The sequence below is a fragment of the Talpa europaea genome (genome assembly GCF_964194135.1).
Source record: "Talpa europaea genome assembly, chromosome: 10".
NCBI lineage: Eukaryota > Metazoa > Chordata > Mammalia > Eulipotyphla > Talpidae > Talpa > Talpa europaea.
In genome coordinates this window covers 97,006,986-97,295,343 of record NC_140077.1, presented here as the reverse complement: position 1 = coordinate 97,295,343, position 288,358 = coordinate 97,006,986, and the positions used below count along the sequence as shown (strand labels likewise).

The window sequence follows — 288,358 nt, the reverse complement described above, 5'->3', positions numbered from 1 at the left end:
GAAGAGGAAATGCAAATGGCCAACAGGCATATGAAAAAATGTTCAACATCACTTGTCATCAGGGAAATGCAAATCAAAACTACCATGAGATACCATCTTACACCAGTGAGAATGGCACATATTAAAAAAACTAGCAACAACAAATGTTGGCGAGGGTGTGGAGAAAAAGGAATTCTTCTGCACTGTTGGTGGGAGTGCAAACTGGTCCAACCACTGTGGAAAGCTGTGTGGAGATTTCTGGACCTACTAAACATAGAGCTTCCATATGATCCAGCAATTCCACTCCTAGGTATTTACCCAAAGGACACAGAAACATCAATTCCAAAGAACACCTGCACCCCTATGTTTATAGCAGCACTGTTTACAATAGCTAAGCTTTGGAAACAACCCAAATGCCCAAAAATAGATGACTGGATCAAGAAGATGTGGTACATATATACCATGGAATATTACTCAGCATTCAAAAAAGATAAACACATGCAATTTGCTGCAACATGGATGGCGCTGGAAGGGATCATGCTCAGCGAAATAAGCCAAAAAGAAAAAGAAAAATACCGGATGGTCTCACTCATAGCAGGAATCTAGAAAACTTAAATAAGGGACCAGGAAAATGAATAACTATAAGAAAGTGAAAATCAAAATCAACAAAAAACTATGAACCAGAGACACTTTTAGGGGGGCGGGGGCGGGAGGGGAGGGATTGGGGTCAGAATGGGGGGCTGCAATTGTATGGGGAATATAACAATAAAATTTATAAAAAAAAAAAAATAAAGTGTGCAAACTCATGTCTCACCCAGTTTTTTACTCATCTGAATCCAATAGTCATGATGGTTTTGAATTGCTTTTTGTTGTCTGAGTTTTTCCTTTCTATCCGTAATTGGACCCTTTGTTAAAGAAAGCTTAAAGAACATAATGCCAGAATTCAAGTTATGACAAGACTAAATATCACAATTCTGAAATACTATTTTAAATTGGTCTTCCCCACATTTTTTGAGACTAGTATAAATTACATCTTTGACAGCAGATCTCAATCTATAGTGATCTTAAGCAGTAGGGCAATATATATATGAACTACTTATTTTATAGAGAAAAAGGAAACACAGTAATGAATATATTTAAATAGACCATTTATTGGGTATAATAGCTCATTATGTTATTAAAGAAAATAAGTTGAACACAGCCACCTAAAATCTTCTCTAGTCTCATGATTAGAGGCTAACAACTATTGTTTGGTCAAGAAAAGAGTTTTTGTCGATTTTGATGCTGTAATAAACAATTTTACATTAAATCTGCATGTTCACATACATTCCATTCCCAAGCCCCAACAGCTTAATTATTTCCAATTTATATGTCAACAAATTATACTTTCCTTACACAATAAATACAAAGTAAAACAAATTGTGCAAGTTATCAATAATGGGGGGGAGACAGAATTTGTTTGTAATAGAACTATTGTGAAAATTACATTTTAAAATGGTTTTACAAATTTCCTGAGTCAAAGCTCAACTGAGTTGCATGGTACTGACAGGTGCAGGCAGCTGGAGGCTGAGAACCCATCCACTCCTCTTGTATTTCTGAAAATCCACAACAAATGCCAGCTTACTTTAGGCAGTGCTATCAACCACTGAGTTCATCTAGTCCTTGATTATTCATTTAGCAAATATTTTGTAGTACTTATCACATTCCAGACCCTTAGATATAGCACTAGCAAGTATCTCTGCCCTCATGAAGTGTAGAGTTTAAAATTAAAAAAAATAAATACTGAGTAGAAAAACAAGGTAGATAATTACAGATTGTTAAAAGTGCCAGGAAAGTGTTACTTTTGGCTGTGAGAAGAGGACATTTTGTTTGTTTTTAAACTTCTTAATTGAGATAATGTTGATTTACAACACTAGTATGACTCAGAGGTACAAGTTCACCCCTCTTCAGATGTAGGAGACCACACAGCCTCCGCTCCCCAGGCCACCCCCAGCCCTCCATCTTCCTGAAAAGAGGACATTTGAAATGAAACCTGGGAATAAGAAGCCAGCACAAAGGAACCTCTTGCATTTTGGAGCCCTGAGGAAAGTTACCTGGAGTTGAAAAGAAGCAGGGGTGACTGGAGCAAGTTAACCGTGGGACAGAGCTAAAGTCTATATGAGGTGAGGGTGGGCCTGTGGGGACCATCATGAGAGGATTTCATCTTTAATAAAACAATTAATAGTAAAATATTTTAAACAAATGACCAATGTGATTAAATTTACACTTAAAAATAAAAATCCAGAGAGTTCTGATTTGGGTACAGAGGAGTCATCACCTAAGCAGCAATTGTCCGTGAACAGTAGTATCAATTTGGGTCAAGAGAAAGGCTGTGTGTGACTTGAGGTCTAGGATATGTAACAAAGGCAGGCAGATGCAGGATTCCTTGTGACTTGGTCTCCACCCCTTTCTGCTCTCATTTCTGTTCCCTGTGCCCATTTCTGGTTCTTCAACATCCACAATAAACATACTCTAGGCGCTAGCTGCCCAACCCCCGCCCTCCGCCACAGGGAGCCCTCTCCCCACATGCTTGACTAGCTGACCTGCACACAGCCCTGACTGTCTCACCTAAAATAATGCTCTAACCCTTTACCCTGCCAGGACATCTTACCCTTTACTCTGCTTTATTCTTCTCCACAGAACCTATAATCACCTGAATGCCATACATCTGTTTTCTTCTTTATTATTCCTTTTATGCTTGCACTGCCCTAGAATTTGAGTTTTGCAGGGACATTCCAGTACCTAGAACAGTGCCTGGACAAAGTAGTAAAAAAAAAAAAAAAAAGTATAGCGATGGCTCCCTGGTGGTGCAGGGGGTTAAGTATCAGCACTATGAGGCTTTGGCTGACACTGCAGCACGAGTTTGATCCCTGGCCAGGGAGCTACCTACGTTGCAGAGCAGACCTCTCCTGACTCACCCGCTGCTCCCCTCAGCAGTGTATTTCAGTCAGTCTGCCTGTTGTGTTCCCCACTCTGTCTCTGGTGAATCCTCTCACCCACATCTGGCCTACACCCCAGCTCTTATATGTATAAATAAATCTTTAAATAGTAAAGAATAATTGAATGGATGGATGAATGTGCAGCATTCTGAAGGGAGTGCTTTGATAGCATGGTAACAGAAGGTCCTTCTGCACAGTGATGTCTGGCGGGGGTGGGGCAGGGGGGAAGCAGCACATACCTGGTATGACAGCTCCTGACGTGCTTATACAGGCTGGGATGCCTGTGATGTCACTGTCAACCACTAAGCCCTGGAGGGCCAAGTTGGCAGGAGCCTTATGATTTTACCTTGCAAGTCCCTCAAATGAGATGGTTAAGACTTAAAATGCAGGGTGAGTTGCTGAATTCACATAGCAATAAGGGAGCAAAGAGGCTCTCTGGTTCCTTATTCAAATCTCTGAACATATAACATTCACCAGACTCCCTGCTATGGATTAATTATTACCCCTTGTGCCCCCCACCCCATTCAGATGTAAAAGCCCTAAACTCTAATGTGACCATATTTAAAGACAAGATTTATGAGGAGATGATTAAGGCTGAGATTGTAAGGGTAGGGCTCTATTCCAGAAAGATTGGTGCTGTTGTAAGAAGGGACACTAGAAAACTTGCCCTCTAGTTCTTTCCACACACCGCACACATACACCACACACACACACACACACAGCCAACCCGCCCACACCACTCAACAGATGTACAATCTACGCTCCCCTCCTCCAAACACACATTCACACACACACACACACATTGACAAGGGCGTGAGAGGACTCACTGAGAAGGTAACACCTACAAACCAGGAAAAGGGCTTCCTTCAAGAACTGAATGTTGCCAGCACCTTGATCTTGGAATGCTCAGCCTCCAGACCTGTGAAAAATGCATTTCTGTCACTTAAGCCACCTAGATCAGGGCATTTTATTATGGCAGTCTTAGCTGATACCACCCCTCCTACTCAAAGAATGTCTTTTAATAGAACAGAAGTCAAACTATGAATCTGCAGGGCCAGGTAGTTGTGTCCACTGCTAACAGTGGAATAAGGACTAGACATGGCATCCTCCTGTGGCTAACCACCTTTAGCTGGCTACCATTAAAGACAGAGCCTTGTGAAGGCTCTGTCTTGTGAACTGTGAATTGCTTGACAAATTCAGTGGCTTACTCTTGACATTTATAACAGTGATCAGGACTATATCTATGTGAAATTCCAGGAGAGATTTAAACAGTGCTCTCCTCTTGTCTTGTTCTTTGGGCATAAGCAGAATATGAAGGTGGGGGAAGGAGCAGTCGGAGAGACAGGCTGCTGTTTTCATTTTCAGTCTACTGGCCTCCCCGGGTACGCCACTGGGGAGAAAAGCCACGAAGCATGAATTTCACTTGTAATGACTCAGACCCTAGCATATTAACCCAATTATTTTATTAAATGACTTACAGAAATTTTCTCTTATTTGGAGCTGTAATATTGCCTTTTTATTCCTAAAACTGAAAAAAGAAAACTGGAGGCTCAATTCTTATTTTAGGAGAATTCTAGCCAGCAAAAATATTAATCATTATGGCCTGGATCGGGGGGTAGAGAGGTGGGGAAGATTGCATTAGAATTCAATTAAATTCATGCAGTTTTTATAAAATGTAAATGATATGCAAAGGACTTGCTTATGCTGTGGAAAATGTAAGAAAACCTAAGGCTGGCTGGCTGCCATCTAGTTAGAGATAAGAGGAAGCATCAACAGAAAGCATTCAGAAGCAATGTGGAGATCAGGCAAGATGATGTCATGTGTACAAACATCAAATTTCTCCTTCCCAATTCCTATATAGATTATAAAATGATGCCCAGCGTTTCAGGAAAGATTTATGCATACACCAGAAGCATGGAAAAACAATCATTTCTAGTGAATCATTTCTGCCAGTCTCCCTGCTATGGATTGTTACCCCTTGTGCCTCTCACCCCATTCAGACGTAGAAGCCCTAAACCCTAATGTGACCATATATATTTGAAGACAAGGTTTATAAGGAGATGATTAAGGCTGAGATTGTAAGGGTAGGGGTCTATTCTAGAAAGATTGCTGCTTTTATAAGAAGGGACACTAGAAAGTTGGGTTGGGTGAAAGGAAATATCTCTACTGTTCTGTCTTCTCAGAAGGTAAATGAAAAGGGATTCAACAAAACTGCATTAGAATCCTGGGATGCAAAAGAGTGAGGTTTGGGGAGAAGGGCCATGGGTACTATGATGGGAGCTGGGCACATATTACCTCCAATATCATTATTCAGTATTATTGAATAGTTGGATGAAACATTTTTACTCTGCCAGCACCTGTGAGCTGTTTGCTCAAGCTGGCGCTACACAGTGCACATCAGAGACAAGTGTCACGGGGACTGCCCCAGTGGGGATTCGGCACAGGGACTGAAATGTCCTCCAGCCCTGGCTGGGTCTTCCAGATGGGGTGCAATGATGGCGCTGAAGCAGGGCTCAGGGTGTGGCAGCAGGTAACTGCAGTGAAGTAAACCAGAGAAAAGCTCAGCTGCCCTGTCTCCTTTCTATTGCCCTGAAAGACCAAGAAAGACAGCACCATCCACTCTCAGACAAAGCACACACACACAAAACCATGAAAGCCTCACTCCAGGTGTCAAGCAGGACTTTCCTCCTGAAGGGAGAATAAACAGAAAGCCATTGAGACTATCGTATTTCACAACAAAAGAAAACGCCATATTTAGATATACATCAGAAATGGATATTTTAAAGAAATTGTGTAATCTTTGTTCTTAGTTTCAAAAGGGGAATGCAAATAAGATATTAGACCTGATGATATTAGTACGATGATGACAATGACAATTTCTGAATTCATAGATTGAATATAATGTTGAGTTGTTGAGTAGGTGCTACAGAAGAGCTAATAAGTGACACAGAAGATGAGCTTGAGAAATTCTCTATGTGGCATGGAAAACAAGGTTACACAAATTGTGTTGTATAGGGTCCAGGAATAAAGGACAGAACAGAACAATGATATTTACAGTAATAATATTGTTAATAATATTTACAATATTTACAATAATATTTACCAAAGCAAGACCTGAGTTTGCAAGTAAAAGGGCCTATATGTAGGGTTAAGATAAAAGACATTCTAGAATTTTCTTTGAGGTCAAATAAAATAATCAAAAGGTATACAGATGGAAAAAAAACAACCACCTACAAAGGAGTAAAAACCAGGCTGACACCAAACTTCCTTGCAACATTAAACCTTAAAATGGACGAACATTTGCAGAATTTTTAAGTAAAATATGTGACTTCAGAATTCAGACCCTTTGTAATCATGTACATTACATGATTGCATGATGGTGAGAAAAATAAATTATGAAAATTTCTCATCTTATAGTTTGTGTCTGGAAGTCAATACAATACTGTTTCAAATGTCCTTCAAGCTTAGCAAAAGTAGATTGAAGTATGATTTTCTTAAAAGCTAACGGCAGGATAAAATATATATAATTTCTAGATTATTGTAGAACAAATGAAAGACAAAAATAACTCAAAATCACATAGAAAAAGCTAAAAATGAAAAAAAAACCCTTTTTAAATCCCAATGGTAATTTCAAAGAATTAGAGCAATTAAAAAATTTATATAGAACAACACCCTGAATAACCAAAGCAATCCTGAAAAATGGGGGGAAATGGAGGTATCTCATGCTGACTTCAAACTGCACTGTAAAGCAATAATAATCAAAGCTGTATGATATTGGAATAAAAATAGACACAGACTAATGGACTAGACTAGAGAGCTCTGATATAGATCTAACTTATGACTAAGGAGCAAAGACCATACAAAGAAGAAAAGAAAGCCTCTTTTAACAAATGATGTAGAGAAACTGGGACAGTCACATGTGAAGGAAGGAAGGCAGAACACTTGAAAAAAAAATGTAAAGTGATCATTACTTAGCACCATACACAAAAATAAAATTAACTCAAAATGTAGTAAAGACTTGGATATAAGACCTGAAACCTTAAAACAAAGAACACGTAGGCAATACAATCATGGACATCCAACACAGAGATATCTTTGGGGATTTAACTCCAATGGCAAAGGAAATGAATGCAAAAATTAAAAAAAAAAATGGGCTTGCATCAAAATTAAATTTATTCAGAAAAAGAATCCCACAAAAATATTCTCAAACTCCTGGGTATGTTTGAAATAATTCTGAGGTTGGTCAAAAGCATCAAAACAATCAGTGAGAGTACTTTAGATTATAATGACAAAGAAAGCACTATAAATATCAACGTTTATGGGATGCTGTTAAAATTACACTCAAATGTGTTCTTCCAAAATTTCAAAGAATAAATTATTCTCATGTGATAAAAACAGCTGTAGAACAAGCAAAGGATGGGATGTGTCCCTATTTGTTTTATGAAGCTTACATACTCTGATAACCAATTCTAAACATTATATTACAAAAAAAATAACAGTAAAAACCAGCAAATAAAATCCAATGATTTTTTGAAATAATTATAGTCAAGAAAAACTCAACTAGAGGAAATAAGTTTAACTTAATATCATGAAAATTATTTACATAAATCACATCAATAAAAAAAGGGACAACCCACATATTGGCCTCATTAGAGGTAAAAACAATAGATAATATTCAATATCTATCTTGATATAAACATTAAAGAAGTGTACATATATTCTTTATTAATGTAAGAAAGACTATCTCAAACCAACCACCGATATCATACTTACATAAATTTGTTGAAATATACTTGTCATTTTTAAAAAGAAAAAACTAACAAATTAAATAATACAACTATAATACCATAACATTTATAATATTTGTTTATGATACAATACATTATAATACCGTAACATTACATTTAATGTATTTATATACACTATGTATTACTGTCCTGGATTAAAAGTCACAACTATACAAACTTATTTGTGGGATTTTAAGAAATTTTCAGTTTTAAGGAATTTGTTCCAAGTATCCAACTTTAACACTTAATGATGCTCCCACCCTCATCAGGGGTGATTCTTTTACTTTTTTGCTTCCTCAGTAATCCTCATCTTTCACTGATTTCCCAGGAATCTTTCCACAGTATCACGGTTTACTGCAGTAGTAGTAACCCTTTCTATTCACATCTAACACAATAGAACCTGTAGGGGCAGGAAGAGACGGAGCAGGATCTCTATGATCCAAGCAGACAGGGTAAAGGAGGAGTCCTGGAGCCCTCGGTGGCTTTTCAGGCTTTTATGGACTTACCAGGTACATGGCAGGCAGAGGTGCTGGGGGCCCGGGAGGCTGGCAGGCCTTCCAGCCCCCAGCAAGTCTTCACTCTTTCTGGGCTCTCTGGCCTTCTCTCGCATTCTCTCTGCTTCTCTCATGGTTCTGCTTCTGCTGGTGCCCCATAGTGCTGCCCTTATAAGCCCAGTCTCTCAGCCCAGGTGTATCCACTTACACATGCCCACACCCTACTCCAGGTGCCCGCCATCAGGCAAGCATTCACAACCGCAGGGATCCATCATCAATCCTAATGGCTGGAGGGAAGAAGAGACTGATACTTTTTCACCTTACCCTACAAACCTATAACCAAAACTTTTCATCAAAGTAGAACATTACAAACATGTACCTCTGAATGTCCATTTTTTCTCTTTCAAAGGAGTAAACGACTTAAGAATATTCAGTAACGCCTCTTTTGTGCTGATATGTCTGTCTTATTTAACTTTCTTATTTGGATTACATTTTAAAATATTTTTTATTAATGAGCCCATTGTTCCACTTTTACTCTATTCTTAGAAAATTATGGAAGTGCTCATAATGTCTCAGCGCCCTTAACAGCTTCCTCCCCACCCATGGGTGAAGACATGAGCAGTATCACATAGTGACAGGCATGTGTATTTTGAATGGGCAGATCTGGGATTCAAATCTCATGTTCTCTTATTCTGTAACTTGAAGTAAGCTTCTCGACTAATTTGAGCATCAATACTAGAGTTCTCCAGAGAAAAAGAACCAATAACATATACATGAATTGGTTCACAAATTCTGGAGACTTCCAAGTCCCATGATCTGCCACCTACTGGCTGATGATCGAGGCAAGGCAATGAAATAATCTCAGACTAAGTCCGAAGATCTGAGAACCAGGGAAATTGACTGTAAATTCTATTGTAAGGGCAGGAGAATACCAATGTCCCAAATTAAGTAAGCTTGCAGGTAGGAAGGAAGGGGACAAGTCCTTCCTCCACATTTTGCTCTAGTCAGGCTCTCAGCAATGGCTGATGCATACCCAGATTAGGGAGCACAATCTACTTTGCTGAATCCCCTTGACTTAAATGCTAATCTCATCCAGAAATACCCTCTCAGACACACCTGGAAATAATCTTTAATCTCGGCACCCCAGGCCACTTAACCCAGTCAAGTTTACTCAATCTTGTTTGGACTGATGCTTCAGATCACAGCCAATTTTGTTCTTGATTTCTTGACTACCTCTGGCAACATCGCCTGACTCTCTGGCCAGAGGCTGCAAACTAGCTCTACACTATTCCAACTTTCAGTCCCTGGCACCAGAAACCTAAGCCTTAGTCAGTCCCTACCTCCCAGGAGGGTGTTCAGAGCAAAAGCATTTGTGCAAACTGCTTGTTACAACATTCTTTTAAAAGCAAAACATTAGAGAAATGTAATTAATTGTTCAACATTGCGAAATGCATAAGCAGATCATGGAGATTGTGCATGGCAGTCATCATGCTGCCTATGTATATATTTTTATTAAAAAATTTTTGTTTAATACTTGAGTTTTAAAAACATGAAAAAAAATTTTCTGTAGTTTATTAATATCGATATATTAATATTCATATTATATAGAAATATTAATTGCTATACCAAGATAAGATTAGGAGGGTCACAAAAATATTTGTCTAATTCTGACTCCACCATTTATTTACTCCATGATGTAGAGCAGGTTAATTAGCCTCTTTGAACCTCAGTTTCCTCATCTGTTAAATGGCCACAAGGCAAGTTTGCTTGACCTTTTTTTGACTATTAAATGGGGATGTTATTAGCTTTGTCTTAGGTAAACCTGATCTTTAAATTAAATAATATAGGAGAAAACCTTACCAATCAAGATATTCCAGAGAGAAACACCACCAAATTTCCAGTGACTTAAAACAGCAAAAGTTTATTTCTTGCCCACACTTGAAGTCCATCAAAGGTTGACTGGGAGCTATGCTCCAGAGGACCCTGGAACTGACAGTCAGTCAGTCAGGCTGATACAACCTCTGCTGTCTGGAACATCACCTATCTCCATGGTGGAGGAAAGGGACTTAGCGAATTCCATATCTGATTTTATGTTTCTACATGAAATGTCCCGTGGTTATGTCTAACTCTAAGAGACAGAGAATTGCCCTTCTACCTCCTGTATGAAAGGAGAACCAGAAATACAGATAAGTAGCAAAAGTGACTCTCACAAATACCTATTACAGTGCTAGCACCCAGAGGTGCTAGTACATGTACAGTAAATGTATGTACATGAAACCATATACATTTTTACGTGCAAACATTTCAAAATGAGAAAAAGTTAGCATTTTCACAGTAATGATTTTAGATCAGATTATTGACACCCTTTTCTACTCCTACATTTCCTTCACAATTATTAATTTTATATGTCTATATTACTTTTTAATGAAGATAAATGAAGTAGATTAATATCATTAGAATATGCTAGGGAACCAACTGCTATTTAGTAGTGATATTGAAATAAATTTTGTAACTTTAAAAAAAATAGTTGTTAGTGTGCATGCTTAGCTATTTTCACCAATGTTTTTTAAAGCATTGCTGAATTTAAAAATCACCTTTCCTTCTCTTTCTGTTAGCCACAATTCCCAGGGTGAGCAGTTCAATGACAAAAGTCTTAAGTAGGGCACTATTACTATTTAGAAAAAAAGATACACAAAATGTAAGCAGAAGAACAAAGAAGGACTTAAGCAGACTATGTACTAGCATTAAAGATTCAAACATTCAATTGTTAACAAAAGATAGAATTTACGAAGTGTACTGCAAATAGCATTGTCATGAGATACCACTAAAGAGAATCCTGTGTAATGACAGCCTGGTTCCAAATTGCTTAATCAAAGCTTAAACAAAGTCCCCCCAAATCTCATCTTACTCTTGTTCAATAAAATCAAAAACATCATATTCTTTGCTTAAAATATCCTTAAGAAGCATATTAAAAATTATAGCTTTTGTAATGGAAAAAGGTAGCTGAATGTTTTTAAGAATTCCCCTGGGGCTAAAGAAACTCTAAGCTGGTATCTAGTAAAATTGAAATTCTTTTCAATGATATTGCAGATTTAATGTGCCCCATTAAATTTCTTCACATTCAGCAAGGATAACATTTTCTTTCTGTCTCCTTGTACAGTTATCAACCACTGACCTTGCACCCCAGTCAGAGTCCCTGAAGAATTGTGACCCCAGAGTGTGGGGACAGGAGCTGGTTGCTTTGAGTCACAGTTGTCTGAGCCAAAGATGTCAATTTTATTCTGTTTTGTTTCTTTCTGAGTACAGGGTTATTGGAGAAGGGACTTTGACTTAAATGGTGCTTATAAACCAATCTAAGGCAGCATGACATGGCAACTCTACTAAGGAAGATGTAGGCTTATATGTTATCACAAATTTTATTTTTCTCAACAAATTAATATCAGGATAATAAAGGTGGAGAGACAGATTTTATAAATAGAGAAACTTAAACCATAGCAACCAATGAAATGTGTAGATCTTAACTAATTCAAACAAACCAAAATGAAAAAATATCTAGACACAATTGGAGAAGTTTGATTAAAGACAGTGTTAGCAATGTTGAGGAATTGTTATTAATTTTATTAGTTATAATGATGTTATTATGGTTATGTAGGCAAATGCCCTTGTTATTTATTATTTAGGGATGAATGTCACGACAGTCATTACTTTAGTTAAGCAAAAATAGATCAAGCAAATGTGGCAAAATGTTATTAGTTATTGAATATACATGAGGTGCTTTTACTCTCTGCAAATACTAATATCACCAATTTGCAAGTCATTATGAACTGAAAATGCGTATGTTCTCCCCCATGCCATGTGAAATTCATATGCTTTAGGCTTAAACTCTAATGTGATAGTACTAGGACATGGGGTATTTGGGATAGAATTAAATTTCGATAAAATCTTGAGGACAGAGCTCCCATAATGGGTTCTATTCCCTGCTGTGTCTCTGGTGAATCCTCTCACCCTCCCGCACATCTGGCCTGTATTCCGGTTCTTGTATGAAAATAAATAAATAAATCTTTAAAAAAAAAAAAAAAAAGACTGATTAACTGGATTGAAACAGTTAAGATGTCCAAAATGATGCAGCTAGTAAATGGTGGAGTTGACATTACAGCCCAGGAGAAATCTGCTCCCAGAGCCCATGTTTTTATCCACTGCACTCCATGAGTGTGAGCACACTGACTGCACACCAATATCCTCTCTTAAGGCTGTGTAAGCCCGTGAGGTTTTGGAAAATTTGAAGTGGAGAAAGAAAACAGAGTTACCTGACTTCCTTCTAATTTGGCAGGTTGGAGTTTGAGCAAGTATTGACCTGAAAAATAAAGAGCTACAACTGTAGCTGTGCCTGTGAAAGCAAAGAGTTATGAATTTATATGCTCAAGTTCACAAGATGATGCTGGTGTTTATATTCTTTGGATTGACCTTCAGACCCCTTTGCTACCGGAAAACGTATCCATGGGTCTGACCAAACTCCACAGAGATTTTCCTAAAAAAAAGTCCATAGAAGGCAGTCCACTTTCTCCAATGACTTTTGGTAATCAGTTCCTTTCCCATACTCATCTTGAAAGTATGTAACAGACAAGCTCTGCCTTATATTACCAACTTGCCATAAAATGAGTTGGAACAAATTGACTTGAGTTACATAAAATCTCAAAAGCAAAGGAGGTTTTTCATATAGTACCTGCAAATTTTCTTCAAAGAACGTTCTCTTCCAGATACCTCCGCACCTGAAGTCATTGCCCACCATCAGCGGCCAGCACTGCGTCTCCCCAAGGCACAAACTGCTCACAGCTCAGCCTGGGAAAAGCTCTCTCACAAACTGGAGAGGGAATCTATTTTCATTTCTTCCTACCAAACATAAAAATTCCAAAATATCTTAAGTTAGTTTTGCTTTTACACTTTGAAATAGTGTCTGCTTACTTCTCCAACTAACTTAATTCCAGGAATCTTTCCTACAATGACAGATACATGTTGTACCTAACATAAGCACTAGTACGTACTTGTTAAATAACACAAAGAAGGAAAGCCTCCTCTGAGTACTTGGCATAAACTGAAATTTTCATTGGCCTGTAAAGAGAATACCTATTTCCATTTGAACCTTGTCTGTCATCAACATCTTTTATTTCCCTGGTTTAATTATCATTGCTCCTTCTGCTGATTTTTCCTAATTCTTCTGTAAGCTTGGGACAACTCGAAATACCAAAGCAACTCCAAAGTCTGAGAGAGTAATTCTGTGACCCCAGTATGCAACATTCAGAAACTGGGAGATTACATTGAAGCAACTGCTCCTTTTTGGGAGCCCTATGTTTAAAGAGAAATAAAGTGCAATGGGTAGATTAAGTTTTGATATCAATCTTTATTTTGTTCCAAGATAAATTAGGAGCTGTGACATCTGAAATTGAGTAGACAAGTGAAAAAGCAGAACTGGCCGCGATGGTAGCAGGTAAAGGTCACATTTGCATGTGATTCCAAACACGAAGGATGGAGCTACCCCAAGTAGCTGTCATTTAGCAAATATAACCATGTTCCAGGGCCCCAACCACTTCCCTTGGACAGCTCTCCCACTTTCTCAGGCTCACTTTGATTGTTAGATGTTGTTTGTTCCTGGGCGACTTGTAACTTTCTCAGGCTGACACAGTGAGCAGTTTTGATGGTGGTCAGTGCCTGTCTGAGTTGTCATAAGGTGCTGATAGGATTCCTGGTTCAACATTTATTTGGAGCTCTAAGTTATTTTCGGTATTGGGTACACTTGCTGTAGCGGCAGCAATGGGCACAGTGCAGGTTCTCTATGATTCGAGCAGACAGGCGAAGGAGGAGTCCTAGAGCCCTCTGTGGCTTTTCAGGCTTTTATTGGGATTTTACTGGGTACACTGTAGGCAGGGGTGCCAGGCCTCCCAGCCCCCAGCAAGTCTTTACTCTTTCTGGGCTCTCCGGCCTTCTCTGGTCATCTCTGCTACTCTCGTGGTTCTGCTCTCTGCTGGCTTCTCCGTGATGCCATCCTTAAAAGCCCAGTCTTAGCCCAGGTGAAGCCCATCTACATATGCTCACACCCTGCTCCAGGTGCCCGCCATCAGGCATGCATTCGGAATCACAGGGTTCCATCATCTATCCTAATGGTGGGAGGGCAGAAAATCCTGATATCATTTTCACTTACCCTACACTTGCCCTCTTATTTATAGAACTTTTTTAAGTGGAAGGGAAAAGGCTTGCGGATATATAGTGCATTGCCAGTAAATATCTGTAGAATTTGTAGACTAGTCATTGATAAATAGCTACCTCTAAAATTCATTTTAACAGTAAAAAAAGCCAGAAGTGTTGTCAAGATCCAGTCATATTCAATGCCAAAAATGCGTTCATAGTTTTCCACTAAGTTACTTGTGTTAATGCAATTGTTTGCAAGTCTACCTTCCTCTCCAATCCCAGAAATCCTTGAGGGCAGGTTGATGTGTTATCATTGTCTTGCTAGCTTTTAGCATGACTTTCACATAGCAGGTATTCATTCAACAGTGGTCTGTGGAAAGACCATCTTTAATAACTACATTTTCAATTATGAATCACATTTAAAATTTATAAAAGATAGAATCAGTTAACTTAATATTTCAAATAGAAGGCAACATTTTCAACTCCCTTCAAACAGTTGCTCAGATTGAGAATACAAAAGTAGAGAATACAACCCCATTTTTTGGGCTCAGTGTTGAAAAATGACCCTACTATAACAGAGATCTAAGTCTGAAATTCCAGAACATTTTTGAGGATGCTTGAATTATAAAATGATTTTGAAACTGTTTCCATTCACACTGCACCAAAGGTGCACAGCCAGCCTGCCCAGAGGCCAACGCCTGGGGCAAACCAACTCCAAGGAATCACCCTTTTCTACAGGGGACCGGTTCCTCAGCTTGAGAAAATGCTGGGTGGGGTCCTAGAGAGGTTGTAGGAGGTTTAGACCAGAGGTGCCCGGAAAACAGCTTAAATGAACCTCAACCCACATTCTTCTTTTGCGGGGAGCTTTAGCCAGCAAAGCAGGCACCTTGAGGCGTGCCTAAGGCAAACAGCAGATAAAACATAGATGAGCAAAATTTGTCTGTAAAGGACCAAGTGGGAAGCACTTTAGGCTTTGTAGGTCATATGCATATCACTTTCAGAAATCTACTTTATTTGTTTTTTGTTTTGTTTTGTTTTTACAAACAAAAATATTTTTAAAACTCTTAACTGGAGGACAAAAAGTTAGAATGAAGGGTTGGATGTGGCCCCAAAAGTGTATTTTTCTAATCCCAGCTGACTGCCAATTGCTGTGCTGAACATTAGCATTATTCAATTTGATGATTCTCCAGTCTTACAATAATTTCATTTTATTTTAGTTTCATATTGAAAAGAATAATTAGGGATTTAGATTGAGAAAGCCTCGATTTCTACCTCTCAGTCACTGGATGCTTTAGGCCAACAAAATTTCAGTTACTTCATCTTTATTTTATTTTATTTTTTACTTCATCTTTAAAATGCGGGCATTAAAGAAGTATCCCATGGGTTGTTTAGAAACTCCAATGAGATGACAAATGTGAAAGTTCCTTGTAAAACTATAAACTCCATTTAAAGTGTAGCTATCATTACTCATAATGCCATTGAACTCTTAGGAAATATAATTACTCCTATACCGATGTGACTTGGTTTGTACATATGGGGTTCCAATGATAGAGTGTGGGAAAATCCCAAAGATATATTTGGTTTGAATCATAAATTATAGGAAGTTTTGAACTTTTCTTAGAAACTATTATTTTGTTTGTGTGGGAAATTACTTGACGGAAAAGAAATTGTGGTTTCCCAAATTTCCACATTGAAAGAAGAAAAACCACAACAGAAAAGAAAATTTTGTGAAAAGAATTTGTGTAGCTCTATTTTCAAACACCAAAGATTTTATCCTCGTAAAATTAAAGAGTGAGGACTCATTGGTTTAGAAAAAGGAAGTTGAAATTTTGGTGACAATTAATATAATAATTATGATATAATTGGTAAGGTGTGAGGCACAGCCAGTGACATGCTATCGCTTGTTGTGACCTTGTCTATTACTTTTAGGTTATTAAATGACGCAAAGGGCAACAAGCAAAACCAAAAAAAAAAAAAAAGAAGAAAGAAGAAATTTCTTTCTTCCCAAGATACTTTTAAGGTATTTCTCAAAAAAAAAAGAAAACATTACTTAAGGACATCAACAAATTGTGGTAGTGATAACCAATAATGTGCCATTTCCAAAATGTGAATAAAAAACTATCTCTAGTTCTTCAGTCATTTGTTTTAATTCTTAGTATTTGACAATAATCTTCTTTTTAAAAGCTTTGGAAAAAACTTTTAAAAGAAATGACATCAGAACTTCCTGTATATGACTAAGTGATACATACAATGAATTTAAATTAACAAATGCATTTTAAAATGTAAAGATTGAAATTATTCACCACCCCCATAAAATAAGATAGAAATTTCAGGGTTAACACAAATGTAGCAGAAAGAAGGAGGAATAAAGATAATGTGAGAGATAGAGTAGAAGTAAATAAGCAGAAACAAGAGAAGACAAAATCATAACCAGTGTTTCAAAAAAATATATAGCCCTATTGAAGGGCTGAATAGAAATATCGATAGGAGAGAAAGAATATTAAAACAATATTAGAAATGAAAAATGACACAGACACAAAAATAGAGTAAAAATTTTAAAAGCTGTATGACAATATTATGAAAATATAAAGGCCAATAACTATAAGGTGATAAAAATATTTAAATCAGTAAATAGAAACTATTAACAAATAGAATCAACAGACAAAACTTTCCCTTCTAAAAAAAGACATTAGTTTAAACATTTTATCTTTGCATTTGTACAACTTTCAAATAATAAAGTTTCAATTCTTTAAACTACCCAGTAGACAGAAAAAAGAGAGATTATAGATGTTATTTCCTTAACTAGCACAATTATAAATTCAAAAAAGAATAAAAAGAATATATGACAAGGACATTTATAGGTCAATCACTAAGAAAAATTTCCAAATAAAGTACAAAATTTGAAACAAAACACTAGATCTTTGATCCAGTGTGAATCTGATTGGAAAGCTAAGGTTGTGCCCTTGAATTTCAATTTGCAAAGCAAGTAATTTTTAATTTAGATTTGATGTTTTTGGGAAGCCATGGAAAAAAGACTAATGAAGATCAAACTCTTTCAACTAATCTAAATTGGTATTTAGATAGCTTCATTTTTTTTAAAGATTTATTTATACATAGAAGAACTGGGTAAAAATTTATTTTCTCTCTCATATTTGGAAACTCACTTATCACTAAAAATATCAAGCCACTACTCAAAATCTTCAGCTTGTCAGGTTTTTTCCAAATTTTTCTCTGTTGGTAATTTAATTCTTTCCCAAAATTTTCCAAAAATAATGGTGCTTCTGATATAATCAGATGGGCTGACTTCTGGGTGTTTTTTTCCTTATGGGCTTATTATAACTTTCTTAACTGAATTCATTTGATTACTATACCGGGATATACCAAAATGATGAAGGTATTTTCAAAAAGTGGGGAAAAAACAGTAAAAATTGTTTTTGTTTTGTTTTTTTCTTATACTGTACAGAATAACAAGACAATTTTATCAATTTATGGACCACATCCTATAGAAATAAAGAAACTGCATTAACGATGGTTAAATTTGCGAGACTGGATAAAAACTCTGGATATTGATCCAGAACTTGAGCTTATCCTTCAATAAAAAAGAAGGAACACTATTTTTAAGCCTTTAAAATAATCATACATTTTCTGCTGAACAGTAGCCAAAGAAAATTAAGGGACTTTTCTTTCTCAATATTTATTCTATAGGGTTTTCATTTTAGAAGGATTTCATGATGAGTGCAGATTCTCCTTGGCTTTTTATGGGTTGAATTGAATCCTATCAGAAATCCTAAGTGTGCAAGGAAAATTCCCTGAGTAGAGAGAAATAAGGAAGCTATTAGAGGCCAAAACTGACCATGGAGAAAAATCACAGACCAGTAAACTTCTGTAAAATATCTACAAAATATGGACAGATTAGGTCCATAGGTTGCTAGAGTATAAATAAACATGTTACTTCCTGTTGATTATGGAAGAACTTATAGGTGTTGTACCCAGCATCAACAAATGCAGCCCCCAAGGACACACAGTCAGCCGATGCAAGAATACAAAGGAGTTTATTTCGGGCTCGAGTCCAGGCTCACAACACACACCGACACAGCAGCAGAGATCGAGAGCCCTGAACAAAGGGAACTGGGACCTTTTATAGGGTTACAAGCAAATTAAAAAATTAAATCATGTTGGCAACCATTCATTGGTTATACGGGTGCATTTCCTAACAACGGTGGGCACACGGTTTCAGTTTTTGAGCTGATCGGTCACACCGAGATGCAGCTCTATTATATGGCTGGCTTGACCCCATTAGTGGTCCGAATTGCTCGGCTCCACTGTGGCTGGCTGTCCGAGATAAGACCAGAGTGGGGTGAGGGTCGAAACCTTCTCTGGAATGCAGGCTATTTATTCTTGAGTAAGCAAAACTTGAAATACTAAAATGGTGGTTATACACAAGATGGAGGAACAGTGGCTAAGTCTCACAATAGGAAGAGTTCTCTGTTTATGTAATTTCATGAAGTGCTTGTCTATAGATATCTGTAATGGGAAAATATAGCAACAAATATCATAAAGGGCTAACCTCCTAAATATATGCATTCTTTTCAGTCTTCCAAGAAGCAGACCAAGACATGATTAATCACACAAAATAGTCATTGGGAAAATTCCTGCAAGGATGAAAGGAGGAACTGGAGAAGGCAAGGAGTGCATTCAGATTATCATCCAAATCAGAATCCTGTGAAGGAGAAGGAAAGGGATGAGGATTGGAAATTAAGTGTCAGAATACTGCGCAGGTATTAGAAAGTTTTGGCTGCCCCATGGGGCGTCCTTGAGACAATGTCTCTGTGCCTGGTAGTAATGGGCCTGCATTGCTCAGCCCCCCAGTTGGGAGCAGCCTGTAGTAAGGGAGGCCTAAGCACAGGCACGGCCCTAGAAGGATCAGATCTAGGACTGTCAGACAGATTTACTCAATTTTGCAGCAGGCTATCTGAGCGACACATTTTCATGGCTGCCATAGCACATAACCAACCAGTTCTTACAAGTCAAGCAAATGAACAAGGGAAACTCTAATGTGAAATGGGCAACAGACATTATACCAAATGGCTACTCAGAGTTACTTCCCCTTCAGTGCTCTTCTCTGCATTGCAATGGCTGGAAGACACTCTACTGGGAGGATTCTTGGTCACATCAGTGATGAGAGGAATTCCTGGGAAATTTCTGAAAATGAGGGAGAAGCAAAAGCCATTGTCATTCTGCAACAGTGGCGTGCAGGGGTGAAGACCCAGCCAACAGCTGAACTCATCGCTGTGGTTCCCTGATATTCCTTCACTTCCAGATTTCCCAAAAGCAAATAGATAACTTTCCCTGATCTGTTGCCCAATCTGTCCTATTTATAAGCCTCTAATTCTCTGTATTAAATCACTTCCTGCTTGAAATGCCTCCAGCAGTTTTCTGACTAGATCATTGAAAGATTAAAAACATACAAGCAAATATATATATACATACATGGGACAAAAAAGAAAATGCAACAAATATTTAACAGTATTTCCCCAATGGTAGAATTACGGAGAAGCTCTATTTTTAATACATATCTAACTTTTCAAAGTGTGTTATGAGCATGCATTTTATAAGAAATACAAATCAATATGTATTTCAGTGTGTCTCTAGCAGTCCGTCAGTATGTGGAGAAGAAAGGCAAAGTATTTCTCCATTTGATACAGATACTGCTTGAGGTGTTTTATTTCCCTTTCAGATGATATTCAATGAACATACTGAAAGAATTTGATTCATATGCTTTAACTCACATTTACTATGCAAGAGCAAAATTTTATTATTTTAAAGGAATGATGTACCTGATCTAGCTAATGGCTGACTTCACCCCATATTTCCGCCATGACATACAATGTAGGGATGGAATGAATGCCATGATTCATAATACTCCGAACAAGTTATTTTCTCAGGGTGATGAGGCTGCACAGGACAAATGATGCCTAAGACAGAATTATTACCCCATCCAAGACTTCCTTTAGGGGTGTCTGTGCACTTTTCTCAGTTCGATAAAGGATTAGAACACAATGCTTGTTTAGAGAATTGTGTCTTGATACTGCATCAATATCTTTCTGAGAAATGTTTTTCATTTTCCTCCCACTTAAACTTTTTAAGCCTTAGGAGAATTAGTTGAAAAGCCAGGTCTTTTTGGTGGATACTGACATTAAGACCTCTACTCTGTCTCTTGGAATCATAAAACCCAGAAAACAACTCTGCCGTGTATTGTTTTCTAAGATAATGATTGACAGATTCTCTTTGTTTTCCTTAAAACCTTTCCTTAAAACCACACTTTCTCAGTAGTCATTAATAGAGTGCTGCCAATCAAAGGCTCTGGGTACATGTTGACTGCAAGCCCTCCTTCCTCCAGAGTCTAAACACACACACACACACCCTATTTTTGTCCACCAATCTGAATCGTGCTAAGACTGCAAGCCCTAAACCAAGCAATACCATCCTACGGGCCTTCCCCTTCAGTGCATTTGTCAACATCCCCTGTATCTGAAGCCCATTTCTATGCCTTTGGTCCAGGAAATAGGGCCTCTCCCTTGGGTTTCAGACTTTAGAGAGCCCACCTCTGATGCCCTCTGGCTATGATGGGACAAAGAGGTCACAGGACTAAGGTATGCCTTTGCCTGGAGTCTGCATCCTCCCTTCCAGATCATACTCTGGAACCCAGAATCACCTGCCCCAAATGGCTTCACAACCACTCTCATGATCTTGAGTTCTGCTTCCTGAGGTGATCCTCTCAAGGGCAAACCATGTCACAGGACTGTGTACCCCAAGGCCCAAGACCAAAGAATAGCACTTTGAATGCATGTAATGAAGTGTTCACATGTATTTACATGGTCCTGCAAGATGTGGAAATGGGGGGGGGGGAGAGAGGGAGGAGCAGTCAGTGGCCAGGGCCAGCTCTCCCAGGCCACCATAGTGTGTCGCTCTGATCCATCAGTGGGCATTTAGTACATTTCTCCAGTTTAATGTATCACACTCATGTTAGATGTGGGATTTGGACCACTCTGAGTTAGAGGTGTGTTTCACTTTAAAGTAATATACAAAATGAGCAGAAAGGGGTAATAATAAGATTTACAACAAGAGGGTGAATATGCTTCATGAGATATAATCTCACTCAATCTTAATAATGACTCTGAAAGACCTTATTGTCTTCCTTTAATAATTAGGAAACACAGGCTGATGAAAGCTAAGTTTTGCCCTTTTCCTACAATAGAGCAGGGACAGCATCTTCGTGACCCCACAGATATCCTGTTCTTACCATCTCCCCCTGGGTCCAATTCAGGCACTCTCTGGTACATGCACTCCACAGCATTCTTTAAGGCAAAACCACAAATGGATGGTTTACTGTCTGTGCATCTATGACTATTGAGAGTTAATTTTGCAAAATTGCAAAAATTGATGTCAAAGACTGAGAAGCAGATTTGAAAGACCTACCTGGTAGAGTACAGGCACCGGCTAGATATAAAGTATCCCAATCTTGGCACAAGCTAGTTGGGGGCAGGAGTGGATTGTTGTTTGCTCTCAGGTGAGGAACTAGTCAGTCCAAAGACCTTAGAACATTTTGACTTTGCAGAACTGAGCAATTTTCAGTTGCTTTTCTTCCTGATAATACTACTTTCCTTATCTATCAGAACAGAATTTAGTGGAAAACCCTCATTAATGGTACAAAGTTAATGAATATGAAACTAAACACTAGCTATCCCTCTGGCAGTTGGGATTTCTGAAGGACAGACATTATATACACAAGAGTCACAGGGAATTGGGTGGGAGGGAATCCCAGAGAGAGCAAGTAACTTAGTTATTAGAGTGAACTCAGACAGGATCCTCTGCTTTCCTGCCCCCTCACCCATTATACTTCTCCTACAACATCAAATTCAGCTTATGGAAGTGCACACCATGGTTTATATATTTTAAATACTATTAAAGTCAAATCAACTAATAAGATCTAATCAAAGGTGACAGGTATGGGTACTAGCCATAAGAGAGAAGGAAATCTAAATATTAGAACTTTAATGAAGCAGGACTTCTGAGCCTTCTGCAGTCATTCCTTCAAGACATTTGAGAATTGTTCCTATAAAAGAATCTCTCAAACATTTTCTCCCTTGGAAAAGGTAACGATATTAATAAACTTATTGATTTATTACAATTTATCTCAAATACATATCACCATCTCTTATTACTAAGTTTAAGGAAACCTAGTAAATAAGAAAAGTGTGCTTTCCTGAATCAATAAAGATGCAAGAATATGATATGATAAAGGAGTGGGAACAAGAACAGAGATAATTCTAATATTTTCACACTATTCCAAATACATGCTTTTATTCAAGTGTAAGGTAAACAGAACATGAGATTTACCAGAAATAAAAAGTAATAGGACTGGTGTCTCAGCTTTTCATGTTTCAACTAATAATGAAAGAGACGTAACTATCCTTTAAATGATGCATTTTCTTATGAAAACTGCAAAGGAGTGTATGGCACTTTAAAAACATGTAAACTATTTAAATGGAATTATAATGTTTCTTAAATCTATTTGTCTAAAGAAATGAAAGGTGGATGATATTTAATAAGGTTAAAATATGTTTACGTGATCTTCCTGGAAGTAAGTTTTATTACAATTATATTTATTTAATTTTATCTGACTTTACTTCATTATTAAGACACCTGCAAATAACATAATTTACTTGAGTATATGGCATAACAATATATTTAATTTTAACAAAAACTAGTCCAAGTATTAATCCAATCAAACTGCTCAAAAGTAACTTCTTGGGCAGTTCTTCAAGCACATCATACACTAGTATCTCCTGAACAGTGTCAATTTTTGTTGTTTAAATGAGCTCGCTCGAGGGGAGGGGGCCTCCCTGGTGGCGCAAACGGTTAAGCACCGCACTATGAAGCCATCCGCAGCCTTTACAGCATGAGTTCGATTCCTGGCTGGCCAGGGAGCAACCCACATGTGAAGCAGACCTCTGCTGTCTCGCCCGCTGCTCCCCTCAGCAGTGTATTTCTTCAGTCTGCCTGTTCTGCTCCCCACTCTGTCTCTGGTGAATCCTCTCATTACCCCCCCCCCCCCGCCCCGCATCTCTGGCCTGTAGCACAGCTCTTGTATACATAAAAAAATAAATAAATAAGCTCTTTTGAGGCTTATTTACTATAAAAAAAAAAAGCACACACACACTTTTTTAAGTAAAGCGAGAACCCTATCCACTCGAGGTAACTGGGGGAAAAAATGAGACGATACGCACTGTGCTCACCCCGGAGTAATACGGTATCCGCAAGAGAATACGGTACTCGCTGGGGCTACTCGTGTTACGTCACTGAGGACAGCAAAGTTCCTTGCCATTCTTGCAGATGTCGGGAGCTGAATATTAAAAGGGTGAACGTGGAGTTATTAGCTGGCTACACGCTCCCCCTATTTTCACTCTATATTTAAAACTCCAGGTAAAGTGATAGCGAGCCAGAAGCGTAAAGACAACGGCAGTGAACGGTCGGGAAGGGGTGAGTCAGTGGGTGTAAAAGGACCAGAAATTGGCTCCTCAGAGAGATGGTCCCTGGGTCTCCCAGCTACTAGCCGCCGGGCTATTCTCCGAAACGGAATCGCGGGGGTGTGGCTCGGGATCTGCCAACCAGGTGAGTGCGCGCCAGCGCCGGGCGCCGGCTCCAAAGGGCCAGGTGGATGGGGGCGAGTCTGCCCTGGTCTCGGGGTGCGACGGGACCGCACTTTCCCCACGGGAAAAGGCCTGTGCCTTTTCCCCCCGTTCTGATCCCAGCCTTCTTCCCATCCCACTTCCCTTATTTGTTCTGGAAAATTACCTCTGCGTGAACAAGTGTGCTTTAACACGGTGTTTACTACCCAGAGGCAGGGGGAAGTGGGTTTCCGCACTTACTTGTGGTGCCACCTGTGAGCTCTTCAACTTGTGATCTTCGCCTCTGCTGGGTGCTGGGCGCATCTCCACTCTGCGCTCCAGCCGAGGGTCCTTAGAAAGTGAGGTGGGTGCTCCCCGTGCTCCTGCTGGAGGCCCTGGGCTTGGCTTGCCCTGTGAAGACCCAGATTTCACACGCAGGCTGTGGCCCCCAGTCCAGAAAATGCGAGGCGTCCCCGGCCCGCTGGCTGGGGGGGCTTGATTTGTGCGCCCACAAAATCCGCAGTGACCGCCAGTCGCAAAGCCCCTTCTGCAGAGCGATGCCCCACCCCCCACCCCCGTCCCCACCAGCCTGGTGCGCCTCGAGACTCGAGTCCTCGGGACCAGTCTGGCTTGGAAAGGAACCCTGATCCACTTAGGTCATAGTCAGCCCTGGGGACTCGCCGGGCACTGCTCGGGACCCGGCTTTCAGGCCCGCTTGGCTGGGGGACAGCCCGGCGCGCTCCGCATACCCGAGCGTGGATTCCTCCCGCGTGAGCGAGCGCGTGGGGCTGACCGGCCCTGCGGCCCCAGGATCGCAGAGGTTCCCTCTCCCAGGCCGCCCCCTCCAGGTAACTGCGAAACAACCTGTTCCAATGGCCACTTGGAAGATCCTCCGGTTTCCACCGGCTCGACTCCGTGTGACACCCACGTCAGCCGCAGTCGCGCCTCGCTGACTTCGGGGATTTTAATTTCGCTGCACAGCCGCTTGCAATCGGATCGCCCGGAGCTGCAGTGGGGATGTCTGTTTTGGCTATCGAACCCCTGCCGAGGGCGCGCGGCAGAGCGCGCCGGGCCAGGTTCTGAGCGACCCCGGCGCGGTGCGCGGTCCCCTCCCGCGCTGCCTCCGCTGCGGCGCTGCCAAAGCGCTCCAGGACCGCAGAGGCGCGGAGGCTCCCATGCAGGTCCCACGGCCCGTCGAGCCGGGCACGGCCTAGCTCCCCAGAGCTCCAGCTCACGCCTCGCCTTTCTCTTTGCGCTTTTTCAGGAGGACGCACGCAAACCACCCTCCGCAGCCGCCTCGGCGTCGGCAAACATTTTCATACCCGCGTCCCCTGGCTTGCGCGCCTTGAAGCTGAATCTCGCTGGAGTTAACCGCTGGCGGTCACACTGTGGGAAAAAGCCGGCCGGGAGAGTGCCCAGATGCCAACTGCCCCAGCCTCTGAGCATCGACCGCAGACTGGTACTTGCTTTCGGTGTCGGGGAAGACTAGCTCTGGAGTTTAGAACTCCAAATTATGGGCAGGATTTTGCGTATTCTAGCCAGGACTGATCAAACAGTGCAGATCCGCAGACCCCGGTAATTCTGGGATTGCATTTTGCAACGTGTCTTCTCCAGTTTAGCACCAAGCCTCGGGCAGGGAGGGAGTTCCCCCGCCCCAGGAGTCCCCTCCTCTTCCCCGACCCCACCCTACCCCTCCGGGCCCTGCGCAGCGGGTGGAGAGGGTCCGCAGGCAGCCCCGCGCGGCTCTGGCCATGTCGCATTTAATATCCTGCCCCTTTACGTGGCCTTCTGAGGGTTTCCAGGGCAGGCTGGGGTTGCTTCCCACCTGCGCGCTCTCTCTCACCCCCCAGCCTACCCAGCGGGCGAGGTTCCTCGGAGCTGAGACCTTTTGACTCCTAGCCGGGTCGCTCCCGCCTCCGCCCCCGCCCGGGGGGTGGCCCTTGAGAGCCGGACCTCGCCCGGCCAGGGCCGGGACCATGGTGCTTCTCTCGGGCAATGCCTCCGACAGCTCCAACTGCACCCACCCGCCTACACCGGTGAACATTTCCAAGGCCATTCTGCTTGGGGTGATCTTGGGGGGACTCATCATTTTCGGAGTGCTGGGGAACATCTTGGTGATCCTGTCCGTGGTGTGTCACCGGCATCTGCACTCGGTCACTCACTACTACATCGTCAACCTGGCCGTGGCCGACCTGATGCTCACCTCCACCGTGCTGCCCTTCTCGGCTATCTTCGAGATCCTGGGCTACTGGGCCTTTGGCAGGGTTTTCTGTAACATCTGGGCGGCGGTGGACGTCCTGTGCTGCACCGCGTCCATCATGGGACTCTGCATCATCTCCATCGACCGCTACATCGGCGTGAGCTACCCCCTGCGCTACCCCACCATCGTCACCCAGAAGAGAGGGCTCATGGCTTTGCTCTGCGTCTGGGCGCTCTCCCTGGTCATCTCCATCGGGCCTCTGTTTGGCTGGAGGCAGCCGGCCCCCGAGGACGAGACCATCTGCCAGATCAACGAGGAGCCCGGCTACGTGCTTTTCTCGGCACTGGGTTCCTTCTATGTGCCCCTGACCATCATCCTGGTCATGTACTGCCGGGTCTACGTGGTGGCCAAGAGGGAGAGCCGGGGCCTCAAGTACGGCCTCAAGACCGACAAGTCAGACTCGGAGCAAGTGACGCTCCGAATCCATCGGAAAAATGTCCCTGCAGTAGGCAGCGGGGTGGCCAGCTCCAAGAACAAGACCCACTTCTCAGTGAGACTTCTCAAGTTTTCCCGGGAGAAGAAAGCAGCCAAAACTCTGGGCATCGTGGTGGGCTGCTTCGTCCTCTGCTGGCTGCCTTTTTTCTTAGTGATGCCCATTGGTAAGTCTTTACAACACCTCATCTAAACTTTTAGGGGCTCCACCCGCTTCCCCTTCACCACCCCACACTCACGGCCTGGGTTGGAAGAAAAGGATCTGCATTTTAAACAGCAAAGCTGAGAGGGCAGTTAGGGGACCCTCCCCTGCAGAAGGGCATTTCCATCCCCTTTCCACTCCATTGTCTTTTATGTAATGTCTTAGGGCTCTTTTTCAGCTACAGTAAAGTGACTTCCAACTGATGCAAATTAATTGGTCTCCTTAATAAGAAGATGAGCTTTTCTCAATACCTTTGAGCCTGTGTTTAATTTAAATAGATCCTTCCTCTTTCAAGTCAGAGGTTCCAGCAAACACTTGGGCTGGGGCTGGGGCATGCCACTTCATCTCTGCTGTGCATTGCCAGTGTTCTTGATCAGAAAATAAGCACCATGCATATTCTGGACAAATCTGTGTACCTTTATTATTGGGTTAGATTATGCCTAAAGGTTAGTTATAATATGCTGCTTATGTCCTATATCTGTGTTAACTTTGTTTCTGGATTCAGTGTGGAAGTGAGCCTCTGACAAGAAAAAGCAAATGGTTTTATGTCCAAACCAAGTCTGAAAGAATTCATGTTTCCAATAAGCAAATACGTATTCCTTTTTTTAAAATAGTATGTATTAAAGCAAATATTACTCTGATCCAAAACCATGTAGGCAGATGCAGATGACACTGTTTGAAAATAATACAGTAATGTTACAAATCTAATTTTTGCAAATGCCAAATTAGCTGTTGTCAAAACTAATTAGCTCATTATAAATATCAGCAGACTTGGGCTAGTCCGCTATCTCTGAAAGGCCTTCCTGAGATCCCAAAATGGTTGTTTGCTATTTTGGGTTTGTGAGCTCAAATATAGACTTACTAGCAAATAAGAAATCATGATAAAATTAATGAAAGTCCATTTCTGTTGCTTTAGAGCCAAATTTAAATGACATGTACTTAAAGTACTCTAATTTGCAAATCTATGCAATAGATTTTCTGTTTTGAGGGCCTACTATGTTCCAGACACATGACGAGGCTTTTAATCTTATTAGTCCTCTCAGCAACTCCATGAGATATGCATTTGTACTCTTAAATGGCAAGTGTGGGGTAGGGAAAGGGATTTTTCAGGTAAGCAGAATAAGAGGTTAGAGTGACAGAATGATGGAATGAGTGGTCAGGAAAGTCCCTTCTGAAAATGTGTCTGAAGGGAGGAGCAAGACTCACAAAGTCTGGGAGGAAGAACTTTCTATGCAGAAGGAACAGTGAATACAAAGATGGGAAAGAAGCTGACCTATTTGACTCAGGGCAAGGAGGCCAGCGTGGCTGAACTAGAGGGAGTGAAAAGAAAGATAAGCCCAAAGAGAGACTGGGAGACAGACAAGTTCTAAGTAATAAGGATCTCTAAGACTAAATTTGCATAATCTAGATTACCTCTACTATCTGAAAGTAGATTGCTCCTGTGAAACCTTCCACAAACCAAATGGTGTAAAGAAGAAAGTACCATTAATTTATATGGAAAAATCTTTGAGCATTCTCCTATCTCCAAGTAACCTATCAAATCAGAACTAATAACATAAAACCTAAAATAGCATTAACATAAAGGGTGTGTGTGTGTGTGTGTGTGTGTATGTGTGTGTATCTCAGTTTCAGAGGAGTTTTGGGTGCCACTTTTGTATCTTGGGGCAGGTACTGACTCTCGAATGGCTGCTGCCAAACCAATGCCAACCACTGTTTTTGTGAAATTCCTCTGGGGATTTCTTTCAGTTAACTAAGACAGGTATTAGGTCTTTTATAAAAGCAAAGTGGCAAAGTCCCCAAACTTTTGAAAAGCTGGGGAGACCTATTTTCAGATTGTGATGGGAAGCCATCCTACCAAAGGGTTTCTAGCATGAGTGAGGTTAATCTGGTTTGTATTTTTAAAGGGCCATTCTGATAGCTGGGTTGAGAGTGTGCCACAACAGGGAGACCCACTAGGAATTAGAGGGGAGACAGATCATGGTGCCTTGCACTCGGGTAGGGCAGCTAGAAAAGATGAGAAATGATCACATTCAGAACTTATTTCAAAGTTGAATGTGGCAAGTTTGGACAAAAGGTTTAAGAAAAAGAGAGGCTTTAAAGATAACTTCCAGGTTAGGGGCCTAAACTACTAGGTAGGTAGTAGTGTATTTTACTGTAATTAGGAAAACTAGAGGATGATTGGGTGGTTGGGGGCCAGTGGGAGAGGAAAATGAAAGTGTTTATTTATATGGCCTATGTTGAGAAATATATTTTAGATATCTAAGGAGAGATGCCAAGTAGGCAGTTAGAGAAATGAATTTGGAACTAAGAAGGCAAGCTGGAACACAGATATAAACTTGAGACACAGCAACATACTTTTACCACAGTAATGGAGTGATCTATAAGACAGAGGGGAGAAAAAAGAGATAAAGACTGAACATTGGAGCATTCTGATACCTGGGGGTCAAGAAAAGGAGGCAAAACAACCAATAAAAGAAATTGAGAAGGAGTGGCCAGGAATGTAGGAGAAAATCCAGGAGAGGGTGACATCTATGAAGCTGAATGGAAATGTTGCAAGAAGACAAGAATATTCAGCAGGAGGCCTAGGTATCAACATTATACTTGGCAATGAGTACCAGTGGAGAAGTGAAGACAAATGCCTGATTATTTTTAGACGAGACAGGGCACATTCAGGATATGGCCATAGTCTGATTGCTTTTCAAGAGACCAAAAAATGGAAAGGTGGAGATTGTGAAAATAGGCAAGTGTGAAAAGGTTTTACACAATGAAGCAAGTGAAAAGGTTTTACTGGACAGAGAAACAAAATGTATCTGGAAGAATAGAAGAATTTAGAAAGAATTTTCAAAAGTGGGAGGTAGAACTTCATATTTATATTCTGATGGGAATGACAAATTAGAGATATTGATGGTATAGACAAGGCGGAAGTGGGATTCCAAGTGGAGGGTTGGGAAATGACAGGGAAGCAAGGTTGATGAGCAGAGGCAGGTTGGGATGGATAGGGAGAAAGAGAGATCTCTTTGGGGTGTATTTTTGTCTTCAATGAAATAAGAAAATAAGGAAGGAATAAGAAATGATGAGAGTTTGAGGAGCAAAGAGAAGGTGTGAAACATTCATCTTTGAGATGAGATAGTAAGTAGATTATGGAAATTTAGTTGAGTTACCAGGAAATGCAAGGACCTGTTTGAGATAGGTGATATATTTAAAAGAAGACCAGTCAAGAAGAGGATTTTAGAGAATGTTGCAATGACTATTTCTAGTGACCACAGTGAAGGGAGGGTGTTTGTGAGGGGACGTGCACTGGATCAGTTCAGGGTTCATATAGAACTGGATAGTGAAAAATCTCAGAGTGTGCATGATAGATGGACTGAGAGTTTGGGTTTTGTGGTGGTTATTCAGCTTAGTCCTGGGGTACACTGGGGAAGGTGGATGCTGGTCTAATTATAGCCTCCCTCTTGGTTCCACTGTCTTGGGAAGTTAGAATGTTATGGTGGATGGGAACTGTGATTAAAAGGAACACTTTGAGTCATCTGGCTTCCTTTAAATCCTAAAATATGGTGGAAAGAAAAGGAGAAAACTGAAAGCTTAAGAGTTAACAGAATTCAACCAAACTGTTCAATAGGGCAAGCGATCCCTAAACCCACCAAACTTGTTAAGAGACTGAATGGTCCAGGATTCATTGACTGTATAAGTACCAGGCATTAAGTTAGATGGAATAAAATGATGAGTAAATCATATTCTGCACCCTCAAGTTCTCACAATCTAGTTAAGAGGACAAATTAGGAGCAATTATCACAAGTATGTGAGATTGGGCCTCAGAGTGATACTACAAACACTGAAGAATATAACAGATAACTATGTCTCCAGGCCATTATGGAAGTTTCTAGAAATATCATTGGGACTTAAAGAAGACAGCACCATTGCTGGACCATCAATGAGATGTTATTTTCTTTTTATTAACTATCTTAAATACATTTTCATGCAAAATGGGAGCAGAAGAATAGATATGACATTATATTATCATATTCAAGGGACATGAGCTCTTAAGTATGAGAAGTACTCCTGGCAAGAAGAAGTCTGCAGTAGGCTGCCTAAGCACGGTGGGATTTAAAACAAACCAGGGCAGAAAAGAGTGTGGTATATAAACCTGAGAAGTGAAACCCCACATTTGTTAGGAGCTAGCCCAGGATAACGAGTTGGGTGAGTACCCTCTATTTCATCTCTGAGTATCCTTCCGTATTGTGAGAAGAATCTGTCTCCTCACTGCCTTCAATTTCCCTTCTTCTCCTCCCCACCAAGGTTGGGTTGGCTGCTGGAGTGAATAGTGTGATTAAGGTTGGAACCTGAATTGCCTGCTCTCAAGTCTAAGTCTTGCTAAGTCTTAGTTCCTTTGTTACCCTAAACATTTGGTTGAAATTCAGAACCCCTTGAGGAGGAGGCCATGTCTGAGGTTGCTGTCAGCCATGTATACCTTGCAGTGAATGTTTTAAAAGAAGAGTTTTTGATTGTTGCAGTTGGATAGAGAGAATAGGACTATGTCAGCATTCAGGACAGGAAAGTGAAAAACGTGCCTCATATGAAGTTCCAGCACCTAGAATGTTTGCACCATCATTGCCTGTTTCACCCCTTTGTCCAGAGTCCACTAGTCACATAGATAGCTACTGGGTAAAGGAAGTGTTGCCTGAAATTTCAGCTGAGGCATCTGTTTTCATAAAGTGAGCCAGCTGCCTAGCACAGTGTTAGGTAGAACAAATGGCAGTAAATCTTCATCTTAATGGAATTCATGGGACTTCCAGGTCATTACTGACAAGTGTCAGTATGGGATCTGGCCATGAGGAGGATGCCTTTGGAGGTTTGAGAAAGAGAGAGCATCAGAAAGTTGCCGATGGTGATATGATAAACCCAGCAAGGAAAAAGGCAGATCCGTACCATGATGTATACGTGAAAAGGACTGGTGGTTGTGGATGCCCCAGCAAACAGAGCTGAAGTGCTGCTTCCCTGCAGGTACAAAGGGAGTAGACCCCTGATTCTATGGAGAAGCTTAACTTCTTTGAGCTATTGATATGAGAGAATCTAAGAATTATTGTGATTTCAAGATGGGGGATCAGTTTTTCAGTGATTCTTGCTACACCCCAACTCATCCCAAGATGCAGTGCTCCAGTGTCAAGATGGCCCTCTTGCAGCTTCTCTCCAAGAGATCCAGGGCAGAAGTGGCCAGAGCTTTGAAGAGATAGGCCCAGAGTGGACCCAGAGTCCCTGCTGCCTCATTCTGAGGTGAAAGCTCTGAGAGGCCTGCACAGGTTTAGGTTCATGGGGATGGAGCAGATTCTTCTCCTGACAGGTGAGGGGTTGTGCATCAGGGGTAGGGATTACTGTGGCTGCCTCACAGCACAGCTTTCTCACAAGCATATCAATTAACCTTGCTCCCATGCACCAGTTTTGTCAAGAATTTCCCATATGCTGGCTTTGTGCAATGCATTGAGTGAAAACAATCAGGGCCTTTGCCTTCTATAGGCTTCTAATCCCCGTGAGGACATAGATCTTGACCAGATAACCACATAAAAAATTCCCAAACTCTTTACAATGGAGATATGGGGCAGCTTTGAAAACATACACTATAGACTGGGTGACCCTGGGCAGGGAAGGAGGGCTGGACCTTTGAGCTGAGATATGCAGAAAGAGAAGGTGTTCAAAGGGGAAGAAAGGAAGATAACAGGGAAACACCCTGACAGGGCCTGATGTCTATGAGGACTTTCCAGAAGGCCAGTGTGGCCAGAGTTGTTTTTATCTGAAGATGACAAGGAACAAGGGTGACCAAGTCCATATTGCAAAGTGTCAAAGGCTCAGTGATAAGACACTGTGAATAGATCACTTGGGAGCTTTACACAGGAGAGGTGACAGTGATTCTTCTGACATGTGGATGGAGATACTCTTTTCCACGAGCTGCCAGCTAGCTCCAGAATACCTCGTTTGTCATTCCCTTCAGAGCACAAAACTTTTCTCTGATCATAAATAGACTAATCAGACTTGGCTTTCAATTAATCTTGGCTTTTTCCACAAGATGACTCTGTCGATGAAATTTATTCCAAAGAATATTCCAGAGCTCTGAAGATATCTGCCTTGAGTTCTAACAATGCTTTCACCAATAGCTGACTCAGGCCAGGCTATCCTCGGGCAAGGGATGACTTTGAAGGAGACAACTCAGCACGAGGCATGGTTGTGTTTTATTACTTCATAGTTTCAGGTTCAGATGGGAGGACTTTTTCTCAGCTCGGGCATTTCCTTGTCTAGTGGTTTCACTGTGGTTTAGCTCTGCTATTTGGTGTGTGAGCTGGACACTTCAGTGGCGTCTCATTTTTAAATTGGGTATGTCTTTCCTATTTGAAATTTCTCCCCCTCCTCCATGGCTTCATCAGTCATTTATATTTTGACTTTTGTAAATTGCTTGTCTGTGCTCTTTGGCCCCTTTTTATAAAGCCATTTACTTCTATTTTTACTTCTAAGCTCACTTTATATATTGAAGAGATTAATCACTTATTTATCATCTATACTGGTTGCCAGATATTTCATGCTATATTCAGACATGCTGAGAAAATATAGCCTATTTATGTTCCAAAAACCAATGCGATCTTGTCATGAATTTCCATGGAAATGCACAAACACACACACACACACACACACACACACACACACACACACACATGCTTGTAGGTAAATCCAGTAGCTCACTCAGATCCAGTCACGTAGGCAGCATCTTTAGAGACTCTGCCTCTTTAGGGTACCTCAGCCCTTCAGGCTTGCCTAGTAAGTTGTTGACCAGAATCAGGGGTTCACATAACTTCATGATATTTCAGGAATCGGTAAGAAATGAGGATCCTGGCCAGCCCTTCCTGGTTCTCAGTGGCTGGTGTAGTCTAGTTCTGCTCACGAGGGTTTTTCCTTCCTTTTTCGGGCTCAATGAGACCCTCCTGGGAATCAAGTCCTTCTCCTTCCCAGGGTGGTGTCTCTTTCTATGGAATAGTAGCGGCAAATGGACTGTAGCAGAGAGAGATCGGTTTACTAAAAAGGGAATAAAGATGAGGAGTATTTAAAAATATAATCCGTCTACACATTTAGAACTGTTTTCCCCATTTGGGTTATTTGCATACTACTGTTTTTTGTGGTTTTTATTTATATATATATATATATATACATTTAAAATTTCTTTGTAAATATTATAATCTGTTTCTTCAGGAAATGTGCCTTCTCAGGGGTGCTGGCAGTGACCCTAACTCTGTAAGTCAGGTACCTTCTATTTTCTTCAGTTCTTTTACAGCATCATTTGTAATCTATCGGAAATTTCTTTTTGTACTTTGGTAGGTGATATCTAAATGCATTTATTTTGAAATCGTGAACAAGATATTCTTAAAAGATTTATGAAAGTGTTCATCCTTTCTTGTCTTTCTTGGAAGACCACTATGATATTAGAAAGAATCTTAAATCTATTTTGGAACTTCCAAGTCTATCCCTTTTATCTGTCTTTCTGTTCCAGCAATGGGGCTACATTTTTATAATTACCCTGATTTCATAATACATTTTAATGTTTTCTGGCTTTTTAAGTACCCCTGGTAAATAACTTCTTAATTTTTTTTGTGGCAGTAACATTGCATTATGGCATATATTAAATTTCAAGTGTGCATCATTCAGAATCAACATGTGTGTGTATTGCATTAGGTTCACCTGGAAATGCCTATTTCTCTCCTTCACTAAGTCATTGCTCCCATTGTGAATATTCTTTTTCAAAATTATCTTGTCTTCTCTTGCACATTTTCTCTTCCAGAAAAACTGCAGACTTATTTCGTCAAATTATACTATCTTCCTCACAAAAACCAACAACATGCAGCATACACGTGTGTACAAACACACACACACACACACACACACACTGTCATGTGTTAATCATAATTTTTTAGAGTGGATAGAAAACTGAGAAATGTGTCATGTTCCATTTACTTTCCAAATTACTTTTGAACTGTTGTTTATGTTTTGCTTTCAATCACGCTTACTCACATTTCCTGGAAAACTGATATTACAATGAAGTTGGTGCTTTAGTGTTTTGACATTAGATAAGTTACTGACTGTTGATTTTAGATCAATATACTTCATACCAAGGAATTATCTTTCTGTGGTTTGCAGAACACTTATCAAAAATGAATTTTTATGTTGATCAAATGCTGCTTTTTTGATACACATCAATATAATCTTTATTCATTAGCAATTGATCTGATCAATTTTATTTCATAATATTAGCCAGTCCATGTATGCTTGCATTCAATTCTACTTGGTCAGATGATCTTGCTCTTACTAATATTTTGCATTTACTAATATTTTATATATATTAATATTTTACATATATTAATATTTTACTTGCATTTACTAATATTTTACTGCTCGTTTGTGTATATATTTCTCTGTGAAATGAGTATATTACTTTATTGTGCTGTCTTTGTCATATTTTGTTATCAAGTTTATGTTAACATCATAAAACAAATTATGGCCCTTCTCATGTCTTTTCTGCACTCTGTAACAGTTTAAATAGCCTAAGAATTATGTGTGCCTTGAAGGTTTAAAGAACTTGCCCATAAAACATTTGGGCACAGCTCCTTTTATGGATGCAATTCTTCAAGACTGGTTTCTATTTCTTCCGTGTATAGTGGTCTATTATGATTGTCAGATTTGATAATCTTTGTTTTCTTATTTTCCTCTCACTGAGATTCAACATTTTAACATAGAATTATTCTACATGAAAATCTGCAATTTTTCATTTCTTTTCGGTCTTTCTCATTTTTTACATCATACACTTACATGTTCCAGTGAGATGTCCTGGAAGATTGTTTCATTACTTTTTTTGAATAACTCGTGACCTGGATTTAGCAATCATTTCAGTTTGTTTTCCAATACACTAATTTAATCTCTATAAATTTATGGTTTTGGTTATATTTTGTACTTTTATATATAGTAGTGTGAACAGAATGCTTGGTTATGTGCTTTAATCTTTCTTATCTAAGATTAAAAAGCTGTCCTCTAAACAAACTTACATTCCTTCCCATATGCCTTGCTAAGCAGTGCTCTCATTCCCTTTGACCTGTTTTTCCACTTTAAACATCTCCTTTGTCCTGTACAGACAGGAGAGAAATCATTGTGTTATTGTTTTTAAATTTGCAAATGTTTGGCGTTTGTACCCCCCCACTTAAAAAATTAATTTCTGGGCCTCCCTGGTGACGCAGGGTGTTGAGCGCAGCGTTGTGAAGCTGTCTGCAGGCTTTGCAATGCCAGTTCGATCCCGGCCAGCTGGGGAAATACCCACATGGCACAGCAGACCTCTCCTGTCTCGCCCACTGCTCCCCTCAGCAATCTATTTCAGTCAGTCTGCCTGTTCTGTTTCTCACTCTGTCTCTGGTGAATCTTCTCAGCCTCCCGCACAGATGGCCTGTGCCCCAATTCTTGTATTCACGAATAAATAAATCTTTAAAAAAATTAATTTCTGATTTTCTGCATTGTAGTCAGAGAATGAGAACAAATAATTTCTAACTTAGGTAATTAGTAAGGTTTTCTTTATGAATATGTCATCAGTAATTAGCATATTTAATGGATCTAATGTTTAATAGATATATATTAAACATTATATTAAACATTATTAATGTTTTTGAGATGTTTTCTTTATGCACTTTTTTAAATCCATCATTCCATCTCTTTACCTTTATCTGTCTTCTCGCTCTCTTTTTTTTTTTTTTGCCAAGTATTGATAAATCTTCCAGTGTCATTGGCAATAATTCTTCCTGGAATTACCAATATTTCTTATATTCTTAACAGATTCTGCTTTATATATGTCGACATCATTGCTTGATACTTCAGAGATTGAGCCAATATATCTTCATTTAAAGTTAGATTTTGTCCTATTTATGTTTCCTTGATATATATTTTAATTATTAATATTATAATCTCTAATGCATCTTTTTTGCATTTGCCAACATGCCTTGCTCCATCATTTATATATCAGCTTGTGTATCTTGCATCAAGTAAATTTTTCACAGACTGTGTTTAATCTAGATATTTGTCTCTTAATAAGAATTTAATAAATTTCATTGGTTTGATTTTTGTCTTCCATGTTTCATGCTTTCTGGTTTTATGTCATTTTTCTTTTCTGTCTCTTATAAATTGGACCATTTTTTTTCTACTTTTACTTCTGCAATGCTTTGGAAAGATTATCTCTTATTTTTAATTGCACTAGGGTTTACCTTTGAGCTTTTCAAAAGCATTCTTTCAAACTTCATTTCCCATTTGCCATCAGCCCAGTACCCAGCTTTGTGTATGCGTGGGAAGAAGCTTAGCACAACTCTACTTTCTCTTCTGCCTGAAGACCACACCTTTTGGTTAATAAAGTTTGCATTTTAAATTTAGATTATTGTTATTAAATGTTTGTATTACCTGTCTTTTGTAGCTTTATAAATATAGTTTAGTAATACTAATTCCCCTGTGTTTTATATATACTGTGTTTCACCCACTTGTAAGCTCTGAATTTTGCTTCATCTACTACATGGAACCAGACTAACAAACTATGGCCTATTTTTGTAAATAAAGTTTTATTGGAACACAGCTATACCCATTTACTTACAAATCATCCATGACTGCTTCCACACTACAGTGGCAGAGTTGAGCAGTTGCTTCAGTGGCGGCATAGTTCACAAGGGATAGGTGTTGCTATTATACCAAAAGAACATGAAACATCAGATAAAATTTGCCAATAAAAACAAAAACAGCACACATTTTGCTAAACCTTTACATGCCTCAGCTTAAATACTTGAAAGACCTGTTCTCTGAGTATAAAACTCTACTGATGGCTGCTTTTAAATTATAAAATACTGTTGGTGCCTCTTTGTTTCTTGGCATATAGTGCTTTATAAATAACTGAGGTCAACTGGATTTTTTTTTTTTTGGTCAAGTACTCTTTTTATATATTTATTTTTTTAGCCAAAATGCTAATAGAATTTTTTTTCCCAGTCAAATTAAAAGCTTTCTCCTGGGGATTTCTGGTTTGGTTTTTATTGCTTTTGCCTTGGACCCAGATTGCTTTTTCTGTCTTCAGTATTTTGGATCTCCGCTATCTATCCCCAACCCCATTTTATTTTGCTTCTCTTCTCATGTCAGTCATCTTTTCAACATTTTCTTCTAATTTCCATTCAAAGGATGTCTTGAGTTTTTCTTCTGTCTCATCAAGTCAGCTTTGGTAATATACAGTCTGCTTCTCATTCTTTTCATCCGTTGGCACCTGGTCGGTCTTCTTTCCTGCCTCCACCCACATTATAAAATCAGTGGCTTCTGGAGTCTCCTTTCAATACAATATAGAGCTGCTTCTATGTGATTGTTGTAAAGGTAGGTTTCTGTGCCAAGTCCACCGATCCTTGGCCTCTCCTTAGCAACTGACTCTCCCATGCAGACAGTAACTCTTCTCTCTTTCTTGCCTCCTTGGAGGATGATCTAGTGAATTTAAGATGGGCTGTTTGAAACTGGCTCAATTCCCGTGTAAATCTTTCAGATACAGATTTAGCGGAGAAAGAAGAGGGTCATCTTTATTGCAGTTTAGGTTTGCTGGAGTACAGACATCTTTATCCAAAGGCAGTAAAGAAGAGATAGAAGCAAAAGAATTTCCTTGTGCACTGTAAATGTTCTTTGTCCTGTTTACTTGGCAAGGTGCATGCAGTGACCTCTCCTGTGGATGGCATGACTGGCACCCCGGGATCCACATTCCAGGAGTCTCCCTTTACTTGTCTGCTGACCTTGCTGGTAGAAACGGGTTTCTCAGCCTGTCTAGACTTCTCTCCTCAGAAACTCCAACATAGATGAGATTTGTCTCTGTAAAGGCACTGCTGAGTCTGCCTGTATCTCCGGTAGCTGTTGTCCTGAGCCCTTGGGGCATCACCGAGCAGCACCCAGGCTTATCTGATTCTGCCCCCCTTTACATGAGGTGAACCGAGTACTCACAGTCCTTCATTCAGGCTGGTAGTGACCAACCTATAGTTGCCAGAAGTTTCTGGTTTTTGGACATTGTCCTTCCCTAGTATTAGCACTGATATAAAATCTTACCCTTAGGTATATTTCCATAGCTTTATCATGAATTTACAAAGAGAATGAGAAAATTCAGCTTGACCTGGAAGCCAAGACTTAGCTCTGGCAAGTTTTTCATATCTGTAACCTAGTGTGAAGCTAAACTGAGAGTAACCCGACATGTGATCACCTCCTTCCCTACTTTGGAAGATTGTGGATCAAATTAAAGAAAGACATCTCAGGGCTCAGACAGTGGCAGAATCAGTAGAGCTTGGTTAGCTGCCCTTTCTCTTATGACCCTGATCACAGAGGATTAGGTGAAATCATGTGAGGAACTTAGAAGTCTCTTCCTAGGAAAGAGAAATTAAGAGTTTCACTTATCTGGGGAGATGTGTGATGTGCTAGGGGGTTGTCTTAGTTCAAGCTGCTATATCAACGCCACACACTGGGCGGCTGAAAGAGAAGGCATTTATTTCTCACAATTCTGGAGGCTGGAAGTCCAAGATCTGGGTGCCAGCATGGTGGGGTTGTTCCTGAGGCCCCTCCTTCCAGTTCATCAGGACCTATGTCTTCAAAAGGTGGGAAGACAGAGAACCCTGGTCACCTTCTTCTCCTTATAAGGACACTAATCCCATCCGGGAAAGCCCCACCCTCCTGACCTCATCTAAGTCTAATTGCAACCCCAAGGCCCTGCCTCCAAATACCATTGCATGGGCTTAGGGCTTCAGCATGAGAACAGGGAAGGGTGGGAAAGATCAGAAATATCGGTTGTAGTAATGGTGCTTGCCACAACAAGCCTGTATAACAAAAGTTGGTCAGCTCATGTAGAGATGAGGAAACAGACACAACAGAATGAAGTGACATCTTTCTCTAGCTGTTGGCTGCCTTCCCTGGAATAGGAAATGGATCTAGACATGAGTTCAAAGCCCTCAATTCTGTCTCCTTGTGTGTAGAACAACTCGTTCAAATAAAATCCCATTTAGAAGCCCAGGATGAAAGTAGCAACGTGCGGGCTGAATCGACCAGAGACTCCCGAGTCCTAGACACCCAGGTCTTAGCCAATGGCAGTGTCACAGGGGGTCTGGAGTGTGGGCTGCTCTCTGCACTAACAGTATCTGATTCCAGAATCAGGAAATTATATTAGAAAAGCTCTGCAATGAGTTTGGTTTTCATTTTCAAAGGAGAGAAAATTGACAAAGGGTATGTCAGCTGTTGTTATTCTGGAATGCTGGCAGAGCAGAAGTCTTTGCCCAAAAAGGGTTTGAAAAGGAAACATTGAACACTAACTTTCTCCTTTTTTACAAGCTCTGTACATTAAGCTTATTGCCAGTGAGAAGCTTGCTGTTTACAAGTTGATCATGTAGTTTGATATTTTATGATGAAAAATGCTTTGGACGTTTACCTGTAGTTAGCAGCCATGGAATCTGTTTTAATTTTTTTTTGACTGTCCTTAGGAAATACCTAACAGAAAAGCTCAGAAGTGGACAATCCTTTTTTGAAAGGAAACGCTAGGAAAAGATGAAATGCTAGAATAAATAACACACCATTCCTAAAGAAGTCATAACAGCTGTTCTCAACCATGGGTGATTTTTGCCCCTTGAGGGATCTTTGACACATGTAGAGACATTTTTGGTTGTGCATTTCACAGTTGGGGCAGAAGGAGCTCTGATCTTTAGTGGGTGTGCCACTAAACAGCATACCATGCACAAGACAGCCCCTCAAATTGTCCAGCCCACAGTGACCACAGTGCCTGGCCTGACACACTCTGGTTTACATTATAGCCATTCTTAAATTTATGAAAATTCTTAGAAACACCGCATCTGAAATAGAACACCAATTCTGATTGTTATGCAGATAATTTTCACTGCATTTCCAAAATCACGATTCCAAAACAAAAACAGAAACAAAATTTAAAAAAACCTGAGGTTTCCAGATGCTTCAAGGTCTCATAAAAAGGAATAGCTGTCTGCTCAGTACTTTATTTTGATAAAATTTACATAATGTGAGGTTCACCTCTCTAACCATTGTAAAGTATATGACTTAGTCTTAAGTTCACTGACAATGCTGTGCAGCCATCATCAGTGTCTGCTTCTAAAGCATTTTCATCACCCCAAAATGAAGACCCAGTCCATTAGCAGTTCCTCTCCATCTTCCCATCCCAAACCCCTGGGAACCATGAGTCCACTTTCTTCCATAGGATTAAGAACAGGATCTGCCTGTTCTTAATATCACGTAGAAATGGCTACATCAGACAATAACAGGTGGACTTCATGTCTGACTTCCTTCATTCAGCATAATGTTTTCCAGCCCCACTCATGTGTGCTATGTGTCAATTCTTCATTCCTTTATGTGACTTATATTTTTTGTATAGACACATGAAAGTGTATTTACCCATTCAACGGTGGATGGACATTGAGTTGTTTCTCCTTCTTGCCTATTGTGACTAGTGCTAATATGAATATTCATGTAAAATTTTTGCTTTCGATTCCTTTTGTTATTTACCTGGCAGTGAAATTGCTAGGTGATAAGAACATCTATGATTAACTTATAGAGGAAACAACAAACTGCTGCAGTTTATATACCTGCCACTTTTGTACCCATGAGGTTCTAGGGTCTTCACATCCTCAGCAATACTTCTGTTCTTTTCTTCTTTTAATGATAGCTGTCCAAGTGGTTTTGTTCTTCATTTTTCTAATGACTCATGATGTTGGCATCTTTTTATGTGCTCTTTGCCCATTTGTAGACCTATTTTGGAATGATGTTTGTTGAAGTCTTTTGCCCATTTTTAAATTAGGTTGTTTATCTTTATGTTATTGAGTTGTTGTGAGTGCTGTATATATTTGGAATACTAGATCTTTATCAGTTAAATGATTTTCAAATATTTTTCCCATTCTGTGAGTTGTCCTTACACAGATTTGTGTGTCCTTTGATGTATGAGTGTTTTTAATATCTATGAAATTGAATTTCTCTATATTTTTCTTTTGTTGTTGTGTTTTAGATGTCATATCTAAAAATTATAGTCTGGTTCAGGATCTTATCCATATACTTTCTTCTTCTAAGAGAGTTAGGTATAATAAGTTTTTTGCTCTTATTAGTTATGACCGAAACATTTTGAGTTAAATTTTAAATGTAGTGTGAGGGAACAGTCCAACTTCATTTTACACATGTGGAAATCTAGTTGTCCAAGTACCATTTGGTTGACACACCCTTCTTTCCTCCACTGAATGATCTTGGTACTCTTGTCAAAATTTAATTGCCTACAGATATGTAGGTCATTTCTACACTGTCAATTCTCTTCCATATATTATATGCCTATTATTCTTATGCCAGTACCACACTGTTTTGATTACCACAACTTTGTAATAAGTTTTGAGATTGCTACCCACTATTTCATACATTTCCAAAAGCTGAATGGGAACTTTCAAAAGGACTACCTCCCTTTTAGAAATGTACATAGACATGCAGTTACACAATTCCTTTGGAACTGCTAAGTTCACAGGCTCTGAAGATAGAAAGTTCTCTATTTCTAATGTGGGGCCAAAATCTGACCTGATCAAAAGTCATTTGATGGTGAGCCTAATCTCAACTCACATGTGTCTCTTTAGAAGTTTTATGTTCACACATTGAGTTGAAGAAAGATTTATGTATTGAATGGTGGGATGCTGCCCTATGCCCCACTGTTAAACAATGAACTGTATGTGGCCCATATTACCTATATAAATTCTGAAAAAGCATGAAATCCAAAACACACCTAATTCCAAGGGTTTCAGAAAAATAACAATAGGCCTGTACCCTATTATTAAGGAAACACTAATTATTTCATGAAGCTCAAACCTCTGATGATTTTCTCTCATTAACTAGAAAATAACACAAGAAGAAAGGAGTAACTGCATTGTGTTGTATGTAATTAATGTTTATGGCACAAATGATCTGTGTCAGTCAACCTGTTAGACACTTTATCTGATCTAATTTTAAATCTTTCAAAATGCAAATGCAATAGGGGAAAACAATGAAAATAAACAATTTTCATCCTTGGCAGTGAAAAGATGGGAGTGTTTGGTCTAAGCCTTTCTTATAAATCTGGAGAAACTAAAGTGGCAAGTTCTGTCCTGAATTCAGGATCCTGCCTAGCTCCTGCAGGTGGGACAGCAAAGTTTACCTCCTGCTGGTGGGCAGCTGCAGGTGGGCTGGCCTCTGTGGGGGGGGAGGGGGGCGACACCTTCCCTTTCACAGTTATGGTCTGTCTCATAGTTCTGAGAAACAGCAGACGTGCCCAGATTCCTCTCACTTCTGTGGGGCTTTCTGCAGTCATCAAGGATTGTGATTTCCAGATGAGTCTCCTGCTTCAGATTAGTTTACATGGTCTGGAATTTTGTACTTTCATCAGCTCCTTTGGTTTAATCATTGCCCTTCTAGATTCTTCTCTAATACAAAACTCCCCAGGCAATCCATGAAGTTCATGCATTTGGTCCCTGGTACATCTACTCCTAAATTCTTAGCACATTATTCAAATGTTATTTTATTAAATCTAGAGTCCCCCTATAAAGTTATGAGAAGCTATTTTTACTCTTATTTTACCTACCCAAGAGATGATTTCATAGAGGCTAAATAGTTTATCCAGTGACACCAAGCTAGTGAGTAACAGGTTTGTCATGATTTTGCTCTAGACTATGTTAACTTCCTGAATAGACCCAAACTGATTACATGGCAAACAGGGCATTAGTCAAAGCCACCATATCCAGAAGAGAACAGAAAACCCTACATTTTCTACCGTGATCCTGCCATGATTAGCTCATATAATTTCCTGGATGAAGGGGAGAGATGGATAAATGAGAGGAATTGAAGGTAGAAAGAGAGAAAACAAATAGCACAATGACCATAAAATGAGGGGGAGGAAGGAGGAGTAAACTATTAACAACATGAGTCCAATGTCCACTGAGTTCTCAAATGTTTTCATATCCAGTTCTTACCTTGAACTTGCTGGTTAATCAAGAAGTGTTTCTGAAGCACTCAGCATCTTCTGTGTGCTCAGTAATGAGTCTCATGGAGGATCTGGTCTAATTGGGGAGAAAAGAATAGCACCGATGAAACAATAGTCAAAGGCAAGTTAGCATTCCTTATAAATGTTCTAAGAATACAGTGATGAGACACATCATGTAGGACTTAGATAGCCACGGAAATCTTCATGAAGGAAGGGAATCTTCAACTACGTCTTGAAAGGTAGAATCTGAAAGCCATTAGGAGCTCCACAATGGGCAAATAAGATGATAACCCTGCAGAGGGTAGCTGTGTGTGTGTTCTTGTGTATACATGCATGTGCAAGTGCATCATAGCAAGCCATAGAAGACAGCACTCACCAGGCTTGATGGAAGAGTATCCTCCTGGATGTCTTTTGAAAATCAGGTGAGGATTTAGGCCTAGAAATAAGAGGACATGGGAAACCATCACTGGTTTGATACAAAAAAGTGACAGAGGAACAGTGTTAGAGTAGGATTAGATATCCGTGGTGGCAAAATATGAAGTGAGAATTCAGACCGTTTAGATGTGAATGAGGATATGAACTGGGGTGTGGTCATGGGACACAGAAGGTAGTGCAGAGAGTGGGGATTTTTAAAATAAGAGACAATGGAATTCAGGTTGCTTATAAGGAGTCAGAATAGGATAAACAAGAGGTAGCATTTGAGCTTTGAGTGTGGGCTGGCGTGTCATGCCAAGGACAGAAACACTGGGAGAAAGCAGTACGTTCTGGATCACCCTTAGTTCTGACCATATTCATCCTGAAATCATGTCACTTAAATGAAACCAACTAGAGCTGTGCTGTTCAGTCTTCTCTTGCCATATATAGCAAATTAAATGAAAATTTGCTGAACTAGCTAGAATTAAAAAATCAGCTCATTCAGACTTACTCAATTTCAGGTGCTCAGTAGGTACATGTGTTAATAACTGCCATGTGAGACAGCACAGGGGCAGAATGATTCCATCATTTCAGAATCTTCTACATTCTGCATCAGTCTACAGGATTGATGCAGATATCACTGGTGAATAGCAGCATTCTGGTAAGGAGAGAACTCTTTTGAGATGAGAGTGGGGAGATAGTGATGCTATCAAGAAAGAGGGCCTAAGGTTGAGTAGTAGGACAAGTGGGAGATTGAGATAAATAGACCAAATAGACCAAATAGAAATAGAACAAAAATTACCCAAGATTTTTGAAAAGTGGGAGACTCAGCATAATATAAAGCCCTGGCAACAAAAATAGGAGAAAATTTCAGTGAGGAAGGAGTGTTGCCAATGTCAAATGCTACAGAGAAGTCAAGGAAGAGAGAATGGGGAGGGAGGGTTCAGAGAGAGGGAGTATGTGCTTTGTAATCTGAGATCATTGGTGACTTATCAAACTCTGTGAAGGACTGAGGGAGGGAGGTGATTAAACAGGAATGCCACCGGGTTTCTCTGAGACAAGCTAAGGACAGTCTCAGTGACAGGAGGCTTGTTAAGAAGGATATGGGGGAAGAGGATGGAAGTGGGGAGCAGAGAAAACTGCTGGGAGAAGCATTTGAGGAGGAAAAGGACTGAAGGAAACTCTATTGTCACCACCAAGTGTCTCATGGTCAATGTTTTTTCCCCAAGACAAGGAAGATGGACACCCTAGGGGTTGAGAAGAAGGGCTCTCTAGGGGTTGGATAAGAGGATTAGAAGAGAATTCCTCTGTAAACAGATGTCTCAGTGGTTGGGGTGGAAAGAAAAAGGAGGTTTGAAGAGCGAGTTAGGCTTTGGGGGGCTCAGGGGTTGAGGGTAAGGGTAGCATTGTCTTCTGACATTGGAACAGTTACCTTGAAGCCAGAGATTGTGTCTAGTTGATCTGCTTCCTTTTGCTCTCCTGCCTTTCCCACTTTCCTTCCACTGAATTCTTCCATTTGATTGATTTCATTGTGTGTTTTCCTAATGCATCAGCCCTTCATAACTGCATAGTGTAATTAACTAGCTTTCTAGATTTCTCTAAAACCATTGCAGCTACCATGTGCACTGTTATTTGTCCATGTCAGTGTCATCTGCCTTAAATGGAAAGAACAAAGACAGTGTCTGTTTAACTTGTGCTGTCCAGGGCCCATCGGATGACTATGAGCATATAGCAATTGATCTAATACTATTTCATTGTAAAAATCAGTAACTACACTGAAAAATAGATGTATGCAATTGACTGTGTGTGCATGTATGTGTGTGCCATCAACTCCACTAAGCATGATTTATCCTACTTATCATGAGGGTAAAGAATTGTTGGAGGTTGCATTAGTTTTGATTTTAGCTCATTGTGGGCTGATACTACATGCCTTGTATGCATTATTTCATCCTTGCTAGCATTTGGAACAGTAAGTATTCTGATTCTCATTTGGGATATGAGGAAATTATAGTAGAGGCTGGTTAAGGAACTTGTCCAGGGTCAAGCAACAAGGACAAGTGGTCAGGAGGAACTGGAGCCTGGTTCTGTCTGGTCCCCAATCTCGTGCCCTTAATGTCGTTTGTGTTCTCAGGCCACCGTGTTAAGGTGACCCAGTCTGTTCTGCTATCGTGACTGGGTTGGCCACGACTGGTCATGCCCACAAAAGGAAGGGTTTGCTCTCTCTAACCATAATTCTCCTCTTGTCACTGAGAGGTGGAAAAATGTTTATGAGGAAATAACACCTCCCGGTGTCAACTCAGCCTCCTTGGGGGACAAAATGCTTAGCAACTCCTTCAAAGTATCCAAGACAAAACTTGACCTTTAAGTATTTAGAGTTAAATTTGTCTTCAACAAATATGGTCTGAATAAACCAAGACCTCCTGTTTTAGCTATTTAACTGGGAAGGTAATATTTTCAATCTGATTTAAAAAAAAAAAAAACACACAACTTTTTTTTTTTACCAAATTCTGCAGGGCAAGAAAAAAAAGCCAAATGCTAAAGTTCAGGATAAAAAGAAACTTTCCAGAAAGTGTACTGGTACAAAGTGTAGCTGTGGTAATCATAAATATCACTTTTACTTTCTAAACTAAAGTCTGGGTTTCCATGGTAACTGCTTTTGCCCCAGCTGATTCACATCATGGTCTTGTATAAAAACAGGCAGAGCAGGACCTGGCCATCCCACAGTTCAGGTGTCAATAGCAAATGAATCTCCTGGGACAAATACCAGAAAGAAAAATATTGCATGCAACTCCCTCTCCCACCCAACCACTCCCTTCGCAAACCTTTGCTACTGTGCTGACCAAGTGCCCAGAGCTTTCCAGAGTCAGCATCCTTTCAAAATCAAACCACCAGCTGCATCCAACTGTGACTTTTCTCTTCGTCCAACTGTGTGCATTAGAAGGGAATTAGAGCCACAGGCTTTTGAACTACTAATGCTGCATCCATCCAAGTGTCCTTGAGTAATAGTGTTTCCTAAGGGTCAGAATGTAGATTTGACAGTCCAAACTAAATACACACTGGAGAAAGTACATATTGCCTTCCTAAGACTCACCCAGGCTTCCAGATGGAAATAATTTCCCAAGGTCACTGCAAAGCTCGGTATAAAGGTGTCTAATATGAAGAACATATGGCGCCACAGCCCAAAGGAAGTTATGTAAAGCATCAGGATTTCCTTCCCTATTCTCACCCTTGACAGAGTTAGCTGCCTCAGAGAACTTCTCTCCCAGCACAGTAGAATCATAGGAAGAGTGTGTGCCTTTTCTCTTCTCACACCCTTCATGCCCTCCCCCAAACCCTAGTTGTTTTCCCTTTTTTCCTAGAAAAGGAATTAATGCAGAAATACATCTCTTTCCACCAAGTCATTTCCACTTCTTAAAACAGATCCCAGCTTTCCTCTTTTGGGAAGTCACCACAGAGAGAACTAGGGTTCTCATATCTTTTATTTACTTAATGCAAGAACCAAGTTGAGGTCCTACTGGGTGGCAGTCCATCACTGAGTCCAATAAAGGACATGCTAATCTCATGGGCTCAAAAGCATGAGATTGCTTTTCCAACTTAACAGGCAGGCATCAAAAAAAGTTTTCACAAGTGAAAACTTGTGAACTTAAGGAGTGACTTTACCAGGATGATACCTTCTAACATAATTAGCAAGCACATTCCTTCATTATTACAGTTTTAAAAACACATCTGTGCACAAGTCCATCTTTATATCTCCTTAAACTACAAAAATCTTGAGTGTGAAAACCTGTTCTTTAGTACAGAGGGTTAAAAATCTGACTTCACTGGAAGAGAGCTGCGAACTTAGCAAAGGCCACCGTGGCCTTGACACGACCTTTAGAACTGAGGGGACAAATCAGGGGATCCACAGGCAATGTCTGTGAGGGGTGGCCCTGGGAAGGGAGGAGAGCTTGGAGTGTCCAAGTGGGGAAATGAATGAAGTTGAGCCCAAAATCTGCTTAATAGGGAGCTTGCATAAAATACTTTTATGCAGTTTCTCTTCTTTTCTACTATTTCTCTGACAGTGATGACACCTACATTTTAACCATTACAAACCTTTGACTTACTCTGGTTCAGAAGTAGGACTCTTGAAGATTCATTGGGAAGGTCACTTCTCACCAGGCCTCAAATCTTCCTCAGCACAATGACAGACAGGGTTGGTGAAGTGGTCTCCCCTTAAACTCTGTATCGTATTCTCCAGCCTCACTAGAATCAGTCTTAAGCAGCTTTGAATCCACGGTGCCAAAGCACAGTTATAACTACTAGTAAATATTTGTTGAATTAAATTAGAGACTGATGTCTAGTTTTTTGTGTGAGATAATAAAAATGGTCGTAAAAAAAGAGTTTGGAGATCCTGACGAGCTGTGCCATATGCTGTATGGCTCCAGAACTGCGGGCTCAGTTTTCCTACCCTTGACAGACACTCAGAAGATGGTGTTGGTGACTCAGATCTTTAAACTGGTCCAGCTTTGCTGCTGCAGATGTAGATTCAGGCAAACACTGGCCCTGGCTTCGCACTGTTAAAATATTTCAATATACAAGAAGAAAATTAATTATCCAAAGTACTTAAAAATGTGGTCTTATAAAGAAAGTCTCCAAGTTGCTTTTGGTGACAGAAAAAATAATAAATAAAAACACAGTGTGAAACATCTGTATGACTGAGTGCCTGTCCTGGTTTGTTCTGTTTCTTGGCTTAACTTTACAGCCTGAGAAGCCTTGTGATCAGTATCCACAGCCAACTGCAACCTCAGCCAACAGAAAGAAAAAAACTAAATTGTCCTGATTGTAGTAGCACTTCCAATAATTTAAAGATGATTCCACTTCCCTGACCTCTGAGTTGCACTGATGGAGACAAAATATGAGACTAGGGATCAAGCCAGGCAAGGTGGATACACTCTGAGCCGTAGATTCATCTTCTCCAGAAATCTGAACTCTATGGGATGGGCTTTGTAAGATGGTCTCACAAGGTAGATTTTCCCCTGTATAATAAAACACCCCATTGTAGATGTGGGCCCCCCTCAGGCTTTCTAGCTGAGTACCCAATGGCTAGTGAGCACTGAATTGGGCCTCTTCTCTACTTTTCCTTTTAACTGCGTTTTTTTCATTTAAGTACACACCCGACCTGAATCTACTTTAATTTAAAAAAAAAAAGATTTATTTATTTATGCGTACAAGAGCTGGGGCACAGGCCAAAGATGTGGAAGGGGGTGAGAGGATCCACCAGCGACAGAGTGGGGAGCAGAACAGGCAGACTGACTGAAGTACACTGCTGAAGGGAGCAGTGGTGAGACAGGAGAGGCCTGCTGCACCGTGTGTGTTTCTCCCTGGCCAGCTGGGGATCAAACTCATGCTGCAGAGGCCGCAGATTGCTTCATAGTGCAGTGCCTAACACCTTGTGCCACCAGAAAGGCCCTACTTTAATTTTATATATTCAATGTGGGACAAAAATAAATCAATCAAAAATCTTTTTAGAAGATGCTGAAAATACGCAGACTGGGGGAGGTGACTCTATTTGCCTATTTTCTGCTCACAAGGCAAGTACTTTCCAGGACTTATGGGCTAAGCCATTTTAGCTATAGCTTTGTTTAATGATCACAGTTCTCTTAAACATTAAAGAGAGCAACAGCAAGGCCTATTACCCAATTCAGGAGTGGCAGGGCTGGGATTCAAACCAGGATCCTCTGACGCTGGAACCAAGGCCTCTTCTCTGAGCCACACTACCTTCCTGAGCTGGTCATTTGCTTTCCTCAGCTTTCTGGAACTGATTTAACTTCAGGAAGCCTGATATGACCTGAATGTTCATCTTGGACATCACCCACCCTGGACCCTACTGCTGGCCCTTCCCACAGATGACAGAGAAAAGCCTCCTTTCTGCATAATGAGCTGAGATGTTATTTCGGGTTTCTGGGATCCCCTTTAGTTTATATTTGCAAACTTGGCATAAAAGAAGCTACTAACTTGCTCTTCCATAAAGTATCTGCTATCTGGGAAAGAGGAGGTGAGCAAAACCACTTTGATTATAATCTTGTAGCTTAAATGATTTGCTGTATTTTTAAAGAGCTTGTAGGGACAGAATGGGCACAGGGCAGGTTCTTTATGATTTGGCAGGCAGGGTAAAGGAGAGTCCTGGAGCCCTCAGTGGCTTTCTCAGGCTTTTATTGAGCTTTACATGTGTGGCAAACAGGTACATGCAGGCAGTAACAACAATGTAACAACTGCAGGTGCCCTATGAGGCAGGGCAATCCTAATGGTGGGAGGGCAGAAAAGCCTGAAAACCATTTACTCTACAGAGCTTAATGAAAGTTTTCAGTGGCTTTTCTGCCCTTTGGTATTTGCTATTGTTTTTGAAAAGTGCCCATCATTTGGAATTTTCCTCCTAACATAGTGATGCAATGCAAGAACAATATCATTAGCCTGAGCACCCTGGACAATTTGGTCCTTTTGTCTTTAAGGACGTGAGGTCAAGAAAGGTAGAAAGGGGCTGTGTGCAGGTCTCCAGGAGTCTTTGTTTTTCTCTTATGGCGCCTGGAGCCATTCTCACCTCTGCAGCGAATCCTGCAGGGTTCGCCACAGCTCCAGTTCACGGGGTGTGGTGGCTGAAATAGTTCCTTTCCACTCACAGTCCCGCTTGCTGCGTAGTTTGTTCTTGTTGGTTGTTTTAGTTTTTTCCTCTTCTCTGTTGGTCGGAGAGTGCCGACTTTGTGGGTGGGGGAGGGGAGCAGGGTTCTGCGCTTTCCTCCCTTCTAGTCTTTTTTTTTTTTAAATAATAAATTTTATTTTTATATTCCTCATACAATTGCAATCCCCCCATTCTGACCCCAATCCCTCCCCTCCCGCCCCCCAACCCCCAAAAAGTGTCTCTGGTTCATAGTTTTTTGTTGATTTTGATTTTCACTTTCTTATAGTTATTCATTTTCCTGGTCCCTTATTTAAGTTTTCTAGATTCCTGCTATGAGTGAGACCATCCGGTATTTTTCTTTTTCTTTCTGGCTTATTTCGCTGAGCATGATCCCTTCCAGCTCCATCCACGTTGCTGCAAATTGCATGTGTTTATCTTTTTTGAATGCTGAGTAATATTCCATGGTGTATATGCACCACATCTTCTTGATCCAGTCATCTATTTTTGGGCATTTGGGTTGTTTCCAAAGCTTCGCTATTGTAAATAGTGTGGCAACTTTCTTCTTCGGGTAGTTTGCTGGAGTTGTCCGTTTATCTTCCGTGTCCCAGTTCTCGCTGGGACCTGCCGCTTTTCCTCCCTATTAACTTTTTTTTAATGGGAGATCTTACTCGCTGTGTTTCCTTGCCGCCATGTTGATCTGGCCAACAGGCATATGAAAAATTGTTCAACATCACTTGTAATCAGGGAAATGCAAATCAAAACTACCATGAGATACCATCTTACACCAGTGAGAATGGCACATATTAAAAAAACTAGCAACAACAAATGTTGGCGAGGGTGTGGAGAAAAAGGAACTCTTCTGCACTGTTGGTGGGAGTGCAAACTGGTCCAACAACTATAGAGAGCTGTGTGGAGATTTCTTGACCTACTAAACATAGAGCTTCCATATAATCCAGCAATTCTACTGCTAGGTATTTACCCAAAGGACACAGAAACATCAATTCCAAAGAGCACCTGCACCCCTATGTTTATAGCAGCACTGTTTACAATAGCTAAGCTTTGGAAACAACCCAAATGCCCAAAAATAGATGACTGGATCAAGAAGACGTGGTACATATACACCATGGAATATTACTCAGCATTCAAAAAAGATAAACATATGCAATTTGCAGCAACATGGATGGAGCTGGAAGGGATCATGCTCAGCGAAAAAAGCCAGAAAGAAAGAAAAAAAAAATACCGGATGGTCTCACTCATAGCAGGAATCTAGAAAACTTAAATAAGGGACCAGGAAAATGAATAACTATAAGAAAGTGAAAATCAAAATCAACAAAAAACTATGAACCAGAGACACTCTACGGGGGGTGAGGGGCGGGGAGGGGTGGGATTGGGGTCAAAATAAGGGGGTTGCAATTGTATGGGGAATATAAAATTTATTTTAAAAAATTAAAAAAAAAAGGTAGAAAGGGACTTTTGCACTTAAAATGCTCTATTGGCCATAGAATTAGACTCATTGGGTAGTTTGCTGTCCGGTTCACCACTGTGCAAGTGGCTCCATGAAAGAGCAGAATGAACCAGAAACCTTGATTCCAACACTTCAGGTGACTTCCAGCCTTGTCACTAGCCACTTGGGCACAGCACTGATCATCTCTGCCAGGACCTGTGTCCTTGCCTGACAAATGAGGTTTGTTAAAAAGCTGCCCCGATGACCTCAGCACAGTATTATTGGAGAGTCATGCAAGGTGAGATTTGAGTGATATTAACAGAGAATCAAGTGTTAGAGAAATGTCAGTGTGTCTTGCTGCATTGACCACAGGTGTGAAGAGGCCTTAGCTAAAGTAATAGCCAGTCAATCAGTGACCGGGTACAGACAGTAGAGTAGACTGGTAGCCAGATGTCAGGCCACTCTGTAGCCAGTGGTCAGCAAAGAAAGTATTTAGAGGTAGCTATAGCAATAGGACAGCAATTTTATGTCCATAGGACATCCTGATAAAAATTGGGGTTTATATTTGCTTGGCATTGGTTTTTCTTTTTGACTTATTTTTGTAATTTATTTTTCTTCCATTTAAAAAAAGTACTAGTGCATGATGAATTTGTAGAAAAAATTGGCCTGTCACACAGAGGATTTGAGAATCTCTGGTGAGTCATCAAAAGTCCAGAGACAAGTCAAAGATTAAAATAAAAGTGCGTGTTTTCCCTATTCAGCAAAAGGCCAACAGGATGTAGAAAACATAAGAGTTAGTTCCAACTGGTGGGGTCACTTCTCTACCAGATGTTTGGTGGCCTGTCAGCACAGCCCACGGATACACACTGTGACATCACCTGGAGACACGATCAGTAATATTGAAAGGTCTGAAGACACATAGCATCAGACAGGGAAACCTACATTTTCTCGATGGTATTGAGGAAACTGACATTGGTTTACATCAGTGTATAATGACCCAGAGCAATACGTTCACATCTCCCATATGAGATGGCGCTTTGTCTGGGCTAATGGGACTTGGGTGGAGACAACCACTAGACTAAATAACATTTACAGCTCGTCAACTGAGGGAAAAAAATGAGAATCCCCACCTCCAGACACATCAGAAGTGGCTGAATGGTTATCAGCAGCCTGATTTCTATTTTGATATGAGTATTTACAAATTAATGCAATTTTAAAATTTATCTTAATATCAAATAGGACAACCTCATCTCATTTGGTCTTTTCATCCGTAGTTATTCCCCTAGATGAAGTTTGGAATTGTCTAGTTCTAAATAAATGCATAATTAGAATTCCGCTAACTTCTATAGTAAAATAAATAAAATTTATATCTTCACAATATGAAGACTTCCCACCCAAGAATATATGTCGTCCTTCAAGTCAGTAAATTTTTGTAGCTTTTGCTATTTATTTATTGTTAAATGTAACCCTAGACAATTTATACTTTTATTGTTACTGTGAATCTTGTTCCGTATTACATTCTAGTTCTCATTATTGCTGGCACCTAAAAAAGCCATAGATTTTAATATATTTAATGTTTAACCAGTCACCTACCTGAGCTATTTATTACAGTTGTTATTCTTTTGGATAATCCAGGTACACAAAATCATTTACATTTATTAATGCTGGTGCTTCCTTCCAAAACATTTAACTCACCCTCTCCTATGCTACTTATGATACCTATAATTTCCAAAATAGTGTTACATAAATACAGATCCCCTCCTGGAACATGATAGATTTCTGGATTGTTCTTTCCGTATCAGCAGAAACAAGAAATTTCTAAATACTGTGCCAGCCTCCCTTCCTCTCCATTGTTCCTCAAAGTCTGGCTGATAGAAGTCAAATCTCATTCAGGTGGCTGTGAATGGCAGGCTTGGGAGAGATATGCACATTGAATGCGCTGTCTCTATTTTGCATTAGGAATATGGGGTAAGAAGGAGAAGGTGGGCTTTAGAGACTGATTATATTTCTAATTATGAATTTCCTGCATTTTTTTAGCCCCTTAATTGGTCTCCAGAGGGTGCCTGATGCGTGACTGCTGGGCCTCCTTGTTGGGTTTGGGTCAGAGCCACTGCCTGGAATTTTCAGCATCGCACAGAGCTGTGCCTCCCAGGGAGACAGCAGCGGGTCTGAGTCTTTACTTTGTATTCTATGCTTGATTTCAATTCAAGCCCATGGTCAAGGTACTCACCCCCAACAAGCCAAAAGGAGACAAAATTTATCCCTTGGTTCTATTTCCAACCCATTCAAAAATAGAAGGCAGCTGAGTTCTCAGGAGCGGGTTGAGCTCAGCAGGGAGGCTGGGCGCCTGGTGTCCGCAGTGACGAGCGCCACCCCCAGAGCTGCCAGGCCAGGAGTTGCATCTGTTTCCATAAGGTGTGGAGTCCATTTGGGCTTCAGAATTGTCAGTGTTAGACATACATTGAGAATCTGAGAATTACGGAGGCCTTCCTTTTAGCCTGCTTCCTTTTTCTTTTAACATCTGCTGCCATTTCACAAACATATACAAATGTGGCCCTGCTCCTGTGCTGAGGGCTCGAGGCTGGGCCTTTCTGTCCCATCACCCCCGGACCGACTGGCAGGTGTCTTAGTTCCTGGGGTTCACCGTCTGCCCGTGGGAACTGTCTTCTTTCTGGGAGCAGCCTGCTGTCAATGACTGGTCATCTGGACAGGGCACAACAGTTGAAGGATCAGGGCAAGGTGGGGCCAGGGTGGGCACAGGAAGAAGCTACATCCTGCATGCTCCCTGCAGGGCCCCCAAGAGTCCTTAGCAAACTCTCTGAGTGGAATTATGCTCTTCTTATCCCTGAAAACAAATAGGAAGAGAACTAATGCATGTTAGTGATTTGTCCAGAATGGAAAGGGGACGGCTGAGGGGACTATTCCTAAATTTATAAGAATCTATCTCAGATATTTGATGCACCCCCTCCAAAATCCAAGGTGTTAGATGTGACTAACCTGGCACCTCCATGGCTCTGCACACTTCCGTGACCAGAGTTGGAGGGTGGTGGGCACTCTGTGCCAGGCGGACAAGTCCCTGTCTCCTGGCTGGGCATTGGGCATAAAATTGTTGCAGATTCTCTCTCTCCCTGCCTGGCACCACTGGCCTCTCCTTTTTCATGTGTGAAATTAAATTGACCCTTTTTGCTATTATAGTGTCACACAATCATTATCCCTAATAAGCATTTCATAACTCAATCTATTTTTGCCAATTGTTTAAATCTTTCATATTAGCTGTGTTAAGCATGCTATTATCTTAATCTTCTTAACGCCCACGTGAGAGTTTGATAAGTCAGCAGGGAATCTTGCTTTAGCTGCCAGGGACACATGATTAGGTCATAGATCTAGAGCCCCCTAGACTCATCTGCCAAACATATTTCTTTATGAAAGACTTCTTGATAAAAGGCCTTTGTGTGTGTACGAAAGAGAGACCCCAAACTCTGGCCCATCTGAGATTCTACTGCAGCAACCTAGGTCAGTTCTGAAAGGCTGCAGAATCGTATCTCAATATTCTGAAGCAGTTCACATAAAATCCAGAGGGAGTAGCTGACACTGCAGTAGAACTTGGGCAATTCTTTTCCTAAGATGGTCTCCGAGTAGGGAATAATTTGGGATTTAGTCACTGAGATGACTGTATGTAAAACAGCTTACTTCTCAGTTAATTTCTTAGGTAACACATCCTCACATCCTCTCTGTAAGCTTCGGCTTGCCACACCGGTGAAGTCACATTGCTTCTGGCCTCCAGTCAACCTGTCTTTGCGTTCATCTTCTATGAACTCTTCCCCCTTTTGTGTTAAAAGGGCACCGTTAAAAGAACTTCATCTTTTCATGGTCATTTCCTTTTGGTCCAGAAGTATGTCACCCTCAGGCTAAAATCCTGATGACCAAGTGTGAGGTTCTGGATATGGCCGGGGAGGGTAACGCGCAGCACCAGCTTGACATGAGTGAGATCTTAGGGAGAAGCATAATTTCACAGCCAAGTTCCTCCAGGTCTGACCCTTTCTTTGAAACAAGCATATCCAGAGCTGCCTCTGAGGCTCAGGGGCAGGTGCAGAGAGAATAAGCCGTGAAGCCTTTTTTGCTAATAGTGGTTTTGGCTTCTGCCTCCCCAAAGGGACCCAGTGGACACAGCCCAAGGGGTACTCCTTGGTGTCTGGCTGGGATGAGGCTGGTTGGAAAATACTAACTTGGTGTTTCTCATACTTTGATGAATATGAAAATGACCTTGAAAGCGTATTTGATAGATCGACCCCAGTCCCATCCCCAGAAGTCCTGAATCATGTGAAACGTGGAGAGTCCTTGTGGTTCTGACACAGACAGTTGCGTTGAGTCTGTTAGAGTATGACACACACAGACCTGAGGTTCTTTCCATGCACTTGACATTCCTTCTCCTTGCAACACCCCAGTCCAGCCCTCCCTCTGCACCCTCAGCATCGTAAATGAGGAGCCGCTACTTCCCTAATGAGGCACCTCTGCTCGGCTTGGCTCTACCATGGAGCGTGTGGGCTTGTCTCCAAGTGGAATGATGGGTTATGGGGTTACTTATGTTCTTCCAGGACTTAATTTTCTATTGGGATATTCTTTTAAGTCTCATTGCTGCCTCTTTCCCATGCTCATAATAAACTCCAAAAGCAGGAGCTATGTGTTCGGAGGTGGAATCAAGGATGTGTAATTTCTATCTGGATTTCCTTGATAGGTGATTTACCATTGTACCATATTGCTTGCTGCTCATCTGTTGTTTACTTTCTCCATTTTGGAATCATCCATCTTCTTAACATTTTTTCTTATGGGCAAAATTCATAACATAATTCTAAGTGCCATGGAAAATATCATTAGAGTTATATTTATTTAAAAATAAGTGATGAATTAGAATCTTGGCGATGTTGTTCTTTGCATTAAGGGAACTGCATAGCTCTTCATTTTCTCATTTTTTTCAAATTGTCTCCAGAAACTGTCTTGTCTTTCTGCTGCTCCTTCCCCAGACAGCTCTGTTCCATGGATCCTACTAGGAGCCATTTGAGTTTGCCTGGAACTGTGGACAGTTTTTTGGTCAACTCTGTATTTCCTCTTTTCCTCACATAGCTTAGAACCCAGCAGGCTCTGACTTTGCCAGTGGGTAAAACAGGCAGGATGCCCATGATTGCAAGTCAATGTGGGGCATGATCAAGTCCACCGACTCTGGTGACTATTGAAAGTCACCACCATTTCTGGAGTGTTTTCCAGCTCCTAGAAATCGCTCCTATAGTGTAGCTATGTGGTACTGACAGGGGATGCTGCTGCAAAATTATTATGTGCCAGACACCACCACCTCATGCACATCGCCTATGAGGTAGGTACTATTGTGATTCAATTTTTTTTTATTTTTTTATTTTTTTTTGTTTTTTACATCATTGTTCATTATTAAACAATATTTGCTTCTCCCCCCACACCCCCCTCAGGTGTAGTCCCCATAGAGTTTCCTTCACCAATGTACCTGTGCACCATCATTTCAGTTGCCTGGGCTCCTCCCTCCCTCCCTCTGATTATTGTGATTCAAATTTAAAGGAAGATGCAGAAATGCAAGAACCGCATGATCAAGGAATGCAACTCATAGATCTATGGCAAAAGCAGGGCTGCGAACAGGTCCTGGGTTTTTAACCTAGGATGTCATACAATGGTCCTGATGCATCCCTGCACACGGTAAATACTCACTAGACAACAGGCATGACTGCTGTTTTCAGTGTCTTGTCCATTGACTGTGAGGTCGCTGATCTCAAAGTCTTGAAAGAACTGAGTTAATGAGCTTGCTCGATCATGCCCAGCTCTATCTTTAGTACACTTAGAGTGCTGGCTCTGGGCAAATCCTTGTGGCCTGTGCTAGAGAGCTAGCAAAAACACAACCCCACTGTCTAGTGAGTGATTTGTACATATCAAGATGGCCTGAGCTGGTGCCAAGGGCATGAACAGACACTCCATGAGGACAGGTTCAGACCTGGAAGAGATGAACACAGACCCAATGAGCATAAGCCCAAGGACCAGGACACTTTTAACAATTGATGGAAGTGTTTTCATTTCTTTAAAATCAGTATTTAAAAACAAAATTTTATGCTAAATAAAATGTACAAATACGTAATATATTCATTTTTGTATCCACAATTATAAGATGTAATTTTTAATATTTTGTCTGAAACAAGGAGCCCATGATGGTGAAGTTACATGAGCTATAAAAGTTATCATGTGCCCCTGTTGCTGCCTCCTGGTTGGAGGTGACCCTAAAGAGGGTGGCAGAGCCCCAGGTAGGCTCCCTGCCTATGGCATTCAGCTGAGCTGCCTGCCAATCAGAAACACCAGGCTACCTATTGGAAATATATTCAAGAGATCATTCTACAAGGTAATCATCTAAGTCAATTACTTTAGCATTCCTCATTTCATTGTCTTTGGAAAAATGAAGAACTTATGGTTACACAGTCAAAGAAGTTCACAGAAGGAAATCGGACTTGAGCTGAACCCTGGCAGGCACAAAGTACTGGTTCAGCTGTCATGCACCAGTTTCATTATCTGTATGATAAGAGTAAGGACAACTTGCAGGTGGGTTGGTCATCTCCTTAGGAAAGAGATTGTTCTGGACAAAATGTGTTTCTGACATGGCCAGGGCCACCTTAGTACCTGGAACATTGGAAGTACTCCAATGGTTTTGTGTTGAATTGAACCATTGCACCGTGGAAAGCTGTTTCTGTGTCTTTCCAAGCTCATGCCCTCATGCAAACATCTTTGTGTGATGCTCAAAAGTAGATTTTCTGTTTTAAGCAGGCATGTAATAGGCAACCAACCCTGTGCTTAGTGTCACACCAGGAAATCCATGGAGGATACAAGAAAGATGGGAGAGTTGGTTTACCCCCTTTAGAATTAACTCCAGTTTGGATTGGGATTTAAAATTATATGCACAATACAATTTGTACAGACTTATAAATTAAACTTTATTTTTTCTAAAGAAGCAACAGGAGCTATATGGGGTGAAGTAGTTGAGAAGAACTTTGGAGAAGGTGGCACTTTCCCTGGACTCCAGAAATGAGTAGGACTTAAGTCAGAGGGATTAGGAAATCCTGACAAGAATGGCTGATGACTTACAATTGGGATAAATATGGCCTTTGGAGGCTGTGGGACCCTAGGATGACCAAAGTGCCCATGGTCACTTTGTAAGTAGGAAAGTAGGACAGAATTAGGAAGTTGGCAGGTAAACCAGTTTCCTCCTTCCTTGCCTGCTCACCTTTTGCAAAATAACTAAACTCTCTCACTTAGGTGTTGTATGAAAGATCTTTACAGACAGGAAGGAAGAAAAAGAAGGTAGAGTTAGAAAGCAGGAAACAAGCCCCAGGGCATGGGGGGTACTAAGTAATAGTAACTCCAGTAAAGATCACAAAAACCCTCCTCAAGAAGGACCCTTCTTCCCCCACACCCCAACACAGATTGGGGACCGAGGAAAGTCTAGCAGTTTTGGGGGAAGGCATGTGGTCTTGACAGCGTCCCTGCAGGATGCTGTTTTATACAGCCTGGAATTCAGAAAAAATCAAATGCTGACGGAACAGAACTGGTGCTTTGTGACTACAGTAATTCACCACCATGCTGTAAGTCACTGGCTTGTTCAACAACCACAGAAATCCAATGTCCAAATGGAGTGGAAGCCACCCTTTCTTTCTGTAGAAGATTAAGAAGCAAGCGTGCTCATGGATCAGAGAGCCTTGCTTTCTTTCATCCAGAAATAAAGATGGACTCATTTGACATGATGTCTACCTGTTCTCCTGCAATTAGTGTTTAAGTGACTGTCTCTGGATATTAGTCACTCTGTGGAAACAAAGCGATGCTATGGTAATTGGCTATGGGGGTTTCTTTGCTTCCCTGGGGATTTCACTTGGCTCAGAGAGCATATTTTTACATAGGCCCTGTCTGCACTCTTTATTTAGCTAATTAGAGGGCTTAAGGGAATGAGCTGGCATTGGGATAAGAGGGAGGGAAAAGGAGGGGCAGGATATTATAACAGGAAGATCACTTGATTGAAACATCTGGGTTTGGTCCAAACTAATAAATTATCTGTTATGATTTCTTTTATTTCCTTACCTCGGACCGCTGTGTTGCATATATTGTCTCATTTAATCCTCACAATAGCCTTTGATGTGGATCATGATGCCCTTTATAGAAATGAGAAAAGTTCAGAAAGGCTGCCCTGACCAAGGTTTCCAGCCAGAGGGTTCCAGAATAGGGGCTGCAACTCTCATTGGCCTTAGTTTCCAGCCTCCACTGCCTGTTCTTAGTGTCCTGGTACTAAATAGCCCTGTGCCACCTGGAACAAGTCACTTCAGGTCTGTCATCACTTTGTTAACTCTTCATGGTTCTGTAAGATTTGGCATTTCTGGAAGCTCTGCCTTTCATTCTGAACAAACTGGAACTATTAAGCATCCTTTTCACCAATTTCTTTCTTTTGCTCGCTAGCTCTTTTGTTCTGCTTTTCTTCTCTTTCCCACACATCCAAACTAGGGCTGGTGTTAACAGATGTGAGGGCCAAGGCAGGAGGAGCAGGGTCTCTCACCTTTATTGATTTGCATATGATTACCTTTTTTTATAATCGTGCCTCAAAAAAGTTGACCCTAGTTATGTCACCAAAAGTCATTTTACCTGCTCCTTTGGTGGCTTGGTCTAGATTGCCTACCATGGATATAGTAGGAGAGAGTAAATACGCCTAAATTTTTGCACTTTCAGAACAATTCCCATCACTCTGAAACTCTGATTGAAAAAACTTCCTCTAGTATCTTTTACTATTAAAGCAAGTATAATCAATCTCTCATTGCTTGTCCTTTGACTTGACAACTTGAAGAAAGGATATGGCTGTCGCTAATGCCAATTGTAGTTGGACTATTGCAGTGACCTGAGAATTCCAGATAGAACTAATGGTCTTAGAAGCAATTTTTTAAGTCAGCTCTACTATAAAAAAGCAATCTCCTTTTGGATACATTAAGAGCTAACCTCATAAAAAATAAGTTATGTTTATTTTATGATTTTCTGGTACTAAAACAGTCTCTTCCCCATTTTAGTGTATCTCATAGACCTTATTGATTTCTAAAAATTCTCCATCAAAAATAGATCCCTTTGTTTCCTGTTAATATGAATGTATTATCAGGAAAGTGGCATCATTATTATTTAAATCTAAGTATTATTTGCTTGGTCAAAGAGGAGGGAGAGCGATCAGAGAGAGGGAGGGAGAGAGGAGCACACGGGACTGTGGTGATGGTGCACGGGTGCATTGGTGAAGGAAATTCTATGTGGACTACACCTGAGCCAGGGCAGATTGGGGGGTGGGGAGGGGGGTGCAAATAGTGTTTAAAAATGAACAATGATGTAAAAAATAAATTTTTAAAAAATTTTAAAAAGAAAAAAATTTTAAAAAGACAATTCAAAACACACAAAAATAAATAAAATCATGTTTTCATGTTAACTCCACAAAATGGGTTGAGCCCAGATGCACATTTGGAGGAAATGATGAAAGAATAAAATGTCTTTTCCAGGTGGATCGTGAATTTTTTCCAAAGTATTTTTTCAAGTAATTGTTTAATCACAGTTTAAATTAAGATAACTCCTTTTTTTCCCCCTTCAAACCATTTGGGATTTGTTAAATAGGAAACTTACTAGTTAAAATAATTTCTAAACCTGACATTGGAGAAGCAAAGCTCTGTTGGACAAATATGATGATTCAAAGGAGAGTGTCTGCTGGGTTTGGAGGGTGGACCTGAAATATGGGCTCTGTCTCCACTAAAGTCTATGAACCAATTGATTGACTGAAAGGAAATTTTTGAAGGTTAGAACATGCCAGGTCTCTCATGCCAGTGTGATATAGGATTGGGAAGTCACAAAGGGCTTGCCTTCTAATTTGGAATGCTTCCAAACATCTCATAATTCTTGTTACCTTTAGTTGAGCTTCTTGAAAGATTCTCCACCATTTCCTTCCTTAGCACACTGCTGGAAGATTCCAACAGATGGCTCCATTCAGTGCACACATGTAGCCTGTCTCCTTAATGAGACAGGGCGACTGTTTTAAGCTTGTTGCCTGTCACCAGCTCTTAGGATGGATCAAGGAAAAAACACACAATCATGATTTTGTTTAGTAGAAATTACTCTGGGAATTCAGAAACGCAGCATGAAATAAACTCAACCTGAAAATTGCCAGAATTGCTAGTACTTGCTTACTATTCTGTTGTAAAAATTGCTTTGTGTAGTTGAAATGACCACAGGTTGGTCAAGATCTTGGATTTATTTGACCTCTGAGTCTATATATATTATTACATATTATATAATGATATATTATTATAATATTATATGGTATATCTTATATACTCTGTGTGTGGATAGATGTTATTTTTAATAGTTAACAAAAAACAACACACAGAAGTCAGTGGAGCTCAGTTAAGGGAAGGAAGACAGCTGGTTTTCAAGGAAAGGTCTCTCTCCTAAAATCAGAATTCCATAGCTATGGTAAAAATTGGAAAACTAAGACACAAAAAGTGTAATCATCTAAGAAAGAAGTTCCATTAGCTGTCTAGGAAAACTTAGGACCAAATAGCTTGAAAGACTGCCAAAATTCTGTAGCACACCATTTGGCGAGGTAAGCCATGTCCAGGATTGTCATTTTTGTCACTTTTGTGTAAACAGATGACATCATTTTTCACTTTTTGAGGCCAAATAACTGACTCTTGAAGAAAAACATCATCCTTGCATTCTGTGGATAGCACAGTGCTCAGAGTTTAATAGACAAAAGCTTCATGCGTATCTGTTGACTGTAAGTGTACTATATACTTCACTAAAGAATACAAGGTTTTGTGTTTTTACAAATGACTACTATCTATCATTCCAGGGAATCCTCCATAGTCTCCAACGAAAGTTTACTTTTCTCAAGTGGAGTCTAGGATATCATTTATCCTTGCTGTAGGTATGTGGCTGGATCTCCTTTTCCAGGGCTTTCACTCAGGCGGTTTCAAACCAGGGCCAATTGCACTTGCTCTTCTTACTCTTCCCTCAAGGCATGTGGCAGCTTTGCCTAATGACTGAACTCTCAATTAATCCTGAGCAAAGCAACTGAGGGAGCAACTGGGATTCGCTCACATTTTCAGGGCTACCACTCTAAATTCTTAGCCATTTTCCATTACTGCCAATGTGAGGCATGGTATCTTCCCACTAATTAATAGAGACCTTCCTTAGTGCCCAGCTACTACATGATTCCCATGCACCATCTGGAGAAGTGTCTGGATGCCGGAGAGTTTCTATTTTTGTTAGGTTCTGGCATTGCATTGACATTCCACTAAAACTGAGCCAGAAGTCACAGAAAATTTGAATTGTGCTCTTTTTTTTTCACCTATAGCTACTACATTAACTTGATAAAGAGCTTTTACATCCTCGTATCTATTTTGCCACAACGGAAGAGCAAGACAGGAGCCAGTTTTCAAGGAAAAAATAATTCTTGAGTGTAAATACTGAGCTTCCGGGGCCAGGGTCTCATGTCTGAAGGAAGGCTATAGGGGGAATTATTTTGATACAAACACAGAAGGCTGACTGAGTTGCAGCCTAGTTAAAAATAAGAGGCATTGCTTCCCCACAGTGGGTCATACTTTGAGTGGAGGAGAGCAGAGGTGGACGAGAAAGGAAGAGCATTTTCTTCTTTCAGAAGAAGAAAATCTTTAGATTGACATGCCAACTTATCTCACCTAAGAGGATGTGGCCACCTTAGTTAGGCCAAGGTATGGAAGCAACAAGCTTAGGCTCTGGAACTGGGATAATGAAATTCAAATCCATCTCTTCATTTACTTCTTTCATGGCTTCGGACAAGATGCTTAGCATCCCATGTCTGCTTCCTAAAATAATAATATTTCACCTCATAGGATTTTTGAAAATTAAATGAGATAATATGTCAAAAGCTCTGAGGGGCCTCCCCAGTGGTGCAGTGGGTTGAGCGCAGCGCTGTGGAGCTGTCCGCAGCCTCTGCAGTGCGGGTTCAATCCCAGCCAGCCAGCGAAAATCCCACATGGCGCGGCAGACCTCTCCTGTCGCATCCACTGCTCCCCCAGCAGTGTATTTCAGTAGATCTGCCTGTTCTGCTCCCCACTCTGTCTCTGGTGAATCCTCTCACCCTCCCGTGCCTCTGGCCTGTACCCCAGCTCTTGTATAAAAAATAAATCTTTAAAAAAAAATAAAAGCTCTGAGAAAGTATGGGGCACATAATGAACCATTGTTATGTCTTGGCTGACCTAGAGTCTTGGTCAAATGATTTGCCTCATCTTTAAAATGAAAATTATACCCACTTGTAGATCCTAACTAGTAAATATTAACTCAATGTTAATATGCTGTCAGTCCAGAAGACTCCAGGGAATGAAAGCAAGCGTCTGAACAATGGTGCTGAGACTACATGCCTGAACTTAGACTCCCCTGAGAAAACTGGGAAGGTGGTTTTAAGAAAAAAAGATAGGTAGGACAGGTGGCCCCTATTTGCACTGGTGACTGATTTCCTAAGATTTGATTCATAAATTAAAATGAGCATCCAGTGCGAGGGTTTAAGTCTCAGCACTATGAAGCTATCAGCAGCCACTGCAGCACCACTACACTCCCCGGCCAGGGAGATACCCACATGGCACAGCAGACCTCTCCTGTCTCACCTGCTGCACCCCTCAACAGTGTGTTTCAATCAGTCTTCCTGTTCTGCTCCGCACTCTGTCTCTGGTGAATCCTCTCACCCCCCACACCTCTGGCCTGTACCCCAGCTCTTGTATGCATAAATAAATAAATCTTTAAAAAATAAAATGAGCATCTGTATCACCAGTGGCACTAGAAAATATTTCGGAGCCATGACCCAGATATCTGTGGAACTCAGGGTGGATTGTGAATGAGTGTGTGTGTGTGTGTGTGTGATTCCAAAGCTAATTTTAATGCACACCCATGGTTTGATGAGCTTTGAAATCCCAATTTCATGGCTTCTCTCTGTTAATATCAAACAATAAGAATAAATTTAATTTCTACTTGACCTTATAATTGCTATAATTTTTCTCCACATGTCCTCTTACTTGTTCTTTGATATAACCAACCTCTAGAGCATCAGATATTCTTCCAACAAGACATATGGAAGTTACCTGGCTTGTCAGAGGTCATTCTGGAAATAGAGTTCAAACTTTTAGAGATTTTCTACTTCATAAGATAATCTATTCATTAAACAAACAGAGATCACTGTTAGAATAATTCTGGCACCCCTGGCAAACATTGGTCTATTTTCTGTCACTATGCATTTCCTGTTTCTTGATGCTTCATCAAACTGTTTGTTTCTGGAAATTTTACCATTTCTTCTCGAGGCATTACCATCATATAAAAGTAGATAAGATCATTAAAATCTTAAAATCATTAAAAGAAAATAAAATTACAGGTCAATATCCTTGGTGAACATAGATGCAAAAATCCTCAAGAAAGTACAAGAAAACTGAATTCAATGACTCTAAAAATATCATGCATCATGAACAAGTGGGATTTATCCTGAGATACATGGATGACTCAGTAAATGCAAATCAATAAATGTAATTGAGACATCACATTAACAGAATAAAAGATTAAAGTTATTATTATCTCAATAAATGCATAAAAGGTTTTGAAAAATTCAATACCCATTCATGATAGTCTCCCAACAAATTAGGAATGGAAGGGATGTGTACCTAAATAATAAACATCACATATGATACGTTCACAGATTACATTATACCCAGTGAAGTTGAAATCTTTTACTCTAAGATTGGAACAAGACCAGGATGTGTTGTTCACTATTCAGTCTATAGTGAAAATCTTAGCCAGAACAGTTAGCAAGATAAAAAAAAAAGACATCTAAATCATTAAAAAGAAGTAAAATATTGTATGTTTAAAGATGTGATCTTATATACAGAGGACAGTTGAAAAATGGTTAGAACTAATAAATACACCAAATAATAAACTTGCAAGAATTTGAATCATTGTTCCCTTGTAAGGTTTTTGCTTTCTAAATCCAGTCTATGAGATGTTTCCCTACTAAGGTGGGTATTATGCTAGATTTCTCTAAAAGCTTTGCAGTGTTAGCTTTTATGTTTAGCTTCCTAATCCATATCAAATATTTTATGTATATGATGTAAGTACAATTAAAGGTTCATCTTTTTCCATATGAATATCAAATTCTTCCTGCCACCCATTTGTTGAAAAGACTGCTCTATCACATTGAATTGTTTTGTCTCATTGCTGAAATTCAGTGTTGGCTATATGATAATTGTCTATTCTAGAGTCTTCATTCTCTCCTATTTAATTCTATTATTATGCTCCTACAATACTGTTCTGATACTATAACTTTGCAATAAGTCATTGAGTCAGGAAGCATAACTCCTCCAACTATGTTTTTCATTCCCAAATTGTATCAGTAATTTTAGATGATTGATATTTCCGCATAAATTGATGTATTCAAATATCCTATTTCTTCATACACCAGGTTTGATAATTTCTGCATTTCAAAGAAGTTATCTATTTCATTGAGGTTGTTGAATTTATTAGCCAAAAATCCATAATGTTAACTTACTATCCTGGAGCACACAGAGATTCCAGGGGTTACACATGTGTGGACACATTGATAAAGGGGAGGCTTGGATCCATATTCTGGGCTCAGCTGAGTCCCCAGAAAAGCATACTTTAGAAGAAGATCTACTCTAGTTCTAAAAGCAATGATAAAACCTAAAGCCAAACCCCAGCAGAATTAAACTGATATGCCTGCCAGGTCCTCTGCAGACACTGCATAATACTGGCACAGACAAATACTTGGCCATAGGTTTTGAAGGGGACGCATTTATACATCCCTGCACAGAGTTCTTTTCTCTGGACTCTGCCTTGCAGATTTCAGATGAACTCCCTGAGCAACAACTTCTGTTTCCTTCACCCAGAGACAAGCTCACTGAGCTTCACTTCCCTTGCCACTGTTGAGAAAGTGTCCTCAGGGAGAAAGATTACTCATATCCTTCTCTCAACAATCAAATCACCAAATGCCTAAAAACAGGTGCTTCATATATGATGTCCAATTTATCATTTTTATGGCAGGAGTGTATGTCTACTGTGTCATAACTGGAATTCAGTTTACACTTTTGAACAAAGATATTTATTAAATAAATAAGTACAATGTAGACATTCTCATACTTTTTTAGCCTATTAAATTCAACATCCATTATTGAAACTTGGCACTATGGAAAACATTGTTAGGAATCAAATATGAGTAAAGTAAAATACCTGCTCTGAAAAATCTCCCTGGTCAGGGAGGTAACATACAGTCACATGTCAGTGGTTAATAAATGCTTCAAAAGGCCAATGAGTTCACAGAACACAAGGAGGATGATTAATTTTGACATGAGAATGATAGTGGATGAGTAGTACTTTGGAAAGTTTCTTAAAGAAGTAATCTTTCATTTTGGTATTAAAGAATGGTAGCCTACATAACCCCCCAAATATCCTCTTTTTGTAAACTTTAAAAATATTTTATAGGCTCTGTGTCTTTTTTGCAAGCAGATACTATCCTTACTCTATCATTAGACTGCAGATAGTCAAATGAATTGACTTTTCCTGCAAGTGGATTAAATGAAATGTCAAGCAATTGGACTATTTTCTCTATCTGGCAATATAATTGGGGAATGAAAAATATCCTTAAATGTAAATAAGCAGGAGGTAGGAGGTGGGTGAGAACTAACAATGTTTATGACTTGTGTAAGCAAAGGGATTTAATATGGTTAATACATTAGAAATCCTCATAAGAACATATTTTTTTTAATCTCGGCTTATCACACTGTGTTTTCCTGAATGAAAACGACTCAAAACTTTGCCCATTTACTTTGTCCATTATCAGCTAAAAGAGCAGATAATTTGGAGCATCTCTAGAAGTTATTCAAAACTAAATTGCATGTCAGTGCAGATAATTTGTATCTGACTTTGAGTCATGCACTTAACTTGACAGGTATCTCTTATCCCTCTTGCTTTATTTCAGTACCATAGACATGACAAGTGTTAGTGGTTTTTTTTTTAAGCAATTGCCATATGTTGGGACCACTTTTCCCTTCAAATTCTCCTTGAATCCCATTTTTTTCTCCAAATCCCTAATAAACACTTGAATGTAGCAGTTCTCAAAACTCTTGGTCTTAGGTCTTCTTTGCACTCCTAAAATTCCCAAAAATGTTTTGTTTATGTGCGTCTTCTCTGTTGTTGTTAATATATTAGAAATTAAAGCTAAGAAATTTGTTTAGCTATGTTAATTTTTACTGAGGCAACGTTGCTATACAATACTGTGGCATTGACTTTTTGGGGTTTTTTTATTGTACAATTTTTTATTGTGGTAACAGAAGAATTTTTAAAATATTTATTAATTATTGTCAAATAACACTAGCAAAGCACTACATATTAATATAGTAACATTTTGTGTGTAAAGAAACTGTATCTTACAAATTAACAAACAGTGAAAAAAGAGTAATATTGCTTCACATTTTGGTAAATCTCTTTAAGCTGCATAAGACAGCTGGATCTTCATATCTGTTTCTGTATTCAGTCTACCCCAATAACATACTTCATGTCATCCCTGGAATGTTCCAGTGTACATTTGAGAAAGTATGAGCATGAAAAGGCAAATAATAGCCCCATATAGTTATGAATATATTTTTCACCTTGGAACCCCTTTGAAAGAGAGCTCTGAGGACTGATTCTCTAATGCAACTTCCTTCATTCCACACTCGATGCTAGTCTCATTTCTATAAATATTCACTGAGTGAATAAAGCCCTTTAACATATCCTGAATATAACTCATAACTGCCTTGAAAAGCAAGACTGTACCACTGACTGTTCTGTGACCACACACTGCAGAGGCTCCTGGGTTACCATTGTGTTGAATCTAGATGCTTCTGCCTGATTTCTGCAGTGTCCTTTTATCTCAGCCCCCTTTCTAATTTCATCATGTTTCCACCCAAGTTTTTGTGATCCTCCTTTACATGATCCCTTCACTTGTAAAGCCTTCTCCTCCCTGTCTCTGAGGTCCAGAGAGTATCCATTCTTTAAAGCCACTTGCATGGTTATTATCAAATCTTTCCTCGCTGATACTTCCCTGCCTCATGAATATCTCGCTGGCTGTCTCCTCCAAGCATTATATGTTGTGAATTACTGGGGCTCTCTGGATTACTGGTTCATAATGAATCTTGGCAGCATGGAATAAAGTCTAATCTTTTCCTCAGAAACACATCTTTTTTGTACAAGAATTCACTTTGTGCACTAGGGATCATTCTTTTGGGGATGCCTCGAATGCACTTGTCTCTGTATTTGTTTTTTTCTTCATCACTTTCCATGTTTATGTGCAATTGACATCTTTATGCCTGCCTTGGGCCTTCCAGGTTTTGTAAAACTTTCTGAAAACTTTGTCATCAGTACCACTGGTACAGTTGGAAATTCATGAGTGGTTCCTATTATTTAGCTTTGGGAAGACTTTTAAGGTACATGCCATACATTTATTCCTTAGGATAAAACTGTAATATATGATCTACTATAACCCTAAGCCATATCCTAGTGACTAGTTGTATCACTCAGTTAATAGTTACACAAGTGTTCACATGCTCTTGGTTATAATCTTCTGTGATACTAGCTGGAGACTTGAATGGGCAACTGAATTGCTATACTACTAACCAGTTTAAAGCAAAGTGGAGTTTTGTTCTCCCAGATCCTAGGTCCATGGACCTAATAAGTCCCATAAAGAATATGTGCTTGATCTTGAATTCAGCAGAGTCATTGAAATGATTTAATCAAGTACAATATGATCAGCTATGTTTTCTCAGAGTGTCTCTGGCTAGAGTAAAAAGTAGGTTGGAAGGAGGTAAAACTAAGCAAGAAGTTCAATTAATAAGCAGGAAGCCTGGTTAATAAGCTGATCCAGGGCCTTAGCGAGAGAGGGCAGTGGTCTGAATAAGGGTGAATGGTGACAAGGAGAACGAATTTAAGTGGTGTAGACTGGATGGCTGAATACAGCAGAAGAGGCTGGAGAGTGAAGGTTTGAGGATGACACTGGGTAACAAGGGAAGGTGTGTCATGTACTCAGAATGGAACAGAAAAGAGAGAGTAGGTTTTGTGAAAGATGATTTCTCTTTTCTTATGTTAAATGTAAGTTGGTTTGGGACATCAGGAGAGATGTCTGGTGATAGTTATGGTTGCAAAACTGAGGCACAGGAGCCAGACAAGGTCAAGGATAGAGATTGAAAGCCATCAAGGCAAGAAGAAAATTGAGGTCATGGAAATGGATGAGCTTCCGTGACCTCACCGTTCCTCCTTAATGTACCAGACAGTTCTCAGTGGAGACTGCAGGAGACCGCATTAAACTTTGAAAAGACTGAAGATGCCCAACACTGAGACACCTCAATGTTGCATTCACTATGAGAGTTGGAGGCGAGGTCAATTCTTTTTATTAAAGGTGTCTGTAATCAAAATGTGCCATATGCTATAGCAATTTAAAATTAACAAGGACATTTCCCCAGTCCCTTCCTGCATTTTAAAAGTAGTCTGCCCGAGTTCTATTTAGAAACCATGTTACAGCTTCCAAAAAGGCATCTTTTAAAATAAGCCATTAAAAATGCTGTGTGCCCATTTTGACAGTTTGAGTATAGTCCTGGTAGAGTTCAGGCCCTCTGCTAGGCTGGGCAGGACAGCAGGGCACCAGAGGCATCTCTAGCTGTGGCTCCACCCAGGCCAGGAGCTGAAAGTAGAGAGGAGTGTTATTCTTCGTGCCTCTTAAACAGCTCAACAATGCCCCTTGAGGATGGTGACAGCATGGGGCACTTCCCTCCAGGTGACCCAGTAGCTAGTGAGGGTACCTGGTGTGTCATTTCCACATAGAAAATTGTCCAGGGTACTCAGATTAGGCTTATTACAGTCAGTCTTAAGACATACAGGCCAGACAATTCACCTGTGTCAATCCTGAAAGACTCAAATGGAATATGCCTGAAACTTTCCATTACATGTTGAAAGGACACAGTCCTGAAAAACCCCCAAGCTTCCTCCCGGGGTAACTGATTTTTCTGTTTATGTCCCTGCTTCGGATTTGTGGTGTTTGACCTTGGAATCCCACCCCACAGATCTGAGAGCTGCTGCTGATTGCTGCATTTTCATTACAGTCTTCAACCTGTCCTATAATACCCTATAAAAAGTCTTTATAAGTACTGGAAGTAATAATTTTATGAAGTGCCTGCCACTTAGTGATAAAAAATTATCTGTAGAATGGTTTTGCTTTTATGTAAATATGAACGTCTTAAAGATCAGGAAGATAAAACTGTTGGAATGTGAGTTAAGACAGACTCTCCATTTAAGAGTGTATATCCAGCTGTAAGTAATTGAAGCAAGGGGTTTGTTTAAAATATCATTTGTTTCCCATCAGCAAATGTCATCCTTTGATTCAATAAATGTGTATTGAGAATGGTGTTGATCGTTGAGAGGGATAAAAATGGAGGATAAGAGTGGTACGTGTTTTTCACTGATTTGAAAGGAAACCGGCACTCCGTGTTTATAGGAGCATTATTTACAATAGCCAAGCTACAGGAACAACCTAACTGCCCCCTCCCCCAAAAAAACACAAGTAGATCAAGATCTGTATACAGAATATCGTAGTGGAATACTACTCAGCAATCAAATAAATAAATGAATAAAACTCATGCCATTTGCAGCAACATGGACAGAACTGGAAGGGATTATACCAAGCAAAATAAGCCAGAAGGAGATAGATAAAATACCCGATGGTATCGCTTATAGGTGAAATATAGAAAAGCCAAACAAAGGATCAGAGGGAATGGAAATAAGGGAATTGGGCCTGGGAGGACACAATGGACTATGGTGGAGGACTGTGAGAGCTTTGGGTGGGGTGGCTATAGTGGGGGGAAATCCTGTACTGGAGGCGGCTGTTGGAAATTCACATTGCAATTTAACAGGTATTTATCGGAAATACTCATAATTTGCAAACTCCAATGACAAGAACCATTTCCATTTTCCTGAGTCCATCTCCAGTGTCTACAGCCATGCCTTCTAGAGGCTGCTAAGCATTTTTTTAAATTAAAGTGACATTATTGACAACACTGTGAGTATTTCAGGAATAATTGTCTCCCCTCAGCAACAGAGTACATCTCACCACACCCACCACCAAATGTCCCATGACCACCCATTACCCCAATCAGCCCTCGACCCATCTCACTTCCTCTCTCCTTTGTAACCACCATTCTGTTGTTAGAGTGTAAGGGCTTATTTTTGTTTTATTTGTTTGCTTTTTCATTTTCTATTCCACAAATGTGTGAAATCATATGGCATTTATCTTTCCCCTTCCCATTTACTTGATTAACATAATTCCCTCCAATCACCCTTGTTGTTGCACATGGCAAGATTTCATCTTTTTCATGACTGAGTAGTATCCCACTGTGTGTATTCACCACATCTATGTCATCTCGTTTGTCATTATACATTGCAGGAGTTTAACTAGGATAGAACTTCTCCCCAAAATGACCCCTTTCCTTGTCAACTTAGGAAAAGCAGGGTCCTTGACAACAGTAGCCATAGGCCGCACCTCCTTGTGCCTGGAAAAGCGGCAGTGCTCCCATTCCACACTAGGCAGTTCCCAGAGTAGCCAGCACCCTGTTCCACCTGGTGTGCCTCCTTCCCCCGCTCACTGCACCCTCCTAGGCCTCTGTCCCTCCTCACCTTGACTGCTACTTAGGCTTCCTGCTGGAAAGCTCAAAAGACTCAACATATTAACTCTCTCAAGTGAGCAATTACATTACTTCCCTCCGAGACACAAAATGAGAACTTTACAAGTTCAAGCCCCACTTAAAGAGGAGAAGAGAGAACAGGTGAGAGCCTTCTAAAGTGCATTGAACTAACAGCTGCTCATCCTGTTCATGAATTTGACCCTGTCATCATGTCTCTGGGCTAAGAGAGGGTCAACAGCCAGAGGCCCAGCTTGTTCTTGGCAGCTAGGAGCCAGGGGTGACCATCTTCTGTGTTATCAAGACTCCTGTGAGAAGTAGGAAGAAGCTGAAGATCTCTTCCCAGGAACGTGAATCTCTGAATACAAACAGACTTGAATTCAAGTTCATGGGATGTCTAGCCATTAACCTTGAGCCAAGAGCCAGGGTGTGCAATCTGCAGTTAATCCAGCATCCTTAGAGATTCCTGGCCACCATTCCAGACAGATCACCTAAGGACTCCAGTGTGGCTGAGAACTGCCCAAAGGTGGCCTCTCAAGCAAGTCCCAGTGACACAGTCCATCAGCAGCCCAGCACGGAGCCATCTGGAAGACTCTAGGATGACAGTAGACTTGAGTCTGCCCTTTACATATGATTCCTACAGTGTATCTCTGGGGTTTTATTCAGTGGGGCAGAGTTTTCTTTCAGGAAAAGATATCAACTGGTCTGAATGTTACTTGGCACTGGAGTTTCTTGGCTTGGGGAGCTGGATGGCTCTTTGTGTGACAACTTGTGTCTGTCCTTTGTCCATTGAATGTGTCCCAGTCACATCGGACTTGTATCACATGCCCAGAAGAGGCCACTAGTTGGACAAGGAAAAACAATTAAGGATTATGTTCTCCCAGGATCACATAGCATTCATTTCTCATTTAGAGGACTCATTTTTTTTTTTCCAATGGAATCATTTAAACTCCAATTTTCAGAATGTGATAGCCTTCAGATTAGCCCTTCCAAGATCATCACCCACAAGTTCTTTTTCCAGTGTCTGAACAGTACATTTGACATTTTAAATGATGTAGTTATTGATGATGCTACTGTCCACCCCCTCATTTCTCATTATCTGCGCAAAACGGTTGTCATCCAATGACAACAGCTAGGCGTGCTGCCATTAACATTTCCCCTGCCCTTGTGGGATTGCTGAATGGCACAGAGGATCAGAAATGGAAAGGGGTGACATAGACAGAGTCTAAGTCCACCCCTAATTGAGCCACAAAGGAGCAGGTGATTTAGTGGAAACCACATCCCCTCCTCGCCCTTATTATCTTTATCGGTAGAGGGGAGGGTGACAGTGTTTGCTCGCCTCTAAATTTCTGCCAGTCTTCACATTCTTGGCATTCTGTGACTCCAGCTAATTAAGATTTATCACAACCCAATGTCTTTCAAAGCTGTCATTAAGATGTCAAGTTTTCAGGTAGATAAAAAGAAGCGTAGAAACTGGGAGGCTAAAGCCAAGCAGGTGACTCATAGCTTGCTGTTCCACACTGAGTCACCCCGATTCTGGAGGAAAGAGTAGAACTACGAGGAGCTCTCTAATTACCAGCACTGGGTTGAAATTTGAGAACTCACTTTCATTGAGTTTTAGAGTGAACCGAAGCAGTGAAGTGGTAAACCCATATAAGAGACAACCAAACAAGTGGTTTCCTCTTGTATTGGAGGCACTGAGGGCAAATGTGGCTGGAACTTCCTACCTAACATAACTACAGTGGCCAAGCCTTTGCTGGTAGAGCTCCCAGTGTCTCCCTTCAGTCTACAAGTAAGCCTCAGATCAGAAATGAATGATATGGTCCCCCTAAAGAGACTTCAGTGGCATCATTTAAAATCATCAGCCTCAGGGCTTCTCTGGTGGTACAAGGGGTTAAGTGCCACACTGTGAAGCAATCCACAGCCTCTGCAGCACGAGTTCGATCCCCAGCTGGCCAGGGAGCAACCCACATGGTACAGCAGACCTCTCCTAACTCAAGCCTGCTGCTCCCCTCAGCAGTGTGTTTCAGCCAGTCTGCCTGTTCTGTTCCCCGCTCTGTCTCTGGCCTGTACTCCAGCTCTTGCATGCATAAACAAATAAATCGTTAAAAAAAATAAAATCATCAGCTTCAATTTCCCCTTGAAACCTAGTGGCTAGGCTGTGGACATGAGGATTCCGAGTGAAGCACTGATCAGCATCTGAGGGTGAGGACACTGATGAGCCCAGAGATAAGACCTGCACTGTGCATCTCAGTCTGATCAAGCTTTGGCTGGTCAGTGTCAGATATTCTGCAGCAATCAAATAGTGGGAGGAAACACTATGAAGGGAGGAGTCCCTAGAGGCTTGAGGATTTTCCAAAGCCCCAGAATTCAACCAAGCCAGTTCCCATGCAAAAGATGACCCGACCTGAAAGGCACAGGGTTCCAGAAATTACTCCAGGAGCTGTTTGGTACTCTTTAAGCAGAGTCTGGACAGAGGTTGTTGGCAACAAACGTGCAGTGGCAGGAGAAACAAGAGTTCATGCGAATATTCAGAAGTCAGGATCTCTTATGATACATCATCCAAAAAATAGTGTTAGATAATAGATGATGCAGCAAGGAATAAAAGATAGCAAAATACCTTCACAGAAACCCATAAGAGTGAACAGAGATGAGCCCCCCCCCCCACACACACACACACAAAAGGAAAGACACAACAGAATAAAGGCAGGGGCAGAATGAGAAGTACAGGGCCAGAGAGTCAGGCAGAGGAGAGGTCAGTGACAGGATACAGCAAAGTAATGGAGCCTCGTTCATTCTGCAGAAATTGGGGCGATGCTTCCCTCATGCCAGGATTAGGTCTGAGGCTCCAGGAGAGAGCAAAATTGACACTCTACCTGTTCAGATGGAGTTTACCACCTAGTGACTGGGTCAGAGGTGTCCGTCCCTGAACCAGTGGGAGGGAGCTGCGGCTCCATGCCAGGAGGGTGGAGGACGAGGAGAGGCGTGCCATGGCCTTCCATTCCACAGAGCATCACTGTCATCAAGACAGAAAGGACCTAAGGAGAAATGGAGGTTGGAGATAGAAACAGTGGGGAGTTCAGAGAAAGACGGTGCCTGCACTGGAAGTTTGGGGCAGAGAAAGAGGCAGCAAATGAGGAGACCCTCCCAAGGACCAGCAAATACAGGTCTTTCCCAAGACTGGCCCCCAGTCTTCCCAGAGAAAAAAAAATAAGGGAAGTTTGAGATCTGAGGATGTGAATAATGCAAACCATGAAGAAAATAGCCATGGTCTTTTCTCACCTGTAATTCCTGAAGGAAATGCAGCTGTGAGTACCTCTCCCACCCCAGCCGACCGGAACCTACCAAAAGAGAATCATCCCTACAGGAGGACAAACACCACGGGCAGGAGGAATGATGTCGTGAGCCAGCCTTGGGGGTGTCAGGCAGGTCCACGTGCAGGCCTAGCCCCACATTTAGTGGGATAAACCACATGGTGTCGTTTCTGGAAAGGCCCAGAAGAATCTCCCACTTCACTGTCCAAAAAGCTACCATCTAGAAATCTGCCTGGATTAACAAGCCAGTATCCTTGGAGGGTTAAAACTGGAGACATCTGACACTCCAAGGGTATATATTCATTTCAAGCCTCTCCCTTCTCACATACGCTCGGCTGCAGTGAGAAGATGCTTCAAAATTGCATATACCTCCGAGATTGTGGACACACAGAGTTAGAAAGCCCAACAGCTCAGCTCTGGGTTAACCAAACCTGGATTCCAGGGGAGTGCAGGGTCAGAGAGGAAGAAGGACTAATGAAGGGACTATTTTTTTTAATGCAAAACTGGACTTTGTTAGCAGAGTGTCCTTGAAGGAATCATGGGAAATTCCAAGGCTCCCAAATCATACATTTTTTTTTCATTAAAAATTTATTATCACCATAATGTTTGCCTTACAAAAATTCAAAAATCATTGTCTTTTACTTACTGTTGTGGTAATATTGGTTTATAACATTGTGTAAGTTTCAGGGGTATGGCTTTATACGTCAGCATCCATGTATATTGAATTGTGACACCACCAAAAATCTAGTTCCCCCAGCATACAGTTGACCCCCTTTGCTCACTTTACCCACCCCATCCCAATTGCCCTCTGATAACCACTATTTTGTTGTCTTTTTTTTTTTAATTGAAATTCTTCAAAGATGCAACCACCACCTCGCTAGCTGATTTACAACTAGTGAAATCCCCAGACAAGGTAGTTTTTGGTGTGCCCTAATCATATACCCTCATTAAGTCCAGGCCATCGCCTGCCTTAATGAAGCTGGTTCCCCTCATCATGTCACTGTCACTGTTCGAAGGAAACATTGAACAATATATAGGCATCATAATCTAAGATGATTTTTTTTCTGGAACTGACTCACACAAAACCACAGTCATATTGGCATTGGTCATCTTCTCTGCAAAGTTTGAAAAGGCATCTTTCCAAATTAGCTTCCCCCAGCTGTGCACTATCACTCCCCATGCCCCAGCCTCCTCCCCAAGAAATCTGTAATCTTATTTTCAGATTCCAAAAAGGAACATAGCCCCTAAAATAAGGCTGCCCAATTTCAAACCCCAGCTCTATGAGTAACTATTAACCTCAATAAACCAGTCTTTTCATTTGTAAAACAGGCTATTGAGTGGAGATATTAACACTTCAAGTTACATTTAACAGTGATTAATTTATATGTAGTGTGCATAGCACAGACCCTGGTTCAAACCAAGCACTCAATAGGAATTAATTTTATTCTAATTACAGGACAACGTTTTAAGCCTTGAGGGTCAAGAATAATACTTTCTTACTTAGCAACCATTGTGTGTGTGTGTGTGTGAATTTCTTCAATATATTGAACTTAGACATAAGTGCTCACCCACCCACCATGCCATCTAGTCTTCTTTGGTTTTGCAATATTTAGTTTTATTTTTTGTTTATATTTATGAAGTCCTGCAGCAACTTGGAAGGATCTAGAAGGGCTTATACTAAGTGAAATAAGCCAGAAGGAGAAAGATAAATACCGGATGGTGTCACTTACATGTGGAATATAGAATAACCAAACAAAGGGTCAACAGATTTTAAAAACAACCTTTGGAAACTGACCATAGATCTTTGGTTTTCAAAGGGGTGGGGGGAGTGAGAGGGATAAGAGAAGGGGGTTAGGGGAGAACAGTAAACTATGTGAACTCTGTGTTTCCAGCAGTGGGAAAGCTATAGTGACTATACCTGAGGGGGCGGAAAATCCTATGCTGTCAAAACACTAGCAAGAATGTAAAATAACGATTCTTCAATAGCAATAAATCAAAAATAATAATAATTACTATGAGGTTTGCTCCTAAATTTTAGGGCATTGTTTGCTAGATTGGATTTTAAACACACCAGCAGTTTATCATGATTCTGATGGGATTATAAAACAGAAAAAGAAAGACTTAATCAAGAAATTATACTGAAGTAAAAGAAAAAAGTTACATTAGAAATTACCCATCAGGGCCTCCCTGGTGGCACAAGGGGTTAAGTCACTGCACTGTGAAGCTGTCTGCAGCCCCTGCAGCACAGCACCAGTTTGATTCTGAGCCAGGGAGCTGACCCACATGGCACAGCAGACCACTCCTGACTCACCCCTGCTCCCCTCAGCAGTATATTTCAGTGGATATACCTGTTCTGTTCCCCACTCTGTCTCTGGTGAATCCTCTCACCCCCTTCTCCCCACCCCCCACACATCTGGCCTACACCCCAGCTCTTGTGTGTATAAAATAAACCTTTTTTAAAAAGAAATTATCTCAGCAATCAAAAAAGATAAACACATGCAGCTTGCAGCAACAAGGATGGAGCTAGAAGGGCTCATGCTCAGCGAAATAAGTCAGAAAGAAAAGAAAAATACCGGATGGTCTCACTCATAGCAGGAACCTAGAAAACCTAAATAAGAGACCAGGAAAAAGGCTAATAAATACTAAGTAAAAATCAAAATCAACAAGCAACTATAAACCAGAGACACACTACGGGGTGGGGGAGGGAGGGGCGGGGAAAGGAAAGACTAGGGTCAAAATTGGGGGGGGGCAATTGTATGGGGAATATAACCAAAATGAAAATGCATACAATGTGCAAAGATGAAAAAAATGTAAGAATTATATAAAATAAAATATTGAAAATTAAAAATAAATAAATCTTTTAAAAATAATTAAATAAATTAAAAAATATATAAAACAAAAAAGAAAAAAAGAAATTATCCATAACCTGAGACCAAAAAGGGATGCCAGGGCTGCTCCAAAGCCCTCAGGAAGTCCAGTCATTCCCCTTATTCAAGGAAGAGAACTTCCAAGAACCTCAGTGGATGCCTGAAACCACAGATCGTGTCAAACCCTGTGTATACTGTTTTTTCCTATCTATACATGCATACCTGTGATAAAGTTTGATTTATAAATTAGGCACATTAACAGTACAGCTAACAATAAAATAGATGAATTACAATAATGTACTATAACAACTGTTAAGTGAATGTGCTTTCTCTCAAAATATTTTATTGTACACAATATTTTTGGACTTCAGTTGACCATGGGTAACTGAAATTGCAGAAAGCAAAACCACAGTAAGAGAGGACTACCATGTTCAGAAGCTATGACTGAAAACTGGGGGAAGAAAGATAAGCAGGAAGGTGGAAGGAAAGTCCAGATGCTGTTTTACAACCTATCTGTAAGGAATGAAGAGAGAAGGTTGGGATTTTGTAATTTCTAAGCTTTTATACTGAGAACTACTGGAACTCTGCAGAGCAGAGAATAAAGAACTGTGAGTCCTAGACACCTTTTCCATCATCATATTGGTACCATATTGGAATGTCACTGTTTTGTGGTGACCTCTCTGTAACCATCATTTAATTTGGAAACTTGATTTATCAAATAAGATAATCCCTGTTTGTTTCTGCTTTAATTTTCTATGATTTTGCTATTTTGTTGCCAAAGTGATAATTACAGTAGAAGAGGTTAAGATCTCTAAAAAGTGATTCCCAGCTTGTAAATTAGCAAATAAGATACAAGTAGGTAAAGGACATGAGAAAGGGCATTTTAGATATAATCACTCATTTTAGGACAAAAAAAAAATATATATATATATACACATATGAGTAATGACTCAGAAGTTTGTAATGAGTCTGACTAGAGTATAAGTATTAATGGTAGAAAGCTAGATTAGGCTGAGTAGAGTGGAGGACCTTGAACATCAAGCAACTGACAAGAATTTAACAACATCTGGCAGCCACTGAAATACCTTAAGTAGGAGAGTATACTGTAATATCAAAAGTCATCCTCAAAGTAATTGAAAATCACTGACCAAAAGCTGGCACAGCCAATATTTTGTAAACATGCAGGGAATTCACATAAAAATCCAGGATTCATTTATTTTACATAATTCTTAAATAATTTTTCATTTTTGCACTATGTATGCATTTTCTTTTTTTTTTTAAGATTTATTTATTCATGCATATAAGAACTGGGGTACAGGCCAGATGTGCGGGAGAGTGAGAGGATCCACCAGAGACAGAACAGGGAGCGGAACAGGCAGACTGACTGAAATACACCGCTGAGGGGACCGGCAGGCGAGACAGGAGAAGTCTGCCGCGCCATGTGGGTTTCTCCCTGCTGGCTGGGATTGAACCCGCGCTGCAGAGGCTACGCACAGCTTCACAGAGCAGTGCTCAACCCCCTGCGCCACTAAGGGAGGCCTGCATTTTCATTTTGGTTATATTCCCCATACAATTCCAGAAATACAGGATAATAATGAATGAAAAAAACCAACAGTGCATTTTTTGGTGGTGGTTCTGCACTTTAAATTCTTTCTGTGTCTTAATATGTGAATGTTTTAAACTTCTGTAATCACATTGCCTGTAATAATTACCAGTGTACTTGAGAAAAAAAATCCAGGCTTCAGTATGTGTCTTATCTAATACTACATCAAAGAAAAAGGGAATATTGAGGTGCCCCAATTTTAATGTGGATTATTTGAATGGATTCCAACTTATTGTAAGTTCAGGCATAACAATGTATATATGTAGACTCAGCTTCAATTTCATGTCTTCATTAGTTAAAGCTTCATCACAGACATCAAGTGATATTTTATCATTCAGAACTGGTGCAAATCTACCCAATGGATCTGCTTCCATAATTGATGTACCTGTGGGCCAGGTGAGTATGGCCTTTGAGAATATTACAGGAGTTTACAGTCTCAGGAGCTTGTCAGTCCAATGTGAGAAACTCATGTTTACTTAGAATCATTAGAAATTTTTAAAGACATAAAAACATACTTAGTGGTCTGTTGCTTTGGTTTCTGAACTAATTTACCTGTTGGATTATAAATAACATATATGAATCTGTGTGTTTTCTTTCAGGCTCTTTCTTCCCTGAATCCAAACCCTCAGAAACAGTTTTTAAAATAGCATTTTGGCTTGGATACCTGAACAGCTGCATCAACCCCATCATCTACCCATGCTCCAGTCAAGAGTTTAAAAAGGCCTTCCAGAATGTCCTGCGAATCCAGTGTCTCCGCAGGAAGCAGTCTTCCAAGCACACCCTGGGCTACACCCTGCACCCGCCCAGCCACGCCCTGGAGGCTCAGCACAAGGACTTGGTGCGCATCCCGGTGGGGTCAGGAGAGACCTTCTATAAGATCTCCAAGACCGAAGGCGTCTGTGAATGGAAGTTTTTCTCTTCTCTGCCTCGCGGATCCGCCAGGATTACAGTGCCCAAAGACCAGTCAGCCTGCAGCACCGCCCGGGTGAGAAGTAAAAGCTTTTTGCAGGTGTGCTGCTGCATGGGGCCCTCGACCCCCCGCCTGGAAGAGAACCATCAAGTTCCAACCATTAAAATCCATACCATCTCCCTCAGTGAAAATGGGGAGGAAGTCTAGAGGACAGGAAAGGTCAGAAGGGAGAGGTCATGATCCCAGGCACTCACTCTGCTTCCTACACAGGCCACTTTTCCCTTCCTACGTGATGAGAGAAAACCATTAAACAAGAGGACCCTCTGGGAATGGGGTCGGGCAGGAGACCCAACTGATGGGTGGGAGGTGGTGGGGGCGGGTAGGGCTCAGGGACGAGGGAGGGTATCACACACTGTCCAATTCAAAATGACAGTGAACAGCATTTCCTTGAGACTCATGCTCTCTTGGTCATCCTCTGAGCCCACTTTCCAGGTCTGGGCCTTTCAATGAAAAATACCATGGGAAATAGTATCACACACCATCCAAAAGACTATAAATATAGGAATATGATTTCATCATGAATATTTTGAGCACACACTCTAAGTTTGGAGCTATTTCTTGATGGAGTGAGGGGATTTTATTTTCAGGCTAAACTTACTGACAGCCACATTGGATATTTATGGGGAAAGGGCCGGGAGAGGAAGAGCCTCAAGATGGTGGCCAATATCCAAGCATATTATTTTTAGAGCAAGCTTTAAGCATTTAGAGCAAGCACCATTTCTGATATATCCACTTTCTCAGCTTGGGTAAAACCTGACAGTGAGACTTACTTGTGGCTGCAATTTGTCCAGACAGAGCTTCTGTTCTGTAAGGATAACTGAGGGGCATCCATTATGTTTCCAGCGTAATGGAGGCACTTTCTCTAAGCCTGGGTCTAGAATGTTTTGACAGAACCCATTGGGGAAAGGATGGCTTTTCCTAATGGAAGACAGTAGAGATGAGGGTCATTTTTTTCAACTTAACTACCAGGGACAAAATTCCATTAAGCAGTTCCATGATCAGATGGAGAAAGGTTTCTTATGTAACATAATTAAATATCAAGAGTTTAGGGTAGACTAGGCACTAAGATAGAAAATATTTCACATCTTCTTTGATGTGGTCTAATAAGACCTGTGCCAGAAATCCATTCTGAAATTCAGAACTTATATTTTGAAAGGTATTATCTTCATCTACATTGTTTTCTCCTCTGCTTCACTATTGCATACAGAATGTTTGTCAAGGTCCCCAATACACATGCAGTGTGTTGGAATCGGCCTTGTGATCTGTCTTCCTGAACTTTCAAAGACACAAATGCTTAGTTTGGGAGGATACTCACTGATCACCAAAGAACCATCTAAAATAGAAGTTTGTAAACAGTTCTGACAGAAGCCCATTTATTCCAGTAAAAGATCCAGTAATCCAGTAATTTATCTATTTTGATTTTCTGCCAGAACTTGAAGAACTTGTTAATTTTATTATGTATACCAAATTTGGGGGAAATTATTAGCTCAGTATATTACTAAAAATTAATATGGTAACTATGGAAAACTTAAAGCATTTTCACATTCCATGTTAAGAACTTTAAATAGAATTTATGTTTTAGAATAATTCTTAGCTAGAATTACTGTTCAAAAACTATAGACCATTTTTTTGAACTCTGCCCAACTTGGGATATTTCTGTAAAAATTTTAAAGCAGATTTTAGGTAGCATTATTTAACTTTTATGACAAAAGTAGTAGCCCCAATGTCTTTTCCTTCTTCCTTTGCAACAAAATGATAATTTCCCTAAGTCCTTCTTAAATGCTAGTATCTTTTGTGCCTTGCCAGGGAAGGCATGTTTGCATGTATATTTGAGTTTTGTTGGTGTATGTTTGGAGATAGAATACTACTGCTTTCTCAGCCCTTCTGGCAAATACTCTACCTTCTGTTGGCCAGCTAGATATGCTGCCTTGTGTTCATAATTTTTATTCTGGCACTTACATGTTGGCTGGAATTTTAGACTCCTCAGGTTGCATGTCCCATATGGCTCTCCCCAATGTCTCAAAGTGGTGTCTGAATGTGGAGGTGGGCATCTAAAGAATACTTAAACATGCAAACCTCTCTCCTCTGCTTTCTTGATAAGAAAATTTCATTCTGAGCATCTTAATTTAATTGAGAATATTTCAGAATCTGAATTTAAAAACCACTCTGCCTGAGCCCACCCCCCTTGCAGAAAGAGCACTTCCATGAAAAGAAAAGTCTTTCTCCAGCAAAACATGGTTCCATATTAGAGATGATCTTTAAACATCTTTACAGGCTGATTTAAAACTTATATATTAGGATATTTAAGATCACCAGAAAGTTAGCATTCATGCCACATCTAATCAAAATAAACAACTAGAAAATCTTTTGATCCTCAGATAGCAATCATGACAATTCATGTAAAACTATCCATAAATAGTATCTTCAGCACTTTAACATGGCTTTCCTTTCCTATAATGTAATATTAGGTCTAACATCAATTTATAAGAAATTGATAATATTGCCCAAGATTTAAATTGGAATAAATGTGGTTTTTTATTCATCCACAAAAATCTCTGTACTTTTGTGAGTTCAAAAAACTATCTAAAATGGCCACAATTAAAAAAATGATTATTATATTTATAATCACATTTACTGTTTCTATTTGAAATTTTGGAGAATTTACTCAGAGTAACAGTGGTTAAAAATCATGTATAATGTGTTGTAAAAAGCAGTTGCTTTGGGATTGTTTAAACATCACCAAAAAAAAAATCTACCTGACATTATGGAATAAGGAAAATTTGGGCTTATTTTGCAATTCAAATTCAAATTATAAGCATTGAGACCTTAACTCTTTGTTCAAAAATATCCCCTAATGATTGCAGAGATTTCAGAGGCGCATTCGACTTGTCAGTTTTCTTCCTCAGCCTCACTAATTTCTCATCCATATCACGGCTTCTGCCTGTCCTCACTTATTGTTGCTAACACTCTCCACAGTATTAAGGCTTGTAACTCACCACTTAGGTTGGTTCATCCATGAGAGAGTGTGATATTTAGGAAAATGTGTATTTTCTTAAGGCTTTTCTCTTCAGTCCTGATGTGTGCATTCTGCACCCCTGACTAAAAGGGCAGAGCAATCCCACCACTCCTATTTTTAGAGATAAATATCTGTAGCTGAGTGATTAAGGACTCACTGAGAGCCAAGGGGGAACCAGGATTCAAACCTGGGCATTCATAGCTCTAAAGTCTGCATGCTTTCCAGAGCACCCCCTCTTCAAAATACTGGGGTAAAAATCTCCTGCTTGAAATTGAGAATGCTGAGGATACAAAACCATACCCAAGCTTCTGTTTATTTCCTTGGAATTTGTCTTCCAACTAATCCCAGTAAATAGTAATATGCTGTCAAATCTCCCTCCCAGCCAAACCCAAGAGCAAGTCATAATTAGAAGAGTTTGGTGACAACCATCTTTCATTATTCAGGCCTTGCAAGAAGGACAAATTATATCAAATTGGGAGAAGATGGACATATAAAAGAATGCAGAAGAGACTACATTGACATGCAACAGGCAAACACAGTTGCAGATAAGAGACACATGTGCAGTGTGTTGAAGGTATTGGCTGCCAGCCAGTTAACCAACACACCTCCAGGAAGGACAACCCTATTTAAGATAAATAAAAACAAAGCAACAGCACTATCACCTATATTCCTTTTTTTTTGAGTTGGAGAAAGAATCATAGGTCTTTCACCAGGAATTACATATGCTAAGTGTATGATCCTCAAGCCTGTCACCATGGAGAAACAGTCCAGAATGCTGACCTTCAAGTAGCCGGAGACCTAGGGAATCTGAAAATGAAGAATTGACAGGCAGCTGTGGCTACTTATTAGATGGCATCTATTTGTTCCTGGATTTCCTTTTTGCCAATGAAAGCTCTATGTCCAAGCATCTGTGCGTCTTCTCCTTCCTCCTTCAAATGAACAATCACATGACCTCTGGCCCAGTGGGTTTCGTGGTTATGGTCTGGGAGTGAGAACATTTTAGGAACCATATGCTTGGGCTGGTAATCGCTCACTCTGTAATCACAGCTACTTAATCACAGCATGACAAGCATTCTTACTTGCTTCCTGGACTGCTTCTACTCAGGTGCTTTTACCAACAGGGAAGCTGCCTATGCTTGCATGTGAGCACTTGTGAACTTAAAGTTCTCCTCATTAGCAAAGGGAGAAGGGAGCCCAAGGTAAACTCTACAACAAAAACCAGGGCAGCTAAAAAGAAGGCAGAGGTGGCGAATACAGTAGCCTCGGAAGTTCCTGTGATGCTCACTTGTTACTCTGATTTCTTTTTACACTACTAGGATTTTTGACCATGAAACCACCTGCACAAGCCAAGTTGGAAAACTTGGGGGGATGCCTTGTCTACAAACTGCTGTGTCCCCTACCATCCACTAAAAGCAATGACAGCGGTGGCCTCCCAGCCTCCAAAATCCCTGCAAGATGAGTGAGTGGAGATGACATCATAGGGCTGGTCTGGCAAAAAGCAAGTTGGGTCTCAGCAAAGGACACCTGATTCCTTGCTCATGGTGCCACGAGCGCCAGGTGGTTCTGGCTTCCCCAGGCCCAAATGTCATGGGGGCTGAGGATGGATCTTAGCTGTGCTGTGCTGTGCAAGAAAGTGTTTCTTCTTTGCTATTACAACATGGATTAATTACTGAGTTCTCACCAAAAGAAAGGCTATCTCCAGAGGGGTGATGTTAAGAAAAAGGAGGGAGACTTATCATAGACTTTGCTCAAAACAAGATCAATGGTTTAGTAATATTTTGCTGCAACTGATAAACAAGGAACCGTGCTAAAGCTGATTGCTTGCTCATTTCCAAGGACGAAATATTTGTCTTTCCTTTTTATGCGACTCTCAGGAGTCATCCATTAGTTCCCTTCCACTTCATAGTTGACATAGCCACATTATAAACTGGAAATGATTATTGCTAAAATATGGGAAATACAGACTTTAGAAAAAAATCTTAGGGCAAATTTATGCTGTCTTTGGAGAAAAAAAACAATAAAGGTGCTGACCTATTACTTAAAAGTCTGAATACAATAGGTGCATTCAAATACATGGGAGCTAAAACACAAACCCCAACCTGAGTTTAGTATTCCTTCCATTGATATACTACGTAATAGTTGTCAGTGTTATTTGGCCTATTTCAAATCATCCCTCAAAGCAAAAAGAGAAGGAAGGGACTATCACCTATACTTTTGCACATGAAGAAACAAAGAGACTCGAGGAAAGACTTTTTTCCACAATTCCCTAAGTGTCCCCAAGATCGACTGTGTTTCTTGAGACCCCGAATTTCCTCTTACCCTCATTCATCTCCCATCTGCTTCCAGTTCTGTTTGCACCTTCTCTCCTGCTATATTTCTGCAACACAAGATTTTTCTAGGGGCTGAGTGCATATTTGTCTATGTTTCTCTCATTGGCTAAGAGATAAGCAAATGTAATTCTGCTCTTTCTCCCTAGATAGGCAGGAGCCGAACTAAGGAAATAAGCAGGGCAGAGGGCTCTTGGCTTGCTCAGCAGGGTGACATGTAAGGCAAAGCAAGCAGTGATTGATACCTTAAGGATTTGGGGAATGCAAAGGTCCCAGTGGGAGTTTTGGGAACGCTCCTTTTCCTGTGAGCTTGAGTGTTGTATCCAACCTGATCATCATCAGCAGCAAACTGTTCACTTCTCTTGCACCAGGTGCTGCCGTTGGCACAAAAAATTGCAAAGAGACACAAAGAGTACCTGGTTCAAGTGCTGGGTCCATGCCACGCTCATCTGTTGCAAGTCAAGAACACATTTTTCCAAGAGGCATTGTTATAAATGGGGGAGGGAACAATGTTCCCAGGTAAACAAAAATAAAAATAAAAATCTATGTAATACACAGCAGAGACTGGCAAAGTTCTTCTATAAATGGATAGATAGTAAATATTTTAGGCATTGTGGGCCATAGGATCTCTGTCACATATTCTTTTTTCAAAGATTTATTTATTTATGGGGTACAAGCCAGAGGTATGGGTGTAAGAGGATTCACCAGAGACAGTGGGGAACAGAACAGGCAGACTGACTGAAATACACTGTTGAGGGGAGCAGCGGGCGAGTCAGGAGAGGTCTGCTGCGCAATGTGGGTAGCTCCCCTGCCGGGGATCCAACTCGTCCTACAGAGGATACGGACAGCTCCATAGGTTGCATCATAACCCCTCGCGCCACCACAGAGGTCCTCTGTCACATCTTCTTTACATTTCATTTTTTCCCACAGTCCTTTAAAAATGTGGAAACCAATCTTAGTTCACAAGCTGCACCAAGAAACGAAAAGGCCATGGATCGAATTTAGCCCATGTCCATAATTTGCTGTCTGTGATCTGGACACATAGTAGCTTAGGGTATAGAGCAAATGCTCTGAGCAGTGAATACAAGCACCTTTCTTTTAATATGCCATTGACCCATCTCCTCTTGATTACATTAACTCTCCCAAATGCATGAGGCATCAGGTGAAGTAACAAGTTCACATTCAGGGTGGGGCCTGCTCAGCAACCAGTGAAGAAACATATGGGGCTCTTGTTCCAGATGCCACCAGGCCCCGTGGGATACAATGCTCCTGTGCGTAGCTCTGTGAGAGGAGAGCTCCCCTTAACTCCTCCAAACCCTCGCCACATCAGACCTGGAGCCTCCTGTGAACCCAGGGCAAGACGTGGGCCCTGGGGTAAAGACAGGCTCAAGGCCCTGTTCCCCAGGACTTTGACTCTCTGCTCATATTGTTGTCTTCTGTTATTCTATTTGTTGCACATGAAGGGCACATCACCATCACGGCCACATCTAGGACACAGCTGGTAGTCAGGAGTGGCTTCCTATTCCTCCCCCACGAGGTACAGCTCTTCCTTCACCCTCTTTGACAGGTGAAGTCTTTGACTAGCTCTTCAAAGTCACGTTCTCTTTCTCTTTTTCATCTTTTTCTCTTGCTTTATTTCTTTCCCATCCCTCTTACTATGTCTTAGAACTCAAGGCCTTAATTCTGTAAGTTAACTTGGGTTTCATGTTAGCATTAAGCAATGATTCATCCTTCAGAAGATATACCCTAAGCTAAGCTCACCTGGATGAAAGATGGTCCTTGTTTTCAGGTGCTTCTGCTGTGCAGCCCTGTCTCCACCAGCTCATCTCTTCTTGGGGCTGTTCATTAAATTGCTTGTCATATCCTTGCACTAAGGCCTTGCTACTCCAAAGGGAGTGGCCCCTCTCCTACCCATCCTGCTCCTGCTCTTGCTGACCTAGGTCCATGCATTTAGAATCCTTCTGTCTTCATTTCCCAGTGCCATTGTAACAAAGTCTCAGAGACCCGGTGGAGTGGGGGTGGGGTTCAAGAACAGAAATTTATCCTCTCACAGTTCTGGAGACTGGAAGTCCAAGGTCAAGATGTCAGCGGTTCATTTCTCCTGTGGCTTCTCTTCTTGGTTTGCAGATGGCCAGCATGTCCCTGTGTCTGCCCATCACCTTCCCTCTGTGTCTGGGCCCCCACATCCTCCTATTGTAAGGACAGTCTGGTTGGGCCCAACCCAATCCCTTCATTTAACCTTCATCACCTCTGTAAAAGCTTCATCTCCAAATAAGTCATGTTCTAATATACTAGAAGTTAGGATTTCCACTTATGAAATTGGGGGGCACAAAAATCAGCCCATATTACACCTCTTTTCTCATTTCTACCTATAAAAATCTATCCACAATTTTTTTTCCCAGATTAGAAGTTCAAATTCAGTCCTTCCTGATCATCCTTTCTGTCCAAATTCCTACAGCAATTGTCTATAAAATATTTTTGGGAGCAACTTGTTACCATTTTTATTGTGATCATTCTCTTGCTTTTTAAAATCTTTACCAATTTTTCTCACTCTACATATACTTTACTCTAAATCTATATAGCTTCTGTCTTCTTAACTAGATTGAAACTCCCAAAAGGTATGAACTATCATGTTATTTCATATGCCCTTAGCATATTCAGCCCCTGAATACTGAGGCTATATTTGAGGAATGGGACCACACCTGAGCAGGTTAACTGAGGGGGAACAAAAAGGAACAAGGTCCAAATACTAGTTACAGGCAGGGCTTAGAGACCAGGCTCATAGGACTTGGAAATAACAGATGATCCATCAAGAAGTCTCGAGTTATAGTAGATAACAATGGGCTTCTGGGAAGTTACAGTAAGATTCTAATCAGGGGTGCACAGCACAGTAATGGGGACTCTACAGTCAAGCTGGCATGAGATCCCCTGGTGCTATCTACACCAAGGAAAGCAGAGCACCATCACTGAATGCACCAGACCCAAGACCCTGAGAGCAAGGTGAAACAGACATCCAACAGCAGGACCCAATCCTCAGGACTAAGGACCACATGAGAAGCTCTGATCAGTATGAGCTCCAAATTCAGCAATGGGTGAGTTATGGCTGTTCTAGTCACACCTGTCCTACATCAAGTTTAGCTTAGCAAACAGGTGCAGAGCGTCCTCAGGTAGCTGTTCCTGTACTCCATCTCCCAGCCTAAGAAAAGTAAAAAAAAGAAGCTATGCTGACTTGATTGGGTATGAGGACATAGACAAATATTCTCTGCCAAAAGGCATTTCCATGTGGGCATTCCACAGACCACTTGTCCTCTACCCTCAGGACTAGAATGGTACTGCCTGAGTCACTGGGCTCCTGCCCATTTTGCATGGGTTGCCTGCCCATCCTGCATGGCCCTCCTGCCCATCCTGCATGGCCCTCCTGCCCATCCTGCATGGCCCTAGAAAATCCTGACCTGGTCACCGGGCTTCTCTTGAGAAGGTCAATCCCACTTCTATTTCATCGACCCATCTGAGCTCCTCAGTATAGACAAATTTATTATCCATGTGATGCTTTCCTGACACCCAGTTATATCTTCCCTTTTGCCTGGTCCCTGCTGAGAAGTGAAGAACATTTATCCTCGTTTGGAAGAATCAGGACTGCTCTAATTATGTAGCATCTGCTATTGTGCTTTCTGGGCAAGAGACGACTGCTGCTTCGGTTTGCCATTCCCCTACCCCTCCCTGGGGATTGGAAGTGTTTCTGGTTCTACTGTATCAGTCATGATGGAATGCCCTTGCTGTTTAGAGTAATGTGGTTTGCCAGCTTCGGTCCAATGTAGAGATTAGAGGAGGAAAAGAAAAAAATCCCATAAAAAGGCAGGGACTCCAAAAGCACTCAGTACATTATTTAAGCCCAAACCATCCAAAAATAGGGGTGAATGGGTATAGAATGACTTTTTGATCTATCCACTATAAAAACTTGTCTACCTCCCTCTGGTCTTCATTTCTTTTGCTGAGCCCAGTATTATCTTCCATAACGAGATTTCAGCCTTGCTGCTTGATTAATTGAAGTCTCAAGGCTTGGCAGGTCTTTGGTCCATTAATCAAAAGCAAAGCATCAAGATGAATATCTCTCGGTCCCCAGGCCGACCCTCCTCAGCCAGAGGTGACAGAGGTTGTAAAGAGCAGGCGAGAGGTGGGCCATGATGGATGGGTGGGCCGATGAGCAGCTTTAACCTAAAATAAGGAGCCCAAATTCTGACAAGAAGGAGACTTTTAAAAAGTATACCTATGAAGTATTTTTAAGAGAGTTATAGATATTTAAATTATAATTTATTTCTTGTTTCCCATATACTTAATTGAAACAAACATGTGTTAGGGAATCAGGAAATTTAAAAATGGGGCTCCTTAGCTGCTTCTGTCTCTACTTTCACCATCTCATCTGACTCTGCCTTCCTATTCCAAACATCAAACAACCCTGACACCTGAACCTCAGCACGTGAGCACTGACATTCTACAGCAGAAAATTTGCTTCAGCTTTTAAAGCCTGAATGAAAACACATGCTTACCTCATCAGACGTTAGGGGTGCAAAGCAGCTAAGTTTGGCTCTGGCTATGGCAAGTCCTAAGCAGCCCACCTTCAGTGCCACCACATGTATTCAACTCAGCACTACGGACAACAAAGTGAGTTTGCCCCGTAAAATGCATAAGTGATAAAATAGGCAGAGATAACGATTAAATAGTAAAAATTATGTGTGGAGCATCTACACACCTAGAAAGCTTGTGTTTCTGTGACCCCTCTTTAAGTGATCCCAGGACCCCCCGGGCTTGACAGGAGCACTGCACTGCAGGCACAGCTCCCCACAATTCCATCTGCCCAGGGTAGGCATCCCTACTCCAAGGCAGTGCTTGGCAGGGACCTGCCATCCTCGTCCTGCCAAACAGTCTCTCGTGACTCGGAGTCTCATACTTGTTTTAAATGGAGGGAAAAGTCACTTTCAGGGATGAGGTTCTTGGCCCAGCTCTGCTTTGTGTAAACACAGGCTCTGGCTATTTCGGGCTTCTGGTTTTTGAGAAGCGATTGCTGGGTTGTGGCAAGAGCGAAGAGTTGGTGTTGTCCCCAAAAGAAGAGCTTCCATTCTTTCAGTGCTGGGAGAAGGAAAGTGGAGAACCTCACCGGGTAGGAAGTAGAATGTGACATGAGTGGACAAAGGGAAGCAAGCACTGGCCTCAGCTTATAAAGAACCAGCGCCCTCAGCTTACAAAGAACCAGCGCCATCAAAGTCCGAACTTGTTCAAATCGATGCACTATATTTGGAGTAAGAATTCTTAGTTTACCGAAAGATAAAATTTTGATCATATTGAGACATGTATATGGAAAGCATAACGTAATTCGTACAGGTCATTCTGCCTGATTTCTTAAGAGGACACAGACCAACGACATGGAGCCAGCTTCATACCCATGAATGCTGTCCTTACCAGCCAATGAAGGGGCGTGCAGCTACCCACTGTCTTCTGAACCCACCTCATGTCCCTCACATCCATAGAAGCAGAAGAGCCACACTGAACAAAAGCACCTTCTTCCAAGGGAAGCTGCCCTGCATAACAACAGCTTTCACTCCTGCATCCATTCCCTAACATTGAGCTTTCACTCCTGCATCCATTCCCTAACATTGAGCAAGCCTCCGGGCACAGATTCAGAGGTTGGAGAAAAACCCTCGAGGACTCAGGGTCTTTCCCTCCAGGCACCTAAGGTCTGTGCAGAGTCCAGGCTAGTAAGCGCAGTAGTAGAGTTCGGTAAGCACCTTGGCACAAGTTTCCCTGCAGTCCCTGGGACTCTGTTGGAAAGTACCCGAGTCAGCCTCAGAGTTAAGCTTCCTGAAACTGGTGACTTCTAAGTTGGATCCTGAAGGACAAATGACGTGGAGGGCAGAGGGAGTTGTTCCAAGCAAGACTGAATGAGTCTGTGCAAATGCCCAGAGGTTGTGAGCCCGGGTGTGCACTGGGTGAGTCAATGCCTGCCAGGGTGCATGGAAGTTGGTCTTGCTTGTCATGGTGACCGTGTGGCTCTGCAAATCCCCACCCTCAAGTCCCCTGCTTTTGTTTTTTTTCCACTTTTTTTAAAACATGGAAGAACCAAGGCATTCAGCAAATGATCAATCGGGGGCTTCCCTGACAGCACTGCTGTGTTTGGCTTGGCTGAAGACTGACAGGCCTTGGTTTCAGTTGCCTGCTTCTCTTTGTGCTCAGGGCTTAGCACTGCTTTAGAGCAGGATGGCTAAACAGGGAAAAAATGCCAATTTTTTTTCCCATTGTGCAAATAAACATTTGCTCAAACATGAAGCAGCTAATCCATAAGAATAAGTGAATGCTTTGGAGGAAGTCTTAACAAGCAAATCCTATCTGAAGCAATTGAGTGCTTTGTAAAATTGAGGAATTATCCTTAGTAAGAAAATGCACAGTAAGTTTTAAGAGAAAGCATTTTTCCAACAATATAAATGCAAGAAATAATTGGATCAGTGCCCCCGAGGCTGGCTTCACATTATCCATCACCGAGGGCTGGGTGTCTCGTGCTGTATCAGGGCACATTCTTATCAAGGAGGGCCTGGTAGTTTATTACAGACCAAATGCAGCAGAGGTGGGGGCAGGCAGCTGAAACACAAGCTGCACTTTTGCATTTGCATTTACCATCACTTGCCATTAGGAAGGATTTGCGTTTGGGGCCCAAAGAAAACAAATTTGGAGATTCCTTTTGTCTATGAAATTAAAACTGTATTTTAGCAAATAAAGCTGATAGCATTTAAACACAAAACCCGTGACATTTCTTGGCTACTGCAGATTCCCTGCTTGTCTCCTCATTATATCTGCTCAAGATACAAACACAGCATTTCCACATTGCCAGAGAAGCAAATGCCAGTGAATTGGCTCATTCCAGAGGGTTCGTTTTTCCTGGAAGCCTTAGATGGTTGTGGCAAATGCAACCTGTAAGGTACAGTTTCTAACTCTGCAGTATTTGTGAACCACACCCACCTTCTTCAGGTTTGGGTATTTGGTCCGTTGCATTGATTTTACAACATCCCACCACATTACAAAGAAACAAACAGAAACAATCCAAATCATGCTGAGAATCTGGTATGTGCTCTATGCTATGTGAAGGGGAATTCCCACCTAAGGCAGATAAATATGCTTATGTGTGTGAATTGTTATACTTGAACTTGCTGTAGCATTTTCCTTGGTTGCATATGTATGACATTCAATCTAACTGCAATGGCTTCTAAAGCATTATTTCCTTTTCAGTGGACTCTCTTGGAATGTGCTATTTAAGTATTTCTGAATTTTCTACACCATTTTTACAGTCCCATTTGTTTATGATGTGATGTGATGGTGAATAATCATGGTGTTTTTTTTTTAGGAAAACATGTACATATTATTAAGCAGATAAATTATTGAAAAAATATACTTGATGGATCATGCAACCCCTATTAAAAATGAATTTGTTTTATTTGTCTAATAAAGTGATTGTTCAAATGATAAGCATTTATATTGTCCTTCTAAATCTGGATGCCATAATATTTAAGTGTTGTTCAATACTGCTGTATGTTCTCTAATAAAATATTTTAAGCCTCTTTCTTTAGACACATAATTTTCTCATTCTTCAGTCACGGTGTGTTGGTAATATGTCTGTGGAGAAGCAGAGTGTGTAGCTCAGTGAAGGAGAGCTGGTGTCTTTGACCCCTAAATAAGGTAGCGTATATAATATATGCTGGCTGTCAGGACTCAAGGAGCAGGTAAGAGCCATATATGGTAGCATCATCAGTTTTAGAGTTGGATAAAATAGTGGTGGAAGTCAGACACGTGAGCTGAATGTGTTCAAGGCTGGATCTATTATCCAAAACAAGGTTATAGGTTGGCGGTTGGAGAAGGTCATGGGTAACACGGTTCAAAGAGAATTCTTCAGTGAAGATTCTGATCTGAAAATGCTCTTCTAACCTGGGAGCACCAGGATACCTTGTAGGTCCCATTTCTTCAATGGGGATCCTGGGCAGTGTGATGTCATCACTGGGAAAAATCAATGGAGTCAAATTGTCCCCTGCTCCAAATTCCTCCCACCACTGGCCACCTATATGACCTCAAGCGAATTTTCTAACATCTCTAAATCTTAGCTGCTGCTTCTCAAAAAATGGGGACAATTGTTGTATATCAGAAGACTTTTGGGATCATAGAATAAAACAACAGATGTTGAATGCTTAGAAACGTGCCCAACATCTAGTTTGCATTGAGTATTTACAGGTTGTTGTTTTTGTTACTGATCTGGCTGTTTTCGTGTGGCTGTCATTTTGGCTACCCACAGAAATGAGCGTTGCCTTTTGGACAATGAGGAATCATCTTTCTTTTTTTACCCAAAGCCCTTAGTGAAATCAAGTGCCAGTCCTACATGTCCCAGAGAGTCTGAGTTTAGCCAAATGGTGTCATGTCACATAGATAGATGCTCTGCTCCTCAGGACCCAGCCTTGGCCATGGCCTCTCTCCCTGGAACCCCACAGAGAGTGGGGAGTCAGGGCAGATGCGGTTGGAGGGCATCCTAGAGGACACAAATGTTTGCAATTGTTGAGACCTTGTTTTCATGGAACTTGAAAGTAGCATGACTGGTTGGTAGACTAACATTACTAGATTATTTGGATGACTTCTCTTTTTAACTCATTTCACATTTTGCCCCAGGACATAGACTATAAGAGAGCAGAAAGTGGAGATGTGGTCAGTTCTGCCACTTATTAGTTCCTATGAAAGTAGAGAAATCAGTTGAAACAGATGGCCGTGGTACCACGAGAGCCATATCTCTGCAGTTCATTCTTCCATGGCAATAATAATTGCTAACATTTACTATGTTAGCTCTGGTCTGTTTCTGATTCAAATACATTATCTCATTTATTCCTCATAACAACCCTTTAAGTAAGTGCTAGGAATCAATTAGGGTGCACTTACCTACAAGTAACAGAATATCCTAATAAAAGAGGCTCACGCCATAAGTAAATATATAAAATTATCATCAGTCCTTTGGCATGAAAACATTCACCTTTGCAAAAATGCTCTGGGGTTAAACTGCCAGGGTTTGAATCTTATCCAGTATTGTATCAGTAAATATTTAGCAAACAGTACTCAGGATTGGGGTGGGAGGAGGGAATTAACAAGAGAAAAACAGAATTTGCAGCATTTGTCAATTTCTGTGGGGTGAATTCTCTGACAGAGATCCATATTAAAGTGCCAAGGTGACATCATTGAGCATGCTGTTGAGAAGAGAGGCCCACAACTATCTCTATGGAGACTGTATAAACCAACTTCAGCATCCCATGAATCCCACCCCTGCTCCCTAACTGTGTATTAATAATACCCTCTTAATTGGATTCATGAAGGTAAAGAATTTCAGTGCTTAATTCATAGTAGGTGTTCAGTGGATGTCAGCTATCATTTTTCTTGCTAATACAGCACAACTTCATATAGGCAGGAAGCAGAAACCATTTCAGAATAGAAGTGTTCATCGTTACTCAGTCCTGGTGGTGCACCTCTTCTCAAATATGTGTGCCAACATTTCAGTCCTTCCCCAGATATTCTATAGCACTGACTATGCACCACTATCCACACTGAGTCTGTAACTCTGTTTCAGATTCCAAAGTTTTTTGGTAATAATTCTGCTCCTTTGTATTTTAAATTTAACCAAAATCTTTAATAATTCTATGAGACTACTGATTCTATTCTCAAAGAGCTTCTTAATGCCAAATCATTCTGCTAGTCAATTATTATCCCTCCTATTTATAAGAACAAATTGCCTCCAATACAGTTTATGAAAAATGATTTTTCTGTGGTTGTAGGTAGGCAGAAAACCACTATCCCCTGCTCACTCCTCATTTGTTTTTATGTTCTGATCCATACCCTCTTTTCAAAGATAATATATGCATATAATAAGTTAAATAAATAAAAGCACTACAGTATCATGGTATTGGAATGAGTTATGGAATATTGAATGCAATCACACTGCCCTCCTTTTCTCTTCTGTAGAACCAATATGTACAGGGACAAGAGCCATTAACCCTCACAAGAGCTCTGTTCACTTCAAGGTTTCCTACTCTGACACGCTTGAATCTAAAATGTCCAGATTACAGTGAAAAAGGTCAATGTCCACTTCTATCCAGCCCAATGAGCAAAGCACAGGTTTGCTGAAGTTAACAGCATAACCATGACCAGAATTACTTTTAGATAAAAGTCCAGCCATAAGGCAATGGGGATGGAAAATGCATGAGCAGAATCCTGCTTACTGAGATTATAAACTCCAAGAACAACTAACCAGAATAAACATTTCTCCTCAAGTTGGCTGGTAGAGGTACAAGGAGAGAAGATGATGTCTTTTTGCCTGCCCCCTCCAAATACCATATGTAAGTATAAGTTGAAAATAATAGTTCTACCAACCTGGAGTTCTAATCCTTTGAGGTAACCACCATTACAATTTTCTTTCATTTTTTTTTTAAAAGATGTATTTATTTATGCATACAAGAACTGGGGTACAGGCCAGAGGTGTAGGGGGTGAGAGGATTCACCAGAGCCAGAGTGGGGAACAGAACAGGCAGATCGACTGAAGTACACTGCTGAGGGGAGCAGCAGGCTAGACAGGAGAGGTCTGCCGCACCATGTGGGTTGCTCCAAGGCCAGCAGGTATCGAACCAGCACTGCAGAGGCTGCAGACAGCTTCACAGCACTGTGCTCAACTGCCTGTGCCACTTGGGAGGCCCCATTACAATTTTCTTGTGAATTCATTTATTCCTGAGATGTCTATTGAACATCTATTATATGACAGGCAGCATCTTGGGATACATTAATTAACAGAAAAGGGGGGGAAGCTTGCCCCATGAAGCTTCCATTCTAGAGTATCTTTCAGAATGTTCTAAATTCATTTAAATACATGGATCTTTTCAATATCATTACAAATCAAAACAAATTCTGATTGATAATATTAGATGCACTTTTATAGGTTAGTGGTTGAACAATTATTGGTTAAACACTTATTATCTTAGATCGCTGAGAGTTTGCTTTAATGAACACACACAAAGTTAGTAAAACCACCCCTTGGAAAGTTTTTTTGCTATTATGCATCCTACAACAAAGCTTCAAGAGCTTATTTTAGATTTTTTAGTATGTGTAGAGGCCATAAACTTATTTCAACAGTGTTGTTGTGGCTTAAAATATTTTTGGAACTCCTTTGGAGTCATTTTATGTGTGGTGTCTCCCCCCCACCACCACCAAAAGCCCTGTGTTGTTTACTTATTACCAAAAATAGCACTAGTCTCAACCAAGAAAGGCCTTTCTTGAACACAGAGGTAAGACTTTCAATGGAGGGGACAACTAGTGCCAATGTCTTGGCCAGATTGCTCTGTCACCATGTTGCCCAAACACTATCTGGAAGGGCCAACCCACTATAAAAAGCCATTCTGAATAATTCAGTGGAAAAAATTAGGTCAATGGTATTCAACCTTTTCTTCAATAGTTCAGTCCTTTCTTTGGACAGTCTTATGAAGAATCCCAACATCCAAAAAAAAAAAAAAAATAATAAGGAGAGCATTGTGGAATGGAGCAGGGAATCAGAAAGTCCCAGTCACTCATATACCTACAGCCCCTCCTACACGCACACACCCTCTCCCTGGTGACACCAAAGGACACTTAGAGCTTCCTGGAGCAAAGTTTCAACACTTAACACAGAATATGTACTTCTTTCCCCAGGCAGTGGGATCCTGCCTTCACAGACCTGGCTTGTTGTAGTCAGGTTTCCCAAAGGAGCGGGGAATCAGTAAAAGACCTTTGGGAGTATCTCAGATGCTAAAGAAGCCAGCTGAAGATCGAAGGAGGGCTGGTAACCAAGGAGAATTACCAGCAAGAGGCTTGTATCTGCAAGAACATTATCCTTGAAGGTTGAAATCCAGACAAGCAGTTTATAAAAACAGAGGGCATTCAATAGCACCCTACTCTTTAGTCACTGGGGATCATTACAGTCCCAGTGCATGCCTGGAATGAGGACAGTTCTGACCTCCACAAACTGTGTTGTTTCCTAAATATACACACTTATAAGTTAAATTTATAAATTAGGCACAGTAAGATATTAACAATACTAATGATAATATGGCACAATTATAACATACTGTAACAAAACTTACATGTCTCGTAGTTCTGCTTCTGCTTCTCTGCTTCTCTCTCAGCTTCCACTTCTACTGGCGTCCCCGAGACACCGCCCTTAATAGCACAGTCTTACTTAGCCCAGGTGAATCCCATCTACCTATGCCCACACCCTACTCCAGGTGCCCGCCATCAGGCATGCATTCGGGACCACAGGGTTCCGTCATCTATCCTAATGGCGGGAGGGCAGAAAAGCCTGATACTTTTACCTTACCCTACACTTCTCCATGAGACAGACAGAGGGAGAGACAAAGAGTGGGAGAGAGTCACACACTAACATGAAGCATAAGGCAGCTCAGAGAGGTGGGGGCAGCAGTGGGCCCCAAAGTAAGAAGCAAAATTCAAGCCAGTCCAAAGACCCCGTGATAAATCAAGTGGAGGGACTGAGCACCTACAAAGGGTCGAAAACCCAGAGCTACATCAGCACTAAAGAAACTCCCAGAAATCAGCCTGAGGGCCAGGCAGTGAGTCAGCAGCACATTCACTGTGTGGCTTCAGAGAACTTTGGGACAGGCACCTCACACACACCGTCCAACCCGCTCTTCACAACTAGCTTTTAAAACATGTAATAAGTTCCTTTAACAGATGAGGAAACTGAGGCATGTGTAATGAAGCACCTGCTCACCATTCCCAGGCGCCCAGTGCCAAAGTCATGCTCCTCTTGCTTCTAATCACCTCACTCTGGCAAAGAAGAAAGAAAAACTTGCTGCAAAGCAAGATATTCCAACACTAGCCTAAATTAGAACATTTGTTTTTAAAATTCTCTAGGGCGTACAAAAATCCATTTAATAAAATGTTTCATGTGGCCTCTCTACAAGAGCATATTCATGACCCACAGCTCACAATATTCTCTCATTGCAAAATTAAGACCTGCGATTTTCAAAACAAAACAGAATATTTAGACATGGCTCTTCCCTGGACACACAGCTGCTTAACTACACTAGCTCCTAGTTCCCAAAAAGACATGGTCATTTTAACACTTTCTTGTGCTCAGTTACACTAAGCAGGCCCTTAATTAATTTCAGATCCCAGGAGTGAGATAACACAGTGAGATTTCCTAACTTTCTGATGAAAAAGCCAGTGAGAGACCCCACACCAATAAAATTTGACCCCAGCATGGAGGCACTAAAAGTTATCATTTCTTTTGCAGCTACTACCAGCAGCCTTGCATCTGGAAGCTTCCTTTCAGACTTAGATTTTGAAATTCTCCAGATAGTAAATATTGCTTCCAGAAAAATATCCTCCCAGAATTCATCTTTGTAACACTTTTTTAATCACACAAAACAACACCAGAGTGAATACCCTCGCCCGCAGTTAACTGGTATTGGAAGGTCGCAGATTTGCTCACTCCTTGCTACCCATGGAGGGTGCGGAGGTCCCTCACAGTGTGGTAAGTATCTGGTAGGGAAACAGAGAAGCCTCTCCAGGCTCTGGGCTCAGTAGACAGTTGGGAAAATCAAGGTGTGACAAAGACGCACATCCACATTTAGAAGAGACATCTTCAAGTTGTGCCTGCAGGTATAAACCTAGAGAAGAATATACAATAACAAAGCAGGAGACACAAGAATCTCATGTCTCAGGCACAAGGTCCCTGTGCAGAGAGTGATGTGAGAAATAACCAGTAGATGTCTTATTTGGTTCCCCTATATTCCTGCTATAAGTGAAACCATCCAATATTTTTCTTTTTCCTTCTGGCTTATTTCACTGAGCATAATTCCTTCTAGTTCCATCCATGTTGCTGCGAATGGCATGAGTTTATCTTTTTTGATTGCTGAATAATATTCCATTGTGTATCCATGTAAAAAAAATAATAATAGCAAAAACAGACAATTATAAATCAGACATCGTGCAGTGGAGGAGGAGGGAGAGGGATCAGAGGGAGGGAGAGAGGAGCCCAGGGGACTGTGGTGATGGTGCACGGGTGCATTGGTGAAGGAAATCCTATGGGGACTACACCTGAGGGGGTGGAGGGAAGCAAATAAAAAAAAAATTAATTAAAAAAAAAAAGAACCAGTAGTAAATGAAAAAAAAAAATACACTTATAGGCAAATGTCCCTTTCCGGCTTGCTTTGGGTTAAAAGCTGCCCAGGCAGGAATAGAGTCCTCAGCCTGGGCAAGAAGACACACTTCCCCGGCTGGGGGGGGGGGGGGGGGGGCGGGCCTGACCTTCACAGGCCTCACTTTGGATACACCAAGAAATACGACATGCAGCTGGGGTGAGCCCCCACCCAAAGTTGAATCCACACCTGAGCTACCCTATCCCAGTTTGATCACTGACACTATCTGCCCACAGAGGCCCAGGCAGTGGCCTGGGGCAAATTACAGGGCTGAGGGCAAACCTGTGGCCCAGGAAGTGCAGACAAAGGACACCATAAAGCTTGTGCAGGAGTGGGAGGAAGGGCTGCAGACCCAGGCCTTGTAATTTGAACCTCTGTTCAGTGGTCAGAATGACATTCCTTCTGAATGTCAGTCGTCCAGGCTAAGAGAGGCACACAGTTGTTACCCACGGTAGTGATGTTTCATACAGTGGCCACAAACACCAAATTAGAGAATCCTGAACCACAGTCCCTAAGAGAAATACAAGGCTAGGTTCCTGCAAGCTGCTAGTAACAACTTTTCATCAATTGATGGATACATTGTCTTGTTCTAGGTGTGTTTCTGTTTGAAGCCATCTTACTTAACATAAAATGCTGATTCATGAACATTGAACTCATGGTCAAATGCACATTAACTCATGCCTGAAGGGAGTTTATCTAACAGGTAGTTTTCTCTGTAAGCCTCCCAGTCTTCATGCTCTTAGAACACCAGTTTCCTGCTCTACATTCATAACATGAACTCCTCACTCATTGGCCACTGCTGGATGTTTAAGTTATTTCCAATGTTTGTCTTCCATAAACTATCTAAAGTCTAAATCTTTGCACAGAATGTGCTTTAATTTTGCTTCCATTAAAAAAAATGAGTCAAGTCTGTTAATATTTTCCTCTATTATTTATGATTTTGGTTATGTTTAGAGGCTTTTACCACTACATGATTTTCAAGTGAATTTTCTCCTCTTTCTCTAAGTTTTTATGAGTTATATTTAATTCTTTCCTTCAATATGGAATTTATTTTGATATAAGGTCAGGCCCCAAATTTAGTTTTTTATAAATAGTTTTCTAATTATTCCAGCAAATTCCAGTGACAGACTTTCAGTTTTGCAACTGCTTCTATAAACTCCCATGGTAGCTATTCAATCCCTTACCTTGACAGATGAATCTTTTTCTATTATGCGCAGAAATCTTCTAACTCAATTTATCACAATAAACACGGACTCAAGAAACCACTTCTTTTATTTTCCATTTCCAATTATGCACAGTTGTTTTATCCATCCAAACTCAATAGATAGTCAATGTGCTCCAAATGTTTACCTCATCACCATATAAAAATTTTACATTTTCACAATACTTTTTCTATTAATTCAATATCCAATTCCCAGAGAGAAGACATGGCAGCAACTCCCTCTATGTTTCTTGCATATGTTGAAAAATCTGAGTCAGAACAGCTTCCAGCTACAACTTCTGCTCCCTGGCCCCTACAGAAGGACGTTATCCAAGTGTCAGGGTCTTGAGTCTGCCCCTCAATAGCCAGAGCCTTGTGGCCATGCTCCATCAGTACCTCCAAAATCGGAGTAGACCAGCCCTAACTACCCACAAGTCACACTTTTCCGATGTTCCGCATTTTCTGCCAGTCTTGGAATCTGGAAAACAGAAGCAATTTCAGAACCAGCTATGTCTTCTTGCAGCAGCTTCCAAAACAAGCACTCGTTCTGTTTGCTTGGATATCCCACACTTAACTGAGGTTACAGGCTACACATTTCTAAGAGCAGCTATAGATCATAATTGACTCTTGGTGTTTCTCAGAGGAAGAAGTAAACAGAAGATGTAGAAAAGTTTTTTGGGGCAGGAAGGGGGGAAACCATCAACTAGAGAAACTAACTCTTACCTCACAAAGGGGAAATTTAAAACAGTTCTGATTATTTAAACATTTTTTGTAATGTGTATTGTGACTCTTCTAGATACCCAGACATTTCTTAGAACCCCTTATTCATTTTAATGCCACTTCCAAACATAAAAACAACTTTTAAATTCCATTTCCAATATTTCCAAATTCTTATGACCTTCCTCTGTAACCTCAAAGCTAAGTTCCATGTATGTTCTGTCCAATGACAATCTCCACTCTGACAAACAGGGTGCTGTGGTATGAATGCTTATGCCCCCTCAAAAGCCATCAATTGAAAAACCTAACGCCAAGGTCATGCTATGAAGAGGTAAGGGCCTTTGAGAGTCACCCCTTGTGGATGGGGCTGGTGTTTTCAGGGGTAGAGTTAGTGCCCTTATAAAGGCGACTGCAGTGCTCCATCCTTTCGCCATGCGAGGAGGCAACACTGACGGTCTCACAACACAGAAGAGGGGATCTTCACTGGAACCCAGCCCCTCTGGCACCCTGATATCAGACTTCCAGCCTCCAGAACTGTAAGGAATATATTTCTTCTGTTTACAAGCTACCCAGTCTGGTATTTTGTCACAGCGGCACAAACAGATGAAGACACAGGACATCACCATTTAAAGGCGTCTGCGCTGTCTAAAATGGACAGGCACAGTCCGGTTCCCTGTTCTTCATTGTAGAGGGGCATGTAGTAAGTTGTTTAATTTCATGGTCTTGGATAACAGACTGCTTGGGTTCAAATCCCAACTTTGCCTCTTCCTAGCTCTCAAGTATCCACTCTGTGCCTTCACTTCCTCATCTGTAGAACGAGCATGATAAAAATAGTATCTACTTAGAAAGTTGTTGTGGGAATTAAATGAATTAATATAAGTGAAGAATTTACACACATCAGAGGCCCGACACCTCAGAAGCACCATGTGAATGTCAGCTGTCCCTGCTGTTATGGTTCTGGGCATCCACTGCATCATGCCTCTCCGGAAGCTATGCCACACCCTGAGTAGGAGAGAGGTTGACATTGCTAGCTTAAAGAAAGCCTAAACATCTATTCTTTTTTAATTTCTATGCTGCAATAGTTTTCCACCAAATCTCTTTCTTTTGGAGTGCCAAATCAAGGAACTATCAGCTGGGTTAAGGAGCAACATGAAAAAGGAATAAAGTAAGAGAGTGATAAATACCAAGTCATCTCCAAACTTTGAAGTCTGTCCCCTGAAGGTCTATTTGAGCTGAGACCATGGTAGTCTTTGAATTGGATCTCTGTTTTCACCAGAGCCAGATCTCACTTGCTTCACTGGCAAAGTTGCCTACAAAAAGTGATTGCCCAGAATTGATTGCTCATCTCCAGCAATACCCATTCTTCCTTAGAGAACATGTCCTATCACAAGTGCCTGCTGTCTTCTAATGGAATTCATCAAAGACAAGAGCTGCTGATCACACACTGGCAGGATATGGAGGAACAATGCTAAGCAAATCACAGGTCTCTAGGCAGGCCTCCAGTCACCCAGCAGTGTTGGGCTGGTTTATGGTTCTGATGAAGGGGTATTGAGGATCTAGAAACCTTGTGTCCTATTTTGTACACAGCTATCATGCTGGGTTTCCAAGTCATTTAGGTAAAAAGGACAAGGCCAGGCAAGTGACAACTAATCATTACTAATGAGGATTTGGCTCAAATCCCTCCCTGATGTCCTGCCAAATCAATCATGTCACTCTTGCTTAAAAGCTTCCAATGACTTCTCATTAGTCTTAGGATATGATCCAAAATCTTTAACAAGTCCGGTTAATAGGCTTCGCTCGCCCTTTCTCTCTGCTCTCTCTTCACTTTGCCTTACAGGTCCTAATCACCTGCCCACCCCACTTTCATCTGGAAAATTCCCATCCTCTCCATTCAGCCTCTTTCAGTCCATCCTTCCCATCTCATTAAGCATCACAAGCTCCTAACCTGAGCCCAAGACAGGTCACATCCTCTTGGTGAACATTCTTATGTCATCCTAAACTTCTTGGTAGCACTTATTATAGTAATGTAATTAATTTGTAATTATTCAGCCATCATCTGTGTCCCTAACTAGACTGCGAGACCCATGCAGGTGGAGACCATGGTGCCAGAATTCCGCTTGTATCTTTGTGTTTAATACAAGGCCTGCCTCGTAGATAGAACTTAAATATATGGATTGTCTCCGTGAGTAAATCAGTGGGTTCCAGTTGTGATACTAGCAAAAGAGTTCCTAATCTCTTTGCCATTCTGGATTTAAAATGTTCCATCCTTCTTGTAAATGACTTTCTCAGTCCCCCTAAATGATGAGCATTCTCTTAAGTTCTTCCTAACCCAGGCTCACACAAATATGTATTAGAACACAGTCAGCAAAGTCATGTTATTTTACTCCTCATTACCATTCTTAAACCATGTCTTCTGTTCCAATCCCCATAAATCAATCTGTCCTGCTGCTCTTCCCACAAGGCATCAGCTTTGACCTTTGAATTATTGCTGTTTTTCCTAGAAAGCTCTTAAAAGAAAAATGAATGCCATTAAATCCTTTGCATGCCATACCATCTTTGCCATTGCAAAACTAAAACACTGGAGAAGAGGTCTTCATTTGGGTAAGTCCTGAATCAGTCTTGAATAGGGTAAAACCACACTGTGTATATAAGCAAACCTCCCCTGCAAACTGAATGAACTCTGACAGCATATCCAACATTAAATGCTCTGCAATTTCATGATTATTTGATTACTCATAGGGGAAATGGTTAAGAGTTACAAGCCTTAGGGTTGTAAAATTTACCTTCTAATTCTGTAGTCCTTCATCAGCTGTGTAACCTTGACCACTTACCTGATCTCAACACTTAGGTGTCTTCATCCATAATAGGAAAATAGTAACATACCTCCCAAGTCATTGGTGAAATGGTGCCCATGCATGTTTAGAACAGTTTCTAGTCCCCAAGGACCTTTGTTCTTGGTTTTAGAGAACGTGTTAGCTAGAGTTCTCCTAGGAAACAGAATCAATAGGGGGTGTGTGTGTGTGTGTGTGTGTGTGTGTGTGTGTGTGTTCAGAGACAGACAAGAGAAAGCAAAGAATTTATTACAAGGAAGTAGCTCATATGATTATAGAAGCTGAGAAGTCCTACGATCTGAAGCAGGCAAGCTAGAGACGCAGGAGAGTTATTGTTTCAGGCTGATGCCAAAGGCTGGAAAAGAACCAAGTCCCAGCTCAAGCACTCAGGCAGGAGGTGTTCTCACTTAGTTAGCATTTTGTTCCACTCAGTTCTTCAACTGATTGTATAAGGCTCACCCCCATTAGGAAAGGCAATCTGCTTTTACTCAGTCTACTAATTCAAATATTACTTGCATCCAGAAATACCCTCCTAGGCCCACCAACAGTAATATTTGACTTACTGTCTGGGCACCTGTCAAGTTGACACATAAAATTAAGCATCATAGAGAGAGATACAGCAGGAGCAACTGGCCCCAACTCTGAGTAATGCACCCCAGACCCCTCAAATCAGTTACTTGGCAACTTGAAACTAATAACTCTTCCTTCAGGGTTTCTCTAGCTATAATTTGAGTGATATGTTTTTTCAGTATCTTCCTTTTGTAATAGAGGCAATAGGTGATTGTTCTCCATCTAGTGACTTCTGAAATAAGAGCAATAAAATAAAGGAATATTTATTAGCAAACCAAATAATGATATAAATATCAGTGGGCCTCTTATCTTCCCAACCCATGTCCCTCATTCCATCAATTCTGACAATTTATGCTTGAGAGAAAATGAAGACTCAAACTCACAGGTTCCAAGAGGAATATTTTTAAGATTCCCTTGATAATTGTATTTATGTTGATGTAATATAACTTTTTTTTTAATGTTTTTTATAGAGGCATGTTTTATTTATTTATTTGTTTTGTTTATACATGCACTGGGTACAGTCAGAAGCGCGGGAGGGTGAGAGAATTCACCAGAGCCAGAGCAGGGAGCAGAGCAGGCAGAAGGACTGAAGTACACTGCTGAGGGGAGCAGCGGGTGGCAGGAGAGGTCTGCGCACCATGTGGGACCCTCCTCTGGTGGCCGGGGAGCAGCCGGGGATCGAACCAGCGCCGCAGAGGCCACGGGCAGCTTCGCAACCCAGCTCTCAACCACTGCGCCACTGGGGAGGCCCTGATGTAATATAACTTAAAGGTCACTTAAACACTAGTAGTACATACCCAAAACCCTGTGCTTTGCACATAACACATAAAAAAATGAGAAATCAATGGCTGCAAAATATCCATTTGTACTTTTATGCTCACACTGCTAAAATACCTTTCTCCTATGAAAGTGATATTATATTTCATTTCTACATTTGTGGAGATTTATGGAAGAGAATAATACTTTGATGCTGTGATTAATACCATGAAAGTACAGTGAAAATAAAATAAATTTTATTTTCAGTTCATTAAATTTATCTTTCAGTTCAGTAATCTACCTTCCACTGTCCACACTTCTGAAGTGTACATCATGGCTTAGCAGCACTTGGCTTAAAAAGTTTTCCTGTGACATCCCTGTGACCTCCCCCAGTGTCTTTGATTCCCATTTATTTTAGGATAATATTATCCCATATCTGTACCTATGAATCTCCAGCAGTAATTTAATTCATTTTACATAGGCATTTCTTATTCAATGTATGCTCAATACTAGTTATGCTCAAAGTCTTGTACGTAAAAAATATGCCACGCAAACTTCATCTGCCAATGTCCAGCTAGGAAAATAGGCATCATTCTAAATAATCCAAAGAGGAATATAATGCAAGTAACTTGTTTTCAGTGTGTCATAATGACTGGAAGAACAAAAAGAATAAGATGCGAATGAGGATAGGAAAAAGAGAATTTTTAACCTATCAGAGAACAGGCCTGAAAATCTCCAGTCCACACAAGGTGCTGATTTGCTCTAGTCACAGCGGCACCTGCCAGAGGCATGACTACTTGAGACAGGAACAGCCTCCTAAGCCATCAGCAGGGGGGTAATTAAATGACTATGATGCACCCATTTTATAAGATGATATGTAACTCTTTCTTTAAATGAGATATCCCTAAATGGTGAAAGGATAACCAAACATATTTAGTGGAAAAAATAAACTATGTGAGAGTACAGGTAATATGATCCAATTTATATAACAAAGGATATATTATAAATTCTTGGTTTAAGAATATTTAAGAGTTCCATATCTCAACAACCCCTCATTTTGTCCTTCTCATCCTCAACTCCTGACAACAGATCATTTCATCACTTCAAAAAAAAGTTATATAAATGGAACCACACAGCATATAATTTTTTGAATTGACTTTTATTTACTCAGGATAATCCTCTAGAGTCTCATCAAGCTGTTGCATGTGTCAACAGTTCCCCATTTTTATTGCTGACTAATATTCCATTGTCTGAAGGTACTACCTCTGGGTTCTTCCCAGTTTAGCACTACTATGAATAAGACTGCTGTGAACATCTGTGTGGCTATAAAAGGACAACAAGGGAATCTTGTGGTCATGGAACTTCTCAGCCTCTTGACCTTAATAATGGATGCAGGAATCTATGCATACATTAAATAAATATGCATATAAATGAGTTCAAGTAAAAGTGGGAAATTCTGAAAAGATAAGTGTGATATTACACTGCTAGTCTCACAAGATGTTACCATCAGGGGAAATGGGATGAAGAATACTTGGGCTGTTTTCTGACTGTGAATCTGCAATTAACTCAAAATAAACAGTTCATTTTTTTTTAATTGCTTTTTTAAGAACCCTGGGTAAAATGCAGCTTGATTTCTGCTGTTTTCAGTTTACTTGCTAACTGTCACTATCTACTATGTTAATTACTGACATTCAATTTTGTAACAAATTCATCTTCTTGGGCTATTATGTAATTTGAAAGGATCAAATTAATTTAACAGAAAAAATACTTTAAATAAAAACTAAGTCATCAATAATTCTACCACTTTAAAAAATTATATCAGAACAGAAATCTTTCTGCCTCTACTTCCTTTTCCCACCCAACCCCAACCCCCCAAAATTCACATTTACTAGATCCCTTTCCTGAATCCAAAGTATATACCAATACACACACACACACACACATCTACAAAAATTTTTAAGAGAAAAAGGAATCCTGCTATTCAAAATTATCTACATTTTTTAAAATTTAGTAATATATCTGGGATGAATACTATCTCTGTGTGAATCAGGACATGTATGAGTGAAAAGTTAATGAATAAAAGAAACTTTAATGGACTTCAGTCCAGTGAAAGAGTAACACCAAGAAAAGAAGAAATTTCACATATTTCTTAATGGAGTAAAAATTAAAAGAGTCTTTTGACCTCAAATATAGTCTCAGGAAAGGAAGTCAAGATCTAAAGAGAGGGAATAAGATCCCAACCCTAAAACTTCTTTGTGAAAACCACAACCAGTATCCCAAGTTTTCAATATAAACTGCATGTGGACACAGTCTATCAACAGACTATTCCTGTGGCCAGCAGGACATCTTCCACAGTCTTGTCAGCTTTGCTGTCTGGCAATTTTCAAGCGAACCCAAAACTATATTATCAATGACTCCCCTGATGCATGCCACAACACCAAAAGAGGCAGTTATTAAATTCTGAAACTTAATTTTCTTAGTCCTGTCCTACCATTACCCAGAAGGCCTTCCACTTCCATTAAAAAATACACAACTATAGGGCCTCCCTGGTGGCACAGGGGTTCAAGTCTCAGCACTATCAAGCCAGCCACTGCAGCAGGAGTTTGATCCAGGGGCAGGGAGATACCCACATGGCACAGCAGACCTCTCCTGTCTTGTCCATTGCTCGCCTCAGCAGTGTGTTCTGCTCCCCACTTGGTCTGTGGTGGTCCTCTCATCCCCTGTACCTCTGGCCTACACCCCAGGTCTTGGATGTGTAAATAACTAAAATAAATCTTTAAAAAAAGGAAATAAACAACTGTAAATCTCACCCTAAAACACATTTGCAAGCCCCTCTGTGGACACTGACAGAGCCCAGGGCTTCTTCAAATTTACCCTCCACTCATGCCTGGATTTCAATGCTCTTCCTAGTGCTGCTTAAAGACGGGGCTTGAGAGCGAGAGGGGAATGTCCACTAGAGATGGTAGGAAGGGGACGTGGTCAAGGAGGAAGGCAGTCCTACCTTCACAGCAAGCTCATAAACAAGGCTGCCATTTCCCCAGGGAAACGCCTCTGAAACAGAAGAGCACATAAAGACCCTGACTTTAATCCTCACAGAGCACTGAGCATTCCCCCATGGGACTTGGCTCATTGTAGACCACAACTGGACGAGAATCTTGCTAGTCCTAGTCCAGTGACAGTTTTACAAAGAAGTGCCACAAAGAGAAACAGGCTTCATCACTTGCTTGAAATCCAGTTTTCGCCCTGGGACATCTGGCAGCAATCATTTACTCATTTGGACTGAATGAATGGTGTCTTATTTCCTTCTCTCTCTGCAAACCTTCAAGTATGGCCATTAGAGGAGGCAGAGCTCTCGCCTCGTGTCATCTGATGCTGCTCGTTGCCAAGAAAATCTTGTTCCCTATTTTTAAGTTCTTAGAACAATCCCATTTTAGGATATTTTTTATCTGGACTAGCTTTTCAATAATTGGCATCACCTGTTTTCCTTTAAACATGATTTATCTTCCTTCCACATTGGGTTGCCTTTCTGGATCTTCTGTTGGAATGTTCTTGGGTCACTATCCAATGTTCCTGCTCATTCAGTTAAGAAGAAAGAAGCCCTCACACTTAACAAAGGAACAAGCTACAAAGTCAATGATTCTCAACTGGCAGCAAATTAGAATGACTGGAAAAGTTTTTTAAATCCCAATGCCCCAAAGATGACATACATATGATTCCATTTACATGACATTCTTATACTTTCAGGACCCAGACCAGATTGCTATTTTCCAGGTTTGGGGACTGGTGGAAGAGGTGGGAGGTCTGATTTCAAAAGATGTATCAGGGAAATTTCCGTATCTTGGAATTACTCTATACAATGTACCCTGAATGTTATGGATGTTTAAAGACTCTAAGCATGTATTACAACACATAGAAATGTATATCACAAAATAAGTGAGTAGTACTGTGTTTTTTTATTTTATATCTTAATTCTCAGGCTATAGCCAGACTAATTAATTTAGAATTTCTGGTGGACTCTGAGCATTTACGGTTTTTAAACTTCCTTGGGGGCTACCTGTGTGCCTTCCAGGTTAAGAAACACTGATCTATGTGGGAAGTGTTTGTTTGACATAAGCAGTTACTGTATTGTCCAAAGTTCATTCCCTACTTCCCAGAAGCAAACTGTCAGTCAGGACCCACCTGCCACAGGTTTAAGTAAGAGGTAGGTTTTGGGGATTTGATTTTCAAAAATAAGCCTTTCCTTATGGATAATGCAGATTTCTGCCTCTCTGAAGCCCCCTGCCCACTGCTCAGAAGTAATCCCATGAGACAGGGGTCCTGTGTGTCTGCGTTCCAAATTCCCTCTGGTTCCCCCTCCCCCAACCATAGAAAGTAAAATATTAGAAATGGCATGTATGATCAGACAGGAAAGGGTTCTGTGATGGTTAATTGCATGTGCCAATTTGTGGGCTATGGGGTGCCCAAACACTATTCCGGGTGTTTCTTCGAGGGTGCTTTTGGATGAGATTAACATTTAAATCAGTAGATTGAGTAAAACATATTTCTTTCCTAATGAAGGTGGGCCTCACCCAATCAGTTGAAGGCCTGCTTTAAATAAAAAGACCAACTCAAGGTTAGGAGTAGAGATAGAAGCCTGACCTCAAGTGACATGCCAGAGAAATTTAGCAGTTACTGAGATTGTTTTGTATCCAGAAAGAGAGAGAATTTGTCATACCTAACTGTGTCTTCAAAGTGAAACGTCAGCTTTTTCCTGCCTTCAGACACAAACATCAGCTCTTGCTGGAACTGAAGTCTGTCGGCCTGTCAGACTAAAACTACACCACTAGTTCTCTGGATTTTCAGGTTTCTGACTTGGACTGGAATTACACATCAGTGAGCCTAGGGATCCATCTTGCCAACTCACTCTGCAGATCTTGGGATTGTGAACCTCATTATCATGTGAGCCAATCCCTTACAGTTAATTAATCGATTAATTAGCTAAATAATGTACACTCTTATGTGGCTATATATATATGCATATGCATATATGTGTCTATGTGTGTGTGCGTGTGTAGGTAGACATATGTGTACATCCTATCCTATGGTTTCTTTTTCTCTAGAGAACCCTGACTACATAGATTTCTTAAAATTCACAGCCACTGATTGGGCAGATCTAAGAGGTGCCGGTTTAAAGGTAAGAAGTCACTAGGAAAACTACTGAAGATTTATCAGCCCTTGTCAATTATGCACTTCAGGCATGTCACATCCCCAGAACAGGCACCTCCCTTCCTAGAACTGCCTCACATGTCCCTTACTCCAAATTAAAGAGCAGGAAAGAAAGAGAGGGAGATGTTTCATTGCTTTATCCTAGCACATGGTGAGTATGTCCTCTTTGGAACAAACGGGGAAAGATTGATTCAAGCAGACCTCGAATTATTGCATCCATTTCAGCTATTTTGCTTCCTACTTGCAAATATCTGAAATTCTGAAGTTGGCTCTTTCTTTGCTGTCCTAAAAAGCTATTATCCACTCCCACATCATCTTGGTTACAAGTCCTTGTACTTTTCCTCTGCGTTCCAGAAGGGATTATAACCGATGTACTCCACTTCAGTGGTTCTATTGTTTTCACGTCCACCCTGCAGCTAGCTGCCTTCAGTGAGGATAGCAATTCAGCTGTTGCATTTTTATTGCTTTGCAGTGGTCCTTTATTTTACCCATCTCCCTTTCTGCCTCGTCTTCTTATATTTTTTTGCAACACACTCTCCCATTATAAATTTCTGCCCCTTTGTCATTGACCTCATGTCTTTCTACATCCTGTTATGCAAAAGACTCCCTAAATTATTCTAATTCTGCAATACATTATTTCAGGCTTTATGCTCCATCTGAATAGTCAAGATGTTCCCCCTCCTTTCTTTTGAAGGAGGATTTCATAAACCCCATGAATTAGATTAAATATCTTCTATTGACTTATTCAATAAAGAAAAGATATCCATCTGCCTCAATGTTTACTAAAATTCAAGGTATATAACTGCCCTTGGCCCTCTCCACTAAGGTCCTGACTGAATTTTATTCTCAAATATGCAGCTGGAGAGGAGTTGAGACATTCAACCTCTGGATCAATTTTCATGTCTAGAAAATTTTGATCTGATGTGAATCTGTTAGTGTTGAATGTCATCAAATTTTATGTCCAGTACCTGACACGCTGATACTATGAAAAGATGAAGCACATATAAAACTGTGATCAAATTCTTTTAGTCTCTGACTCCCACAGAATGCTTAATATGGGGGTGAGGGCTAGACTTAGTGTACATGTGCCATCCCTCCCTTCTTTAGGCAATCGTGAGTGGAAGGAGAACAACAGCTGAAAATAGATGTGGGTGCCTCAAAAACCAATAACCACTCTGTCTAACATTTTTCATTTTCTCATTGGATAGTTATTAAATATACTCTCTGTGCCCTGGCACTCTCACAGGTGGTAAGGGTGCACTACCCAAATAAGGTGGCCCCCTCGTGGAAATCACAGTCTAATAGATCTAAGGTAGATGTCTGGCCAAAGAAACCTACAGTGGAAAAGCTGTGAAGAGCATTAAGCAGAGCAAGGGGTAGAAAACAGTGGAGAGGCTTACGGATTTAGGAAAGGCATCTGTAAGGACAGGACATCGTCACAGTGCAGGTTTTCTGATCCAGCAGACCGGGTAAAGGAGGAATCAGAGTCCTTAGTGGCTTTTTGCAGGTCTTTTTGTTGGGATTTACCGGGTACACAGCAGGTAAGGGTGCTGGGGGGCCAGGAGGCTGGCTATCTGGGCTCTCCGGCCTATCTGGGCTCTCCGGCCTTCTCTCGGCTTCAGCTTCTCTTGCTTCTCTCTCAGCTTCTGTTGGCGTCCCCATGACACCACCCTTAAAAGCCCAGTCTCAGCCCAGGTGAATCCCATCTACCTATGCCCACACCCTACTCCAGGTGCCCGCCATCAGGCATGCATTCAGGACCGCAAGGATCCATCATCTATCCTGATGGCGGGAGGGCAGAAAAGCCTGACATTTTTCCTTACCCTACAGCATCTCATAATTTGATTTCCATAGTTCATTTTCCCTCCAAAATAGATTATACCAAATCTCTCAGGGACAGACCCAGGAGTTTCAAGGGACACAGCTGGAAAATCACTGAAATCAATCCAAAAAGCACATTTTTTTCAGTATTTTTAGTGATACAGTATTTTTGATTTTTGAAACAACTGAGTCATTCAGAGTGGATGTGGTTCCTAAAATGAATGAAAATTCTAGAGTCTACAAATTGGGTCTCCAAAAAAATGAGTAAAATTGAATTAAGTTTATTTTTTATAAGACATATAAACTGAGTTTCAAAAAATAGCAATTATGCAAATGATCTACAAATTGTTCAAACAATGGCATCATTATTGGAATAATGACATAGACTCTCAAGCAAGTCCTGTAAAAGAAAGTTCTTTTTGAATGAATGATTTCTGCTACATTTATTAAAAAACTAGTCTCATTGCTTCAGGAAACAGCATCAGATGGTGGGAAAAACAAATGTTTTCGATTCAGACAGAACAGTTTGCAGCCCAGACCTGCCACATGATACTTATGTAACCCGAGGCAAGATACTTAACCTCTTTGAACACAAGTTTTCTCACCTGTAAAATGGGAGTAAAGGCTCACTTCACGTAAAAGAAAATAAACACAGCCAGTAAAGTTCAACATCACCATGTTACAGAAATGTACATCGAGCTTCCAATGAGATGCCACTTTATACCAATTTTGTGAGAAAATATAAAAATCTGACAACACACACATGCAGTACTAGGAAGCTTGTGGAACCACCAAATTTCTTATAAATTACTCATAGGCATAAAAAGTGATTTGGTGGTGAGAACTGAGGGCTGGGACTCCTATCCTCCCAAATTCTAACCATAATATAAGCCAAGATTATCTCAATTTAAAAGGTAAATGTTAAAAGTTAGTGCAACTTTATTGAAAAACAGTTTAGTGTGAACTTCTAGAGCTGAAAATTATATACCCTATGACTCAGCAGTTCTTCTTTGAGAAATATACACAAGAGAAAAGTCGACCCATAGACCACAGAAGGGAAGGCACAGGTAAGAATGCTCATGGCAATACCAGTCACAAAAGTGAAATCCTGAAAACAATCTAAGTGCCCATCTGCTGGAGCGTGGGCAAACTGGGGTGTTTTCACACAGTGAAATAGAATACAGCAAATAAAGTAATGAAATGTATTGATAAATATTGATTCAAATATTGATAAATCTTAGCAAGTTAGGTAGGTTTTGAAAGATACAAGCCACTTTGCAAACTTTTTATAAAGTTAAAATGAGTATGGAGATATTTACAGATGCAATAAAATGATATTAAAAGGAACATAACAAAATAATAACCCCAGGCTGCAGCATGATGATTACCCGTAGTTGAGAGGAATCAGCAAGACAGAAGTAGAAGCCTCACATCTGGATGTAGTTATTTTCAAAATCCTAGCTTTTGTTTGAGGAAGTGTGTTTAGGATGTTTGTTAAGATATATAAACAATCGTATGTATTACAGGCACTGTATCTGTATTATATTATATCTGAAATTCATAGAAAATACTAAAAAATATTATAAATGTACTAATTTCTAGGTAGCATTGAGAAGTTCCCGAAGAAAACAAGCTACTCTGTGTAGCATCAAAAACTGATGCTACGAATATATCCAAACGTCACTATGTCATATTTTCTTCTAATAATTTATCTTTGACTCTTCTCATTCTCTAAAAACTCAGTTCTCGGGCCTCCCTTCATGGCGCAGTGGTTGAGCGCTGGGCTGCGAAGCTGCCCACAGCCTCTGCAGTGCCGGTTGGATCCCTGGCCACCGGGCAAGGGTCCCACATGGCACGCAGACCTCTCCTGCCGCCTGCTGCTCCCCTCAGGAGTGTACTTCGGTCCTTCTGCCTGCTCTGCTCCCCGCTCTGGCTCTGGTGAATTCTCTCACCCTCCCGCGCTTCTGACTGTACCCAGTGCTTGTATAAATAAATAAATAAATCTTTAAAAAAATAAAATAAAATAAAAATAAAAACTCAGTTCTCCTCCACATGAACTCCACAATATTTAACTCTACCTCTTCCTATCTTTTCAGTTCTCCTCAATAATACTCCTTAAGGGAAAGATTTCTATATCTTCAATTTTTGCAGTTTGCAGCTCAGCATATAATAAGATCTCCCAGATGAATTAATGAACAATTTGGTTAATTAATAGATAACAGACCCTAAAATATGAATAATGAACTCCTACATATGATTTGCTGAATAAAGTGACCCCCAAAAATCATGGACAACATTGATCTGATGCTAGATTCTGCAGTATAGAATTTAAGTAGGAAAACCTAGAGAAAAGGCATTCTTCTCAGAGCTTAGAGGATTTGTAAAGACAGAGATGAACATGGGAAACATGCAGAATGGGGCAGGGTGTGGAAACTGAGTAAGGCAAAGCCAGTCAAATACATGAAGCCGACTGGAGAAACCAAGTCTGGTATCATGGAAACAGAAGCCAATTACTATTTTCTTTTCCTGTTCACATTACAGGAAGACCTCTCGGGGAAAAAGAAACCTGCAAACTAGTCATCCATGTGGATGGTCATTACTAAAAGATCTGAATTCTATGTCAATGCAGGTCTAAGCTACTGACCAAAGCTGCTAAAACACTTAGGTTTCCTTGTTTGGTTTGGTTTTCATCTCAGGAGAAATGTAATTATAAACAGAGTACTTTGAAACAGAAATGATCCTCTTGGAGTAATGGCATTTTGTTTCCTTCTTCAAGCATGGGCCTAAGTTCTTACATTGAATTATTGGATACAGGATACAAAAGGTTAAGATCTCAAAATTGGTTAGATTGAGTTTTGTCCATAGAGCTGAGTTATATTTTTCAATTATTTAAATGGTTATTGGACATCAAGTAGACTTAAACACTAACAAATTAGACTTCCAATTTTTGTGTTTTGAGGTTATGTGTTTAGTGTCTAGAAAAACTAATAGCCTTTCTGATCATGCTAATAACACTATGGAGAGATCGCCATCATTTAGAGAACATGTTAACCCATAATTTCAGCCACCTCTGGCCATTATTCTCTACGAAATCTTCCTCATTGCTTTTCTTTTTCTTGAGACGTACACGGACTTCTAAAGCAACTTTAACTCTAGCACTTTTTTCTTATTGTTTGTTAAATTCATAAAAGAAATATAAATCAGCCCTCCATAATTGACTCCTACTTTAACAAAAAATGAAATTAAGAAAAAGCAGAGGAAATGGAAAATAGAAGTGTCTGAATTCAAATAGTCAAAATTGTGGGCCATTTTCAGCTTGATTTATGCCGCTCTTAATTGCCAGTTCCCAAGAGCCTCTTCCATTTGTTCTTTAATAGGAAAGAGGATGATCTATGTTTTGACCCAGAGTGAACCTGAAATGATCGATGACATGGGCATTCCCAATAACCCCTGTGCATGTCAAGGAAGCTTCCCCTGACAGGCTGAAAGCTTAGCTCCGTTGGTCTGTTATTCCCATAAAGGCCGGAGCCAACAACCTCTGAGGATTAATTGCCACAGTGTCAACTTCACCTATTTTAAAGAATGGTGTTTATTGTTAATTCTTTGTGCTGGAATTCATAGGTCATACTTCAATGTGAAACTGAGGGAGAAATACATTCAGAGGTCATTATTCAACAGTAAGTTATTGTTAATACTATGTATTCCCTTGTATTAAAGTAAAATGTCTTTTATATTACCTTTCATCCTCCTATACAGATAAACCTCTGTTCCCTTCATATATATTTTTCCAATACATTATAGATGGGGGTCCTATTATGCATTGAATGTTTGTATCTCTTCAGATGAATATGTTGAAGCCCTAATCCTCAACATATTAGGAAATAAGAGCATTGGGCAGTAATTGAGATTAGATGCGGTCATGAAGATGGTACCCCCTGGTGGGATTAGTACCCACATAAGACTAGATTTCTCTTTCTCTCTTTCTGTATGTATGTGTGTGTGTATATGTGTACAAAGACAAGGTCATATGAGAACACAGCAAGAAGGCAGCTATCTACAAGCCCAAAAACAGGTCTCCCTGGGAACTGAATCAATCAAAACCTTAATCTTTTACTTCCAGCTGCCAGAATTATGAGAAATAAGTTTCTGTTATTTAAGTCACTCAATTTATGGGATGTTCTTAGAGCCCAAATTGACTAAGATAGGTGTAATTTTCTCTCTCTCTCACTCCCGTCTTCCTTTTTTACTTATATACTTTATTTTTTTCACTTTGCCCATGTGAGAAATGCGCTAGAGAGTGAGACAGGTTTGTCTGACACTGCCCCTCCCTAGAGTTGTAAGATATTAAATACCACTTATCAGCTATGTATGGCATTAGGCAAGTTAATTAAGCTCTTAGTGCCCCAGTTTCCTCTACTGAAATAGGACACTTCACCTACTTCAGTACCTACTTCAAAGGGATTCTTTAGGGATTAAACTAGTAAATGTGTAAGTGTAGTATTTAGAACAATATCTGCTACATGGTAACCACTTAACAAGAACTCACAGCTGTTGTTCTTGGTACTACTGTGTACTTTTCAGTTGAAGCACCCTGTCCTGGAGCTGGCACTTGGGGAGGAGGTAAGAGAGACAGAGGAAAATCTGGGGACAAAGAGGAGAGACGAGAAAGAGAAATCAGAGAGAAGGGTACTGACTCCACAAGGAAAAGCAACGTGAAAGAAAAATTATCCTAAGTCCAGTCAGGGACAGAACCGTTTAGCATGTGACACACAGCTCATTCTGAAAAGAAACTGGTGTTTGCGATCAAATACTTGAGCAATTTTCTGATAGACTTTAATGGAATTAAGATTTGTTCTGGAAAACCATGTTCTACACTGTCAGTCAAAAGTCTTGTGCTCACACGTCCCTGGGTGCAGGGTAAAGTCCCAGGTTTTCCTCTGTCTTGCCTGCCACTCCCCTTAGCAGTGTATTTCAGTAGATCTGCCTGTGTCAATACTTACTGTCATTGGGACTGAAGCTGCCATGTGGTAGGCCCTCCATTCCCTCGCCTGAAGACCGGCGTGCAGCTACCATCTTAATCACAAGAAACAAGCTTGGATGGAGACACTGGTGAGAGTTCCTTCAAATTTCAGAGAACTAAGCCATCACACTCCTGAGATTAAATTTTTGTCGTAGGCATTGAAACTGATGTTTGGACATGTCTACAAAGTCCATTATTTTTGAGAGAAGTCAGGAAATAATTCTATTGACTCTTTCTAATCCTTTTCCTTTCTCCAATTCAGGGATGGATGGTGTGACTCTATTTTGCTTTCAAAAATAGAATTTGAAGGCCTCCCTGGTGGCGCAGCGGTTGAGCGCTGGGTTGCGAAGCTGCCCGCAGCCTCTGTGGAGCCGGTTCGATCCCCGGCTGCTCCCTGGCCACCAGAGGAGGGTCCCACATGGCGCGCAGACCTCTCCTGCTGCCCGCTGCTCCCCTCAGCAGTGTACTTCAGTCCTTCTGCCTGCTCTGCTCCCCACTCTGGCTCTGGTGAATTCTCTCACCCTCCCGCACTTCTGACTGTACCCAGTGCATGTATAAACAAAAACAAACAAGCAAATAAATAAATAAATAAAACATGCCTCTATTAAAAAAAAAAATAGAATTTGAAGCAAGTAAGTCAGGTGCTTCTTGACATAATATAAAGAACTGTCATAGACTTTGTGTTTGTGAGTCCTTAGTGGAGGTTTTGTCAGTGCTCAATACAGCTGTTTCAAATTCTTTTAATGGAAAGATGAATATTTCGATTAGTGAAAACTTCACTCAGAATACTAATTTGTTTACAAGAAGTGAAATTGTAGCAATTTGAATGAGTTCTCAGAAAAAAAATGACAGTCTCCAGTGTCTCGATTCTAATCTTAGAAAGCAAAAGCACCATTTGCAGGCTTCATGCAATCTGAGGCCAGGTATTAATGCCGTTCATTAGTAACGCCTTCCTTGCAACTGCTCAAAGACTACAGGAGTATGGTTATCATGTTTTTAGGAAATAATGTGTAGTGAGAGGTGAGGGGCATGAATAGTGAGTCGAAAACTTGGCTGAATTTCAGTTCCAGCCTTATGGTATTGACAGAGGATGCAATTGACCTTGTTATCAATATCTGGAACCAGAATCTCTTGTGCTTTCAACTAGTTCTCACTGAAAACTCATGTGATTCATGACAGACATCCTTTAACACACAGGGATGTCTAAGGAATCCTGTCCAAGAACCAGAGTGGCCCAATCTGCCTCCTTGACTCTGATCAACTCTTAAGAAGTTGGAGAGGGCACAGAGGGAAACCAGAGCTTCTTGCTTCACAGATAACATTTCTAAATGACCCTTCAGGTCCAATTATTACAAAATAAGTGCTATTGGAGGTATAAAAGTCAATGAGCAGTTAATAAACTATTCCATTGCATGTCAGTTATAACTAGACTCACCAAGAATGGAAAACACTGATTTATCAGATCTTCCTTAAGTTATAAAAAAATCTTTTTAAATAAATGATGATGAAAGTTTACATTGCTTTTTACAACTATGTAAATGTCTAGTACATATATCTGTGTGGGTCTTTCAGATTATTTTTAAAAAATTAAAAGCAAAGTCTATATCACATGCCAAAAAATTAAATTTTTTATTAATCTTTGAAAGATCTACACCAGTTGACCACTATTTTGCTTCCCATAAGCAAAAGGATATTATTTTTTTGAGCCTCATGGAAGGTACAAGGAAGACATTAACAACCCTGGATACCAATATTGAAAAAAAGCTTCCACATGTTGGTCTTGGATTATTTGGAACCAACTTCAAAGCTCTGGAGTGTCTCCCAAGCTTTGAAAACCATACACCTGCTGCCTCATTCAAGCCTCTTTCACAAAAATAGTTTTCAACACTTTGTAGCTTCTCAAATAAAGGCAATGGCATATTTGCCTTGGCAAATGGTCCTAAATATGGTGATCTTTAAAGAAAGCTTCTAGATGTTGTTCTCACTGGCCAGGTGGAAGACATGGGTGCAAGGGATTCATGGAGAATCACCAAGACATTGACTCAAGCCACTCCTAAAGGGCTGCTTGTGGAAATTGTATGAGTAGAAACACTATATGTTTGTGACATTAATCTTAAAGAAGCTACATGATTAGTCACCAATCTAATGGACATTAACTAGGTCACCTCGGTATTGCTGTGTCCGTCAAGAAACAGGTTATAACCTCAGTTGTTTCTGCTACCCCAGTAGTCTCAAAAGTTCCATGAATCTCTACTAGTTTCCACTATGTACAAACAGAATTATTTATATGTGTGTGTGTACACCATAATATATATATATATATATATACACACACACACACATATATATACATTGCCTAAAGAAATGAACTGGATTGTATAGGAGATTAACATGTGAAATAGCGAGGCGGTTTCCTTGTTTTCATGACCTTGACAATTTTGAGGAGCACTGCTCATATGTTTTGAAAAATTCCCACCAATTTCAGTTTGTCTGACATTTCTGTCATTATAAGATGGGGTCATAGGATGAGGGACTATCAGTGAGATGAAGTGTCTTCTTGACACATCATATCGGAGGGTATATGATGACTACTTGACGTCACGGGTGATGTTGACCTTCATGTCTTCCTTAGAGTTGTGCTTGGCAGGTTTCATCATGGTCAAGTTGCTATTTCCCCTTTCCATACTCGATGCACTAAATATGAGACTTTAGGTGCCACCCCAAGCTGGGGGAGAATTAAGCACCCCTTCCTGCAAAAAGGAAGGCATCTCTAAAGAAGAGTTGTCTCCTCTCCCCCATTTGTTTATTCAATCATTTAATTCTCTGAGATGGACTCATGTACACTTTGGGTTATAACCCACTACTGTTTTGTACTTTGGAACTTCATTTTGGCCTTAGAGTGTCCCTTTGGGTTGACTCTTATGTCCCCTTGACATACCTTTTTGTTTTTCAAGTATTTTCTTGCTTTCTGGCACAACACAATGCTCCAGGCTCATCTTGTATTGTTCTGTCCCAGTCCTACAATCAGCTTTCTCCAAGAACTCTGATTCTTATTACAGAAGAATAATGTTTAGAAATATCTATCAGCTGTGTATATTACAGGTGTGTGATCTACAAAGCTTTCTGTATTTATCCATCTGTACACAAATTTAAGTTAATATGAGTTCCTGCCAATGCCTCTGACTCTGACCTAACCCCATATCACAGAATTCACCCTGTCCTTCCCCGCTTGCTTATCTGCAACTTTGCAAAAAGGAAGTTCTGAATATTAACCATAACTTTATAAATAAATTAAAAAACAAGCACTCTAGCAGATTATGCTCATTTTCCCCTTTCTTGCACTGTTTATAGTACAGTAAGTTCTCACTTAACAAAACTGACAGGCACTTGGAAACTGCTACTCTAAATAAAACCACATATAACAGATTCAGGTCTCCTTCCGCAATGTCCTTTCCTTCAACAGCAGCTGGGTTTTTTCTTATCAACTTAATAAGAATGACGTTGAATTAAACAACATTACTGGAGAGCTTGTTACATATGGACTAATTTTTCCCCTCTCTCTTATTTTCCCCTTTTATTTAATATAAGGATTGTTGGTAGTGGTTAATTGTCAATTTATTATTTAGGAATATTCCATGAGGACTCTTAGCTGCAGTAATAAAGATGGGGAGTAATAAAGATCACCCAGAGATGGATGCCATGACTGACACACAGACGGCTACTCCTCCCGCTCTCAGAGAAGAAAGCCACAGTGTCAACATTTATATGAAAGTTGTATCAGAGTAGGCAGAAGCATAAAGTTGTTATTGTTGTCAGTTGGAAGTTCAAGTATGTGTAGAAAGCTATGTATTTGGCTGCTGAGTATCCAACGAGGTGGACTGTACTGTTATGCTCTTATACATCGGCTCCAAATCCACACTTCCATGCTCTGCTCTGTGAGGTTAGCCTTGGAGTTCTACAAAATGGCTTCCTGTGAGGTTTTACCAATAGGGGACAGTGGAGAGACAGCAAAGGCAGCCATTGCTTAGCATCCTGCTCCTTTCCAAACTTCCAGAATAGAATATATAAGCATGCATCTAAAAAACCACAGGCAACACACAAGGTGAAAACTGTTGTTGTGGTGTGGTGTGCCCATGGGTGCTTCCAGATCTTTCTGCAAATATTTCTAAAGTCCTGGTATGATTTGATTTCATAATTCCATGCCCTTTTCGAAGAACAGCATGTACCCTGTGTACCAAGGCAAGCTACTCCTGTGTGTAATGATAGGTGAGGAGACCAATTTATGTAACTCATTGGTAACTGCCAGATGGGAGGGAATAGAGGCAAATGCTAGGAGAAAAAGTAAATAAAATACTCAAAGAGATACGATCTAATGGAGAAAAAAAATATTTTCTGGTAACTGAAAAACAATCTCAGAGTTCAAAAAGAGCACCGCGTTTATTACATTAAAAGTTCTGACTTTCTTTCCCTGCCATTTGGAAATGGTTGAGGTTCACAAGTAAAGTGGGGGACTCCCAGCTGTGTTTCAGGAACTTCTTTAGGGAAGAAGGGTGGTCAGACGGGTTGTTTCTGCAGGCACTAGCGCCCTCTGTCGGTCAGAATGAAATGAACAGCACCCCGAGTCTGGGCTGAATTGTCCCTCCTTCTCCCAAAGTCATAGGTTGAAGTTGTAAACCCTAGTACTTCAGAATATGACTGGATTTGTCATAGAACACTTTAGGGTAAAAATGAGGTCATTAAGGCAGACCCTAACTCAATATACCATGTGTCTTTATAAGAAGAAATTAGGACACACTCACAGAGGGCAAGTAACGTGAGGACACAGGTGGGCAGGCTGGCATTTGGAGAGAGGAGAGAGCCAACAGCAAGCCAGGGAGCCAGGCCCCAGAAAAAATTTTGATACTTTAATATCAGACTCCTCGCCTCCAGAACTCTGTGTGTGTGTGTGTGTGTGCACGCGTGCGTTTGTTGGGAGGCTGGGGAGAGGGGTGGGGGGGGTATATGTCTGTTGTTATGCCTGTGCTGTTTTTAAAGGCAACCCCAGCAAGTTTACCAACACAATAAACTTATATACCAAGCCCCCCATCTCCTTGGCCACAGCCCCTCCTGCTCTGGGCCCACTCCAGGAAAATGCCTGTTTTGTGACTAGACAGGACTGTGGCCTCAAGCATGGAGGCTCCTGTTGTGGAGAACTGAGGTGGACAATGAAATGCAGGGGCCTGGCATCAGGTGGCCTCAAGTCCAAGCACAAGGACCGTAAGGCTATGGAGCAATGGATTGACACCAGCTTTGGAGGCTGATCTTATTTCAGTCCCAATTTCAGCACTCACTGCCTGAGAAAGGAAGCCAATTCCTTCATGATTCCTTCTCTATAAAGTGAGGATATCAGTATTTACTCCAGTGTTATAGACTAATTGCTGGTTCCTGAACCACCTCCAGCACATCAAGACAACACTAACAAAATCCTCCCTTTTGGCTTATCACAGGAAACTGTTTTGGGGACCCATTACCCCAGCCCATGTGTGCCTGTAAAACATCTGACTTAAGCTCTCACTCTAGGATCCCCCATTGTCACCATGGGTCAGACTTACCTGTCCTTCTGCACCAGTTTCCTCTCCTTGTGAAAACCCACAGAAAGAACATCAGAGTGCGCAGAACTTCTTTGGCTTCATTGCCTCTCCTGTCTATCCGTAACTCATCTAGAAGTAATATTCTTTTGTGTGCCTTTTGCATCTTTGACCTTTGTCAAAGGTGGACCACTGTGTGAGCCCGGCGATGACATCAGTAGGTATTTGCATGGACCCAACGAGTCAGAACCAAGGGGCTGAGAACCAGAACTTGGGACTATGCTGCGGGCGCCCTCTGGTGGATAAAGAGTATTCTGCCTCTTGGCCTCTGCAAAACTGCTTAAGAAATTCTATTGAACTAGCAGGGATCATGTTCAGCGAAATAAGTCAGACAGAAAAAGAAAAATACCGGATGATCTCACTCATAGCAGGAAATTAGAAAACCTAAATAAGGGACCAGGAAAAAGGCTAATTAATACAAAGTAAAAATCAAAATCAACAAGCAACTATAAACCAGAGACACACGAGGTAGGGGGGAGGGGAGGGGCGGGGAAAGGAAGGATTAGGGTCAAAATAAGGGGGTGCAATTGTATGGGGAATATAACCAAAATGAAAATGCATACACTGTGCAAAAATGAAAATTGATGTAAGAATTATATAAAATAGAATATTAAAAAATAAAAAAGAACGAAATTCTATTGAACTATAATCAAATCTATTTGATAACTTGAATAAAGGCAAGTGTATTTTCTGACAGTTATTGGTAACTGTACTTAATGTTACTGAAGTAGCATAGTGCCTAGGAGTGCGGGATTTAAAGACAGCCTGGGCTTGACTCCCAGTTAAGCTACTTTATAGCTGTATATACTTAGGCAAATATTTAAAGTCTTTATGCATCCATTTCCTGCACTATAAAGTATCTCATACATTGTTATGATAATTAAGTGGGTGAAATATATGCAAAGTGCTTAGAACAGTGCCTAACACTACATAAATGCTAAGTGTTCATGGTAAGGGATGCTAAGACAAACAGATGGACTAAGTGAAACAATAAATTTTTAAACTATAAAAAAAATAGTGGTTTCCAAAGGGCAGCAGGATGGGTAAATCGGGTAAAGAGTCAGGTACATGGTAAAGGAGAGAACTGGACTTTTAGAGGCGTGTTCAATGCAGTGCATACAGGTGCCCCCCAGAGCTCAGTCTGCTCCTAGATCATCACACATAGCGCAAGTCACTGTCTTTCCGACCCCTTCTCTCTTCTGAGTCTTTCTTCCCTAATCACGTTTTTCAAAAATCTTTTTGCTTAATTTTTCTGATTTTCAGAATTTTTTAAAGGAAAAAAATTTCGTTAAAAGATCACAACTCCTGGGCCTCCCTGGTGGCACAAGGGGTTACGATGCCACTTATGAAGCTATCCACAGCCACTGCAGCACAAGTTAGATCCCCAGCCAGGGAGCTAATCCACATGGTGCAGCAGACCTCTCTTGACTCACCTGCTGCTCCCCTCAGCAGTGTATTTCAGTCAGTCTGCCTGTTCTGCTCCCCACTCTGTCTCTGGTGCATCCTCTCACCTCCCCCCGTATCTCTGGCCTGTACCCCAGTTCTTGTATGCATAGATAAAATAAATCTTAAAAAAATTCACAGCTCCTAAGAGATGAGTGTTTTTATGTCCTTTCTGAATTTTTAGTGTTCGCCCATCATGGAGTAACAGGAACTTCACATCTCAACATATTTTTCATGAGTAACTTCTTATTGGAGCAACTTTAACATGTTCTTCACGGTCCTGGTTTATTGAACCATGAATTCAATTTACAGAGCCACTTCAGGTATGAATCATCTGTAGGAGTCTGGAAGCAGTATTTTCAGCCGTGAAAACTCATGGCTCGCAGGTGATCCATCTCAGTGATGGTCCCTGGATGAAATATACTCCAGGCTACATCAGTTCAGGCTCTTCTATTTCAATCAACATATTCCAGTTTACTTTTTTTTAGATTTTTTTTTAGATTTTTTTATTTATGCATACAAGACCTGGGGTACAGGCCAGATGTGCGGGAGGGTGAGAGGATTCACCAGAGACAGAGCGGGGAGCAGAACAGGCAGATGACTGAAAACACTGCTGAGGGGAGCAGCAGGTGAGACAGGAGAGGTCTGCCCTGCAATGTGGGTTTCTCCCTGGCCAGCAGGGAATTGAACCCACGCTGCAGAGGCTGCAGACACTCTCACAGCACTGCGCTCAACCGCCTGCACCACCAAGGGAAGCCCCCAGTTCACTTTTAAGGGGGCGGGGAGGTGGGGATTTTTATTGGAAACATTAAATATTTCTAGAATAAAAATTAAAACTAAGGAGCCAAAGCTTAGGGAATGTAAACTTGGGAGCACACAGAGCAAGAGTGACCTGATCGTTCCCTTGGGTGCGTGTGACTCAGCTCGGATCACATGAACAGACCCTGTTCAGACACCTACAGTGAGTGTTACTCAGTCTTAAAAAGGAAGGGAATTCTGAGGAAGCTTGAAAATATTGTGTTAAGTGAAATAAGCAGAATTTCCCTTCTAGGAGGCGTCTACTGGAAGGAGATGAAAAGACACAGGAAATAAAAAGGGCAGGAAGAAGGAAAGGATTGGCAGTTACTGTTTAATGGGTACAGATTATCAGTTGTGAAAGATGAAAAAAGTTTTGGAGATGTGGGTATGATGGTTGCGCATCAGGGCAAATGTACTTAATGCCACTAAACTGTGTGCTTAAAATGGGAAAAATTGTAAGATGAAACAAAGGACAAAGAAAAAGACAGGAGGAGGAAGGATTGCGAGATCAATATACAAAGATCAAGTGTTTGGAAGTTAAAATGTATAAAGCTATATCATTGAAAATAACATTAAAAATGTGAAGTGCTTAGGGATAAAAGAGACAAAAGTGAAAGATCTGTACTCTAAAAACCCACATGCTCTGCCCTCAAAGAGGTGGAACAGAACTCCCCACGACTTAACTGTGAAAATATAGAGAGACTTCCTTCCACAGAGCACACAGTAGGGACAAAAAAGAAGCTCAAGGAGACGCCTAAAAAACTCTGCCTCAAGAAGGCAATCAAGATTCGCATCAACAGTAATAACTCATGCTGACATGACATCAGCATCCCCTTGAGGTGATGTGATAGATGTGATACAATGAGAATCACCCTTGACCTCTGAGGCCTTCTTCCCTGAACCAGTAATCCCAGTCTAATCAAGAGAAAAACACAAACAAATCCCTATGTGGGGTTACTCTTCAAAACACCTGACCAATACCTCTCAGAGCCTTCAGAGCATCAAAAATGAGGGAAATTTGAGAAATCCAAGTTACATCCAAGCAGAGCCGAAGGAGACATGACAACTAAATGTAAATTGGCATCCTAATTGGGATCCTCTATCAGAAGGGCTCTAGGTTAAAAACTAGAGAAATAGGAGAGAAGTATGGACTTTAGCTGTGAATAATGGGTCGATACCAGTTCATGAAATGACAAATGTGCCCTACTTATATAAGATGGTCAAGACAGGGAAAACTGGTTTGGGGTGTATGGGAAATCTCTGTACTATCACCACAATTTTTATATAACTCTAAAGCTATTATAAAGTATAAAAATGTTATTTTTATGAAAGTACATGCGGGAATGAGATGCAGGTTGAGAACCAGTTTGGCCAGTCAGGTGTGCCCATGCAGAAAGAGAGCAGGACAGGGGAAAGGAAGAAGAGAGGTGGAGGAGAAAGACTCTAACTCAAAAGAGCTACCAGAGGAAATGAAAAGCCTAAATCCTATTGTTTGGTTGGCGAATTGACCGCACAGCTGTAAACTCTTAGAAAACAGGTCGACTGTAGCAGGAAGAAGCCTTACTTGATGGAAGGACCTGAGACTGTGACCCCTACTAATCAAATTTTTTAGTGGCTAGACCCAGCTCCCCCTTTGTGTAAATAAGTAACTCTTTAAACCAGGAGTCACCCACTGGTCTCCACACAGACAGGTACAGACCCATATCCACACAAAGCTGGCTCGCGGCTGCTCAGGACTGGGTGAGCACAGACTTGAGCACTGCGTTCTGCTCATTTTTCCAGCCTTTTCAAATACTCCGGAACGTCTTCTTGCACAGTTCGTACACTGCTGCCACCTTGTGGAAATGCTGTGCAACCTGCTCGAGCTGCAATTTTATTTAGAGCTACATTTTTATAGGCATGATTCCAAATCGCTCAACAACTGTGTCGACCAGAACTACCTGGTTTGACATTCGGGCAGATAAGGGCATGGCTAGAGCAAACAGGAGGCTCTTTTAAAGTGGAATTAAACTCTGAGAAGTAAGCAAATTAAGGATCATTCTTCTAGGAACCTGAAAGACAGGATGTCCACTCTGTAATGGGAGGAAGCTGAGTGGAGAAGAAAATGGAGACTGTAAATGAGAGAGGAAAAGCAGTGATCATTCCAGTGGAGTCTCCCCTGTGAACATTACAGCATTTCATCAAGTGGCCCTGTATCAAATTTGCAAATGAGTCACAAGGAACTGATATAAACTTCTTGGGAAATGAATAGCAGAACCAAAATTAAATATATATATTATAATATATTATTATATATTGATATTATATTATATATTATATTTATAATATATTATATAATTATATATAAATATTAATATATTAAATATATTTATATAATATATTGTATATTATAATATATTGTTATATTATTGTATATATATTTAGTAATATATTAATATATCTTAATAATAAAATATATGTTGTATATATTATACATGTTATTAATAATATTGTATTAATATTGCTATATTATGTGTGTATATATAGAGATATATATATATAGAGAGAGAGAGAGAGATAGCTATAAAGGCTATCTGGTCACCTTGGTCCTAAAACAGTTTACATAAAAGTTTTAAGTTGAAGTATCAGCTAATGCCCTTGGAGAAAAACTGGGCCCGAGATCAAAACAGCTGAGGACATAGGTGCAAGGAAATTGAGGGAACTGGAAAGTTAAAGTATCTGCTGTGGAGTCCTAGTGGGGAACTAAGGCAATTCTAATAGATGACAATGAAGTCATGAGACTGAAGGCGTGGGCTTCAAAATGTGGGTGTCATGGATGTGAGTGCATAAGGCACAGAGTGGGAAATAGAGCTGGGACCTCCTCTCCCTGCATCTGGGCACAATCTTCCCGGCAGAGCAGTGGGCTAGTCCCCTTCCTGGTTCTCTTAAGACAAAGCACTCCCTGCTACGTTTTGGGCTTTCTTGACCAGTAAGAAAGAGAAAGAGGACATGTCTCCAGCAGAGGGAGCACAACCCCAAAATTAAGTTCCCCTCTTAGAACTGGCTTCCCTGCGTACTCAGTCCTCTTAATGAGCCCCAGGGTTAAGGTGGCAAACATCAGAGTGAGAGCAAAAATCAAGTGAAATAACCATTAGAAATGGAAAGCCTCAATCTACAGTCCACTGCCTCCAGTCTCCTCTCTGGAGGAGCTGATTCTGCAGGACTCTGGACAGCAAAGCAATAAGCTCTCCCCACCTGCCCCTTCTCCCTTAAAAGGCCCACACTAGTGCCCTATCAATGGTCCCCGGTGTCCCCAGAGCTGGAGATAATACTGAGAACAGTGGCCCTGGACGAGGTCATCGCCGGAGGAGTCCAGTCCACCTCTCTGACCTTCACTCCGTTCCAGCACACACGTGACTGGGTGCTGCTGTGGGTGAAGTCAGCACGAGGACAGTGTGTGCGACTAGAGCAGCGATGAGGCTCAGCTGCCAAATCTAATCCCAAGAGCAATCTCAGCAGAACAAACTAATTGGACCATAAAACTTTATATACCATAGTGTTAGGTTTTCAAAGAGTGTTCCTTCTGAGAGCCCCTCATGTTCCACATGTCCTGGCTTGAGTGCGGGCCACATTCCTCACTGCTCGGGGCAGCCCCTGCCTCACCCCTGCCTGGCGGCACCAGCCCCCCTGCATAAAACTCCAAGTGACCATTCACTCCGTGTCTAGGTCCTTTGCTTCTTTTCAGAGTATTTTCCACAGCATCATTTTATTCACTCTTTTAATAGCCTCATGAAAATTAATTATATACATGTGTACATTTGTCTGTAGACACACACTTGTCATTTTCAAATAGTTATTGTCTTCCTAGACAACTTTTCCCCTGGCTCTCAGCAAATTCTAGACCTCTCATTCTTACCTGGAGCCCTGACATCTCCAGGCACATGTTGGTTCCATGAGGCCTTTGTACACTTTTCTGCAAAATTCTTATTTTCCTCCACAGATCTATCATCTCTCTTTCCCCTGACACTTTTGTAAGCTTTCTTACAAGACACAGCAGAATAATAGTGATTAAAAACATGGCCCCTGGGCCCAGACTGGTCCTGGTCCCAAGCACGTTGCTTAACTCTGCTTTTCTCTCACCCAGAGAGCAGACATTACAGTGCCTTCTTCTGGGTTGCTACGAAGATGGGCCTCCCTGGTGGCACAAAGGGTTAAGCACCGCACTATGAAGCAATCCACAGCCTCTGCAGTATGAGTTCGATCCCCGGCCGGCCAGGGAGCAACCCACATGGCAAAGCAGACCTCTCCTGTCTCGCCTGCTGCTCCCCTCAGCAGTGTATTTCGTCAGTCTGCCTGTTCTGTTCCCCACTGTCTCTGGTGAATCCTCTCACCCCCTGCATCTCTGGCCTGTACCCCAGCTCTTGTATGCATAAATAAATAAATCTTAAAAAAAAATAATTGAGGGGACTCAGTAGTGGCACAGGGGTTAAAGACAGCGCTATCAATCTATGGACAGCCACTGAAGCATGAGTTCGATTACCAGTGGGCTAGGGAACAACCCACATGGTGCAGCAGACCTCTCCTGTCTCGCCCACTGCTCTGCTCAGCAGTGTATTTCAGTCAGTCTGCCTTTTCTGTTCCCCACTCTCTCTGGTGAATCCTCTCAACCCCTGCATCTTTGGCCTGTACCCCAGCTCTTGCATGCATAAACAAATAAATCTTTAAATAAAAAAAGAAAAAAGATGAACTGAATTAATCCGTGTAATGCCTCGGCATAAGGCCTGGCTCTTCATAAACACTACCATCATCCTACCATCATCGTGACCTTCTCAACAGTGTGATTAAAACAATGGATGCCATCGCTGGTGGCGAGAGCTGGGGTCTCTGTAGTCAACTAAAGACCTTCGCAGCCTCTGTCTTCATCTGATGATTTATTTCTATTTTAGGAGAAACACTGAGAACACTGTTTCCAACAGCTTCCTAGCCTCCCTTTGGGTCCTCAACTCTGCCCCCCATCAGACTGACTGATGGCTTGTCCTTTCCGATGTGGTCATAAGCTGCCACAGACGTCAAGTAGATGACATCATCTTTATCTTGCACGGGGGGTCATGAAAGTCCACAGGAATGAAACAGTACATTCCCAACGTTATGTACTTCACCAGCAGCACTGTCAACGCTTAGCCCCAACTCAGCTGATGGGAAATGGAATGGGTGCATCAGAAAGTGGCCAGGAAATGTGACTTGTAACTCATCTATGTATCTGGCTCATTGTTGAGCCACATGACTTCCATGGGGACCCTCTTGAGAGGCCACTCTCTGGCCATCTTCCAGCCATGCCCCTCCACAGCACGTTTATTAGATGACCTGTCCCCAACCCGAACCTGCGCTGCCCCTTCCAGGCCACCTTAGGAACCCGGGTCCCTACAATTCCCTTCTTAAATGGACCTGAGCTTCCTCCCAGACCCCAGCTCTGTGCAGATTCATAGCCGATGTGGACACCCGTTGGCTGCCAGCTAGGGGCTGAGCGGAACTTGTACAACGGACTGCAATATCCACAGCGGGGGCATCAGGGCCAACTTGGTGTGGGATGAAGCAAGGGTAAGAGCAGGACGGGCTGTGGCCTAGGGTGTTGTTTTAATTCATAAGTCCCCCCAATGTCAGGCTGCAACAATTTGCACCCTCTTTGGTCAGACTGCACGTCCCTGGATCTGGTGCCCATACAGATAAGGGCTGGATACCGGCCAGTTCTAGAAATTCAATGTTCCTGCTACGGGGGGACCAGGAAATCTCTGTTCTTTCTGAGGAACCAACTAACTTGCTTAACTTCTGGTCACTCTAAATGTTTTAAGCGGCCACATTTCCTTTTTTGTATTTCTTGCCGGAACCATTAGTTGAGGCTCACAAGCTGACAAGCCCAAGGCGGGCATGTTGTACCGGCCCCACTCAGGCCTTATCTTATTTTTCCTACTTTTATTTTCCCTCCACTCAAACACTCTGTTTATGAAACAGAGCATATTGGTACAGTATATTTTTTTAAACCACCTCATATCCTGTTTGGACAAGGTAGGACAGAAAACAAGAGACAGGGAAAGAAAAGGGCCACACTTCCCACGTGACAGGACCCAGGCGCCCAGCACACACTCTCCCGTCATCGTTTTCAGAGCACTAATGCCAGGGACCATTCGCAGGATGACGTGGGAGCCTGGCGTCAGTCCGCTGGGGCTGGCTCTCCCTGATGTGCATTCTTGGCACCTGGTTGTGGGTGGAAGCACAAGCGTTAGGTCCTAGGTGTCTGGAAGCTCCTACCTGGGCTCTGGATGCAGCTCAGAACACCTTAGTCTCTACCTCCTGTGCCCTCAAGTTGCCTGAGGAGCTTCCAGGGAGAACTGTAAGGACACGGTGTGCAGGGTGGACACCACACAGCCTAAGGGTCCCACCTGTTCCCAGGTGCAAGCTGAAATTTACAGCTCGACTGTGGATGGAGTCTACAAATTTCTGACACGTAACTCTGCCACGCAGAGCTCTGCTTAGAGTTAGGCCTCAGTGGCCTGAACAAAACCTGTGACACGTGATGAAAGCTCCTGAATAGGTACAGTCAGCAAAACGAGGCCCGGCGCCACCAACACTTGAGCTCAGCTGGACAGCCAGCCCAAACAGTTGTTCCTTGAACAACTCAACACAGACACACCCCTGAAACAACCACATTTTGCTTTATTAGGTGTTCCATGGTAATATAACACAGAGTTCTGAAGGAATAATAAACACGAGACTTATTTTTTTTTTAACCATAATTATTTTGCCATTAAGACAGTGGTTACAGAAAAAAAAAGGTACTCTTCTGGCTACACACATTATCAGCTTTAGCACTGAAAGTTCCTCCACTCATGGGTCACAATCACAATTCCAAGGATTAAAAACCATCTATTGTTAAATCCTACGCTGTTTTAGAGCATCAAGTCACTGCAGTTATTCAGTTCTGAGACGCTGCCCATTTATTTTAGCATTTACATATGACATTCATTTAACAGACACACAAAGCAAGCCAACAGGTAAACATGCTGACACAGCCTGCGGTAACCTTCAGGTTTGAAGTTGTTTTGAGAAAACAATCAAAATAACCAAAATCACCATGACCTGGTACAGGAAAAACAGGAAGACTCAAGTGAATACTGAAGAGCTGCAAGTGTTTCTTAGAATTGAAACAAAAAGGTTTTTTTTCCAACTTGTTCAAATTTCCTCTAAGTGCAGGTGAGAAAAAAGCAAATATATTAAGTTAACCAATTATTCTTTAAAAGTGCAATTTACTTTTAAAATAACAAATAAACAACAACAACAACAAAAAATACACCCCGATCATAACCCCAAAGGCAAAACGTGTGGAGAGACAAGTGTGATGAATAATGATCTTTTGTGTGTTATGCTTTACAAAAGCAGATTTGGTTTTTAAAAGCCTGCAAACATAACGTTGCTTAGCAGAACCTGTAAACACGTTTGGAAGGAAATGCAACACAGACTAGCAAGCAGAGGCACAAGCACAGAGGCAGCTCGTGGAAAGGGTCGCCAAGAGAGGGGAGGGAAGCAGACAGATCGGCTGTGGTCGCCAAGGACCACACATTTCCTTTGTAAGCTTTTCTCCCCACAACAGCCCCAACATGATGGATCACTCATAGAAAGGGTTTTTCCTCTGGCAGAGTAAAATGGACTTTCACTTCCAAAGGATTTTCGGAGTTGAGAAGGGCTCCCCATATATTGCATTATGTCTTCTGAAATATGTGGACCAGAAAAAAGTGGATTTTCCCTCAAAGTGAGAAGCCCCTGTGTGATCTGGAATCCCAAAGGTACTTAGCAGAAAACAACAGGCCTTGGGGGACAGACTCCCACTAGCTCAATGCTTCTGAGCTGTGGCTGGCTAAGGCTGACTGGCTCCCTGAGGAGTGACAGGGTTTTTAGCCAGTTAGCACTGCACGGAGAAAAAACCTTCACATGCTGTCGCCTCAGGCTCCCAATTTCTCAGCACTACTGGAGGTCCAAATCTGGGCCCACATGTGGTAGGGGACTCGGCCCTTCCTGGTACTCGGGAGGCGTCACCAACTCAAAGGCCTATCTTCATAATGCAAGTAGCACCAGCCCTGCAGGGACTAGGACAGAGTATTACCATGGTTGCCGTGACAAACTCGAATCCTTCCAGGCAGGTTCCTATGACCACAGTAAAATGGTAGACCTGATGGTTTGAAAAAAAAAAAAGACAGGGAAGGAGAGGAAAACAGCATCTTGGAGACAAGGAGTGGATGCCACAGAGAAAAAGTCGTGAAAATATTCATGAATGAGAAAGCGAGAGCAAGAGAGCAGAACAGAGGCAGAGAGAGAAAAAGAGACTCCTCCGAAGATGTAATCTGTAGCAAAATCTAGGCCAAAAAGAAAACTGCCCTTTCTCAACAGTTGGCCCAGAAGACAGTGGAATGGCATGTGGACATTTTGGAGCCTCTCGGGAGGGCTATGGTAAGTTTGCCAACCACCCTGAATCAGCTTGATGGTGACGTAATTGCATCATTAGGATGTCCAGTTCAAACCCTTGTATTAATATTGAATTAGGCTTTCCAATTTAGTATTAGGAAAAAAAAACTCTCCCCTCCCACCCACCCCTCCCAATCCCACAAAGAAAATTTTTTTAAAAATTAAAAAAAAAAAAAAAAAAAAAAAGGCAGCTCCGGACAATTCACTTTATCTCCCCCTCCCCCATGAAAAGGAAGATGGTAAGCACAACAGAGGCTGGAGATGAGAAACACCTTCCTTGTGATTTGCTTTGTTTCGCATGTCTGAGTGTTGGATGCGGTTCCATGTATGGGGTTGGTGGATAGACTTGGGTGTGATATTCCTAAATGTATAGGGAAGTGGGTGAGCAAAATCAGTGACTCCAGGTGAGGGATGGAGTATGGGGACCCAAGAGGGAGCCCCATGAACTGGCTGCCCCACAGTAACTATCACAGGCTCTTTAAAAAAAAAAAAAAAGGAAGGAAGAAAGTCTCAGAATGTCCTCAGGTGTCCCGTTCCCCATTCCCAACGGACTGCACCCCAGAGCTCTAGCCCAGGCTGGTGATGTTGGCACGGCCACCAGGGGGCGCCACGATGCGCTGGGTGGTGCGGCGGGGAATGTTGTCGTCTATCTGGGCACCTGCAGAGGGCAGAGTAGGAGGGTAAACATCAGTCATGAGTGTGGACAAGAGCTCCTGTTGAAACTGAAATAACACAGCTCAGAGCGCCAGGCCAGGCCCACGCTTTGTCCTCCCACACACCCTCCATGAAAGGTTAAGTGACACAAAAGGGAAGGGCCTCCGACAGTCAAAGAATCACAGACAGTATAAAACAGTCCTTGCAGACACTAGTTGGATCCATTTCTTGACAAAGTCAAACTATACGTAAAATAAGGCCACTGGTTAGGCCTCTGACTTAAGACCGTACCCTGCCCTATTCAGTTAAGCTAGGGGGAGCTTCGCTGAAGACATAGCCGCCTCTCTCTGGCTTCCCTTCTAACCCTTCACATCCCCGGATAACCAACAGTATGAGTAGGGACTGTCCCTCTGACGCGATCGGCCTGATGATATCAGACAGCAAAGAAACTGCTATGCCCACTTCATTTCAAGGTTCGTAGCTTTCAAGCTTTCTGAAAACTGGTCATCTGTATATGGAACATATGGTTACTTTCTAAAAGCTAGTACACCAGACAAGAGGACAAAATCTACCTGATAACTTCCCTTAAGATGTCCCAGAAATTTGGAAACCTATCTATAGCCCAAGGAAAAAAGACTTCTAGTTATGGCCCAAAGGAAAGACTGAAAATTTTAAGTAAAGAAAGCTCTAAAATCTGGACTCTTTCCTCTCACCCTCCCCATCTACCTATTTTATCCAAGCAAGTAAATTAACTAGCAATTATCAGATAGCTCTGTTCTAAGCACTTTACATGCATATTAACTCGTTTAACCCCCACAAGGACCCCATGTGTGGATAAGATCTTTAAGCCCATTTTATAGATGAAGAAACTGAGGTAGCACTAATCTCCAGGCCACAAAGTTTAACTGTTGAATATCCAGGCCCCACAAGCTGAACTACTACAGTCCAGACTGTATATGCAGGGAGAAAAGTCCTGATATAATACAACAGTCTTCCTTCTGAGGGACATAATGCTCTGAAAAAATATCTTCTGGATAAGCTGAGTGTGACACGTAACATATGCATCACAGCTTTATATATGACAGAAACTGATGTCGAGATTCTAAACCCAACTGGCCATTTGCTGAGAAACAGATCTTTGGTGATATTAATATTTCCCACTTGGGGAAGAAGAGGAATATCATTCCTTTCTGTTTCTGCCCTTTTAGCAAAAGCTGTTCCAGACTTGCCAGCTCTGCTGAGTATGGTCCTGCAGAAATGGACCCTCACCAAACCGTACCAGACAAGCTGAATCCAGATTGGTGCAGGTTCCGGACAGGTGGGGCCTGCTGCTTGGCAGGAGATGTCTTAGCCGAGGATGCTGGAGTGACTGTCTTGGGTGTCACAGACACCTCACACACAGGTCCATCGTACAGGCCTCGAGGAACCCCTCTCAGCTCCGCCAGCTGCAAAACACAAAAGTCCCTTGACTCAGCCCCTCTTGACAGGAGACCCTGGTAACCCTTTGAAGGGGAAGGAACAGAAGCCGGGACAGGCCAAGGAGATCTGGAGATGGAGAGCTCTTCATAAGGACAGACATCGGCACAGGGCCAGTTCCCAGGAGGCCAGGCCAAAGCGCCTCCCAGGTAAGCCATGGGTAACTGGTCACTCTGTAAAAACTGACTAACATTTCTCACTGATTTTTCCCTCAAGGCACTTCAACCTGTAGGAATCCCCAAAGGCGTTGTGAGGAAGAACTGGTAGCACATTCAAAATTTGCCCCCAAACTTTATTTCTAATTCCCCTCTCCCTTTAATTCCCTCCCAGCTCCATCCTTCCCTACCTCACAGTCCCCAAGCACCAGTGCTGTGGACTGTTTACCATGCCCTGCATACACTCTACACTTTCACACTCATGACATTCTCTCTACCTAATTCCTTTGCCACTCTTCAACTTATCAAACTCCTACTTAAACTTCAAAACCCTACTCAAAATACCCTCTCACTATAACACTCTTCCCCATCACTCTGAAGCAGTGGTTCCATCCTTTAGACCACAACACATGCTTCACAGCACATACTAGGGCCTTGCTTCATTCTGGTTGGCTGTGGACACACACCCAACTCCTTTGCTAGAATTCTGAAACCTGGGAATGAAAAGACCATGCTTCCTTTATCCCTGAATCCCCCATATTCATCTCAATATTCTGACCCAAAGTGCTTAATAAGTGTTTACAGAAGCAAACTTACAAACAATTCAGATTGTGGTAAAGTCAGATCTACTCACCCTGCTCCTTGCCTTGATACGCTTGTAAACGAAATCAGGGAAAGGCTTCCGGGGGATGTAGCGCCCCGAGCCCTCGGTGACATGAAGAGTGCCATCCTCCAGGACAATCTTCCCCTGGCTGATGACCACCAGCGGAGAGCCACGGCACTCCATGCCTTCGAAGATGTTGTACTCGAGTGCCTGGAGGAGGGAGCATAGTTGAGGCCAAGCCCTGCCACCCAGGCGAGACCCTGTCTACCTGGCAGTGCCCGTGGCCTGACAGCATGTGGATGGAAAAGAGGGGGGCAGGAGAAATCCCTGTGCCCACTGGCCACCCAGCAGACACTCAACCTGCTTCATGTCCCTGTCAAGAATACAGAATAATCATTTCTTACCTTTCAAAATTTGGAGGGAAAAAAAAAAAACATTAAACAAAAAAATGGTATGTTAAAGTTCTTCTGGGTTTGTAGCTGCTACACAAGGAAAATGATTCTGCTGTATTAACAGTGACTTTATTCTCAATAACCCAAGTTCTAATCAGGTTAAAATTCAAAGACCTTCTCTGACCAAGTTCTAAATTTAGTCTTGAAATGGGCCTTCCATGAGCAGTGCCCAGTGGCTCGAGATCAGTTTTCCAATCTGTGAGTGATGTGGTTAAGTGCAGTCCCCAAATGAAAGGACTACGGTAACTTAAGAGACATGCCCTCGATAAAATGCTTGAGGTTTAATTTCCCAAACAACACAGCTATCTTTTTTGGTTTCAAGATTTTCGGGTGAGAGTGACATATCTGTGTGCCCTCTTGCAAAATATGGGTGGGTCTCTCTATGCATGTGAGTTTGCTGTTGAAGATCAAGGCTAAAAGGAAGAGTGCTGCAGTCGGCAATAAAAATGCCACGGGACCCGTTCCCATTCCATAGCTTTGGCTCACCCAGGACCACTTCTCCAGATTCCAGAATGTTCTACACCCTGCGTGCCCCCTCCACCCCCGCAACACACTCAAAGAGCCTCCTCCTGACAACCCCTGCACAGGCACAAATGACTAGAGCCAAGACAGTGGGGCTGGGTGTGAAGAAGTGGCTCAAAGCATAGAAAGCATCTCGGCTTCTGGGGAACTTCACACCAGGTGATCAGCACTAATAGAGCGAGTCTGTGAGCAGAGAGCTGTTAATAGCGCACTACAGCTCAGGATAACATCTGACATTAACTGCTAAGTACAGAAAAGCCCTGGCTGGCTCATCAGCTCAGTTGGTGTCAAAATGCAGCCGCTGTTGACTGAAAACAGCAATGAGGGGCTGTCAGCATGGCTCTGAGACTCAAAGAAGTAACGTGGAAGCTACTATAGGAATGGGCTAGAGAGGCACCTCGAGAGGGAAGGGGACTCCACACATGGGTTTCTGGGGCTCACATGGTGTTCCCACATCATTCATCCAGTCAAGACACATCCCTGAAAACACAGTGTGTCTCAGAGCAGGTGGCGCTGTGAACCCACATCTTCCGGGGGGATCAGGGCTTGCTATCCCCTGTGGCCTGAAGGATTATCACACAAAATCATCATACATTCAGTTCTCAGCCTGTGGTTTTCTGGACCACGCTGGAGGAGGAATCCAGACTACAAACTTGTGTGAGTTCTTACCAAAGCAGATGCTTTTGTCCTCTCTGCACTCAAAGTTGAGGCAGAGACCTGCCTACATGGCAGATACACACCTGATTTATCCCATACCAAGCACGAGCTCTGGCGGCACATAATGTTTTTATAGAGTCTCCTAGTAGATGCCATCTTGGATGTGTTTTCTATCACAGTGGTACACAGACTAAAGGAAGGTCTTAAAATGGATGACAATGAGCTATGACAAACTCTAGTTGGCTTATGTGTGTGTGTATCTCAGCAGATCACTTTAATCCTGTCTCAGAACTTAAATCCTGTCTCCATCTGCCTCCCTCTCAATGCTTAAGAGGCCAACACAAAACATCATCTGTGTATAGATTACCAGGAAAGAGAATTGATCTGTCAGCTCTGAAACAACCTATGAAAGGGCCTGTCTCATCCCTTAAGGGCTGGATCAAGCTCCACCTCTTCCATGTGACTCCTCTGACCAAGTCCTCGTGTGCCCTATTGGAATAATGGGGACAGGCCTGTACAGGTCACGAACCAGGCCCGCCACCCATCAGCTGTGTGACAGAGAGATGCCCCTCACATGCCTCTGAATCTCAGCTTCGTCCATCTTTCAGGGGGAACAGCCCAGGCTGCGGAAGTCAAGCCAGGATCAAAGGAAATGAAACGAAAGGGCCTGGACGAACTACTCAGCACAGGACAGACACTGAGGAAACATTCATTTATTCACCATCTGGTTTCCCATGGCATTTGCCCCAATAGGACGGCAAGTCCTTTAGTATCAAAGACATCGTAAGAAACATATGAACTGAAGATACTAAGCAACGTTCGCTCCTACAAATGACTGGCCCTACGTGCCAAGAAGAGGTTTGGGCAGGTCCTATTTTTAAAAGATGAAGGAAGCTGGGCCATGACTCCATGTGACTTAAAATGAACAAGTCCAGTGGTCGGATAGGAGGTCAGGGTGTTCAGTGCCTCCCTGCAAGCAGTCCTTGAGGAAGGGAGCCCCCGCCACCCACCAGGTGTAGACGCTGTTCACCTACTTCCACATGCGCTCCCTAAAATTACTCGTCTGGCTGGATGCCTGGAAAATCCAAGCAGAGGCCGAGCGACAGGGTTGTCAGTAATAGTTAGCTAAATGTTCCAAATTAAAGCTAATTAGCCCATGGCAGGAAACACTGTATTATGTGGGAAAGCCTCGTATTTGTATCCTCTTGGATGATTAATGTGGCACAGGTGTGCTTCTTAAAACGGATAAGGACAGAAAAGAGTCACTTTGGGGGTCAGCATTCCTCTCACACACACAGGGCTGTCTAGAGGCAAAGGTTGGGCAGGCTACTGTTCTGGAAAGATTTGGGCGGTAGGACAGGCTCTGGAGGGCAGGCTTTGTCTTCTCAAATCTTCACTCCTCATCTTCTCTTCTTTAAGAGCTCCCAAACCAACTTCCCCAGCTAGGTCATAAGCAGCTTAAGTAATGAGCCCAGTTCCTCCTTTATATTATCTGGGGAAGGGACTCTGCACGGGAGGGGAGCACACTCCCCATCTGACTCTGACCAAGAAGATGCATACGCAGCCTGGCAGGGAAGAACCCCAGACAATTTTGGATTCTAATTCTGGCTCTACCGCAAAATAGCTATGTAACGTTAGACTGGTCACTTAAGCTCGCTAAGCCTCCATTTATTTATCTTCCCAAGAGGGATATAATGATACCATTCCTTTATTGAGAAGACCAAATGAAAGAGTAAATGGAAATGTGATGTACATGCATATGACTAGGTAGGTTCACTGAGCAGGACCCTAGGACTCCTGCCTGGACAGAAGCCGTTCTGAACCCCTGGAGGTTGCGTTCCAAGTTACAAGTCAGTGTGACAGATGGCTAAGCCAGCCAGGGAGGAAGGAGGGAAGAAGCCAGCTACAAGTACTGAGATTTGAGCAGCCTTCGCAGAAGATACTCGTCCTCCCAGCACACATAGGCACTGGCCAAGCTAGAGGTGAGCCCAAATAGGAGAAAGACTGGGAAGCAGCAAAAGGTCCAGGGCGATCCTTGAGAAATGCCAGAAGTCCTGCCCTGGCACCATTCATGGGGGAGACATCAGTACTTGGGGCCCTGGCTATCAGGGTGGGTAGCCTGGAATCAGAGACCATACTAAGCCAGGCTTCCATGTAGAACTTCACTGAAAAATCCTCAAAATTGCATTTCAAGATTCCTGAGTTTCTGACATAAAATTCATCTGTCCTAAACCCATTTCCTTTTCAAAGCTCTCCCTTTGTCCATGTTCTTTCAATATTTCCTATCTATAAATACACAGACCACTTTTTCCATGATGAATCGATGGTGTCTAATACATCTGCAAAATGTCTACTGACCTCAGAGAATCACAAGACACTCAGAGACTGACCTCGTCTAGATCCTCAGCTCATGAGACACAGCACAAAGTCACTTGCCCAGGGTCCCGTTACCAGGACAGAGCACCCCTAAGTTCTGGAGTCTAGGCCAAGAAGGAAGAGAGAGTCCAAACCTGCAGATCCTAAAGCCATGAACAGAACAGCTGCTGGGCATATGATTTCTATTTGGGAAACAGTCAAAGTCAATTCATCCCTTTCGGACAGTAGGACCATGTCATGCAGGTATCTGCACAGCCACACTGAACAGGAGAAAACAAACAGTGGCTTCAAGTACCCAGCAGGCATCACAGGAGGGGGCATTTGCAGGTTCTACTGCATGTTCTTACACTAAACACTGCCAAGAGTAGTGTTGTACTGTACTACTGAAATGAAATGGTGCCTGGCTTCTAGAAGGCTCTGAAGGTCTATAGACTAAGATCTTATACAGAGGCCATGGCACCCAATAATGATAATAAAAGCAACAGTCTTACTGATCTCACTAAAGAAAAAGAAATAGTTATTTTTCTCAGTAAATTGCAAGTTATATCCTGGAGGAAAGGTGATAGCTATCATACCGAGTTCTCTTCATAAACCCTGGGGATTCTCCCCCTCCTGCATCTCTTTCTGTGGCTGTAATTCATTTTAATTGGGTCTGCACGGTCACCAGGACTTACACTGTTGTGGGTCTTGGCAGAGATGGTTTTAACACTGTCAGGGTCCCAGATGACCAGGTCAGCATCGGAGCCCACAGCAATGCGGCCTTTCCGGGGGTAAAGGTTGAAGACTTTAGCCGCATTGGTGCTGGTCACTGCCACAAACTGGTTCTCATCCATCTTCCCAGTGACCTAGGAGTTAACACACAACAGTAGATTGAAGGATAGAACACTATTTAGCAATGAAAAGGAACAAATGTTTGCTACACATAACTTAGACGGGTGTCGAGGGTGTTATACTGAGTGAGAAAGAACAATCTCAAAAGGCCCCATATTGAGTGATTCATTTATGGAACAGTGTATAAGTTTCATTTGCATCGTGTAGGATTCATTTATATAAGCTTCTCAAAATAACAGTGACAGAGAAAGATAACAGACTAGCGGCGAGGTAGCGACCCTACCAGGGGCTAGGAGGTAGGTGTGTCTATAAAGAGGAAGCGTTGGAGGGCCTTCATGGTGAGAAAGGAGATCTGCACCTTGCTTATGGTGGTATTTACATGAATCTACATGTAACAAAGTGACAAAGAATCAGAGATACACAATGTGCCATCTTCAACCTCCCAGCTTTGCTCTCATGCTTGATTATGGAAGATGTAACAATGGGAGAACTGGATGAAGGGCACACAGGATCTTTAAATCCTACATTGAAATTTCCTTGGAACCTCTATTTCAAAATGAAGATTTAAAAAATAAAGTGGAAGAGAATGTAATGCCTCTTCAGAAAGCATCATCTGGTTTGATGGCTGTTCCTTTCAAAATCATAGGCACAGATCCAGGCTCCTACCTGAGCCCACTGAGAAGGCTCAGTCCTGTACCCAGCTTTCCACAATACGCCCCAGGGGCCAATCACAGCACCTGGCACCCTTCCCTGCAGCTTCCATCTCTGTCGCTAGTGTTTCACTTCCCTTAAATGCAGAATTTCAGGAAATGACTGTATAGATGACTTAAACCCACTCAAAATGCAGTAGAAAAATGAGCCATGGTATGGAGAATGAGAACAGGCAAATGGCATAAAGCATCTGAAAAAAAAATTCACTCTAAATCTGAGTAATTGAAGGGATTAAATGTAAAACAATGAGCCACTGAATTCAACAAACGAGCAAGACTTTTGCTTTGTGCTGATCACATCAATTTGAACCTGGTAGAAAAGCTGGGCAATGCCCTATGCTGCTGGATAACTGCTAGACTCTTGCTGAGGGAACTTACATGTCGAAAGTCTTAATGATTCCTATATCATTTGACCCAGTAATGCCACCTTAGAGATATCTTTCTACAATAATTAAAGATGGGTCCAAGGAAGACTCTACAAGGATGCTCCCAATATAAAAAATCAGAAACAATACAAATATCCATCCAAAGAATTACTCATGGATTATGGTTCAACATTAAGATGGAATAGTCTGCTATTAAAAACTATGCTTTTAAAATATATTGAAAGATGTAGACTTTTTTGATACATTGTTAAAAAAAAAAAACAGGCCACAAACTCAAACAGTGTGCATAGTGCTGATGTTATTTACACTCACGCATCATTTGCACACACAATGATAGTACTCTTGCACTAGTAAAAAATGGAAAGGCAGTGGCCAAAATGTTAACTGTAATTCTATCAAAAAGATGGTGTTATGAGTGACTGTTTACTTCCTTATTCTTTTTGGAATAAGGACATATTGTTTATATGATCTAAAAATTTCATTAAGAAACAGAAAATCTGTTGTGTTTTAAAATGTCAAAAATGAAAAGCCCAAGACTATGTTTTATCTATGGATCTGCTAATCCATACATGGTAATAAGAAGAAATATGACCTACATAGTTAGGGAGGAAATAAAAGGAAATGATCTATAAGAGTGGTCAACCAAGAGCCAGTTTCTAGCGTGCTCTCAATTGCCATCTCAAGGTCTTCATGAGACTCGTGGTCCTCAGATGAGGAAACGGGAACTCTGAGACCCACCCATGAGTAAGCCCCCGACTCCTCACCACAGCCTTGTCCCAGATGATGGACATCCTCTCCTCGGTGCCATTGGTGCCTTCAGGGATCAGGGTGAAGTTGTCCTTTCCTACAGCTTTCTGGGCAGTGTTGAAAGTACAGTGGGCACTGCCAGTGACCTGGAGATCTCCGCTGGAAGGAAAACACAACTGACTTTTAACTCATCTTTGACATCAGTCATCCCTGAACATACACTCTTAATGTGCCTAGTTATTGGAAGCTTTTGAAGCAGCCCATCTTTCCCACAGGAGATGGCAAAAATTGGGAAAAGTATTGCAAGATACTGAAGTTTCATTATAACTGTTATTATCATTATAATTTGGTGAGGTGTCTTATGGGTGACAGCAGGGCACCACAGCAGAATCCTACTGATCGTTCATCCTCTTTGGTTAACTTTCAAGATGGCGCTGGCTTGTATTTGGATGCTGGCTTGTATTTGGAAATCCTGCTCACACCAGCACCAGAGTGACAATCCCAGACTATTCACCAGTCTGAGCTTAGAGAACAAATATCTGCAGACCTGCTCAGTTACCATGTTGTAATTTGCCAGGTCAGCTTGGTCTGAGGAAAGGCTAAAAACAGAACACGTGAACCAGTCCCCAGGACTCACCAGGACAGCAAGGAGTTCAGGAAGTCCGGAGTAGTCGGGTCGGGACTCAGGGGTGGGGAGGTGACAAAAGCTGCAGCCTTGGCCCAGTTCTTGCTCCAGTAGTGAGAGCCATCCGTTCCCAAGCTGGCGGTGATGGGCTCGCCGTACACCACAGTTCCTGACAAACAGGACAACAAGGCTGAGCATGGTGCAAGCACAGGACGAAGACCATCCACTGGGGTCACTGCTTGCCAGGCAGCACACCCGGGGTTCTCCAAAGAAAGTGCCAGAGTCATGTCACAGGTGAGGAACTCACACTTGGGAAGGTCCGATAACTCAGCCAGCCAAAGTCACCCATCCAACACATGCGCCCTAGGATCTCAGCTTTGACCCTGCTCTTCTTGCTCAATACGCTCTCTCACAAGGTGATTTCAAGAATCCGCAAGGATTTCCACAATGTGAACAATCTGCACCTCAGGTAACTTTGAAGCTCCCAGTCACTGTGCTGTCTAGACTCTTATTTTGGGGTGACCCATGATGCCTCAAACTTGTGCCCCCCATTTCTCCCACCACCACCACCACTTTTCCCCTCCCAGTGTCTACATAAGTGGCTTAAAGTGTTTGCAGCTAATTCACTGCCCTCCAGAGCAGCCCAAACAATAGCCTGGGTCACCAGTCACCACGGAAAAGGACTGGCCCTTGAGAGGAGCCTGACTCGCAGCTGACTTTGTCAGAATAAGAAATAAAGGGTTGCAATGGTTACACTGAGACTTCAGAGCTCCCAGAGGCTTAGTCTAATTCAATTAATACTTTGTCCAAGAATTTCAATTCCCTGATACTCAAAGCATGTCCTCCTTTCTATCTATTCAGGTGCAAGCCAGAAAGCTGGGGATCACTGATATGCATTGAATTTGCTGCCTTAAATTCATCCTTTTCTTTCCATTCCATATGCCTTTCCCTTTTATCAAACCTTCACCCTTTCTCCCCAGCTCATTCCAACAGCACCTCCCAAATAGAGTTTAGATTTTTTTCTGCTTTCCCAAACGTCTTCCCTCCCTCTGTATTCATCCTCCATGACTTTCAGAGCGAGCTTCCTAAAACATAATCATCCCATGCTGTCCTATTGCCTAAAATCCTAAGGAGCTCATTTATCTTCAGAAATGGAAACAAACTCCTCATTGAAGCATCAAATGCCTTCGCTATTCACCCTCAAATCTGATCTTTCTTTAACATGGGTTAAAACTCGGGCCTCCCCTGGTGGCACAGGCATTTGAGCGCAGCGCTGTGAAGGCGCCCACAGCCTCTGCAGCGCCGGTTCGATTCCCGGCCGCCGGCGAGGGTCCCACATGGCGCGGCAGACCTCTCCTGTCGCGCCCGCTGCTCCACTCAGCAGTGTATTTCGTCAGTCTGCCTGTTCTGTTCTCTGCTCTGTCTCTGGTGAATCCTCTCACCCTCCTGAGCATCTGGCCTGTACCCCGGGGTTCTTGTGTAAATAAATAAATCTTTAAAAAAAAAAAAAACATGGGTTAAAACTCAACCCAGGCAGAACACACACCATCCATGTGAGAATCCCAACCTGGGCTGAGATCATCACCCAGTTCTGCAATCTATGATTGCCCACTAGATGGAGATACACCATAGATGAAGACACCCTGCCTGCACATAGTAGGGACTCAATAAATGGGTTCAATTGAGGAGTCTAGTATCTTATTAAGGGCATCGGAGCTGCAGTTTGACCTCAGGGCAGCCTTACCACGGCAGGCACTCACCTCCGCTCACCTTCCCATCACAGAGAAAGGGGGCCCACCCCCACAGTGGGCCAGCCAAGCAGTCTGCATTTCTCCAAATACAGGGCACTCAAGGCCAAACACTTCCCAGGCAGGAATGTCTCCTTTCCTCTCTATTGCCTTCTCCAGGGCCTTATCTGTTGATAATACACCGCATCACCCTCTCTGCTGCAGCGGCTGCTAGGAGGACTGGCTCCAGCTGCTAGGAGGACTGGCTCCGGCTGCTAGGACTGGCTCCACGGAGCTGCCCCCTCAGCTCAGGAATTTCACAAAGGAGTCGCTGTCAGCAAAAGGGAGCTTAAAGCACAGCAGGCCACTCCCTTGGGGAAATCACTAACAATCCCAAGACCCAGGGGAAGCCACACCCAGAAGGAAGCCCCCAGGATGAAGGGCCAGTGTTTAGAAGCATCTAGAAGGTCCCCTGAGTCCCTGACCTATTCAAAGCTTCCAGGCTGCACTAACCGCTCCCACTCTTCCCAAAGTGGAAAAATACTGCATAATGAGAAGGCCTGGGTGCTGCCAACTATGTTTATAAAACACAAATGCTAGGCACGTCCAGGCTGGGCAGCGCTCGGCTCTCACGGGACCTCTGCTCCCAGCCGTGGTTTCAGCACCAGCCTGAACTGGCTGAGCTGAGAGCAAACTCTTCTGGTTGGGTGGGGCCTGGGGGTCCTGCAGGCTACATCCAAGCACAATAATGAGGTCTGTGCACACCATTACAAAAGCAAAGGATCTGTAAGCCCTAAGGATTCCCTGGTTTTGTCAACATGAAATGCTCTAGCAGCAGACTGCTTGGAGAAAAAGAATGGCTTGGCCAGTGTGGAAAACTCTTAGACAAATAGAAAATCTCCTCACTTTCATATAAGTTGCCCCCACCCTCTCCCTGAATCTGTTCTTCAGTCCTGCCTTTGGAAACTTCAGCAGGGACCAACCTGAACTTGGGACAAGTCCTGAATGTCACTGACTGGTTTTCATTTCCCTCTGAGAAACACAACTCAGGCTGGGGTGGGGAGCTGGACCCCCAGAGAGGGGCCAAGGTCTTCTCCTTGCACAGGGCCACAGATCACACCCCCAGGGATGAACTTGGCCCTCAGCCTCCGGAGAACCCAGAGTCGGATCAGTGTCTGAGGCCACTGCTGAGCAGACCTGCTGCCTTAGCCCAAGTCAGACCAAGCCCACCTTAGAACAGGACTCCTGGGCCAGGATCAAGCAAAGGTGGGTCCTCTGGGAGAGGCAGGGAGCATCTTGCGTCTCGTTTCTGCTTTGCTTTGTTCAAACTCCAAGGGATTCAGACATCCTTGTCTTTCTGGTTTCTTTTTCTTCAGTCCCCAAAGGCAGAGACTGAATGGAGTTGAACCATCATTAAGAGGGAATGTGGGTCCACGGGGCGGGGGGCTAGGGGGGGTTACTGCTTCCTGGCACCCTCGGCCTGGACTCTCCCCGGGATACCTTTCCGCATCTTATCAACACTGCACCTGAGAAACCTTTCTTGACCAGCTTCTTTCTGGAGCTCAGTCAGCCACAGACACCACTGAACTGAGCACCAGAAATAATTACCACTAATAATAATAAGCCACGGAATAGGCTTAATCAGCCTTTCTGCACTTCTGTAAACACTGCTGATGCTTTCTTGGCGGCAGTGAGACCTTTGCGATTTTTTTCTCCAGGGAAAGTCTAAACTGAAGGAGGTGACCCCAAGGCAGCCTTTGGCAGACTCACTAGGAAGGCCGGAAGTGTAGGGGCCTGAGGTGGTGTTTATTCACAAGGGGCTGGGGCCCAAGTACATTCAGGACAAATAAATTAAAGGCAGGGGTGTAGAAATGTTTGACAGCTCCCGGCGCTGAGTTAGTCATTCACCATGAATGAGAGGCAGGAGGACAAATCTTGAGGAGAAACAATGGAAAATCATACATGTATATTCTGAAACAACCACAAAAACAGTGAAAAACATATCAGGGTGCACGCAGGCATACACACACACACACACACACACACACATACTCCCTTTTCTCAGAGAGCCCAGGCCAGAAATAACTGCCTGGGCCTGTCCATGGAGAGCCCTGTCAGATCTTGATATTTTGTAGATTCTACAAAAACAAAATCTGAACAGTTTTTAGAATCGATTCTCTAATCTAAGAGGCACCAATGATTCCAAGAGCAGCAATGACAAAGCACTTGCAGTACGCCACCAGAGAGGCACTAAACATACCCCAGGACACCCCTACTCAAATATTTTTAAGAGGCACAGCTCTGGAATATTCTTATTTTAAGTGAGTGTAATGAGGTTGACTGGATGTTCCCAATGATGCCGGGCAAGGGAAATGAGTGCAGAGATTCAAATTACCACCTTGGGCATCACAGCAATGACCCAAAGTTTCTGTCTCCCTGAGAGAAATACTCATCTCCAATAGCCTCCAAGTGGAGATGGCGCAAAGCCCAGCGCCGCATCTCTTCCTGTAAGGGCTGCATTACAGCACAAACTGAATTCCAACTTCAGAGAGTGCCTGCCCTTCAAGGGCAGGCATCGATCAGGAAAGGAATTCTACCTCCAGACAGCCTGTCCCTGTCGACCGGAGCAGCAACATCCACTCAGCCCAGAGGCTGCAGCCAGCTGGCCTCCCCACAGATTTGACTCCAATGGCCATAGTGCATGAGCCAATCCCCTAAGATCTTGATTGACTGACAGGTGGGCAGATAGGTAGGCAAGAAGTTAGGCAAGTAACGAGTGAGAAAATTATGTGATATTGGTTCTTTTTTGCTTCTCCTTCTCTGGAGCGCCCTAACACAGATTTTGTTGAAATCTTATGACTCATAAGCCAATCCTTATACCACTCTGATTCAAGATCACCCGGCTGTTTGTTAGCTTAACGCAAAGCCCTCATCCCCAAGGTGGGGTGGTCTTCAGGGCCCAAGACCTTGCACTTTGCTTTATGCCCAAACCATTTCTATTGACCGCCAGAGCACAGGAAGTCTTGTCTCAAGTTTGGGTTCCCAGGATTTTATGTCTCTCAGCAGCCTCATCTGTTCTGAGTGTTTCACCTCTGTGTTATGGTGGAGGTGGGTTTCCTCCTCCTTCTCCTCCTCCTCCTGCTTCCACACCACAGAAATCTCCACATTGGACCCAAAGTGCTCAGAGCAGGGGCCAGGAATCAGGACCCAAGGGCTCTCTTTCCCACAGCTGAATTATCTGGGGTAAGCTATTCAATTTCCACGTTTCAGAGTCTCTTCCAACATCTGAACCTATTAAACTGAACAATGTCTAAGTTCTCTCAAAGAGAAAAACCATCCAAGGAATTCTGGTCCTGGCAGTTTTTTCATCTGCTCGTCCGCAGGGTGGGCTGGCGAGCAGCTGTCCCGCTAAAGGCACAGAACAGGGCGGCAGCATGTTCTCGGGGAAGGCCAGCTGCTGGGGCTCGTGCAGTCTTCCTCATTTAATGAAAGTGATTATCTCACATGCTCACTTGCCTAAGCACCTGCTATCTTAGACTCAGGACCACAAGAAGGGTATCTGGGTGGGGAGCATATGGGGATCCACAAGGGAAGAAGATACAAGATGCTGATTTTCTAGCAGCACAAGGGTAGAGGAATGCTGACTCCTCCACAGCCTGATGCCCTGAGACAGGCAGCGTATATGTGAACAGGGGCTCTCTCCTCTGTTCTGCCGCGGTTGGCTTGTAGCACTGTGGTAACTGCCGATTTCCCATGTGACTTTGCACCAAGTGCTCTCCTCAACCCCCACTTAGGAAGCTTGAATTTGGAAAACAAACCTCTGTTTTTAAATTATGCTATGCTGAATGTTTAATAATATTAAAATTGTTAGAAATGCATCCTTAACTTTTGGTTTATTATCATCTAGTTACACTATAATTGTAAAGTAAATCAAGTAAACAGCCCCCTATTTTCCCCTTTTCAGACACTGTGCTACATTCCATGACAGCAGTGACTGGTGTTGGGTGCCAACGTTGATCCCCGTCATGAAATGTGTGCCTGGGTAACAGAGGGCCCAGGAGAAGGAGGGCTTCCAACAGAATCATGTAGAGTATCTCCTAAAAACACAACGCAAAACTGATTCTGAATAGATGATGTTATTTTGAAGACTGGTCCTTATTTCAAAAAAGCAATTCCTCCCAGCTGCCAGCAGAGGGCAGGTTTCCAAGGAGAGGGCAAAGCAGCAACCATCTGGGCAAAGCCCAAGGATTGAGGCCCCAGCACAGCTCCAGGGAACAAGGACAAGGAATCAGGGTCTGTCTGGAAGCCATCAGCTCTCGGGACACGCTGACTCACTTGTCATTGAGCAATTTGTTCCAGGTCTCGCACCAAATTTCACGAGTAAAAAAAATCCTACAGTCCTTATCCACATGGATCACATCCCACAGAGAACTAGACCCGACCGGTGGAGGTCAAACAGCATGTTACCGACAAGAAAGACAGAGATAAAGGGATAGAAAGAGAACGAGAGAGATCAAGAAAGAGATTCAGTGGCCAGGAGAGAGCTAGACAGATATCAAGAGAAATGGAGACTCAGAGACGGAGAGAGATAAGGAGGCAGAGGGTGGGGGAAAACAGGAGGAAGGGACACCAAGACCCACCCTTAAAGCCCATACATCCCCTTGGACTTGGAGTTGCACAGGGCTGAGTGCTCCCCAGGAGCGTGTGATGATCCAAAGTCAGCCCCAGCAGCTTACAAGAAGGCGCGCTGCATTCATAAGCCATGAGGTGCCCCAGGAGCGTGTTCTGGAAGAAGAAGCACTCGAAGCTGCACTTAGTAAATTAGTTTCCAAGAACCTTCTCAACAGCCTTCCTCGTAATAACAGGGAGCCAGCCTCCGCCCACAATACACAGTCATAGTTTATTTCTCGGGAGTGACTTGAGCATCAGGAGATCTGGGGGTGAAGGGTCCAGGCAAAACCCTCACATGGTCAAACTGGTGGTGATTTGATCACCCGCCACGGAGGGGAAATGTATTTTGCAATATAACGTTCCCCAGAAGGATCCTGTGGCAGATGGGAACTGACATCATCTGTGTATGTGCCCAGTTTATTTAGACTGCATCAAATTAAACCCAACTTTTCTATGGGGGGGGCAGGAGGGAATCGCGCCTGCCCACCGGCTCTCTGCCGTGTGTGCCTTTAAATAGACACTAACCAGCCCGCAGCGGCGGAACAGAGGGAGAAACTGGAGCTCCCCTCCTTGCTCAGCTGTAATTAGGTTAATGCTGGAAGGTGATGAAAGCGGCCACTTGGCATGAGGGTCTGGAAAAGGAGCCGCCCGGTGAGGACCCCCCCACCCCCCAGACCTGCCCGCCACTGGTGCTCACCCTTTTTCCGGGCCTGGGCGATGACTTCGGCCGCGCTCTTGCTCATCACCTTGGTGATGTACAGGGGACAGTTGGTCTGGTTGGCGATGGTGATAGAACGATTCACAGCTTCGGCCTCAACCTACAGAAGAGCAACTGAATATGAGAACTGTGCCCATTTGGTGCCCACCCCACCTGTCCCTGTCTTTAGCCTCCACCCAGACCCCACACAGCCCTGCATGAGCGGGTGACTGGCCCAGTGTCACCCAATATTGATTAGCTACAATGGTGGGGGTGCATCCCTGCTCCTTGGATGTGCTCTGTGTGCAGTCAGCAGGCCTGCAACATCAGCATCGGCCTGGGGTCCAAGAGAAATGCAGCTTCTCGGTCCCTGCCCACGACGCACAGGACTGATCAGTCGCTCTGGGGTGGGGCCCAGAGACTGGAGTTTTAACAATGCAAGGAGAGTCTGCGCTGCTAACAGCTGAGACCCACCACACAAGGACAACCACTGCTCTCCAATCCGGGCCTTTGTCCCACTTGCCCAGAGATACTGAGTGATGCGGGTTTTGTGCTGGACTCCTGGCAGATGCCACCAATGAAGCCAGCACAGCCCAAGGAACAATACGACCTCAGAGTAGGCAGCAGGCACATCTGTGCAGACCAAAGGCCCTCTGTGTGAACACCACCATGGCCACCACAGACTGGTACGGCCTCTGGCAGGAGACGGGAAAGCTGTTCTAGCTAATAATCCCATTCTTTAAACCTGCTGCTTGAATGGCATTTTACACTACTGCTATTACCTGGACAAGGGGCAGCAAAGACAAGTGAGATCAAGTTAGACCTTAAGCGGAATCAGCTCTGTGCGTTTAGAACAGGCAACCACAGAAGGTGAAACTGTAAAGAACCAGTCTCAAAACATCTATTCCCTCTCCAATCCTGGCAAAAGGCTGTGGCTTCAACTCCTGAGGCCAGGGGCTGGGCCTGCTTGGTTTTTTGCATCCTGTATATGTCTCACCCCAAACACTCCCCAACAGGTGCTCAAAAATATTTACATAACAAATAAATGATTTCGCTTAATGTTACCGCTTAAAGTGAGGCTATGCCATAAACAGCTGTTATTTTTCACAAGAAACAACTAGTTCCTAGCTAAGCAAGTCTCCGCAGGAGCTTGGCTGGAGCTGAAGTTCTATAATTGCATTAACTGGTAATCTAATTAAATAAACTAAGACAACCCCATTCACATTTGGCCTTGCAGGATCAGCTATGTGGAGAGGGATGTCTAGAAATCCAAAGGCAAACCCAATGGCTCTTGAAGAAGCCCATTAGAAAGTTACATGTTTTTAATTCCCAGAATAGCTCAAAGGCCAGCCCTTCTCTCCTCTGTCCCCATCGCAGCAGAGGCGCCTCTGGCCTCAGCAGAACAGAGGAGAGCTACCCTGCATCTCGGCAGTCTCCCCAAAAGTCCACAGAGTGAACAGCCAAGTGGAATCTACTAGAACCTCACAGTCCCCAGAGGTGCAGGTGACATCCCAACCCAGACTTTTCAAAGTGAGCAGAAGCACCATTTGAAAATGCCCAGGAGCAAAGGCGAGGCGTGGGGCCAGCCTCAAGTGACCACGCAGCATAATCACACTAATTAGGGGGTAAATGGGGCGAAGTGCCAGTTCTGTGCCGATCCTAATCCTGGCAGCCGGGCTTCCAGTAACACTGATTTAGTGGCAAGAATCTGGGGAGCAGAGTCTTGTCTGGAGTCGCTCCTCTGCTCTGAGGTAGTTTCTAACCCCTCCCCTGCACCGGCCCAGGGAGAGGCCAGGAGTGAGGGCAGAGGCGGAGCTACAAGGTCACCCCAACTAAAGCAAAGGTCACACGCCCTTAAGCCTGCTTTTTCATTCCACCCAGAATCATGGATGGGTCCACATTTTTCTCTGCGGGTGTGCACGTCGCCTCTCACAGAGGACAAGCTTGTACTCAGGGAGTCCTCCTTTAAACAAGATGTTTTAAAACACTCTGAAAACAGTATTATAGTCTAAAAATTACGAATCATTATAGAGCTATCAAGGACTGCAGCAGGCGAGGGTCGCCTAGCCCTGCTTTCTGGTTTTAAAGAGGAAGCACCCAAGATGCAGCAGGAAATGACCTGCCTGAGAATACACAAGAGTCAACATGCACGACGTGAACACACGCAACCCTGTCTGCTCAATGCACCCTTTACGGCCCAGTCCCCCCCCCCACATCTGGACCTCCCAGTGACACCACGTCCCTGTGACAGCTTTGCCACCCTCACCCCGAGCCACCACTCTCTTCCCAGACACCAGAGTCTTGCGACTATAACTCGCTTTACCCCTCAAGTTCTATCCCACTTGCTTCCTCTCCTTCACCCTCTCTCCCCAACTCGCTTAGAGCCCCTTTCCAAAGGGTCACTCACCTCACCACCCAAGGGCCCAGCACCGCTGGGTGCTAGGGCATCCCCAATGGACACATGGTTTCTAGATTTCTGCATTCTCCAGACTCCTTTCAACCTTATCAGTGGAAGACCAAGGAAAAGCCTACGAGAGCGTCTCACTGGCAGGTTGGAAGAACAGCTCAGGGGCAGGAAATCGCCTGCACGGTTCCCACAGTGAGGCCTTGCTGTTACTGCACAACCATTTGCAATATGTGGAGCCCCAGTTGGACCAAAACGTTCGCGTTCCCTCAGAGTGCGTCCACGCTGTATTCTTTTTATGGCCCACACAGGGCTAAATACACAACAGATCCTGTCCACAAACTAAAGAATCGACCAGAAGCTGAGGGAGATGGCGCCAGCTGGTGCCTGGAGTGTCACGGGGCTGTCACTGGGGTGTCCCTGCTCAGGGGAAGCCCAAGTTCCATGGCTGGCATAGAGTACAGGCCTCTGAATTGGCTGAGAAGCAGGCGACATTGGAAAGCGGATAAAAGAGCCCCAAAAGCAGCATCTCATGAGACATGAGACCCTTCCAAGGAGCTAAGAGCCCCCAATCTGGGGATATTTCTGGATCTGCAATCCCCAAAGGAGACTTTATTACCCACTGCTGGGGGCAGATGTGCTCAGTGTAACCTCTGATGCAGAGATATCTCCTGGGTCTAATCATGAAAAACAGGTTTGTTTTCCATGGTCAAAATAGCAACCAGAAGACTCTGCTGGTAGTTTCTGCCTGTTTGGTGAACTCAGGGCAGATCTGCTTTGTTTTCAGAGTCTCAGGACCTGGGGGTGCAGAGCAGACAGCAGGAGAAAGAGGAGTCACCCCCAGGAAGGCTCTTGAAATCCAACAAGAGCGTGGCTCCCAGAAGTGGCCCCACATAACCAGGAAAGCCGCACTACTGGCTTCTCCCAGAGGCAACACCTTCTCTGCTGGAAGAGGGGGTGCGGCCCCCCCAGCCAGCCAGCAATGAGGCCAGCCTGGGTCAGCACCTGGTTACATAGGCCCACTAGCTTTCTGCTGAGCGTGCACCGGGACGGTGGGGGGAGGGGTTGTGTGTGTGAAAGAGAGACAGAGAGAAGGGGGGGGGGGAGAGAGAGAGAGAGAGAGAGTGTGTGTGTGTGTAAAACAGGAGGATGTCAGGGAAGTAGGCGAGGCCCTGCACTTTCTAGACCTTCGCTACTGGACAATCACTTAACTTACACTTTTCAGATAATTAGAAAAGCTTTTAAATCCCCGTGCCTATGTTTTGGTGACTGGGAAGACTTTGGAGTTCCCAAGTGATGAACTACAAAACCCCGACTATGGGATGCTGAGCCCACGCTGTTTGTGTTGCCCCAGAAAGGGCCGTGGGGAATTGGAGACAAGAAGAGCAGACTTCAGCTGCGCCAGCCCCACCGCGTGCCCCAGGGCTCAGTCTCAGCCTGGACTGAGCCAGTGTGGGCTACACCAAAGCCTGGCACTTCTCAGAGAAGCAGAATCTGCATCTGAGAAGCCCCATTCTCAACAGGCCGGAAGTGGGTTCTAGGTGGGTCTGGCAATGCCCCAAGGGACACTGATTCACACGCTGCATTGAGAGAGTGTTCACCTCCTCAGGCCGGCTCAGCACATGTCCCTCGGGGCCCGTGATGCCAAGGTCCAGAATTCTCTGCTGTTCCTGCAATGTTTAAAGAAAGTGAGGTTTCAGAGACGGGTTAGACTTGAGATGGCTTTGACTGCCTGAGACCTGGTGGTAATAACTTATACAGACAAGACCTAAAAAATGTCACTGCTGACCCCTTGGCCCTCAACACAAGACCCCATGCAGAGAAGCATGAGCTGCCCTGTTTTCACTCCTGGCTGAGGGGTGGCAGATCAGTTACAGCCTCCCAAAGAGTTCCTGCTTCCCCGGGTTGCTGAATGCATTTCCAGCCCCGGGAATGTAACACGTCTGTGTGACCAGGAAGCCCCCAGAGGCACCTGCACCACAGATCTGAGAAGTGATGTCCCTGTGGAAATGGGGTGGGCTGCACATCTGCAGAGCATAGTAAGTGGCACGTGTGCCACCAAGATTTGTGCTGCTGGTGAGGCCATGAGCCCAGCGCCCAGGGACTGGCCCACCAGGTCACCCCACCTTTCCACCAAGCAGCTGAGCTACCAGTTACTTCCCTTTCTGGAGCCCACCTCTTGTCCGAAGGTCCTGACAACCACCTACCTCTGCAATGATGTCGCCATTTTCTGCATGGACTTGGGCAATTGCGCCGATATCCCGGATCACGCTCAGTACTTCATAGATCTGAGAGAGAGGGTGAGGTCAGAGACAGGGGCTGCCATCTTCCTGTCCACAAGTACTCCTGTATTTTGTGCCTGCTTCTATTAAGCTCCACTGTATTGACAGGCCCGAAGGACAAGAATTTTGGCCCCGCTGGCAGAGCAGGACCATCTAGCAATCAACAGGGGCAGTCTAACCTACAAGGATGTGGACTGGGAGCAAGAAGTGCAAGGGCGTCACCTGGATCTGCAGAGGGTGCTGGGGGTTGAGTGGGGCTCTCAGTCATGCTGTCCCATGTTCCTAGGGAAACCCCCGTGCTTGGGACCAGGGTACAGGGTTCATACATCCCCGAACATGAAGTCACATCATCCACCAACGCCTTCCCATGAAGCCGAAGGATGTATATACACTGGAGACAGCTTTCAAGGCAATGGCCTGAATGTACCAAATACCAGAGAACCTGTTCTTACCTGGGAATCTGTTAGCTGGAAGCGATCTTTGAAAGCCATGTACACAAGGAAGGAATTCACCCCTGATGGATAAAATAGACATGGAGATGTGACTTTAGCAGATAAGCCAAAATTAAATAATGAGGACGGGAATAAGAAAGTTCAAGTACTATGCCTATGTGTGCAGAGAGAGACACACAGAGTGAAAGAGACAAAGATGGAGACACAATGATAAAGCAAATGGAATAAAATATAAATCTGGCAATAGGAATCTTTTTAGGACTCTTATAATTTTCTGCTAAGTTTAAAACAATATCAAAATTAAGTTGCCTTAATGTATCTGTACACCCATACGAATATATAACAGTGTTATTTACAATGTCAAGGGGTAAAAGAAATGCAAGTGTCCACTGGCAAAGGAATGGATAAACAAAATGTGATATATGTTGACAATGGAATATTATGCAGCCTTTAAGATGGAAGGAAAGTCGGAAACACATTATAACATGGACAAACCCTGAGGATATTATGCTCAAAGAAATATGCCAGTCACAAAATGACAAATACTACAAGATCCCACTTATAGGTCACAGAGACATAAAGAAGAAAAGAGGATTGCCAAGAGTTGCCAGGAGAATGGAAAGTTATTGTTTAAAGAACACCATTTCAGTTCAGAAAAATGAGAAATTCTGGAGATGAACAGCAGTGATGGCTACACAACAGTGTGAATGAGGCTAGTGTCACTGAACTGTACACTGAAAAATGATTACAATGGCAAAATTTATGTTATGTTATATTTTACCCAACTGTAAGTTAAAAACTAAAAATCAAAGTTGTCCCCAACTGCTGTGACCTTAACAAGAAAATGAAATAGAAAATTCTGCCAATGAGATCTATAATAAAGTGTATTTTCTTTGATAAATACAATGCCCGCCAATGCAGATTTTTTTTTTTTTTTAAAGAGGCACGTATTTTATTTATTTATTTATTTGTTTGTTTTTTTGTTTATACATGCACTGGGTACAGTCAGAAGCGCGGGAGGGTGAGAGAATTCACCAGAGCCAGAGCGGGGAGCAGAGCAGGCAGAGGGACCGAAGTACACTGCTGAGGGGAGCAGCGGGCGGCAGGAGAGGTCTGCACGCCATGTGGGACCCTCCTCCGGTGGCCGGGGAGCAGCCGGGGATTGAACCAGCGCCGTGGAGGTCGCGGGGAGCTTCGCAACCCAGCGCTCAACCGCTGCGCCACCGGGGAGGCCCCCAATGCAGATTTTTAAGAAACAATTTTAAATAAGAAAAGGTCCATTTAAGAAGCCAGCAGATGTTGCAATTCTCCTGGTGGCATTTTAGTTTTTGCCTCAGAGGCACCAAACATCTCTGCCCAACATCCATCACCACAGTAAACAAGCACACTGACAGCCGCCTAGCCTGGGAGCTAACGCAAGCCACCTGGGGCCAGGGGCTCTCTGCGTTCAGGGCCTCAGAGAGTGAGGGCCTCTCCCTCACTCAGAGCCGGGCTACAGTTGCTCCGGTAAGTATGAGAAGTAAAACCCATTTGATTTTAGAAAGTGAGAATGGTCAATGGTTTTTTGGGGGGTTTTTTGTTTGTTTGTTTTTTAATAGTAAGTCCTTTGGCAGCCTTGATATTTTTCAGGCGGGCACTTGAAAGGGAGTTAGTTGTCCTAGGGAAGCAGCCTTGAGCTCTTAAACACCATGTAAGTGTTTGTTCAAATCTTTATAGCACAAGGAAAGGGCTTGGAGGATCATGGCTAGAATTTGGTCAAAGAGAGTCATAGGAGACATTTGATTTGATTAAATGGAAAATGGAGTTAATGATTTTTTTTTAAGTGGGAATAACCTGAGGAAACAGGCATTAATGGACATTAGTTTCCCTTTGAATAGTGATACATTTATTTATTTATTTACTTTTAATATTTTAATTTATATAATTCTTACATCATTTTTCATTTTTGCACAATGTATATATTTTCATTTTGGTTATATTCCCCATACAATTGCACCCCCCTTATTTTGACCCTAATCCTTCCTCTCCCTGCCCCTCCTCCCACACCACCGCCATAGTGTGTCTCTGGTTTATAGTTGCTTGGGTCAACAGTTTTTTTATGTAAAACATTCGTGCTAGGATGAGCCTCGGAACAGCTGGTCCACCGCCTACCTGTGAGATTTGTTTTTTAACTGAGACTCAAAATTTAAGTGATTTGTCCATATAGCTGCTCCGAGGAGAAGCAGAAAAATAAGCACAAGACTCCAGATTTTCACTCTGGGCCTTTCTACCATATCAATAGATATCTATCTTATCCATGGCAAGAATTTTCCCTCTTGCTATTTTACTAGCAACTCATGAGTCTAGAAGTCCCTGAACCTGCAGGCAGCTGGTATTTCCCAGTTAAGATCTATGAAGTCAACGAGTGACCCCAGGAACCTTGTCTACAGCGAAGCTTAAGGGCAGCCCGGACACGGTGTGTTTCAGGGACACTGCCTGAATGGCCCGGGGTCCTGTGGACAAGAGTCCAAGAGACACCTGAAGTCGTCAAAATTTTTCCAGTCTCCTTGGGAATCTTTCAGAAGCCAATATGTGATATCTTCTACCAAAAATAGTCCTGTGGGACTAAAAAGACCCTCCAGTTTGACCCAAAGTCTCATCACCCTCCAATTTATCTTGGATCCTCCAACTTTGCAGGTAAAGGTCACACATGTTCTCCACGCCAGGCTCCTTAGACTGCCCTGGATTTATACTGGGAGATGCACTGTTACCTGCTGAGCAGTTACTCCTGCACTCAGTCCCCAAGCTGGCAAGTCAGTTTCCTCAAACAATTACTTTGGGAGCAGTTGTTCCATAACAAGATTCCCATTATGTAATAAGACTCGGGTTCTCTTATCAATCAAAGCTTCTGCTGCTTTTTATTGGGTCTGGCCACCTCCAATCGGCATAAGCTATAGCCCAAGTCCTCTCATTGCAGAGGTAGGAACATTGGGGCCTAGCAGCACTATTCATAGAGCTTTCTTTACAGAGCTGTTCCAGCTCACACACTGAGAGGGAACTGTCCCTGGAGGGAGTGGGTCCAGGGCAACCTACCGTGGTCCTTCACCAGGGCCTCCATCTCCTCCTGGATGCCTTTATGCCACTCGGTGATGTCCACGTGCAGAGAGTAGTCGCAGCAGGACTTGCTGTCGGCCCATTCCCTCCACTGGTCAAAGGCAGCCAGCAGGCTTGTCCCAGGCTCAGGAATGACATGATCAACTAGAAGGGAACAGACATTGACATCATCATCAGGAGGGGCGTCGAGGGCTGTGGACCAGGGGCTACTTTTCCCACTACAAGCCTCAATAAGGCTTCTTTGGGTTCAAAAGAGATGGTGATTTCTGCAACCTCTTTTAAGATCCACCTAAGCCAGCTGAACACCCAAAAGGGAGAAAGCAGAAACTTGGCATGGATGAGTGCTCTGGTGAAACCGCGCATGAAATGCCCAGATCTGATTTCCCAGCTCAAAACCCCTGAAAGCACACACCTCGGGCACATTTCATGGACAATGAGTCCTTATGGACAATGGCAGTGTCAAATGGCTGGCCAGAGCAGCCAAACCCTTCCTTCTGTTGATAGCTGCTTGTGAGACCCCCCCCCCCCACTAGACGGCAAGGAACCTGAAGGCGCTGGACTGGAGCCATGCAGACTGGGCCTTTTAAAGTTCCCCAGTATATCCACACTTTATCACTGCTCAGATTTCTGCAGCATAATGCCACTTTGTAATTTAAGGGTCATCTTTCATCTTAAGAGTTCAAAGTGTTTTAAAATGGTGGCTATTGTTTTATTATGATTGAGCCCGGACACTGATATGGAGGACAGAGGACTCTAGAATCACACTGACCTGGGATAGCTCTGCTACCTACCATTAAGGTGCCCTTGAGTGGGATCCTTGATTTCTACTACCCTAAATTTTCATGTTGGCTTAAAACGAGGAATTACCTGCCACAAACATTTGTTATGAGGACTAAATGAAACAGCATATCTATCAACCCATGCCATGTCCCTGTTTAAATTTCGCAATGGCTTCCTTAGTCTTCATATAGAGATTAAAGTCCCTAATAAGGTCTATGAGATCCTTCCCAGTTTGTCTCTTGTCTATTTCCACATTACCCTTGACCCTATTCCCTCATAGTCTTCTCTCTAACCATATAGGCCTTTCAGTTCCCACAATATCAGCCTTCTGCCACAGGACCTTTGCATATGCTATCAATCCACCTTAGTTATGAAGACCCTTCACACAGTTACCATCAGGACAGGAGGTTTGCCAGAAGTATTATTACACATCTTCTGCACAAAGACACTAAAATACAAACTGAAATTACTTGCCCAGGGTCAAATCAAACTTGTGAAACAAAGAAAATAAAATCTAGGACTCTTGAGACCTAACGTGCCATGAATCTTTTTTTTCTAAATAAAATATTAAATTGTCTACACTCAGGCAAGAAGTACTCAACTGAGGTAGCCCAGGCAATGCTACTGGGCTCAAATTTCTGAAAATGACCAACTCTTGCAGATTCTGCTAAATTGTCTATAAAGACTTGACTTCGTTGATCTCAAAAATATAAACACATAAACTGAATCTTTCTTGAAAAAAATTAATTTTTATAAGTAATAGCATATTAATTAAATGGGTATATACATATATGATCCTGTAATACATATAATGTTGCCTAAGGAAAAGTAATAAGTTTGTATACTTCTAATGCAAGCTCATGCCATCTGTAAAATGTTAACACAGAAACAGTGACAAAACAATTCCAATTTCCCTTCTTAAAAGTGTGCCCCACTTCTACAAAAAAGGGGAAAAAATGAAAACATTACTTTGTAGGCATCAGTTTGGACAGAATCTCCCTGGCCACTCCCCAGGCTTCATTTGCCTCCTCCAAGCCACCTTTCATAAGTAATCAAAAGGATCCTAAACCTTTCATCAGATCCTGTCACTCTCTGATTAAATCCTCTTCGCTGTCCTCCACTTCTAGAGCAAAATTAACTCAAACTCCTTCCCTTGCCCCTGGCTCCTCTTCCCACCACATACTCTGCTCCTACCTGCTGCTCCCCAGTATCAGGCCACTGCAGATGTTTACAGTTTGACCTGCCCAACACCTCCCCAGCGCCAGGCCTCACTCTCTGCTTGGGCATCACCTCCTTAAGTTCACTGGGCCTATATTAACTTCCCTAGTTTGTTATCTGCCTCACTTGTGAGGATATAAGCTCCCTCGAAGCAGGGAGTGAGCACACAGACCTAGGAGGAGCTCAGTACGTATTTTCAATCAATGAATCAATGTACCTTCCAGTTCACATTCCACCCTGCAAGATCAGGTCAAGACAGGAGGCAGTGATCTGGGAATGCAACCAGATTTTCCTGCTTACCCCCAAGAATACGTAAAATCATCTGGCCTTCTGCTCCTAAGAATGGTCCCCAGAGCGTACTACCACACATGACTGCCAGAGTGCAGGCCTTGCAGGTCTGGGCTGGGATCTGAGGATCTGCATCTTGAATAATCACCCTGAGAGCTAATGGGTCTGCCTGGACCAGTCTGAACATCATTAATTGGGTGTAAATCTTTTCCCACTACTTCTGCCAGTGCCATTCACTGGTGCCCATTTTAACAAGAGGGTCTTATTCAACACACAACAGCATCATCACTTACAGAAACACATGGCTCCCGACATGTACAATACAGTGGTTTCCTGCCATATCCGAAAACAGCTACTAGAGTTATGAACTCTTGACACAGGACACAGACAAAACTGAGGGCTTTGGCGAAATAAACATGTTTTCCCCAAGAGCTAATGACACTGAGAAACGTGTCCCTTGAAAGCCTCCACATGTTTTCCCACAGTTCTCTCTCCTGGGAAGAGCTGCTGCAGGAATAAGGCAGAATGTCATACTCGCTTCCGGGGGCCACAGAGCCCCCATTAAGAACACAAGCCTAAAAACAATTTACACTGAACTCAGGCCTTTCTCTGCTGACGTTCCTACATCATCTGTCCATGCAGGAGCTGGCTTTTGCCAACAGCACTTCTCTATCCATGTAAGACATGAGGATGCTCATCAACCCAGCCTTCCACCAGGCAGGGAGAAGAAGAATGGGTTTTGGGTGCTCCTAGTTCTTGCAGCAAATTGCCCTTGGCTAGGGATGTGCTTTGAACTGTCCATTTCCTTCTCTAGAAACATGGGCCTGAAATTACCTACTGTGCGAGGCTGCAAGGAGTTTCAATACGAGGCGGGCATGACACCTGGCACACACCGAATTCACAGTCCCCAGCATGAGCAACCGGAAGCAGCACCACGGTGGTTCCAGAGGCAAGCTGGGAATCTGGTTCACGAGAGAGCCAAGAACGTGCCCCAGGACAGTGGCTGCATTTAGGAGTCACAACCAATGTCCAAAGTGCTTCCATCTAGAAGACACCAGCCATTTCCAAAGGACTATTATTATTTCTCTTAAAACTGTCAAAGGATCTTGTATTTTTTAACAGCTTCATTGAAATATAACTCACATACTATACAATCCACCCATTTAAACTGACAATTCAATGGTTTGAAGTCTATTCAGAGCTGTAAAACCACAACCACAATCTAATTTTAGAACATTGCCCAAAAGAAAGCCCATGCCTGTTAGTGGTCCCTCCCCAAGCCCCTCCTGCCCTGCTACTCCCAGCCCGAGGCAACCACTAATTTACTTTCTGTCTCTATAGATGTGCCTATTCTGGACATTTCATATTAAATGGAATGGTCTTCTGTGCTTCTTCACTTGGCATCAAGTTTCAAGATCCATCCACGTTGTAAGCGTGTATCAGCTCTTCTTTCCTCTGTGGCCGTGAGAGGTTTTGCTAGGCTGTTTCTGGGTTTACTGGATATTGGCAAAGTATTAGATACAGCAGGCAAGCAGCTCCTTGAACATTCAAAAACAGGATTCCTTTGGAGTTAGTAGTATTTAAAAGGCCTTAATATGTCTTAGCTTTTTACTTTGAGATAATTGTAGATTCACATGCAGTTATTAAGAAATGACACAGAGAGACCCTTCACCCCATGTCCCCCAGAGGTAACATCTGGTAACTTTAGTACAAGATCACAAGCAGGAAGTCGATACTGACATAATCCAAAACCCCAAGTTTTTAAAAGGTCAGGAGTGGTATTTCTGATCAGTTCTCAAGGGCCCTTCATATTCAAAACACAGAAATGCCAAATAAAGCCATCACGTAGTCCGTGTTCTAGATCTGAAGTGGTTGAGGAACCACATTCCAGCCTGCTGGGTAGACTAGCAGAAAGAGAATAAGAAAGAGGGGAGCAGACAGCGTGGGCAGGTCCCCCTTCCAGTCACCCAGCCTTACACACAGTCTCCTGTCTCACACACAGGGGCAGTTCTTAAAACTCCTGCCCTCAAAACACACACACACACACACACACCCTGTACTCCCCCAGGATTCATACTCAGTCAGAATGGCCTCACACACAGTCTCCTATAGGGGCAGTTCTTAAAACTCCTACACTCAAAACACACACACACACACACACACACACACACACACACACACACCCTGTACTCCCCCAGGATTCATACTCAATCAGAACTGCCCATCTCCTGTCCCCTGTTCCAGAGTCATCACTGCCCTAATCTCTACTTCCTGCACTTAGCTTTGTGTCTCTGACCTCCCCCTTTTTCATCTTAGATAAATTAATGAACTGGAATCAAAAGCAAACCATCAGGGAGATGAGAACACAAACCAGGGCTGGCTTATCCACGTGGCTTCCGGAGCTGTATCGACTCAGCAACATGCCAGGTGACTTATTCAACAGGGAATGGCTTTGTTGGTAGAGAGATAAGAGCCTTTGGGACCCCAGCCTGCATGTTAGGACAACATGATTTTGTTCTGAATTAAAAAAAAAAAAGGAGCTGAGGATGAGAAAGCACCTGTCCCAAGGGAAGAGCAGGGACAGACCACAGGAGAGCAGAGGGGAACAACGGCCAGGGTCAGACGCCTGAGTCCCCGGCCAACTCACCACCCACTCATCATGAGACTTTGGGCAAGATATTCAACCTCCTCTGATTCCTCACCTGTAAAATGGGGCTGATCTTCGTACCTAACCCAAAGGTGTAAATGAGTTGCTATGGAAACCAGTTCAGAGAGTACCAGCTGCATAGACCTGCTCAATAAACACCCACAGGAAGGTTGCTGCGTTCTTTTATAAGGAAAGCTGGCACATGAGCCCTCTAGGAAGTAGCCATACTAGACAATCACATACTACACAACCTAAAACACTACTGCCTAACCGGGCTAACCACTTGCCTGCTCACACATCCTGAGTCTCCCTCAATGCAAAGAAGCATCTTCTAAGAGCTAGAACTATCTAGAATGCTTGTACCTGATTTTCTCCCCTAGAAACTGGCAACAAACCTCACAGCATTTTTGTTAGTTTATAAAGTACAAATATGATCAATCATCATTCAAATTCTCTTCTCTGTGTCCCCCAAAGCGGGGCAAGGACTGGCGCTCAGAAGGCACTCAGTGAGACCAGCACAGACCGACATCACACACGCCTCGGTCAAGCAGACCTCAGCTGGCTCTTGTACCGGCGCAGTGGGGGGCATCTTCCTCCCAGGGGCCCACGGTGTGCTCCACCACAGTCCTCGGAGTCCCCAACTCTCCTGTCATGCCCCATACAGGCTTTCCAGGGGCTGAATGCTGGGGCCCTGATGCCCTAGGTCCCCACTGGCCAAAGAAAGGGTGACTAACTTTGACATAAGAGTAACCTGTAAACTTCAGAAGATGGGAGAAATGAAAAAAATAATTCCTCTCTCCTGGCCACATCTCTGTCTGGTTCTAATCCGTGCCTCTTCCATGGGTTACCTCCTTTAACCCAACAGCCCCCTGAAGTTGGAGTCAGTTTTGGCCCCTGACCCCAGGATGGGTAACCCCACAGCTCTACTTCTTAACACCCAGCTCAAAAGAGAGCAGGGAGAAGTGGTTAATTGAGAAGCGAAATGCAGACCTATCCCTTTATATTTTATAACTACAGCAAGTGACCCAATTCAGTAGAGAGAGGAAACTGTGTGATTAGCCTACGTCGTAGGCATGTGAATACACACTCCTAACTGCTCAAACCTTGAAGGACGTGGGGCATTTCCTTATTTCTCGCTCACCTAAGTTCTCTTTAAGTTCTCTGATCTTGCTTTTAAAATCAATCACATAACTCATGGGGACGTCAGCAAATGTTCAGCATCCAGCAAGCACTGCTAGAAGTATTAAGCCAGAATCTAGTGGGAATGTGGACTGGGACAAGATCCAGTAAAATGCACTGATAAAACAAACAACCTCATTAAGAGATCTGATGATCAGCCAGTTTTGGAGGAAACAGAAAGGTAGAAGATAGAAACTGTGCCCTTCAGAAGTTTAAAATCTAATTGGGAAAAAGCAACACTTTAAAAGTACACCTAGGAAGGAGGCCCCCAGAGCCATTCCCACCCCACCCTCCCTAGCTCTGGGAGTGTTGCTCGCTGCTGACGCCACACTTGCTTGCCTCCTTTCATTCCTGGCCCACTGCAGCCTTGTCTTCACCCTGCGGGCACCCCAGAGTACTCCAGAATCATCCCACCCTGTCTGCCCTCTACCTCTGCCTCTGTGCCTCGCCTCCATTCACAGCATCCCCACCCCAAGGGCACCCCGGCTTCCAGGCCGCACTCTGCAAGCTTGCCTCCTGCTTCTTTGGATAATTTCCCTCTGGCTCCTCTTACTCCCCCACATTTTCAATGCTTGTTTCCCCAGGAGTTCTGTCCTACTTCATTGGATTCCACTCACATTTCTGACATTTATTCATAAGGCCTTGAGCTGGGGATCTGAACAGTTGAATAGCAGGTCCCTCTCCAGCTGGGCTGCGTGGGGGTCCTTATTTCTTGCTCTCGCCTGTCTTTTCCTCTCTTGTTGCCCCTAGCCCCTTTCCCTCTTTTCTATCTCCCCATTTCTTTATCTTGCACAGTCTTCCTCAGTGCTTCTGGGGTTCAGCAGTCATCAGTTGGTGGATTTGGTTATGGAGCTTGAGTCAGTACCAGTCAAATACGTGTTATAAGCAGCTGGAAGCCCCAGGTCCCAGAGCTTGTCAGATTTGGCTCCTGCTGCATCACAGGAGCTGCCCACCCACAACCTGAGTGCCCCCTGGGGCTGCCCACACCTGCAACCCACACTCCTCCCACCTGATTGCCCTTCCCAGGTGCAGGCCCACTGGAATGAGGCTGCTTGTTCCTCTCAGGGTGCTGAGAGTTCGACTCTGGAAGTTGAACTGGAGACTGAGAGTGGAGGCAGAATGGTGAGGAACGGGGCAGTGAGCAGGCCCAGATGCCAAATCTGGAGTTCTTTCAATTCAAAGACCATCTCGGAAAGTCATCTTTGGCTCCTCTCTCCATTTTCACAAATGAACACAGCCTAGCCAGATTCCCCACTTTAGGGAAATAGATCCACCTCTCCAGAAATTTTTTAAACGGGAATGGGATGATTGAGCCTCGTTATAATTTCTTATACCACTGATTGCACTGATTTGACACCAACCTCACAATGGGATAGGTTCTCAGCAGTTCCCAAAGTGCTCCCCAAAGTGCCATCACAACCTTATCTCATCTGACGTTCACAATAGGTAGGCAGGGCAGGGTGCCTAGGTGGCTGAGGTCACAGAGGAGGAAACTGGCAGTCACGGGACCTGCCTGCAGTCATGCACACCCAAACTCGTAGAGCTGGAATCCAAGGCCTCCTTGTTTTACAGACTTTAATAAGCACCGCTTCTGGCATTTCTACAAAGAGCACTCACCTCTCAACTTTCCACCTAAACCCTCTTCTGTCATCTAAAGCATGCAGGTTCACTTAAGTGGGCAGAGAATAACCTTAATCCAGTAGATGGAGGGGAGAGGCAAATAGCCAATGTGGGACAGTGAAAGTCAATTTGGGGTGTCAGGTAAAGCACTTGTCAAAATGTCAGCACCTCATAAAATGCTTTTCTTTGAGGCTTGGTGCAGCCTGCAGGTGGCCTCCTTGTTTGCAAGATCAAAGGCCAGGCTAATGAAATCTGTGTGCGGCGATGAAAGATCATTTATAAAATTAAATCATTATAAAGTGTGCAAATCCTTTAAGAGTGACCAACCAAACAATGAGCAGAAGTCCTCCTCTTGATTCATCAAAAGCAATAGAGTGGATGGGGGAGCCAGAAGCCCATATGCAGGCAGCATGGGCCCAGCATTCCCAGGGAGGGCCCCCACCAAGTCACCGGTGGGTATGGGGAGGGAGGGCTCAAAGCGACCACTTTGCCAGATCCGAATGCTCTTGAAGACAAGTGTCCATGGCAAGACTTGGTGGTCTACTCTCCACTCATGCAGAATGGCTGTGCGTGGGCTGGCGGGCCCACAGGGAAGGTTTCCCCCAATGCTGACTGTGAGAACAAATCTGTAGGGGCACTACTGAACCGCCACCAGCCCTTCGATTGCTTGTGCACAACATGGCTGCTAATTGCGCGCGAGTCCTCCTTGCTGATCTAAGCAAGATTGGCTGACTCTGCTAGAAGAGACTGTTAGTGGCTAGAACCAGGTTCAGATCCAAGGATCATCAGAGATTTTTCTATCATTTTACCAATAAGAAACATGAGTCCCAAGAAGTTCCAAGAGTTGCTGAAGACACATGAGATATAAGGATGCCAGAACTAATGCCAAGTCTGAATCCAAATCTGTATGGTTTCCATTATTTTTTATAATAGGCAAAAATATCTATACTTCTGTCATCCTAATAATAGCAATTAATCTTTTTCTATATAACCTTCCAGCTGCCATGTATATATATATATGTATATATATATATGTATATATATATATTTTTTGTGTGTGTGTGTGTGTGTGTGTGTGTGTGTGTGTGTGTGTGGGACCTTCACCACCTGCTGGGGAACAAACCAGTGCTGCAGAGGCTGTGGGCAGCCTCGCAGCCCAGCGCTCAACCGCTGCGCCACCAGGCGAGGCCCCATGTATATATATTCTATGTGGGTGTGATCACAGAGCATGCTCACGTTTAGTTGTGATTTTTTTCTTAATACCTTGCTGTCTTCAAGTCTCCATAATTCAGTTTTGGTTTGTTTTGTTTTTTGTTTTTTGTTTTTTAAGATTTATTTATTTATTTATTTACACAATAACCAGGGTACAAGCTAGATGCGTGGGAGGGTGAGAGCATTCACCAGAGACAGAGCAGGGAACAGAACAGGCAGACTGACGAAATACACTGTTGAGGGGAGCAGCGGGCGAGACAGGAGAGGTCTGCTCACCATGTGGGACCCTCACCGGCAGGCCAGGATCAAACTGGCGCTGCAAAGGCCGTGGACAGCTTCACAGTGCGGCACTCAAGCGCCTGCGCCACAAGGGGAGGCCCTCCATAATTCAGTTTTTAGTGAGAGTTATTGTTGGGGAAATCTAGTATAACTTTCTTTACATTCCCCTTGTGTGAACCAATAGTTTCCAGCTTTTCCCTATTACACAAAATGTTCTTATGAACATATTTATGCCAATAAATTTCCTCATCATTTTCTTTTCTTTTTTTTTTTTTTCTCATCATTTTATTTTTTTTTTTTTTAATAGAGGCATGCTTTATTTATTTGCTTGCTGGTTTGTTTGTTTGTTTTGTTTATACATGCACTGGGTACAGTCCTCATCATTTTAAAGGCTTTCTCTGGAGAGGGCCGAGAGTTGGGAATACTGGGTATGCCCAGGACAGATGACTACACCACTTTGGGGCAGATGTATCCCAAAGTGTCATCCCACTATGAACCAACAGCATCAGGAGCCACCCCCGCCAATGTTAGTATTTTTATTTTAGCTGTTTGTTATTTAAGGGGGTATAAAAACAAAGCTCTTTTCACCAGGCTGTCTGTTTCAGATAAATGGCCACCTTCCAAGACCCAAAGAGGGGACTGATTAATATATGAGAGATCAGATCAACAAGCTACACAAAGAAGTTACTGAAAATTTAACAGCCATAAAATGGCTATGCCCACCTTCTTAGTTCCAGAACCTTCTCACCCCTCTCCTTCCAGCTTTGTCAACCACAGCCCTAAGACAAGTCCCACTAGAGCCACCCTATCAGGCATATAAGAGATGGGCAAGGCGGCAGCAGGCCTGGAGAGAGCCCAGGAGTCCAGAGAGAAGCTGAGGTTTGTCTCAGCTCCATGGACATTCACAGACAGCAGGACACTTAATAGGAAGTGCCAGCCCCAAAGCAGGATGATGCAATTGTGGCTGGGGGAACAGGCAGAGAGAACCAAAGATAGAAATCCCAGCCAAACTCATTAGAATGCAAAGCTTCAAACTTCAGGTCCATGCAGAATTTCTCCAAGAGATGTTGAAATCGCTGGCTAATGTGGGAGAGGGTTCTGTTTCCTGTAATTAGACAGGCATTCAGAATTGGAACTAGAGCCAAGTTTATGGCATTTCATATCCATGCACAGCTGGGACAGACACAGAGTTGCTTCAGGTTAGCCTTTCAATCCTGGAATTCCTCTGAGCACTCTGCAGCCCTGGGGAGTGACTGCTCTAAGTACCGAGACCTCACAGGGCCTCCAGCTTGCTGGTCCCCAAATGCCCTGCTCAGACATCTGGGCCTGAGCTCCACCATCTGAAAGGCTGAGCTTAAATACACTCTTATTCATGAAAGAAATGTTAGAGAACCAGTAAAAACAACTGTGAGAATGGCCTCTGGTGCTATAACAGTCCCCACCAATTGTGCTAGAAGCAGAGTCTGCATGATCAAAGCCCACGGGAGTGCATGGCAGAGCTGCCTGTCCTGGAATCCTGGCTCTGCCTAGAACTGACTCACTCTAGAACCTTGGAAAAAGTACTCAACCCACCAGTGCCTCAGTTTCCACATCTGCAAAGGCAGAAGAGCAACAATGACTTCTTCAGAATTTAAGGGTTAAAAGCACAAGCACTGGCATCAGACTCTGAGTAAGAACCCCAATTCCACCACCCATCCTGCAACAGTAGGTCTTAATGATCACCTCTTCAATAAATAAAAAGTAACACAAGCTTAGCTTGGGTTGCCTGATCCAATTCCTGGCATGTAGTCAAATCTCCCAGTGCTCAAGTTTACTTTGAAGTATAAGGGGAACAGAGCAGGGCTTGGGGAATATTGGGGGCACAGAATCCAGGAAGTCAGGGCATTACTTGTGGGCCAAGTGGGGAGTGTGGGGGCAGATACAGGCAGTACTGGGAGGTGGAGGAGGCAGTCCAAGGCCCCCAGTGCCAGAAGACAGGCATGGAACTTCAAGTTATTCTCTAGCAGAGCAGTTTTCTACATAAAACTGAGTAAGACCCAAACTGAGCAAATAAATCTGCCCTATACACACAGCAAGTGGACACTGTCATAAAATAAGATAGCAAATGCTAGAGCAGACAAATCACAGAGACCCTCTGAGAACAGGCAGAAACTTAGACTTTCTACCCCCACCCCCAGGACCTCCCTTCTCAAGTTCCTCCTGGCCTTGAACACCATGATGGATACAATCTTCCTAGCAATGCAATGTAGTAGGTACAAATAAATTCATGCCCCATTTTTGTGGTGACTCAAAATACAAGTAAAACTACCCATCTGAGCAGATAACACAAATTAAACACGGTTAACAGAGTTCATCTCAATCCAATCAGAAGCGAAGATTCAGTTACCCTTGAATTCCAGTTAAATGTCCAGCAGGCTTTTGCAATATTGAAACTATTTCCATTTTTTGAAAACCCTTAGGGATATAGGAACCTCACACTGGGATCGATGACCTGGTTCTCCTTTTTCCCTTTTCAAGTGCATGTGGGGAGGAGACAAATTGGCAAGTGCTGAGTTTCCAAAGATTTGCTAGCACTGGCAGCCTGTGCAGATTTCCTGAGCAGACCCCTTCCATGAGCACAGCTTACTAGACGAGGCCCTGGGTACCAGGATAATGACTGGAGAGTACATGCATGCAAATATGCATGGGTGTACATGTGTGTGCAGGTGTGCCCCTACAAATGTGCCTGTATGTGCATATGTGCGTAAGTGTGTGCACAGTATGTGAATGTGTGCGTGTGCATGTGTGTTCCTCTCAACAGAGCCCGAGCTCAGTATACTACTCCCCGTGAACTTCAGCCTGCTTTACGGAAATGAGACTTCCCAGTTTTCACCACAAACTCCACCATAAATAAATTCCAGACTACAAACAAATTACAGGAAGAATGCAGGAAAGCAGTGAGTGGCAGGGACCCTAGGGACCAGGGGTGTAGACAACCTAAAGGACTCCATGGAGAGCCAGGTCAGACTCAGCTCTGAGCACTCCACCTCAAAAGAGGGGCGGCAGCTGGCTGTGTGGAGCCAAGATGAGGCGGCTGGGGAAACATGTGAGTAATGACGCTTCCTCTGTTTGTCTCAGTTTTTGGTTGCCCAGGGCTACCAAACCACAGATTTGGTGCTGGCCTGCCAAAAATAAGAGATTACAGAGCTGTGTAGATTACAAAAAAATACAAGTCATGCCACAGTGCCTTCACGTGCTAAGACTGAGTTTGTCCCTGTTTTCCTTCCTGCTGGTTCCTAGTTGGGAAGGGAATCCAACTATAAACTCAAGGACTCACAGCTTCCTCCATTAGCCAGATGCACCGAAACACAAGCACTTACAAACAAAATGTGTAGGACTGTGTCAAAATGCTGCAGAGAAAGCTCCAAGGTCATTGAAAATAACAGGAAAGAACAACCAGCAAATTAATGACACAAGGCCATGTTTACATTCCTCTCGAAGGAGATAATCAAACAAACCCTATACTCTGATTACAGTCATCTTGCTATGACTATATGGACTGAAATAAAAGATGTGATGTTCACACCTACTAAAGGACCATCATTTATGGACACGCACCGATTCTAATAAAAGGAAGAGCACCTAGTTTAAATAATAACTGACATGTACACAGAGCTCTAACTAGCAAGTGAGCTGCTATTCCACATTCATTCAAAGCTGCAGTGACAATGTCACTGTGTATGATGAAGACACTTGGCAACTGGACTGGAGCTCAACCCAGAAACCAAAGCATGGTCTGTATTCTGTTTATTTCAATGTTGTTGCACAATTCTCTTTGCATCCCCTCCAAATAAAGGCGGGCAGGGAAGGAAGAGCTGGTGATGTCATGTGTTGACTGGGTCCATCTAGAGCCAACATAACTGAAGGGTGTTTTCCTCCTAGGAACCTGGAATGAATCCAGAAACATCGCATAACATCTCTGGAGGCTGAAGCACAGCCATTGTACCCTCATGCGCTCCCCATCTCGGGCTGAAGGGTGACTCAGTTCAATGGTCTCATTCCCTGCAGCAGATTAGTAAGGCTGAAATAAAGCCAATGTATCTGGACAATAAAATTTAAGTCTGATAAGGGATCTACTTGTTCAAAGAGCTTTAATTACACTTGACAACTGTGTGGGTAGTTGAGAGTTCAGGCTCCATACAAACAGCAGCCCGCACCTCTGTACATCCATTCAAACACTTCCTCACATTATGTTCCCTTCCTGCCCAGGAACTACAGGGCAAGAGAAGATAACCAAGATGCAAAGGATAACTCCAAGAGAACTTTTTATAAAATTCCTTTAAGCACAAAGATACTTACATGCCCCAAATCTGGAAAATCAGAAAGAGATGAGAAAAAATAAAATTTTCAATTATTTCAGCATCCAAAGAAAATCGCTATTAATATGCTGATATATATGCCCATCCAACCATTTTTCCTAGCCCTCTTTTATACTCACATATGTATTCTTTACAAAATTAACTATAATTTTTTTTAGTATGGAAATTATGCTTCTTTATTAAATCACTGTTAAAAAAAAGCACTATCAAATGGGACATAGTGATCATGGCCTGTTTTTTTTTCCATCAATATTTTGTGACAATGTTTCCAGTAATATTTTCCACAATGATTTTAAATGACTACATACAATTTTTTCCTAAAGATGGCCATAATTTACTTAACCTATCACCTATTTTAGTCATTTAGGTTGTTTCTATTTTTTTCTCCTCACAAGTAATGTTACAATGAACATTCTTAGAACTAAATGTTTCTTCATGGATTATTCTGGGTCGGGGGATAAATAGTTTTTATTAATAAAACTTCAAAACTCATTAGATATTATCTTACTAAGATCCAGAAAAGCCAGACTCATGTGAATACTGAATACCAGCCAGCACAGTTATAACCCCTTCCCATAGTTAAAAATTCAGTAACTAAACACTTAGCTCAATGTTATTTTAATTTGTATTTCCCTTTATTACTTATCTGGGTAAATATTTCTTCACAAGTTTAATAGCAGAATCATCTCGTCTCTTGTGAATATCTTGTCCATAGAAATGACTTTTCTATTAAAGCATTCATCCTTTCAATAAATGTTCAAATTTCCTATTTTAAATGCAGCAACCCTTTTCATATATTACAAATCTAATTTCCTACTACTTGTTCTTCTTTTAATTATTTTTCTATGATGATGTTTTTAGTTTTTACACCCATCGTTAAGTGTCTCCTATTCTGATTTCTACCTTTGAAGAAGTATCTAAATTACATGACTATATTTTCTTCTTGTTCACCTTTCATTTTATTTAAATTTAACTCAAACCTGTCTGAAAAGTATTTTGGCATATAATGTGAGGTAAGAAGTTTATTTTTCCACTTTTTTTCAGATAGTTAACTATCCCAACATGATGCTGTGACTATTCATTTTATCATGAGTTTGAAATGTAATTTTTTCTAACAACACTAGACACAAAAACACATTTCGTTCCGCCAACAGATTTTCTGCTTTATCCTTTTCATGCAGATGTCTCCCTTGGAATTAGTACCATCCTACTCTTACTATTCTGTTTATAATTTTAATGATCAGTCATTTCCTGCCCCTCTTCACAGGTCTTTTTTAGCATTATCTTGGCTCTTATCACCTGTTGGTTCTTCCATCTGAACACCTGAGACATTTGGTCAAGAATCAATAAATAGGGCCTCCCTGGTGGCGCAATGGGTTAAGATGCAAAATATGAAGCTGTCCGTAGCCTCTGTAGCACGAGTTCGATCCCCAGCCAGCCAGGGAGCTACCCACATGGCGTGGCAGACCTCTCCTAATTCGTCCTCTGCTCCTCCCAGTAGTTTATTTCAGTCAGTCTGCCTGTTCTGTTCCCTGCTCTGTCTCTGGTGAATTCTCTCACCCCCTGCACCTCTGGCCTGTACCCCAGTTCTTGAATGCATAAATAAATAAATTGTAAAAAAAAGAATCAATAAATAAAACACTTTTGGAGGCTTGGAAGGAATCACACTAACTCTAAGTTAATCTCTAAAGAATTTGCTGTTTTGCAGTATTAGGTCTTCCTATTAAAACAGCATTTTTAAAAACGATTATTAATGTTCTCTTGGGTGCCATATATAAGTATGCATTTTTGTGATTCCTAATTTTATATTTTGTGTTGCTATTTTAGATTATATTTTCCAAGTGCAACATAGGACAATGATTAATTTTGAGTATATATTTTTAAACTGGTCATCTCAAATTGTCTTCTTAGATCCAATATTCAGCAGTTTCTTTGAATGATTAAGATAAACCATCTAATAAATAGCAATAACTTTGTTCCGTCTTTCTAGTAGTTTTACTTATTTTTCTTGCCTTATTACAGTGGTTAGAGTTTCCAGAACAAAATTAATTAATAGTGGTAATGTTAGGGGGAAAGGATGTGCTGAGCAAACTCCATACAGGCTTTGTGGATGCTACCCCCACTCCATCAAGACACTGGGAACTACAAATACCATGATCCCCAAAGGGAGGTTGTGAGGACCTAAGGGCGGAGTTAAGCAGCCATTTTCTGGCGCTTGTGTTTATAACCAGCCATGTTAGTGGGGCCTCCCTCTCTTGGCTCATGCTCTTGGCCAGGCAGCATTTGGTCTAGAGGGGTGGGGGGGATCATTTGGGATTCCAGGTCAGCGGAATGGGTAGGACACATTTAAGAATTTATCTCCCTCTTTTCTCCCTGAGTTTTACATTTCCTTATTTCCCCTTCCCTTGTAAATAATCCTTTTGTTAACCTTTTGTGTGTGTGCCTGCAGTTTAAGTCCCTTTTAAGCGTGCAGGTGAGGACCCACAGTCAGGCAACCTGTTTCATGTCAGGTTGCCCTATAACAGCAATAATTGGCATTCTGGTCCCTTACTCATCAGGGAGGAGTTATTTGCTGGGCCAGCCCTAGTGTTCCTGCCCAAGTTCCAAGACCCAGGAACATAATGGAAAAACAGAAATTCATGGCAAAAAAAAAAAAAAAAAGACAGCAATTAAGGGGGGAAGGGAAAAGAACAGGGGCACAAAGGATGGTGGCAATAAATTAACAGATAAGATCCTCACTTTAATCAAAAGAGAGCTATTTCTACACATTTTCCATAAGTGAACAAAATGCTTTTGAAACAAAGAAGATATTAGATGTTAAACCAGACCAAGTGGTGGTAATGCTAATACTTCCTATGGTAAATGCAAGACTTTGTAGGAAGAGGATTGGGGTGGACATGGTCGTGTCCGATGCTCTGTTAGTCCTGCAGCAAAAGAGTATTGCAAGCATGGCAGCTGTGGCATCTGAAAGGAGACAGTGGCTGATTTCCCAGCTCTGTGCTTCTCCTGACTCTCTCAAGACAGGATTCTTTCACTTAATCCCTCACCTCCTCTTTCCCCATCTGGGACCATTTCCCCCTCTTCCAGGAAGCCTTCCAAGACCATCCCAATAGAAGCTGGCTGAGAAAGCATCTGGCTTTCCCCTCCTCCCTCGCTTGACTTTCCAGGACCCAATGACACCTCACTATCTAAATTTAACTATCTGATTCTTCATTCAGCTCCACAAACTGCCAGAAAGGATGACTTCCACTCAGTCAAAACAAAGTGCTCTTGGGGAGGGTGGTGATGCATCCTCAGCCACAGCTGGTATCTTCCTACTTTCACACAATGTAAGGATCTCAGTCATCTGGTCCCCAGGCAAAAGTAAGACCTAAAATGTATACTTAAATCACTGGGAGGCAACCACAGTCACTAAAAACAGAGAGAACAGGAAGGGAGGAGGGAGGCAGAAAAATAATGAAATGGAGACAAATATTCCCAACACCTGCACACCATTTGTGGGAATTGTTAAAAGCTCAAGCAAAACAAAAAGGTAAGTTTAGCGCTATAACACAGATGCGAAATAATGAGGCTGAGTTATCAAGAAAGGCTTAATTTTTTCCCATTCCCTTCACTTATAAGGAGGTATTTTTCATCAAAATCATTGAAAGTGATTTTGTTATAAAGGGTAAACTTTTCAGGAGAGGGTGGAAGGGGCCTTTCAGGAAGGAAGAGACTTAACATTTATTACGTAGCAGGAATTGCTCGCTTTTTTTTTTAAAGATTTATTTTATTTATTTATGCATACAAGAACTGGGGTCCAGGCCAGAGGTGCAGGGGGTGAGAGGATTCACCAAAGACAGAGTGGGGAGCAGAACAGGCGGATCTACTGAAATACACTGCTGAGGGGAGCAGCAGTCAAGACAGGAGAAGTCTGTTGTGCCATGTGGGTTAGCTCCCTGGCCAGGGATCGAACTCAGGCCATGCAGCTGGCGATAGCTTGATAGCATTGAGTCTTAACCCCTTCTGCCACCAGGGAGGTCCTGCTCAGTTACTTTTTATAGTTTATCAAATTTAAGCCATTCCCCCCACCCCTGGATGCTTCAGTTTTATAGTCAGTTTTCAAGGATTGGTATCTAAGCTTGATTTTATTTATTTACTTATTTATTTATTGGATTTTTTTTTTAAGATTTATTTATCTATACAAGCACTGGGTACAGTCAGAAGCGCGGGAGGGTAAGAGAATTCACCAGAGCCAGAGGGGAGAGCAGAGCAGGCAGAAGGACCGAAGTACACTGCTGAGGGGAGCAGCGGGCGGCAGGAGAGGTCTGCGCGCCATGTGGGACCCTCCTCCGGTGGCCGGGGAGCGGCCGGGGATCGAACTGGTGCTGCAGAGGCTGGGGGCAGCTTCACAGCCCAGCGCTCAACCGCTGCGCCACCAGGGAGGCCTTGGATTTTTTTTTTAACATCTTTGTTCATTTTGTACAATGTATGCTTTCTCCTCTCAGGTGTAGTCCCTGTCAAATTACCACCACCAATTCACCCATGCATCATCACCATAGTCCCTTGTATTAAGCTTGATTTTAAAGATTTCTTCTTTCTTTCTCCTGAATCTTGGTATAGGAATTGTTGCAATCTTGAACTCATAGGTCTCCCAGTAGCCTATAAGTTCTTCGAGAAAACAGACTAGAGCTGCAGTTCTAATGTCAACGTACCTACCACGTGGCCTCATGAATAGCTGAGTAGATGAATAAACAGGGCTTTCTTAGCAGCAGACACCACGGTGCTAATTCACTTGACTCAAACAAAACCAACAGCCGTGATGGTTGAGAAAGTGACCGCATCCTCTCATCACCCTCCACCAGCCCACATGAAAGCAGACTCAGGCGTGTAGCAAAACAACCTCAGCTCTCAGTTCTAACAGGTGCTAGAAGCAGCCACAAAGCAAGGATGGAGTCATCCAAACCCAGCGCATGTATAGAGCCCAACCTCACTCCCAACGTCCTGAAGACAGCCAGCGGCACGCCGCCAAGTGACCAGGACACAGGTCCTCCTTGGACTGAGCTGCAGAGCTGTGGAAGAGTCACTTAACCTCTCCATTCTGCAACCCCCTCCCAGGAAGTGGGGGTTATCTCTCACTCCATCTATCTTACAGAGTAGGATGGAGGGTCCCTGGAGAGAACAGCTGTGAGTAATTGGACATGTACATAAATACAGAGTGTAATTAGTCTTAATCCTCTGACCAGGGGTCCCATGGTGACAGGGAGCATATCCAAAGGAGGCAGAGGCAGGTGGCGGGAAAGAGGTGACCATTCCAATCAGTCAGGATTGAGAGCCCCTGAGGAAGGGCTCCAGGAGCACTTGGTGCAGGTGTCCCTGATTTCAGTTATTCTGTCCCTTATCTGTGAACACCCTTGTACTTTTCACGTCAGATGTCCCACCTGGTTAGGAAACATACTCCAAAGCAAGTGCTCGCATCATAGATCAAGATGAATATGGGCCTCCCCGGTGGCGCAGCAGTTGAGCGCTGGGTTGCGAAGCTGCCCGCAGCCTCTGCAGCGCCAGTTCGATCCCCGGCTGCTCCCCGGCCAGCAGAGGAGGGTCCCACATGGCGCGCAGACCTCTCCTGCCGCCCGCTGCTCCCCTCAGCAGTCTACTTCGGTCCTTCTGCCTGCTCTGCTCCCTGCTCTGGCTCTGGTGAATTCTCTCACCCTCCCGTGCTTCTGACTGTACCCAGTGCATGTATAAACAAACAAGCAAACAAATAAATAAATAAATAAAACATGCCTCTATTTAAAAAAAAAAAAAAAAAGATGAATATAACTGAAGTCAGTAAGGGAGTGAATTTGCCTTAAAATAAAAAGTCCAAACCACCATGAATTACCATCTCACACTCCCAGGAATGGCTGTGATCAGCACAACAAACAATAACAAGTGTTGGCATGGATGTGGAGAAGCTGGAGCCCTCCTATATGGTTGCAGGGAACGTAAAATGGTGCAGCCACTTTGGGAAATAGTTTGGCAGTTCCTCAAAAAGTTAAAGACAGAATTACCATATGATCCAAGAATTCTATTTCTGGACATATACCCAAGAGAAATGAAAACATCTGGACAGATAAAAATTTGTCCCTGGATGAAAATTATTCATTCACAATAGCCACAAAGTGGAAGCGACCCAAACGCCATCACTGATGAATGGATAAGCATAATGTAAGTAGATGCCTACAACTCAGTAATTACTTTGCTGTAAAAAGGAATGAAGTGCTGATTCACACTACAACTTGCATGATCCTCGAAAAAGAAGCCAGACACAATAAGGCCATGTGAAGGAGTCCATTTACATAAAATGTCCAGAATAGGCACATTCATAGAGACAGAAAGTAGCTTAGTGGTTGCCACGAGCTTAGAGTGGGGAGTAGGTGCTAACTGGTATGGGGTTTGAATGTTCTGAAATGAAATATTAGTGATAATTGCACAATTCTGTGAATACACTAAAAACCAGTAAATGGTATACTTTGAAAAAGTGAATTTTATGGTATATAAATAACATTTAATTTTCAAAAAAATTTTAAACGTCATTACAGTTTGCATAAGCCTACACTTAGACACATACCTACATAATAAATGAGTGACGCAAACTTAAGCTGGTAAGTATGTGACTCCGCATAGACTAGGCTGTCTCTTGCAAAGTGCCAGATGGACCAAGAGAATGAGGAAAAGGCCTAAATAACACACGCAGATGTGAAACGAGGAAACTATTTTCTGACACAATCATGGGTGGAAAATCTATCAGTCGCTAGAGGTCACCTCTCACTGGCAAAGAGAGAATGGAAATGGGGGATTTATGTCAGAAAGCAAAAGCGTCATGCAGAACAGGGCTTCTGGATCATCTGACTCTCAGAACTGAAACACAGACGTTCCCATGCTCATTCATGCAGGCAAATGACCCAGAAAACACAGCTCGGTGAGAACTCTTCACCCCCCTATAGAAGAAAATCTATTTTATACTGATCAGCTTTTCCCGTCTGGCTTTCATTAAGAGTCCTTGCCATTTAATGAAAACCCACATTTCACCACAAAGAAGGATGATAATACCTTCTTCGGCTTTTCTCTGGAAAGTCAGCTCTATGTTGGGGATGGCTTCACACTGTGGCCAGGTTTGTCTGCGCACCCCACCCCCCGGCACTCACTGTGTGGGGTAAGGAGGCAGCAAGGACAGAAACATGCACCACAGAGGGAAAAAGCACAGAAGCAGCCTCAGACCTGCCCCAAGGTCAGGTTACCTCCTCACCCCCCAAAATGAGGGGCTTAGAAGAAACAACCTCCTGGTCCCAGATGCAACCCTTCCTGGAACATGCAATCAGGTGCCAGCCTACTCTCCACCCCAGGAACAAGATCATGGTGCTGAAGCCTTACCTGCCTTTCAAACCAACCATCCTGAAAAGTATCTTTTCCTATAAATCATAGGGAAGGACGAGGGAGGGGCGATGCGATATCTTGACTCCCACTAAGCAGAACTGAAAATTCAACAAAGCGAATCCCTTTCGGGCATAGGTTGGAAAAACCATTATTGTGGCAGTGTTAGTGTGCCCACACCGATAAGTGGCTGACTGTGTCGGCAGGGAAAAAAATTCAAATGATAGTAAGACTGCACCTCTGTAGCATAAAAAAGAAATACTGTTTCAGAGCTATGCTGACCACTTTGATTCTCAGTAACAATAAGAAGTATGTGATGACATGAGAGGTGATGACTGATGTCAGTCACCCCAAAACAAACCTGGCCCCTCAAATGCCAGTATCCAGGTGTCAAGATGGAAAATTTGATGAACAGAGCGAAACTCAGCTGAAGGGTCCGTCCCACACGGGTAACTTGTCACGTCCACCATCTCACTGAACCCTCTCAGAAACCCTATTAGACAAGAGCTGATCCCAACCTTTCTGGCTATGGACAAAGTCGAGTCAGACAGGGAATAACTACCCGCTCACAAGCAGCAGGGTCAGAACCAGAAGGAAGGCCTCTGGATTCCCAGATCTGTGACTTTTTGTTGTCAAGAAGTTTGGGCCTCAAATTCTTTCCATTACACCTCATGCTTCCCCTTGGAATATCTCCATCAAGGAAAAAACAATGCCCAGAACAGCAATCCCAACTTGGAGAAACTGTTGGATATTGCTCCCCATCCCTGCTCCTCCTCAGAAAACAATGCCATCTGCCTGAGGTGGTTCCCAGGCAGACTTGGGAAAAGCTGAGCCTGACAAAGCTCCCAGGGGTTGTGCCAAAGTGATTCATAGAAATACGGAAAGACAAGATCCAGGCAAGGGCATGGAGACCCGTGAAGCCACTTGCTTAAAGGGCTTGGCACAGTCTCGCCCCGCATGGAAAAAGGGGCTCCCGAGCCTCCCAGAAGAAAACGCAGTCTGGCGGATGAATGCAGGCCATCAGCTACACCTTGAGAAAGCTCTCCAAACTGCCCCCCACCCCAGGATGCAGGGGGACACCTTGGCCAAAAATTCAATGCTTTGGGAGGCCAGAACTGAACTCATCACAGCCTTGTGCGCTTCCTCTCCCCTGGGCACAGTCTCCTACTCCTGAGAGATATTCACTGTTTGATCCCTTCCTCCCTTTCTATTACAGGAAAAATATACTTTTAAACAAAAGTTGGATTGGAAGGCAGGGTCAAGATGGAACACCAAAACCTTTCTGCTCCTTGGTATGGATATTAGCCGAACCCTGACTGCGCACTCCAGGTGGGGCCTACATCCAGGAAGTTTCTGGAGCACCTGGCACCATGTTGGGCACAGGCAGCATTCAGGAGCATAACTTTTAGTGTTGTTGTTTTTTTAGGGGGGGGGGGGTGTTGTTTTTTTTTAAAGATTTTTTTTTTATGCACACAAGAATTGGGGTATAGGCCAGAGATGTGGGGGGTGAGAGGATTCACCAGAGATGGAGTGGGGAACAGAACAGGCAGACTGACTGAAATACACTGCTGAGGGGAGCAGCGGACGAGACAGGAGAGGTCTGCTGTGCCATGTGGGTAGTAGCTCCCTGGCTGGGGATTGAACTCATGCCGCAGTGGCTGGTGATAGCTTGAAGCCCCGAGACTTTAACCCCTGTGCCACCAAGGAGGACCCGCACCTTTCAGTTTTTTAAAATCAAACAGGACTCTGTTATCTGCAGGTGCCATTAGCCCAGAGCATGGGTGAGAACCCAGCACTAACATCTGCCAGCACTGGGCAGGTCACCTGGCTTCCCCTGTCCTCATTTATGGCAGGAGGACAAGCCTCTACCCTGTGGTTTTGATTAGAAATGGTGCATACAGGGCCTCCCCTGGTGGCGCAGCGGTTGAGCGCTGGGCTGCAGAGGCTATTCCCCACCCACCGGTGAGGGTCCCACAAAAAAAAAGAAAAAGAAAAAGAAATGGTGCATACGGGGCTCACATAGGCTCCCAATGAACAGTATTGATTATCTGTTCCCCCAAATTGCCTCACTTTCTTCTAACCATCTTAGGTGGGAGTCACGCAGTAACTCCCTGAGATTCCTTGCGCGTTGGTGGAGGGTTGCAGACAGCAGCCACCAGGGCATTGCCTTTCAGGACTCATCAGAGGACAGGAGAGTTCAATATCAGCCCCTTACAGAAAGAGCAAGCTCTCTTTACCTAAGAAGGCCTTGGTTGCTTGCCACTGTTGTCTGCAGCAGTAACTACTAACACCCTGTTTTGTCCTTAAAGTGCATCCATTCAAACAATAACTTAAATACTTCTCTTCCTTATAGGGCTAAAGTCCCCACTTAATTATATAAAATGATATTTTAAACATGCCACCAGCATAGCCCTGAGACAATTTCTTGGGTTTACTTTTAAAAATGAAATAAATCCTTTATTTCCTCCAAAATATTAAGTCCACCTTCCTCCACTGGACTGAGAGTGGCCCCAAAATATGTGAACCCCTCAGGGCATACTTTTCTAACTATACTCTCTTCCTGCCTAAAAGGTGGCTCTGTTCTCCCTGCTATTTTTAATCTCCTATGATTTGTGTCATAAATAAACGAGGCAAAAAATTAAACACTAATAATAGAGACACCCAGCCAAATGAAAGAAGCATGGGACTGCATGTTGAAGAAAAAGGAGCTGTTTGCCTCTGTCTGAATTGGCTGACAATGAGAACAGAGCTTTGATCTCTGAGGGGTTTTCCACGAAATCCCTTCATTTGATGTCATGAAATAGGAACAAGTCACTCACCATGCCTGCCGGAGAAGAGAGAGCCCTCTGTGACTAACTGCGTCCATCCCCCCTGGGGACTTTGTCACCAATTGGGTGGAACAACTCTGGCTGTACACTGGAAGCTCAGAGAGCTAAGGGGGAGCAGAAGTGTCGAGTGAGGAACCAGACCTCCTTGTAGAGATTAATGAATCCATCTTGAGAAATGGAGGAAGGAGGCGTTCAACAGCACAGTAACAACCAATTATAAAGTTGGCCTCATTTAAATTCCTTTTTTGGCTGAAAATGCAAATCTAGCAAGAATTATTGACTTGATGAGCTATTTCCTGGTGACATCACTTTGCATCTGTGAGGCTGGGTATGTTGTCAAGAAATTGAGGCCCTGGCTTCTCCAGTAATTATTTGGAGGGAAAAAGGTGAAATGTAAAGTTTTTATTTTTGGTTTAAGAATTCATTTTAAAAGATTTCCTCCATATAGCAGTTTTTCCCACTATGTTCAAAACATAAACTCCATTACATGAGCTAGAACTCTCTTCCTGATCTCACCAAGGGGCAGAGAAGAGAGATAAGCCATGTGGAGTCACCACAGTTAACAGGTGAGTCGGTGGTTAGATGGATGAATAGATGGACAGATGGGCAGACAGATCTATTCACACAAGTATAAAAATGTCACAGTTTTAAATACTATGTTATAGCAACCTCACTTACACTTCACTCACCCAGAGAAAGAGTTATCAATTGTCTTCATTTTATAGACATGGAATTGCTATCCAGAAATATATTAGAAGATCACATTCCAACACGAAGTACTAGAAAGGGAAAAATAAAATTAGATCTTTTGATTCTTGGAGCTTTCCTATTAGGGTCCTGCTGTGTTACCTGCAACCTTATCCTACGAAGGAGGCCCATATAATGGGTTAATAAATTTCACCCAGCTGCAACAGAGTTGGGACAGAAGATCAGAAGGCTGCCTTAAGAGTCTACAATTCTGTTATTACCAGCCTTGTTTGATTTTTTCATCATAGCTGCCCAGAGGAAGGATTCCAGTTATGACCTATCATTAGATGGAGATTAGGTCATACACACTACTGACTCAACATAAGACAGCAGGCTTTTCTCAGGGAAGCCAGCACAGCAGGTGGCTTAGTCAACACACCTGCTCCCCTCTGCCCTCAGCAACCCCCCATCCCACCACCTATTCCTATTCATCACCTCTCATCACACTTACTCCAAGTCCTAACCACCTATTACGGAATTTGCCAAACCTTTGTAAAACCTTCCACCAAGGACAGCAACCAAAGGAGGAAGCCCTTTTTGGTATTATTAGCTCAGCCACTTGTTTCATAAGCTTGTAGAGGGCACCTGGCCATAGAACTCACCCAACCCAGGCCACGACAGTCATTTCCTTTCCTTGACAAACAGGACAGGGCACTACAGGGGACAGAGGGCAGAAGACACTTCAAGGTTTTAGAAAACCTTAGCAGATAATCATTTGATTTCAAAAGAAGTCTATTAGGACAAAAACTCCTAGACCCATAAGAGTCATAGACTCAAACCTGGCCATTATCTTCAAGTTTTAAAAACTACCAATGCCCAGACCCATCTAAAATAATTAAGTCAGAAGTTCTGGTCTCTGTATTTTGTGAAAACTCCCCAGGGGATTCTAGTGTGCCATGGAGATTTACAAGTACTACCCTGGCTCACTGCAGAATTCCTTTGACTGGACAGTCGACCTCGGTCACAGACATCCAACCCCTGACTGCATCCTCTCTGTCATTAGGGGAACATTTAGTCACATTCAAAGAAAAATGCCTCCCAAATGGGTTAACCAAAAAGAACTGTAATTTCTATTCAGTGTAACTCCCCTTTATCATTATCGTGGCAGTTTAGATGGAGTAAAAGCCAGGAATTTGGGGGTAAATGGCTTCACCCAACAATAGCAGCAAGCTGGAGGCAGAGCCCTCAAAACCCAAATAAATAATCACTTCCCAAAAAGAAATAGAAAGGTCTTGGGCCTCCCTGGTGGCACAAGGGGTTAAGCATAGCACTGTGAAGCTATCCATAGCCTCTGCAGCACGAGTTCGATCCCCAGCCAGCCAGGGAGCTACCCACATGGCGCAGCAGACCTCTCCTGCCTTGCCCGCTGCTCCCTTCAGCAGTGTATTTCAGTCAGTCTGCCTGTTCTGTCCCTGACTCTTTCTCTGGTGAATACTCTCATCCCCCCACCCAACACCTCTGGCCTGTACCCCAGCTCTTGTATGCATAAATAAATCTTTAAAAAAAAAAAGATTTATTTATTTATGTGTGAAGAATTGGGGTATAGGCCAGAGGTACGGGAGGTGAGAGGATTCACCAGTGACAAAGTGGGGAGCAGAACAGGCAGATTGACTGAAATACACTGCTGAGGGGAGCAGCAGGTGAGTCAGGAGAGGTCTGCTGCACCATGTGGGTAGCTCCCTGAAAGGGGAATCAAACTTGTGCTGCAGAGGCTACAGACAGCTTCATAGGTTGCATCTTAACCCCTTGCACCACCAGGGAGGCCCCTGTAAATAAATAAATCTTTAAAAAAAAGAAAGAAATAGAAAGGCCTTCTTAAAGAGGAAAAGGAGAAAGGACCCCAACTAGAGTGATTTGGTGCCAGAATTATGGACAATAAGTGGGAAAATAGAAACTCCTTAAACAACCACTCCTGAAGTCATTTGTTTTCCTCCTCAAGGCACTGAGTACCATTAATTTTTCAAAAGAGGACAGAGTGTTCACCTGTTATGGGATCTCATATGGGAAGCAAAGCAAACCAACCAAACTTCAGCAGGGAAATGAAACACGAGCTCTATTCTAGTTCCTGTCTGAAGAGAGGAAATATATTAATCAAAGCCACTGAAAACTCTGTGGTTGGGAGTCTTCTTAAATGATTGCGTGTGCCTTCTCCTTCCCCAGCACTCGCCACAGAAGCTGCAGCTATGTTGCCATGCACTGGAGGGAAGATGAGCAACGGGGAAGGCAGTGACAGAATGGGTGGTTTCCAAAGTGTGCTTCCCCAACCCTAGGATTCCCCAGAGGCAGAGGGGGAGATGGCGAGAATTGGGCAAATGTCTGGGCGCTCCCACCACCCACACATGCCGCCATTCCAGTCAAAGCAGCTCTGCTTTCATGGGTCCTATCTGCCAGGCCAGGGAGGGGGGGGGGGGGGTGTCCATGTAAGATTTCACCAGAAAAGGGCAGCTGGGGAGAACAGAGTTAAAACTTTCAAGAGCAAAAGTAACAGGGCCAGGGCCTCCCTGGTGGCGCAGGGGTTAAACGCAGAATTATCAAGCTGTCACCAGTCACTGCAGCACGAGTTCGATCCCCCGTCAGCCAGGGAGCTACCCACATGGCACAGCAGACCTCTCCTGCCTCGCCTGCTGCTCCCCTCAGCAGTGTATTTCAGTAGATCTGCCTGTTCTGCTTCCCAATCTCTCTGGTGAATCCTCTCACACACACACCCCACCCCCTGCACCTATGTCTTACACCCCAGTTCTTGTATGCATAAATAAATCTTTAAAAAAAAAAAGGAAGTAACAGGGCCAAGCCTTTGTCCAGACACATTCAGCTGCTTACTGGGCAGCTTCCACTTCTGCCGGCACCATCAAAAGTGGAGAGCACAACCCGTGTGCTCAGAAGTCTTTGCCCAGCTCACTCAGCCTGGACACTGAATAAGGGCACTCATGACATGTGAGTGTGTGTGCAGTGAGTCATAGGAAACCCTGAAGTCCTCGCACCCAAAGGTGAAGAAAGTCCTGCTGGAGCCGGGCATTTCCACTCTCATTCGGGTAAAGGGACTGGCAGGAAATCCCCTCGAGTCTGAGTTCCTAGATCCATGGACAGCCAGAGACTGTACACTGGGAACTTCAGGCAGGGTCAGAACTGGATCAGAGAGGATGCAGACACCTATGTAAGAGGTGCAGGCCCACTTCCTTCATGGGCTGGGGTGACATATTTAACTGCTAACAATCAAGGCCAGGGCCAGGCAAAAAACTCCTGGTTGGACTAGAAAAATTGCCACAATGTCTATGGAATAGGGCCCAGGCACTCCAACAAGAACGCACTGCTTCTGGGAAGGCCTGGCAGACCCTAAGTCCACTAGGCTAGTTCGCCAGTTGATGGAGCCCAGCCCAACAGCCTCCTTCACAGAAGAATTGACTAAAAGGAGTGTCTGGCCCTCTGGGAAAAGCAGTTATTTTATGGGATGCTTCATCTGTTTCTCCCTCTTCCTCCATTCTGCTCACCACCAGGTATGAGATCAGACCCAGACTGGATGGATTCTCCCAGTGCAGATGTCCAGGGCCACCGTGCCACGGTGCCAGCTTGAAGCCCTTTGGCGAGATGTGTGACCTCACCCATATGGCGCCTGGGAGACTCGAGGAGGCCAGACAGAAGCACCCACACCGACAGACAGCCCTTCGGAAAACGTGGCTTTCTAATCGCCAGGCCACAGGCAGATTCTGTGGCGACAACTTGGGTCCTGGACTTTGAAATGTTATCTGATGTGGTCGGGCTTTCTTGTAAACATTTTCTAACCCGAGTGAAATACATGCTGCAAAGGGTATGATCCGAGTATCAATTATAGACACATTCATATTATAGTGTGTGTATGTGTGTGTGTTTTCACACACGCATACGTGTCAGCAAGGAACGAATCCAAACGCCACATGGATGAAAAATGACAGGCAGCAGATGGATCGTAGCGGCCTCTGGAGCCAGGTCTCCTCAGGAAAGCCAGGCCGGCAGGGCCATGGAAAGCCACCTCGCCTTCATCTCAGGCCTCCAGCCACCACCCCTGAGGCTGTCTAGTGCTAGTACAAGCTCACGTGGACTCGGGAACGATGCTGAGTCTCATGGTGCCCAGGGCCACTTCTCAAACACACCCGCCCCTGTGCACACTGAGAGGAGGCTGTCTTTCCAGAGGACCAGCACGAGCTGCTCCACAACCCCTAAAGGACAACTCAGAGGGGCTGTCCTTGCTCATGACCACAGGCCGATGTTTGGGCTCTGGGCTTTGCTCTCCCTCTCCCAACTGCTGCAAGGAAAAGCTGCAAAGACTGGGGTGTCTAAGCAGCAGAAACAGGGGCCCTGCTGAAGAGACAGTGAACACAGTTAACATCAGAAATGACCCCTCCTCCCCATGCCAGGATGGTATCGCTCAGCCAAAGAGGAACTCAAGTCCCAGTGTCATGTCCATTCATTCGTTCGTTTCTTCGTTCACGCCATTGCAGGCACGACAGGAGAGCCAAGGAGTGAGCTGCGTGGGTGGGCGGGCGCGCAGGGAATACTGGAGCAAAGAGGCAGAGGGGCCCTGATCAAACTATAATGCGGCTGAATGCCAGAAGGGCTGTAGGATAGAGACCCAATGTTTGCCAAGGTGCAAAGAAGGAACAGATTTTAGTGGAGAGTGGAGCAGGGGACTTGGGATGGAGGGAGCTGGGTCTCAAAGAAAATGAAGATGCCTAGCAGCTAAGAGCAGGACTGAGAAGGCTGAGGTGACCACTGCGTCTGGGCTGGGGCGTCTGGGCCGGGCCACTGGGAGGCTCTGCCACTGGGCAGTATTCCCAGGGCAAAGGAGCCGCTGAGGGCTGCAGAGGAAATAGTGATGGAAGCTGTGCCAGAGCCAGTGCCTGTGGGCTACAGAGGCCAAATCTGGGGGCACTGTGACTCCAGGAAGTCTGCAGCATCCTCGGCAAGCATCTGAATCAGTGGCAGTAAAGAAAGGGTGCAAGAGACAAAGCAGAGGGGCAAGATCAACTTGGTGATTGAAACGGTGGGTTCGAGGCAGTGTGACCGTGAGGGCTGGCAGCCACCCTCTCTGTGACAGGTTCCGGCAGAGAAGCAGGAGTGCTGGAGAAGCGGGTCGTGTGCCTGGAGACAGCCGGAAGGCAAATCTGAGGCACATCAGGGAGCCACATCTAGAAGGTAAGTGAGCAGGGGGATGGTTCTGGCCAGCGCAGCAGCAGCAGCAGCAGCTCCATCCTGGCCAGCTCCGCAGCAGCAGCTCTGTGCTCAGATCAGATCCTAATTTCTGCTGCATGGCAGCACCTCAGGGATGAGAGAAGCCCCCTTGGGTTTGCCTGGGGTTCCACACCCCCTAGGAAATCCCTAAATTCAGGTTAGCAGAAATGACAGTTGGTCTCCTTCTCTGAGCTGCAGCTCTCAGACTTTGGAATCCTAGAGTGCATAGAACTGGCATGGGTGCCCCAAGCTGCCCCCTTCCTACAATCCACGTTTTCAAAGGGCTTTACAAGTTTGTTTGCCAATCACCAAATTCAAATACAGACCCACAGGTCCTACCAGATTCCACTCAAATGGATTGGGTGGGGTCTAGAAAGTGGAATGTTTCAAGGGGTGCTGACCAGACTTGGGAGAACACTTGCTCTGAGCAAATATCCTGGATAGATGCTGCTGCAGCAGGCACCTCTTTGACTCCATTGAGAAAAAAGAGATCTCTGCAGAGACAAGAGGTTGCCGGCACCTAGTGTGGGGTGGGATAATAGTAACTACAGCGTCTGAGTACTTCCTACGGGCCGGGCTCTATTCCCATGTCTCCACAGCCAATCTCTGTAACATTTCCATTTTTCAGAGGAGGCAACTGAGGCTTCAAGTCAAGGTCACACAGCTGGTGGGTGATGGAGCCAAGCTTCATGTCGGGGATCCACATATACCCCTCACCCCACTGATGCACAGGGTAAAGTTGTAGCAGTGATGCCCTTCTCTCCAGCCTCTGTCTTTCCCACTATAAAATGGCAGTGGCAGTACCCGGCAGCTTCCTGGAGCCTCTGGGGTCTTGCCAACCCTGAAGCCAGCAGTGTGTTCCCCAAACAGCACCCCTACCACCCCCATGAGCACTCTGCCAGCCTGGGTGCCACCTGCAGCCTCTACCCACCCGCCACAGGATAGAAAGGGCAAAGGGCGTTCCCTCTGCCCTGAGCTGAGTTCCCCGACAAAGATCTCATTGTACAATTCTCAAGAGGAGGCTCTGTTCAACGGCAATAATATTATTTTCTGCTGCTGACGTGTCATTTCCATTTTTAAACAAGAAACATTTGGCTTCATTTTCCACCATGGGTCATGCCATTTCAGACTGAAATGAAGCCCCCCGGGTGCTGAGACCTTGGAAACACACGGCCAGGGACAGGTGAAGACTCAGCGGCAGGTGCAGGTCACAGGGCTTGGAGAAAAGCAGAAAGATGGGAGGAAGGGGGTGCGAGAGCTTTCATCCCAATTTACTTCAATGACTCATTTCTGAAAATTTTTGACTGAATTGCTTTAAAGAGCCCTCTGGTCCCAACAGTCATTAAAGAAGTTATAATCTCCCCGCCCTTTTGGATATTCAAAAAAAAAAAAAGAAAAAGAAGAAGCTACAACCTCATGGAAGGAGTCAGGTCAGGTTGTAGGTACCAAGGAAATCACATTAAGCCTCTTGTAAGGCTCCCTCTCCAGAAAGCATGCCCTGCTGCTCTCTCATGGAAACAAAATAACTTGCAGATTTCCTCACAATTTTAGTACCGCCTATCTCCTAAGGGAAGGGCAGGCTAGTGGGGATTCTGTAGAGGTCAGTAACCACAGTAGTCATTCGTAAGAGCAGTTAATATTTTTCTCAGGCTATAAAAGAAGTGGAATTTGGGGTGTGGCAACTCTTAACCACATCACAGTCATCTCTGATCACATTTATTTGGGTTTTGCTCACTGAATCTCTCTGCTCTTTAGCAGAGGAGCTGACAGCAGACAGACTCCACGTTAAAATGCAATTATATCCTGTCTAACCAAGCGGGCGGGTCTCTGCCTTGGCACTTCTCCTTCATTACCACCTGCCATGAGGCCACTTGCTGACTATTCCAGGCTCCCCAGGTCAGGGTCGGGACTTGTGGGGACATCCCTCATCCCTGCACAGAAGGAATCCACTTGGGGTAAAAGGAAAGAAGCCCACTGTCACGGAGAAGAAAGTCAGAGAGAAAGTCAGGGCGTGGGAGAGGAGGGCTTGCCCATGTGGTGAAGGGGTGGGGACAGGGGGCAGAAGAACACCATGAAGCAAGAGAGGGGCCAAAGAATGAGTCCTGTGTGAGGAGTGAAGAGACACATCCGGGAATGCAGGAGACAAGAAAACAGGCTGATGGGGTCTGTCAAGTACGTCTGAGAGAAAATAGGCCTTTATATATCTGCTGAGCAAAGTGCTCTGACTAGAAGCAAACTATCTCTGAGCTCAGTGACGCAGCAACAGTGGGAGCTGGAAAGAACATCCAGGGTTATCTAGTATAAATCCTTCATTGTGCAAACGAGCAGCCCAGAGAAGAGAGATGACTTGCCCAAGGTCACACAGCAAGTTAGTGCCTGAGGGAGACCAGTCCTCCAGGGTCCTGGTGGGGGCAATTCTACTGCAGATCTCCAACTCAGCCATCCCTCAAAGGCCATGGGCCACACCCTCCAGAAGTGTCATTTGTGGATTACTGGCACTCTCTGACCAAGGCGAATGACTCCAAAGTGAAGCATTTTATAACCTTCACTTGACCTTCTGGGCCGACATCCAAGCAGTCTCTGCCTTCCTACCTCCAGAGTTGCTCCACAGTTGGCCCTAAAGGAGGGATGGAAATGCCCACTGGTGCCCAGTGAGTCGTGACAGACACCCCTAACTAAATGGCAGGCTGCTCCGCGAGGCAGAGAGCCCCCAGTGTGTGTGGAGGGACTAGCCATGAGAAGGGCACCCACTACAGTTAGAGGGTGACATAAGCACAGTAAGAAAAAAAGCAGCGAGGCTTGAACTTGGAGGTTTTTACTGAGCCAGAATAAGAAAGCTTAAACAGGAAAGCAATCCCTGCTCCTCAGAGCAGGACTGAGAGAACACGGGGAGGTGAGTGTATGTTTAAAAAGTAGGGAAGTGCAGACCAGGAGGGGATGTCAAGGTAATATTGTTCCAGGTGGTAAGATAGGAAGGGGGAAGCTGAGAGATTGACCTGAAGTCACAGGTAAAAAGAACCTCATTCCAAAAAACAACCAGTACAGTAGATTTTTCCAGAACATAGATAGTTTAGTTCTTTCTACTTTAACCCTTTTTGAACTATCTGCTAGCTTTTAAGGCAGACTGTGTGTTAACTTTCACTCTTGGATAAAATCTTTTTTATTCTTAAGTAAGTGTCTGATGGGCCACTGGGCAGCTTGCCTACCTCCTCAAAAACAAAACGAGGGCCTCCCCAGTGGCGCAGCGGTTGAGCGCTGGGTTGCGAAGCTGCCTGCAGTCTCTGCAGCGCGGTTTGATCCCCGGCTGCAGGGCGAGGGTCCCACATGGTGTGCAGACCTCTCCTGCTGCCCACTGCTCCCCTCAGCAGTGTACTTCATCAGTCTGCCTGCTCTGCTCTCCCCTCTGGCTCTGGTGAATTCTCTCACCCTCCCTCACTTCTGACTGTACCCAGTGTTTATATAAATAAATAAATAAATCTTTAAAAAAAAAAAAAAAACGACATTTGCCAAGGGAAAATCAGCTGACACATTGCAAGCTGACAGTTCTCAAGCAAACTCTTAGCAGGTGTCTATGACTCCAGGTAATATACTTGAGATTTGACAGAAGGAAAAGCACAAATCCTTCCAGTGATGCATGAAGGGCACCCGGCTGTTGGCACTGACAGTACTCATATCTAAGACAGTTTATAACATCTGTGGCTCCTCCTGCAAGCAGGACTGCATGATTCCATTTGTATCAAATCTAGGCCAGTAAGTCTTCCCCTCACTGGGTTTTCTTATCAATGGAATAAAGGTTGTTCCTGGTTCATTCACTGCACCCTGCCCTCATTTGGAGAAGATACAGATTCAGGAATTTTTTTAAAAATCAAAATCAAATGCTTTTAACTAAATGCTCAAAACTGATAGTTTTGACAATGACTCCAAGTGCTGTATTCATAGTAATCACATCATATCATATTTTCAGGTTAAGGAAGACCGAAGTTCTCAAGCAGAGAAGGCAGAAGTCATCCCTTTAGTCCTACCAAAATTCTCGAGAACTATAGTCTCAAGTTCAATTGGGGAGCTCAGAACTGGACAGAAAATGAGAGCAAAGTAACAAGACAGATGGCTGGCCGACCCTCACTCCTGCATGTGGTACCAAACCACTGTTCAGTTCAGCAGACTCATTTAGAAGAATCAAACGACAGTCTCATCTTCAAGTGATCCTGTTCCCAAACACTAAGATTATTATTTTTAAAGTCTTACTGATCATGGTGGTTCCCCCAGCCAGGGCTGCCTTGGTGCCTTGAAAGAAGTCATCAGCAGAGGTCATCCCCTGCTCAGGCATCTGGAAGCGGGTATGGACATCGATCCCTCCAGGGATCACCATCCGGGAATGGGCTTCAATGGTCTTCACCCCTCCTGGCACAATCAGGTTTTCTCCTATTTGCCTAAACAAACAGGAGAGGTGACACAGTTATAAACCAACCCTCCTTGAGTCAAATGGGATCTGACAGACATTCCCACCAATTCACAAAAATTCTTCCCCTGTGCTCCACAGATTTTGGGGATTACTGATATTTTCGATGAATGGGTACGCTCCCCATTTCCTCCCCCAGCTAAGGGCAATGCCGAGTAAACTGAAAAACAAAAGTTAAATCAGGCATCAAAATCCCCAACCAAGGAGATTTAGTGACCAGAAAACCCCTAAGATGAAAGGATAACAAGCTCCCAAGGTATTTACATAAAATGCCACCAAATTTTTTCTAGAATATATAGCGGAGCTGATTCTCTTATAACTTTCCCCAGACCTGGCTGCACTTCACACTTATTTTCACCATATGCTTTTTCAACAGAGGAAATAGGGGTAGTCGGCAGGGAGAACAAAACACAGCCAAAAATATAAAAAGGAACACTATAATTGAAACTATTTAAAAATTTAGAGGCATGATAAATGACTCAAATCATAAATTGGGCTATTAATATTTATTACACTGAGGGACATTAGTTCATTTCCATGTTTAAAAAATCTTTGCTACATCTTTCAACCCATTTTTTAATAAGAAAAAGCAATCAAAGAAGGGTCGATAAAGTTCTAGAACAAGTTAGTAAGGACTGAAAATAGCACACAGGGTTGCTTTCTTCTTGGCCAGTGTCTTTCCGCTAAGCCACATCACGCTGCCTTCTAACTGGGGGAACTGGAACACGGAAGTCACAGTATTTGAGAGCTTGGAGCTGAGACTGTCACAAGCAAGCACACATGGAGAAAACATTACATGTGGAAATGGTAAAACCTATTTTAGGTTCATAAATCAGGGTGTGCGTTTCCAGGCAACAGACACATCCACTCCAGTTTTCCACTCCTCTGGACAGGTTCGCTGCTAGCACTTGATGAATACTGCTTACTTAAAAGATGTCACTGGCTGCCATGTTTGTCTTTAAACAGATGTGCTGTTTCTCCAGAGCCCTGTCAGTCGTCCCAGTGGGGAGGGCACGAGGACACTGGTATGTACTCAGCTTACTTAACCCTCTAAAGTCCAAAATACTGTAATTCAGTAACTGCTGTATGGCTTCTTCATTGTGATACAATATACAATAAACAAGGGCAGTCTTATTTGTGCTAGTTGTCACTTAATGAAACCTAAAGTCTCCTCACAATGAAGCAGTAATGTGTGTTATTTGGCTTTCATTTGGCGTCCTGTGGCCCCCCCAACTTGAATTCTTTTTTTTTAAAGATCCATTTATTCATGCATACAAGAGCTGGGGTACAAGCCAGAGATGCTGGGGGTGAGAGGATCCACCACAGACAGAGCGGGAAAAGGAACAGGCAGACTGAGGGAAACACACTGCTGAGGGGAGCAGCGGGCGAGACAGGAGAGGTCTGCTTCACCATGTGGGTTGCTCCCTGGCCGGCCGGGGATCAAACTCATGCTTCAGAAGCTGCGGACTGCTCCATAGTGTGGTGCTCAACCCCTTGCGCCACTGGGGAGGCCCCAACTTGAATTCTTGATTAAGAAAGAAGATATGTGGGCCTCCCCGGTGGCGCAGCGGTTGAGCGCTGGGTTGCGAAGCTGCCCGCAGCCTCTGCGGTGCCGGTTCGATCCCTGGCTGCTCCCCGGCCACCAGAGGAGGGTCCCACATAGCACGCAGACCTCTCCTGCCGCCCGCTGCTCCCCTCAGCAGTGTACTTCGGTCCTTCTGCCTGCTCTGCTTCCCACTCTGGCTCTGGTGAATTCTCTCACCCTCCCGCACTTCTGACTGTACCCAGTGCTTGTATAAATAAATAAATAAGGGGCCTCCCCAGTGGCGCAGCGGTTGAGCGCTGGGTTGCGAAGCTGCCCACAGCCTCTGCGGCGCCAGTTCGATCCCCGGCTGCTCCCCGGCCACGGGAGGAGGGTCCCACATGGCGAGCAGACCTCTCCTGCCGCCCGCTGCTCCCCTCAGCAGTGTACTTCGGTCCTTCTGCCTGCTCTGCTCCCCGCTCTGGCTCTGGTGAATTCTCTCGCCCTCCCGCGCTTCTGACTGTACCCAGTGCATGTGTAAACAAACAAACAAACAAATAAATAAATAAAAAATACATGCCTCTTAAAAATAAATAAATAAATAAATAAATAAATAAATAAATAAATAAATCTTAAAGAAAAAAAAAAGAAAGAAGATGTGATGTCTTGTGTCCTTAGATGGGATGATCCATCTCAAACAACTGCATTCTAGGAAATTCCTTACTAAGTCAATATATCATATACCAAGTACTTGAGCTGGCAACAAGAAGACATTGCATGACCTCGGTTAAAAATAGCAAGTTACATAACACATAAGGAAATGGGTGTGTGCTTAATTGTGGCCTTGAATTCCTAAATCTGAGCTCCCAAGTTTTCTAACTGCCACCAATCAAAATGGGCTAAAACCGATAATGAATTATTCTTTGAAGTCTCTAAAGCTTGGTACTACTGCCTATGAATTGTTTAAGAAAATGGAAGGTACACAAATACTTCTACAAAATGAGTAATACTTACTTGATCAACCCATCTTCCATGTATATGTCTGCATAGAATGACTGGTCATCATTAACAATTTTACCTCCTTTGATCAGAAGACGATCACTCTGAAACAAAGAAGGAGTAAGGTCACCATGCATTCCTGATCTATGAGAAACACTGGCACTAAGACAAATCAACTAAGGTTACATTTCACTGTTCAAAAGTGATGGTCCAAATGAACCCGTTTTGGAAAGGTTCAAGGGCAAAGGTAAACCTGCGTGTGGCCATCTATTCATCACCTGATGCATCAGAACACACTGGCAAAGTTCAAAGTTTATGCTACATGAAAGAACTATCTTTCCATTAAACCTGCAAGCAAAAATAAATAAATAAATAAACAAACAAATGTCTAATCATCTCCCTATAAACACACTGGAAACATTTCAGATAAAGAAGACAATACTTTTCAATTGCTTTAGGCTAAACTTCCTTACACGCACTTGCAGGGAAGCCAGTTCTTGGCAAGGTTTGTGTCGGGAAATTTAGCCAAAAGTCGGTTGTCATGGGGTGTTCTACACAAACACACTCGGTTCTACCGTAGCAAGGTTCCAATTCAGAATGGTCTTTATATGTGCATTTATCTTTAATGCAAACCACAGCAAGTGTAGCAAGGGAAAGGGAAACACTTCAAATTTGTACCACTATAACTATTAAGTTGCTAAGAACAAGGTTAAATTTTGTGAGTGCAAATTTTAAAATCGAACACCACTATGGATTGGTGATACACTTAACATTTATTTGGTGCAAAAAAGTATATAGACAAGTAGCCCATGAATGCCAGGAATGCAACAGAAATGTTACATTATGACTCATCTCTATTCCAAATGCTGTTGATGGAATGGAATGTCAAAATCCTGTGTTTCACGTACAGGTACCTGTATTATCCCAGCCTGCTTGAAAGTTACAAGTTGAACCATATGTTGCCCTTTTATTATGCAAAACATTTCCAAGGATGGAATTCATTTGAACAACTCAAAATTCAGTTACAAAACAACATTCTCAGCAAGTGCTACTTGCATGTTGTGCTTAGCAAGAAAATTAAAGCAAACCTTTCAAAAATATCTAAGCTACTAGAGGTCCGGGAAAAGAGAAACCCAAAAATGCACAGGTGCCTGGGCTTATAGACTGTTTGTAATGAAAAACAGGAAGATCATTTTAATTGTGTGCACTGTAGCGGCCGTAGTTCTGCTGTATGTAGACTTTGGAAAGTCAAATGGGACTGGAGTCCACACTACCACCACTTGCACAAGATAAATGTAAAGCCTCTGAGCAATCCTACTGTGCACAGTGCCACCGAAGACTCAAAGCAAATCCTCCGGGTAGAAGGACCAGATCCTTATTCTCATAAGAGAAGAGCCGGGCAGGGAGTTTAAGCCACTTGTCCAAGGTAACCTGATTTGCAAGATACTTTCCTCCTCCAACTTCCCTGCTCTCCCCAGATGCCTGCTTTGACAGGACAAAGGTGACCGGAGGGGTAAGAAGCCCTGCCCTTCAGCACCAGCTCCCTCCGTCACTGGGTACCTGCCCCAGGCATCACTGTGAATCCCCAAACATACATCAAGCCAAGGAGGAAAAAACAAACAAAAAAAAAATCACAGACCGGTCCACTCTAGTGCCTTCCAGAAGGCTTCTTACATAAGAGGCTGGCCCTGATGAAGGAGGCAACGCAACCACATTACACAGGTCCTGGGAGAGACGCAACCAAAATATTTTAAGGGTGGGGGGGCGCTCTTTTAAAAATTGGTAGTGTTGGTTGTTTGCTTTTTAATTTTTTTTCTCCTTGTCCCCTTCTGTCAAAACTAAACTACCTTTTTCATTCATGAAGACATTGAGGCTTGCAGTGAATCTGCTCCCCACCCCCACTCCCCAGACTTTCTTCCCTGCAGGGAACACATACAATTTTGGGACTCCTTTGCCCAGCTGTTGGGGTTCTTGGGTGTTTGGCCTTTAAGAAAAGCTAGTACCCTAGCTGTTCCACCCTCACTGTGGAACAGCCCCAGGCGTCCAACAAAATCCTGCGAGCACACGCCCCCTCCCCTGTGCATTTGTTCCTACATCTCTCTCCAGCGGATGGGTGTGCCCCTGTGCATCCAGAGGAAGTCGGGGTGCCCAGAGCGAAAAGCGCCCTCAAATCTAGCCCTAAACCCATCTCAACAGCTTTCCGTCTGCCTCAGCCCAGGGTATACCCAGGAATCAGCCAGCCAATTATATAACAACGCATTTCCCTCGCGAGCCTCCCTTCCCAGGATTTCATTCGGGGGATGTAAAGAACCGGGGCTGGAGAGATTTTTCCAGGAAAAGATGGGGCGAGAATGGGGGCGGGGGTGGGGGGGAAGCGGGGAGAATCAGAACCCGTGGTCCTGGCTGCAGCGTCGCTAATTCACTGCTTATAGATGTTTTTCTCGAGATTTACAAACTATCCACCTCGGGCCCCAGAACTGCGCGGACGCCGGCGGCCGCTACGATCATTGTCTCGCCCAGGCCGGGCCGGGCCAGCTGCTCCGCGCGTCGCGCATCGCCATTACCTCCCCGCGCCCGGGGCGCGCGGTCCCCAGCGCCCACCCCTCGGTCCGCTCTGGACGCGCCGAGACGGACACCTCCTTGGGGGCAAAAGCTTATTAGACAGACTCAAGAAAGCGAGCCTCGAGCCCTTTCAGGGCCCAGCCCCAAACCAGAGAGCGAACAAGGGGAGAGGAACCCCCCAACATCCCGCCCCGGTCCACAAAGGCCCCCGCCTCGGCCCCCCCACCTCTGCCCTGCTCATCACCACGTCCCTGTTTTTCCTTTCCGCTTCCACATCATTCCGGTCCATTCTGCCCTTTAGAGCATCCCTCGACTGTCATTACGCCTGCGAGCTGAAATCCGCTCCTTTTCCTAATCGGCTGCAGGAAGGATCCAGAAAGCCCTTTCTAGTGGGGGCGGGAGACTTAGGGGAATCCATTGCCCATCTCCCCGCCGCAGCTCTGGAGCCCAGCCTCGCAGCACGCAGCCGGGAGAACAATATCCGAGCTCCGACCATGCATATTCAATCTGGCATCCATTTGCTCGCACCGGCAGCCCGGCACTGCAGCCCCGCGCCACAATAAAAGGATCCAGCGGATCCGGCGCGCAACCCAAGCCGACCTCAATGCACGCACGTTATTTTAATTCTTGCAAATTATGGGATTCACAATTCTCTATCACTGCGTCTCCCACCACCATGATCGCCTTCTCCAGCAATTGGGGTGGGGGTGGGGGGAAGTAGGGTCCCTCCTTCGCCCCCTCCTCGTTAAAAATTCTTCGATGTTCTGTGCCACAAAAGGTTGCTGACCCACCGGACATTCCCCAAGTGCCACACTCACCGTGATGCGTGGAATATTTTTCTTCCCCTGATAAGACATCTCTCTCCCTGGAAGAGGATAATTTCACGAGGGCAGTTTTAACGCAAAAATTGCCAGGAAAGAGACTTTGTATTATTATTATTTTTTTTTTTGCAGGATTAGAAACGGTGCAACCGCTCAGCTGGTTCTTGCAGATAGCAAATTTCAGGAACGTAAAGGATAAATGCAATCCTCAGTCTCTCTTTCTTCCTCCCCTCCAACACAGCCCCAGCTAGGGCGGAAAAAAAAGAAAGAGAGAACAGGAGAAAAGGGGGTGGAAATAAACTACAGCAATAAAAGCCTCGGTTCAAGTCGGCCAGCGCGGCGCATGCGCCGCCAGCCACGCCCTTTCCTCTCAGGCAAAAGCCATCCGCTTCGAGAGAGACGAGCCCTGATTGGCCCCCGTCGCGGGATATGTAAATGAGCGCGGACGGGGAGGGGCGCGGCGCGAGCGCGCGAAATGCTGCAGTGTGCGTCGAGGGCGGCGGTCGGGGCGTGCGCCCGAGCGGGGAGCGCGCCTTTCGCGCCCTTTTCTGAGGCCCGCGGCCTCGGCGGGCGGGGGGCGGCCGCAGCCCCCGGGGCCGCCCCCGCCGCCCCGGGGAGAGGAGGGGACCGGGGTCGGGGGGTCCTGACGCTCGGGGCGGCCCCGTCCCCCGCGGCGGAGCCTCGGTGCGGCGTGCGGCATCGCCCTCCCGCGCGCGCCCCGATGGCTGCCGCCCGCGCGCCAATCCGCGGAGGCCGCCGCTGCAGCCCCGCGTGGGGTGACTGCGCCGAGCCAATGGCTTCGCTGGCGGCGAGCGCGCGACCGCACCGCCGGCCGCCGCCGCGCCGCCCGGGAGGGGCGCCCGAGCCCTCCTCCCGCCGCCCCGGCCTCCGCCCAGAGGGCCCCCCTGGAGCTGGACGGACGCGGGGAGGGCGCGCGGGGCGCCGCGCCGGCCACGCCCGGCCCGGGACAGGGGCGCCTGCCTGCGGGGCTGGGGGCTCCCCGGGGCGGGAGGGGCGCGGGGGAGGCTGCCGCGGAGGAATCCAGCCGGGCGCGGGCGGCGGCGGCCGGGGGCTGGAGGCTGGAAATGGACGCCTGAAGGGAAAGGCGGGCAGCCGGGGGGAGGCTGGCGTCCGCGCCCGGGGATGGGAACTGCGCCCTGAAACGTCCTTTTGTGCCTTGGGGCTACAAGGACCTTGGGGTCGGGGGAGGGGGGGCGCCCCGCCCGCCGCCTGTGGAGGCAAAAGTGGGCCAGTCTAAGGGCCACTTCTCTTATAAACAGTCACGCCCACCCTGACCCCTCGGCGGCCTGGGGGGCTGCATTTCCCCCCCTCCCCGTGTCTGAAGAGCAGACGCTGTTGGGGTCACTGCCACTCGAGGGCCGCACAGGACTTAGCAGTGCGGGGGCCCGGCTGCCACATCACTTCATGAGGGAAAACGAGGTAAAGTGTGGAAAAGCAGGCTCGTAGTGAGAAAGGCGAGTTCGCACCCCCAAAGGAGGAGAAACCGAGTTAAGAGCGAAGCAAAACTGAGTCAAGGGAATCCCCAGGCCAAGGCACACGTAAAACGACGTTCTAGGCATCTCTCGGAAAAAGGGAAGCGGCCTGGGGCCTCTTGACTTTGCGCTCCCCACATCAGCCCGGATGCTCTGACTTGGGAAAAAAGCTGGAGAAGCTGAACCACAGGCGTCTACCAGGGCTCATCTCTTTGGGGGGTTGCCCAGACAAGCCTATGACTAAAGCAGGATTTCTGTTGTTTGGGACCAAGCAACGGATAGATCCCCCACATAATCTAGACCAGCAGGCAGCCATGAAAAAAATGAATCTATTTAATTGGCTCAGACCTGCTCAGAAAAGATGAGCCAGATAAACAGAAAGTCATCCTGTGGCTACTTGCGCCCCTGAAGCAGTGTCTCTGCATCTGGGTACAAAATGTAAACTCTCACTCCTATTCCTGTGAATTGTAAAGTCCCAAGAAAGGGACTGTGGGCATGCGGGGAGCTACGTGACTGGTTAATTCATGCAAGTTCCAATTAGCTCTGCGCTTGCCCCTCCAACTATGTGATGTGCTAAGAGCAAAGTGAGTTGATGTCAGCAAGTATTGGTGTCAGCCTGTGAGGGTTAAAGTCACACGTCTTAAAATGCATAAAATGTGCCCTCCTACCTGTGAAAACCAACAGTAGGTTCCAACGAAGAGTGGGGGGCAGGCTGGCTCTGGAAGTCAGTTAAAGAAGACAGTCCTATTAAAGCATAAGAAAAATACCACTTGGCAAGCAAGTGAAGAGATGAAAATTATTTAAAACAAAGTGACCTCCATATAGTTTGTCTTGTGATATATTCCTGCTCCAGATTTTTTTATCTTCATGGATTTAACTATATCTTACTATTTACCAATTTGCCATTAAATGTTTTACTCTGTATTAAAAGCTCCCAAGAGCTTTTGCGTCCATCTTGTTTCTATAACCATTGATTATTCGTTCATTGACATAAACAACCAAAAATGTAAAGTTTAAGTTGATTGGTCTGTTCTGACTACAGCCTAAGAATATTTGGCACATACAAATATCAAATATTTTGTAATTGACTAAAGGAAAGAATTGTCTGCAATCTGCCTTTCTTACCATACTTACTGCTCAATGCAATGCAGAAACTAAAGGGGGTGGGGGCAGATTTTTCACCCATTCTGCACTGATAGACAAGTTAATACACTCTTTTTTTGACACTGTCTTTAAATACTCAATGAAATTTTCCTGTAAAGCTACAAATCATTACCCCTGACCAAAAATTTTAACCTATCCTTGGGCGTGATTTTTCTGAATTGTTAAAAAAAATTAAATGCATATCAGACCTCAAAAAGCATTATAAAATGGCCCGTTCCGGATTCATGACCTCTTCCTCAACTCCGTACTCCTCCCCAAGCATAAGGAAAGAGCAAGATGTAAGTAAATGAGATAGTTCTTTCATGAAATGTCTGTATCTGTGCCATTATGGTGGCCTAGAGGCAGGGAGAAGCTGCCCTAGCAGAACTGTGAACAGGAGGAGTGAATTCTACCCAGGTGCTATGTCAGAATCTGACGACAGCCTCCTCTGCAGCTTCACCTGCCATCCCTGGACACCCCCACATCCCCTACCTCCAAATCCCCCCATCAATGAGTGTACACGGACACCAGTACACACACAACCCCCTGAGGCGTGTGCCCTCTCAAATCTGTACTCTGCCCCATGCAGTTCCCGCCACCTCCTTCCATTTTCCCTCAACATTTCCTCTAAACATGAATGTAAATGTCACCTCTTCCATGAAGTCCACCCTGCCCTCTAAAGCATTAAGCACAGCTCTTGAATTCACCTTTACTATAACCTGCAGTCTGTCATATTATAGTGTTTGTCCACCAGAGCATGACTCCTGGGACCTGGGGGCCTCACTTTCCTCTTTCTCTGGCGCCCAGCATGCCTGACTCTTGATGGCACGCACCTCAACAGCTGGTGTTTGAAAAGTGCTGCCATAGCCATTGCAAGAAAAGAAGTTCTTCCATACCGCACCACATGGGAGTTTTGCTGTCAACAAAATCCCCACTTTAGGTCTTCCTCCCAGTGTGACTGCCTCACCTTCCTGTGTGCCCCTACTTGGCAACCCAGCCTGTCTCCTCCAAATCTCTGAAACTACAAAAGAACCTTGTATTGTACCTGCATTTTAAGCAACACCTCCCCTACACAAAATTACCACATACTTCAAGCCTGATAAACCAGAGGGACAGAGCACCCTATCCTAAAGTGAACTCCAGAATCGCACAAGGCATCTCCTGTACAAGGCATCTCATCTTTCTCAGCACCCATTTCTGAAATTGCGCTTTTCTCCACCCTCATTACTCTGGCACTCTGGGTGACTGTGCTGCTTTCAATTCCCCTCAGCAGCCTGCAGAGTAGGCATCCTTTGCCTGGCCAAGCCCACCGCTGCTCTTGGTTTCATCTTCCCTTTTGGGAAGCTGGAGTAATCATTTCTGCTTCTGTGGTTCCCTGGGTGTCTGCGAAAGTGTGATCTTCGGGATGTCACAGAGAAAGTCCATCACATCAATTGCTGACAGGAAGAACGGAGCCTAGATGTGGCAAAGAAGAGAAAACCCTAAATCCCCCTTTGCCGCAGTACTCATGTCAAGGGCTGTGGCCTCAGCGGTCTGCAGAGAAGGCTAAAATTAATGCGGTGAAGAAAAGGTACCGGAATTTTTTGCCAAAACCTAAGGGCACCGATTAGGACACTTGAGCTGGAAGTGATGCCTTCGCTGCCGCAGATGGAGCCCTGCCATGAGGATGTTTTCTTTGTCTATGTGACCCCAAAGAGGCGGAGACTGCAGAGGGACAGCCACGCACCTACAGCTCAAGTCTGCCCACTGCTTCCCCAGAGGAAGCTTCCTTTACCAGGGGACCCATGAGGGTCACAAGTGACTGGTCCCCTGAGCCAAAGGCTGTCTTTTCTGCAACTGGAAAGTCTATTGGCCAGCTCAGTTGGGCCCGAGCAAGTTGGGGCTGTGCGTGAAGACACAAGGCTTATGTGCCCCAATCCTGCCAGACACTTGAGAGAATCTAGTAGCTTTGGCTCTCTCCTCCTATCTCCAGCTAGCACACAATGCTCCTGATCACCCCTGCATTACCTACCTTAGTCACTCTGTGTGACTACGGATTTTCCCTGGGGTCCTTCTGTCAAAACCTGAGCCAGGGAAAATCTTGCTCAGGCTGTCAAGCCTCAGGCCCGCCCTCTGGTGGTGAATGATGAGTGTGCATTTTGGTGCCCTCCAGGCTCCAGCGCAGCCTGGTGACTCAGCGGGGCTTGTGAAGGGCCCGGTTCCAGGACCCCAGACACTTGCAGTGATTTCGCCTCTGTGTCAAAATCACCGGGAGCCCCCACTCACTTCTCCTAATTAGATCTCCAGAGACAAGGCCCAGGAATGTTTTTACAGTCTATCTCTGGATACCTAGCCACCGACAGCGCCCACTGGCCCTGCATTTACAGAAGAGGAGGCTAGAAAGTACACTAGAACACAGGCCTCACCCCATTCCCAGGACTCCCCCCAAATTCATCAATGGCCTTGCTCTTTACCCAGTGGGAACGTCTTATGAGGGTGGTACACAGAGTAACCAAGTTTTCCCTATCATTCCACTGTCTGCCTTCTTGTAACAGTACAAGCTACTAAGACATTGTTATGCAGTCAGTGAGGCAGGTAATGACATTCCTTGAGCTCCTACTATAGTCTGAGACGGCCCTGGGCTTTAAATCCATCTTACTTAATCCTTCCCCAATCTCACTAAGCAAGTCTCCATTTCCTTATTTTGTAGACAAGAGAGTAAAACTGTTGCCCCAGATTCAGGTTCACAGAAAAGGAAGAGCAGGATTCTCATCCAGGTGTGTGTGACCCATGCCCTTGGGGCTAGTTCTTTAAATAATAAAGAACTTTCTGGGCAGAAACTGTTGCCTGTGAAAAAGAGAGCCTCAGTGGCCTGCTGCCTCTGTGCTCATTTCACAGTCCCTGGCTGCTGCTCACGGTCCCAGGAAGTTCCAGCAGTCCTGGGACCTGCGTTGCTTAGATGCTTCCCTTGTTGGTCAGAGCATGACAGGTGAGCAGTGAAACCTTCACGTGCTGTTGCCCCTCAACTAAAGCCAATGATCTTAATTGGCAGATTTTCAGACCAGGCAAACTGCTTGTAAAAATAAAATGCAAACTGTTCAAGACCACCTTCCCTCCTAGCCTCATCCTTGACCCTGGTTTCCCTTCATTTCCTCTCTGCGGCTGCAGCTCCCCCCTCCTATTACTAAGTGCCAGACTCCTTCCCACCCTTCTGTGCCCTCACTGAGGAGAGCCTCCCTGATGGCCCTGTCTGAAGTCAGCCCACATACCCACCTATGCACTGTGTTCTCTCTCTCTCTCTGCCGGTCTCCTCACAGCAGTGACCAACATTCAGGGTGCCTTTGTGTATTTCCTGACATGGATACTTTCAGTCTCTGCCTCTCAACTGCAAAGTCCCTAAAACACCTGTTCTCCGGCCTTAGCAAGGACTTCGCAAGCTTAGGCTAACAAAGGATAGAGCTTCTCTCCCTGCGGGTTTCTTCCTGCAGTTTTGCCCACTGAGCCAGCCTAGGTGACCCCTCTCGCCTTCCACCTCTGCCTCCCAGGTGTGCACCTAACACCTCTCAAGTCCTGGTTCAGCTCAAGCTTTTGAAAGGCCAGACAGTGAGAATTCGCCTCGCTGGACTGTGCACTGGCCTAAGTCCAGTTCTCCACAGAAGTATTACAGATCCCTCCCCTTGGGATGGCCCACCAGCGCTCTGGCCTGGTCTTCAAGTTCAACTCTGCCTGCAGGTCCAGTGGTGGCAACTGCAAGGGTCCCTCAGTCCAGGCCCACCCTGCAGGTTAAGGGCTCCACCACAACTGGGAAATACAGCAGGTCCAAGCCTGTCTGGACTCTCCAGGATTCAGAAGCTGAGACAGTTCCACAACGGGTGGAGGGAAAGTGTGAACTCTGTGCCCAGAAAGTGCAAATAATATATCAGGAATTTAAGACTCTTAGAAAAATCAACAATATTCAAATACTGAGAACCACTCACTTACTTAAAAACACTCCATGCCTCTTGACCATTCATTCAGTTGGGTCCCCTGGAGACCTCTTTGGGGTGATATATTAGTCTAGTTACGAATTCTTGGAAGTGATCTGTTTGGATATTGCAGAAACTTAAATAAAAACTGGGTTTTCCCCTAATGGAATTGGTCTGTGTCTCCCCTCTCCCTCCGCAGCCTCGATTTGTTTTCAAGCTAGTGAGAGCGTTTTATGCATGATGGGTTCACTGGACTCAGGAATGCGGTGCCTAGGATGGGCTGGGAGCTCTGTGCCCCCAGTGAGCACAGCGACTGAGCACCAACTGACTTCAGAGCCTGCTTTGAGGTCAGTGTCAGGGCCAAGAGACAGTATGAGCCTCAGGCAAATCATTTCCTGAGTCCTCATCTGCTGAGGCATTGATATGAATAGTGGGGAAGAGTCTATCAAGGCCATTGTCATTTCCACTAGCAAGTATGCAGCAAAATGTTACAGGACACAAAGTAATATTGAAAAACACAGCGTGCGGTCTGGAGACACATGGCCGTGCCTGGCTTAGCCATCCTCCCAGCCATGCAGCCAGAAGCACAGCTTGCTGTTTCAGCCTACCTAGGTCAGATCTCAGCAGCAGTTCTAACAGACAACTCGAGAAGTCTCTCCCTCTTGCTTACAGGTTACCTTGATCCTCAGATGCTCCCCTGAGTCACCATAAACCTTCCCAGGACCACAGGAAAGTGGCTTTTCCTCTGTGCCTCAGATCGTCAACAACCCAAGCAGCAACACCCAGCCCCATGTGGATGGTCCCACCCTTGCCCTTGGCAGGGGCCACCCGGCAGTGCCTGTTGAGTGTGCTCTCCTGTGGCAACTGTGTCCGCTACCCCAGCCTGAGTCCAGAAAGCTCACACATCACTGAGACAGACGATGATGCCATTTGGAACATTCCATGCTGTGACTCTCGTCAAAGCATGAAGAATATATTGGCCCCTAGGGACGTCATGTTCTCACTGCTGAAGCCACCAAGACAGGGTGGCCAAATGGACAACCTTCCTTAATGGCCTCTGCATCATCTTTAAAACATGATTTGGGCCTTCGTTTCCTCTGTCTTGTTGTTAGCCTCTTGCCTCAATTTCCCTCAGGTAACAGGACAAAAGAGCTTGCTGATGGATCATGGCGACTTCCTTTCTATTCCCAATGTTGTCTTTTACTCCTTTCTCCTCTTTGTCAAGCTTGTGAGAGGTTTTCCTCAAAGCCATTGTTTGTGTCCTTAGACACCTTCACTCTTTCAAACACTATACTTTGCAGACAAACCCAAAAGGGGCGTGAGTATCACAGGACCCCAAAGCCAGAGGTTTCCTATGAAGTAGTTCCTCTGAGAGGGGATTCAGCACGTTACAGCTAATGGTGGGCTCCTGTTCCACTGTCCCAAGTTTCCGTTGTCCCCACCCCTTCTCCCTGAGAGACCTTGAAGGAGGGAGGGTCCTGCCATCAACCAGGGATACCCACTCCATTCTTCCCCTGGCAAGGCCTGGGTCCTGCCTGCTCCTGCATCATCTTCTTGGGGATGGAAATTCTGCCCTGACCCCAGCCTGGTGGACTCCTAGGACTGGGATCCAAGATGCACAGTACGGTCTCCTGAGGAGTGGCCTGCTGCCTGCCCACTAGCCAGTGCCTCTCTGAGTGCCCTCGTCTCCCCCTCCAGGATCTAGAACTGATGAAAACACTCACCCACATGCACACATCTCATTTTCTTCACTTTCTTTTTTTTTTAACATTTATTTTATTTATGCATACAAGAACTAGGGAACAGGCCAGAGGTGGGGGCGGGGAGGGGTGAGGATTCACCAAAGACAGAGTGGGGAGCAGAACAGGCAGAATGACTGAAATACACTACTGAGGGGCTGAGGGGAGCTGTGGGCAAGACAGGAGAGGTCTGCTGCACCATGTGCGTTGCTCCCTGGCCAGGGATCAAACTCTTGTTGCAGTGGCTGGTGATAGCTTGATAGCACCGAGACTTTAACCCCTGTGCCACCAGGGAGGCCCCTCCTTCTAAGCCCCAGTGACCTTGGCTTGCCCTTATGTTCAGCCATTCCCTCTCAGGGCTACAAGGGGGCCCTCACCCCTCATGGTATCAATGCTAGCTGAATCAGTCTTCACTCCCAGCTGGAGTCTGGTCCAGCACCTGAACTCTCCGGAGAAGAGTTCAGGAGGAGGTTATTCCAATTGTGGAATAACCCTGAAAGTCAATATTCCTTCACTAGAGCTGGAGAGAAAAACCAGAGAAAGTCCTACTGCCTTAAAGATGAGGATGATAATCCCAGGACAGCCTACCACTTCCTCTTGCCCTTGACCTGCCCGGCCCCTCGCATGCCTCCCGGCTGCCATGGTATCTAGGCCTTAAGCAGACCAGCCCTGCCCTCACAGCAGTCGGTCTGACCAGCAAGGCAAATGTGGCCAAGGAATGAAAGTGGAATGAGTGTACCCTGCATGCTCAGCTCTCCCCCTTCCCTCCAGCCTCGGGGATGCAGTGAGCCAGCAGGGTGAATTTAGGCTTTATTCTGCTTAAAAGGAAACCATTTAAGGGAGCGACAAAATCTGATTCATACTCTCTGCACATCATGCTGGCTTCCGTGTGCTAAAAGCCTTGCTGGGAGGCTGTCCAGTAAGAAGGTGAGGGGGCAGGTGGGGCTGGGAGCAACAGACACACTTCATTTATCTTGGATGTAATAATAAGTTACACTTCCTCTGTGGTTACTCTGCCAGACATTGTGTATATACTTTATATGTATCGACTCAGGTTAATCTTCATAAAAAATACATTTAATCCTTACAAAAGCCCTGAGAGTTAGCATAGAACCCGAGAAGTTAAGGAACTTACTCCAGGACACTAGTAAATGGCAGAGCTAGGAAAGAAAGGCCTCCATTCTGATGGGTGTCTGTGTCTCTTTTCCTACCCACACTTATTGCTACTATCGACAAGAACCACACTGGATATGGGTAAGTGAAGAAAAATACCAAGTGTGAATCCCAGATTTGAGAGCTGGATCTAGGTGAAATCTAGGCGAATGGTGGTGCTAGCAGGACAGAACAACCCGGACAGAGTAGGGTGACATGAGGTGTAGGGACATGGGGGCTGGTGAATATTTCCATTATCAGGGGCCTCCTTGGTGGCACAAGGGGTTAAGATGTAGCACTGTAAAGCTATCACAGCCGCTGCAGCACGAGTTCAATCCCCAGCCAGGGAGCTAACCCACCTGGCACAGCAGACACCCCCCCCCCTGTTTCACCCGCTGCTCCCCTTAGCAGTGTATTTCAGTTGATCTGCCTGTTCTGCTCCCCACTCTGTCTCCCCCACACACCCCTGGCCTATACCCCTGTTCTTGTATGCATAAATAAATAAATCTTTTTTAAAGAAAAAGATTTCCATTATCAGGGGAGGTAAGAGTTCCATTTGCTTTTAAGATATCCAAGTGGGAAAAATGGACATTCAAATGAGAAGTTGGGGCTTAGGATATTAATTTAGGAGCCATCAGCTCATATAGTTGCTATAGACCAAATGCCTTATCTTCCCACTGTGATGGGTAGAAGGTGGAGCCTTGGGCAGATGATTATGTCATGCGGGTGGAGCTCTCACGAAAGGGATTAGTCCTTTAAAAATAAGGACCCCAGGGCCTCCCCTGGTGGCGCAGCAGTTGAGAGCTGAGCTGCAAAGCTGCCTGCAGCCTCTGCAGCACCTGTTCGGTCCCCAGCCACCAGCAAGGGTCCCACATGGTGCGTAGACCTCTCCTGCCGCCCGCTGCTCTCCTCAGCAGTGTATTTCGTCAGTCTGCCTGTTCTGTTCCCCGCTTTGGCTCTGGTGAATTCTCTCACCCTCCCAAGCTTCTGACTGTACCCAGTGCTTGTATAAATAAATAAATAAATCTTTAGGAAAAAAAAATAAGGACCCCCAGACACAGCACCTGTAAGTCAAACCATCATGTTGAACATATTAAGCACAGTAATGCATGTCAATTATTTCTCAAAAAAAAAAAAAAACTGGGAAAAAACTACTAAGAGGAATATAGGTTCTTGGAACTAACAACAACAACAATAAGAAAAGGTTTTAATTAAAAAATGGGACCTCAGAGGACTCCTTCCTGCTCCCATGACGGGAACACACCATAAGATGACAGCCAGGTCTGAGGCTGGCCTTCTGTTATTTATCAGTTACCCCACCTATATCCTGTTATCTATGGTCTAAGTTGCCTGAGTCAATCATTAAAGCCGAAGAACCCTATAAACCACCTAGGGAGAAGGAAAGGATGGTGAAGACAAGAACCCTACTTCAGATAGTTCTTACTCAGTTAGAGAAATACTGCCTCCAAAGACTAAATAGATGTGGCCAGAGACAGAGGCAGGTTGGAGGGGTGGGGTAATGGACACAAAGAAAAGAAAGTGTTTGCAGAAAGCAGGAATGGTGGGCTCAGGCTGCCAGAGCCTCAGGGGGCCTGCGGGCTCATCACGCCAGAACCACTCAATGGCAACCTTGTAACACAACCTTTCACATCCTGTTTGCCTGGAGGCTTCCTTGAAGGTGGCCATGGGCAGGCAGAGGGTGAGACAGCAGGTGTCTCAGCACAGCAGCTACCAGGGGCCATTAGGCCCCCTGGACAGCTGACCTGTTGTCACTCCACTTCCTCTTTAGATCTGAAGGCCCCACAAACATCATCATATAATTAAAGATGTTTCTTCTTCGGTGGGAAACAAGTGGTCTCCGCAGATTGTAATTCCTGACAATATACTCACATAGATCAAACTGAGGTTGACATATGCCTTTAGAGAAAGGATAAATTACACATTGCAGAACAGCATGTAATGCTGGGGAAATCCCTATAGGGACTTCCACAAAATATGGTTGCTTATTTTTTGAATGTTTCTATTAAAGAAAAGAGATGCACCTGCCTCAGTCAACATTATGGGGTGTCACCAAGACCCATTATTTCTGCTCCAAGGAAGGAGCATTATCAGGGGAATATAGTCTCCATGAGCTTATGGCTCCTAAATTAATATCTTTCCCTAATGAATTCTTGCTGGGTCCAGTCCACAGAGCCTAGACACTCATTTATGTCCATCTTTAAGAGCAAGAAAATAGTTCTCCAGAACTTCTCAGACTTCCAGCCAGAAGTTCCTCTCACAAGCAGAAGGTTGTAATCACTGTGAATAACATCAGAATGCTATCCCACATATAGGGAAGCAACCAAATCCTTTGTCCAGGCCCTGCCATTAGATGTCCTAAGACTTGCCTTACTGCTCATTCATAACTAATCAGTGAAGCCTGACATAGACAATAGAAATATACCCAGTTTTGTGATAGGTCTAAACCATACCTCCAGATCAGTCAGAATTACCAGCCGAGAGTGTCAAGCATGGTGACATCTGCTCCTAATGAATAATTACACCCTGTCCTTAGCTGGGTGAACTCTGGTTAGGCATAACTAAATTATTATTTTTTTAATCTTTTTTGCGTAGAAGAACTGGAATGTAGGCCAGAGGTGTAGGGAGCAGATTCACTAGAGACAGAGTGGAGAACAGAACAGGCAGACTGACTGAAACACACTGCTGAGGGGAGCAGCAGAGGGGACAGGAGAGGTCTGCTCGCCATGTGGGTTGCTCCGAGGCCAGCAGGGATCCAATCCCAGCTGCAGAGGCTGCGGACAGCTTCACAGCGCTACCTTCAACCCCCTGCGCCACCAGGGAGGCCCTGAGTTTCTGACCTGTTGGGACGTGCTAGATTTAATATGAACTGAGTAGAAAAGAACTTGAGGTAGGTAAAGGGGAATTTGTGAAGCAAACCACTAAGCTAGAAACCATAAAGGAAAAGATTCATAGAGCTGGTGAGTTAGACGATTCAAATAGCTTAATATTATACATAAAATTAAAAGGCAAGTAACAAACTAGTAAATAAATATTTTGAATCTATGATAGTAAAGAGCAATATCCTTAATTAAATCTTTACAAATCCATAAGAGAAAGATGAACACTCTAATATATTTAAAGGAAAGAACTAAGACAATGACATGAATAGGGATTTCATAAATGAGGACATAAAATTGAAAAATGTATGGCAATTTTTAAAGTGACATGCAATATTTTAGCTGTCAAATAAACAGAGTTTGAAAAGGTTGAGACTACCCAGTTTTGACCAAAGTTTGAGGAAATGAGCCCTCTCATGTCTTACACAGGAATTCAAATTAGTGTGATCTTTGTAGAGGGAAACACAACTGATATTTTTGATGTACATACACCTTGGTACAACAATTCACTTCCTAGATATCTTTCCTAAGAAAATAATGGACAAATATGAATGTTTATGGATGACTTTGACAGTACTACTAGAAATAATGAAAAACTAGAAACAAAGAATTATTTGATTCATGATACATTCACACATGAAATTATTAATCTTTTTCATGTACATACAGTATTATTAAATGGATAAAGTAGTAGCAAAACATTGTATATAACATGATCCTAATTTTTAATTAATATACTTTATTTTTTAGAGTAGCTTTAGATTTACAGAAAAAATAAGCAGGAAGTACAGAGAGCTCCCTTATACACCTCTCCCACCCATAAACATTTCCCCCTATTATTAACAATTAACATCTTTCATTATTAGTACGTTTGATGTGTTACACCTGATGAGTCAATATTGCTATTTTAACTAAAGTTCATAGTTTATATGGGTTTATTCTTTAGGTTGCACATTTTGTGCAATGTATAATGACATGCATCCACCACTATAGTGTCATACAGAATAGTTTCACTGACCTAAGAATGCCCTGTGTTCCACCAATTCCTCACTCCCTCCATCCTTCCAAAAACCTTACCCTGCAAGTCACTGTTCTTTTTGCTGTGTGCACAGTTTTGCCTTCCAAGAACGTCATATAGTTGGAGTTATACAGTATGCTGCCTTATTAGATTGACTTCTTTCACCTAGTAGTAACATTAAAGGTTCATCCGTATCTGGGCCTCCCTGGTGGCGCAACGGTTGAGCGCTGGGTTGTGAGGCTGCCCGCAGCCTCTGCAGCGCCGGTTCAATCCCCAGCTGCTCCCCGGCCACCAGAGGAGGGTCCCACATGGCGCAGACTTCTCCTGCCGCCCGCTGCTCCCCTCAGCAGTGTGCTTCGGTCCTTCTGCCTGCTCTGCTCCCCGCTCTGGCTCTGGTGAATTCTCTCACCCTCCCGCACTTCTGACTGTGCCCAGTGCTTGTATGTATAAATCAATCAATCAATAAATAAATAAATCTTAAAAAAAAAAAATTAAAAAAAAAAAAAAGGTTCATCCGTATCTTTTCATAGCTTGAGAGTTCATTTATCACTGAATAATATTTCATTGTTTGGCTGTAACATGGCTTATTTACTCATTCACTTATGCAAGGATATCACAGGTAGGTTTCAAGTTTTAGCAATGACAAATAAAGCTGTTATAAATAATAGTGTGCGGGTATGTGTAGGGACATAAATATTTAGATCGTTTGGGTACATACCAAGGGCGCAATTTCTGTATCTTACGACACTAGTATGTCTAGTTTTGTAAACAACATGCCAAATAGATTTTCAAAATGGCAGTACATGTTGCATTGCCACCAACAACAAATGAGAGCGCCTATTGTTCGACATCCTCACCAGCATAACATGTCAAATAGATTTTTTAAATGGCAGTACGTGTTGCATTCCCAACAACAATGAATGAGAGCGCCTATTGTTTGACATCCTCACCAGCATAGTTTTGTCAGTGTTTTGGATTTTAGCTATTCTGCTATTAGAATAGCAGTATAATGGTATTCATTGTTTCCATTCGCAATCCCCTAGTGATATATGATGCGGTGTCTTTTTTTCCCCTTATATATCTTCTTTGTGAGGTGTATCTTCAGATACTTTGCCTATTTTTTAATTGGGCTATTTGTTCTCTTACTGTTGAAACTTAAATGTTTTTTTTTTGTGTGTGTATTTTGGATGCCAATCCTTTATCAGGTAGGTGTTTTGCAAATATTTTTCTCCCAGTCTGTGTCTTATTTTTTTCATTTTCTTACACAGCGCCTTCCCAAGAACAGAAGTTTTATTTTATTTTAAAGATTTATTTATTTATGCATACAAGAAGTGGGGTACAGGTCAGAGGTGCGGGGCGGGGGTGGGGGTGGAGTGAAAGGATTCACCAGAGACAAAGTGGGGAGCAGAACATGCAGATTGACTGAAATACATTGCTGAGAGGAGCAGTGGGCAAGACAGGAGAGGTCTGCTGCACCATGTAGGTCACTTCCTCAGCTGGGGATCGAACTCCTGCTGCAGTAGATGCAGATTGCTTCATAGTGCTGACGCTTAACCCCTTGCGCCACCAGGGAGGCCCAAAGAGCAGAAGTTTTAGTTGTAATGAAGTACTTTTCTTTCCTGTTCTTTCATGGATAGTGCTTTTGATACTTTATCTAAAACATCATCTCCAAGCCAAAGGTCACTGTGAACTTCTATGTTTTCTTCTAGGAGGCTTAACAGTATTGCATTTTACATTCAAGTGTAAAATCAATTTTGAGTTAATATTTATGAAATATATAGTGTTTGTGTCAAGATTCATTTTTTGCATATGGATATCAGTTGTTCAGGTATCATTTCTTGAAAGGAATGTACTTTCTCCATTGAATTGCCTTGTACACCTTTGTCAAAGATTAGTTAATAGAAATGGGTCTACTTCTGGGCTTTTTATTCTGTTTCTAAATCTCTTTGACTATTCTTTCATCCTTACCGCATTATCTTGATTATTATTATAGCTACTCCAACTTTCTTTCAATTAGCCTTAAAATGCATATCTTTCTCCATCCTTCTGCTTTTATTCTAACTATATTTTTATATTTAAAGTGGCTTTCTTGGGCCTCGCTGGTGGGGCAAAGGGTTAACACCACACTATGAAGCGATCCGCAGCCTCTGCAGCATGAGTTCAATCCCCGGCCCTCCAGGAGAAACCCACATGGCACAGCAGACCTCTCCTGAAGTGCCCACTGCTCCCCTCAGCAGTGTATGTCAATCTGCCTGTTCTGTTCCCCATTCTGTCTCTAGTGAATCCTTCACCCCCCACATCTCTGGCCTTTACCCGAGCTCTTGTATGCATGAATAAATAAATCTTTAAAAAAAAAAATAAAGTGGCTTTCTTGTAGACAATGCATAGCTGGGTTTTCTTTTAACACACTTTGATAGTCTCTGTACTTGTTTTCAAAGAGTTCCCATATTTATTACTGAGCCAGGCACAGAAGGGTACCAAGAAAAAGCATGTCCACAAAACAGTGATGTTTTCAGTGTGATATAGTAAGATGTTACTGATTTAATATAGCATGTGTTCCACCTCATTTTGTGATTCTTTTTTTTCTTTAAAGATTTATTTATTTATGCATATAAGAACTGGGGTACAGGCCAGAGGTGTGGGGGTGAGAGGATTCACTAGAGACAGAGTGGGGAGCAGAACAGGCAGACTGACTGAAATACACCACTGAGGGAAACAGCGGGCGAGTCAGGAGAGGTCTGCTCACCGTGTGGGTTGTTCCAAGGCTGGTGGGGATCCAATAGGCGCTGCAGGGGATCGAACATGCACTGCAGAGGCTGCGGACAGCTTCACAGTGTTGCGCTCAACCACCTGCGCCACGAGGGAGGCCCTAATTTTGTGATTCTTTACAGACACAGCTTGTTTCCAGTGTTTCCTCTTGGAATTGTACCTAATTTTATTACAAGTTTTCATCCAACTACATATGGGGAATGGGACAGTTCTGGATTTGCTTCTTGGTGTGATGCTGAAAATTTTGTGAGACGACATGGCAAGGAAGAGCGAGGTGCACACAGCCCATTGGTGGAGGAAACGAACGATATAGTTTCTGTCTTTTACTTAGTGTATTTAGGCCACTGGTGCTTAAAGTGATTATTAGTATAGCTGGATTAATATCTTTCATATTTGTTACCATTTTCTAGCCACTGACCTCGTTCTGTTTCTTCTTTCCACTCTACTCTTTTTTCCCCCTCCTCTGGTTGGAAAGGAACATTTCATAGAATTCCACGTTCTCTCTTCTTTTAGCATATCAATTATTCTTCTTTTTAACTATTTTAATGGTTGCCCTAGAATTTGCAATATATAAGTAGAACTATTCCAAGTACACTTTGAAATAACATGCTGTTTCAGAGGTGATACATATACCTTAAAATAGACTATTTTTGATTTCTCCCCCCTGGCTCTTCTATCATTGTTTTCACTCATTTCACTTATACATACATTATAATTACCATCTGTTGCCAATAACACCAACAATAACCCTTATTATTATTTCGTTACCTGTTAAATCAATAAGGAACAGGGAAAATAAAAGACTTTATTTCCCTTTCATTTATTCCATTCTTAATATTTATTTATTTATGCAGATTCACATTCTGACTATATAATTTTCCTTCTCTCTGAGGAATTTAACATTGTTTTGCAAAGCTGGTATATTGGCAACAAATTCCCTCAATTTGACTTAATTAAGAAATTGTTTCTGGGCCTCCCCAGTGGCGCAGCAGTTGAGCACTGGGCTGCGAGGCTGCTCGCAGCCTCTGCAACACTGGTTCCATCCCTGCCGCCTGGCGAGGGTCCCACATGGTGCGCAGACCTCTCCTGCCGCCCGCTGCTCCCCTCAGCAGTATACTTCGGTCCTTCTGCCTGCTCTGCTTCCCGCTCTGGCTCTGGTGAATTCTCTCACCCTCCTATGCCCACTGCTTGTATGAATAAATAAAATAAATCTTAAAAAAAAAAAGAAATTGTTTTCTTTCACCTTCAGTTTTGAAAGATTATTTCACTAATATAGAATTCTGGGTGGCTACTTTTTTGTCTTTTACCACTTTAGATATTTCTCTCCATTCTCTGCTTGTTTGCACAGGTCTGAAGAGAAGTCTGATGCTCCTTACTCTTGTTTTTCTCTGTATAAAAGGTGCTGTTGTCCTTTGACATCTTTCGAGATTTTTCTTACTCTTCAATTTTCTGCTGTTAGACACAGAGTTAGACTTTTGATATTCATCCTGCCTGCTGTGCTGTAGTCTTCCTGGATCTGAGGTGTGCTGTCTACCATTACTTCTGAGATAGTATCAGTCATTATTACTTCAAAGATGTCTTCTGTTTTTGTTATTCTTTCTTCTGGTATTGCCATCATGCACGAGTTACACCTATTTATAGGCACGTTTTCCAGTTCTTAAATATGGTTGTACCATTTTCATTCCCGTTTTCCTCTCTCCATTTCAGCTTTACAAGGTTCTTTTGGCATTTTTTTTTCTTTTTTTTTTTTGCTAACTAAATCTTTTTTTGGCTGTGTCTGTTTGGTCTGTTGATAAGTCCATCAAAGGCAGTCTCCATTTCTGTTATAAAATTTTTGTTTTCCAGAATTTTCTTTTATATCATCAGATAGAATAATGCAATATAATGTTATCTTTGTAATATCACTAGATAGTATCGTCTCTCTGCAGCTTCCAAACATTTAATACAATTGTAACAGTGGTTTCCAAGGGCTGGGATTAGAGGTGAGGGTCACTTCTTCATACCTGTCTTTACTCTCTTATTTTTTCACAATGAGCATATATTATTTTTTAATGCATTAGTTAGGGATATTCCCTGAAAAATAACAAGAAAGGATGCAAAGCAGCTGGAGGAGGAAGTCACAGGAAACATTTCAAAGTCAAATCTAAATTGCTCTTGTATCATCCACTGCTGAGGTCACATCACTGCTTATCTCCATAAAGGGCCATGTTCCATATGTTATATCTAGAGGGCTGAGGAAATGGTTTACATGCCCAGAATGTCAACTGCATACAGCGTGTTGAGCAAAATGAGTAAACATACTGAGGATTATGGGTGTCGCATTTCTTATTGTCAAAAAGGGAAAAAAGAGAATACTAGAGTAAATCCTCTAGTGTTGAACTGGAATTGGAATAGTCAATTTTTAATACATAGAAAGATAGATACATAGGTAGCTATTGATGTGTATGTAGCTATGTGTTGGCTGATATTTATATACATACAGATGTTTCCTAGCTCTGTCCACTAAAGGCCTAGAAGCAATGACAACTCAGTAGTAAGAAGCACATTGAGCGGCCACATCTGGGTTTCTTATTACTGTTCTTTACTAAAAGGAAATAGGACTCCTTAGAGAAATGACTGATTCCAACATTGGTAGAGAGAAAGCACAAGATGATTCTGAAACATTTTATCACACACTGGAAAGTAAGCCCATCACACACTAGAGAGTAAGTCAATACTCCAAAAATGATGAGACATGTGGACAAGACAGAGGAGTCACCGTGTAGAGGTTCCCAATGGCCAAATCTGGGAAATTTAAACATCAAAATAAATAACGCACACAATAAATTACAATGCATTGAGTTGAACAGAAATCCGTAAGTCCACTAACACGAATAAATAAGCAGGAAAGAAGGAAAGACTCTACCTTAAAGTCTGACTAATAAATATAGACGCATTAACAGAATTTTTAAGTGTAACCTTTAGGCATCCATCATAGTAACATTTCATCCAGGCAAGCATTATCAATGGATGTTGAAGCTGTTATATCAAAGATGGATCTCAAATTATCCCCTCACTGATGTCTTATTAATTAATCACTAAAAAATTAAAATGCCTATTAAATATCATTGCAGTGGATAATTCTAGCAGATATTACCTTTATCAGATGATACACACGCTGAAATCTAATGCCCAATGATTAAGAACGATAGTCAAGGCAAACATACATAAATTATGAAGAAACACCAGACAAATCCAAATTGAGAGGCACTCTAAAAAATTACCGGTCTGTAACATTCATTAAATGTTAAGATTATAAAAGTCAAGGAAAGATGAACTGTTCCAGATTGAAGGATAGTAATGCAACAAGAAAATTAAATGTAAATCCTGACTTACTTGTTGGACCTACCTATAGAGAACATGTGAACTTTATTGAACTGGCAAAATCTGCATGGAATCTGAGGGTTAGATGATAGTATTATATCAATGTCAATTTTCCAATTTTGACTGTTACTCTTTGGTTATAAAGAAGAGTGTCCTTGTCTTTTAGGAAATAAACTCTGAAGTATTAAGGGGTAATGGAGCATCAAATCAGCAACTTACTCTCAAGTGACTCAAAAAGAATATATGCAGTGTGTGTGAGTGTGTGGGTGTGTGTATGGGTGTGTGTGCATTTAGAGAGAAGAGCATAAGGCAGACACAGTAAAATGTCAATCATTAGAGAAATTGAGTAACAGGTGTACAGAAACTCTATTATTTTTGCAATGTTTCGCTAAATTTTCCATTATTTCAAGATAAAGTTAAAAATAAGCTTTAAAAACAAGTCTATTTTTATGAAATATTAAATACTTGATAGCATAGACTGTGCAAATATGGAAAAAACTAACAAGACTAGAGTTAGGAACCCGGGGCTGAATGTCCTGCAGTTCTAGAATCTGCCTTGACTTGGCAAAGCTGGGGCAACAGGCCCAAACCAGGCTGTACCAAATGGGAAAGTCTGGGCTACAAACTTTCTGCATGAGAGGATACATAGAAAGTCAGCTGTCTGCAACTCTTGCCAGAACCTGACTCTGCTGCCATCCTGATCTTAGACTTCCAGCTTCTAGAACTATGAGAAATAAATGCTTGTTTAAGCCACCAATTTTATGGTAATTTGTTGAGATACCCAAAGACTTAGACACTATTGTTATCAAAGTTTAAGCAATGAGGAAACAGTCACAGAAATGACAGATAAAACTGGAATGCCCAGTTAAATCTGAATTTCAGATAAATAATTATTTTCTTGTATAAGTATGCCTTAAATATTGCATGGGATACACTTATGCAGCTAGATCACCTCCATTTTGCAACAGAAATCACTCCTAGACTAAAAATTAGAAATAACTGGAATTAAACTCTAACCACTGAATTGAATTCCTTCTTGAGGACTAACCATTTACTTGCTAAATTGCATTCCCTCTCTAGGACTGTTACCTCACTGAATTGCACCCCCGTTCCTTCCTCATTTAACCATCATCTGGCTTCACCTACATTCCTGGAAACTTAGACATTTGATTGTGTTACATCCCTAATAAAATTCCTCTGTGTCTTTCCAAATCCACAGTGGCATCAGAAACAAACATCTGCTAATTACTGAGGAAACACCTTGCTGGGAAAGTCACACACCTTAACTCCTGTCACCTATACCGCCAGAGGCCTCCTCCCACCTGGGAATTTGAAACCCTGCACTTCCCTCTCAATCCTTAGCCCTTTATAAAGTCCCGCACTACTGCCATTCAGGAAGCTGACTATACCTCTGACTCCCTTGAAGGCCATCTTGAATAAAATTCCTCAGGTAAAGACAATTTTCATGATTCAGAATATGGCTTTCTGGGTGCCAGAGAAAGACCCATTTTGGTCATTTTTATTTACTCTAAACAAAGTAAAAAACAAACAAAAACATTCCCTTCAAGATTAAAGATATAAAAATTAAAATAAAAAAATATTTTTATTTGCTAAAACTGGCCACCCCACACAGAATGGGTACCTTTGTCCAAGGTCAGGCAGCTGGTAAGCAAGTAGTGACAACCGCCAACACCAGGGAGCTGACTCCAGAGTCCCCTTTTATTGTAAGGATTTTTGTAAAGATTAAATGAAATAGTCCACATAAATGGCACAGCATGCTAACCAACACCTAGTTGTTACTAATACTAATCATCAGTGTTGTTGCTGCCAGTCCTAAGATCAATGCCAATCTCCCTAACAGCCCATTCCCATTACATTCCCTGAATATTTGGAAAGCATGGACTTCCCCTTCCGCCCAACTTCTTCTAACTCCATTTCTCTCTCCTACTCATTCTCGCCGAACTTGCTTTTCATTCATCTTAATTAAGTCCTTGTTTTTTCATACCATTGTGAGTCCCTCCCTCAGTTACTCCCAGCCCTGTGGGGCAGCACCTCCCTTTTTCAGCCTCTGTTCTTGTACCAGCCTTTCTCCATCTGCAACTTAGGACTTTTTCTAACCACACATTCTGAAAACATTTTACAACCATGCTCATGGGCGTCATTACCAATATTGGTGATGGTTGCACAGCCATCAATATAAAACCACTGAGTTGGACACATCAGAGGGGTAAAATTTATGGTCTGTGTTCTATATCTCAATAGGAAAATGCTTTTACCAAAACTCGCCCCTCTTCTGAAGCCCACACTGGCTCCACTTGGAAGACACCCTCCCTTCCTCTTACTTAAAAAATGAGCTCACTAAATAGAAACTCACTCAAGCACACTCTCCTCACCTTCAACCCGGGCTGGGTTCAGTCTCCTTCTAGCAGCAAGAGAAAGCTCTGTTCACCCTCAAACAACCACACACCCTCTGCATGGAGCCAACCCTCCTTCCCTCAGCGAGGGGGTCTGAGAGAAACACAGCCCCCCTCGCCATCAGCCCTCGCTCCCACAAGGGCTATCCTCTCTGTCTAGAAATGTGATCAGGGCTCCCATCTTACCAAAAACAAATGAACTAACAATGCACAAGGGTCCTGGCTGTGTCTGCCTCCCCCAGAAAACCACCCACCTTCCCTAAAATGAGGCCGCCCCCCATGCCATCATTCCCCTCCAAAACTCCCCACACCCACCACACATAACTGCTGCCACCACCCTCCACCAGGACTGATGACAGAGACTCACCACCTAACAGCTGATCACTGGCCTCTGTTCAGGCTTCCTTTCATTCTGCCTTTGCCACTGTTGACCTCCTGCACCTTCTGCCCCCTCCCCACTATGGTGACTTTTTTGAGTTGAATTAATATAAAACATTCATTTATTAGCAACTGCTTAAAAAGAAAGGCAGTGTACGTTCACTCATCCTCCAGGTTACTCTGAGGAAAGCTATGGAATAGAGGTTATCTCTGTGTTTCTTATACGTTCCAGATCTGGTAGATTCATTACACTGAGGCCCAGAATGAACAATTAATTCATCCCCAGCTCCGCCAGCCCCACACCCAGAGCCTCTCTACCTCATGACCACTCTCACAGCTACTGGGCCTGCTCCTCTGGCAACTGCTTTGGAGTCTATTTGGGCCATTTTGCCACCAGACTCTACCTATATGTAAAAAATGCTTCATCCTGGGACTCCCCGGTGGCGCAGCGGTTGAGCGCTGGGTTGCTAGGCTGCCCGCGGCCTCTGCGGCGCCGGTTCAATCCCCGGCTGCTCCCCGGCCACCGGAGGAGGGTCCCACATGATGCGCAGACCTCTCCTGCCGCCCGCTGCTCCCCTCAGCAGTGTACTTCGGTCCTTCTGCCTGCTCTGCTCCCCGCTCTGGCTCTGGTGAATTCTCTCACCCTCCTGCGCTTCTGACTGTACCCAGTGCATGTATAAACAAAACAAACAAACAAACAAATAAATAAATAAATAAATAAAACATGCCTCTATTAAAAAAAAAAAATGCTTCATCCTGCTGCCAGCATAGTCTTTTTAAAACCAGGCATCTAATTGTGACATTCCTGTTGACAATCCTTCGGGAGAGTTCCACCATATAACTTCAAAGAACAGGCAAACCAAATGTTATTTAAACCATTCCAGAACAGAAGAAGAAAAGCTTCTAAATTCCACAAAGTCAGCAAAAAATTCTAATAGTAAAAGTTGGGGAAAGCCCACATAAGAAAAAAAAAAACAAAAAACCGAAAGCCATGCCATTTAAATAATCAGGATGGGGAGGGAGGGTATAAGGTGGGGAAGGGATTGGTACCCTTAGCACCTTCCCCTCACAAACTATATAATAAAACTGAAATATCTAGCAGGCTTCCCCAGGCCCGCCACAGCCTGACTCCTGTGTACTCTGCAGCTTCGTTTCCTAGTGGCGCTGTTTTTTCTCCCTCCTCTCAAAATTACCACCTTATTCCTGACCACATGTTTCCCCATCTCCACACCATTGTTTATTCCTTTCTTTCTGCTTGCTCAAAAACTGATTCCCTTATCTTGATAAGCAAAGGCTTTACTCCTTCTTGAAGGCTAACCTTGAAAATCACCTCCTAGGGCCTCCCTGGTGGCGCAAGGGTTTAAGCACCGCACTATGAAGCAATCCACAGCCTCTGCAGCACGAGTTCAATCCCTGGCCGACCAGGGAGCAACCCACATGGCGCAGCAAACCTCTCCTGACTCACCCACTGCTTCCCTCAGCAGTGTGTTTCAGTCAGTCTGCCTGTTCTGTTTCCCGCTCTCTCTCCGGTGAATCCTCTCACCCCTCCAAACCTCTGCCCTGTACCCCAGTTCTTGTGTACATAAATAAATAAATCTTTTAAAAAAATTGCATCTTCTGTATGGGGAACCTGGCCCCAGTGCCCAAATATCCACTCAATTCATCCAACAATACCGAGCACATCTGTGTCCCAGGCACCCGGCACACATTGAAGAAGACAGGCCTTTTACCACCAAGAGGTTTATAATCTAGGGGAAGAAAACCAACATCATCAAATAAAGACTAATAGTTAACCTTGATGTAGATATCCTATAGAGGCACTACTTCTGCATTTCAACACTCTAAGATAGGGACTATCCACATGTTAGTAAATAAGAAAACTAAGACAGGAAGTGGAAATGTTAAGTAACTGCATAAATCATGCAAAGGGAAATGGATGGGCCAGGATTTGAATGATGTTGCTTAGTTCTGAAGGTGTAGCTAACTCCTCTGACACCACCTTGTGATAGAGGGGATTCAGAAGCAAGAGGGAGGCACTCTAAGGCTGTGTCCTCCAGCGCAGATTCCACCGACCACATGTGGATACTGGTCACTAGAAATGTGGCTTGTGAACCTGAGAGGTGTTATAAGTGTAAATAAAATACATTGCAGATTTCACCATGACTATGACCTGTTAGAATGACTACTACCGAAACGACGAGAAATAGCACATGTTGCAGAAGAAAGGAAGACATTGTGCCCTGTTGGCAGAATGTAAATTGGCGCAGCCACATGGAAAACAGTATGGAGGTTCCTCAGAATATTAAAGATAGATCAATCATGTGATCAAGTCATTCCGCTCCTGGGTATTTATCCAAAGGAAATGAAAACACTCACTTGAAAATATACTTGCACCTCTGTGTATTTACAATAGCCAAGTCATGGAAGGCATGTAAGTGTGTGTCAGTGGGTAGACAATTACAGAAAATGTGACACAGACACACACATAATATTAGTTGTGAAACAGAAGGAAATCTTGCCATGTGTGACAACATGAATTAAGGGCATTTGACCAAATGAAATAAGTCACTTATATGTGAAATCTAAAACACGAGAAAACAAAAAGTCTGAACTCATAGATAAAGTGAACATACTATTGTTTGCTAGAGGTGGGGGTTGGAAGGTGGGCAAAATGGGTGAAAGGGATCAAAAATACAACTTCCCGGGCCTCCCGGTGGCGCAGCGGTTGAGCGCTGGGTTGCAAAGCTGCCTGCAGCCTCTGCGGGGCCGGTTCGATCCCCGGCTGCTCCCCGGCCACCAGAGGAGGGTCCCACATGGCGCGCAGACCTCTCCTGCCGCCCGCTGCTCCCCTCAGCAGTGTACTTCGGTCCTTCTGCCTGCTCTGCCCCCCCCCCCCCGCTCTGGCTCTGGTGAATTCTCTCACCCTCCCGCGCTTCTGACTGTACCCAGTGCTTGTATAAATAAATAAATATATATATATTAAAAAAAAAGTACAACTTCCCGCTATAAAATAAATAAGTTGTGGGATGTAATGTACAGCATGATAAATACAGCTAATAGTATTGCATTTTGTATTTGAAAGTACCTAAGAGAGTAAACTTAAAAGTCCTCACTCATCACAAGGAAAAAATGCTGTATCTGTGTGTAGGGATAGATATTAACTAGATTTATTGTGGTGATCATTTCACAATATATAGAAATATCATATCATTCTGTATACATGAAACTGATATAATGCTATATGTCAATTATAGCTCAATTATTTTTTAACTCTCTGAGACTTTAATGAAAGACACTGAAGAAAACTCACGCATGGATCAGAAGACTTAATCTTGTTAAAATGTCCATACTAAGAAAGCAATCTACAGATTCAATATAGCTGACGAAAATTCAAATGCATTTTTCACAGAAATAGAAAAACAATCTTAAATTTTGTAAGAATAGACAATGAACTCCAAAAAGTCAAAGCAATTTTGAGAAAGAAAACAAACAGGGGCCATTACACTTCCTGATTTCAAGCTGCATTTCAAATCATAGTAATCGGCACGGTAAGATATGGACATGAAAGCAAGCACATTGACCTATGGAACAAATCAAGAGCCCAGAAATACAAGACCAACTCATATTTTACAAGAGAGTCAAGAATATGCAATGGAGGGCATCCCTGGTGGCGCAGGAGTTAAAGTCTCAGCGCTATCAAGCTATCGCCAGCCACTGTGGCCTGAGTTCAATCCCTGATGCCCAGCCAGGGAGCTGTCTGTCTGCTGCTCCCCATAGCAGTGTATTTCAGTAGATCTGCCTGTTCTGCTCCCCATTCTGTCTCTGGTGAATCCTCTCACCCCCCCACACACACCTCTGGCCTGCACCCCAGTTGTTCTACTAAAAAATAAATGAAATCTTAAAAAAAATTACAAAGACTCAACAATGAGAAAGAGATTGCCAAGTTTAAGGAAAAGACCTTGGGTGACTAGAGCATGATGGAGCTGGAGAGACTGACAAGAGTTGAACCACTGACAGTCTTTGGGAAACTAAAACTTCAAAGTCCGACCTGGTGTTGGTAAAACAGTGACACAATCTAATTTGCATGTTTAAAGCATCTCTTAGTTGATGTGGGATAATTGGGTTAGAGTTGTACAAGAGTTGTTCAGTGGTGCCAATTAGGAGGTGATGACTGTGATGCAGGTGAAAACGATGATGGCTGGGACTGCGTGTAAGAGTAGAAATGAGCGGAGCGGAATCCATGGGTTTGAGGTGCATTGCAGAGATGAATCTATAGAATTACTGATCGGGCGGATATAAAAGGTGAGGGGCGGGGAGACACCGTGGATGTGTCCTGTGATTTTTAACTCACACAATCTTATAAGTGGGATAATGATCAGGGGAGGTCTGGAGATGAACATATTTAGGGAAAATCAAAAGTTGTGTTTGGATATGTTCATTTGAAGGTGCCTGCTACACATAAAAGTGAAAATGTAGAGTAGGCAAGTGGATAAGTCTGAGTTGGAGATACATAGTTGAAGTCAGTGTAAGTATTTAAAACCATGGATTGGATGACATCATCTAAGCACCAACTCAAACTTTACACATCCTATTGTTTTAAATATAGTCCAAATAAGCATGTTTTTAGCCAAGTAGAGTCTGCCTGCTTTGCATATTCCACAAAACTGTTCCCAACATCTGCTAACCATAAATAAAACAAAACTTGTGGTTAAAAAAGATGCCAAGCTGCTACCGCCCTTTGGAGCTTTCTGACCTGGCGACACCCCACTGTGTGCAACACCACCTACACAAATAAGCTTCGAACACCACCCCGGGGACTCCACTCTCCAGCTCCGATCTCCTGCCCTTGGGGTGGAAGCTCACACCTCCGCTGGGAAAGATCTCCTGCTGAGGACTTCCCCTCTCAGACAACCTGTCAAAGGATTGCCCAAAGTGCCAATTGTGTATTACTGCCATCTAGTGGACATATTTTTCCTTTATCAGTTCCAGGATCCCCAAAATCCACCACAGCACACCTGGTCATAATCTAATGGATTATGGAGTAAAGTAATGACCGGAAAGGACCCATTGAATTCAGCTATAGAGAATGTACCATGACCTTGACAAGTTTTGTTTAGAGATGGAAGCCACATTAGAGTAGGGTGAAGAGGAGCTGTAGAGTCCAAAATACATAAACAACGTTTACAAACCAAAGAGAAAAAGAAATATCACTATGGGTAAAGGTTATAAACAGCAAGTTCACAAAAGAAACACTATAAATATAAATATTTGAAAAGATGCTCTACCCACTCCACTTTGTCACCCAAGTTGAAAGTATCAGAAAAACTGAAAGCTTTTCCTCAAGGTCAAGTTTAAGACAAGGACGGCCATGCTCACTATTACTATTCAACTATTCAGCATAGTACTGGAAATCTATGCTACAGCAATTCAGCAAGAGAAATATATAAAAGGAAGCCAACGGTAAAGGAAGAAGTAAACATGACAACATGATAATATATATATGATTATATATAATATTAACCCTAAACATTCCATTAAAAATTATTTGAAACAGTAATTCTGTACAGAGAGGTGACAGGCTACAAAATCAATTTACAGGCCCTTCTTGGTGGCCTAGAGGTTAAGTCTCAGCGCTACTACAGCTACCATCCACCAGAATGGCCTGAGTTTGATTCCTGGCCAGGGAGCTAACACACATGGTGCAGCAGACCTCTCCTCTCTCCTGCTGCTCCCCTCAGCAGTGTATTTCAGTCAGTCTGCCTGTTGTGCTCCCCACTCTCTCTCTGATGAATCTTCTCACCCCCTGCACCTCTGGCCTATACCTCAGTTCTTCTATTCAAAATAAAATAAATAACAATCTTACAAGAAAGGAATAATTCCTTTAAAAAATCAATACACAAAAAGTCTGTTGTTTGGGCCTCCCTGGTGGCGCAGTGGTTGAGCCCTGGACTGTGAAGCTGCCTGCAGCCTCTGCAGCGCTGGTTCGATATCTGGCTGCCTGACGAGGGTCCCACATGGCCCGCAGACCTCTCCTGCAGTGCCCGCTGCTCCCCTCAGCAGTGTACCTCGGTCCTTCTGCCTGCTCTGCTCTCCGCTCTGGCTCTGGTGAATTCTTTCACCCTCCCGCACTTCTGACTGTACCCAGTGCTTGTATAAATAAATAAATAAATAAATCTTTAAAAAAAAAAAAAAAGTCTGTTGTTCTCTAGGCAAACAACAAACTAGAAGAGAAGAAAATCATTAAAATAATCCCATTTACAATTGCATAAAAAAATTAAAAATCTGGGAATTAATAAAGGAAATGAAAACTATACAATGACGGCTATAAGACAATGTTGAAAGAACTAAGACACAGGAAATGAAAAGACATTGCTCGTGTTCATGGATTAGAAGAATTAACATTGTTAACAATGACATCTTACCCAATGCAATATACAGATTGAATGCAATCCCTATCAGAGATTCAATAGATTTTCTCAAGGAAATAGAACATTATTGAAATTTGTATTGAGCCACAAAAGACCCCTATGAGCCAAAGTAATTGTGATTTTAAAAAAAGAACAGGATTAGGTTCCTAGGCTTCAAAGTATCCTCCAAAGCAATAGTAATCAAAAGAGTATGGTATAGGAATAATAATAGATACACAGATCAATGGAATAAAATTTGAGCCTGGAAATAAACTAATACTCCACAGGAAAGTTAATTTATGGCAAAGAAGTAAAAAATGTATGATGGAGAAAGGAAATTCTCCATCATGGTGTTGGACAGCCATATGCAAAACGATGAATGAAACTAGACACTATTTCACACCATACACAAAAATTAATTTAAAAAGGCTCAAAGACATGGATGTAAGGCTTGAAATCATGTATTACATAGATGAAAACACAGGCAAAACTCTCCACAACATTGACTTCAGTGACATCTTCAGAGGGAAGGGAAACAAAACCAAAAATAAGTAAATGGGACTGTATAAAAAGGCTTCTATACAGTGAAAGAAATTGTCATTAAAACAAAATGATACCTTACCAAAAAGGACAAGATATCTGCATATTAAACACCTGAAAAAGGGCTGATATTCAAAATCTACAAAGAATTTGTACAACTCAACAAGAAAACAACCCAATCAAAAAATGGGCAGAAGAGCTAAATGGGGACTAATCCAAAGAATACATACACATGGCCAGCAGGCACTGTAAAAAAAAAAATACTCATCACTTATTATCAAGGAAATGTAAATCAAAACCACAATGAGATACCATCTCCCACCAGTGGTAATGGCAAGTATCAAAAAGACCAAAACAACAGGTGTTGGCGAGTGTGTGGAGAAAAAGGAACCCTCCTACACTGTTGGTGGAAATGCAGACTAGTCAGGCCTCTATGGCAAACAGTCTGAAGGTTTCTCAAAACATTAAAAATAGATCTACCAGGGCCTCCCTGGTGGTGCAAGGGGTTAAGCTTCAGCACTACAAAGCTATCAGCAGCTACTGCAACATGAGTTCAGTGCCCCAGCCAGGGAGTTGACCCACATGGTGCAGCAGACCTCTTCTGTCTCACCTGCTGCTCCGCTCAGCAGTGTATTTCAGTAGATCTGCCTGTTCTGTTCCCCACTCTGTCTCTGGTGAGACAGAGAAACTACTGCTTTCAGCGGTAATTTCTAGATAATAACATTATCAGTGATTTCTTTCTTTAAAAATACTAGTTTAGGGCCTCCCCGGTGGCGCAGCGGTTGAGCACTGGGTTGCGAAGCTGCCCCGGGCCTCTGCAGCACCAGTTTGTTCCCTGGCCGCTGGCGAGGGTCCCACAAAAAAAAATAAAAATAAAAAAAAAATACTAGTTTATCAGTATTATCTATAACAAACATGGTACTTATGTCATGGTAGTTCTAAAAAATGGTACAAAGATGGAATTAAATTAGTTTCTCAAATTTTATTTTTCCGAACTAAATTTTTAGTCGCTGTGCTCTCCAACTCCCTCACTGTCACTCTCAAATCACTAAATCACTGTTTTGTATGACAAATTCTCAACTTCACACACACACACACACACACACACACAATTTCTTTATATAAGTGTACATATGCTGTACACAAAACACTCAAGGACACTAAGCAATTGCAAATGCTATTCTAAATTAATTTCAAAGCTCCCATAAAACAGAATTCAGTTACATGAATAAGATACTAGAAAATGAGACCCTGCAACTTCCTTGCTAGGTTTCAGTTGATCCAGCAGTTTTGAGACTATCCAAAGATGATAAAACATTAAAGTTACAAGCAACAAAGGAAAACTTAGATAAATTATACCTCATCAAAAAGAAAAACTTTTGTGCATCAAAGGACACTGTCAAGAAAATGAAGACAACCCCCCAAAATGGGAGAAATACAAATCTTATATCCAATAAGGGGCTTGTATACAGAGCATATAAAAAGTTCCTACAACTTAACAGCAAAAAGACAAACTCAATTTTTTAAAGTGGGCAAAGGATTTAAACAGACATTTCTTCACTATACAAATGACCAAAAAGCACAAGAAAAGATGGTCAACATCACTAGTTATTAGGGAAATGCCAATCAAAATCACAATGAGATGCCACTTGACATTAGAATGGCAATAACAAAAAAGGGGAGGGGCAGGGATGTGCAGGAACTGGAAGCCTGCATGTTGCTGGAGGCAGGGAATGCATAAAGGTGCAGTTATTGTGGGAAACAGTTTAGCAGTTCCTGGAAAAGCCAACCATAGAATCACAATATGACCATGCAAATCCATTCATCAGCATATATTCAAGAGTACCAGGACATATATTTTTTTTAAAAAAAAAACCTTACAAAAGAATATGAATAGCATTATTACAGTAGCCAAAAGTGAAAACAACCCAAATGTCCATCGATGGATGAGTGGGGGAAAAAAAAAATACATTTACAAGCAATAGACAATTACCTACAGTGCTAAAAAGGATGAAGGACTGACTTGTGCTACAAAGTGATGGGCGTGGCACGTGCCATGCTAAGTGAAAGGAGACAGACACCAAAAGCCACGTATTGTGTGATTCCTTTTATGTGAAATGTCCAGAATAAGCAAGTGCAAGGAGACAGAAAGTAGATTTGGGGGTTCCACAGTCTGGGATCAGGGGTCATGGGAAGTGACTGCTTAATAGATTCAGGTTTCTTTTGTGAGTGATATAAACGTTCTGGAATTAGACAATTGGGGTAGCTGCAGATCACTGTGGGTGCACTAAAAGCCACTGCACCGCATACTTTCAAATGGGAATGTTCTGTTATGTGACTTTTACCTCAATTCAGGGGCAGCAGAGTTTTCCTTCTGAGTCTTTAGTGCAAATGGGAGAAAAAGCCTTAGCAATTCCTAGCCCAGCCGGAGGACAACCCCAGGGTAAGTTCTGTGCAGGCAGCACAGCCAGAGGACAGAGCCTGGATGCCACTGGGCTTCCAATGCCTCCTGGCGCAGAGCTCTTTCCACCAGAGAGCTGCTGGGACCAGCCCAGACACACTGTCCAATATCTCAGAAATAAACTCCAAACCACCTTCAAATGCTTCCCCTTCAAGGCAGTATTTGTGTGCAGCTCCTGGGCCATGCTCCCAGCTCTGACCATGAGCTGCCACTAAGCAAACTCAGGAGCCCGCAGGCAGAGGCTTTTGTTGACAGCTGCCTCATTAGTTTGATTGTAGTTCATGATTTACATCAAGTGGAAAAATCATATTGTCATCACATTGCTCTAATCTTAGAAAAGCTTGTCATTCATATTGTCAGATTTGGCCTCTGTCCCAGTGATATTTGAAGACAGTTCTTGTGTTTGCAAAAAAAACCCAAGATGGACAATTTGAATATCAACAGTTTTGGGCACATTGATAAAGACAGACCAAGAGTCCCTTTTATAAATGGGTTCGAAGTTTACAAAAAAAAAAAAAAAAGGTAGGCACCCAAAACTTTTTTGGAGATAATTCCAGAAATTCTTTGGAGTTAAAATGAGAAAAGAATAATTAAATAGGGAAAACAATCCAGTTCATCATAGCAATTAACAGACTATTTGGTCACATAGACCTGGTTTCAAATCCAGCTTCTGACTTTTAATTAGCAAATTGCTTTGCAAGTTTCTTTTACTTTCCAATATATCTTTTGAAAAATAAGGATAGCAGTAGTACCTACTCAATAGTTACCTGAGCACATATATAAAGCATTTAGCACAGGGTGTATTCTGCAGAGTATCTAAGTTTTAATGATGTGTGAAATTTTTTGCCTGCAAAACAAAATTGTGCATTTAATTTCACTAAATATCTCTGATAGTGGAACTGAGTAACAGAATGGTGTACTGGAAAATACAGGACTGAATCAGTTTACATACTTAATAGCAAGAACTTGGGATAGGTCAGTAAATATCATTAAGTCTCAGTGCCCTTATGGAATAAAAAAGAAATAATGCCTAGATCAGAAATCAAGCTCTGAAATTCCATGGTATTATACATTTGAATCCATGAAAATTCTGACATCACATCTCTTTCTCAAGAAAGTAGAGAGAGATTCTGGCCCCAGACCTGTAAGAGTATCTGGCCTGACTTTACCAAGCAGAGCCAAGTTGCCCACTTTGTAGACTAAGCAACATTCAAGAGGTCATGGCCAGATGTCACTGGAGGTTCGATGACAGAAGTTATCCTCTCTATCCTGAGCTGCAAGGCAAAATGTTGTAGAAATTATGTAGCGAGTGGGGAGTTTTCTTCTCCTCAGCCTTCAGTCCCAGGCTGGAGGAGTCAACCCCATCCCAAATGCAAACTTTCTTGCTTCCCCCCACAATTAATTCATTGCAGATCTATAAATTGTGTAGTAACTTTTTCAATCATCAATAATTTGTTAAGGGCCTCCCCGGTGGCGCAGCGGTTGAGCGCTGGGTTGTGAAGCTGCCTGCAGCCTCTGCAGCACTGGTTCGATCCCCGGCTGCTCCCCAGCCACTGGAGGAGGGTCCCGCATGGCGCGCAGACCTCTCCTGCCGCCCGCTGCTCCCCTCAGCAGTGTACTTCGGTCCTTCTGCCTGCTCTGCTCCCTGCTCTGGCTCTGGTGAATTCTCTCACCCTCCCGCGCTTCTGACTGTACCCAGTGCATGTATAAACAAAACAAACAAACAAATAAATAAACAGATAAATAAATAAATAGATAAATAAATAAATAAATAAACAATGCACAATTCTACTTAAGAGGTATCGTGTAAGTAGTCAAAGTCAGAGATAGAAAGGAGAATGGTGGTTGCCAGAAAGGGTAGGGCAGAGGGGGGAGGGCAAAAGGGATGTAGAATTGTTCAGTGAAGTGAGAGTTTCAGTTTTGCAAGAAGAAAACGTTCTGGAAATTGGTTGATGACAGTATAAATACATTCACACTACTAAATCATATGTTTTTAAATGTTTGAAGTGGTTAATTTCATGTTATGTGTATTTTATCACAATTTAAATTTTAAAAATTTAACTAATTATATAATTAGTTTAATATACATTTAGGAAATTAATAACAACTAATAATTATGATGACCATCGTTTCCCTCCCCTGTCCTTTGAACTCAGATGGGTCATAGGGACTTTGGAATCCTGAACACACAAGTGTTCATATTTATGTCTCCTTTTTTTTTTTTAACATTTATTTATTTATTTATACAAGCACTGGGTACAGTCAGAAGCGCGGGAGGGTGAGAGAATTCACCAGAGCCAGAGCGGGGAGCAGAGCAGGCAGAAGGACCGAAGTACACTGCTGAGGGGAGCAGCGGGCGGCAGGAGAGATCTGTGTGCCATGTATGGGACCCTCACCGGGTGGCAGGGGATAGAACCGAGGCTGCGAGCAGCTTCGCAACCCAGCGCTCAACCGCTGTACCACCAGGGAGGCCCTAAGTCTCCTCTTTTGAAACAATGTGGCCTCTAAAGTTAAATTAATACCCTTATTCTAGGCTTCCAGCCAAATCTCTACCACATATCCTGCTAACTGGACATTCATTTTGTTGAACAGTCTAGTCTATTATAAAACAAATATCTCTAGGGACAATTTGTGTATCAGTCATTCATATAAGAGATAAATGACTTCAACCATTGGGGGTTCCTCTCTATCTGAGATTAACCGAAGGAAGAGGTTTTGAATGGGCACAGGGAGGACAAAGGGGAAGAAATTAACTTCAGAACCCATTGCCTTTGGAGGGAGAAATCTATAAGGGCCATCACCATCAGGATGGGGTAAGGATAGAGAACAACAGTAAGCGGACAGCAGAGGCAGCGGGCACCCAAGGCTGGGGGAAAAGCAACATGGGGATAGGGGATGGGGACACAGGACAGAAAAGGTTATCAGAAAGCATATTACAGATATGGTGGTTTTGTCAAGTTGAACAGCATTCACTGGCACCTACCCTGGAGAAGTGGACAGTCACTCCCCTGCTATTCTAGCACTCTCCTGCCACCTGGTTGTTTGCTGCTGGGAGAAGGACCTGGAAGCCCTTTTGGAAGGGATGCTCATGATCCAGTTTCCCTGGTGGAACAGCTGGCTCTGGCTATACCACATTTGGGGTGCAATGGAAGAAATTCCTAGGAAGAGTGGAGGAGGATAAGGCACCCCTGGGTACTAGTAAGAATCAGACCACCAGTGCCGCTCTTCAGTATTTTGGTATCTGAAGGGTCCTCTAGGCAATCCCTCTCAGATACCAAGAGAGAGCTATACCTATAAATACAGATTCAGGGGAAGAGGCAGGGCATAGGTCAAGGGCCCCTAGACACACTCCCTTCTACTCTCCCACCACCCAATGTGACAGGACTTTCAACAGGAAGCATTGAGATGCTGGCAATCTTCCACTCATCAGCTAAAAATTAAGCAATGTTTACTCAATTCAGTCAAAATGGTGGCCTCAACTGTGCTTTTGGAAATTGCCATTGATACACATAAACACTCATGCACACCCAAAATGCCTTTTCTGTCTTCTGTGAGACATGAAATACTCAAACACTATATGCACTATTCCTGGTAAATGTTCTTATTAATGAAAAAAAAAAAGTCCTAGAGGAACAACCCTCATGTGATAAAGCAAGATTAAAATGAAAATTAAGGAAGGGCTGCAGAAAGGCCAAGCCAGAATCACTCTTAATTACCAATAACCAGACAACTGAAGTAAATATGGGTTAGCAGGAACAAAAACTGCCTGGAACTTTGATGGGTATTGTCTCGTGAAATTTTTCCTTCCATGAGCCTTAGTTTTACAATTTAGAATCTCTATTAAACTTGGGAAGTGTTCAAAAAATTAAGTATGATGATCAAACATGTAAGTTACTAATTGGACCAAAAAAAAAAAAAAAGAGTTCAACCCAGTGAAACTTTGTTTTTCAAACATGAGTTTTGACTCACTACTATCATTTTAGGGGTGGCCACTCCAATTTCTGGCCCCTGACCTGCCATTTCTTAAAATGATCTCTTTCTCACTCTCGAGGAATTTTTCTGCTCCCTTTAGAACAGCAGAATTACCTGCACAACTTGCTGAAGATGAGGTTACCTGCACAATCCACACAGCAAAGATGCTATTGGGTTTTGGTTGCCACCCAATGTGCTGCCATAAGGAAGTATTCACATTCACTCAGTTTTCACTATAAATTACATGATTAGATGATTAGAAATTTTTACTTCAATTGTCTGATCACCTGGAATAAAAGTGAGTTGTGTGGGTGAGGTACATCTGGTTAACTCATAGTGTAATATAGTTATTAAACACTATTCCCCTATTGAAAAAAAAAGTGGGGTGGAGAAAGAGAAGTGAATTAAGTGATCAGTTGCCCCAGCTTTGGGAATTTATGGCCATGGATTATCTTTCCTAGCACTGGTCATATAAAAGTCAAAGGCTAGAAACTAAACTATGTCAGGAAAGAGGTACATGTTTGGGTGATGCTTTCACTGTATGCACACAACCTGAATGCCAAATAAATGCCACTGGAATCACTCAGTGGAGATGTGCAGACCACAGTCAACTACTCTAGAAGCCTCTTTAAAAGAAATCACCTTGAACTTTGTCTAGCTCCCCTCCCCTCTCCCTCACAAGGCAAGCACACGAAAGAAATTCAATAAATAATCAGTCATTGATTTCCCATCTTCATGAATGGGTTTGGGAGAGAAAGAGCAAACACTTCTTAAAACATTTCACATTGTAATTATCAGTTGAGAAATTAAGCTTGGGGGTGGGGGAGAATTGCCCAGAAATGAAGGTCACCCTGATAAAGAAAAAACGTGGTGTGAGGAAACTATTACACTGAAAATGCATGCTGTTCATATTTGCCAAGGATGACATTGTCTAAAATCAAGGTTTACTAAATTGGCCTTTTTGCTTCCACCTTAAAGCAGTATAAGGAGGAGGTCTACTCTATCTTTGACAACCTATTCAAAACGTGAGGGTTTTCCCCCTTTTCTTTCATTTTTTAATCCTTTGAATATAATCCACTTCCCAAATTGCGGCGGGGGGGGAGCGCTCTGGGCAGCCCTTGCTGAGATACTTAGCGGAACTTTGTTCTCCACATGGGCTATTTAGAAGCTTCTGGGTTCCTCCGGTGACTCCACCGCCTCCCCGGTTCTTCTCAAGCTGCGAACAGGAGTCCAGGTCGGGAAGATTCTCCCCGGCAGTCCGGGAGGCGCTGACCATGGTGCTGGCCTCTGAGCTTGGGGCCCGAGCGCGAAGCGCGCTAGAGGTGAGGTCCACGAGCGCGCAGGGCGCGGCCGGCAGCTGCCGTCGGAACCCCAGCCCCTCCCGAGCCCCGGGGAGCCCGCGGGCTTCCATGCGAAGCCTCCACCGAGCGCTGCGAGCTGCATCAAAAAAGGGTGGGGCACCAGGCACAGCTGCAATCGGAAACCGCCCGGGAGGCTTTGAGAAGAATGGATCTGCGGCCCACCGCCACCCACCGTGCGCCCCCCAGCCGGACATCGGCCCATCCTTTCTCCTCAGCCCCCACCTCCCAGGCCCAGGAGACGCGGGCAGTCTTTGTGGGTGCAGAGCCGCCCACCGCCCACCGCCCAGCCCGAGCCTCTCCGCACCCTACACGGAGAAGGGGTGGGTAGGGCGGGGTGCGGGTGCAGACGAGGAGAGGCAATATTCGAGGGGGGGCAGGACGGTGGACACGCTGGGATCCTCGATCTGGAAAGGCAGCGAGGGGAGGAGCGACCCCGGAGCCGGGTCCTAGGTCTCAGCCACCACTGTCCCCATACCAACCTGGTCGTAGATGTTCTGCAGGGCTTCCTTGCCTGAGGCCCGCCGGATCTCCACCTTTCGGCCCGATTCAACAGATGGCTCCCCACCAGCACGCCGGCCCTGCCGGGAGTACGGCGCCTGCGGGTCGGGGCCCAAGTGGGCGACGTCCCGCTGCTGAGCCACCACCTGCCCGGAGCCCCGGCCCACCGACAACGAGTCGAAGTCGATGGTCTTATTCTCCGAGGACCCTTCCACCGGGCAGAACATGCCACAGAATTTCTGCCGGGGCTTGGGGCTGCCTGAGCCCAGGTTTTTAAAAAAGGCAGGGACCTCTTCGTCCTCTGCAGCCTTCCCGGATTGCTTCCTCTCAGCCATGGCGCGGGGGCTCGGGGAGGGTCCTCGCTGTCGGTCCGTCCGTCCGTCTCCGAGTCCCTAAGGAGCCCTCTCTCTGCGCCCAGCGCGAGGCTGCCGCTCTCTGCCGACCGCAAGGTGTACAGAAAGGAAGGAGCGCTGGCGAGCGCGCTCCCCACCCTCCCAGTCCCTCCCCCTGACCCCGCTTTCTCCCCTCCCTGCCCACGCCCCCCGGCGCCGCCGCGCGAGCCCGGGCGAGCGGCAAAGTTGGGTCTGGAAGGGCGGCCGCTGCCGCAGCGCAAAGCGAGAGGCTGCCAGAGGCCCCGCGCCGGGAGGGAGGCGCGGGCGGGGCGGGGGCGGGGCGGGGGCGGGGCGCAGGGGAGCGAGGGGGGCCGCGCCGCCCAGAGCCGCGCGCTCCGGAAGTGAAGCGGCCAGACCACCGGCTAATGGATGCGCAGCGCGGGGCCCGCTGACCGCTCCCGGCGCCGGGGTGAGTACGGGCCAGGGCACGCGGTCGCGGAGAGCCGAGAGCTCAGCCCTCGACCCTGGCGCCCCTCTGCGCCACCTGCCCGGCCCCCGCGCCGCTCCATCACCGCATTGCGGAGGTGGGCCTGGGCATGGCCTCCGGCGATTTGGGCTCCCTCTCTCTCCCCACCCCCACCCCCTGCTCAAAGGGTTGAGTGGTTGGATTGGGAGAGGGGAGCTCGCTGAAGGCTCCAGGACACTCGTGGGAGGAGGGAGGGCAGGGGCGGCATTGAAGATGGGCATGGGGTGGCTCCGTCCAGGTGGGAGCCATACTAAGCGCGGGACCCCAAAGCCTCAGTCTACCCACGGCCTTTGGTGGGCTGCTGGGAACCTTCTGCTCCCAGTAGAAGGCTCTTATTCATGCACAGTTGTGGGGAAGCACACTAGGGTGGGGCGAAATGCAGAGGGGCAGAGCAAATGGGGATGGGTAAGTGTAGAGAGCGCAGCAGGTCTGCCACGGTCGGCGAGAGTGTGAGCCATTCAGTGTGTGCAGTCTGCACATTCCAGCCCGGCGCTGCAACTTACAAAGTGAGAGAAGGTGGGGGCTGCTATATTGCCCGAGGGCAGCGCGCACCGCAACTGCGCCACTGTGCCGAAAAGAGAAGGGCCCAGGGAATGTCCTGATTTGTTACCTTTCACACACACACTCCCCGTATCTCCAGCTCTTTCCCGCACCCCATGCGCCCTGCTTCATCTCTCCCCCACCCCACCCCCGCGCCCCCTGTGGCGCAGTGCGCCACGGTCGCGGGGTTTCCCAGGTTGCCAGACGCTGCATGCGTGTGGCCTAAATGCTGCTGTTTCTATAGTGAGGGGTGGGAGGTGGGGGGTTGGAGGCTTTGTTTGAGCGCTTTGAATTGTATGAGGCCAAGCAGGGGAAAGGGGTGTGAGGGTCGGTTTGTAAGTACGTGTAGTCCAGTTGTGGCCACCAGCTTGGTGGGCATCCAGGGGAGCATTTTTATTGTGCCAGTAACATGGTCTCTCATAGTCCTTCGTTGTTTATTCCTATCCCCCACATAGTCTCCAAGTATCAATCCCCACCTCGGTGGCTTACAGCCCCGCCCCTCTCTACAGTGACAAAATCCTGCAGAAATGATGCCCCTCTTTTGATGGTTCAAGAAGGAGGTCTGGGCATGCTCAGTAACCAGGGTGGGTTTAGGCTAAAAAGCTCTCTACTGCAGGACTGTCGTGCTGTGCAGTGTGGCCAAGGATTCCATCCCATTGTCACCCCTTGCATCTGGAAGCATTAAGTGTGGATACCAGATACCCATGCACCCAATTGTGATAAATAGTTTGATGAGTGGACTTAAATTTGGTGGACAACCACAGTTTGAAGATGAAGACACCAGGACAGGAGGGTAGGAGGGATAAAGAATGAAATAAACCAGTGAAAGCGTTGACAGAACCCAAGCAGGCACTCAAACTTAGCCCACGATGTGCTTCCAGGATTGCTTTATCCTACTCACTGTAGCCCTGGGAAGGAAGCACTTTTCAGGGTAGGAAAGGAGAATTGGGGAGATGGAGGCCCTTTGCCCAAGGTCACTATCTAGTAAAATGATCCAACAACCAGTGAGGGCAAGGTGAGGCTTCCACTGAAAGTCTGGTTCCGTTCCAACCTAGCTATCTTTATTTGATTTAAAAAAATGTAAGATTTCCACCTTTTTTCCATATTCCAAATATTTCCATTATGGCCCACTGTGTGTCAAGCACATTTCACTTGCCATCTTTTTTATTTGAAGGCTGCATTGCAGGTGGGGATTACATTTGGAGGAAGTACCATGTTTCTTTCTGGACTGTTGATGCCTTTCTACATCTCACTTTTCCTCAAAATATTAAATTGGGGAAAGAAGGAGGAACCACCATTTCTTAAGAAGGGAAAATGAGGTGTGAGTAAATCACTGGACTTGGAACCCCAGGGCTGTTGGGCCAGAGTATGATCTAGAATTTTGCCCTCCTGGGCCTTTGGAGCATGCCATGACGTTAGCACATTCCAGAAAGACTTGGTAAATACGTCTGCAGCTCCAGCTGCAGTGTGGCATCTGGAGCATATGTACCCCATTCTGGTTGGTGATGTCCAGGCCTAAGGAATAATGGTCACAGCCCCTTAACACACAATCCTCAACAGTTCCTGGACACCTTGGGAGCTTTTCACAAGCTCTCCACGGATAGTCTTCCTCTCTTTTTTTGCCCCTCACATGATCCATTCATGTTCAAATGCTGTGAAGCTTCATGTTAGTAGCTTACCATTCATAGCAAAAGAAACACCTGTTGTACTTTTGCAAAGCCCGACCAGAGTCACACAAAAGAATTAATTTATAATTTCAAGTTTAACTTATTTGGCTCTTAGATTTTAAAAATATTTATACCTATGTTGTTATTTGTACCTCTATTATTATGTCATATTAAAGTATCTTATAAAATTGTATTGTTATGCTCATGTTATTTCTAAATGTTTGATTAATTTCTAACTGGATTTTTAAAACAAGGAAATGAAATGATAATATTATTTAATAGATTAAATTTTAAAAGATTGCACTTACTATTTTTAGTGAGTGCATTGACTAGCTTCATCCTTGGGTGTTACCGAGCCATAAGAATACACTGTCATTATTTATGTGTAACAGGGCAACTTGGCTTGGCTGGACCTGAGACCTCGGCACGCCACTGTATGGAGTTGGGTGACATCTTCCTTGTTAGAAGCTGAATAAGTAAACTCCTTAACTCTCAAGGGTCATTCTGGATCACATAAACAGGTATCTAGCCACATCTCCTGATTTCATTCTTCTTGTGGGAAAGATTTTGAGTCTAGCTCACAAACTGGGGCTCAGCATTAATCACCAGGTATGATGAGATATGGGGCTGGGAGAACCAGATTGCAGGACGGTTCCCAAGAGAAGTTAAAGTCACTGTAAACAAAGCAAATACAAATACAATGTGAGGCAGCAGCTCCCCCTTCCATCCTAAATAAGAGTGCAAATGCTTCCTGGGGAGGAGAGGGCTGTGTGGCAAAACTAACGGTTGTTTCACTAGGAGTCAAAGCCGCTCTGCTGTGAGACTTCTCTCCAGGAGTGCTGGGTGCCCGAATAGAAGGTGTTTCCCCACTGACTAGAAAGAGGTAAAGCAGCTGTGACCAGACAGTGGTGAAAGTAGCTCTGGTGGTGAAAGAAGTGTCAGCACCGCCCTGGGGCTGCTGGCATCTGCAGGAGAAACAGCAGCCTTTGGACTACAGTGCCTTGGGCAGTGACGCTGCCTCACCTGAGACACTAATCACCCACTTTGGGTCAGGTCTAGAGCGGACACAGGAAGTCCTGACTGTGCCCTTGGACAAGAAAGGGTTGTTGGTCCAGAAGACTGCTTTTGGAGTAACCGGACCTAAGACTAGCTGTTCACTGGGGGGTTACAGGATTAGAAGCTCATCCAAGATATTCTAAGCCCCAAGGCTCTGCCTATCTGCACCACACTAGTTGGCTCCTGTAGAGTTAGAAAGAGTAAAAATATTCGTGCAATGGCACTGGCACTCTTGGAGGACTGGTGCAGGGTCATGAGTGTGGATGATCATAAATCCCTGATGGTTATGGGGATCCCAGTGGACTGTGATGAGGCTGAAATTCAGGAGGTCCTCCAGGAGACTTTAAAGCCTCTGGGCAGGTATAGACTGCTTGGCAAAATATTCAGGAAGCAGGAGAATGCCAATGCTGTCTTATTGGAGCTGGTGGAGGAAATGGATGTCTCAGTGATCCCCAGTGAGGTTCAGGGGAAGGGAGGCATCTGGAAAGTGATCTTTAAGACCCCAAATCAGGACACTGAATTTCTGGAAAGACTCAATCTTTTTCTAGAAAAAGAAGGTCAGACAGTTTCAAGCATGTTCCGGGCCCTTGGGCATGAGGGTGTGTCTCCAGCCACTGTGCCCTGCATGTCACCAGAGCTATTGGCCCATTTGGTGGGACAGGCAATAGCACATGCCCCGCAGCCTCTGCTACCCATGAGATATCGGAAACTGAGGGTTTTCTCAGGGAGCACTGTGCCCGCCCCCGAGGAAGAGCCCTTTGAAATCTGGCTGGAACAGGCCGTTGAGATAGTCAAAGAGTGGCCAGTAGCAGAGGCAGAAAAGAAGAGGTGGTTGATGGAGAGCCTGCGCGGCCCTGCCCTGGACCTTATGCATATAGTGCAGGCAGACAATCCAGCCATCAGTGTGGAGGAGTGTTTGGAGGCATTTAAGCAAGTGTTTGGAAGCCTGGAGAGCCGGAGGACCTCCCAGGTGAGATACTTGAAGACCTATCAGGAGGAAGGAGAGAAAGTCTCAGCCTATGTGTTACGGTTAGAGACCCTGCTGCGGAGAGCCGTGGAGAAACGGGCCATCCCTAGGAATATCGCAGATCAGGTCCGCCTGGAGCAAGTCATGGCTGGGGCTAGCCTTAGCGAAATCCTCTGGTGCAGACTTAGGGAGCTGAAGGACCAGGGACCACCTCCCACCTTCCTTGAGTTAATGAAGGTTATCCGGGAAGAGGAGGAGGAAGAGGCCTCTTTTGAAAATGAGAATCTGGAAGAACCGGATGAGGGGGAAGGCTACAGCCACTGGGATAATGAGGCAGATGACTAAAGCCCAATGCAGGGCAGAACCCACAGCCCGTGGGCCTGGAATGTCTAGTTTGCCAGGCTCTGGCTTTGTCAGTATTTGTGTCTTTTATGTACACGATGAAAACCAAGGCATTTACTCCAGGCCTTGATTCACCTGTCTAAGAAACAGCATCTTGGACCCTACACAGTTTATTCATAAACAAAGATGAAGTTCCAAATATGAAATAGTCTAAGGGAATCTAAACCACCCATACTAAAGAGTTCCTTAAGCTCCCCCAAATAGACCAAAGCTTACCCATACCGTAGAAGAAAGAACTGATGTGAGGGGCCTTCCTGGTGGCGCAAGGGGTTAAGCACCGCACTGTGAAGCTGTCCGCAGCCTCTGCAGCACGAGTTCGATCCCTGGCCAGCCGGGGAGCTACCCACATGGCGCAGCAGACCTTTCCTGACTCGCCCGCTGCTCCCCTCAGCAGTGTTTTCAGTCAGTCTGCCTGTTCTGCTCCCCGCTCTTCCTCTGGTGAATCCTCTCAGCCTCCTGTACCTCTGGCCTGTACCCCAGTTCTTGTATGCATAAATAAATAAATCTTTAAAAAAAAACTGATGTAAGAAAAAACTCTTGGTATCTATTTAAAACTAAAGTGGTTTGACTCATCAGGTGTTTTTCTCACTCAAATCAGCAAATTTTGAGTCTCTAGCAGTGTGAGGACTGTTCAAGTACAACATTCGGAAACCTATAAGCATGGGCCATGCTCTCAGGGGCCTCAAAGTCTCATTGAGGACCTGGCCTTGACATGTGAAAAGCTAAATAACTTTATGTATAAATACGTCCCCAGTGCCAGGAGACATGTCATTACCAGCTGAGTCCAACCATCTCTGCCTGGAGATTTCTTTCTTTCCTTACTTGGGAAACACTTGTCCATCCCTTTACAGATAGACTGTTTCAGGCACTATGTTCTGGCCCCAAACCACAGACGACTCAACCTAATCCCTGCTTCAAGAGGTGCATGGTGTGGGGGACATCCTCAGGAAGGACAGATGTCTGCAGACAAGGTGGAGAGTGGGCATGTGCAGGCTGTTCGTAGGTTTAGTAAACAGATGAGAAAAGATGTTTAGTGGTGACAACAGGCAAAAAGGAGAGGACAGGAAGCCACAATTAATTGAGGGATTCCAGTGTGCCAAGTGTTCTATGTATATCTCATTTAACATGTCCAGCAACCTGGAAGGAGTACAGCTTTGCTCTTATTGAAAAAGAAAGAAGGGCCTCCCCTGGTGGTGCGGCGGTTGAGCGCTGGGCTGGGAAACTTCTTGCAGCCTCTACAGCGCCGGCTCAATCCCTGCCCACGGGGCGAGGGTCCCACATGGCGCGCAGACCTCTCCTGCCGCCCGCTGCTCCCCTCAGCAGTGTACTTCGGTCCTTCTGCCTGCTCTGCTCCCTGCTCTGGCTCTGGTGAATTCTCTCACCCTCCCACGCTTCTGACTGTACACAGTGCTTGTATAAATAAATAAATAAATAAATAAATAAATAAATAAATAAATAGATAAATAAATAAATAAATCTTTAAAAAAAAAAAAGAAAAGAAAAAGAAAGAAGCTGTAGCTCAGAAGAGTTCAGTGATCTGTCTCCTCCGTATCAAAACACCAACCATCATTTTGACTCAAGCTAATCCACTCCATGCCACGAAACTGGTTTTCAAAGTGTGCTCTGCAGTTCTGCAGAGATTTTCCAGCAGTCCCATCTTTAAAATGAATTTTGAACTTTTAAAAACTCTGGAAAATGGCAGGTAGACTCAAATGTGTTGATGTCCAAATTTTAACACATTGGCATTCACAACAGGTTCGCTTTTGTTTCCAGATGGATTTGTTTTGTGCAGACCTTGGAAGAAATGTTCTCTTGCCATATGTGAGCATATATCTGAACTCCTTTCAACTGTTCATAGATTAAGGAAGCTATAGCACCCTTGGGCATTTAAGTCTGGCCGGTGTGTGTCCTGTGACGTCAAGTGGGTAGTAGAACATAAATGAGCCTGATTCAATTAAAAGTTGGACAAGTCTCTCACACAGTTGACGTATATTTGTAGCTTTGTGTTTACAAAAGCACGTTGCTTAACTTCTCTAAAAGTCACTTTCCTCATCAGAAAAATAGAAAGGAATAGAATAATGTTGTTGCAGGATTAAATGACTTAATGCCTTTTAAGCACTTAGCATGATGTCTAGAACATAGAAAGCCCTTCATACATGATGCTTATTTTCTGCTCAATGCATGTGCTCTATTGTTTTTACAATTGTACAGTAACAAGTAAATATGTAGTTTGTTAGTCAAGTTGTGACAACATTGCATTAGAAACTCATAGTTCTTATTGTAAGCTAAGTGCTTATTGTCTATTATCTTTGTGATAAATATTCCAGCAACTGTTGACTGTTGTTAGTAATTTGAAACTATAAGTTATTCTTTCTGATCACAGATAAATTTTAACTGAAGAATATACTGAGATTGTAAGAAAAGCATTTTGTAACAAAAAGTAACATTTGTGATCAGTTATTCAAGTTATCTTTTCGGTACTCTTCAGCCAAAGTGATACAATTGTCCAATACGCCCTAATTTCATGTATTTTTGAATTCATGGAAATGGTCTCATATTCATTTATCAACAGTATGCAAAGTAAAATGTTGTAAATGTAAAGTTATAAAATAAATACATGCCATTAAAATTCTGAGTTTCTTCTGCTTCATGTATTGTGGTTCTGTATCAGCTACTACTTGAATCTCATTGCTAAAAACAAACAAGAAAAAAAACTTTGAGAAATAAATTTATAAAATCAAGCGAAAACCAAAAGATCTTGAACTCTTCTGGACAAGAAAACCTGAGAGCAAAATGCTAGAAAAAGAACTAAGACTTTGTCTCCGGGGAGGAGAGAGAGCTCAGTCCGTCCATCATTGATTTCCTTTTAAAATACATGGAAATGACAGATGGAAGGCAATTCCCTCAGAGATCTCCAACTCACTTAAGCAAGTAACTACAGATAAATTCACCAGCCTGTATTCTGAACAGGGCAAAATGCACTAAAGGTAAAATGTTGCATCTCTTGGATGAAGTCATTTTTTACTGTCTAGAGGGGAAATTCCTCTTGCCTTTGGCCCTCTTAAAATTATTTCTCTTTTTCTTTTCTACAGTGCAGTGGGGAGCATTCTTCACTGGACTGTTCACAGTACCCATAGACCCAGCACAAGATAGTGTCCTGAAGGACTCCTAACACTCTCTCCCAGTCCCTTAAGCAAAAACAGCCCAGGAGATCAGTCTCACCTTATAGCCTCCAAGGCTACATACACCCTTACTGATGATGACTTCTCCCACATCCATCCTCAGTGCAGTACTCTCTGATCATCAGCTGTTTCTTTGCTCTCATTTCCGTGCTACACTGTGCTGGTCTTTGAGCCCTTGCAACACACTTAATGAATATTCCATGATGCCTTAAAAGTCTGGCCTACATCATCCATCTTTGCAGGATACCCTGTGCTTAGATGCACGCTGGCAGTCTACTGCTCTCGGAGTCCCTTGTGTGGGAGCTCTCAGGAGATTGGGAGCTTTTCTTTGGGCTCACCATCATTACTTCACTTGCAAATGCATTTTCGCCTTCCTGGGATGTGCTCACCCACTATGCCCCACACCCAGTATGCCCCACACCCACTGTGGAGTAGTCCTGACAAGCCTTGACAGGATACTGGCAAACAGTCATATGTAGAGAGGAGCCCACTTGAGATTGAATCTGGCTGGGTGTTCTCTTAGCTAACAAGAGGAGGAAAAAGTTAATTGTTCTAAGCCATGTCCAAGGTCCTAAAAGTCAAGTCTAGGAAAGCAAAGAAGGTTAGAAGCTAGAATTTTGAAGGAGTGGAGCCTGAAATTAAACACAGCAGTGAAGTCAGAGTATCTTTTTTTAAAAGATTTATTTATTTATGCATACAAGAGCTGGGGTGCAAGCCAGAGGTGCGGGGTAAGGGGGTGAGAGGATTCACCAGAGACAGAGTGGGGAATAGAACAAGCAGGTTGACTGAAGTACACTGCTGGGAGTAGCAGGCAACACAGGAGAGGTCTACTGAGTCATGTGGGTCAGCTCCCTGGCCTGGGATCGAACTCGTGCTGCAGTAGGTGGCGATTGCTTGATAGTCCTGGGACTTACCACCTTGCACCACCGGGGAGGCCCTCAGAGTATCTGAGGCAAGTCTTATCACATGGGTCTGGAACACTTTGGATTTGACTGGGAAAGAACTTCACTTTCTGAGAGATTCTCTCGGAGGGGTTCTGTGCCCATAGTCGGGTCCTCCCAGCTAGCCTTCCCACGGTGGCAGACCATGACTTGTCCAGACTGGCATTATTATTCACTGTTGTGCCCAAGTGGCCTCTGACATCCCAGAAGGAAATTTTCTTAAAAACTAGAGTAATTTCAGAAGGCAGTGCCAAAATCAATTCTAGCATAAGAGAAAAAGGTATAGGATTTCAAACTCTTAGGACACCAGCTGGAGCCGCCCTTTAATTGTCTGGGCTGCCTTAAGCAGCAGCTGAGACTTTTTCCCCAGTGTGCCCCTCCTCCAAGCCCCTGTGAGGGGAAGTTACCAGAGGGAGGTGCCATGGAGGCCCCCAGGGCAGGCAAGGAGGCTCACCCCACTCTGACTGTCTCAGACCGGCCCTGCTCTGCTCTCCCAAGACAGTCCCACTGGAGGCCTTTTCAGTGGTTCCACCCAACGGCTTTCCCAATGAGCTCAATTATTTAAATAAAGCTTCATTGAAACAACACACAACTATCACAACTTATTTTTTTCCCAGCCTCAATGACAAAGGTTGTACGTATTTAAGGACAACATGATGCTTTGATACTTGTGTGCATTGTGAAATGAGCTCCGCAATCAAAATCGTTAACATAGCTATCACCTCATCTAGTTAGAATTTCTTGTGTGTGTGTGTGTGTGTGTGTGTGTGTGTGTGTGTGTGAGAGAGAGAGAGAGAGAGAGAGAGAGAGAGAGAGAGAGAGAGAGAAACAATTCCAATCTACTCTCAGCAAAACAGTGGATCTGGCAGCTCCACCCCCTGATGTCTTGCATGGGTTGCTGGCTCCTAGGGGCAGAGTGGAGCATGTAGACATTTCTCTAGGGAATTCCTGGGGCTCTGACCCCATTCTGGCTTCATCTTTTCTATGAGCTTCAGACTCAAGCCATGAGGCCTCGCTCTGTGTGCCCACCTCTGCAGCTTTCCAGCAATGCACCCTCCATCCCAGAGGCCTGAGGTTTCCTTTTCTTGGCCAGAATTAAGATTCAATAATTTATTGAGACATTTATGAAGTGACTTCATGCTTAGTTCAGTCCCAATGGCCAGGACACAAAGTGGAAGAAGACAGTCTCCCAACCTCAAGGAATCCTGGTAGGGGCCTCATATACAGTAAAATGTGGAAAAGGTAGATGGGAGGAAGAAGCAAGGACACAACCACGGGTGACCCAAAGCACCCTAAACTAAACTCTCCCACCTATCTCTGGGAACTGTTGCCGTAAACAGTGGATGGCTGGGACTGTGTCCAGGAAGATGGACACAGAATACTGTGTCCAGGAAGAGAAGAGACTTTCAAACTCCCCGAGGCACGTGCTGACACTGTCCAGTGAGGGCAGTGAGCTGGCCAACTTGCTTGCTGAAGCCTGTCCTTCTCTGCACAGACTGTGAAGTATAATTAATTGATATGGACTTTCCGGAGCTCCAGTCTGACAAGTGAAGACTCTGCAGCCCAATGGAAGTCCTATTAGTGTGCTCGGGCTGCCGAAACAAAATGGCACAGACTGGGGGGTTTAAGCAATAGAAATGCATTGTCTCACCGTTCTGGAGGCCAGAAGATGAAGGTATCATCAGGCCTCGTTTCTCTTGAGGCCTTTCTCCTGGAACTGTACACACTGTCTACGACTATATCCTCACATGGCCCTTTCTCTGCATGCACACATCCGCTGTCTCTGAGTACACAAATCCCTTCTTAGAAGGACGCCAGTCAGATTGTCCTCTAATGGCTTCATTTTAACTCAGTCACCTTTTAATGCTCTAGCTCCAAAAAATAGTCACATTCTGAGTTCCTGGGGTTAGGGCTTCCATGGGTGAATACAGGGAGACTTGATTCAACCTAAAGCAGAAATCAAACCTGGGTTTCTCCCTGCTTGGCACAGTGGGGACAGCAATGAAGGGCAGGGTCAGCGAACCTCGATCCTCCGAGGGAAAAGCGCTGCCAAAGCTGCCAGAGACACAAAAAAGGAAGCCAGCGCTTCCCGAGCAGGCACTGTTGCTCAGAATGTGCGAACATGGCCCTTTTCCAAAATTAGAGCACTCTCAGCTTCTGTGTTGCTCTAAATAGCGCCTGTTGATGCTGCTGTCAGCTCTTTTCAGACCTCTTCCTTGGCATCTTTTAACCCTTTAGGGCGCACCAGCAGGGCCTGGGTAGAGGGACTTTTGAGTTTTGCCCTTCTGGACAGCGAGAGCCCCCTTCCAGCCTGTCGGCTCACTCGTCTGGGTCTTCTCGCCTGTCTTTTCTGATCTCATTGTCAATGCTGGCCATTACTCCCAAGAAGAGAAAGGCGGGGGTCTGGCACACCGAACAAGAAATTATTTCAAAGAAAGCCTGTTGCCATGGAAACTGGTTGTCAAATGCTTTTCTGCGCGGGAGGTGTCAAGAGAGGGGCCACAGCTTTTCCTAAGCACTGGCTGCCTTTCTCTTTAATTTGCAACAAGAACAATGAATGATTGCAGTGGGGGTGGGGAGAAAGCACTCATCTGTCAGAATGTACCCTAAGCGTGAGCCAGGGGCTTAAGGTATGGCCTATTCTAATGGAGCCCCAAATTGCAACCCGTGGGACGAGGGCAGGGGACGTGCTAGAGACGGATGAGGAAGCAGTGAGAAGCCACCTCAGAAAGATCAGAAAATGTTCCCAGGGCTTCTACGGTGCCCTCAGCCTCTGCGAGGCTGGCCGGGATGCAGAGGAAGTCAGACCCGGCCTGTAGCTTTGCAGAGCTCAGTCTCATTGGGGAAAGGGAAACAAGACCCACAGAATGAGAGGAGGGACACAGTCGAATGCATGCTAAAGTGATGGCCCTGTCTGCGCTGGCGATACTGCCTAGATGGGTGCCTACTCGGAGCACTGGGTGGCTGTGCATGACTTCAGTCTTCAAGAGCTGTTCCCTTTGTTTGGGACCTCTGCTCCCATGGCAGGCATGGTGGGGCACTGCTCACAGGGTCCTTCAAGCAAGCTCTGGCCCAACCACCAGCCCGTGGTTGGTGACAGCCTCTGGCCATTCATTCCTTCAGGTCCACCTCAGTTTTGGAGTCAAAGTCACTTTCCTTCTGGCGTGGTTGGGGCAGAGACGGAGCATGGCACAGCACGAATTCCTGGTCATTCTCTCCACCCCCCTCCAGTGGTTATTTGCTCCACAAGTCCCAGTGGGCTGGCAAGATTCAAACAGAGTTCTGAGTGCACCAGCCTGCTCCATCTAGCTTCCTGCCTTTCTTCCTATGTCTGTTTCCCTGGGGACTAAACTAGCAGAGCTAATTGTTTACCAGTTACGACTATTGGGGGTCTACAGCTTATCAAAGAATAGGGCAGTGAAGGCGCCTTAGAGAGGTTAGTGCAGATGTGCTTATCTTTTTGACCTCCAGGACACCTCAGAATCTAGAAAATAAAAGCTGTTTGTTTGTTGTTATTCTTAATGCTGGCAATGGATGCAAGCATCAGTGACCTCTAGATCCAGTTTCCAGAGGCAACAGAGCCAATGCCTGGTGTGCAGGCGTTGCCACCCACCAAGGGCGCCTGAGCCCAGTGGCACCCAGCACCCAGGGGCAGTGCCGGGTTCCTTCTGACCGTGGTATGATTTGTTTCTGGGCACAAAACCTCGAGCCTGGCTCCTCATCCTTTCTGGAGAACCTAAGAGCTGCCCAGTATCTCTTTCTCCAGCCCCTTTCTTCTGTTTTTCATCATTAAGAACCTGTTGTGATTTGGGAATGAGGTGACATTGGATGACAGGACATGACTTTCATTCATGAGGAGATGGGAAATTTTGAATCTGAAACACCATAGAAATGAGGCAAGTCCCAAAGAGAACTGTTAAAAATGTAATATTAATCATATAAATGATAAATATTAATTAAAAGGAACTGTAATCATTCAAATATTCAAAGCCAATTCCTGCCGAGCTGCTCTGAGGAAGGATGCATCTGGGTAACCAGGGATGCGCACGCAGCTCTCTGCCCTTATGGACCCAGCTTCCTCGGAGTCCCGGCCCACCTTGCTTGCCTGCTCCTGGGCACCTGCTTGCTTTAGTGAGATCCCTGTGAGCAAGGAAGGGAAAAGTGGGAGCTACGGATTGAATTATGTCTCCCCACTGCAAGCACCACAAACGTGTATATCAAAGTCCCAACCCCAGTATCTCAGGCAGTGACTTTCTTGGGAAATAAGGTCATTGCGGATGTGATTAGTTAAGATGAGGTCATATCGGAGTAGGATGGGTCGCTGCCCCCGTGTAACATCCTTACAAAAAGGGGAAATTTGGAAAGAGAAGCACACAGGGAGAATGCTGTGCGATAATGAAGCAGAGAGCAGGGTGAAGCACCTACCTGCAAGTCAAAACTTGTCAGCAAACCACCAGAAGCCAGGGGAGAGGCAGGGAACCGATACTGCTGACAGCCGCTGGAAAAAATCATCCCTGCTGACACCTGGATCCCAGACTGATAAGCTACCAACTGGAAGGTCCATGGGCCTACTTGTTCAGAGCTGTTACCAAGGTTTGATTACGGAGACATGATAGGTTAAACCATTGGCCACATTATTGAGTTCAATTCCCAGTCCCTCTTCCTTCCCTAAGAGTGAGGGGAAGGAAGACTACAAGTTCCAACCCTCCAAAGATGGGGCTGGTTTTTCTGACACCAGACCTGTCCGGAAGCTATCCAGGGGAACCTCCATAAGGCACCTTGTTAACCTAAACTCAGGTGTGGTCACAAGGGGTTTTAAATAACTGTAAGTAACCAAAGGTGCTCCTTTGGCTCAAGAAATGACATGGGTTTTGCAGCTCTACACCAGGAACTAGGGGCACCAGTGAGGCCATTTCCACCCCAGCAGATACACCAGGGCCCCACACCCCAAAGTGGAGCTGGCCTCAGGCAGCCAGCTCAGAGCGTGGGCCTGGGGAACCAGAGGATGCAGCAGCACGAGGAGAGCTTACTGTCATCCCTACACGAAAGCTAATCTCAGTTCTTTATCATCCAACAGCCTGCCTTGTTCAGCCACACACCTCGCCCCAACCCCGGGGCTCACCTAGGCTTTGGGGCCCTCGGTACAGCATGTCCCTTTGTCCCGTCCATCCAGAACTACTGCTCTCACGCTGACTCTTGTGATCAGTCCGCTGACTCTTCCTGTCCTGAAGGCACCCATAAACCACCTCTTCAGGTTTCAGGCCGCTCCCTGGCTTCTGTCCCTGAATGGTCAAACATGACCTCAGTCACTTGGGACAGTTTTCCCTCATCAGGAAACAATCCTGTCCTGTGTAGGCCTCCACCTCACTGCTGCATCCTCTGGTTCCTCAGGCCCATGCCCCGGGCTGGTTGCCTGAGGCCAGCAGCCTAGAATGGTACCAAAGAAAGAAGCCTCAGCAGATCTGTGCCAGCTCCATGTTCCCAGGGGCCCTGGGCTGGCTGTGGGTCATCCCATGACAACTTCATCCAGTTGCATTTGCTAGGAATAGAGATATTTTAATAAGGAGGACAAAAGAGCAACCGTCTGATTTTGGAACTCCAGGCACAATGACAGCTGGTGAGAGAGATATTTGGGGGTAGAAGATGTCGCTAAAATCGCACCTCACAGAAGCCTGCCTGTGCTGCCTCATCAGCCATCAGTCCTGATCTGAATACCACACCCTTTCAGAGACCAGAAGGGATCTGCAGTGCAACTTCACTTTTTTTTTTTATATAGATTTAGTTACTTATGCATACAAAAACTAGAGTACAGGCCAGAGGTTGGGGGGGTGGTGAGGGTAAGAGGATTCACCAGAGACAGAGTGGGGAGCTGAACAGGCGGATCCATTGAAATACACTGCTGAGGGGAGCAGCAGGCGAGACATGAAAGGTCAGCTGCGCCATGTGGATAGCTCCCTGGCAGGGGATTGAACTCATGCTGCGGTGGCTGCCAATAGCTTCACTGTGTGGAGACTTAACCCCCTGCACCACCAGGGAGGCCCAACTTCACTTTCTTAAAATGAATGACTCTGTAAAAGTTGAGCTAAATATACAAAGAAAAGGAGAGTGATAAGATTGTTCCGGGAATATCAGAAACATCAACTATAAATGCAATTAAATGCACAAAGGGGACCTTCAATTTACTTTTGCTGGCTAGTTCTGTCTTTGCATCACACCTCGCTCAATATACTTTTTCTTTAAGATCCTCAGAGAATTTCATGTTTTTGTCCATCCTCTTATGGCAAAACAGAGCAGAGGAAACAGGATGCAGGTGGATGAGTTCTAAGATGCAGAAACTGTTATGCCCAAGGGATTAGCCAGGTGCTGAGAATGTCATTCAGCTTCAGGGACCATAGAAGGAAGACACAATTTGACAAGCAATTTTGAGTCCTAAATAACAACTGTTCCGGATCACAGGCCAGACAAACAGGTGGCAATAAGGGGAAGAGGATCCGAGAAGAATTAGAAAGGAAGAGACTAATACTTAACTCCCCATATGCAGAACACTGTGCCAGGAACTTTACAGATGTATTTCGTTTATTCCTACAACCATCTCTAAGAGATAGTTCTATTTCACATGGAGGAAACTAAGGATCAGCAGTCACCCAACTGACAAGTCACAGGGATGGAAATTGACCTTAGATCTTTAACTCAGAACGGAACGATACTAAGGCATCTGAGATGTCAATTCAAAGCAGAACCCTGGGTCATAGGGCCTCAACTGCAGTTCCAATCCTTAGGATGTGGGCTAGAAAGAGAAATGTATTGTTCTCTAATGATAGGACCAACGTACTCAAGAGTCACCAGGGAGGAAGAAAAGGGCTTCCATTAATCCGGCATCTTGAAGGCTGAGTTCCACCATAACAGCTGGAGCCACTTGACTTCCTCCTGCCTAGGGCCTGACTCACTTGTAATTGATCATTTTCCCACTATATGTCTTCCTTACTGGGCTGTGAGTTTCTTAAATATTCCTTGTGTCCCCAGCTGCCGGTACAATACCTGGCATTGGCTAAGGCTCCCCATATATGATGGTGGGAAGTGTGGATGTATGTATGTATGTATGGATGTATGGATGGATGGATGGATGGATGGATGGATGGATCCTTCACTGAGGTGCAGCACTGCCGACACTACTGCAAGTCAGGTAGTAACTAAGAAATCAAGTTATCAAGAAAAGCTGGAACTTCCCAAAACCCTGTGGATATTCATTCGTTGGTGCCTTTTTAGAATTTCCTCCCAGGAGTCTCTGTAATTCTAAGTGGGTTGGAAGGATATGAGCTTTAAGCCCACACACACTTGGTTTTATAAGAAAACACAACATCTCTGTTTCTAAGTACTGAAAACTGACCTGATTTCATGTTTCATTTCGGCTGCCTTTTGTGTGTATGGTGGGAGAGGCTGTAAACCGTGAAAGCTGGTAGAGGGAAGATTCTGGGCTTCTCAGGAGCATCCACCACATTGTTTCTCTCCAAGGCCACAGCGAGTCTGGAAGCCTTGCATTCTCGCTCTGAGATGTTCCCATGGAAACCACGCTGTGCTCTGCATACAGAAGGGCAACTCCTAGCACTATCGGTCCTGGCTCCTGCAGAATAGAGTGTCTGAGTTCTCAAACTGCAAATAAGGTATCAGAAGGAAAAGCAGAAAAATTGCTTCTCCATTTCCAGGACATACACCTTGCTCCTCCCTGCTCTCCCCCTGTCCTCTCAGTCACCCTGGTGGGAGATTTGCCAGGCCCCCAATCACCTGGAGCACAGACCTCCCCTGGCCTGAGTGATGGATCAGACAGGCATCTGCTAGGAAGGTTAGAATGTTAATTGCACGCTGTCGTGTCAGGAGGAAATGAGTTGGGGCTGAGGGGCAGAGAAGGAATTTTGCATTCAACAATGTCTTTGATGCATTCTATAGCGTAGACAGATGACAATCAGGCATAACCAGGAGAAGAAAGACAAAGGCTGCTGCTTTCCTGGACAGGGAAATGAGGGCCACCCTAGCTAACCCCCCAACTTCTGGTCATCCAGTCAGACTTTTAGGTAGGAGCCATGGAGTTGCCATCTTTGCTTCTAATGCTAACTTCATCTGCCACCCACTAGCTATGTGACCTTGAGTCTGTATGACCTTCTATGTCAGATGAGGTTCTTGCAGTTCAAAGCTGAGGCGTTGTATGGGAGCCTCCCAGCACAGCACCAGCATGAAAAGGCACTCCCTCTTCACACACCACGCTGTCGAGAGAATTGGCATTTCCTCTTTTGAAATATCTCTCAGCATGGCCCTCTGCCCCACCCATCTATGATCTGTTTATGTGCTCCAGCAGAGATCAGAATCTACTGGAAGAACACAGGGGTCTCTGGAGGGATATCAGGATGGAAAACACAGCCTGTCCTCTTCAGGGACTGGAACCAGGACTGGGAGAAATGGCCTCTGTCTCCTTGTACACTAGCCTCTCTGTCCCTTAGCATGTCAGCCCCACCCTCCCTTGCAGTGGCAGGAAGAGCCAGGCCCACCTTGGCGTCACGTGGTCTTCTAACTCGTACAGTTTAGTAGGAGCTGGAGGAGGGTCTGCGCCAGCCACCAGTTCCAAGAAGATCATCTCATCCACCCACATGCAGTCAGGAGCCACCCTGCATCCAATCAACTCTGCCCAGAGACAGTGCCAAGCGTTAGACTCGCCCCTTCCTCAAGGAGAATTCTCAGACAAGGGGGCATGGAATAAACGGGCACTCAAAAGCATCCTCTGGCTCCCCCAAGCCCTCTTTAGTGCATTTGTTTCAGCCTTTGGATAGAAGACTCAGCAGAAGGTCTGGCCCAGACTTTCTCAGAACATGGGCCCTGCCCTTGATAAGACAGACGAGTTCCCGGGAGAAACAGGGGTCCCCATCTGTGCCCATCAGACGTTGACTTCATCCATAAGCAAAAGGAGATGGAGTGAGCCAAACTCAGCAACTTCCTTCCTGGAGTCAGATGGTCGGGTGTGGAAATTCAGCTCTTACAAGTGTGTGTAGATTTTGGCATCTGGAATACCCAGGGTTCTATAGGAATGGGGATGATGTGAAATCGGAACTAGATTCCAATTATGAAAAGATGGGAGAGAGAAACATTATTCCACTGTACTAAATCTTTTCCCAGAAAGCCAGAAGTCAACCAGCCTAGCTGAGTTTAATAGAACTCACGTTTAGGGACAATTTTTTGTCAGTATTATTTGGTCACCCTCAGAAGACAGCCGAGAGGATAAGTCCTGCGTTGAGAAGACTATGGGGAAGTGATTCCTCTTGTCATTCACTCATTCAACATTTATTGAGCACCTGCTCTGAGAGTGACAGTGCATTAGACACTGGGGAAGGAATGGAGCCTGGGGTCCACAGTGACACGGCACTGCACAGATGTCACACTGCTTAAGACTGACGTGGGGCTCACCTTCCTCAGGGGGAGCACCTGTACCAAGAGAGGCGGGTTTTAGAGTCCCAGCCAGGGAACAAGATTCCTGGCCAAGTGATGCTTGACCTGAGTTATGGATACTGAGAAAGGATTTTTTTTTTAAGATTTATTTATTTATGCATACAAGAACTGGGGTACAGGCCAGAGGTGGGGGGTAAGAGGATTCAGCTGAGACAGAGTGGGGAACAGAACAGGCAGACTGACTGAAATACACTGCTGAGGGGAGCAGCGGGCGAGGCAGGAGAGGTCTGCTGCGCCATGTGGGTTGCTCCCTGGCCGGCTGGGGATCGAACTCTTGCTGCAGTAACTGCAGATTGCTTTATGGTGCTGATGCTTAACCCCTTGCATCACCAGGGAGGCCCTGAAAAAGGATTTTAATAGGAGGAAACTGTGCAAAGAGTGTGCGGTGTGAGGAGCTCAGAGTGGGAGAGACTAATTCAAGCCAATGTGAGTGGAGCAGGGAGCGTGCAGAGACAGTAGAGGTTTTACTCATTCTGAGAGCAAGAGGCTGATGTGAAGAGCTTTGCAAGATGAAGAGGTAGCTCTTATCCCACTTACTGCCGTGCAGATGAGAAAAGTATCACCGGATCTAGGTGGTTGTTGTTGATGGTGGCGGTGGAAAGAAGTGAATGGACCTGGGGAAGCTTTTGGCGCAGCCCTGCAGGACATAGAAAGGATAGGAGAGGATTGGTCGGGGTGACCCTGAGGCTCTGGCTGGTGACGTGCAGAGACAGGGGCCACTGCAAGAACGCTAGAGTCGGGGCAAGAAGGAATTGATTTGGGAGCATGTTAATACTGAGGAGAACTCAAAACTCTCTTTAAAATGATATGGGCGTGGAACTCAAAGGATACAATTGGGCGTGATCTGCAGTTACATGCAAGCTGTAGATGTGGCTTGATAGAGGGGCTCTGGGGAGAACAGGGAGGGAAGGGAGAGCAAGACCGCTGCCTGTGTTGTCCACGCAGGGGCAGTGCGGCCTGGCAGGGAGGCACAGAAGGAGCTTCTCAAGGCGGCAGAGGCCAGGGCCGTGCAGGACCACGAGGCTGAGAATGAAAATGCACCCAAACCAATATGGTTCTCCCTTAATGTCATGACATAACGTTGTCGGTAGGTTCTTCGAAACTGACTTTAAGTAAAATTGACATATTACAAAGGCAATTTTACCGCAGCCTAATTGATGTAAACAAGAGTTAAGTTTCTGTGGCATATTTCTAGTCACAAAAATATCACGAAACTTCTGAATAAAGACCCAAATCAGGACCTTTATGGTGGCGTGAGGGGTTAAGCACTGCACTATGAGGCAAACCGCAGCCTCTGCAGCACAAGTTCGATCCCCGGCCGGCCAGAGAGAAACCCACATGGCGCAGCAGACCTCTCCTGTCTCACCCGCTGCTCCCCTCAGCAGTGTACTTTGGTCAGTCTGCCTGTTCTGTTCCCCGCTCTGTCTCTGGTGGATCCTCTCACCCCCCACATCTCTGGCCTGTGCCCCAGCTCTTGTATGCATAAATAAATAAATCTTTGAAAAAAAAAGACCCAAAACACTTGTAATATGAAATGGCTATTTGTATTCATTTTCCAACCCTCTTATTCCAACAAGTTCAGGGTTGCTGGTGGCTGCAGCCTCTCCTAGCAGCTCGGGGCACAAAATGGGTGGGAAGGGTGGTATGTGAGTTTAATTCTATCAAAATAATACATGCACATAATGTCAAATGTATAGTATAGTACCATTTGTATAGTACAAATGTATAGTACATTACCCCTCCTCAAAAAAAAAATCCCCTGCCCTAAGTCTTAATACTCCCTGCTTCAAATTCTTTCAACCTTCGGTCTTCCTCTTCTCCCTGTATATTTACATAAAATACAACTATTTCTTGAATTATAAAATTGTAGATACCATCTATTGACAGTGTACTTGGAAGGCTTAGTTTTTTTAAAACACCAACACACTCACCCCATTTCTATCACGATTTTAACTAATTTTCATCTCAATGAAATATTTCATTATGCTTTCATTAAGTAATAATCAAATAGTTACAACATACACATGGCTTGTACCTGAGCCATATATAGTTCCCTTCAGTATTTCCCTACCTTTACAACTTTCCCCTTTGATTTAATGGGTGCTTCTGCTTTGTTTTTGTTCTGTTTATTTACACTTTGGCGTAGTTTTATATATACCACTCACTAATTTTGGCCCCAAAGTCTCCAAAAAACTGCAAAACTCCCCTGAATATAAAAATCTTTCAGACATTTTTTTCCTTAGCGACATAGCTTCCTGCAGTTGTTCTCTCGGCCTGCTTCATTGTCCTAGGAATTCCCTTTGTGTTTTTCACATATCACATTCTCTGCTTCCATCCCATACCTTTCTCTTGAAGAGAAGGTCTCCCCAAGATGTTCACAACAGGCCTTCCCAAGATGCGTCAGCTTGGTATGTGGAGTTATCCTGAGCTGAGGTCAGTAGAGGCCTCGTAGGCCCACAAGAAACTTTTACCATCCACTTCTTAACTACCTAGAAGAATGAAAGTTAGAGCTGCTACCCAGAATTAAGGTTTTTATCAGAAATAAACTCTTTTTTTTTTTTAGAGATTTATTTATTTATGCATACAAGAACTGGGGTATAGACCAGAGGTGTGGAGGGTGAGAGGATTCACCAGAGACAGAGTGGGGAGCAGAACAGACAGATCCACTGAAATACACTGCTGAGGGGAGCAGCAGGAGAGACAGGAGAGGTCTGCTGCGCCATGTGGGTTACTCACTGGCCAGCCGGGGATCGAACGCATGCTGCAGTGGTTGGCAATAGCTTGATAGTGCTGTGTCTTTAACCCCTGAGCCACCAGGGAGGCCCCAAAAGTAAACTTTCTAAGAGAGACTTAGCTTCAAGGCAGAACAAATATCTAATCATTGAATATCTCTCTGGTCTTCGTCATATGAGTCACCCTCTCCTGTGACTCCCCATCCTGGTTCCTTGTAGCCCTGGGTCCCTATCCCTTTCCTCAGCTCAGGATAGGACCCCCATTCTGCCTCACTGTCTTTGGAGTCCATGTCTAAATAGATTCCCCATATGTCTGTAATCAGATTTTGTTCTTGTCCTAATCTGTCTAATGTTTATTAGCCTGAGAAGAGCCCAGAGAGGAGGGAGGGGAAATTTCTTCTCCTTCTGACACTCTCATATGAGTTGAGTAAGTCCTTCGATAACTTCCAGAGATAAGGGTATGGGAAGTTCTTTATTTTATTTTTTACTGAGCATGTGTCACAGCGCCTTCATTTCCCCTCGCACTTGATTGATAGTTTGTATGATACAGGATTCTGGGTGTAAGATCATTTTCCCTTGAGATATGAAGGCATCAGTGCTTACTGTTGTTTAACTGAAAACTCTATCACTGTTCACATATTCAACATTTTGCTATGTGACCTTGTATTTTTTCAAGTAAATTTTTGAGTCTTTTTATTTATAGTCCTAATGTTCTGGGGTTTCATAAAGATATGCTTTGGTTTGGATCTCTTCATTCATTGTTGTTTTTAGGGTGGCCCTTTTTATGTGGACACAGGACCTTCAGCTCTAGATTGTTTGTTTTGTGCTGTTTTTTTGATAATTTCTTCTTGTTTTTTTTCCTTGTTCTCTCTTCCTGGAGTTCCCACTAGACATAAATTTACTCTCCTAGACCAGCACTCTCATTTTCTTAGACTTTCCCTCCCATTTTCTAGCCCTTTGGTTATGCCTTCTAGAATTTTCCTTAACTTTATGTTTCATTTGTATTTAATTTTTATTCCTATTATTACATTCTAATTTCTAAAACCTTTTCTTATTCTACAAATATTCACTTCAGCCATCCTGTTTTTGTCCCAAGAGGTCAACCATTTCTTTGATCTATCTGACGACTTTGGTCACATTTTTGTTTGTGTTTTGCCCCTAATACTGTTTCTTTTTTCCTCTGTGTTCCTTTTCTATGTTTGCCTTGGCCTCTGTCTTTTATTCAAGTAGCATTCCACAAATGTCTGGAAATCTTGGCTGTCTGTACTTTATTAGTAAGGCACAAAAATGCCATCTGACAGCTCTGGGTGTGTAGACAAGACGTGTTGATTGATGGTCTTCACCTCCTGAGACACACAGGAAACCCAGTCAATGGCAGCTTTTAGAGTTCTTTTCCTCAAGCCTCTCCCTTTCTCCAGGGGGAAAAGGTTTATTCTAGTGGGCCAGAGTGCAAGGCCCATAAAGGGGGTGGTAAGGGCGCCCTCTATAGTTTCTAGGACTCAGGCCTTAGAGAGGTGGTACTTCCAGTGTCAGCAAGGCCTCAGATGACAAAGCAGAATAAAAAATATGCTTAGCCCATTCACTCACTTACCAGCTAAGGTCCTTCCTGCAGCACTACATCCCCAATGCCCTACCTTCCTGAACTGATAGGAAGCTGGGTGAGATCTGAACCTGTCCAGGAAGGATTAGGAGGACCTTTACCTCAAATCAAGATCCTGGGTGCATGTGCACAGACTGCAGGCTTCCACCACTTTCCAGCTGCCATGGGAGTGGAGATTTTAGTGAAATATCAAAGAGGCATGAGATAATACTCACCAACCTTGCTGACTCACTGGAAGAACAGGTGATTTCCTCCCCTTTAAAGCCTCAGGCCATGTCAGAAAGAGCTCTGGCCTTGAAGTAAAGGAAGGCTGCTTTCAGGTCCTACCTGTAGCACCTTAGAGTTTGGTGAATTGAGACAATTCACTCGACCACCCTCGTTTTTTAAATGGAGATGAGGGGCCTTCTTGGTGGTGCAAGGGGTTAAGATGCAACCTATGAAGCTCCCTGCAGCCACTGCAGCACAAGTTTGATCCCCGGCCAGGGAGCTACCCACCTGGCACAGCCAACCTCTCCTGACTCGCCCACTGCTCCCCTCAGCAGTGTATTTCAGTTGCTCTGCCTGTTCTGTTCCCCACTCTGTCTCTGGTGAATCCTCTTATTCCCCACCACACATACACACAACTCTGGCCTGTACCCCAGTTCTTATATGTATAATAAATATATCTTTAATAAATAAATAAATGGAGATGATACCTGCCCAGCTTTCCTGAGTCAGGGTTGTTGCAAAGCTCAAATAAGATAGCATGAAGAGCATTTGTAAACCACTCACCTAGTACATGCACAAAGAATGGTAACCATTATAAATTCCTCCACTTTGTCTTCCTTATCTAGTCAAGATTTGTCCCAAAGAAGGATTAGCACTTCCTCAGTGCTTGGAATAAGGAGGTTAATAAATATTATCAGACTTCAAGACCTGACCTGGCTCTTGGGTTACATATCTAATGAAGTGAGAGCAACAGATGGCAAATACATATATGAGCAGATGCACAGCATGGTATATCATTAAAGAAATGCAAATTAAACCCACAATAAGATACCAATATACACCAATTAGAATGGCTAACATCCAAAAATCTGACAATACCTAATGTTGACAGAGCAACAGGAATTCCTATTCATTGCTGGTGGAAACGCAAAGTGGTACAGCCTTTTGAAACAGTTTGATAGTTTCTTATAAATCTAAACATACTCTTATCATACCAACCAGCAAAAGTGTGCTTTGGTATTCACCCCAAAAATCTTACACTCTTTTAAACTTGAGAAGGGCTGTTATAAACAGTGAGTTGGAGGAAACTGGGAGTTGGAAGCACAGTGGCATCTCATTCGCTGGGTTAAGGATTCTCCCATTGGCTGAGCTGTTACTGGGCAAGGAGAAGCCCTCCTTCCTCCCTCTGCGGCAGCAGAGCCTCGTGACTTCCTGTCTGGGCTGCAAGGCATGTCTCTTCCATTTGGCTTCTGTGTGTGTGTGCATGCGTGTGTGTGTGTGCTGAGTGTGCATGCATGAGAACCCTCTGCTCGTCTCCTGACTTCAGTTAACGATGTGTCTGTTTATTCATTTTCTAGAAGCACCCCAGACAAGTAGGTGAATTATTGTGCTATATCCTAACAATGGAATGTTACCCAGTATTAAAAATAAAGGAGTTGTCAAATGATGAAAAGAGGAAACAAATGCATATAGCTAGTTGAAAGAGGGTGTGCTGAACAGGTTATATACTGCAGTATCTATAACATTCTGGAAAAGAAAAAACTATGAAGAAAGTAAAAAATAAATAAATCCGTGGTTTCTGGGGTGGGGAGGAGAGTAATGAATAGGTGAGACACAGGGAACTTTTAGGGCAGAGAAACTTTTGTGTGATATTGTGCTTATTATATATATTATTCATATGTTACTTTATATACTTGTTACTGTATATACTTCAAATTATACACTTAATAAAAAATTCATATACTTTATATATATGAGGTTATATATATGAGGTTATAATTCATATACTTTATATATGAGGTTTATATTTATATTTTGAGGTTATTTATGAGATTATTTATATATGCAGTTATTTATTTATATTTTTAGTAAGATTTATTTATTTATGCATACAAGAACTGGAGTACAGGCCAGAGATTTGGGGGGATGAGAAGATTCACAGAGACAGAGTGGGGAACAGAACAGGCAGATTGACTGAAATACACTGCTGAGGGGAGCAGCGGGCGAGTCAGGAGAGGTCTGCTGCGCCATGTGGGTCACCTCCCTGGCCAGGGATTAAACTTGTGTTGCAATGGCTGCAGGTAGCTTCTTAGTGCTGCATCTTAACCCATTGTGCCACCAGGGAGGCCCCTATATGAGGTTATTAATAAAATATGTTTATTTTTCCAACCCCTCTCTACCCTCACTTAATTTTTGTGTACTCCATTTTCAACATCTGAGAGACATGAGCTTTTTAAATTTTCCATTATGATTATGGATTCATCCATTTTTCCTTACATTCTATTATTTTATGTTTGAAAGCTGTGTTACTAGGTGTATAAACATTTATAGCCATTATAACTAGCTGGTTAACTCCAACTTTTATAGATAAAATAAAATTCTTATATTGTAACTATGTAGGGGTTAGATGTTAAGTGGACTCATTATGGTGATCACGTCTCAATACATGCAAATATTGAATCATCATGTTGTACACCTAAAACAAACATAATTGTTATATGTCGATTATAAGCCAATAAACACTTCTAATAATTTTCACAATGAATTCTATTTTTATCTGATACATTCTTATTATTAACATTTGTTTAAAATATCTTTTTGTCATGTTTTATTTTCAACTCTCTTAAAACTTTTTGTTTTCAGACAGTCTCCTATAAATTCTAGTTCCTGGATTTGAGGTTGTGTTTTTTTTTCCTTAACTCAATCTGAGAAACTTAGAATATTTAAACCCATTTTGGGGAGCTTAGAGCCTTTCCATGGCAATGCAAATCACCCTGTGAAGGTAAAGTTCTTCCAAGCCTAAGTTCAAGTCTGCTTACTGTGTCTGGTTTGACTTTGGCCTGAGGGAAATAAAAACAGATAGCTGGAAGAGTAGGATGCCAGGTCTAATTTGTTTCTAAATAATCGAGGCCCTGGGCAACGATCCAAGTTCCATTCCAAATGTTACCAGCATCACCAAGATTTCAGCCAAAGGGAGTCTGGAAGTTGTAAACTGTACCAGTTTCAATCAGGTGTAAGAAGTACAGACATGAAAACGACTGTCATGAAGGACTGTCATGAAATTTTTTATACTCATGCATTCCTAAAAATGTGTGGCATGGTACCCCACGGACCCCACACAGGGCCACATGGGGAAGCACGAGGTCAGTCAGGAATCAGAAGCAGCCTGGGGAACACAGGAGTGGTGGGGGCCTTTATTGTGGCTTTGAGGGAGGGTGTGTGAGCGGTGGGGAGGTGGGGAGGAAAGCAAGGCAAGCAAGAGAAACAGGCTTAAGATTGGCTGATTTGGATCACTGTAGCTGGCTCTGGGCCTAGGGGAGTTGAGGGGCCTATGGATTTGGGACTGGCTGGTTTGCATATGAAAAGCACACTTGCAGGCTAGTCATTACTGTTTCTAGCAATTGGTTAGCTCTGGAAGGAATACTGTCTCCCGATCAGTAAGACCCCAGATGTCAAATCATCAGAAAATGTCTGATTAATATATGTCTCAGCTCAAAATGGGAATTGAAGATAAGGAACAAGGCCAAGGTGCTGGCAAGTTAGAAGATAAGAAACTATTATTTGGAGAACCTACTAGTTCTCCAAAGTCCTTAGGGATGCTTTCAAGAGGCTGCCACCAGTGGGCTAACTCCAGCCCTAATACCTTATGCTTCATAGCTCATTAGATGCCTGATGTTTCAGAAACAAAAAAACTGTGTTTCCCCCTGGAACACCTGCCTCTTAGTTTCCTCATAGCTCATGTCACACAAAAATAAGGACAAGTGGTTTTACCAAGAATTTTTAAAATAGTGAATTTACCCAAAAAATGTTCAAAATATTCAAGTTTACATCACATTTAACTGTGACATTTAGTACTTCGTCTTTATTCCAAAGAATAAAATAACAATAATATGAAATATTCCAGAAGAAGCCAGGCCTAAGTTTGCCTGCTCTACTACATGCACAGACATCTGGTGTCCCCTGGGAGTGGACAGATCCAGCTTCCTGTGCCTATGAGCTTCCATGAAGGGAACAAGGCTGCCAGCCCAGCAGATGGGCACAAACACAGGATGCCCATGTGGCCATGTGCAAATGCACACAGTAGGCCAGCCTTATTTCCTGGGAACTCCATCTCAACTAGAGCCAGCTGGGCTGTTAAGCAGAGTCCATTGGTAACAGGAAGCCTGGGCAGAGGCATGTGCTGCATGAAAAGGCCTTTGGCTGGTGGTGCCAATGGCAACAAGTTGAATCCTCTCAGATGACTGACGTAACCCCTCACCCTCTTCCTCTGCATTCCTGGCAGCTGCACTTGTTCCAGAAATGCTGAAGCAGCAGGTCCACTGTGACCCAGGGTTTATAATTCCTAGTGGACAAGAGAGAAAAGAGCAGTAGTCGTGCCTCTCAGCTTCCCATCCGGGGAAGAGGCAACAAAGCCAGGGGCGTAGATTCTCACCCACTTTTGTTAATCTGGAACATTTGTGCAGCCCTTCTGAACCAGGCATGGGGCAAGATGCTGTCAGTGACAAGAATTAAACCGAGATGGTGCCCTGCAGGCTAGGGGGCCAGAAAGGAGCTAAGCTCAGCACACGAGACCCAGACAGACAGGAACAGTCCACAACAGCCTCCTGGGGGAGCAAGCAGTCCCCCCAAACCAGCACTCCAACTTCTGGGTGGACCAGAATGTGGTGGACCAGAATGTGCTGGAAGCAAGAACACAATCTCTCCATCCTTGGAAGCTGTGTCTAGTGGGGGGAGGGGAAAGGAATGCAAACACCCTGAAGCTGATGCTGTGTGCACAGTGGCGGGAGTGTGCACTGAGCACAGAAGGAGCACAGCGGAGCACGTGAGCCGAGCTGGACTTTCAAGCACAGGCAGATTTCAAAAGAGCAGAGAGGAAGAAGGGTCAGAATTCTAGCCAGAGGGAGCAATGTTTGCCAAGGCAAAGAAGCAGGGATAGTCAAGGCTTCTCCATGTTAAGCAAGCAGGTGTGGTAGTGCCTAGAAAGCAGAGTGCAAAGGTTAGATTAAGTTGATTCATCCATCAGTCATTTTGTGTAAATCACGGTAAAAAGAGGGTAACAAGGGCCTCCCCGGTGGCGCAAGCCATTGAGCGCTGGGTTGCAAAGCTGCCCGCAGCCTCTGCAGCGCCGGTTCCATCCCCGGCTGCTCCCCGGCCACCAGAGGAGGGTCCCGAATGGCGCGCAGACCTCTCCTGCCGCCCGCTGCCCCCCTCAGCAGTGTACTTCGGTCCTTCTGCCTGCTCTGCTCCCTGCTCTATCTCTGGTGAATTCTTTCACCCTCCTGCGCTTCTGACTGTACCCAGTGCTTGTATAAATAACAAATAAATAAATAAATCTTTTAGAAAAAAAAAGTGGGTAACAAAATTTACCATCTTAATCATTTTTAGGTGTACAGTTTACACTGGTGTGATCAGCTCTCCAGGGTCTTTTCATCTTGCAAAACTGATAACCTGTATCCATTAAACAATAGCTCCCCTTTTCCCACTTGCTATAATTTCAAGTATGATTATTCTACTATTTGTCTTTGAATTTGACCACACTAGGCCCTCATTAAGTCACACAGTAATTGTCTTTCTCTGACTGGCTTATTTTACTAAGCAAAAGGTCTTCATAACCTGCTGTATCATATGACAGGATTCCCTTCCTTTTTAGGGCTGAGTAGTATTTACCCTTGTGTGCAGAAAACACGTGTGGTTTATCTCTTCATCTGCTGAGCACTGGTTGCTTCCAGTTTTGTGAATAATGTTGCATTGAGACCCTACTTTCAATGCCTTTGGATACGAACCCCAAAGTGAAATTGCTAATTCTATTTTTAATTTTTGAGGACACCATCTTCTGTTTTCCACAATGGATGCACCATTTTACATTCCCACCAGCAGTGAACAAGCGTTCCAATTGCTCCACATCCTCGTGTGGTTTTCTGGTTTTGTTAGTAGCTGTCCTAGTGGGTGTGAGTGTCCATCATTCATTCTTGAGTAAGGATATGGCCACGTCAGAGCTGCGCTCTGGGGACCTCTGGTGGCACTGGTGAGATGAATCAGAAAAGTCAAACTTTGGCAATGGTCAGAGGGGAAAGATGGGACTCCTCACTGGGGATATGGAGGGAGTCAAGAAAGGGGAAACAGGGCCTCCCTGGTGGCGCAGCGGTTGAGCGCTGGGTTGCAAAGCTGCCTGCAGCCTCTGCAGCACCGGTTCTATCCCCGGCTGCTCCCCCGGCCACCGGAGGAGGGTCCCACATGGCGCGCAGACCTCTCCTGCCGCCTGCTGCTCCCCTCAGCAGTGTACTTCTTCGTCAGTCTGCCTGTTCTGCTCCCTGCTCTGGCTCTGGTGAATTCTCTCACCCTCCCGCGCTTCTGACTGTACCCAGTGCTTGTATAAATATAAATAAATAAACAAATAAAAAATATTTAAAAAAGAAAGGGGAAACAAGGGAGAGGGATGAGTTAGACATGACCCAAGTTTCAAGCATGAACACTGAGAAAATGGAAATATGACAAAAAATAGGAAGCCTGGAGGAAGGGGAGGTACTGAGGGAGGTACTGAAGGGAGGTACTGAGACCTGACAGGTGCTGTAGGTGGACGCTTCCTTGTCGATGCAGGGCTGGTACCCCAAAAATAATCACATCCATTTATCAGCACTTTTATTTAGATAATCTCCTCTATGCTCTTGACACCTGATGGGGTCAGTCCAAGCCTGTGTCATTTCCTCCAGCTAAGGGATGAGAAACAGGAGGTAGAAATCACAAGCCATGGCTACACATCAGAATCTGCCCCTGGTTACACCCCCAAATATGGTTTCTGTCCAGCAGCCTTTTTTTATCCTGAGGTAAGACTTGTCTAGAAGTGCACAAGAGCCCAGTCGGTGGAAGATTCATTCAGTCATTCAACAAATTTTTTTAAAAGACTATTTTTGTGTAGAAGAAATGGGGTGTAGGCCAGAGGTGCGGGGGATGGGGCGGTGAGAGGATTCACCAGAGACAGAGTGGGGAGCAGAGCAGGCGGATTGACTGAAATACACTGCTGAGGAGAGCAGTGGGAGAGACAGGAAACGCCTGCTGTGCCATGTGGGTCAGCTCCCAGGCTGGGGATCAAACTCAGGCTGCAAGTCACGGTGGGCTCTCGGGCGGGTGATAGCAATGAGACTTAACCCCTAGCCCACCATGGAGGCCACATTCAATGAATATTTTTCAGTGTCAGGCAGCATTCTAGATGCTGGGAACTCAATAGTTCATTAAATGAATAGAAGAGATATGATCCCACCGCCATGGGTGCTCCAGTCTTGCAGATGATAGAACAGACTGAGTGGCCTTTGGGCAGTTTTCCTAGAAGCCTAGAGAATTCTCCAGAAGTGTTCTGAAGTGAATCTGTGCCTCATAGATGGAAATGCTCTGCTTCGTCTGTCATGCAAGTTCAAGTTGGACACATATGCACTCTTAAGGGACCACATTCAGCAAAGGGGAGCATTGCTCAGAATGAGTCCTTAAAGCATTAGCACAAAGGATACTTTGGTTGACTTTTAGGGACAATGTATTATTCTTTTTTCTCTCCTCTCCTTTCCTTTTGCTTAGCACAGTTTGTCTCCTTGACAAATAGCCAATAGCCCATGTCTACAAAGAAATTCTGGTACCCCCATGTTTACTGCAGCATTATTCACAATAGCCGAAAAGTGGAAGCAGACCAGATGTCCAGTGGTTAAGCAAAATGTGGTTCATACATACAATGAAATAGTCTTCTTCCTTAAAAAGGGAGAAACTTCTAACGCATGCTCAGATGTGATGGAGACTTGATATTAAGTGAAATAAGCCAGTCATAAAATTCTATAGGACTCCACTGAGAGGAGGGACCAAATACAGTCAAATTGACAGAGACAAAAAGTGGAAGAGCGTCTCCCAGGAGCTGCGGGAGTGGCAGCGAGAGACATTGTGATGGGGACAGATTCAATTTGGAATACATGGTGGTGTGAATGTGCTAATACCACACTACTCCCAAACTAGTTAAAATGGTAAAGTTTATGTTAGGAATGTTCTAGCATTACTATATGTTTTTTTTTTTTTTAAACAAAGGTTTTCATGCTGCTGGTGGGTTGTCAGCAAATTGTTTCCCTGGTCTTGTCCTTAATATCATCATCTTTAATAAGATGCTTCCGGGCTGCAGTCTAATGTTGCCATGGTAACAACAAGCAGAGGCCTGGCGGGCAGGATTTCACGATCCAATCAATACGGTTCCCCCACTGGTCTCTCTCCTATCCACTCCTGCCTCTAAGCTGCCACACAGAGAGCTAGAACTCACCACTGAATCGTGTGCCTCTGCCATCTCACGCCACCACCCAGCCAGCCTGTGGCCCAGTTCTTAAAATGCTTATTCCCAGCCAGGCAACATGCTCTTCTCACCCCTCTAGAACATTTTCTCCCTCTTTTCATGACCCTCCATTTCTCCTCCTATTCCTTCCCTAGTTCTTGCTCCTTTGAATTCTTTAGTGTTTAGCTGAAATGTCTCTTCCTCCGGGAAGGGATGTTCCCTAACAGCCCAGATGATTCCCATCCCAATACACACTCACATCCCTCCTCCTCGTCCAAGGACAGACAGTCACAAAACAAACCACAGTGCTGGTGATAAAATCAGGCAGCTGAAGGGTGAGGGGATTCCAGATGCTTTTGACGTAAATGAGACAGCCCTGTTGGCCTAGTGAACTAAAAGCCCCGTCACTACTGCTTGCGAGCTGTGTGGTCATGAGCTAGTTGCTTAACTCTTCTGAGTCTCTCACATTTCCTCTTGCATAAAGCTGGGATAAAATTGCCTAACTCTCTAGGGTGGTGTAGGGTAAGGTAAAAGTATCAGGTTTTTCTGCCCTCCCACCATTAGGATAGATGAGGGAACGCTGTGGTCCTGAATGCATGCCTGATGGCGGGCACCTGGAGTGGGTACACCTGGGCTGAGAGACTGGACTTTTAAGGGCGGCATCACGGGGATGCCAGCAGCAGCAGAAGCTGAGAGAGAAGCAGAGGACACCGGAGAGCCCAGATAGAGTGAAGACTTGCTGGGGGCTGGGAGGCCTGCCAGCATCCCGGCCCCCCAGCACCCCTGCCTGCCATGTACCTGGTAAATCTAAATAAAAAACCTGCAAAAGCCACTGAGGGCTCCAGGACTCTTCCTTCACCCGATCTGCATGGGATCCTAGAAAACCTGCCCTGTGTCATTCCTGCCTCTACAGGTGCTGAAAAGATGAAGAGGCAAATCCCACCAGCTCTTGATTCCAGCCATTCCCCACCACTTCACGTCCTCACCCCTCTTACTTTACACTGGGATCCCCTGCGCTCTCCCTCCTCCCCAGCTCCTTGGGAGCAGTGGAGAGAATAGGCAGAGCATTTTCTAAAGTGCACAGCGACCATCCCCTGCTTGCCTCTAAGCTAGCTCTCCTGCCTTCAGGGTAAAACCCAGGTTCACAGTTGGTTCTGCGGTTTTCTCTACCCACATGTCTCTCTACTGCCCCCTAGGCCTGAGATCCAGCCCCGTGCTCTCCTGCCTGTGAGTCTGTAAGGGCAGGAATGGGCACAGTGCAGGTTTTCTGATCCCATGCAGACCGGGTAAAGGAGGAGTCAGAGTCCTCAGTAGTTTTGCAGGTTTTTTATTTGGGTTCACCAGGCGTATGGCAGGCAGGGGTGCTGGGGGAGGGGCTCGGAGGCTGGGAGGCCAGCAAGTCTTTACTCTATCTGAGCTCTCTGGAGTTTGTTCTGCTGCTTCTCAGCTTCTCTTTCGGCTTCGACTTCTGCTGCTGCTTCTACTTCGACCTCTGCTGCTGCTGGCATCCCCGTGACGCCACCCTTAAAAGCACAGTCTTAGCTCAGCTGAATCCCATCTACCTATGCCCACACCCTATTCCAGGTGCCCGCCATCAGGCATGCATTCAGGACAAGGATCCATCATCTATCCTGATGGCGGAAGGGCAGAAAAGCCTGATATTTTCTTTACCCTACAGAGTCTTTGCAGACATTTCTTGGATATGAAACACCATCTTCCACCCCAGGCCTTGCTTGCAAGACTAACTTGTCCTCCAATCACCTCTCGGCTGTACCTCTGCATATATGGTGCTGCCTTCCGCCCCACAGAAAACTATGATTTACATCTTTCTGCCCCACTAATTCTCTTTTTCTATGGATTTAAAATTTTTTTAATTGTTTTAATGGCTTTATTCATGTGTAATCTATACACAACAAACTGCACACATTTCAGCATACAATTTGATAAATATTAACATATGTGCACACCCATAAAACACCACCACAGTCAAGATAATGAATTAATCTATCACCCTCCCACCTGCCTCAAATTTACATGTGCCAGGTGGTAATCTCTTCTTCCTGCCCTTCCCCAACAACCCCCCCCACCTCTCTCTCTCTTTTTTTAAAGATTTATTTATTTATGCATAGAAGAACTGGGGTACAGGCCAGAGGTTGTGGGGGGGGTGAGAGGATTCACCAGAGACAGAGTGGGGAGCAGAACAGGCAGACTAACAAAATACACTGCAGAGGGGAGCAGTGGGTGAGGCAGGAGAGGTCTGCTGTGCCATGTGGTTAGCTCCCTGGCCAGCCAGGCATCGAACTTGTGCTGCAGTGACTGTGGATAGGGTCATAGGTTGTGTCTTAGCCCCTTGTGGCACTAGGGAGGTCCTCTCTCTCTTTCTCTCTATTTCTCAGGTTCAGGTAACCTCTCATGGGCTGTCACCATAGATCCATTAGCATTTTCTATACTTTCATATAAATGTATTCCTAATATATATACTCCTTTGTTTGGCATTTTTCACTGAGCATAATTATTTGGAATTCATCTGTGTAGTAGCAACAGTTCATTCTCTTTTCTTCTTGCAGAGTGGATTCTATTATCCGCATACATACAGTTTGTGTATCCATTTACCTGGTGATGGATAGACGCTGTGTTGTTTTGTTCCTGTGAATGCTTCCATTTCTTCTGGTTAGATACCTAGGAGCGCAATGGCTGAATCATATGGCAGTAGGTGTTTGACTTTTGAACAAACTGCCCAGCTGTTTCCATAGTGTTTGTATCATTTTACATTTTCACCAATAGTGTATGAGAGGTGTTTGCTCTAAATCCTTGTCAGCCCGTGGTATGGTCAATCTTTTTAATTTTATCCATTGTGATCAGTGTGAATGATGTGATTTTAAGTTGCATTTTCTTTTTTTTCCCAAATGTTAATAATCTGAGAATCTTTTTTTTTTTAAGATTTATTTATACAAGAACTGGGGTACAGTCAGAGGAACGGGAGGGTGAGAGAATTCACCAGAGACAAAGCGGGGAGCAGAGCAGGCAGAAGGACCGAAGTACACTGCTGAGGGGAGCAGCGGGCGAGACGTGGGATTCTCACCAGCCAGCTGGGATTGAACCCACGCTGCAGAGGCTGCAGACAGCTTCACAGTGCACTCAACCCACCAGCGCCCCCAGGGAGGCCCAAGTTGCATTTTCTTAATGACAAATGATGTTGATCATCTTTTCATATGGTCATTTGTTATCCAGGAATCTTGTTCAGTGAATATCTGTTCAAAGGAGCTTCAAAAGAAAACGATTATAAAAGCTAATTCTATCAGGCCTCTCCGGTGGCGCAAGGGGTTAAGACACAACCTATGAAGCTGTCCGCAGCCACTGCATCATGAGTTCGATCCCTGGCCAGGGAGATACCCACATGGCACAGACCTCTCCTGTCTCGCCCGCTGCTCCCCTCAGCAGTGTATTTCAGTCAATCCACCTGTTCTGTTCCCCACTCTGTCTCTGGTGAATCCTCTCACCCCCCCACACTTCTGGCCTGTACCCAGTTCTTGTATGCATAAATAAATAAATCTTTAAAAAAAAAAAGCGAATTCTATCAAGTACATTTTTTCATGAACTTAATTTCCAAGTTTTATCCGTTGTTTAAAGATATTATTGTAATTTTCAAATTTTCAAAGTTGTGGTAAATATATGTGTGTGTGTGTGAATAAAACATAAAATTTACTCTTTTTTTAACCATCATTAAGTACACTGTCCAGTAGCATTAAGCAAATGCATGCTGTTGCGTGACTGTTACTACCATCTTCCATCTTCCCAAACTGAAACTCTGAGCTTATTTAATACTAATTCCCCATTTCCAACCCCCCTCAATCCCTATCACCCCAATTCTACTTAGTCTCTATGACCTCTCTACGTACCTCAAATGAATCACACAATAATTATCTTTTTGTGACTGACTTATTTCACTTAGCATGATGTCCTTAAGGTTCACCCAGGTTGTAAAATATGTCAGAATGTCCTTCCTTTTTAAAGCTGAATAATATTTCACTCTAGGTGCCATTTATCCTGCATATTATGTATGTGTTCATCCCTCCATGGACCCTGGGGTTGCTTCTACCTTTCAGTTATGAGGAACGATGCTATAATTAACACACACAAATATCTTTTTAAGTCCCTTATTTACAGTTTTTGATTTTTAATTAATTGCATTCTAATGGTTACCTACAATAGTGCCTGACACATAGGACACATTTAATAAATATGTGGAATTAACCAACTGGATGAATGTGCTAATAAATGAAAGAATGTATGTCAGATTGATCACCAAGTCAGACAGGGTTGATCACTTGTCCTGTAGGGGCTAGTCACTGTGTCTTAACTCCAGGCTGCTGAGTCAGTTATGAAACTGATTGATTTGGATTTTATCCAAGGGGTGAAGCAAACATTTCCCCTGCCTTGGTCTATCACTCTTGCTTCCCATTGCTGCCCCATGGAGGCCCAGCTGCCTGAAATCTCTGAGTCACTCAGGTGGAGGCAAAACTGACGTACTCAGAGAAGAAATTCATTCCTCTGAGATTTCTAAGTAACCACTCAGTACGCTTCAGGCCTTCCCATTAAATAATAACATTAATAGCTGAGATGTTTGTGTGCTTACTCTGTGCCAGGTGCATTGTAAGGAACATCATTTAATTGTTAAATGATTCTAAATAGGGCACTCTAGGTCTCCTCACCCTACAAAACAAAAACATAAGCAGAGAACTTAATTTGCCCACGGTCACCAAGGTGGTAGATGGCAGGACCAGGGTTTGAATCCAGGGACTCTTGACTCAACACCTGACAGGCAAAATAGGCACCACCAAGCGCTCAGAATGAGAGCAGTGGCTTTGAAACTGAATTTTCAGTTAGTTGTATGGACGTTTACCAGGGTCCTTTCAAAATAAACTTTTTCTATATAGTTTCTATATATTTCTTTCAATCATAAATTTAATGAACAAGTATGGAAAGCGTATTAAAATGTTTCAAAGTCATAATCCCATCAAAAATAACCATTCTTAACACAGAACGTTTCCTTCCACCTTTTACTCCATGATTATGTATTTTAGCTTAGTCGTTGAGAAGAGTGTCTTCATTCATTGCTCCTTCTCTACATCTGCTGGTCTCACCCACTCTTCCTGCCTTTCTTCTCTCCTATAGGTCTCAAATGTATTCCTGACAAATGATGCAATAAAAATGGGAGTGTGAACTTATAATGATGATGACTTGTTGCTGTGGGCTCACCATGCCAGGCACTGTGCTGAAGAAGCACTTTACACAGAGCCCAGGGACAGAGGCCCTTTTGATCCCCCACCCCAACTGGGCTGCAATCTGACAGCAACATACAAGAGACCCCAGGCAAGGGAGAGCAGCAAAACCAGTCCAGGTGACAGATTCCTGAGCAAGCAAGAAACTGCTGTTTTAAGTCACTAAGTTTTGTAGATGATGGGAGTTGTTAAACTGGAAAGACAACTAAAACACCTGCTAAAGCTGGCTACTTTTTCTAGCTCAGCCCCAGTGTGTTATTACACTGAGTATCTCTTTTCTTCATCTTACAGAGACCTGTCTTTTATGCTAGCTTGGCATGGGTCAGGGCCACAGGAAGGGGTGTGATCAATGTCCCATCTCAGCAGGAAGGTGAGGGGAGAAGAAAAAGAATTATTCTACCTAATACCCCGAAATGCATTCAGCATGACTTTGAGTGCTGTAGGAACACAGAGGTATATCTGGGAGCAACTCTGCCACCAGGAAATTTATACGCAAGGAATTAGGACTCATAAACATAAAACAATGGCAGGCCATCACCATCCCATATAAGCACTTAATGACTCTGAATGGTGTCTGTGGTCACAGAACAAAGCTGACGAGATCAGGGAGGGTCTGAAGGTGGAGGTGGGGCTGGCACTAGACCTTGAGGATGACAAGGACTAGCTGAAGTGGAAGAGAATATGCCAGGTGTGGAGGGAAGCAGGGGCACCTGAGTATAGGTATGAAGATATAAAGGAGATTGCCCAGGAGAAGGGCAGCGGGAATTGAGAGGACAAGAGGGCGGGAAGACAATAGCCTGGCCAAAGGAAGAGAGGCCTTGCAAGCTATTTTACTCAGTGCTCTCCTGGGGTTCATCTGACGCCTCAGGGAAATTTAAGAGCAGACAGTAGTGAAGCTTGGTTTGAATCCTATTGTGTAAAGATTTATGGAAAGACTGTAACTCCAAGAATGAACATGTCATCAAGGCAGGGCCCAGCTAAGAAGGAAACCAACCGGGGCCAGGTTTGGAGAACAGGGCTCCTTACAGCACCCAGGATGAGAGAAGGTGCACACCACTTTGCATTTATGACCCAATTCTGTGACAGTTTCAGCAATCAAGTTGCTCCCTAAATTCCAAGGCAGCAACTTCATTTGCACAAAGGGAAGCTTCACCTGCCATTGTCAGCTTTCAGGGTGTTCACAGAGACATACTCTGTCCTAGGGGAACCCCACTTCGTAAACGCCTCTCTTTCCAATCTGCCACACCTCTCCAGTCTTCCACCTCTTTTCCCTTGGGCAGAAGTTACCACCCTCTCTGCTAGTCTCCTGCAAATTGCTTCCACCTGCCAGGGCACTGACCTCACCAGGAAACTGTACCCACTTAATCCCACAAAAATGATAGTCCCACCCACCAACTGCCTTGCCATGGGAGGAGCTATTTAAGATTATACCTGCCCTAAGAGAAGATACAGTCTATTTTTACTCCCAATTTACAAGAGAAACTGAGTCATAGAAGTGACACCAGGGCATGCTCAATACTTCAGGGACTCAGGAGGTCAAAAATCCCATTAGGCCCCACCCACAAGTTGTGTGTCTTCAGGCAGTCACTGCTCAGCACTCCAGTTGACTGGGCCTGAGCTCTTGGGTGAGATGGTCCTGGCTCCCTCCCTTAAGACCCAGTAATGTTTCTGCCATGAAGGCTATAATCCCAGACTTGCAAATCAAGGAATTTCAGCCAAGGATAATGTAGATAGTTCTATTTACCTATGAGAGGGTTATCAAATGTGTGTCTCACCATTCTGACACAATCGTTTTGGGTAAATTGCCTCTTGTGAAAAGAATCCCTAACAGAGAATAAGGGAGACCATAAACCGTGAGGAGGACGATCTATAAGGAGGTGTGCACTCCAGGAACTGGTGACCAGCAAGCCAAGACACTACTGGCTTTGATTCGCAGACATCCTTCTGGTTTTGTTAGGGGGAAAAGGATGTCCTAAAGCTAATTCCATACAGGCTTTGTGGGCTCCACCCCCACCCCAGGCCAAAGCCAAAGACACTGGGAACTCCAAATCCCATCACCACCAAAGGGAAGGTGGCTGGGACCTGAGGGTGGGGTTAAGCAGCCAGGTTGGTATAAAGCCAGACATGTGGGCTTTGGAGGGGGGTCCCCCATTTTGGCTCTCCACCAGCTCGCAGCGTCTGGCCAACTCTGAGAGTGCTTTTTGGGTTTCCAGGTTGGCGGATCTGGTAGGATGCATTAAAGACTTTATTTCCCTATTTTCTCCCTGAGTTGTACATTTCCTTAATTCCCTTTCCCTTGTAAATAAACCTTTTATTAACCTTTTGTGTGTGCCTGCAGTGGAGTATTAATAAGTCCCTTTTAAGCGCGGGTGAGGACCCACAGCCAGGCAACCCGTTCAATATCGGGGCTGCCCTATAACAGTTTGACGCCATTTGTCACTGTTTTGTGTTTGTTAAGTGCCCAGCAATGCCCAGGCTCACAATTAAGGAGCTTTCCCTTCCAAGGAGGGAAAGGACTACATTTATTCAGCTGTCCCATGCTGGGGCCCGCACTCCAGTTTCACATATATTAGGAATCTTCACAACAATAGCTATTGTCCCAGGCCAACGACAGGGCAGGGCATAGAGGCTTCGAGAGGCCACTCGGCCAGGTCACGGGGCTGCCTCAAGTAGGATCTTTGCCTGGCACCTGGGGTGACTGCGGGGACCGGGCCTCCAATCTTTCCCATGCAGCGTCGACGAGTTTTGCAGCCCGCGCCCTCAGCAGGTAGCACCCACGTGTCCACCGGGCGGGTCGCCCCATCTTTCAAGGATCCTCTCCAGCCCGATGCTGGCGACTCCCGCGGTTGGACCCCCCGACCGACGCCCTCTGCTGCCTCTGCCTCAGGGCCCTCCTGCTTGCTCGTACTTGAGCTCCACGCCCCGCTCGCGCCGCTCGCTCCGCACGCCCCGCACGCACCCAGCGCACGGAGGCCGGGGACACGACCTGGACGCCCGCCCCTCCGGCCGGCGGATCCTGCAATCCCGGGAGGGAAGGGCGGAGGCTGTGAGAACCCGACGCCCCGAAACGTTCTGTGACCGGAAACCCCCGGGGCGCGGCGGCTGCGCCAGAGCCCAGGCCCGGCCGGGGGGGCGCGCTGTGCGCCCCACCCCGCGCCTCCGCGCGCCTCCGCCCAAGCGCGCGCTCCGTCTCCCCCCCGCACCGAGCAGAGAAGGTTCACCGGGGGCGCGGCCCCCCCCGCCCGTCTCCCCTCGCTCCCAGCCCATCTCCCGGTCCTCACCCCGCTGCTCCCCGACCGTCTCTTCCCGCCCACACTGTGGCGCCTTCTCCCTCCCCACCCAGTTCCTTCTCCCGACGCCAGCTCGCCGCCCCACCTTAGCCCACTTTACCCAAATCCCCACTGGCTGCGGCCCTCTCCCCGGGGCCCCCGCACCCCTCCCCGTCCCTGGTCTCCACCGCCTCCCGCTTCTCCCCTCCCCCTCCGCCCGCACCCCCCCGCCCCTCCATCCCTCGCACCCCCCAGCCCCGCCCAGCAGCGGCCCCGGCACCCCTCGCCCCCGCCGCGGCGCGCGTCACCGCTCGTCCCACCTCCTCCCCAGCCAATCCGCCCTCTGCTCCGCACCCCGCCTTTCCTCCCCGGGGAACCGGCGACCGGGGATGCTGAATGGGGTACCGCGGGAGCCCCGCTGCGGCCCGTGCAGCTCCGGGTGCGGAGGAAACCCGAGGTGCAGGGCGGGGGCGGGGGGGGTTGTAAACATCCGTTGTGTAGCCGCTCCCGGCAGGCTGGATGCGGTCGCGCGTGTTTGGCTCTGCGCGGCTCGCAGGAGGCTTTGCTATCAACCCTGCCTGGGGCCTCACAACAATCCAGCATCTCCGTGCAGGGCCGGCGCGGGGACGGGAGGTCACGCCCACGGCCCCAGACCCGCGGCGGAGCCGGGCGGGGCGAGACGCAGACCCAGGCGGGACTTCACCGTCTTTCTTTTCAAAAACCCAGGGCCAGTAGAGGCCCAAGTGATGCTCTCCATCGGCCCGTTTGAAATTCAGTGCCTGGATTACTCTTTTTTTTTTTTTTTAATTTTTTTTGAAGATTTATTTATACAAGCCCTGGGGTACAGGCCAGAGGCGCAGGAGGGTGAGAGGATTCATCAGAGCCAGAGCGGGGAGCAGAGCAGGCAGAAGGACCGAAGGACACTGCTGAGGGGAGCAGCGGGCGGCAGGAGGGGTCTGCGCGCCATGTGGGTATCTCCCTGGCCGGCCGGGGAATTGAACCGGTGCTGCTGAGGCTGCGGACAGTTTCACAGCGCTGCGCTCAACCCGCTGCGCCACCGGGGTGGCCCTGGATTATTCTTTAAGAATATTCATGGTGCCGGGAGGGAAAAACCAGGGGAGCTAACTGAAACACGAGATGGAGATTAGAGAAGGTCGCCTAGGTAGTGTAAGAGGTAAATCCCAAGGATTACTTTGCAGCCTCAGGCTCCGCTGGTATCAGGAAGGCATTTGAATTTTATTTTATTTTTGAAAGATTAATTTATTTATTTATACAAGCGCTGGGTACAGTCAGAAGCGCGGGAGGGTGAGAGAATTCACCAGAGCCAGAGCGGGGAGCAGAGCAGGCAGAAGCACCGAAGGACACTGCTGAGGGGAGCAGCGGGCGGCAGGAGAGGTCTGCGCACCATGTGGGACCCTCGCGGGTGGCCGGGGATCGAAAGGTGGCCGGGGATCAAACCGGCACTGCAGAGGCTGCGGCAGCTTCGCAGCCCAGCGCTCAACCGCTGCGCCACCAGGGGAGACCCGGCATTTGAATTTTAAAGAGAAAAGCAACGATTGAAAAGACTTGGGACCTGAATGACACAAACCCCAGGGAAGTCTTGAGTGACTGGGAGCTTGCCAGGTGTGCGGCGCATCTGCAATGCGGCTGAAACGACCGAACTGGGAAATCACACTGCAAGAACAGCCGCGGAACAAAGGCCTGAAATGACCGAATAAGCTGTATTCCGCTTGGACCCTCCACCTGTTCGCTTTGCCCTCGCCTCCCTGGAGCAAACCGATCTTGCCTCACTACTGGCCTCACCGGCTGCTCCTTTTGCAGCACCTTCCTGCTCCAAGTATCTTAAGAATTCACAACTCTGGGCCTCCCTGGTGGCGCAAGGGATTAAGACACAACCTATGAAGCTGCTCGCAGCCTCTGCAGCACGAGTTCCATCCCCAGCCAGGGAGCTACCCATATGACACAGCAGACTTCTCCTGCCTCACCCGCTGCTCCCCTCAGCAATGTATTTCAGTCAGTCTGCCTGTTCTGCTTCCCACTCTGCCTCTGGTGAATCCTATCCTATCACCCTCCCGCACCTCTGATCTGTACGCCAGCTCTTGCATAAAAATAAATAAATCTTTAAAAAAAAAAAAAAGACAAATTTGTTTGTTGTTGCTGGTTGGTGATGCCAGCACCCCCTGGAAATTCAAAGCTCCTCACTTCACATCGCCACCCCCTCACATTCCTTCCCCTCCCCTATACAATCACTATACTCCTGCCATTCCAGGACCCAGCTTTTAAGAAATATATATTTATGCATACAAGAGCTGGGGTGTAGGCCAAAGGTGCGGGGGTGTGGGGTGTAGAGAGGTTGAGAGGATTCACCCAGAGACAGAGCAGGGGAACAGAACAGGCAGACCAGCCGGAATACACTGCTGAGGGGAGCAGTGGGCAAGACAGGAGAGGTCTGCTGTGCCATCTGGGCTAGCTCCCTGGCCAGGGATCAAACTTGTGATGCAGTGGCTGTGGACAGCTTCATAGTGCTGAGACTTACCCCTTGTGCCACCAGGAGGCCCTCGGTACCCAGCTTTTTTTGCCCATTTTGCCTGTGAAAAGACATTCTTGTGGTTCAGAGTTTGGCTTTCTGGGGGGGTCAGTGAGAGACCCAGTTTGGTCATTTACAAAAAGTATAACTGGAACAGATTTTGTTTTTAAAAAAACAAAAGAGGGCCTCCCAGGTGGCGCAGCGGTTGAGCGCTGGGTTGCGAAGCTGCCCGCGGCCTCTGCGGCGCCGGTTCGATCCCCGGCTGCTCCCCGGCCACCGGAGGAGGGTCCCACATGGCGCGCAGACCTCTCCTGCCGCCCGCTGCTCCCCTCAGCAGTGTACTTCGGTCCTTCTGCCTGTTCTGCTCCCCGCTCTGGCTCTGGTGAATTCTCTCACCTTCCCGGCTTCTGACTGTACCCAGTGCATGTATAAACCAAACAAACAAACAAATAGATAAATAAAATAAGACATGCCTCTAGAAAATTAAAAAAAAAAAAAAATAAAAAAAAAATAAAAAAACAAAAGAAATACCCTTAGGTATTGAAGAGTATATCTTTTGTAAATAAAAACTGTCAAAAGAACAAGGGCATTGCAAATTTTAAGAACATTAACTCCCTCTTAGTTATACCTTATGGGCAAAAGTGACTTGAAGATGTACAGAAAGAAATTAGCTTGATTAAAGAGCTCTGGATTTACTTTTTTATTATGGTAATTGTACAGACCATAACATTTATCATTTTAGCCATTTTTAAATGTATCCTTCAGCAACATTAAATGCGTTCACATTGTTGAATCACCACCATCCATCTCCAGAAATTATTCATCTTCCCTAACTGATTCTACCTATTAAACACAACTCCCCACACCCCTTCCTCCAGACACTGGTCACCACCATTGTAATTTCTGTCTCTGAATTTGACTACATACGTCATAGAAGTGGAATCATACTGTATTTGTCTTTTGTCACTGATTGATTCACTTAGCAGAATGCCCTTGAGATTCATCCATGTTGTAGAATGTGTCAGAATTCCCCTCCTTTTGAAGACCAAATAATGTGCCATTGTGCATATATACCATATTTTGATATATCAATATATTTGATATATTGATATATATACATTTGATGTATTCAAATGTACTCCTAATGGATGTAGCTGTCCACAGCCACTACATCACAAGTTCACGAGTTTGATCCCTGGCCAGGGAGCTAGCCCACATGGCACATAATGGATATGGGGTCATTTCCACCTTTTGACTATTGTGAATAATGCTGCTATGAACCTCCATATTCAGTTCTTTGAGTTGTATACTAGAAGTGGACTTGATGGATCATATGGACCATACCTTGTTTCATTTTTTAAAAAATCCATAGGAAGGTTTCTGGGAAAGTTTTCCTTTCCTGATAAAAGGGGAAAACATGGTTGATTCTATCCTTCCCCCACACCACTACAATACCACCCCAGCCCCATTTTTCTCATTTCAACAGGAACACAACACCAGAGCTGCTGTAATCTATGACCTTGGCAAAAAGGACAGGAGAATTCCAGAAACTTGTCTGACATTGTTGGGCTAATGTATCATCTGGAATGCCTAACTCTGCACTTTTTATACTATATGTATAAATGTATTTATTAAGTTTCTCTTAGTCAAGCATTCTGTTACTTATAGTTGAACAGCTCAATACCAACACACTGGTAAGCTGCTCAACTTTCTAGATCTTTCCAGGTTGAGCACTGCTTCCTAGGAGAAGTAATCTCAAACTTCCTGATTAGACTGTGACTTCCTTCTCTAAGCATCCGTGAAATTGGACACTAACCTTGGCTGTAGTATGTGTCATATTATAATTAGCTGTTGAATCCTTGCAGTAGGTTGCGTGTTCTGATCTTAATCTTGCATATACCTGCCAAGGTATGCTGAGACCCAGCAGTGACTTACATAGTGTAACGGCTCCAAGAACACATTGCAAGTGGGGAATCCCATTTACAGGAGCACATCGCTGTATTGTAACCTGTGGCAAGGTTTCTCACCCTTTAAGATCTACAAGACAATAGCTGACTCACCTTTCTGGGTCATTTCAATAGACAGAGTGTGCTTTACAAGCCAATCCATCCAGCCGATACTTACTGTGCTCTCATGTACAATACGGTGTGGTGTGCAAGGAACAGGGCAAAATGAAGAACATAGCTTGTGGTTTAAGGGACTATTTCAAGACAGAAATTAATGTTTCTCTTGTATATGTCTTAATATAGCCAAAGGAGTGAAAGCTATACATACTTGTTTAGAACAGTAGCTGTCAAACTTGGCTACATGGTAGAATCACCTAGGAGCTTTTAAATAGACAAATGCCCAAGCCTTATCCCTGCAGAGTATGATCGAATTGGTCAGGTGCTTCCTCCACTATGGCCCTCCCCTTTCCATCTCATTTTTTTTTTTAAGATTTGCTTTTTTTTTTTTTTTTAGATCTATTTATTTATGCATACAAGAGCTGGTGTACAGGCCAGAGATGTGGCAGGTTAGAGGATCCACCAGAGACAGAGTGGGGAACAGAACAGGCAGACTGACTGAAACACACTGCTGAGGGGAGCAGCGGGTGAGACAGAGAGGTCTGCTTCACCATGTGGTTTCTCCTGGCTGGCCGGGGATTGAACTCGTGCTACAGAGGCTGCGGATCACTTCATAGTGTGGTGCTTAACCCCTTGCGCCACCAGGGAGACCCCCATCTCATTTTTTAAAGCTCCCTAGGTGGTTCTAAAATATAGAGCCAGAACCCTCAATTTAAAAGGAGAGGTGTGGACTGGGAAGGTTCTTGGAAATGTGATCTACGGGGTTAATTCTTGAAGGACAGGAAATGCAGACAACAGACTAGAGGTATATGAAGAACAAGGACAGGCGAACAAGGAATGAAAAAAAAAAAAAGTCAATCTGGCTGTCAATTGACCAGGCTTGTTGGAGAAGGAAGTTCTAATAGGTCAGATGCAGCTAGAAATATAAGTGGGCTTATCTGGGAAGGGCCTTGAATCCAGGCCAACAAGTTGAGACTATCTTGAAGACAAGGATGAGCCACTGGTGATCTTTATGCTAAGAAAGTAGCATGAGCAAAGAGAAATTAAGGAAAACGCTGTGTGTAGGCAGAATATGGACTCCAGTATCATCTGAGTTGTATAAGATGCAGCCTATAAAGGATAATTACACTTACTGAAGCAGTCACTGGAGAGGCTGCCTGCAGATTTGAGGTTCTCCCAGGTAAACTGCCTGCCCACAACCTCAGCTCACACAGGTCTTGCCCAGTTCAGACATGTTCATACCTAAATGATATTTTAAACAGAATCCCAGGTTTCTTTGAAGTTCCTTGATACCAGGAATCATGTTTCTTTCATCCTCTTCTCCCTAACACCTCTCACAGTGTTCCTAGCATTGGCAGCTTAGATTGTCACGAAAGGTTTCTAGAAAGGAAGAGACCTGCAACAAGGTAAGGCAGTTTACGAATCCGGGTAGGTTCAGTGACAGGCATGCCAGGCCCTCAGAAACATGCGATGATGGGGAAATGGAAGAGAGCCTGATTCAGTCAGGACTGAAAGCAACAGCTGGTGCAGGGCTAGTCTTGGGTGCGGGAGGAAGGCAGTGCAAGGCGGAACACCAGGAGGGAGGTGGTGAGCTACTAGGAATTGACTTGGCCAGTAGCCAAGGAGGTCCAAATTGCAGGTGAGGAGGGCCTACTGGGAGGCTCCAGGTGGTAGATATGCTGAAGGCAGGTGGACAGTGTAAGCCCCTCCCTGTAGCAAGTTGGCCAGCAAGGTACTGCCAGAGGGGCTGGCCCTTGAGATGAAGCTGGCAAGAGTTCAGCAGGGTGTCAGGTTCAGACCACACCTGATATGCCAAAGGACATGGAGCCAGAACCCCGAAGGAATGACGGGGTCATCACTTTACCAGCACCAAGCCAAGTGAGAGCTCTGAGGGCACCTGAGGCTCATCTGAGCCTTGGGCTCCTGGCCTTGGGGATATGTTGGGACCCCACCCAGCCGTGCGGATATACACCTGCACACCTCCCAGCACTGACGTGGCAGCTGCAGGAGGCATCCCACCCACCATGACTCCAGCTATGAGTGAGATAGGCAGGTGGCTCCAGGTAATATTTGCTCAGGATGCCCAAAGTTGCCTTATGCCCATGAAAAAAGGCAGGGGGTGTTGGTTGATGTGTGATGCAGGTTTGGAAATGATGTCAGATTCTAGGCCGTCAAACTGCTTTGCGTGAAGTGAAAGCTGTGGTGGCCACCGGGACCACCATGCAGTCAGTCACTGCATGCGTGGGGGCTGCTGCCAACCCCCAACCCCTGGTCCACAGAATGACCCTTCCTTGATGGGGACTCCCCACAGACACAAACTGTTCCATGCAGTATAAAAGCTGACTTCCTGCCTCAAGATGAGGTAGTTCTGAAGTGTGGTTTACACTCTAGAACCTTCCCCTTATGATTAAGCTAAAACTAAACCTCAACTTTACCTAAACTTCTGGTCCTTTCTCCTCTCTATTCTGTTCCCTCTTTCCCTGGCAAACTTAATCCTGGACAACATTTCCTTAATAAATCATTTTCTCGGGCTTCCCTGGTGGTGGAGGGGTAAAGTCAGCTCTATCACCCATAGCTGCGGCTTGAGTTCGATTCCCCAGCCAGGGAGCTGACTCATGCGGCGCAGCAGACCTCTCCTGTCTCGCCCATTGCTCCCCTCAGCAGTGTGTCTCAATAGATCCGCCTGTTCTGCTCCCCACTCTGTCTCTGGTGAATCTGCTCACCCCCCACCTCTGGCCTACACCCCGTTCTTGTATGCATAAATAAATAAAAATAAATTTAAATAAATAAATCAATCTCTTTCTCAAGAATCTCTCAGGTCTTGCTTCAAGGGACTTGATCTTAAACAGTACACCTTTTTAAAAATTCTATTTTTTGTGATTTTTTCCCATTAAGAAATTATGTTTAGTGAGATAACACGAATCTAAAACAATGTGCTTTTAACAAAAGTCAAATGCCATTGACAAGTAAAACATGAATGAGGACCACACATTGATGGGAGGGTGGAAGCCAGCATCCAGGTTAATTTTTTAAAGAGAAAAAAGGCTGTAAGAGTTGGCTTGTGGGGGAAGGAAGCAGTGAAAGCTTCCTGTTTGTCCCTGGAAAGCAATAAACTTATTAGTTCCCTGAAATCCCATTTTACCCAATTCATTTCCTACACCCGAGGGTCAGTGATTCCCAGTCGTGGCTATGAGCAGAGTCACTTTGGAGTCTTTTTGAAAACTGTTTCCTTATGAAAAGTATCCACAATTTCCCTGTACTCAAGCTAGCCCTGGGAATAGAGAGCAGGGCGTTGTTTAAGTGGAGTGGAGGTAAAATTAATTGAGGTTGGTTGAGGAGATATGGGGGGTTTTGTTTTTGTCTGTTTTTAAAACATTTCAAAGAATGACATGAAGTGTAAAGGATGTGTATTTTTTACTAAGTGGTAACCAAATCATTTCTGATAGGATTTGTAGTCGCTTTCCTCTCACACCAAGTTTCCAAAACTATTTCACTAGGCAAACTTCAAACATGCATTTCAAAGGCTAAGCACGGAACATGTATCCATTCCTTAGCCTTATTCAAAAGCTTTTGAAACATCCTGAAATGCTCTTTCCAATTATTTACAACTGCCCAGTAAATTCTGACGAACTCGTTCAGGCTTTTCCACCGAAGAACTCAGATATTTGGCAAAACCGGGTTTGAATTTATAAACTGGCTAATTTGATGACTTTAATATTTGCATTTCTAACATTCTAGGTAAAAAACATGAACAAATGTTGATCTTTACAAAATCTTTTCCCCATTTTTTAGAGATGTCACTAAATTTTATAGTATACAAAAGTGTTAATACTTTCAATTCCATACGCCTACGGTGGAGAGGTTCAATAAATCACCCCGAAGCAAGAACACA

The 288,358-nt window shown here is 43.9% G+C and overlaps 3 protein-coding genes across 4 annotated transcripts; 2 read left to right on the top strand and 1 right to left on the bottom strand.

Annotated features, from left to right (window-relative positions):
* Positions 1-26,068: 26,068 nt before the first annotated feature.
* ADRA1A (adrenoceptor alpha 1A) lies at positions 26,069-82,266 on the top strand (the record flags this gene model as incomplete). Its single annotated transcript, XM_084244871.1, has 2 exons — positions 26,069-26,951; positions 81,749-82,266. 2 exons carry the CDS (start codon positions 26,069-26,071, stop codon positions 82,264-82,266), a joined length of 1,401 nt encoding a protein of 466 aa, XP_084100997.1.
* A 54,267-nt stretch (positions 82,267-136,533) lies between these two features.
* On the bottom strand, positions 136,534-239,720 carry DPYSL2 (dihydropyrimidinase like 2; the record flags this gene model as incomplete). 2 transcript variants are annotated; one of them, XM_084245406.1, is made up of 14 exons in its annotated part: positions 136,534-136,854; positions 138,130-138,295; positions 139,116-139,295; positions 143,767-143,937; positions 145,784-145,925; positions 146,404-146,560; positions 153,487-153,607; positions 157,492-157,560; positions 158,098-158,178; positions 158,625-158,686; positions 161,697-161,861; positions 195,719-195,903; positions 198,469-198,557; positions 239,367-239,720. In XM_084245406.1, the coding sequence occupies 14 exons, from the start codon at positions 239,718-239,720 to the stop codon at positions 136,763-136,765; spliced, it is 2,034 nt and encodes a 677-aa protein (XP_084101532.1). In that variant the 3' UTR covers positions 136,534-136,762. The 2 variants fall into 2 exon arrangements, with proteins under 2 accessions (XP_084101532.1, XP_084101533.1); XM_084245407.1 differs by lacking the exon at positions 239,367-239,720 and adding an exon at positions 201,834-202,070.
* A 4,003-nt stretch (positions 239,721-243,723) lies between these two features.
* On the top strand, positions 243,724-244,818 carry PNMA2 (PNMA family member 2; the record flags this gene model as incomplete). Its single annotated transcript, XM_084245574.1, has 1 exon — positions 243,724-244,818. One exon carries the CDS (start codon positions 243,724-243,726, stop codon positions 244,816-244,818), a length of 1,095 nt encoding a protein of 364 aa, XP_084101700.1.
* Between the last annotated feature and the right edge of the window lie 43,540 nt (positions 244,819-288,358).